Source organism: Eubalaena glacialis, chromosome 7, assembly GCF_028564815.1.
Source record: "Eubalaena glacialis isolate mEubGla1 chromosome 7, mEubGla1.1.hap2.+ XY, whole genome shotgun sequence".
NCBI lineage: Eukaryota > Metazoa > Chordata > Mammalia > Artiodactyla > Balaenidae > Eubalaena > Eubalaena glacialis.
This window is the reverse complement of record NC_083722.1, coordinates 111,752,763-111,996,555: the sequence shown is the minus strand read 5'-3', so window position 1 is coordinate 111,996,555 and position 243,793 is coordinate 111,752,763. Positions and strand designations below refer to the sequence as shown.

At 49.7% G+C, this 243,793-nt stretch overlaps 3 protein-coding genes, 1 long non-coding RNA gene and 1 pseudogene across 10 annotated transcripts; 2 read left to right on the top strand and 3 right to left on the bottom strand.

The window, feature by feature from the left end:
- The first annotated feature begins 6,466 nt into the window (after positions 1-6,466).
- PODXL2 (podocalyxin like 2) lies at positions 6,467-39,623 on the top strand. Of its 2 annotated transcripts, XM_061195626.1 has the most exons (10): positions 6,467-6,602; positions 12,411-12,689; positions 20,174-20,275; positions 20,576-20,701; positions 28,289-29,010; positions 29,652-29,726; positions 35,220-35,376; positions 35,662-35,723; positions 38,422-38,601; positions 39,258-39,623. In XM_061195626.1, exons 1-10 carry the CDS (start codon positions 6,512-6,514, stop codon positions 39,468-39,470), a joined length of 2,007 nt encoding a protein of 668 aa, XP_061051609.1. In that variant the 5' UTR covers positions 6,467-6,511; the 3' UTR covers positions 39,471-39,623. The 2 variants fall into 2 exon arrangements, with proteins under 2 accessions (XP_061051609.1, XP_061051610.1); XM_061195627.1 differs by lacking the exons at positions 20,174-20,275; positions 20,576-20,701.
- On the bottom strand, positions 14,025-14,521 carry LOC133094916 (large ribosomal subunit protein eL29-like; annotated as a pseudogene).
- Positions 39,624-39,755: 132 nt separating the features above from the next.
- On the top strand, positions 39,756-45,365 carry ABTB1 (ankyrin repeat and BTB domain containing 1). Of its 4 annotated transcripts, none has more exons than XM_061197360.1 (12): positions 39,756-39,909; positions 41,024-41,086; positions 41,177-41,232; positions 42,080-42,239; positions 42,382-42,541; positions 42,639-42,684; positions 42,929-43,048; positions 43,143-43,261; positions 43,512-43,607; positions 43,709-43,876; positions 44,611-44,811; positions 44,993-45,365. In XM_061197360.1, exons 1-12 carry the CDS (start codon positions 39,854-39,856, stop codon positions 45,275-45,277), a joined length of 1,530 nt encoding a protein of 509 aa, XP_061053343.1. In that variant the 5' UTR covers positions 39,756-39,853; the 3' UTR covers positions 45,278-45,365. The 4 variants fall into 4 exon arrangements, with proteins under 4 accessions (XP_061053343.1, XP_061053346.1, XP_061053344.1 ...); XM_061197363.1 differs by having other exon boundaries at positions 39,758-39,909; positions 42,095-42,239; positions 44,877-45,167; XM_061197361.1 differs by having other exon boundaries at positions 39,758-39,909; positions 44,877-45,167.
- A 458-nt stretch (positions 45,366-45,823) lies between these two features.
- On the bottom strand, positions 45,824-48,486 carry LOC133095625 (uncharacterized). The gene is made up of 3 exons (XR_009701643.1): positions 48,435-48,486; positions 47,624-47,961; positions 45,824-47,176 (listed from the first exon to the last, which is right to left on the bottom strand). It is a non-coding gene; the product is annotated as an uncharacterized LOC133095625 (long non-coding RNA).
- Positions 48,487-52,499: 4,013 nt separating this feature from the next.
- Positions 52,500-155,277, bottom strand: MGLL (monoglyceride lipase). Of its 3 annotated transcripts, none has more exons than XM_061197358.1 (8): positions 155,197-155,277; positions 153,816-153,960; positions 119,092-119,198; positions 78,365-78,501; positions 76,681-76,791; positions 69,078-69,167; positions 57,322-57,537; positions 52,500-55,217 (listed from the first exon to the last, which is right to left on the bottom strand). In XM_061197358.1, exons 2-8 carry the CDS (start codon positions 153,938-153,940, stop codon positions 55,092-55,094), a joined length of 912 nt encoding a protein of 303 aa, XP_061053341.1. In that variant the 5' UTR covers positions 153,941-153,960; positions 155,197-155,277; the 3' UTR covers positions 52,500-55,091. The 3 variants fall into 3 exon arrangements, with proteins under 3 accessions (XP_061053341.1, XP_061053342.1, XP_061053340.1); XM_061197359.1 differs by lacking the exon at positions 155,197-155,277 and adding an exon at positions 154,431-154,810 and having other exon boundaries at positions 57,322-57,402; XM_061197357.1 differs by lacking the exon at positions 155,197-155,277 and adding an exon at positions 154,431-154,806.
- Positions 155,278-243,793: the final 88,516 nt, after the last annotated feature.

The following is a 243,793-nucleotide window of genomic DNA, read 5'->3' as shown; positions in this document are numbered from 1 at the left end:
TCTATTCAGATTTTTGCCCATTGTTTTTAATTGGGTTGTCTTTTTATTATTGAGTTATGAGTTATTTATGTAGTCTAGACACAAGTCCTTTATCAGATTTAAGATTTCCAAGTATATTTTTTCCCATTCTGTGGGTTGTCTTCACTTCCTTGATGGTGTCCTTTGAAGCACAAATTTTTTTCATTTTTAAAAAAAAGTTAATTAATTAATTAATTTATTTATTTATTTTTGGCTGCATCGGGTCTTTGTTGCTGCGCGTGGGCTTTCTCTGGTTGTGTCCAGCGGGGGCTACTCTTCGTTGTGGTGCACGGACTTCTCATTGCGGTGGCTTCTCTTGTTGTGGAGCATGGGCTCTAGGTGCACAGGCTTCAGTAGTTGTGGCACGTGGGCTTAGTAGTTGTGGCCCATGGGCTCTAGAGCACAGGCTCAGTAGTTGTGGCGCACGGGCTTAGTTGCTCCACGGCATGTGGTATCTTCCCGGACCAGGGCTCGAAGCTGTGTCCCCTGCATTGGCAGGCGGATTCTTAACCACTGCGCCCCCAAGCTCCTATTTATATATCTTTTATGGCTTATGCTTTTGGTATCATTTCAAAAACCGTTGCATAATCCAAGGTCATGAAGATATACCCGTGTATTTTCTTCAAGTAGTTTTATAGTTTTATCTCTTACATTTAAGTCTTTGATCCGTTTGGAGTAAATTTTGTATGTGGTGTGACATAGGGGGTGTAACTTTCTACATGGGGATGTACAGCTGTCCCAGCACCACTTGTTGAAGAGACTATCCTTGCTCCATTGGTTGCCTTGGCAATCATATGACCATAACTGTGAGGACTGATTTCTGAACTCTCAATTTTATTCCAAGGTTATGCTTATCTTTGTGCTGGTGCCAACTTTGTTTCTCTTTCTAAGATTGTTTCAGTTATTCTGGACCCTTTGAATTTACATATGAATTTTGGAATCAGCTTATCAATTTATGCAAAGAAGCCACGAGGGATTTTGATGAGTATTGCATTGAGTCTGTAGATCAACTTGGGGATTACGATTTTAACAATTTCATTTCTTCTGATGCATGAAATGGAATGTCCATCCACTTACACAGGTTTTCTTTAACGTCTTTCAATAGTGTTTGTAGTTTCGTATTTACTTTATTAGATTTATTCCTAAGTTGTAAATGGAATTTTCTTACTCTATTGCAGTTTGTATGTTTCCTATTTCTGCTATAGCAAATTACTATAAATTCAGTGGCTTAAAATAACACAAGTTTATTATCTTACAGTTTTGGAGGTCAGAAGTCTGAAATAGGTCTCACTGAGGTAAAATCAAGGTGTCAGCAGGGTTCTGGGTGAAAATTCCTTTACTTGCCTTTTCCAGCTTCTAGAGGATCCCTGCGTTCCTTGGCCAGAAATTGCATCACTCTGAGCTCGGCTTTTGTTGTCCTGTTTTTCCTTGACTCTGACTCTCCTTCCTCCCTCTTTCCATTGTAAGAACCCTCGTGATTACACTGGGCCCACCTAGATAATCCAGGATCATCTCCCATCCCATATCCTTAACTTAATCACATCTGCAAAGTCCCCTTTTCCACGTGAGGTAATGTATTCACAGGTTCTGGAGATTAGGGACATCTTTGGGGAGCCATGATTCTGCTTACCACACAGTGTATAGAAATACATTTGATTTTCATATATTGATCTTATATCCTGCTACCTTGCTGAGCTCATTTATTAGTTCCAATAGTTTTTTTAGTGGATGAAAACCTAGGATCGTCTATGTACAAGATTATGTCATCTATGAATGAGGGTGGTTTTACTTCTTCCTTTCCACTCTGGATGCCTTTTATTTCATTTTCTTGGCTACTTGTCTGGCTGGAACTTCAGTACAACATGGAATAGAAGTGGCGAGACTTGACAGCCTTGTCTTGTTGCTGGTCTTGGGGGAAAGCTCTGTCTTTCACCATTAAGCGTGATGTTAGCAGTGGGGTAACATGCCCTTTATCAGGTTGAGTAAGAATCCCTTCTATTCCTAGTTTCTAGAGTGTTTTTGTCATGAAAGGGTGTTGAATTGTGTCAAATGCTTTTTTTCCATCTATTGAGATGATCATGTGGGGTTTGGCCTTTATTCTATTGATAGGGTGAATTGGTTTTCAGATGTTAAATTTTAACCTTGCATTCCTGAGATAAATCTCATTGGCCATGGTATAAAACTCTTTTTATATGTTGCTGGATTTGGTTTGCTAGTACTTTGCATTTTTGTATCTATGTTCATAAGAGATATTGGTCTGCGATTTTTTTCCTTGTAACGTCTATGTCTGGTTTTGATATCAGGGTAATACTGGCCTCATAGAATGAGTTTGGAAGTGTTGCCTGCACTTCTAATTTTTGGAAGAGTTTATGAAAAATTGGTATTAATTTTTCTTTTAATGTTTGGTGTTCATTTTTATATGGTCGTATATCTCAATCATTTCCATTATGCCTTTTGTGTTTGGTTAATAAATGACCTATATTACTTCCCAATATTTAAAGCAACTTTTTAAATGATTAGATTTAGTACTTCAGTCTAATGGGTATGATGTATGATGTGAAATATGGATCTAACGTTATATTTTCAGATTAATTGACATAACACTTGAGTAAATATCTATTCTCCACTATGTTGAAAAGCTTCCTCTGTAAAACATTTTCATGTGTACAGCGGTCTGTTTCTGACCTCTCTGTTTCATTTCATTGTTTATGCATCTATTCCAGATTCAATACCACAATATTTTAATTTCTATATGTGTTTTTTTTTTTTTTTTTTTTTTTTATTTATTTTTTGGCTGTGTTGGGTCTTTGTTTCTGTGCGAGGGCTTTCTCTAGTTGTGGCGAGTGGGGGCCACTCTTCATCGCGGTGCGTGAGCTTCTCACTATCGTGGGCTCTCTTGTTGCGGAGCACAAGCTCCAGACGCGCAGGCTCAGTAGTTGTGGCTCATGGGCCTAGTTGCTCCGCGGCACGTGGGATCTTCCCAGACCAGGGCTCGAACCCGTGTCCCCTGCATTAGCAGGCAGATTCTCAACCACTGCGCCACCATGGGAGCCCTCTGTGTTTTGATCAAAATTTCTATTACTCTTGAGTATTTTCTCTTCAAGATGAATTTTTTTTTAATAAATTTATTTGTTTATATTTATATTTGGCTGCGTTGGGTCTTCGTAGCGGTGTGCAGGCTTCTCATTGTGGTGGCTTCTCTTGCTGCAGAGCACGGGCTCTAGGCACGCGGGCTTCAGTAGTTGTGGCATGAGGGCTCAGTAGTTGTGGCGCACGGGCTTAGTTGCCCCACGGCATGTGGGATCTTCCTGGACCAGGGCTCGAACCCACGGCAGGCGGATTCTTAACCACTGCGCCACCAGGGAAGCCCTCAGGGTGAATTTTTAAATCAGCTTGTCAAATTCCACAAAACATTCTACTGGGGGTTTTTGTTGGCATTCCATTGCATTTGTTGATTACTCTGGGGAAGAACTGACATCTTTACAACATTGACTCTTCCCATTCAGGGACAAGATACATTTCCCCCTTTGTTCTGGTGTTATATGAAGCTTTAGCATTTTCTTCATTTAGACTTTATACCTCTGTTTGGTTTATTCTTGGCTTTCAATAGTGGTTGTGAGTGAAATCTTTTTTCCTACTGTATTTTCTAATTGGCTATTGATGATATATTAAAAAGTTATTGATTTCTATATGTTATATCCAGAAATCTTGCTCAAATCTTATTAGTTTTCAATTAGTCTGTCAGTTGATGGTCTTGAATTTTCTAGGTATGCTTGCAAATAATTAGTTTTACCAAATTTTTATCTCATTTTATTCCTCTATCAAGCCTATTGCATTGTCTGTTACAGAATATTCAATATTTGTGGTGGTAATGATAATCCTTTTCTTGTTCCTCACTTAAATGGGAATGCTTCTAATGTTTCTTCACTAAGTATAATGATTGCTGTATGTTTTTAGGAGATACTCTTTATTGAATTAAGGAAGTTTTCCTTCCCTTCTATTTCTTGTTTGCTTCTAAAGTTTTTGTTTGTCCCTTTTATCAGGAGTAGAGGCTGTTTCATTGCATGCCAATGGTGGTGGTGGGGGGGCATCTCCAGAGATTATTTATTTATTTATTTATTGGCCTTGCTGCGAGGCATGTGGGATCTAGTTCCCTGACCAGGGATCGAACCCGTGCCCCGTGCAGTGGAAGTGCGGAGTCCTAACCAATGGAACTCCAGGGAATTCCTTCCTGAGATTTTTAAAAAACTGATCCTCTTAATGCTGAGAAATGAGTGAGTAGCTTTTTCTTTCTTTCTTTTTTTTAATTAGAGTATAGTTGCTTTACAATATCGTGTTAGTTTATACTGTACAGCAAAGTGAATCAGCTATACGTATACATATATCCCCTCTTTTTTGGATTTCCTTCTCATTTAGGTCACCAGAGAGCATTGAGTAGAATTTCCTGTTCTATACAGTAGGTTCTCATTACTTACCTATTTTATACATACTATCAATAGTGTATATATGTCAATTCCAATCTCCCAATTCATCCCACCCCCCCATTCCCACACCCCGCTTTCCCCCTTAGTATCCATATGTTTCTACTCTACATCTGTGTCTCCATTTCTACTTTGTATATAAGATGGTCTATACCAATTTTTTCAGATTCCACATGTATGCGTTAATATACCATATTTGTTTTTCTTTTTCTGACTTACTCCACGCTGTATGATAGTCTCTGTGTCCATCCATGTCTCTACAAATGACCCAATTTCATTTCTTTTTATGGCTGAGTAATATTCCATTGTATATATGTACCACATCATCTTTATCCATTCGTCTGTCGATGGGCATTTAGGTTGCTACCGTGTCCTGGCTATTGTAAATAGTGCTGCAGTGAACATTGGGTTGCATGTGTCTTTTTGAATTATGGTTTTCTCAGGGTATATGCCCAGTAGTGGTATTGCTGGGTCATATGGTAATTCTATTTTTAGTTTTTAAGGAATCTTATGTTCTCCATAGTGGCTGTATCAATGTGCATTCCCAGCAACAAGGCATGAGGGTTCCCTTCTCTCCACACCCTCTCCAGCATTTATTGTTTGTAGATTTTTTGATGATGGCCATTCTGACCCATGTGAGGTGATACCTCATTGTAGTTTTGATTTGCATTTCTCTGATAATTAGTGATGTTGAGCATCTTTTCATGTGTTTGTTGGCCATCTGTATGTCTTCTTTGGAGAAACGTCTGTTTAGGTTAGGGTTCTAACACTCAACCAATCTTGCATCCCTAGGGTAAGCCCCACTTAATCATGACATATTAACATATTTAATACATTGCAGCAATCACCTTGCTCATATTTTTTTGTGAAAGTTGCATCTGTGTTTAGTAAGATTGGCTTAGGGTTTTTTTTCTATTTGTGTTATTCCAACTTCATAAAGTGAATTGGGAAGCTTTCTAACTTTGTTCAGGCGGAGTTTATTTGTTGAAGGTTTGACAGAATGCACTCACTCCAAAGGAGCAATATGTCTTTTTTAAGAGGAGATTTTTAAAATTATCTTTTTATCTTTCCTCATTGTTGGTTGTTTAGCTTTTCTACTGCTTGAATCAGTAATTTGTGTTTTCCTTAAAAGTATCCATTTCAATTAGATTTTAAATTTTGTATTGATAGTGTCAAGTTTTGCTTATTTTAAAATCGTCTTGTTTGTAGTTTTGTTCCCTTTTTCATTCCTAATGGTATTCACTTATGTCCTTTTATGGATGCTAAAGATTTGTGTGCTCTATTCATCTTTCTCAGGCTTTTAGCAGTCAGTTCTACTGGGTTTTTGTTATTTCAGCGATAGAAACTTACTGATTCCTCTGTGTAGGTGTGTGTTAAAGCCTCTTAAGTTGAATACTTAATTCGCTTACTTTTACTGTCTGTCTTCTAATAAATGTGTTTGTGGCTATAAACTCTCCTCTGTGAACTGTTGGCTGCACCCCTCGGATTTTGATACGCAACGTTCTCAATGTCGTTAAATTTATAAACAAAGTAACAAAGTAAATCTTGTGATTTACCCCTCAATCCTAGAGTTATTTAGAAAGGCATGCGTTTCTGGCTGTGGTTAATGAGCCCTGCGTCCACCGGCGCGGCCTAGGGACCAACCGCTCATGGAATTTGAGGACCCGCGCTGCGATGGGGCCCGGGGCGCACAGGTGGGCGACTGCTTCCGCGCCGGGTCCGCGCATAGTCTCGCGAGGGCGGCCTTCAGCGCTGGGGCCACGCCCCTCCTCCACGATCCGGGCGCCAGGTGGACGCGGGCCTCAGAAGCGCGAGGTCTGAGGTGCGAGGCGCGAGGCGCCGGCGTCGCGGCCCCGCCCCCTGCCTCCGCGGCGCTGATTGGCCAGTGGCGGGCGGAGGGGCGGGGCGAGTGACGGCCACGCAGACCAATGGGCGTGTGCACGCCGCCGCCGCCGCCGCCGCCCGCGCGGCCCTGAGGAGCCCAGGCGGCTGCGGAGCGGCGACGCGGCACCATGGGCCGGCTACTGAGGGCCCCGGGGCAGACGCCGCTGCTGTCGCTGCCGCTGCCGCTGCCGCTGATGCTGATGCTGCTGCTGGCCGGAGGTGAGCGGGCGGCGGCGGGCGCGCGCTGGGCAGCTCCGCGCCAACAAAGGGCCGCGCGGTCTCGGCGGGTGGCGGGGCGGGGCGGCCGTCCGCGCTCCGGGCGCTGCCGACGGCGCGGGGCGGGGGCCCGCGGTGCGTGTCCGGGCGACAGAGGGCCGCGGGACCCCGGACTGTGGTGACGGCCGCGGGGGGCGAGCGCGGTGCCGGCACGTGCGCGGAGGTGACGGCAGGTGTGAAGGCGCGGGGGGAGGGGCGCGGGGGGACAGGCCACGGCCACGGAGCGGCGTGTGCGGGGCGGGTCGCACGAGGACGTGGCCTGGCAGCGCGGCAAGCCCTCCGGGGCGGGGGGAGCGTTGGGGGGTGTGCCCGCGCGCATATGTGTGCACGTGTGTGCATGCGCGTACGGGCCCGCCCGCCGGGTGCCTGCATTGGCTCCCGTCCAGCGGACTCGGCCCGCGGCGCTCCCCGCGCAGGCAGCCCGCGGGCTCGTGGTGCACACGTGTGTGTGTGTGTGTGTGTGTGTCCCGGCCCCGGGGGTTGGGGGGGGGTGTCTCTGCTTGATGGTGGCAGCAGAGCAGCCACTGCCCTGGGCCGTGGTGCAAAATCCCGGGGAAGGGCCACTGCCCCTGAGCGCATCCCTGCGCCCAGCTCAGCGAGGGGACGCCTTCTGCACCATCAGTCCAGGATGAGTAAGGACCCAGGTGGTGTGCATGAGAAACGGCATCCGTGTTTGTCTCAGACGCTGCCCCACCTCTGTCTTTGCATACCTTCAGTCCTCTTTGGAAGAAGGTGGGGCTCACCAAATAAGTACCGCTTGTCCACTCTCTCTGTGTGGCAGCCACCCCAGAACTGGCCAGCGAAGTGAGTCAGGACCATGCCCAGCTGTTAAACGGTGCCTCTTCCTGGCTAGCCACGGATCACCGTGGGCAGCTTGGCTCCGTCTACCCCCTCTCCTGCCTCCGCCCCCGGGGCGCGCTCTCCATGTGCCTGTTATCACCCCCGTGCTTGGGTGGCATGTGTCCAGCAGCGTGTCTCTCTTGCACACCATAGTGTGGGCACCCTGCAAGGACACACAAGCAAGTGTGTGTGGTAGGGTGGTGGTGCTGGACCATTTCTGTTGTAGCTGCCACTCTAGGGTGCGGGCCAGGTGACATGCTGCCGGGCAGCTCCCAAATGGGTGTCTGCCAAGGGCTTAGGGATCCCTGGACTTCAGAGCTGCTGATTAGGGGAAGGGTGGGGTGGGCTGATGGTGGAAATCAGAGAAGGGTGTTGGGATCAGGAGCAGATTGCAGGGAAGGTAAAACATGGGGATTATTGAGAGGCCTTGTTTTCCCCACCCCCTTAAGATATAAGCCTGCTTTGTTCGCCTCTTTCTGAGTTCGTTTGGGTCAGATTTTCAGTTCTTTGAGGCTGATCCCCGAATCCTTTTCATGTGCCTTCTTTTTCTCTCCTTTCCACTGGGAGTGATAGAAGTAGCAGAAAATTACAGGTGCTAGAGGGGAAAAAAAAATCACAAGGAGTGTAATTCTGAAAGTTAAAATCAGGTGGGGGTCTCAAGGCAGATTAGTCATTAAATGCGAAAGCAATTACACACAGAATGGTTAGGTCTCAGCTACTGTTTTGGTGGGCCAGCTTGAAAATAAGTAATCTCTCGTAATTACCTAAATAGTTACCCACTGTGAAAGCTTTTGAAAATATCAAGGTCTATATAAAAGAAAAATAATCATCAGAGGGAAAAGTAACTTCAAGAAAATGGAAATGTTTATCGCAGAAAGAATGAAAAACCAGATTCCTCTTTTTCACACACAGCTTTTCAGCACCATTATCAGAACCTCTTTTAATTCCTATCAGACTGTTGGGAAAGATAGACAAGGACGGACTGTGGCAGGTGGAGGAGAGAGGTTGAGAGAATGGGGACCCCGCCTAAGTCATGCAGATGGTCGGGAATAGACCCAGCGAATTCGTCGGACCACAGTGCTCTGCGCAGAGAGCTTCACCAACTGAAAAGTATTTTATCCCCAGAGGCGGGAAATCAACAGGACTGCTGGTCAGACTTCCCCTAAGAGGGCACATGCAGGTTCCTTGCGGTCCGGGCTGGTCTGGTCAGCAGGACCGAGGCCCACATGGCTGCGACTCCTCCTCTACCATCACACCTCGGTTCAGCTCGCAGAGACACCTGTCGGGTTTTGACGAGGCAAAGTGTGTTTGATCCTCCAGCGGTTTTGTGGAGGGTAAACTTCCAAGAATTCTTAAAGTCAGTTGTGCTTTTCTAAAACAGCTGAAGTAATGTCTTTCCCAGTAGGTGGATAAGGAGCTTCTCCTCTTGACCGTCTCAAAGACGGCTGCTCTGGTGCCCTGGGAACCTGTACAGTTTTTGTTATTTAATTATTTCTCATCAATTGAGTTTTTTCTTCCTGGACTGCATGAGTTTTTCCAGATTACTGTCTTGTAGAATTTGGTTCCTCCAACCCTGAGGATACCAAGTCTGAAAGTAGACCTGTTGTATCAGCTGGTATTTTATATAAAACTTGGATTACATTTTCCAAACAGTGGTTATTTCCCCGAGGGCAGAGGCTGTCTTGTGTTCATTTCTGTGTCTCCAGAGAGGGCCTGGCACAGTACGTGGCACAGAATAGGAACTCAGGGGGGACCGCATTCCTCTGAGCAGTGCAAATCTAATGCAGATGTTAGCTCCAGTAAGATACTGCCGCCTACCTGTAACCAAAGTAGATCCTAATTGGCATCATATCTGATTGGCAATATTATATGATTCTAACTTTTAAAAAATTAGAAAATAGCTCTTAACCTGAGTACAGTTGATCGACGAACTATTTCCAAACATAGGGTCTGTGCAGAAATAGAAATAAAAGGGCTTCTTTGTGAAATGTAGGGGGCCACTTTACCAACTTGAGGTCTTTCAGGAGAGGAGCCACCCTATGGTTTGGGTTTCTCGTGGGACCCTGAGCAGAGTGCTGGGAGGAGAGGGTGTCTTCAGTCTTCAGGTCTGGCCTCTTTCCTTGCTCCTTGAATCCTGTGAGGCATCCATGCCATCCTGGGTACTCTCTTCCTTACATATCCTTTGGAAGAAGGGCACATAAAGAGGAGCTTTCTGGTCTTTCTTCACGGAGCGTCCGCAGGACCTTTTTGTGAGGAGAAACCAGCTAATTACAGTGCTTCTGTGGGCTGGTTGTTTGACCTTAGTCTCATGAGGTCTCAGTTATCTCATCTGTAAAAGCAGAGGGTGTTGATTTATTCGCTCTCAAACATGTCTTGAACTCCTGTGACATTTCAGAGACTGTCAAGGCTCCGGCAGGACAAAGGTGAAGCTGACACAGGACGCTCGACTCCGTGCTCACTGCTGAGTGAGGGAGGCTGTAAGGTGGTCTGTTACAGTTCAGTGAGGAAGGTGCTGTGATGTGTCCAGAGGCGATGGTAGTGGTGGGTGCCCAGCTGAGACCCAGGGGGCCGGGGTGGCTGCTCCGAGCTGAGGGTGGAAGCAGGAGTAGGAGTTAGGCGGGTGGGTGCAGGTGACCTTACGCGTCACCAGCTTCTTGTTAAAGGCTGTTTGAGACTCTGATGCCGTCTGTGTTTCTTCCCATTAGTCCTAGTTTTTTCCTTGAAGTCACATAGAATAACTGATCTTTATTATTCACATCAACCTTTTGTTTTAATGCATTTGAAGATATCATTGTCGTTCTTAAACATTCTCTTCGTGGCCGAGAGTGTCCCGGTTCTCTATCCTTCGTGATACTTACGATTGTAGACTGCAGTGTGCTTTTTGCAGTGGAGTTTATACGCTGCATGGAGCTGACCACTGGGTGGCCACTGGGTGGCCTTTGCGGGCTGGAGGAATTCTTGTCTTGCTCTACAGATGAGGAGACCAGGGTGCCGGTGGGGCAGACGTTCTCCTGGAGTCATTCAGCCGGGAAGCCAGGGCACTTTCCTGCGCCACGCGCTCTTGCTGTGTCTGATCTCAAGACCTGTTTAATCCTCTTCAGCACACTTGTTATTTTGTTACGCCCGTTTCCCTGTACCCTGGACTGCTTTCCTTAAGAAATGTTGTATTCGTGGTCCTGTGTTGTCCAGCTGGTGCGTAGCGTACGAAGGCTCCGTCCCCCCCAGACACGTTCTCTGTTTTTGAGTTCTCAGAAACTCATTTCTGAGTCTGAAAAGCCCTTGTCTTCCTTAGCGGCCACTCATTGTGCGGGCACCCGCCAAGCTTAGGGTTTACTACTTCATAAGGTGCTTATAAGGATTAAAATTCAGATAACGCTTACAAAGCATTTAGCATGTGGCACCAATAGTGTTATCGTTTATTTTTATTATTAAACATCACTAAAAATTTCTATGAACTGCTCTTCAGCCACGTCATAGTGCGCTATAGGCGCAGAGTAGGAAATAAGTCCCGAAATTCCCTCTTTCCTGCATCATTGAGTGTTAGTTTTGGAAAAGAAAATTTGGAGGTCATTTCACCCACTTTCCTCATTTTTCGGATGAGGAGACTGAGACCCAACTTTCTGGAAGACTTAACAGCAAGTTAGTGATATTTGTGTAATTAGTAATGATGTTGTGAAACTAGCAAAGAGGACTGTTTCCTGTTCTTAGTGAATGGGAGTGAGAGAGAAGGAAAAAAGATGCCCTTTATTTTATTGTCTTTTGTTTGTTTGTTTTGTAAATTAGGAGAGAGGGGTCCAAGATTCCAAACAGACGTATCATTACCAGCTCTGGATGAGTTTGACCTGTGATCTCACATGGTTTTTTTTGTTTTTTGTTTTAATATTTGTTTATTTGGTTGTGCTGGGTCTTAGTTGAGGCAGGCGGGCTCCTTAGTTGCAGCTCGTAGGCTCCTTAGTTGTGGCTTGAGGACTCCTTAGTTGTGGCTCACCTGCTCCTTAGTTGCAGCACATGGGCTCCTTAGTTGTGGCATACGAACTCTTAGTTGTGGCATGCATGTGGGATCTAGTTCCCTGGCCAGGGATTGAACCCAGGCCCCCTGCTTTGGGAACGCAGAGTCTTAACCACTGCGCCACCAGGAAGTCCCTCACATGGTCTTAAAGACTGTGTGTTGCTGAAACACAGATCACATTCTTAATGCAGTTTTGGAAAATGTTCAGCCTAGGATAGGAGCCTGCGGAACAGTGTGCCCACAAGGTCCAGGGAAGCAGGGCCCCTTCTCCGCTGCCCTGCACCAGCACAGCGTGGTGGAGAGTGGGTACTCGGCAAATGTTTCCTCCCTCTCTCCCGCCCATCTCCCCGTCTCCCCTGCCCATCTCCCCGTCTCCCCTTTGCCCCTGCTACAGGGAAGGAAGGCTAAGCAGTTTGGCCTTTTGGAGATGAGTACAGCATCTCAGAATCCCCTCGCAGCCCCCTGGCGTCAGGAGTGTCCCCGAAGCCCCACCCTCACCCCTGGGCTCTTGGCTGTTGGAGATGGGTCTCAACCCTGTGCCGCTCTTCCTTCTTTTTTTTTTTTTTTAAATAAATAAATTTATTTATTTATTTATTTTTGGCTGTGTTGGGTCTTCGTTTCTGCGCGAGGGCTTTCTCTAGTTGCGGCGAGCGGGGGCCACTCTTCATCGCGGTGCGTGGGCCTCTCACTATAGCGGCCTCTCTTGTTGCGGAGCACAGGCTCCAGACGCGCAGGCTCAGTAGCTGTGGCTCACGAGCCCAGTTGCTCCGCGGCATGCGGGATCTTCCCAGACCAGGGCTCGAACCCGTGTCCCCTGCATTGGCAGGCAGATTCTCAACCACTGCGCCACCAGGGAAGCCCCCGCTCTTCCTTCTTAACCACCGGCTTTCATGTCTGTGCAGGAGCGTCCCTGGTCACGTGTGCAGCCGGGTCCGAGGAGCCTGGCCCGGAGGGCCTCACCTCCACCTCCCTGCTGGACCTCCTGCTGCCCACTGGCCTGGAGCCGCTGGACTCGGAGGAGCCCAGCGAGGCCATGGGACTGGGGGCTGGCCTGGGAGCCCCTGGCTCTGGCTTCGCCAGTGAAGAGAGCGAAGAGTCCCGCATCCTGCAGCCGCCGCAGTACTTCTGGGAAGAGGAGGAGGTGCTGAACGACTCTAGTCTGGACCTGGGACCCACTGCAGGTAGCGCTCTCCCCTAAGATGTGTGCTGCTCACAGCCGCCAAGAGGCCTGGCACAATGCCAAACAGCCCTTTCCTCCGCCAGATCATCTCCTCTCCCTCCCGACCCGCTTTCACCCTCAGCTGTCCACCTGCACCTCAAAGCCAGGTCTCTGGGCTCTGAGGGTCTTACTGACCCAGGAGGCCCTTTTTACTTTTGTAATATTTACTTCTGTGCTCATATAATTCAGTGTAATGCTTATAGGCTGTGAGGTAAAGAATGTTATCCCTGTCTTAAACATGAGAAAACCGAGGCTGAGAGAGGTGAAAGCACACCTGAGGTCATACAGCTGTCGAGATGATCAGTCCTGATTCGAGCGTAGGTCTGTCCAAGGTCTCGGGTTTTGTTTGTGTTTTCCCTCTTCTGTGCTGTATTGTCTCTGTTTAAGGCTCCCGGAGGTCAGCAGATCCCGTGTCCCTCCTTGGGTCTCAGAGCCCCACAAGGCATTCTAGGTGCCCTTCCCTCGGCCCTGCACCAGAGCTGGGGTCTGGCTCACAGAGCAAGCCCGAGGCCTGGAGCCAGCGGCGCACGCAGCTGTGGGCTGATTGCAGGTGCAGCAGAGCGTGCTCGCCGTGCTTCCAGCTACGGCAGCTGTGCGAACGTTCTTGGCCGGCAGGAGCCCGTTTTTAAGCACTGGACTGTCAAACTGTGTGTGCACGTGCATGGGGGTGGGCTGTTCCAGAATTTAGCACTGACTTTCCTTTTTCAAATACATAGTATTTTGGATTTATGTTCTGTAATTACGAAAATAATACATGAAGACTGTAGAAAATATGACAAATACAAAAACAACACAAGGAAGAAAACCCACCCATGACATCACAACTGAAGGATAATTAGTGCTAGTAGTTTGGGGTGCATCCGTCTAGTCTCTCTTATATGCAACTTGGAATCATTTTTTCCACTTAAAATATTTCTTAAATTTATTTTCACATCATTAACTATTCTTTTATAACTTGGTTTTCAATGACTGCATAGTGTTTCTTCATGTGGATCATGACCCTCAGTATGAAACGGTTCCCTGTTATTGAATATTTGGTTTGTTTCCAGTTTTAATGATGCTACAAATATCCCTATGTATTTTTGCACTTTTCTGGTTTTTCCTCAGGATAAATTTCTAGAGTAAAATTGCTAGGTCTAAAGATGTATCAGTGAGCATCCCACCCAGAAACAGAAGACACAATCAAACTAAGGTAATCCAAGGAGGTTGTGGTTTGTTTTTTGATAGATCCTCCTCAGGTTTATTTGTACAAATAGCACAGGAGGACACCAGCCCCGTGCAGACAGCAGCCCACAGGTCACACCAGTCCTTCTGTCCTCACATTGGCAGATAAAGGCCTCCACTCTGTAGCCTTTGTGGGGGCCTGGACACCCTTGGGAGCCGGAGCTGGAGCCGCAGCTGCACCTGCCGCTGCAGCCTTGGCCTGGGACTTCGGCCAGCAGAGCCTGAGACCCTTGGCGACGTGGGCACGAGCATGTTTCCCGAGCTTGGGGTGAGCAGTGTAGGCAAGTTGACTGAGCTTGCGGGCGCGGCCCTTTGGGATCTTGGGCTTGACCTCCTTGGGCTTTACGAGAGCCTTGATGGCCTCAGCAGCGCACTCGTGGCCTTGGCGTTGTTGGCCTGCGTCTTCTTCTGGCCCTTCTTGTTGTGCTTCTTGGCGAAGTGTGTGTTCCTCAGGGACTTAGGGTCCAGCCCCTTAAGAGATTCGTATCGTTGTGATTGGGGTTTCTTGATGCCGTTTCTGCGGCATTTTCGGGACTGGTTGTACGTGGTGTGGTTCTCGGGCTCGGCCATGTGTGCACTGGGACCCGCGGATCCCGAAGCGCCTGGGGCCAGAAGAGACCAAGGAGGTTTATTTATAGACCAGTGGACTTACCAGGGGATGGCAAACCCAGAGGAGTTCAGGGCTGCCAGCAGAGGAGCGCTCAGCGCCCCACACCCAAGGGACAAAGAAAGGGACAGATGACAGGAGCCCGCGAGGACAGAGGGGTGGGGAGCAGTGGTCCTGACACGAGCAGTGAGGCGACGGGGAAGAAAGCGGAAGATAGATGCCCGGCCTCTGGCTCCTCCCGTCTCCTGCCAGGGTCCCCGTTGCTCTCCTTCCCCTGCCTCTGTGGAGCAGTCCGGTCAGGAAGCAGGGATGTGGCCCGGTTCATGTGATTCACGGGGTCGGTCCCCGGGCAGAGGACGGGGTGGAGAAGGGTGGGGAGTGCGCCTGGGAGTGGGGTGTATCTGACACAGAGGATGGGAATCTTTGCACAGGCGCTTGTTCAGTATTTCCCAGGTGACCTCCAGAAAGGTTGCTCCAGTTTGCGTACCCGTCAGAGGGAAATGAATGCCAGATTTTGACCCCTTCCCATCACTGAATTTTGTCACTTGGAGATTTTTGTCAATTTGATAGGCAAAATTATAATAGCCTTTGATTACTAGTAAATTTTAACTGAAGCATGTGTAAGTGAAACCCATACACACTGAATATATTATATTCATTGTGACCATTTATCGTTTATTTTTATTTGAAGCAAGTGCAGTTAAGAGCAAGCTTTGGAGTCGGGCAGATTCCAAAGTTCCAGCACTGCTATTCAATAGCTATGTGATTTTTGGCAGGTAACAACCTAAGACTCATTTTTGTTTTGTAGGAAATAGTATCACAGTGTCGTGAGGTTTAAATGCAATAGTACGTTTAAAGTGCTTAACACATCGTTAAGTACTCTGAAAATATTAGCTATTATTATTACTTTTCCTTTTTTTTCTATTGAGGTCTTTAATTTTTTTATCACTGTACAAATCTTCTTATAAAGAGGATACTAACCTTTTCTTTGACAAAAATAGAAATTTTTTTCCAGTTTAGTAATTACTTTTATTTTTATTATAGTAATATTTGACATACATAAGTGAAGATTTTTATAAGCTTTGACAACCTTTCTTTTGGAATGTTTTTATGTGTTTTTCTTTATGTTTAGAAAAGCCTTTCCCTCCAAAGGAGATAGATGCTCCTTTATTTCTTGTATTCTTTTTCAGCTTAAATTTTACTTGTAACTCTTTCTGCCAACTGTCATCTGTTTGCGCTGTGGTGTAGGGTGATGATCGAGCTCATCTCCCCGTGGAGCAGGCCTATAGCTACAGCAGCGTTCCTGATAAATCTGTCCTCTCCTCGTTGAAAAGAAGTGCACTTTCCCCTCGCGCTAGACAGTGCTGTGTACTGGGGTCTTCCCTTTTGTCCAGACTCTTGGGATTTTAGTGTGAGGGTAGCCGTCGTCGTTCGAGAGCCTCGGTCTGGAGGGAGCAGCTGTGCGCCGCCTGTCCTCGGATCACAGTGGGATGCTCCTGGGCCTGGATGGGCTCCGTTTAGTCTGCCCACTGCCCCACCCCTGTGCGTCCCCCCTTCTTTTTCTCTCACGTCGTTTCTCTTCTCCCAGTGGCTTCTCTGGGGCTCACTGAGTGTGACCAGGTCCTCATGCCAGCTCCATGCGGGTGTGTTTCCTGTGTCTGCTGTTCACGCCTGATGGTTGGGGATGTGCGTGCCCTGGTGAGGGGGGCGGGGAGGGCTCCGTCCTTGCTCCTTTCCTGCTGCTCTGTTTGCCCACCGTCCTGCCCTTTCCTCAGCTCAGTCTTCTCCAACACCCCGAGGAGATGTGTGCAGAAAGGGGGCCAGGGAATAAAGGCCAGACGTCTTAGCGCTGCAGAAAACGCCCTTGACAGTCTGGCCCAGCCTTACCCCCGGCCCCATCTCCTCCCCTCCTGCAACTGCATCGTCTCATTAGCCTGTTGTCCGCCCTGCATGGCAGACGTGGGACTGATGCACAGGGACGCTAAGTGCTTTGCCCAAGGTCACCGCTGGTGCGCGATGGGGCTGCATTGAGAATCAGTGTCTTCTTACTGACAGTGGCTCAGGCCCATCCCCCAAGCCCGCGACGCCCTTATACCCTGTCCCACCTGCTCAGCGTGTTCCTCTCCACCCCGACTGCCTGCTGGGCTGTGTCCTGCTTCAGCACTTATCTGGAGAGATGCGGCCTCTGAGAGGCTCTTCCAGCTCCCCAGGTGACGGGGCCACTGCAGGTGGCTGGGCTGGTGGTGCCCTGGCCCAGGGGCTGAAGTCCAGTCTGTGTACCTCTCACCAGGCCCTGGGCTAGATGGAAGGCACACCTTTTCCTAATTCATCCGCCAGTGGGGACGTCCCTGTGCTGGCGACGGCCCTGAGGTCAGCCTGCTCATTCCTGCCTCCGTCTTCTCACAGCACACGACGCTGTGCTCTGAGGACACGACAGAGGCAAAGTGTTCGGGCTGTGGGGCTGATGTGTACGGGAAGGGACCGTGTGTGCCGCTCCTCCCGCCCTCTGCTCCCAACCCGGGAAGTCAGAGGCTTCTCGCCAGGGGTCTCGGAGGAAGGAGGGCATCACTCGTGGCGTTTGCTGCTCAGGTCGGGGGGACAAAGAGAGAGGCCTGCAAAGGGCCTGCCAGGGTGGGGAGTCTGCCCAGAGTTCAGTGCCAACCTAGCAGGCCCCTGGGGACGGGGGTCGCTCCGTGCAGCAGTGGCTGTGAGGGCTGGGAGCCGTGCTGCAGACGGTCCAGCCTCGGGGCGGGTCCTTTAATAACGAGGACATCCGACCTGGGAATTGAATGCCGAGTTGTGCCAGGCGCCAAGTCAGGTGTTGTAGAGTGTTCTCTCCTTTAATCTTCAGAGAAACAGTTAAGTCTGTATTGTTACTCCCATTGGACCAGTGGACAAACTGAGGCTTATGGAGTTTGGGTAACAGCTCCATGAGCGTAAGAACCAGAATTCAAACCCGAGTTGTCAGACTCCAGAGCCTTGGCTCTTTCTGTTGTGTTGCCTCTCAGCTCAGCAGTTTTACTAGAGACCAGCAGTAACGTCTTAGGTTTTGTGTGGGACTTACCGCCATTTTTTCATAGCGTTTTCTCTTTGCTTAGCTCACCGAACTTCACAGCCGCTCTGTGGGGTCAGCAAGGCAGCAGTTACTGTCTTTGCTTCACACGTGGTGAAACTGAGGCCAAGAAAGCTTGTTAACTTTGCCCAAGGTCACACGGCTTGTGTGCGGCAGAGCTGAGTCTGGGATCAGGGCCTCCCGAGCAGGTCTTGCCCTGAGAGCACATGGGTGGTGTGTGTCAGAGAGGAACCAGTGCCTCTGATTGTCACTGGAGCTCTGTTCTGCGTCTCCTTCTAGTTTGTTGGGCCTGGAAGAACTGGAGCTGGCGCCTTCTCCTCCTGTAGCAGCAATCCTTGGGGGCCCGACGGCAGAGCAGCTGCCTGGCCAGTGATGAGGGCCGTGACCTTGTGTGGGTCCCTTTTCTAATCTTGCCTTCAGTCTCCTCATCTGAAAGTGAGACCGTGGGAGTGATAGATTGAAGTCTTTTCCAGCTTTAAAATATTATGATTCTCTGACATTTCGGGTGGGAAGAGTGGTGTCTACAAAGTAGGGAGAAAAAATGGAACATAAATCACCACTCTGCCAGCTAATCAAGCCAGCCTGAAGCCTGATCAGTTAATTCATGGAAAACTGTTAGTGACTAGGAATAGTTTCCCAGGTTACCTCTCCATCCCAAAACTGTCCTGCTGCCGCCTCACCCCTTTCACTTTCCAGTCTCCTTAGTAACATTCTCTGCATTGCAGCTTTCCTCTTCCTAGTGAGCAAGCTAATTAGTGTTCTACAGGACAAGAGATAACTCTTTGGGGTTGGCACGTTCTAGAAACCCAACTCAAACAGGCCCACAGACCTGTGTGAGAGAGGGGTGTGTATCGGCTTGTAAGGGATCGGTTTCCGGCCCAGGCAGGTGGGGTCCAGGTGTTGAAACGGCGTCAGAAGCTGTCTCAGCCCATCGTGCTTTGCGTCCCCTTGTCGGTTCACTCTTAGGCGGTCGTTCTGTGTGGTAGCTGAGCGAGGCCCTCCATCACTCTGCTGTCATCCTCCTGTCACTTAGCAGCCCCAGCACTTCTGGGGAAGACTCAGGTGGAGGCTCGTTGGTCTGGTCTAATCTGGGTCCTCAAGCCCCCTGAAGCCAGGGGGTACGGCCCCACACTTCGGAACCAAGAAGAGGGGAGGAGGGCCCCCCAGAGGAGAATCAAGGTGCCATTAACAGAAAGGGGGATGAAATGATGCCCTTGAGTAGGGACATTCCTAAGTGCTTATGTTTCCTCAGTCATTGTCACATACAGTTCTTTTTTCCCTCACGGCGACCTGATGCAGCCTTAAAAGCAGCCTGAGTATCACTGTCTCATGGCAGAGGCGACTGGCTTAGGGAGGTTTACGGGTGGTTTGAGGTTGTGCGGGTGATTGGTGGCAGAGTGGCTCTCAGCTCTGAGGTCTCTGCTTCAGGACCCGCTCCTTCTCTGTGTGAGCTCCTCCCTCGCAGCACTTCAGTTACTGTTCGTCTGGAGTGAATTTGTGGAAACCAGATCATCAGAGCAGCTGTCTGCTGGGGTGTGGAAATGGTTTCAGTACAGCGGTCTTGTTGGGTCGTATCTGTTATGCAATGATTTGACCTTCCGGGTCACTGCCCACACTTCAGGCATGTTTCCTGACAGTAGCACTTCACCTGGACACCAAAAAAAGAAAGGAAACGAAAAAAGCCCCATATTTTTGTTTTACGCTAGTAGTAAGTATCATTGTATGAAAATCAGAAACATGCAACAAGTTAAAAAAAAAAAAATTCATAACCCCATCGTCAACCCAGAGTTTGGGAACAGTAACATTTTGGTGTGTCTCTTACTGGACTTTCTACCCATATAGAAAACAGATAAAATATGCCTTTATGAAAAATGGAATTCGAGGGTACCGCTCTTGCGGTTTCACTTACGCACATCTTTCTCAGGCAGCAGACACAGTTCTCCAGCCTCAGCTTTGAGGCCGAATTGGCATCCCAAGTGTGGACGGGCTGCCCCCTGCCATGTGAAAGCAGGATTGTCCCATGAGCTGTGCCCTGACGAGAATCCTTGACACTGAATCGTCATGAGCTTCCTTAATTGTTTCCTTAGAGTGCGTTTCTAGAAGACAAGTGACAGGATCAGGATGTTTGTCTTCACAGCTTTTTTTTTTTTTTTTTTTTTTTTTTTTTTTTAGGTAGAGCCTAGCAACATGTGTTTTTTTACTTTTTTTGGGGGGGGGGTTTGTTTATTTATTTATTTATTTATTTATGGCTGTGTTGGGTCTTCGTTTTTGTGCGAGGGCTTTTTCTAGTTGCGGCGAGCGGGGGCCACTCCTCATCGCGGTGCGCGGTCCTCTCACTATCGCGGCCTCTCTTGTTGCGGAGCACAGGCTCCAGACGCGCAGGCTCAGCAATTGTGGCGCACGGGCCTAGTTGCTCCGCGGCATGTGGGATCTTCCCAGACCAGGGCTCGAACCCGCGTCCCCTGCATTGGCAGGCAGATTCTCAACCCCTGCGCCACCAGGGAAGCCCTTCACAGCTTTTTGTTCATGCTTTCCCCTCCAGACTGTGGCCCGATTTCTGTTCCCATCAGCAGCAGGTGGAGTGCCTGTTCCCGCGCTCACCCGGTACCGAGTATGGTCCTTAAATGCACTCCTATGTTGTCAGGTTGGTAGTCCAAAAGGTTTATCATCTGGTTTAATTTACATTTCTTTGATGACTACTGACGTTGACCATTAAAAAGTCATGTTTAATTTACTGAAAACTTCCCTTGCACCTCTGTTTTATACAAATCTATTGTGAATTTTGTGAATGTTTTTGTAAATATTAACACTCAGTTGAATAACTGGCTTGCGTGTTGCACTCAGGGGACAATTTTCAGTGATTTGACATTAACCTAAAGGGATGTTTAAAGTGATCTTTCAAGGCCAGTGGCCCTGATGCCTGTTTTAATTCCTTGTCTTAAAGGGAGGAATCAGTTCATTACCGTTTCAGCTGAGGCCGAAGGTCACATGAGAGGATGGCCACCCTGGAAGGCAGAAATAACGTCCAGTGCAACCTTGACAAAAAGGGAAAATGACCTACAAAACTGGGGTGAAGTATTAGGAGGAAAAAAATGCGACATGATCTATTTAGGGAACAAAAGCCAGCACTGTAGTGAGATTAAGAGAAAAACAAAAAGGCCTAGACGCAGCTTAAGTGCCGACGCTGGGTGAGTTAAGAGATCTTCCTTTACACTCTGATCTGTTAGCCTCTGGTTAGTCAGTCGTGTTCAGTGTTTAACAGTCCCTTCACCAAACATTTACTGCATGCCTACTCCTTTGATTTCATGACCACCCTTAAAACTGGCGAATCCAGAATTTTCACAAGAGGAGATAAATGACAAGGGGAAGGGTTGAGAATAAGGAATAATTATGGTTATGTAGCCCCAGGAAAAGAAGGCTAAACTGGGGCAACTAAGAGAATATGTAGGGATTTTTCCCCCGAGGAAGATGCTTCCCAGGTTCTCCTCATTTAGCAGATAAAACAGAAATGGGCTTAAGTTGTAGGTGAACCATCCCAGTTGGGTTTAAGGAAATTGGGGAGAAAAAAAGCCAATGACACAGAAATGTCTCCCTAAGGAGGCCAAGACATGTTCTTGAAGAAGATTGCAGCCCATCTTTCTAGACGTTGTCTAAAAATTCCCTTCCGAATAATTTGCCCTTATGTGTACATACATAATATGTATACATATTATGTATACATACATACATAATTCTGCCATTTACAGTCTGTACAATTTTATTTGTGTTGGACTAAAGATAAATAAGAAATTCGCTCTGTTGAGTCACCATTAAAGTAACTTATAGCAATGCCATCATGCCTCGGCCAAGGGCCAAGGCCCGTCAGGGAACCTCCCAGGTCCTTCTGCTGTCAGGACCCTGGACTCCTCGGGGTCCCGCCGCAACTACACCTGAGCACACACCGGTGTGCCTGGCTGTGTGCTGAGCTCTGGGATGCAGAACCTGCAGGTGACTTTCAGGGGAGGAAAGAGTGCCTCTGTGGGCCCAGGGTGGTGCATCCCTTATGTCATTCATTTTAGCCTCACGTTCCAGAGCGGTGGCTGTGCGGAGCCCCCGGGCCGGTCACCCAGAATTCCAGTCCCACTTGCAGAACTCTGAAGCTTGGCCTTGGCTCTTACATGTCACCCAGGCTGGTGACCGAAGCCCAGCTTCAGAGGATCGGGACCAAGGGGGTGATGCCGCTGCATCAGCTGAAGCTAGCTCTGGCGCTGCCTGGCTGACCGGGAACGTGTCTTGAGAGACTGGCTTCGACCACACGAGAACCTGAGGTTGGCAGCTTTACAGCTGCAACAGGTCTGGGCCTCACCACGCAGAGCAAGTGTCGTCCCTTCTCTGAGCTTTGCTCTGCATCTGTGAAAGCAGGGCTGTGGGCCTGCTGATGTCACAGGGCCCCACTCTGGAATGTGCAGGCCTGATGTTCCGAAGCGCTCTGGGGAAGATGTCGTTTCCAGCAAAGCCACTTGGGGGTGCTGCTGCTCCCCGCACTGTGGGCCGGTGTTTCAGGCAGGGGAGCTAATGGGGGCGGGTGCGTTGGACGAGGTCCCAGGTGGGCCTCTGGTATCTCAGGGATAGTGAGGGCACCTGGTTGGCTGAGCCCCGGGCAGCTTGGCCACTCCTTGACCTTCCACCCTTTGAGGCCAAGCTGGAACCTCAGCCTGGGGGACCTGCTCTGTGAGGGACCTTTACTGTCTCTCCATTGCCCCCGCTGTGACCGCCCTCCGGGGCACAGGGACAGGCTTTGATTCGCTTTCAGGCTGTCTCGAACGTGTCTCCTGGGCATCTCTGGCTGCTTACACCTGTGTCCAGATATGTGGTGTGTTTGTCCCTGACAGGCTACTGGGGTTTGTCGAGCCCTACTCTGACACCTGAAGCAGGTGGAAAAGGAGGGCAAAGCCTGGGCTCCTAGCAGGATGGAGCACCACTGTCCGTGTCCACAGGGCTGTCAGTGCACAAGTCTCTGGTCCGGTGTCCAGGATTTGGGGCATCAGGCCATCCTTGATGCTGCTCCTGGAGACGGGAGCGCTGGCAGGGGCCGCCTTGCCTGGGGAGGAGACCCATTCCCTCCCGTCATCCTGCAATTTCTGGTGCATTTTCTCCGTGACCTCCCTCTAGTCCTCCCCTCCTCCCTCCGGTCCCCTCCTCCCCCTCCCTCCGGCCCCCTCCTCCCCCTCCCTCCGGCCCCCTCCTCCCCCCTCCCTCCGGCCCCCTCCTCCCCCTCCCTCCGGTCCTCTCCTCCCTCCTCCCACTAGTCCTCTCCTCCCGCCTCTTCACTCTGCCCATCTCCATCCCTCTCCTTTTCCTCCATTGTCATTTTACTCCTGGTCCCTGCAAGATGCGTGCTGAGGCTTCCTCACTCCTCCAAGGTCGCTAATCTCTGGAATCTTGGTCTTCCTCCCGTGGACACCTGAGTGGGACGAACACTCCCCTTCTTCCCCACTGGGATTGTTCACCTGCCTTGTGGCACCTGTATTCCTTTCTCCTGGAGGTCTGAAACTCTTAGTCCACATAGCCTGCCCTGTCCCCTGCCTTCTCTGTTTTCTGGTGGGTAACTTTGTATTTGCGGAAAACTTACAAGAATAATTCCCATATACCCTTCACTTAGATCCCCCATTGTTAACATTTTGTCACATTTGTTTTGTTATTCTGTGTATGTATATATGGATGTATAGACAAGAGTTTTTCCTAAATCACTTGACAGTAAGTTGCAGGCAAAATTCCCCTTGACCCTTAAGTACTTCAGTGTGTATTTCTTAACAAAGACATTCTCTTACCAAAGCACAGTACAATGATCAAAATCAGGAAATTGACATCGATACAATACTGTTATATAACTACAAACTTTATTCAAACTTTGCCAGTTTTCCCAGCAATGTCCTTAGTAGCAAAAAAAAAAAAAAAAAAGTTACTGTTTCCAGTTCACTGTTAGTCCAGGATCATGTACTGCATTTAGTTCTCATGTGTCTTTTGTCTCTTCTATTCTGGAACACTCCAGTCTGTCTTTCATGATTGTGATGTTTGTTTTTTTAAGGAGACAGGCCAGTTATTTTGTAGAATACTTCTCAATTTTGGTTTGTCTAGTGTTTCCCCATAATTAGATTCAGGTTCTGCATTTTTGGAAGGAATGTCATACATGGTTTTTCTTTCTCAATTCATCAGACCGAGGTTACTCTTGGACAAGGCTCAGTTTCTTTGCTTGTTAGTCTGCATTCACGTTTGGATCCAGTCCCACCGTCCACTCCCCTGGGACCCCCGTTTTCATCCCACCGGGGTCTGTCCCCCAGCCGCCCCTGTGTCACCTCCTGTCATACTTCCGTAGTCTGTGCCCCCGGTGGGCCTCCCATTAGTTCTCATTTCTGGTGTAGGAGGCATTTCCCATATTCAGATCATATGCAGGCTTGTCAATAGACGATTGGTCGTTTCCTGCCTGGCCCTCTTTCCTGGATCCTGGCTTACCACTCAGGTGTTCACTGTGCTCCTCGTTTGTGGAGCACGCTTCCAGAGTGCTGCTGTTTCCTCTTATGATTTAACAATAGGAACATTCCTTTAATGTTGGTAGTGGAGGAGGAGGAGGTGGAGGAAGAGCTCAAATTAACGGGGTGTTTGTACTGTTGGCGGTGCCCAGGTTCATCTCACTGAATCCAGACCACAGCCCTGTGTGCTGCGTACTCTTCGTTTTTTACAGGTAAGGAAGAGGAGGCACATGGACGTTAGGTTCCGTGTCCAAGGCCATACAGTTCATAAGCAGTGAAACTGAAATCACACAGTAAAAGGGAAAGGAATAATTTTGGATGCTGAGAGGTGGTTAAAAAAAAAAGTAGAAAAAGAAAATTCTGCTGATTCCAAGCACCAGTGAGCATCAGTTAGTGATTTGTCCAGTCACCAGAGACGAGAGGCTGGAAAAGGGTGGAGGCTTGCTGGGAGATGTCAATTTGGGAGACTTTAGTGTTGAGGCAATAGATAAAGTCTTCAGAAACAGTGAACTCACTGAGAAAGAAGTGCAGAAATTGTGAGTCCAGGGCGGATGGTTTGGAAGTGGTCACATTTAGAGAGAGGGGAGAAGAGCTGACACAGATTGTAAAGGAGACTCTGCATCGTGACTGGAGGCCCTGTTCTCTCCCTGTGGGGCACCCTGGGTGTGGGAGGTAGAAGGTGGGAGACGGGCTCAGCGAGCAGGCCTTGCTCTCCTGTCCACTCTGCCAGGCTCTGTGTTAGGTGCTGGGGACACAGGTGAAGAAGATCCCCCTGCTTGTCCAGAGGAGCTTGTAACCTAGTGAGTCCTATTTTATTCTGTTTAGGACAGTAGACGAGTGGTTGCTTTCAATGTTATTTGTATAAGACACATTTGTCAAAAGTGTCTCCAAAGCTTAGAATATCCATGCTAGAAAGAACCTTAGAAATCCTAGGCATGGGCATCCTCATTTGTCTCAGGAAAAACTGAAGCCCAGGGTAGCTGAGGAATTTGCCGTTGCTCAGACAAGCAAGGTGGTGGCAAGCCTTCTGGCTCCCAGATCATGTCACCAACAGCATGACCACTGTGACCCCTGTGTTTGGCATGTGTCAGCATCAGGGTGAGTAGAGGGGTTGTCTGGTCAGCTTGCCCCTTGGGGACTGTCCCACCCCAGTGAGACTCTGTGGGTCAGTGCCTCGCCATTCTGCCACGGTCCAGGCTCTCTCTGAGCTGCTGGCTATTTCCAGTGCTTCTTGAGGGTTTCCAGTGCCCTTTGCCTCTGGATTTCACTGTGTCTGTTAATGGAATGGCTCTTCCCACAGTGCTCACTTCCTCCCGTTAGCCAGCTGCCTCTGCCCCAGGGCCAGCTCTTGCATCCATTCCTCTCTCGTGACTTCCACTATTGTCACTCCATTTATCTCTCCTGATCCACTGTGACAAGCCCCTAACTCTTCTCTGCTCTCTTCCATCCCCTCCTTCATCTAATTCTTGTGCATTGCTGTCAGATTAATCCTCTAAGAATGAAATTGCACGATTGTAAGGGCTTTTTATATGTTTTATTGCCCAAACACCCATCTGACATTCTGTTACGTAGATTCCCGCCAGGTGGTCAGCCAGCCCATTTCAGTCATGTTTTTATTTTGCATTTCAATTTTAAACAGGTCTGTTATAAAGTTCTTATTACTTCTATTGAAGTAAAACATTTTTGTTCTTCTTGTTTTATGGTATAATTGTCTCTTGAATCTCTGAAGATGTTAATGATCAGTTCTTCAAAGTGCTTCTTTTTTGACAAGATTAGCCCTTCTCTCAGAGGCCGGTTGCTTTGCTTTCTCGCCCTCATGCTTTTTCCTGAGCCTGGCTTTCCTCAAATGTCTTGTGAATCTTGACTGTTCTTCCATGTTTGTACAGGTGGTACTAGATTGCTCAGTTTTAGGGGCTGTCATGGGTTTCCTCAGCAGTTCTGTGGTCACTGTCCCACCAGCAGGCCTCACCCCAACTGCTCTGTGTGGGGAACAGGTCAGCTTCCCTACAGAGTGTGTGCAGGGGTGGAGGAGGGGAAGATCTTAAATTACTAAGTCTCTGCTGCCCTGAAGAGTATAATTAACAAAAGTGGGGTGGTGGACTGTTTTAATTATTCATTTAAATGTTATAGTGGGAGTTCAGTGATCATTCAGCTTCTAAAAATCATACTTTTTCTTATGAAAAGTAATAATTCTTAGAGCCCTCTGGATCCTTGTTCTAATTTGAACAATTGCTCTCTAGGCCTGCTTCCCAGCCTCTGTCCTGAGATTGATTTTCATGACATTTCTCTTATATTTCTTGATTTCCCATGTCTTTTTGGATTTCTTGGAGAACTTCCTTAATTCATTCTCTCAGAATCTGTGGATAAGAAAACCTTTAAGTCCTTACATACATGACAGTGTCTTTATTTTGTAATCACATTTGAATGATAGTTTAGTTGGGTATAAAACTCCAAGTTCAAAATAAGCTTCCCTCAGAATTTTGAACACATTTTTCCCTCCTGCAATCTAGTGTTATTAATTAGAAGCTTGATGATGATTTGATAATCTGTTTCTTGTTCCTTTATAGGTAGCCCTCTGAGAGTTGGACTGTCGTAGGAATGAGGCTAGGTGTGAGTCTTTTATGATTCACCTTGTTTATTACCTTTCCAACATGACGATACATGTTGTGAGGCCTGGGAACTTTGTTTGGCTATTATTCTCTCCATTTTATTTCTATCTTTTTGAAAATCATATTAACTAGTTGCTAGACTTTGTACATTGATCACCTATATCTTTTAGCTTTTCTTTCCTTTTGCTTTTGTTCTGATGACTTTTCCTTGATTTTTCTTCTAGCTGTTCTATCGAATTTTCACATTTAAACAATTGAGTTTCAGTTTCCAAGAAGTTTTGTTTTTTAAAGATTACTTGATTTTCTTATTAGCCTGCTCTTATTTTAGGGATGCAATATTTTTAGGTCTTTCTGAGGATACTCGTTAGAATTTTTAAAATTATCTTGTGTTCCCTGAGTTTTCTGTTCTGTGTCCTTGCTAACCCCACAGTAGTTCTCTCTCCTTAATTCTGATGGAAAGAGAGTCCCCCTCCTCCACTGCTGACTTTTCCTGTGTTTATTTTGGCTGAGGGGTTATCTGATCTTATGATCTCATCTGCTTTCCATGTTCCCAGAAATTTATCTAAATTTTTTAGACTTTCATTTTGACAGTGAAAAAAAAAATTCTGTCATTTGACAGAAATTTGGGAGGAGGAGAATGAGCAGCTCAGTCACCACCCTAGACCTTTCCCAGCCCTCTCAGTTCTACGCAGTATTTCAGAACTGTCTTTGATATTTATTATTTTGAAACAAAATGGCAGCCAATAACAGTTGCTACCTAGATATAGATTCTGATATTTGAATGAATTTCCAACAAAACTGGTCTGTGCTTTTCACGTGTCATTGTCCTGACGGGGCCTGGGGTGCGCTGAGAAGCCAGATGTCCTGGTCTCCAGGAGGCCTCCGTATTCTACTTCAGAGTGTCGTTCCAGGGATGGCAGGGAGAGGAACCTCCCCTTCCACCCGCCGGCAGTGGCCCCGTGAGTGCTGGAAGGCTCCAGACGCTGGGTGGGCTCAGCCAGTGCCCCTCTCTGCTCTCCCAGCATCTTCCATTTCCCAGTCGGGACCTGATTTACAGAATAAGAGCACTGGCTAGGGACAGTGGTGGTCATCTGTGATCAGAGGGCTCTCAGACCTCATTGGGGGGTTTCACCTGGAAGACCCCCACCCCAGCCCATTAGAAAAGGGGTGGAGGGTCGTGATGGGGTCTCCCAGGGAGAGCCCAGACAAGGCACCTCAGGGACCCTGTGCGCCAGATGTTAGCGGGCCCCTTCCGGGGAGCGTGTAGGCTTCGCACCTTCCCGTGTTCATGGGACTTCAGTGGCAGATTTGTGTCATTTTATTCCCATGAAGGAAGTGAGGACCAGCCTAGTCTTTGTCCCCCCAGTCTGTCCCCACCAATCCAGCCTATTTCCCACTCCTTTCCCACACGATCAACTGTCCAACCTCCCCCCCGTTCCCCTGAGGGTCTCACGGTTCTTTTTATCATCCGTTCAGCACGTACTCAGCAAATCAAGGAATGATGAAGCTCGTGAATGAACTCTCCATCTCTGTCTGTAGATTACAGTTTTCCAGACCTGACTGAGAAGGCTGGTCCCATAGAGGATACTGGCCAGAGTCAAGAGGGGGCGAGCCTCCCGTCTCCCCTGCCCAAGATGAGCCTGGTGGAGCCACCCTGGCATGTGGTCCCCGGAGAGGAGGAAGAGGAGGAGCAGCTGCTGCCTGTGACCAGGTCCCAAGAAGAATCCCAAAGTCAGGTCCACGGCTTTCCTCCCACCGGCAACAGCCAGACCCCAGGGGCCCCCGAACACCGGCACGAAGAGTCTGGGGACCAGGCCTCCTCGGGTGTGGAGGTGGGGAGCAACATGGAGCCGAGCCTTTCCCCGCCCACAGTCACCCCAAGTCCAGTGACCCCGGGGGGTCAGGATGTGGCCGACTGGGGGGCAGGGGGCACGGCGCTGCCAGCCGCAGGGCACGGGCTAGAGTTGGAGGCCCCTCGGGAGCCCAGTGAGGAGGCCACTGCGGGAACAGCTGGCTTTGCCGGCCGGCCGGGGGAGGGACCGTCCCCGGCCTCGTTCCCTCAGACAGAAGCTCCCAGCGGGGCTGAGGCCTCAGACGAAGACCCCACGCACCCTGGAGCCTCAGCCTCTTTCTCACTGGCCCCTGGAGACATGGAGCTGACACCTTCCTCTGCTGCCGTGGGACGAGAAACCCTCAGCCAGCTGCCCCAGGAAGGGCAGACTGCCGACGCTCCGTCTAGAAGACCCTGGGAGTCCACGCAGGTAAGTGAAGGTGCTCGCGGGCTGCCCGGCCATGCCCAGCTCGCGGCATGGGGAGGGCTCTGCCAGGCCCCGGGACAGCGGGTGGATCCCGGGCAGAACTTTGGGGGGCACAGCTCGTGGCCCAGCAGTGGGCGTCCTCTCCACACTGAGGTGCACAGGCTCGGCACCCCCGCCCAGTCGTCATGGGTTCGGGTGCCCTCTGCTCGTCACAGCCGCCGAGGGTGGGTGCTGACAGCGCTCTGGCCAGCCCCACCTCCACGCCCCCCACCACTGTGCAGTTGCCCCTGCTCTCCTCCTCACCCGCCCACCCCGACACCAGAAGGAAAGGAGGGGTCCCAGGTGGTCAGCTGTGCATCTGGCCCACAAGCATGCTACTGTTTGCCCTTCAGAACATTACACATGAGTTTGCCTTCAAAAGCCTCTAGGCCGGCGCCGGCAGCCGGGCCCCTGTGACACGGCTCCCGCCTCCCCTCCCTGCAGACGTCGGGTTTGTGAACCTTGGCCGGGTCCTGGGCATGTCACCTTGCGGAGGCTGTCTGCTCTCACCCAGCTGTGACACCCATGCCTGGCCTCGCCCTCCTAGCTTCTCACAGGGTTCCGTCCACCCTCCCTCCAGATGCCCTTCTTATTTCTTTGCACAGGTGATCTGCAAAGACTGGAGCAACCTAGCCGGAAAGAACTACATCATCCTGACCATGGCGGAGAACGTGGACTGTGTGAGTGCTGGTGGGGCATGCTGGGCCGGGGTGGGTGGCCTGGCCCTTCGGGGGCGGGGGGTGAGCCGGCTCCCACCAGCGTCTGAGAAAAGAGTGCTCTCGGATTTTTAAATCCCCAAGGCTCTTTGTGCTTGCCCCCCTCCGTTTTTGATTCTGTGTGTGATGTCGTCTCTCTCTGAGGATATTGAAATTGTTTTTTAAAGAGTTGTTTTCTCCCTGGGGATGCTTTCCCCATTGGTTAGTTTTGTTCTCAATTTTCCACTTGCGTCCTCTCCTCAGATGTCTGGCGGCGTTTGTTTGGTGCTGTTTAAGGAGGGCCAGCAAAAGCTGGTCGGAAGCTTTGAGCCTGGGGGTGGGCTTCACTGTAGCTTCTCGGGAGGGTGGTCTGGCTGGGCCATTTCATTTGAAAATTTCTAATGTCAGTGTCTTTAGGGCCTTCCTCTTGGGTGATTAGATTCTTGGAAAAAGGAACTTCTGTCCTTCGGGGAGGGTATGGGGCTGATCTCCAGGGCTCTGGGAGCAGCTTGGGAGAGGGCTGTGCTTCTGTGTTAGGACACATGTACCTGATGGGTGAGTTCATTCACCGCACCCATTCACAGTGTGAGCCCCTCCCACAGCTGGGTCTGGTGTCCTCAAGGTCCGAGACCCTCCATTTTACCATCATTGAAGAACAAGCTTCCGGTCTTCTGCAGGAAGAAGGGATGTTTGTCAGCTGTGCGGTGTCAGGGGGAGCTAGGGATCCATTGCTTCTTAAACACCCTCTCAGTGTGGTCCTGTGCTGGTGCTGTTTCCATTCTCTCTCCCAGGGGGAGCCAGTGCTGCTTATCCAGAGCACTTGGCAAGTCGGACGAGAAGTCTGGTTGCTGCGCAGCTCTCCCCGTCTGGCTCAGCATCTGGCTCTCTGGGGCTTGCTGAATTGGGAAACTCTAACTCACCCATCCGCTTCCGGTGATCACGTGCTGTGGCTCTTGTCTCCTCTCCTGTTTTGTTGTGGTTTTGTCTTTGTGGTTTTAGACCTTAAAAAAAAAAAAACCTTCATTCTTGTTTAGTGTGTTTGGGAGAAAAGTTAAAGTACATGCACACGTTTAATCCAAAAGTGACCAATGAGGTGTTCTCTTTTTCCCAGCATCTTTATAAAGTGATAGATTGTAACATCATTGATGTGTTTTAATCCAGGGCAGTTATTAGTCTTACTGATGCTCACTCTGTTAACTGGAAAAAAAGCACAACGTAAGGGCTGTGAGTCGAGTTTATTCAATGTCTGACTGAGGACGGTGGCCTGGGAGACAGCCTCTCGGGTGGACGAACCAGGATACACATGAACTTCGGTGAAGGGGATGCCTGCAGCGGAGACCTCAGGAAAAGGTCTCTGCTGGCCTTGAGGACCAGATGTCTCAGTTAATGATTTGAGCGCTTTTCTCTGTGTGGGACAATGCAGGAATCTGGGGTCAATGCCATTCTTCCTTAGTATACATTTTAACTCTCTGGGGGCCCATATATGCAGACACAGAATGCTTCGTCCTGCATTCCTCTCAGGGTGTAGGTCAGCGACTGCAGTGGCTTAAGACTTGATCCTTGTGGAACTGAGTGGCAGGCAGCCTGCTTTGCCTACAGCCCCATCTTTGGCCAGTGAAAGCCTCAACTCAGAGTTGGCTTCTGAGTCCTTTTGACCAACCTTCAATGTTTGATAGTTTCCCTGCTTTCTGTGCACGAGGATGTTCCAGGCTGTTCTTGAATGTTCCCTTCCCTGGACACGGAATCAACATTCTTCAAGGAGCCCTCATGGCTTTTATGGGGACTTGAGACTCTGTAATTTGGGGTGCACATACTTGAACAATGAAGTCTAAAGTTAATGTCTCTGTTCTCTTCCCAAAGAACACATAGAAGTTAAAATGCTTTCATTCTGCTTTCCCTGTTTTTGTCTGGTTTATTATTCTCATTTAATACTTGACATCCACCTAATTAGTCAATATTATTTTTTATGGTGGATTTTTTAACTGTAAAAAAATCTAACAAAATTTATCATTCTAATCATTTTTAAGTGTACGGTTGTGTTAAGTACATTTACATTATTGTGAAACAGATCTCCAGAACTTTTTCATCTTGCAAAAACTGAAATTCTGTCCCCATTAAACAACTCCATTTCCCCCCTCTCTCAACCACCCTTCTACTTTCTGTCTCTATGAATCTGAGTGCTCTGGGTCCCTCATATTAGTGGGATCACACAGTATTTGTCTTTTTGTGACTGGCTTGTTTCACTGAGCATAATGTCCTCAAGGTTTGTACCAGTTGTAGCAGGTGTCAGAATTTCCTTCCTTTTTAAGGCTGAGTAAATATTCCATTGTGTGGATGGACCGCATTTTGTTCATCCGTTCATTTGTTGATAGACATGTTTTAGCTGTTGTGAATAATCCTGCTATGAACTTGATGTACAAATATCTCTCCCAGACTCTGCTTTCAGTCCTTTTGGTATATATGCAGAAGTGGAATTCCCAGATCGTCTGGTGATTTTATCTGTAATCTTTTGAGGAACTGCCATACTGTTTCCTGCAGCAGCTGCACCATTCTACATTCCCCCCACAGTCACTTGGAGGAGTTGGCGTGTAACCTCAGGGCCTGGACCGTAGCAGGGGCACTGGGGCCCCTGCACTGGGAAAAACAGTGTGACATGCAGGGAGGGTCACCTGCCCAGGAGTCAGCAGGGAAGACAGGTCACACCCTGAGTGTGCTACACTCGAGGGGCGTCCTCATGCCTCACGATGTACAGCCAGAAAAGCGCACGGGTCAGACGCGTGCAGCGCGGCAGGCTGTCACATCAGGACACAAAACACGATCGGCAGCCCCTGAGGCCCCTCTTACTCTCCCTTCCAGACACTGTTTCCTCAAGGGAACCATCTTATTGACTTGTAATGCCATGAGTTAATTTTGCATGCTTTTGAACTTTACATAAGTGGCATCATTGAGTGTGTAATATTCTGTCTGGCTTTTTGTGCTTCAACATCCTGCTTTTGAGATTCACCTGTATCGTTGGGTGTGTTGCCGTGTGTTCACGCTCGTTCTCTTTATCCCTTTGACTGGTGACAGACGTTGGGGAGCTTCAGTTTCAGGTGTTGTGGATCTGCTGCTCTGGAGGTTCTGGGACCTGCGCTTTGGCGGGCGGGCACCCGGGCACATTCTGACGGGTGGCGCCGTGGGCTCAGCGTGTACGCGTACGTTCACCTTCACTGGATACTGTCCAGCGACTTTCCACGGTGACCATGCCAGTGACTCTGCGGCAGCGCCTGGGTGCTCTGGGGCTGCCATGTCTGCCGGCCATCGGTGGTGTTTTTCATTTTAAACCATTTTGCGAGGTATGTGGTGTGGTGGCATCACTTTGTGGTTTTACTTTGCATTTCCCTGATGATTAACAAAGTTGAACAACTTTTCATGTGTGTTTTAGCCTCTTTTTGTCAAGTGCCTCATCAGCTCTTTTGCTCATTTATCAACTGGGTTATCTGACTTTTTATTTATTGATGTCTGTAAATTATTTATATGTTCTGGATATGAAATCTCTGTCTCGTATACATGTTGTAAATGTTTTCTCCTACTCTGTGGGGTGCCTTTTCACCCTCTTAATAGTACTCTCTGACAAATGGAAGTTTTAAATTTTTTTTAATCTTCATCATAAAATACTCCAACTTACCAATTTTTTCATTCATGGTTAGTGGTTTTGGGTCCAATTCAGAAATGTTTGCCTACTCCAAGGCCATGCTTGTTTCTAAAAGCTTTAGATCTGAAATGCATCTGAAATTGACTTTGGTGTATGGTGTGAAGTTTGAGTCCAGGTATGTTTTTTCTTTTCTGCTGAGATATCCAGTTGTCCCAGCACCTATGATTGAATAAGTACTTTCAATCCTCACAGTAAGCCCATGGATTTAGGACCGATGCCCACATTTTCAGATGGGGAAACTGAGGCTCAGAGAGGTACAGTATGTTGCTAAAGGTCACAGAGCTGATAAATGGCAGAACCAAGATTTGAATCCATATTTGATTCCAAAGCCAGGGCTTTTTCCTCAGGCCACTGACGCTCAGTTCCCATCTACAGAATAAATGGTATGAAATACCTAGTCATCAGACCCTCCCAGAACTGACTTTGTGGGTCTAGGGCTTAAGCCAGGCAAACATCTGGACCCCGAAAATGGGGGGTGTGGGCAGGTGGTGGAGCACAGGGCTGCAGCCCACACACACACGGGGAGGCGCCGCCCCAAGGAGGGCTCAGGCACGGCTGCCCCTCCCCTGCACGCGCACACACGGACGGTAGCAGCCATTTCAGGAGCTGGGGCTTCCCGAGCCACTCGCTCGGGCCATCTCCAGGTACCAGCCTTCTCCCAGGTGTGGAACTGAGCAGGCTTCTCTTAGGCTGCTGAGCCTAACTCTCGTGAGAGCCTGCACTGGGCACTTGCCATGGCAACAAGGCACTTCATCACGTTGGTAGCATGACAGCCACGCTCCTTAGCTTGGGCCCCAGCAGAAAGGAGAGCCCCCAAGGCTGGCCTGGAGAGACGCCTGTGTCTCATGGGCAGAGACACCTGGCTCGCGGCCCCGCGGCTGGGAGCATTGGAGGCAGGAGCCCACGTACAGCAGGGAGGGGCTGCTGGGGGCCAGGCGTCGGGGGACCCGGCCAGAGGAGGGCCTCTTCCCAGATGGGCCAGGAAGGGACAGTGACAGGCCGGGAGCCACAGGCAAGGCCTCCTGCCCCGTGCCGAGCTCCTGTTCAGTGCCAGCCTCTCGCTTTTGTTTTTAAGTTGTGTAATTACCTGTGTGCAAGCTGAAGGAAGTCTAAGCAGCACAGGAGTGTCAGATGGGAAAGAAGTCTCCTTTCCCCTTCTCCTGCCATGATGGCCATCTCTGCTAATTCTCCTGGTCACCGCTGCACCCCGCGAGGACGCAGACGTCTTTTTTTTTTTAATCTATTTTATACATATTAGTGTATGTATGTCAACCCCAATCTCCCAGTTCATCACCGCCCCCCCCCCCTTCCCGCCTCGGTGTCCACACATTTGTTCTCTACGGCAGACTCTTTCTTGACTCCCCAGCTTTGAGCCCTATCTCTCCAGTGACAGGCGGAGGGGAGTTTGGGGAGGATGCCTCCCGCCTCTCCTCCCGTTTTGGTGGCCGTATTGACGCGCACTCTCTTGTCCCGCCCGCCCCCCACATACTCGTCCCTCACATGACACGTCTGGACACTCAGGCCCCGCGTGAGTGCAAGAGGCCAAGGCAGGAGGGGGCACCTGGACACCTGCAGGGACCAAGTGGACTCGGGTCTTGCTGTGCCCACTGTCCCCCGAGGCTGGGCTCACAGCCTCCTCCGCGGTCCCCAGAGCTCCCTGAGCAGCCCCTCTGGACCCCGAACGGGGTCTGGCCTTTCCCGGGTCAGAGGGGCCCAGGCCTAGAGGCTGGGGTCGGGGGGCGCCACCCCTCACCGAACGTGGGGCTTTCTCTCTGCCCTCATAGGAGGTGTTCCGGCGGCACCGGGGGCTGCAGCTCCTGGCCCTGGTGGAGGGGGTGCTGCCCCGCCACGGCAGCGGCCGCCACGGGGACTGGCACATCTCCCTGAGCAAGCCCAGCGAGAAGGAGCAGCGCCTGCTGATGGCCTTGGTGGGCGAGCAGGGTGAGCGGGGGCTGCGGGGAAGGCAGGCTGAGCCCTAACTGGACTCCCTGGTCGGGAGGGAGGCGCAGGCCCATGTGCTGTGTGTGGTGGGGGAGGGGCCGTGGGTGTGGCTGCTGGAAGCCACACCCACCACAGGTGGGCCAGCGGGTGGGCGGCAGGTGCGGGTCATGGTCTGCGTGGGCTCCAGGCTGGGGAGTGAGGCTCGGAGGCTCGGACAGGGGGTCCGAGGGTCAGGAGCCCAAGCACCTCTGCGGCCAGGGCTGCGCTGATGGTGCGTTTCCCCAGGGGTGGTGCCCACTCAAGACGTCCTCTCCATGCTGGGCGACATCCGCAGGAGCCTGCTGGAGGTAAGAGCGCAGCCGTGCTCCCTGCACCCCTAAAACTCTGGGGCGGGGCTGCCTTCCCTGAGGCGTGAGGGCCTGCGTGGCGGGGTGCGGCCTGAAGCAGCTCTGGACAGCTCCTGTCTCCGGTCTCCGAGGCCCAGCTCCCGAGGAGCACGGAGCTACCAGCTGCGGTGCGTGCGACATGCAACAGCAGGCGCAGACCCAAGCCATGGAGGGAGGTGGTCAGGAGAGGACGCAGAGGGAGGGGCCCCCTGAGGGGATCTTGGAGGGTAAGCGGAGTTCTCTGGTGGACGGCAGAGAAGCGCCACGTCTGGCCAGGAAATCGTGCAGAAGCCTGGTGGGTGGGGAGGACGTGGCGCAGTTCTGAAAGGCACAAAAGAAAAGTGTCACCAGGCACTCCCCACTGAGAGTCGCGGCGCTGGGCCAGCTCGGGGGCCCCGGGGCGGGGGGGATGGGGGGCGACCCAGGCAGTCCACCGCACACCTGGCCGGCCCCAGGGACCTGGGCTGAGGAGACAGGCTGGCCGACCTCTACTCCAGATCCACCTTCCCCAGAGGAGGAAGTGCAGTTCCTCACCTCCCTTCTTGAGGACAGCCCGAGTCCTCCAGGCCCCGTCCACTCACTGGAATCCAGGGGCCTTATCAGTCCCCTTAGTTCTCGAGAGCCCTGCAGTATTTGTTTGTTTGTTTTTATTTATTTATTTATTTATTTTATTTTTGGCTGCGTTGGGTCATCGTTGCTGTGCATGGGCTTTCTCTAGTTGCGGCGAGCGGGGGTTACTCTCTGTTGCGGTGCGGCAGCTTCTCATTGTCGTGGCTTCTCGTTGCAGAGCACGGGCTCTAGGTGCGTATGCTTCAGTAGTTGTGACACGCGGGCTCAGTAGTTGTCGCTTGCGGGCTCTAGAGTGCAGGCTCAGTAATTGTGGCACACCGGCTTAGTTGCTCCGCGGTATCTTCCCGGACCGGGGCTCGAACCCATGTCCCCTGCATTGGCAGGCGGATTCTTAACCACTGCGCCACCAGGGAAGCCCCTTGGAGTGTTTTTAGTTTGTTTTTTATATATTTATTTATTTGGCTGTGTCGGGTCTTAGTTGCGGCATGAGGGATCTTTAGTTGTGGCATGTGAACTCTTAGTTGTGGCATGTGGGATCTAGTTTCATAACCAGTGATCGAACCCAGGCCCCCTGCGTTGGGAGCATGGAGTCTTAGCCCCTGGACCACCAGGGAAGTCCCTCGAGAGCCCTCCAGTGTTTGTTGACAGAGCTGAGGCACACGTGCCCGTGGGCCCCGCCTCCTTATCTAGTCCACGCCAGGCTGGGGGTGGCCTCCGTGGTGGTTTGCGGCTTTTTGATAAGTGTGCTGAGTGCCAGACTGGGTTCTCTCACTCGGCCCTGAGCACCACCCCGGGGTTGTAAGCAGTAAATAAGGCCCCCTGTTGAGTACCGTAGGTGCCCCATTTAAGACGGGAGCTGAAACCCAGAGCAGGGAGGTGACTTGCCCAAAATGGCACAGCTAGTGCGTGGCCGAGCCAGGCTTTGGACCAGGCCTGAGAGATTCAAGAGCCTGGGCCTTTCACCGTGATGCTGTATCTACACCACCTGGGTAGCCATGGGGGGCCGGTCCAGTTGTGAGATTTGGGGTTCATGAACACCTGGGGGCTGGTGGAGACTTGGGTTTAACCTTTTTTACAGACCCTTCTGCTTCTTCCCTCCCCTGGGTATTCTGGCTTTACCGGACGTTTCATTCAGACTGATTCGGCCGAAAAGCATGTTCGGTCTTTGGACATATATTAGTGGGCAGATTTGGCACGTGCATTGGTGGTGAATCTAGCAGGAAAACTGAGCCTTGATAACTTAAAAAGGGAATAGAGAAAGTACTGGAAATATACAGGTGGTTCACAGGAAGAAGAGCTAATACCTGGCTTTACAAAGGGGGACTCCCAGGTCTCTGCGCCGGAGCCAGTGGACGGCACCCTCACCCTGGCACCTGTCATCTGATGATGGCACCTCGCCTTTCCTGCTTTCCTCCACCCGAGATGCTGATTGTGGAGAGCGTCTGCCTGACCCGGTGGGGACAGAGCAGCCACTTGGCCAGAGAAGGCCGCCCACTCAAGACAACCCGCAGTGTCGGGGGGGTGCTGGGCAGTAAATGACATTGGTGACCACTCCAGTGGGAAGAGGGAGGAAGCTGGGAGACGGGGGGTGGCCGAGGACGTGGACCATCCCCAGCCCCCCGTGCACTCTCTCTGGCCCACAATGGCCGTAATGATACCGGGACACCCCTGCCCCCCAAGGTAGAAGCTGTGTTGCGATTCCTTGCGGTGTGTGGTGGAGAATGTGAGGAGAGAGCATCACAGCTGCTCTTGTCCTCTTTCAAGCTGGTGGGGACAGTGTGGATTGTGACTGCCAGCATGGGGCCAACCTCAGTGGGGGGTTAGGGCCACCACCAGGTGGGTTTAGGGCCCATCGTCGGCTGCAGCAGGGTCAGAGCCACTGCGGGCTTGTGAGGAGTCTGGGGACGGAGGCGCCCTCAGGCAGGTGGGGTGGGGATCGGGCAGGGTCCTCACTGAGCACAGGTCCAGGCCTCTGAGGGAGCTTGTTCCAAGCCTGTTCCCTGTCCCTGAGCTCTGACCCCACGGGCCCTGTGGGGAGCCCTGGCACCCTAGGACCTCGGCTAAGGAACCGGGCCCTTCCCGCCCCCAGATTGGCATCCAGAACTACTCCACCACCAGCAGCTGCCAGGCCCGGGCCAGCCAGGTACGCAGCGACTACGGGACGCTCTTTGTGGTGCTGGTGGTCATCGGTGCCATCTGCGTCGTCATCATCGTGCTCGGCCTGCTCTATAACTGCTGGCAGCGCCGGCTGCCCAAGCTGAAACACGTGGTGAGCGAGCGTGGAGCCCAGTGGGGCAGGGGGCTGGGCCGCGGTGGTGCCGGTGAAGGAAGGGGTGCCCAGCAAGCTCAGGCATCTGAGACTCAGTGTCCTCATCTGCCGGTGGGGTGACTGCGGGTGAGGCACTAGTGCAGGGCCTGGCCCCCAGTTGCCCTCTGCAGGGCGCCAGCCTCGCATTAGGTGCTGGAGGTGCAGGGAGTGGGATGTTTGCTGCACCCGCAGGGCCGCTCCTGGCCGCAGTCCCTGCTGGGGGCGCGGGTGGCCTTGTAGGCCTGGGCTCCTGTGGATGCCTCACCAGACAGGCCCTGGCTTGGGGTCAAGAGGAGGCTCCAGCAGCCTGGCAGCTCCCCGCAAAGGAGGGGCCAGGGCACAAGGCTCCTGTTTCCCATGAGTCCCTTTAGAAGGGGTGGGTGGTGGTGGGAGGGATCAGATGGTGTCAGGGAGGCCACGGGTCTGTTCCGTGCGAAGGGTCAGTAGTCATTTTAAGAAAGGAGCTGAGCTGTGGAACCAGAGCCGAAGGGGCCTGCGTCCATCAGGGTCCGCTGGGGTCCCCTGTGTGCGGTTTCGCCGGCCTGAGGACCGGTGAAGGGATGGTGCGGGGGCGGCGGGGGCCCGGCGTGCTCTCCCAGCGGCCCCTCCCGCCGCAGTCGCACGGCGAGGAGCTGCGCTTCGTGGAGAACGGCTGCCACGACAACCCCACGCTGGACGTGGCCAGCGACAGCCAGTCGGAGATGCAGGAGAAGCAGCCCAGCCTGAACGGCGGCGGCGCCGTCAACGGCCCGGGGGGCTGGAGCGCGCTCATGGGGGGCAAGCGCGACCCCGAGGACTCGGACGTATTCGAGGAGGACACGCACCTGTGAGGGGCTGTGCCCCGCCCGGCCCTCGGCGCGGGGTCCCTGCTTTCCCCCGACTCACGGCGCACCCCGGCCCCGTCCCCGTCCCCACCCGACGCCCCGAGGGGCTGCCCCGGGACCCCATTAAAGCCGCCCGGAGAGCACGCCGGGCCCCGCGCATCCGCCTGCGCGACTGGTTCTTGCGCCTGTGGGCGGAGGGGGGGCAGAACGTGTGTGATAAGCTGGGGCGGGTGGACTAAGAGGAGGGGCGGGGCGGGCGTATCTCGGGTCGGTCCTCCGGACGCCAGGCGCCGCTGCGGAGCGGGCGGGGCGCGGCGCGGCGTGTTTATATCCGGCGGGGCTTCGCCGCTGCCCGGGGTCGCCGGGCCGGGGTCGGGGACGTCCGCGCCATGGATACCTGCGATCTGTTCTCCAGCTGCAGGAAGGGGGACGTGGGCCGAGTGCGGTGAGGAGCCGTGGCCCCGGGAGGGTGTGAGTGGGCCGCCCGCGGAGCGCCTGGCCGGTGTGGGGGTGGGGGTGGGGGACGGGGGCGGCCCGGGCGCCGAAGCAGGACCGCCCCGGTCCAGGCAGCTCTCTGAGCGGGGGCGCGGGGGTCGGGTGCTGGCGTGATTCCGGGGGTCCCGGAGGGGAGGACTGCGACGCGGACGCCCGGAGGAGGCGGAGAGGGGCAGAGAGAAGAGAAGGGCCCGGGGGTCAGACCCTGGGGGCAGGCCTGGGACGCCCCCGACGTGGCTCCTCTTTTGAGCTGCGGACCCCGCGCTGGGAACGCCTGTGGCCTGGAACCAGTCTCTGGTTCTCAGAGATTCGGGAACTCCTAATTGCGGTTGACGCAGCCCGGGTGCTGCAATCGCCGTCTCCGCGGGCCGCACGGGGAGGGAGGGGCTGCTGATGTGGGATATGAGGCACCTGTTTTCCTTCCCCCATCCCTGGTCCCGACCTCCCCTGGCGCCCTCCCCTGGGCCAGTCGGTGATTTCCTGAGCCCCGCAGCTTCCCGGGCTCCTCCCCAGGGTCGGGTGACACCTGGGAGTTAGTTGGTAGCCCCCGAAGTGTGGTGCACTCTGAGATCCAACCTGGGCGTCTTCCCAAAGTGGGTTCCTTCCATCACCATCCTTGGTGGTCTCTCCTCACCCCAGTCTCCTCTGCTGCCTTGTTTCCTGACTTCCGCCTTCTATAATCTGTCCATTTTTCGTTTCCACGCTGCCAGGACGCCTGCAAGTCTCCTGGTGGTCCTTTCCATCTTCAGTCCCCCTGACCTGGGAAGGCCAGCCTGCCACCCCATGCAGCCCGAGGGTTCGGGCAGAGGCAGGGCCCCATCCCCTCCTCCTCCCTCCCTCCCTCCCATATGCCTTCAGCCCAGATGCTCAGCCTCTTCAGCTCTGGGGCCTCTGACGCCCAGGGGCTCCCACATCCACACAGTTTCGTGGTTCTTTTGCCTTAAATGCCTGTCCTGCTCTGGTCTCTGCCCTCACCTGGGGAGGCTTCCCTCCTTCCCCTTCCGCAGGTCTCCTCTCCAGACCCCAAACCCATCCTGACCCAGGCTCTGACCTCCCCTGCCCAGGTACCTGCTGGAACAGCGAGACGTGGAGGTGAATGTGCGGGACAAGTGGGACAGCACCCCCTTGTGAGTGCCGGCGGGGGGGCAGGGGGGTGGGTGGGGCAGGCCGGGCCTGCAGGTCTGACAGCGCCCCTGCCCCGCCCGCCTTCCCCTCAGGTACTACGCCTGCCTTTGTGGACATGAAGAGTTGGTGCTCTACTTGCTAGCCAATGGTGAGCGCGCGGGGCGGGGTGGGGTGGGACGGTGGACGCGGGCTGTGCCCAGGGGCCCTGGCGTCCTCTCTCAGTCCAGCACCCTGGCAGCAAGTGCCCTTAGCTCTGCCCTCAGAGCCGATTCTCCCCTCGGCTCCCCAGCCCCGGGTCAGCATCTCCCTGCGGCTGCCCCTCCTTGTCCCCTACCGTGTGTTGTCCTTACCACAGTGGGCATGCCCCACAGCCAGTGTGACCCGCTCCCCGGCCTGAGTGGCTTCCCCGCTGTGTTTCCCGTGAGCTAGAGAACCTGGCCTGCCCTGAGCTGCTCCGTGACGGGCGCTCCCCCTCCCGCCCCGGCCAAGCCTCTGCCGCCTCCCCGCGCACCCCTCAGGGCCTTTGCCCTTGCTGTGCCTTCTGTTCAGAAGGCCTTTCCCAGGTCTTGGCATAGCTCTCACTCCAGGCCCCTGCACCTTGTCTCTGCCACAGTGACCGTCCACGGCCTCTCCTGTGGCAGCTGCCACCACTGTCACCCTTCGTCTCGCTTAGCTTTTTTTCAGAGCACCTGACGTTATTTGCTAACCTGTGTATGTCTTTCTGCCCCAGGAACCTCAGTTAGTTGAGGACGGGGACCCTTCTGCCTAGGGTGTGTCCCCAGGCCACCAGTGCATAGATTAGGGCCGGCCTCCAAGCCGTCTGTTTTGTGTGGTGTGTGGTGTGTGCCTGGGCCCTGGCGGGGAGGATGCTGGGGCGCGAGCAGGCCCAGGGCGACTCGGGCCCTGTAGGTGGGGGGGGGAGGGGGAGCTGCACCTCTCCCCCAGGCCCCTCCCCAGCTGTGGCGGGCAGCCCCATGGCCCTGCTGATTGGACAGCCCTGCTGTCCCCAGGAGCCCGCTGCGAGGCCAACACCTTCGATGGGGAGCGCTGTCTCTACGGGGCACAGAGTGATGCCATCCGCCGGGCCCTGCGTGACTACAAGCAGGTGACGGCCTCCTACCGGCGGCGGGACTGTTACTGTGGCTTCCTGCTGCGGTGAGACAGCGCGAGGCAGCCCTGCACGGGGTCTGCGGTGGCGTGGCCTGTGTGGGGCTGCGGGCTCTCCCGCTGGACGGGGTGCGGGGCAGTGGGGAGACTTGGGAGGCGGCACTGCGAGCACCCCCTCCACTGCCCCCAGCCTCCTGGAGCAGGGCATCCACAGCGACGTGGTCTTCTTGGTGCACGGCAAGTCCTTCCGGGCACATCGCTGCATCCTGGGTGCTCGCAGCACCTACTTCGCACACATGCTCGACACCAAATGGAAGGGCAAGAGTGTCGTGGTCCTCAGGCACCCTCTGGTGCGTCCCTCCCGGGGACGGGGAGGGCAGAGGGTGAGCAGGGAATTTGTGTGGAGTGGCTGCCTCGATCTTGTCTCCCTGCGGTCTCTGCCTACAGATCAACCCCGTGGCCTTTGGGGCCCTTCTGCAGTACCTGTACACAGGTGAGCCCTGGGTCTGGGTAGGAAGCGGCTGCAGCACACCCAGACGTGGCTTTGGGGCCACTTTTTCTCTCCTGGGGCTCATCCCCTGGGGTGCAGGGTGGTTCCAGCTGCCTCCTGGGCTGGCTTTTCCCACCCACAGAGGAGCCCTTCTCGTCTGTCCCGGGTGCTGTAGAACTCGGGTGGTGGGCGGAGGGATGGCCATGGGGCAGCTGAGGGCCTCCTCAGGCTCTGAGCCTCCCCCCAGCACTGCACCCATACCCAGGCTGCCTGGACGTCGGTGTGGAGCATGTCAGCGACTGTGAGCGTCTGGCCAAGCAGTGCCAGCTGTGGGACCTGCTCGGCGACCTGGAGGCCAAGTGTGAGTGTGCGTGTCCAGGCCTTGGGGCCCGGGGCCCAGGGCCTCAGGCAGCAGCTGTCGGGCCGCCCGGCTCCCTGAAGCTGCGTTCTCCCCTCCACAGTGGCTTCCAAGCCAGGCACGTGTGTGAAGGTGCTGACCATCGAGCCTCCCCAGGCAGACCCCCGGTTGCGGGAGGACCTGGCCCTGCTGGCCGACTGTGCCCTGCCCCCCGAGCTCCGGGTAAGGGCACCCGCCTGGGCTGGGCTTGTGGGTAGGGGGCGTGTCTGGGGATGGGGCTGCGGTTTAAACCTAGAGCCTGTTGCTTCCCTTTTCTGAGCTGGCCTGCTTGCTTTAGTTGTCCTGTATCTAAGTCAACACATGGGGCAGCGGTCGTCCTCCAGGATGAGCTAGAACGGGCTCTTTGCCCGGGCCGGCTGCTCTCCCATCTCCTGCCTGCTCTGATGGCACCTGCTCTCCTGTCCCCCGCTAGGGTGATCTTGGGGAGCTGCCCTTCCCTTGCGACGGCTTCAGCAGCTGTCCTGATGTCTGCTTCCGAGTGGACGGTTACAGCTTCCTCTGTCACAAGGTACTAAGTTTTTTCCCTCCGGACCCCCACCCCTGCCTTAAGCCCTGGACCAGCTCCTCCAGGCACAAGTCTTGGCCCATCCTGAGCCCAGCCTCCCACAGGCCTTCTTCTGTGGCCGCAGTGATTACTTCCGGGCCCTGCTGGATGACCACTTCCGAGAGAACGAGGAGCTGGAGGCCTCAGGCGGCCTCCTGGCCATCACCCTGCACGACATCTCACCCGACATCTTCACCCACGTGCTGTACTACATCTATGGTGACCACACCGAGGTGTGTGCACTGGGCAGGGGTGGGGGGAGGTACACAGGCCCCGTCACCACGGGGCTTAGAGGGAGCGCCCAGGTCTGGACTGGCTCTTCAGAGGCCTGTTCTCTATGAGGCTGGAGTGTGGGTCCTGTTTGAACTTTTCTATCAGGTGGAGGGGCCCTGGTTCCAGGGCAGGAATGAGTGACAAGACTCATGGCATGAGCACCTGGCACTTGGAGACATAGTGTAGCCACCTGGGGTCCCCAAGTTCTCCAGCCAGGGGGTGGGCGGGGACAGTCACCCTGAATTCCTGCCACAGTGGGGAGCCCTGGCCTCGTGCGTTGGGGTCACTGCAGGGCCCTTTGGCTGCCCCGAGGCAGCGGCCCCAGGTGAGGAGGCAGCAGGTGTGCGCTGCCTGCGTGCATGCAGGTCACTGTAGTAATACGGCGACTGAGGGGGAGCGCCCAGGGCAGGGCTAGCACACTTCCTCCCAGACGGGGTCAGGCCGTAGCGTCCCTGTCACAGCTGCTCCCGGAGAAGGGGGTGGCGGCCAAGCAGGTGCCCCCGCCTGGACTGGGTGTTAGTTGCGCCCCGCTTCCCTCGTCCTCTGAGACCGTGCCTGCCACAGCAGGTGGGAAACCTGGGCTCTGGCTGCGGGGCTCAGGGCAGAGCCGGCCTGCAACGTGAGCCCCCGGCTCGGCCTGTGGACCCCATTCTTAAGTCTCGGGTGCCCTCCCTCACCTCCGTTCTCGTTGCAGCTGCCCCCCGAGTTGGCCTATGATGTGCTGCGTGTGGCCGACATGTACCTGTTGCCAGGCCTGAAGCAGCTGTGTGGCCGTGGCCTGGCCCAGCTGCTGGACGAGGACAGCGTGGTGGGCGTGTGGCGCGTGGCCAAGCTGTTTGGCCTGGCGCGCCTGGAGGACCAGTGCACGAAGTACATGGCCAAGGTCCTCGAGAAGGTGAGCGTGGGCCCGGGGCGGCTGGGGGTGGGCGACAGGCGTGCCCTGAGCCGGCCCGTCCACAGCTGGCGGAGCAGGGGGACTTCGTGGAGGCTGTGAGGGAGGAGGCCGCGGCCGTGACAGCCCGGCAGGAGACAGACTCCATCCCGCTGGTGGACGACATCCGCTTCCACGTGGGCAGCACGGTGCAGACGTGCAGCGCCATGGAGCAGGCAGAGCGGCGGCTGCGGGTGCTGGAGGACCTGCTCGTGTCCATCGGCCTGGACTGCTGACGGCTGCACGCGCGGTGGCTTGTGAGCCTGGGGCATCACCGTGCCGGCAGGGGCTCGGCGGGGCTCCCCTCCCCTTCGTGCCTGGGGACCCCGGGGAGGGTCACCTTGGGATGAGGCCTCTCCCGCAGCACAAACCAGCCCCAAGGCCCTGGGGCTGGGCACCACTCAGGGAAACCTGGCGGGCGGTCTCTTAGGGCCTCCCTCCCCCATCCCACCTGCTCCTGGCCCCTCCTCGCATGTTTTCCTGGGCCGAGCGGGGCAATAAAGCTTGAATTCACCGTGGGAGCCTGTGTCCCAGGGACAGGGTTGGGGGAGCTCGGGTCAGGGCCCCGCGTCTGGGGGTCTGAGTAGGCAGCCCCTCTGATGACCAGACTCCCCTTGGGGACAGGGTTCCCCCTTGGTGGCCCTGGGGGTTTCGCGGGGCCAGAGGTGTTTGCCCTCACATGAGCTAAGGCAGGGCTTCTGAGCTCACTTCCTGAGCAGCTGCTGCTCAGCCCGCTGTGGGGCCTCAGCCCAGCCTGCACTTTGGAGAGCGGGGCCCCCGCCAAGCGGACCCGGCCTGGCTCCCTCCACCCGCCTCGGCCACTGGCTGTGGTGCAAATCAGTCCAGGGGGTGCTGAGGATGGAAGCCACTGTTTTTCCCTCAGCTCAGGGCCTGCTTCTAAGTGAACGCTGTTGAATCAAAAAAATTTCCATACATTTTACTGGGAAAAATTATATGCATTCTATTCCATCGCAAGATCCCGACATTTTTCACATTGGGGAAAAAGAGACCAACCGTTAACAGAGTAAGCAAAAACAGAAAAGAAGAACAGCTTGTATATAAAGTGGAGTGTAAGGGTGGAAGAGGCCCTGCCGGCGGGGCAGGGGCCACAGACAGACCGTGCTCTGCTGAGTCCTGGGGGACTGGAGCAAAAGACAACCAGGAATCCTGTTGTGAAATGTCAATATTTGGTTTATCATCGTTAATTTTGATTTAAAAGTAAAGTATTACATTAAAATATTGCTTATTTTGATCAAGATTTTTGGTGCACCCTTAAGTTGTGTGCCCGAGGGGAGTGCCTCACTTGCCTCACCCTAGTCCTGGCCCTTACCCAAAGATATATTTTTTAACCCATCCTATAATAGTCTTCCCACCTGCAAAAAAAAGAAAAAAAAAGAGGCATGCATATGTTCGCTCCTCTACCTGGAAAATTCCTACATAGCTTTCAGTGTCCGCCTCACTGCAGCAGAGGGAGGAGGGGTGAGGGTGCCGTCACAAAGTTAGGAGTGCTCTTGCCAGGGCTAGGGGCAGCCTTAATTCCTGGAGCATTCTGCTAGCATAAAAGTTTCTCACTTTGGTAAAAGTCTGAAGCACAGCCTCAGGCAGGGACTTCTGAAGGAAGGGGCCCTGGAGCCAGGAAGCTGCCCTCAGGCACTGCAGCCCCCCACCCCCCTGCCAGTGGCTTAGTTCTCGGAGTCCCATCAGCACCCTGCACCTGGGTGGTCACCACCTTCACCTGGGAGGCAGCGGGTGTCTTGCACGTGGGCCGGGGACCTGGGCTGGAGCACGTCAGAGCCCCAGTATCCTTATCGGTCTAAATGGGAGCAGCACTGCCAGCCACCAAACCTGGTGTGAGAGTCAGACGGGGTCCTGAGGGGGCCCCAGAGGGGTGAGGCTCAGCCCACTGAACCTCGACGCAAACGAACTTTTTTCCTGGAAGATGCAACACGAGCAATTCCGGGCACACAGTGTAGCCCTTTCTTACCTCTGGAGTCTTGGAGATGGACACTCGTGTTCTCCTGATTCCTCGGCCCTCGAGGTAGTTGTCACCCAGCCTCCACAGTAGCTGCTGGTCGGTCTCCGGGTCCCCCTCCTGCCACCTCGGCCCCAGTTGGGGCCCTGCCTCACCTCCAGCTCACTTTCACCCGCCCTGTTGGCATCTTCCAGGTGGATACTGAGCCCAGGTCTCCCCTCCTGGAAAGCCTGAGGTGCATGCCTGGTTCCTGGGCACAGCCTGCTGTCTCTCTGACCTCTGTGCCCTTCCTCTGCTGTGGGCACCTGGCTCATTTCCCAGCTTCCCTGCATTTAGCCGTGGCCACGCCACCAGGTCCTGGATGTGAGCAGAAACGGCAGATGAGGTCTCTGGTTTTGTCCTTGAAAAGCTCACCCTGCCCCTTTCCTTTCCTCCCTCCCCGTGGGCTGGGATGAGGATGCTGTGGCAGGAGCAGGAGCAGCCACCTTGGTCCATGGGCTGGAAGCCACACACTCAAGACAGGGCAGGGAGTGGGCGAGCAGCGGCTGCTCCCACCCAGCCTCCATCTGGTCATGGCCCTGTCCTCCACCCTAGGCTCCAGACACCCTCCGGCCAGGGCGGTTGGCTCCCCGCTGTGGCTGGTCCCGGCACTGCATCCCCACCGTGGGCTCCCCCCATGCACCGTCCCGGGCACGGTGCTGCTGCTGCAGGAGATCTCCGTCCCTCAGAGTCCCAGTTCTGGGACCAACCTGTGCTCCCTTCCCATCTACCCCGAGCCCCTCGGACGTGCCCCCTCCTGCTCACCTCCTGCTCTCCCCCGCTGGGCTGGCCTGGTGCTCCATCGTCCCTCTTCCTGCCCCACCAAGATGAGGCAAGCTGTGTCACCCCATCCTGGATCTGGGGGCAGCCCCAAGGCCATGGGGCACCTGCCGTGTGATGGCCCTCAGCAGGAGTCTGTGCTCCGTGGGTGCCCCCAGGAGGCAGGAACAGCCCAGAAAGGAGGACACTGCCCACAGTCAACCCCTTGAGGCTCGGGCTGTAGGAGGAGTGCGGGCCTCGGGGAGGGGGCCGTCCTTCAGGTCTGCACGCCACCCAGGGGGCCTCTGCACAGGGGACGGCCAGCTCTGGCCACCCCATGGGACCTATCCCAAAATGATCGAAAATTTCATCAGAAGTCACCTCAGGAGGGCAGCTCACCTCCTCTCACGAGTACACCAACATCACAACCGCCTGCAGAACAACCGTCCATGGAAAAGACCAAACCCTACCAGAAAAGATCTTCTACGGCTAAAGACATAAAGAAGGAACGACGACGAGACAGTATGAGCCCCTTACCCCTAGGTGGGCGACCCACACACTGGAGAATAATGACCCTGCAGAGGTTTCCCCCCGAGGAGTGAGAGCTCTGAGCCCCACGTCGGGCTCCCCAGCCCGGGGGTCCGGCACCGGGAGCCCCCAGAGAATCTGGCTGTGAAGACAGCGGGGCTTGACTGCAGGGGCCTCACAGGACGGGGGGGGAGCAGAGACCCCACTCCTAAAGGGCCGCACAAAACCTCACACGCACCAGGACCCAGGGCAGAAGCAGTAATTTGATGGGAGCCTGGGCCAGACCTACCTGCTGTTCTTGGAGGGTCTCCTGCAGAGGTGGGGGGCGGCTGAGGCTCACCCTGGGGACACAGACGCCGGTGGCAGATACACTGGGGGACATTCGGCCCCGTGAACACAGCAGCTGCTGCTGCTGCTGGGCTGGTATCTTGGCCTGTGAGCGCCAAGACCAAGCACCACCCAGCAGCCTGCAGGCCCAGTGCTGGGAGCCTTGGGCCAAACAGCCCCCTGGGCGGGGACAGAGCCCCACCCGTCAGCTGACAGGCTGCCTTGGGACCTGCTGAGCTCACAGCCACCTGGGACACGGCCCTGCCCACCAGAGGCGAGGCGCAGCTCCACCCACCAGTGGGCAGGCACCGGCCCTGCCCTCCAGGGAGCCTGCTCAGGCCGCTAGACCAGCCTTGCCCAGCAGGGGGCAGACACCAGACCAAGAAAACCACAGCCCTAAAACTGGACGACTATACGTAAAACAATGAAATTACAGTAAGTCCCCTACATACAAACCTTCAAGTTGCGAACGAAACGTGCATTCCATCAATGTCAGGCGTGAGTGACATTGCAGCTCGCCCTCCGTCTCCTATTGCTGACGATCCTTCAGCTCTACCGTCTCCCACCTCCTCTCCCTCCTCCAGTCAGTAACTCTTCTTGCCTGTTCACTTGATGCCAGCCCCTGTGTGCCACCTGTCGTACTGCACTGCTGTACTTTTCAAGGTACTGTAAGATTAAAAATGTTTTCTTTACTTTTTGTGTTTTTTTATGTATTATTTGTGTGAAAAGTATTATAAACCTATTACAGTACAGTACTACATAGCCCACTGTGTTAGTTGGGTACCTAGGCTAACTTTGTTGGACTTACAAACAAACTGGACTTACGAATGCACTCTCAGAACAGAACTCATTCCTATGTAGGGGACTTAACTTTAGAACATCCTCTAACACCATACACAAAAATACACAAAATAAACTCAAAATGGATTACAGACCTAAATGTAAGGCTGGATACTATGAAACTCTTACAGGAAAACACAGGCAGAACACTCTATGACATAAATCGCAGCAAGATCTCTTGCAGTCCACCTCCTAGAGTAATAGAAATAAAAACAAAAGTAAACAAATGGGACCTAAACAAACTTAAAAGCTTTTGCACAGCAAAGGAAACCATAAACAAAATGAAAAGACAACCCACAGAATGTGAGAAAATATTGGCAAACAAAGCGACCGACAAGGGATTAATCTCCAAAATATACCAGATGATGCAGTTCAATATCAAAAAACCAAACAACCCCATCAAAAAATGGGCAAATGATCTAGATAGATATTTCTCCAAAGAAGACATACAGATGGCCAAGAGGCACGTGAAAAGATGCTCAACATCGCTAATTAGAGAAATGCAAATCAGAACTACAATGAGGTATCACTTCACACCCGTCAGAATGGCCATCATCAAAAAGTAGGAACAATAAATGCTGGAGAGGGTGTGGAGAAAAGGGAACCCTCCTACACTGTTGATACAGTCACTATGGAGAACAGTACGGAGGTTCCTTAAAAAACTAAAAATAGAACTACCATATGACCCAGCAATCCCACTCTTGGGCATATATCTGGAGAAAACTGTAATTTGAAAAGATACATGCACCCCAATGTTCACTGCAGCACTGTTTACAATAGCGAGGACATGGAAACAACCTAAATGTCCATCGACAGAGGAATGGATAAAGAAGACGTGGTACATATATGCCATGGAATATTGCTCAGCCATAAAAAAGAAATAATGCCATCTGCAGCAACATGGATGGACCCAGATATTATCATACATAAGTAAATCAGAGAGAGAAAGACAAATACCATATGATATCACTTATGTGTGAAATCTAAAAAAAAAAAAGATACAAATGAACTTATTTACAAAACAGACACACAGACTTAGAAAACAAACTTATGGTTACCAAAGGGGAAACGTGGGGGCAGAGGAGAGATAAATTAAGAGTTTGGGATTAACATATACACACTACTATATATATATAATATATAATCAACAAGGACCTACTGTATAGCACAGGGAACTCTACTCAATATTCTGTAATAACTTATGTGGGAAAAGAATCTGAGAATGTGTATATATGTATATGTATAACTGAATCACTTAGCTGTACACCTGAAACTAACACAACATTATAAATCAACTATACTCCAATATAAAATAAAAATTAAATAAAAAAAAGAAAAGAAAACCACAGTCCTGCAGCTTGTGGACCCAGCACACCCAGAGCAGGCCAGATCTGCCCTGGGACCAGCTGGGCCCCAGCCCTGCCCACTAGCAGGTCACCGCAAGCTTCAGGACACCCTGGACCCCAGACCCAACTGTGTCAGGAACCGGCCCCCCCCAACCAGCCATCCAACACCAGCTCTGGGACCCCTGGGCCCTGCAGCCAGACTCCAGGACCCGGCTCCGCCTGCCAGTAGACCGGCACTAACCCCAGGACCTGGCTTCACCCGCCAGTGGGTAGGCAACATCCCAGGGTCTTCTGGACCCCGACTCTGCCCACCAGTGAGCCAGCACTAGCCTGGGGTCCCCTAGGATTCCACAACCCGCCGCCTCGTGACCAGACCCCGCTAACCAGCAGCCAGCGGCATCCACACAAGGCAAGGCCTGGCAACCAGCCAGGCCAGGGGCCGACCAGGCCCACCCGACGCCCCACGTAGTCAGCCCCCTGCCACAGAAGGGCTCACGCAGCCCTCTTGGGGGCACCCCTAGAGCATGTAGCTTGGGTGACGAGAGGAGAGAGCACCGCTGGGACACACAGGACGTCTCCTAGAGGCCTCCTCTCCAAGGTCGAGAAACTAACTAACAGACATAAAATACAAATAGCAACTCAGACAAACCGAGGAGGCAAAGGAGCATGTTCCAGACGAAGGAAAAGATAAAGCCCAGAAGAAGAACTAAGTGACGTAGAGACGGGCGACCTGCCCAAGGAAGAGTCCAGAGCAGTGATCGTAAGGATGGTCCAAGAACTCGGGAGGAGAATGGTGCCCAGAAAGATTGATTTCAAGCCAGCAACAGCAGAGCATTAAACCCAAGGGGGCCCTTGGAGGTGTGGCCTGGGTGAGGGCACGGGCGCCCACCAAGAAGTGGGCCCTGTGCCTATAACCCCAGTTCCAGGCTCCAGCCTGGCCCAGAGAGAGCCCTGGTCCCCCACCCCCTCCCTGCCTGGACAGATATTTACCAGGGACCCCTGGAAAGCACACAGAGGTCTGACGCGAGGACCCAGCTCCCGCAGCTCAGCTCCGGTGGGACAGGGCTACCGAGGGTCCACAGAACGCGGTCGAGTCAGACGGCAGTGGCTGTGCTGCAGGAGGGGTGGCGGGGGCCAGGGAGTGGGTAGCTCCACACAGGGTGGTGGGAAGGCTCCACAGAGAGGCTGGCGTGTGGCCACGGGCCCAGGGCCTGCAGGCTTGGGAGGGCCGTGGCCGTCTCTGCATGAGATGGGACCACGAGGGTTGGAGTGGGAACGGCCACCGCCTGACTCGTTGAACACCCGCTCTGGCCGCTATGTGGGAAAAGACCAATGGGACACAAGCGGGGAGATGGGGCACCCGGAGGAGGCTGCTGTGGCCACTGGCAGGAGGGGACAGTGACAGCCCTGGGGCCAGTGGGGCCAGAGGGAGATGGTCTGCCTGGACAGACAGGCAGCCGACAGCCTCTGCTTCTGGGTCAGGCGCAGGGGGGACGGGGGGAGGGGTGCAGGCACCCGCCCGAGCTGGGGTCTCCTGCGCTCAGGTGGGCGAGGCAGAGGTGCAGCCACGTGGGGGGAGATCAGAACTTGTTTCTAAATTGTCAGAAGTTATGTGGGACTGTGGAGGAGGGTCAGCCGTGGAGCCCAGAAGTGGGGCGGCCCGGCCCCTGGTGGCGGCGGCGGTGGCCAAGTCTGTACGAGAAAGCTGGCGTGCAGTCCGCTCCGCGTACTGGGGTGTATCGGGGGACCGGCCCAGACCCCCAGTGCAGCCTCGCAAAGGGCCGCTGGTCTCTCCGCAAGGGACGTTGCAGTCAGATCACACAGACAGGCAGACGACACCGTCAGAAAACATGTGGTTTATTAGGGTTAGCTGTGGCAGACGTTGGTCCTTTAATAGTTCTAAACTGATACACGGGTCCCCACTAACAGCTTACGTGTAGGGAGGTGGCTGAGCTGCAGCAATGACAATAAGCAGTAAATTGCTTGGGAAAATCACTGCGATCCTAACAGGCTGATGTCAGCAGTTGGTGAAGGAAAGAGCAGGAGGGTGGGGCCCTGCACGGGGTTTCCAGAGCATCTTTCAGAGCTCTCATCACAAGCCCCAGGGCCCCCAGGAGCCAAGGGGAAGGTGGGGTCACCACCCCCCATCCCGGCAAAGGAACGGGCCCTGGCGGGGTTGGGACCTCCAGTGGCTGCAGGTGGCATCTTTTCCTAGAGATTTTTTCAGGCATGAAACCACTTCGTGTGGCCCAGCACGGCCTCTGAGTTACGAGGCGGCACCGAGTTCACAGGCGTGCTTGGGCCCAGTGTCCCGAGTAATATGTCTGTCCTCCCAGGCGTGGTTTGGATAGGCTGCATGTCCAGGGCCCCTCTGTGACCTCTGTCCTCCTGTCACCTCGAGGCCAGGCCATGTGTGACCTCGCTTCCTTTCCAAACCCAGCTCCCCTGCACCACGGCGATGGCAAGGCGGTGGCGCTCCAGGTATCGGCACGGAGCCGCCAACATGGAGGGTGACCCCAGTTCAAGACTCGCTCGGTGCAGCAAGGACGGGAGGGTGCTCCCCGGGGGCCTCCAGACGCTGCTACCTGCACCCCTGACTCGGCAGGTGGGCGTGCCCTGTGCCCCCTCCCAGATGAGGAAACAGTCCTGGTTTCAAATAACTTCTTTTAAATGTAGGCGATTCTTTAACTAGATCTGTAAAGGTGACTGAATATGCCTCTATAAGAGCTTTCAAATAAATAAATTCATGCATCGAAAGATTACTGGTCAAACCACGTGCCTGGTATTTAATTTGGGATACGGCCTTGCCATGGCATGCTTCTGGGGGGGCGGGGGGCGGGCTGTGACCTGCGGGGTGGGACGGCTGGGTGTCTGGGGTTTGTGGGTGGAGTTTCTGTCGTTCCTTAGCCCGAGAGCAGGAACTTTCTCACGGCTGCCCAGCTGGGCAGGTGAGGCTGACCTCTCTTTGCATTTTCTACGTTTTTCTCCTCCAAAGAGAAGCCAGAGAAATAAGATGTGGCGATGAAGCCACTCTCTGTGGGGACCCAGGCGCCGTTCCCCGGGGATGGGTGCCTGGGTGCCTCTCCCTCCCAAGGGGCAGGGGCAGCAGGACACGCACCAAGGCCCCCGCCAGCTGACCGTCGCTGGGGGTGAGCAGCTCGGGGGCCCTTGGAGGTGGACCCAGAACCAGACCCGGAAGAACTGGGCACACGTGGGGCATCAGCTCCCACTGCTGGAGGAGGAGGAGGAGTGGGGAGCCCTAGCCCCCAGCCTCCGCGTCAGGCAGGGAAGCCTTGGGGTGGCGGGACCGCACCTCCCCCAGCGTTCCACGCCCTGGCGGCTCCATCCCCACCACGGCCACATCTGCAGGTGGGGCCTCAAGACCTGACAGTGAGTCCCATTTCAAAGTCAAAGTACCCCCTGGGTGGGTGGTGACCCCGTTTACCTCTGGCGCAATTGAGGGCCAAGGGGTGGGGGGCCGTGGGTTTGGCACCGAGAAAGGCAGCGGGGCTGCTGTGGCCTCAGGCCTGCAGCCGTAGGCAGGGCCACCGCGTGGGGAGCTTCTCCGGCCACCAGAGGTAGCTGTGCTGCCAGCACCGAGGCTCCCAGGGAGGCTGTGGCCCGGCAGGCGGGAGCTGGGACAGGCCTGTCCCGCACGGGGCTCCTAGGCCCGCCCCCCGGGGCTGTACAGGGGGGTCAGGCACCCATGCCTTCAAGCCCCCTGGTTCCCACCCCCCACCCGGCTCTGCTTCAGAACAGACGCTATACGCACGAGCCATTCCATCTCCAACACAGCCGTCCTCTGAGCCCCAGGTGACACTAGCCAGCGACGAACAGCTGCCCTGACGTGCCCCACGGAGGGCAGGGGGCGAGGGTGCCCCTTCTGGGCCAAGCCCCACCTGCCCCACAGCCCACCCCAGGCTCCCGGCGGACAAGGCGCTAACGCGGGTCACGGGTGGACATGTGCTGAGGAGGTGCAGGCGTGTTCTGGGCCACGGCGGCACAAGCGTCTGCCGGGGAAGTGGATGCCGCCCCCATCCGGCGGCCAGAGGGGGGCCCCAGCTGAGGCGGTGAGGGCGGGGCGCGGGGTGGCGGGAGGGGACCCCTCCAGTTATTGCAGTGGGGGTCCTGGGACCCTGCGGAGCGGGAGAGGCGGGGCAGGGCTCTGCGGCCTAAGGCCTTCCAGCACATTCTCTGGGAAGTGTTATGACCTCCTATTTTTGCATAAAGTGTCCACCACTTAAGGCAGATCCAGTGGCGGACGGCCTGATGTGCGACAAGATTGTCTTTTTTCTTTTTTTTAGTAAATTGTGCTAGGGATTCCTCCAATTTGTGATTTTTGTTTGTTTGTTGGCAAGCCACATCTAAGAAGCCAGCTCCTGCCCTTCCTCTGCCTGCTTCCCCGACTGTGGCCCGACGGCTGGCCAGGGCACTCAGGGCGGGGACCCCGTTCCTGCCGCCGCTGTCCTTTGAGAGACCCACGTGTTTATCTCACGGAAGACGGAGCTGGTCACTTCAGGAAGCTCTTTGTGGAGGACGTGGTAGGCACCTTCGTAAATCTGCAATTAGGAAAGACAGGAAGTCACGGCTACCGCGAGTGACACATGCGGGCAAGGCGGCCGGGCAGCGGATGGAGAGGACTCCCTCTCCACGCACCCACGCCTGGTCAGCAGGTGGTGCTGCAAACAGCTGGAGAGGTCCCAACATGTTCACCAGATCCTTTCTTAAACCACTGCCCCCTCTCCATGCCACTCCCCCTCCAGCCTTGCCCCACCTGCGCCTCCTCTCCTCCCTGTGGGACCCCAGCCTGCCCCAGCGGACCCTCACTCCCACCCGCCCACGGTGGTGGTCCTGGCACCAGCTCCACGGCCCTCACGTCGCTGTGGCCGGGGATCATTTTCACTCTCGTAGGATTTGGCTTCTCAGCATCATTCAAAAGCTGACCAGGGTAACCTTCCAGAAACACCTTCCTCCGTGGTTCCCACAGCTCTCGACCCTCCTGGTCTTCCTCCCGCCTCTCGGTCAAGACTGCAGCACGCCGCCCTCCTGAGCTGCAGGCTGTTGCGGCCGAAGCGGGGTCAGGCCTCTTTCCCCCTCTCCCCAGGAGCCCCGTCCAGGCCCCTGGCTGTAAAAACCACCCGTGTGCTGATGACTCAGAATCTGTATCTCCAGCCAGACCTCCCCTGAACTCTCCATGTGTATAACCACCTGCCTACTTGCCATTTCAGCGATTTCTAACAGCTATCTCCAAGTTGTTTTTTTTTTTAAGCTGTAGTACAAATCATATAACATGAAATTCACCATCGTAACCACTTTCGAGTGTACGGCTCAGTGGCGTTAAGTATCTCTGCACGCGGTGCAATATTCTCACCCTGCACAACTGAACCCTGTCCCCGTTACAGCGCCCTCCTCCGTGCCCTCCGCCCAGCCCCTGGAAACACCACCCTACTGTCTTTCCTTTTTCTTTTTTCCGCTGCGCCAGTCGGCTTGCGAGATCTTAGTTCCCTGGCCAGGGCCCCGGCAGTGAAAGTGCGGAGTCCTAACCATTGGACCGCCAGGGAAGTCCCTCTACTTTCTATTTCTGTGAGCTCTGACTACTTTGCATATGTCATGTGCGTGGAATCACGCACTATTTGGCCTTCTGTGACCGGCTCATTTCGCTGAGCACAGCCTCTTCCAGGCTCATCCGTGTGGCAGCAGGTGTCAGAACTTCCCCCTTTTCAAGGTTGGAGAACACCCCCTTGCCTGGACGGACCACCTCCCCTCAGTGGGCACTGGGGCTGCATCCACCTCTTGGCCGCCGTGAACATGGGGTGGAAATATCTCTTCGAGACCCTGATTTCAATTCTTTTTCTGAATTTCAACTCTCTCTCGGGTGTGCCAACGTGGGACTTGCGGCTGGGACCGTCTCCCGCCGTGATGGGAGCGGGTTTCCTTCCCTTCCTTCCTCCTGCTGTTCGTCCGGGCCTCCCTCTGGCAGGGGTGTTGGGCCAGGGGCTGCCGCTCCTAGACGCGACGGGGGTGCGCTGGACAGTGCGGACACGTGAGAGCCTTTGTAGCACCGCGCAAAGGGGCAAGCGGGCTCGGGGCAGAGAGCTGAGCGCCAGTGCCGGCCCCCACGCAGCAGGTGTGGCACCTGCGGGGAGCAGCCCGCGCTCCCTATAACCTAGCGGGAGGTGGCCCTCGACCGGGGCGTCCACTCGGCCGTGCCCAAGCTGGGGCAGCACTGTCCAGGGACACGTCTGTTTGCGCGTGTGCCCTGGGGAGGCGGCCTGCCCAGCCGACCACGCAGAGCCACCTTCAGGCTCCGCTGCCACTTGGCAGGGACACAGCCAGTGCACCTGCTCTCTCCCCATCCTCCAGCCAGGGGTCTTCCCGGTTCAGCCAGACACTCGGGAACTGCTCCACCCGAAACAGCATTTTCCGTCCTGTTGTGCCTGACACGCCTAACGCTCTCTGAGGAAGACGACCTTTTCTGCCCGGAGGCCAGTTGCGGTTCTTTCCTTGACCGGATGAACGATCAGCTCCCAAGGAATCAACAGACACCCCGTGCTCCTGGGACGTGCCTCCCCGGGGGCCAGGCCAGCCCTAAACCAAGGGTTCGGGCAGGTGCCTAGAGGGACGTCACTCTCCCCGCCGCAGGGACGTGGGGCGGCTGCTCACCTTGAGCGTCTTGTCCTGGCTCTTGGCAGACTCCATGAGCAGGTAGGCGCCCCTGCTGTCACACAGGCGGTCGGCAGAGCCCTGCAGCAGCAGGAAGGGCAAGGTCAGCTTGGGCAGTGCCCGCTCCACCCTCGAGACGGCGTTAAGCAGCTGGATGCCGAAGCACACTTTCAGCCCCGCCCGGCAGATGAGGGGGTCTGTGTTGTAGATGTCCACCTGCGCCAGGAAAGACAGGAGCCCGTCAGTCCCTCGCAGCCCCTCCCACTCGGTTCTGAAGAGCCGACCCCGTCAGCGGGCCCGGGGTGGGGACCCCCGGTCAGCCCGGCCACGCTGCCCCTGCTTCCAGCCTGCTCTGTGGCCCCCCATCCACGCCTGTGCCCTGGGACGGTTTCAGCATCAATCCGTGGGGTTTTTCACGCGAGCAGCGTCACATGTTCGCGTTGATGATCTCACACAGGGAGAGCTCGGAAGCTGTTTTGGTGTCAGTCTGAGTGGATTCTGTTTTCTCTAAGTCTGTCTGTCTGTCCTGACACAGTGTCCCCTGCTTGAAGAGGGTGAGGGGCACCCACGACTGCCGGGTCACAGGGCTGTCTGTGCAGGAATGAGGCCCGGGAAAGGCTTGGGCAGGACACCCCTGCGGGCTTCAGGACGTGGCTCCAGCAGGCTGCCTGCCGGCCTGAGAGGCAGGTCTGCTGTCCCCCTGCGCCTGTGGACACGGCTGCCCCTCTGCCGGACGTGCACAGCGGCCGGGCCCGCCCTCCTCAGCCATCAGCCTGCCGGGACCTCCTCTGACACCGGCCCCGCCTGCGGCTGAGAATCTGACCATGCCCTTTGTGGGGCTACCCGGGCCCCGTCCCTGGCTTCCTGGCTTCACTCCTCTTGCCCCGAGCGGACAGTAAGTGGCCTGCTTGCTGTGAGCTGAGACGGGACACATGCCCACAGAACTCTCTGGACCAGGTCGGTCCATGACGCCTCTTCCCTCAGCTCTCTTTCCAAGAGCTGCGTGGCGTCAGGAGGGGTGAGGGTACAGAGGGTCAGCTGCCCGTGAGGAGGCTTGAGTGTCCACTGTGTCTCCATCTGACTCTCGGGCGGGGGCCGCGTCTCCCCTGTGATGACCCCCCGCAGGGCCTCATCCAGGGTCCCGGATCCACCTGGAGAGGGACAGGCTGTCCCAGGTCCCCCCACCACCCCGATTCTTCCGAAGCAGGCGAGCCAGACCACTTGGGAAAAGCCACACGAGATGAATGAGCGAGCCCCTTCCTGCAGCCGAGACGGCGGGCCTCCCGCGGGGCCGGGCCACCAGTCTGGGGGCCGAGAACACGGGAGCGGCAGGGGCTCCTTCAGGGTCTGCAAGGAGGGCTGCTCGGGAAGAGGCCGCGGGGCCAGAGAGCCCTGGCTGCTGGGTGTCCCTGTGAACGAACGCCCAGGGCCAGGGCCCACGAGGCCACCTCCTTCCTGAGCGGCTTGGCACCTGCCCTGCTGACCGGCCGCAAAGCCCCTCAGGGAGTCGGCTCCGGGTTAACTGCTCTGACGGCCCAGGTGGCTTCCCACTCTTGGTTCTTTTTCCATGTCTGGAGTACGTAGGCGCTGTGTACACAATGGCCCATTCTAGACCTGGGAGGAGCCGCCAGCTGTGTCGGGGAAAGGGCAGGCCCCCGTGCTAGCCACCACCGCACGGGGGCAGAGGGGCTGCCAGGAAGGCAGGACAGGGACCACCTCCTCTCAGGGAAACAGGCTCAGAAGCCCAAACCCTCCCCTAAGGTAACCAGCCCGGCCCAACCCCAGGGCCTTTGCTTTTGAGGGCTTAAGACCTAAATCCACCAAAAGTTCTCCTAGTGGGGGAGGGTCGTGTCCTGTCCCCCAGGCAGGAGACGGACAGCGTTCTCCCTCCCAGCCCAGGCCAGGCCCAGAGCACCGGTCAGCAGCCTGAGCCCATTCAAAACCAAAGACCAAACGGTCGCTGCCCGAAGATCACTTACTGTGGGATTCCATCTCCACAACATTCTTAAAAGGACAAATCGGGGGCTTCCCTGGTGGCGCAGTGGTTAAGAATCCACCTGCCAGTGCAGGGGACACGGGTTCGAGCCCTGGTCCGGGAAGATCCCACATGCCGCAGAGCAACTAAGCCCGTGTGCCACAACTACTGAGCCAGCACTCTAGAGCCCTCGAGCCACAACTACTGAGCCTGTGCGCCACAACTACTGAAGCCCACAAGCCTAGAGCCCGTGCTCCGCAACAAGAGAAGCCACCGCAATGAGAAGCCCACGTACCACAACGAAGAGTAGCCCCCGCTTGCCGCAACTAGAGAAAGCCCGCGCGCAGCAACAAAGACCCAACACAGCCAAAAATAAATAAAATAAATAAATTTATATTTAAAAAAAAAGGACAAATCAGAGAAATGGAGACCAGACTAGTGGTGGTCAGGCTTGACGGCGTGGGGCTACAAGATGGCAACATGGGGTCTTTGTGGGGACAGCCTGACTCACCCCCGAGGGTATCCTGGTCGCCATAACCCTGTGGTTTTGCAAGATGTCAGCTCTGGGGGAAACTGGGCAAGGCACACAGCCCCTCTGAGTTATTTCTCACAATTGTACGTGAATCAGAGGTCTCAAAGCACAAGTTTAGTTAAAAGCACAACAAGGACTCGGTCTCTGGCGATCTCTCTTGCCCCCCTGCCCCCCATTTCTGGAGCACAGCCGCGAACACATCAGCTGGAGGCTGTGGACCCGGGACCAAGCCAGGGCATCTTTGCTCCAAGTGACCAACCTCTGGGGGTGTGTCCACCGGCTGAAACGAGAAGTCTTTTCTCTTGGGAGGAAACCCTGTGAGGAAGACCACCCAGCCCTGACGTTTCCCAGCTGTGTGATATGGGCAAGGCTCTTCTCTCTGGGATGCAGTTTGCTGATCTGTGAAATGGGGGTGACGGTGGTCATGCCCCGGAGGACGCCAGGCGTCTGGATGGATGTGCACCCTGGGGCCCAGGCTAGGTCTGCCCCACAGCGAGGCTAATGCCGTGCGGCTGCCTGACCCCAGCGCGGGGCAGCAAGGTGGGGCGTCAGGCTCCTCAGCCTGGGTTTCCCATCGAGGAAGGGTCCTCTCCCGAGCCCCAGCCTCTTCTGGCACCTTCCCTGTCCGGGGGTCTGAGGGCTCTCGGCAAGGTTGACTCGACAGCTGGGAACAAGCCAACTGGGCTGCCTGCCTTTTGAAAAAGCTTTGCCCCGAAGCACAGGAAGCAACCCACAGTTGGGAGCGTTCTTAAACTTCTGGTTGAGCAAAATCCAGGAATCACCCCCCCCCAGTCAGATCTCTTGACCTCTTTTTTGAAAAGCTGTTCTGGGATGGACTCAAAATTAGATTTTTAATTAGAACAGTATTAGAAATAACTAGCCCTGAGCCCTCACCTCTATGCCAGGTGCCGTGCTGAGTGCTTTACATGTACTTGCTCCTTGAATCTCCGCAGGACCCCTTCACAGGGACTGTCATTATTATCCATTTTACACATGAGGAGACTGAGGCTCAGAGAGGCTGGGTGACTCACCCAACGTCACACAGCAAGTGAGGGACGGAGCCAGGATAAGAACGAGGCAGTCGGGCCCCACCATCAGCATTCCCAACCTCTCACCACGCTGTGCTACATGTTTAGACAGGAGGAAGTCAAGGTGAGTCCTGTGGGTTCAAGCGGCCAGGGGGCGTGGAGTTGCAGGGAACCAGCACGCCTCAGACGAGAAACGGGTACATCCCTGGTGAGGACCGTAGCGTGCTGCCGCCCCTCACGGCCTGCCACGGGGTGGGGGGCTTCTGAGCACAGGCGAGTGCCTTGCCCACGTGATTTCACACTTCCCAGAGAGGCCCAGCCCAGCAGGCCTAACCTCCTGCGTTGCCTCCCAGGCACCTACAGACATGTCTGCAGCCGGTCTTCCTGACCCCCTTCCAGCCCATCCCCTCCCTCTGCCTACGGAGACCTCATCTGCCACCTGCTTCAGGGCCACCTGGGATTCCCATCTCCTTCCTCCACCGTTTCCATCTCTCTTCATCCATCCATCTTCACCCCAGAGAAATCAGACAGCCTTCCCCGGCACACTGGGGAGAGCAGGACAACTCTACCCAAGTATTCTCTGGAGCCAGAAACCTGTGGGAACCCGAAGATGAACTGGCAGGTCTTTGCAGAGACCATGTCTTCGCCCCCGCCTTTGCTTGAACGGCAGGACTGCTGCAGAGGGAGCCGGACAAGAGGAAACCTCTCCTAGGCCTCGCCTCCGGACTTCTTGCTGGAAAGCTCATGCTTTCCCCCCGCCCCCGCCTCTTTGCCCGCTGTTAACAGACCCACGATGTGACCCCGAAGACAGGGCCTGGTCCAAAGCGCGAGTGACACCGTGTCTGTTGGCCTGACGTGCCGCCTGCAGGGTGGGGAGGGGACATAAGGGTCCTGCCTGATTCCACAGAGTCTCTCCAGCACGGCCGACTGAAGCAAGCCCTGTTTACCGAGGCCCAAGTTCCCGCTATGACCCCAACCCGGGGCAGGCGCCCCGCCCTGGGGGACTGAAATCCCTGAGCCAGACCAGAGGAGAGCCACCAGAAATGAGGACCTGCAGTTCCACTTTGGATAGAAAGAGGACTAATCGGGATTAGCCTACATGTATAAACTGCCACTGATCAAGGGCATGTGAATTACCGAACATCTTTTCCCGAGAAGTACTTTTTGCTACTAAGGCTTGAACTCCTGTTCATCCTTGTATCTGCTTTTTGAGCCCGGAGGTGGGCCGGCAGGTCAGGCCCTGGGCAGGTGGGTGCAGGCGGTTTGCACAAACCCACCACAGGGCACTGGAACCAGAAATGATGCAGAGGGTCACCTTGCTTGTGCCTTGGGAGTGGAGGTCCCTGCGGTGTGACCCTGGAACCAGACACAGGTCCTGAGTGGTCACCGAGGGAAGGGAAAAAGCAGACCCACGTTCTGCACCTCATCACACGGGCCACGGCCACCTTTTCACAGGCCAAGGGATTGAATAAATAATAAGAGAAACAAGAAAGAATCACTGGGGTCTTGCAGGACCATGTTCACAACTGCTGGTCACAAAACAGCAAGATTGCGTGGTCTCATGTCTTGGAATCAAAAGTCGGTCACAACTGAGGAAATCAGAACATGGACCAGATGGTGAGAGGTAATGAAAGGAATGATGACAGGGAATTACTGTTACTTTTCCAAAGTGTGATGACAGAATGGGATGTGCGTGGATGTCCTCATTCTGGGTCCTTCCTCTTGGGCAGTACATGCTGAAGTACGACCACAGGGTCTGTAACTTACTTACTTTCAAAAGTTTCAGGGGACTTCCCTGGCGGTCCAGTGGGTAAGACTCCGCACTCCCGATGCAGGGGGCCTGGGTTCGATCCCTGGTCGGGGAACCAGATCCCGCATGCATGCCGCAACTAAGAGTTCACATGCCACAACTAAGAAGCCCGCATGCCGCAACGAAGATCCCTCGTACTGCAACTAAGACCCGGCGAAGCCAAAATCGATAAACAAACAAACAAACATTAAAAAAAATTTCAGCCAAAACAATCTACTTTATGCCATTGGATTTGGCAATAATTTCTTGAATATGACACCAAAAGCATAAGCAACAAAAGAAAAAAATAGATAAACTGGACTACCTTAAAATGAAAACCTTTTGTTCATCAAAGAACACTATCACAGAATGGGAGAAAACATTTACTAACCATATACCTGGATAAGGGGTTATTAATATAAAGAACTCCTACAACTCAACAACAGCAAACCTGATTAAAAAATGGACAAAGTACTTGAATAGACATTTCTCCGAAGAAGATATATCAATACAAATGGCCAATAAAGCATGTGAAAAGATGCTCAGTATCACTAATCATTAGGGAAATGCATATCAAAACAATCTGGCAACCCCTCTTCTAAGTATAAACCCAAAAGAATTGAAAGCAGGGTTTTGAAAAGATACTTGCACACCCATGTTCACGGCAGTGTTATTCACAAGGGCCAAGAAGCGGAAGCAACCCAGTGTCCATTGAGGATGAATGAATTAACAAAACATGGTCTATACAGACCATGGAATATTGTTCAGCCTTAAAAAGGAAGGAAATTCTGACACCTGCTACCACATGGATGAACCCTGAGGACATTATGCTCAGTGACATAAGCTGGTCATGAAAGGACGAACACTGTGAGGTCCCTCAGGAGTCAGATTCACGGGGTGGGGGGTGCCCAGGGGCTGGGGGAGGGGCTGGGGAGCTGGTGTTCAGTGGGGAAGAGTTTCAGTTTGGGAAGATGAGAAAGTTCTGAAGATGACGGTGGTGACGGATGAACAATGTGAATGTATTTAATCCCACTGAGCTGTACACTTAAAACTGGTTAAGATGGCAAATTTTATATTCTGTATATTTTACCACAATAAATCTTAAAATATTTAAAATATATGTCCATATTGATATTTCATATTTAAGCATAGATAAAGAAAGTATGGCAGAGTACTTCCAATTGGTGAATTATGGGGAGGAGTATACGGGTGTATGCTATACTACTATGGCGACTTTTCTGTAGATTTGAAATTTTCCACAATTAAAATTGGAGGGAAAGCTCCAATCTGAATTATGGAAATTAACCTCTCCTCTCCCCGCAGTCCTGGCTTTCATGTCACTTTTATCCCCTTGTCAGGAGCCACGCATCCCCTGGGCAGGTTTGGGGCAGGAGACCCCCGTGGTCAGACCGCACTGTCTGGGGCTCGTATACGGCTTGGCCGGTATCCCAAAAGCCTTGGCAAGTCAGCTGCACCCTATCCGCACGTAAATGGGCCTCCAACCCTCATCTCCCGGCCTGCTGCGAGGTCACCAGTGGTATCTCTGAGACTGTGGTGGGGGAGCCCTGCCCGGCCTGCAGCTGCTTTCTTGCTGGACCCGTGAAGGTGCTTGGGAGAGAGAAGAGCTGGGCTTGCAGGGCAGGGGGTGCCTCATTTAGTCTGGGGCCTGGCTGGCAGCTGGAACTGCCCCTGACAGTCTCTCCACAGAGGCCCTGGTTTTTCTGCTGCCATTACAGCCGCTGACCTCAGGGACCCGCCTCTCTCGAGCTCAGAGCTGTTTCTGCCAGGGTCCCGGTGGAAGGAGGGCTGGGAGCAGGGGTAGATCAACGGACCCCTATGCAGGGCGCCGGCCTGAGCTAGGCCCGCTCACACACTCCCCCGCCGGCCACCCCACACGGAAGCCCACGCCAAGAGATGTTCCCATGGCTCCTTTTTTTTTTTTTTTTTTAAGGCGTTGGTAAATTATCAGCTGCCCGAAATAGACAAGTCTTCTGTGGCGATATGCGCTATGAATGATGGCGAGTCACAGAATAAGATCAGCTAAGCAAGCAGGTTATACTGGAAAGTAATAACGGGCTCTCAGAGGGGCTCCTGGGAGGCTGTGTCCTGGGGGCAGCATGGGAGGCTCAGCCTATCTTTAGCCTTGGTTACGATGAGTCAAACGCCTAGGCATGGCTGAGCTTTCCCAGAGCTGGCAGGAGCTTCCCAGGGCCACGGCAGGTGGCCTCCCAGCCGTGTGGGCAGAAGACACGCAGCCAACAGGGGAACAGTGGCCTGACCCCTGAGGTAGGCACACCGCAAATACTGGTGGGGGGCGGTGGTCTGGAGCGGAACCCACCACAGAAATGAAAGGGAGCAGAGCCGGCCCCTTCTCAGCTCCCTGGGTGCCCGGAACTCACCATATGGCCGGCAGGCATGAATGTAAACCAGCCAGGAGACGCTTGGAGGGCGTCCCAGCACAGTTACAGAGAACAGAGACTTGGTTCTAGAAGACAAACTGCCTCAATATATAAACAGTGGACGTTCCCAGCAGAAGACCTGGACATGGGGCCAGAGGACGGGGCTTGGAAGGGAAGCAGGGCACCTGTTTGTGAGCGGGCGGACGGTCACCGATGGTGCGCAGGGGGCGTCAGGAGCTCCTCAGCACCTCCTCCTCACACCTCCCCCTCGGCGGCCTTGGCCGGAGAACTATTTAGAACATTCAAGGCTTTGCAGAGTGGGAGGGATTCATCACATTCCGAAAACCCGTGGTTGAGGGTGGAATGATTAGTATGTCAGTACAGTACGCCAATGTGCTGACTGGGGACTCTGTGTAGACAAACACAACAAAGGCCGAGCAGCCGCTTGCTTGTTCCCAGGATTTCAGTTCCAGGAGCACTTCAGAACTAAGGCTCGGACATGAGAGACCTAGGCTCAAATCCTTACTTAGTAGCTGTGTGTCCCTGGATAAGTGACTTGCCCTCTCTGGGCCTAAGTTTCCCAAATGCAAATACTGATATTAAGACTGACTTCCCGGAGCCGTGGATGGGGAGACGGAGGGCCGCAGCACGGTGCACCGGGTGGTGTTGAGACAACGCCGGGCATTTCTGCCTTTACTCCTACATGCTGGGAGCCTGTGCATCTGAGGGCTCGCTGTTGTGAAGTGAGGGTGTCATGCTGGCAGTCCTGGCTGCCACATCAAGCCCCAAACAAACGTCCTACTTCCCCAGAGACACAGCCGACTTCCGAATCCTCCCGGGAGCCCGCCAGGCCCCCCGCATCCCAGCCTGCAGCCCCTTCCCCCAGGTCCTACTTCAGTAAGCTTGTGAAGCAAATGGTTCTTTTCTTCCTGAGGCTTTTATAGCTGCAGGGCTCCAGGGGAAATGTCTCAGCTAAAGATGGGCCTTAAGACACCCGGTGTTGGATCTGGGAGGTGCCTTTTCTGAACACATTTTCCCCCTCGGCATTGCTATTTTTAAAGCTCAGCAGAATGTTGAAAGGGCGACTCAGAGAGAAGGCAGGAGAGGGGCTAATGCTCGATGCCGAGGACAGGAAGCTCCCGCTTCCTATTTATTCTACCCGGGGTCCACCCTCAGAGCCTTCCCAGCAGGGAAATTTATTAGTGCTTCTAAAGAGTCACCCCGCTTACCCGGCCTGTCAGAAACCTGACACAGGACGGCGTGCCACCATGGATGGGGGCGATGAGCACACAAGGGGAGCCTGCATGCTGGATATTCACCCAGACTCTTCTGTTTTTCATAAGGCCTTCAATGAAATTTTCCATTAGTTCAAAAAGGAGATAGAAGCTCTGAAATTTGCTGCTTTCAAACAATGAGGGTTTGGAATCATTTCATTATCTTTCTTTCCTTCCTTTTTGCCCGCGTAGTTTCAGGTGGTGAGATAAACAATTCGGATTTGCACCTCGATGTTTCCTCTCAAAGGGAGGTCCCCCCTCCAGCCCACTGCTGTCCTAGCACAGCTGCTGCACAGATCAGTGGTTTTTCTGGAAATTGCACGTTTGAGCCAGAGCCATTATTTGGCTGCGGCGGGTGGAGGAGGCCCTGCCCACACGACTCCCCTTCCTAAGCGATCCTGCACACAGAGCGATGGTCTCCAGCCGTGGGCTGTGTGGACCAGTAATTACAAATCAGGAGAAAGAGCTTCACGCTTGTAAATACTAGCTGGGAGGAGGCATCCGAGCATGGACCTTTGAATCAAAGGCTTCGGATCCCAGCTCTGCCCCTGACTGGCTGTGTAACCTCGGACAAATTATTTAACCTCTGAGCCTCGGTTTCCTCACCTCTGAAATGGGGTTAATGTTGATCTCACTCATGTCATGATTGGCTTCGGTCTTTCTGGGTCCTAACACTGTGCCTTCTCACCACACAGATCTGCCTTTTGGAATGAAAATCTTCTTCCTTTACTCAAATATTCTTGACCCTGGTGGGTCAAATTTGGCCCCAGGATATAGGTTTGGGAGTTACTGCTTTTAAAATTAGATTGGGGACCTCCCCGGCGGTCCAGCGGCTAAGACTCTGCGCTCCCAATGCAGGGGGCACAGGTTCAATCCCTGGTCAGGGAACTAGATCCCGGATGCCGCAACTAAAGATCCTGCATGCTGCAACTAAGACCTGGCACAGCCAAGTAAATAAATATTTTAAAAACTAGATTAAAATTCAAATGGAAGGTGGATGACTGGGCGGACTGGCCCACCTCAGGCTCCCCGCACAGGGCCCACACAAGCCACATTCATAAACAGCTGGCCCTCGGAGGCCTGGGCTTTGACCCCTGATTGTGACTGTCCCTTCCTACGCGTGAGGGATGACTCCCATGTAGCTGCCTGCTCTCTGAGCGGCTCAAAGGGCCAGGAGGCCAAATTGTACAATGAAGCCAGAGTCACTGCTCACGCCCCAAGGAAGCGGGGGAGGCCACTGGGATGCCAGGCGCCCGCTCCACTCTCCAGGGTCCGTAGGCAGCCAGCAACTCCCTGGTTGCAAACTCCTGACACAAGGTGGGAGGCTGAGGCAGGAGAGCAGCACAGTGATGTGCTCAACCCTGAGGACCATCCCTTCCAGGTGCCTAGGGTGCCGCCCGTCCACTGGGTGGTTGCCCCCCAGACGGAGTGGGCTGGGGACCCACTGACCTAAGCTCTGAGGCTAGTCCCATCAGCGGGTGACCCCAGGCATGTGCCTGCACATGGGCGAGCCTCAAGTCTGCTCCCCTGCGATACGGGAGCTGCGCACGGGTGAGCACGTGACACAAGCCTGGCACGGAGCGTAAGGGTCCCGTCACAGGCAGGGGATGAGGTGCTGGCCCTTCACTAAAGGGGAGGGGCTTGGTTCACCGAGCAGCACCTTCACAGACCAACCCCGGTCTCTGCATGGACCTGGCGGCAAGGTGCACCGTCGTTCATGCTGAACCTGGTGTCTGGTCCCAGAGGCGGTGACGGTGACGTCGCACAACCCCCAGCATATCTCCCCCGAGGCCGCCTCACCCTGCTTGCTACGCCTCCTGGGCTGGTTTTGCTTCTACAGAGGGCAGCGAGCTCTGCTTGAGGGCAGTAGCCCACCCCTGGCACAGCGGTGCCTCCTGACCTGCCCTCAGTTTACCCCTTGCCACTCACCTCTACACTGTGGCCGAAGCAAACTCCTGGCTGTTCTGCAAATAGGCTCTTCATGCCGAGATCTTCACCCGTGCTGTTCCCTCTGCCACGAAACCCTTCCTCTGATCCCCCTCCAGCTCCCAACCCAGTGGACACGTGGCCTGGCCTGAATCCATTCTTCCATCCTCGATCCTATCCACCCCGCCCCCCAACAGAACTGCCCTTCTCTGCTCTCAGGCCACGAGGTTGGGTAGGACTGATGCCGCCCGCTTTCCTGGACCAATAACCCAGACTGTCAGCCAATAAGAACCAGCCCTGAGACTTTTGTTGGGAAGAGGTGCTGCCTTTCCACTGCAGTTGCTCATGTAAAGCTGCTGGTGGCCAGCTTTGCCTCCACTTGGGGAAAGTTTGGTTGGGAACGAGGCCAAACCAGGGGATATGAGAGGTGGGGAGAGAGATGGTGAACAAGACTCTGAGCCCCTGGATCCAGCCATGCCTGAAGCCTTTAGTTACACTCACCAATAAATCCCTCTTTTTGCTCAAATCACTTTGAGTTGGGTTTCTGTCACTTACAACCAAAAGAGACCTGGCTGACACACACAGAGTTTCATCTGGTCAGCTCCTCTGCACACATGGGTACAGCTCAGGCAGCACTGCCACCCACTCCTTCCCACCCAATCCTAAAGCCAGACAGCATCTCACACGTCTTCAAGCCCCCGTCACCTCGCACAGAGCCTCGGTTGAATAGTGGTAAACGGCCGAGGCAGAGCTAAAACCTGGATTTCCCCCCCGGGGCTGGTGCCTTCTCACCCCACCAGCCCCAGCTGCCCCAGGTCTTCAGAAAGACTCACCTCTGTCTTATTCCGTGAGAGCGTGCTGCTGTCGATCCGGCCCAGGGACACGTTCGGCAGGACAAGGTTGAGAACTTTCGCGGCAAGGACCTAGGTGGGAGGGAAGTCAGGGTGAGTGCAGTGGGACCCCCACCCAGCTGCCCACGGGGCCAGCTAAGGAAAGGGACACCCAGACTGGACATCAGCCAGGCCTGATCCTGGGCTGGGCACCCAAGGACCCTCCTCTCTCCGACCAGACGGCCTCACTGTCTGGCTCTGGGCCACTGTGGGTGAGCCGGGCGAGGGGAGGCCGCGTGGTGACAGCGCGACGCCACGTCTGTTTTCTGCTGCTCCCGATTCTGTGCAGTTGCTCTCCCTAGATCCCTCCCGGGTCATGAGTTTGCATGACCTGCAGGAGCTCCCAGCTGAGCGCCTGTGCACAAGCAGCTCTCAAAGGCCCTCAGAAAACACGGCAGGGGCAGAAGCACCCTGTCACCCGAGACGAGGTAGGACACGCTCTGGTCGGGAAGCACCTGCCGACTGTCTTGGGGCACAAACAGCCACGGCGCCGAGGGACACACCGACCTGACTGCTGGTCGTGTGGCTCCAGGTGCGTGGACGCAGAGCTGCACAGCACTGAGCCTGTTCCCTTAGCTCCCCCCGGGACCACTGTGCGCAAAGGCAGCGGCACACGGTAGGTGCTTGACGCATGCTCCTTGAACGTGGTCCTGGCTCAGGTCCAGGCCTTCCCACCCCCTCCTGCTGGATCTGGTGTTTACCCAGGAAAAGCGTGAACCTGGATCTCACACGTCTGCCTGCAGAGGGGGGCTGCTCCCGTTTCTGGGCTGTGCAGACACCCGGGGATGAAAGATGCTATTTCCAAAGCGAGCTGAGAAACGCTGAAATTAGAATTGCACGGAAGGTGGCGAGCAGCGAATCCCCGGTCTGCGCGGAGGGCGCGTGTCACAGAGCTGACAGGTGCTGCCTCTTGGCACCCTGCGTCGGGGAGGGCACCCACATCCACTCAGTGACAACCCCTGGGTGTGCTGGGCACAGCCCCAGGTGCCCAGTCTTTTAATCTTGACACAAATGCTGTGAGGTGAGGGTTTACCCTCGTGTAACAGACAAGGACACTGAGGCTCAGTGCCACTGCACACGGCCAGCTGGAAGGGGGCAGAGGCCTGGGGTGCAGCTGCCCTTTCCCTTCCAGCAACAGCGGCCCAAGGGCAACGTTATTAGGGAAAACGACGTGGATCCCAAAGCTTGTAAAACTGATCCTAGACTTTCCGCTGTCCTTGATGCCCTGCCACGGCCTCCTGAAGGACATGGAGTCTCTCAGCTGACTCCACGTGTGAGTGGGAGTCACGGCCTGGGGAGGCCGTGTGTGATGCGACCAGACCCCGCTGCCCACTTTGGCCCGTCTGCCTGCCTCGTCCAGCACGGCCTCCTCAAGGACACGGCTCTTTCTCGGCAAGCAGCTTCCTACCCACTCCCCCATCAGATAGCCGACAGCAGGAAAAGGCCCAGGGACACACCGCCTGGGCACCTGCCCCGCGGCAGGCGTGAAGGCAGAGACTGTACAGGGTCCGCTCCACTGTCCAAGCCGGGCACCGTTTCTGCGTGGACGCGGGCACGCTGCCAGCTGTTCGTGGAGGGTCAGACTCACCTTCACCCTTGCGGTCTCTGCTCCCACCATGGGCACCTCTCAACCCAAACATTCACACCCCGAAGTGCCAAGGCCTCTACCCCCAGGAAGAGACACTGACCGCTCACAGGCTCCACGAGGATCAGGCCAGGCGGGCTGAGGCTCATGCCGTCCTCATTCTAGTTTCCCGGGGTGGGTGTGGGCACGAGGCAGCCAGGGGAGACGCTGCCTCTAGGAGAGGGCCACAGGGAAACCTGCCCTGCCCTCTGTCCCTGAGCAAGCGGTCTTCCCTGCATCACTAACAGGAACTCTGTGCAGCCATGGGAAGCTTCAAGAAGAGCCTCACGGGAAAAAAAGAGGAGGAGCGCCGTTTCTGGACAAGCATTTGCTTTACGAAATGAACAGTGCAAGGGTCTGGTCCCTGGAGGGACCAGATAATGCACAGCAGTTCAGCTGCCCCCCCACCTTCCCGTCCCAGTACAGTCGCCGAGTTCCGGCGGGGACTCTCCTGCTGCAGCTCCGACAGCCTATGGCCCTGAGCCCCGGGTCTCCACAGGAAGACGGCGCTTGGCTTTGAAGTCCTGTTCCCTGCACCCTGCTGGTATACTGGCAGCAGGCGTGGCCCCCATCAGGCCCTGTCCCTTCCTGACGTTCCATGACCCCTGCTTTACATGTGGTCCTCAGACCAGCAGCACCGGCAGCTGCCAGGGCTCAGGCTCTGCATTTTCACGGGACCCCCCGGCATTCGTGTGCGCCCTGAAGGTGGAGGGGCAGGGAGCCTGAGTCAAGAGAAGCACGACCCTGAGAGGTTCTGCCTGACCTGGTCTGAGCGGTGGCCCAGGTGGTGCAGTGTCCCCGACCCCCACAGCGTAGGACCAGGGACACGGACACACCTGACGTGTAAGCCTCCCTTTCAAAGGAGCCACAGTGAGAGATCTTGGCACCACCCTGACCCTCAGCTCTTTTTCTAAACCAGCAGAGTAAATTCTGGCCACATTTCCAACAAGACTCAACTGGGTAGAGACAAACCTTTGATGGCAATAATGTCACAGCTAAAAAAATCAGGTGCTTCTTATAGCCTTTTCCCCACAAAGACCAGAGAAGGAAAAGAGGTGGCACGCGGGGAAGGATGCTTTGAGCAGCTGCTCGAGACGCTCACTTTCCCTGCTGCTCTTTTAGGGTCTGTCTATTTCATTAGCTTTTCCATTAGAAAACTGAGCAGCGCGAGAGGTTGATCAAGGACGACGAGGTTCAGGAGGGTGCTGAGGGCACGTGGTGAGGAAGCAGGGGGGTCGGAGGGAGCCCAGCAGACCCCACGCCCGAAACATCAATTTGTCCAGGTTGCTGCTGCTTCCTGACATCACCTCCCCCAGCGCCATACACCGCGAGAGCCCCGCACCTGTGTCCACGGGAAGACGAGGAGTGAGGGGCAGTGGCTCACCCAAAAAGGAAATGGAATGCAAGATATTACAGATCTTGATGCCATTTTGAGTAAGTGTTCCGAACTTTTCGGACAACCCTGCAGGGGCGTGGAGAGAGCCCCGGATCCAGCTCAGGAGAGGGGCGACCCCTGCCGGGCCCCCTGGAGGAGAGACCCCACCCTCATCGTGACTCCAACAGGCTAAGTCAGGTCTGTGCCACCACAGAGGTCCCAGTGACCCCGACTCAACGGGGCCCCAGGGCACATCGCCTGAGGACAATTTGGGGGCCGAGACCCATGACGACTGACACACAGTCGCTGGACCCCAGCCCTGGAAACGGAAGGTAATGAAGTGGGGGAATCGGTCCTGGAGACTCAGAGCTGGGCAAAGTGGGATTCGAACTCTGATTCTGAATCCCAGAGAAGGTCTACGATCCTCAGTGTCTCCATTTCTAAAATGGAGAAAATGAAACGAAGCTTGAAGGGCTGCTAGGAGGTTGCGTGACACCTAATTCCTCCAGAGCTCGTCCCTAACTGCCCTCTGGTTTCCGGCCCCAAGGAGAAGCTCCACCAACACTCCTTGGTTGACTGAGCAAACGCCGATGTCATTCAGAGTGGGGACCCCAGGAAGGAGGTAACCTGCAGAACCAGGTGACAGCTGGAGCCCCAAACTATCTCAGCTACAAAAGAGGATGACTCTCCCGGAAGTGAGGTCCATCCCCGACAAGCGAGCGAGCGGACGGTCACGTGTCCTTGGCCTGCCCCTGGGTTAACTGCAGCCCCATCACTTTAAGTGCTAGTGACTTGCACAAATGCCTTTATTGATCCAAAAGGTTTTAATGGCTCCCGAAGATCATTTTTAAGCTTCTGCCACTAAAAGACTTGACACGAGGGAAGTAATTACACTCGCTTTTCTACAGCAGCTCAACAGGCTGACCCGCGCACAGGAGGCCAGAAGTGCAGGCCTCCGTGGGCGCAGGAGTGCATGGCCGGGACACAGCCCAGAGTTTCTGGGGTGGGGGAGAGTGTACCTCCCGGCAGACAACAGGAAGCCCGCATGCCTTACAGAGGTAACAACACCCCCGGTGCATCACTGTTGCCAGATTCAGGGGCCAGTTCATGACCTAGCTAAGCCCTGACTCCTGAGTCTAACTTTACCTGAAGTTTGAATGAGTGGCCATTCCCCAGACCCCTTCCGTGTCCCTTCTCCACCCCTCTGCTCCAGGGCCTTCCGGACTCTGGTGACTAAAAGCAGAAGAGTGACATTCAGATGGGAAGTGGGCTAGAGTTGATCCAGGGCAGTTTCGGGGTGAAGGGAGCATCCTGCCACGCCTGCCGTCTGAGCCAGAGCTCACGCTGACCTTGAGCGAGACAATCGGCCTCATTTCCTCGTCTGTAAATGGGAAGCGGTGGCGGGGGGGGGGGGCGGAAATAAGATGGTACGTGTCTGGCATGAGTGCTGGGTACACAGCGGCCACTCAAGCCCCACCTGGCCAGGCGCCCTGGTTGGCGGGCGGGGCGGGGGGGTGGAGAAGCATCTGGAAGCACTGGGGATGGCTCCCGCATCTCGGACCTGACCCCAGGGGACAACCTCCAGGCAACAGGCAGAGAAGGTCATTTAGAGGATTACCCTCTGCGCAGGCTGAGTCCCCGCCCTGACCCCGGGCAGAAATCCAGGGGGATGTCGGGTTCTTCCCCAGAGAAAGGACTGGGTTAACCTGCAGCCCGGGGACAAGGCCTGGCGAGCTCAGGGTGTGACACCTGTTCCCAAGGGTTCCCCTCTGTCCCCAGGGCTGGCTGCAGTGCTGCCTTCCCCAGAGCATGTCCGGGGGCATGAGACAATCCCCATGAAACCTCCCATTAACCACTGAGACTTGTTCTGATGCACAGGGCTTTTGTTTCTCAATTTCTCCTGCTTCCACCACGATCTGAACACAGACAGCATTTGGGGCCAGGAGACTCTGTCCTCCTTGTCTCTTCGCCAGGCTAAATATACCCCAGCTTGTTGAAAATGGAGTAAGAACCAGATGTGCGGGATCTGGGGTGGGGGGGGTGGTCTGGCATTCTCACGTTTGGAGCGGGGAGCTGTCATCTTCCACAAGCCCGTCTGTGCTCCAAGCCTTGGGTATCTCATGCTGCTGGCTATAATGATTTTCAAACTTTCTCCATCAGGAACTGGCTGCCATGACACAAACCTGTGACCTGTCAAGGAGCCTCGCTCTGGGAGAAGAGTCACAGAACAGGACACTGCCCTGTGCTCTGCGCCCTGACAGTGTGACTCCAGCCAGGGAAGGGTCCCCTCCTCCCCCTCAGCCAGGGTGGTCTCCAGGAGGCTGTCTTTGGGGTCTGTAAGAGGGAACCACTGGGAAGACCCAAAGGCCAGTCAGTGGGGCCTCCTCTGACCCAGGCCCATCCCTGCAGGGGGCCTCACCTGACCCAGGCCCATCCCTGCAGGGGGTCTCACCTGATCCAGGCCCATCCCCATAGGGGGCCTCACCTGACCCAGGCCCATCCCTGCAGGGGGCCTCACATGATCCAGGGCCATCACTGCAGGGCGCCTCACCTGATCCAGGGCCATCCCTGCAGGGTGCCTCACCTGATCCAGGGCCATCACTGCAGGGCGCCTCACCTGATCCAGGCCCATCCCTGCAGGGCGCCTCACCTGATCCAGGCCCATCCCCATAGGGGGCCTCACCTGACCCAGGGCCATCCCCCTTGGGCCTCACCTGACCCAAGGCCTGCAGTGAGGCCTTTCCTAGTCCTATGCACCAAGAGGTATCACAAAGGAAAATGACCAAACTAAACCCCACCCACAAAAACAAACAGGCCACCAAAAGAACAAAACAGGAAGCACAGAGAGCGTGTTCCCACATGTGTGAAACACAGGGACCCACTGGGGTGTGCGTACCCGCAGAGATGCACAAACTCTGCTAACTGGCTGCCCGCCTGCAACCGGGAGGAGACTCCACTCATGCCCTTTCCCTCTCTCATTTTGAACCGTACAGACATATTATTACAAGAATGTGTCAATTAAATTTTAAACAAAGATTCTGTGAGACTGCTTCAGAAGGCTGTCAGGCGGGACGTGGAGGGTAAGCCCGTGGTCCGGGGGTGGCAGACGAATCACAGGATGTCAATCAGAACTGCCGAAGCCCGGAGCAGCAACAGATTTCACGGTTCGGAGGATGTGTCCTCTGGTCTGGGGGCAACGGGCAATCTCATTTGTCTTGGTTAATGAGAGGAGACTTGCATCCCCCCGGGGACAGCTGGCTCCTGATTTGACAAGGTGATCTATTAGCGGCAGGCTCGGAAGGTCACGCTGGTGGCCTGGCCCAGAAGTTCCCCCTTTGCCAGTGACTCGGGGGAAAGCTTGTGGGCTCCACTTTGGGGCCCAGCTGCCCTGATCCCCTGGTGCACTTCATCCAAAAATCCCCATGGTCCTGGACTCTTCCCAAAGGGAAAACATCCGCTGCAGGAAACACCCACTTTCTTCTCTGGGGAAACACCCTTGATGGGGAGAGGAGAGGACAGCCCCAGATCCCAACCCACCACCCTGGGGTGTGGACCTGGAGAGTCGCTCGTCCCTTCCAAGCCTCAGTCGTCCTGACCGTAAAACGCAGGCCTCGACCCCTCCCGGGGGTGAGGGTGGGAGCCAAGGGAGATGATTCACGTGTAAGCCCAGCACGTGCCCGGCACTCACTGGGCAGAACAAACCACGAATCAAAGCATGCGGCGTGCCGTGAGGACTCCCTCTTTTTGCGATCCTCGTCTTGCTTACTCTACTCGGACCAGGACCCTTGAATGATCCTGACCCACTGCCTCACTCACCCCTCGTGCTCCTTTGAGAGTCCTGAGAACCGGCTCGGGGGCAGCAGTGTCCCCCAGCGTCCAGGAGAGACTGACCGTTGTTCGGGGAGACTCGGGGCTGGGATTCCCCACCCTCAACGGGTTACCTGTCTCTGAAACCTCAGGTGCATAATGTGTCAACAACCCAGCAGCCCTGCTGAGGCCACGAGTCCCATCTCCTTCCTCAGGGGGAGGAGGCCCAGCTCAATGCGGGAACCACTGGTTGTGCCGCGTGGAACATAACAGCCAGAAAAACAGAATGGAGGATCCGATAGGTCAGAGGTGAAAGTGCTCAGAGATGGAGAGCCACCACAGCCAAGGCGGCCGGCGCTGTCACGTTACTAACTGCCTGCAGCTCCACCGTCCGCATACCGTGGCCGAGGCTGGCCAACGGTCCCCGGAAATGAGCTCCAGCCCAGCACGTGGCTTGTTAACAGAGGCCCCTTCGCTGGATTCCTAACCCGCGTAACCTTTCCTCCTTCTAACGTTCACCAACGAAACATGCACAAGCAGGAAGTCATTTTCCTTTTGTCTTTGGGGAAAAAAGTACCTGACTTGAGAAACTACAGAATTCCAGGGACAACAATGCTTGCTACTTGTCCAAACCTTATCACAATCGTGGGAGAAGCCCTTTCCCCCAGACTCTAGCTGTGAACGGACTCCCCGGGGCCAGGGAAGCTGCAGGCGTCTCACGGAACCGGAAGTTTGTTTACCTTGAAAGTCGTGGCAGACTCGGGATTGGCAAGAACCAGCGGGGAGATCAGAACCATGCCGGAGAAGTGGCCGGGCCTCTCTGCGGCCGTGAGGATAGTGATGGCACCTCCCTGCAATGAGAACAGGCAGCATGTGGGTGTGGGCGTCGCCAGCGTGGGCTCTTAACTGCCCCATCGCGGGTCTCCTGCTGGGCTGCAGTCCCGGCCCAGAGCCCCAAGGACGGTACCTTGGAATAGACACCCTCAAATGTTGGATAAACTGGACCTGCAATTACTTGCTTTCACATGTTTTTTTCTCCGGGTTTTCCAACAGCAAACATTTCAGAGAGATCTAAATAAGGTTCCTGCTTGTGGGCTGCAAGTTAAACAATAACATATTTCTATTTCATTTCAAGCCAAAAGCTGGCAGACCCCCAATTCACCCATTCCGTCAGCCTTAATATGAGATCTGAAAAAAAATCTGATGATAATAAGAGATTGCTATACTTTTTTTTGTTTTCCTGGTTCAGTAAAGGTCCCAGAAATTTAGGTTCCAAGAAAAATAGTGAACGTGGGTGGTGCTCAAGGCATGCGGCCTTGGCTATTTGCTAAAGCTGAAGGTAACCTGAACCAAGGTCTGAAATCACACACGCTTACAAGGGCCAGGCAGGTAACAGACGCGTAGGAACAGAGCCCGACTGTGACCGGGGTGGAGGGGAGTGAAAAGTCACCCAGATTTCAAAATCAAGCAGCTCAAAACATTCTTTGCCAGCCATTGGGGCAGGGGGTCTAGAGGCAGATTTGGCCTGGATGCTGCCAGTTTGAAGAGCCCTGATTTAAAGATTATAGTTGGTTGATTCTTAGGGGGTTTAATGTATATAAAAGGTGAAAGGGGGCTTCCCTGGTGGCGCAGTGGTTAAGAATCCGCCTGCCAATGCAGGGGACACGGGTTTGAGCCCTGGTCCGGGAAGATCCCACATGCCGCAGAACAACTAAGCCTGTGTGCCACAGCTACTGAGCCTGTGCTCTAGAGCCCGCGAGCCACAACTACTGAGCCCGTGTGCCACAACTACTGAAGCCTGTGCACCTAGAGCCCGTGCTCTGCAACAAGAGAAGCCACCACAATGAGAAGCCCACACACCGCAAGAAGAGTAGCCCCCACTCGCCACAACTAGAGAAAGCCCACGTGCAGCAACAAAGACCCAACACAGCCAAAAATAAATAAATAAAATAATAAAAAAAAAAAAAAAAAAAAAAGGTGAAAGGGATTTGGAATGACGTGTAAGGACTTGTTTCCTCTGGAACCCCATCCTAATTCCCATGTGTACTGTGTGACTCTGAAACGGGCAGGATGCACAGGACCTGTGTTTCTCCACAGGCTGACTGAGGCCCTGAGATGCGGCCGTGCAGGGAGAAGTGCCCTTGGGGCCCCACCATGAAGTGGCACCTTCCTGGTGCCTTGGGCCCTGGCAGGAAGGAACGGGCGGAGGTGAGCTTCTCTGGGGCTGCCTCCAAGGTGCTGGCCCTCGTTTCCTGAGCATAAATTGTCTGGGAACTCCCACAGGGGGCCGTGCTGGCCAGGCAGATAGCGATGGGGCCAGAGGCAGGGCGGGCCCCAGCATCCCGGGACCCTCACCCTCCACCCACTGCAGGGCTGGGGCCGGGGCCCGGCTTGACTTAGAGGGCTCTTCCGTGGTCTGCTCACCATGGAGTGGCCCAGGAGGAAGATGGGAAGCCCCGGGTGGTCCTTCTGCACAACGTCCACGTGCTGCAACACGTCCCTGATGAAAACCTGGAAGTCAGACACCACCATCCTCTCCCCCTCGCTCTGCCCGTGGCCGACTGGAAGAGAACGGGAAACAGAACCAGTTACCAGAGGCTGACTCCTGCCAAGCCCAGGGGTCTCCTCACAGAATTACCAGCCACTCTTTAGGGAGGACCCACCAAGCCCTTCCAAGCACTCTTGACCGTGGCAATTCTTCTCCCCGCATTTTACAGGCTAGGAAGTTGAAGCACAGAGAGGTTAAGGAACGTGCCCCAAGATCACACAGCCAGAAGTCATGAGCCAGGATGTGAACATCACAAAGCCTGTCCACGCAGCCAGGATGCCTTCCTTGTGGCCGTATCCCAGGAAAAAAGAAAGGACAGGCACGTGTAGTCTCACTAGGCCTCGTTTCTCACCAAGTGGCCAGAAACAAGACAGATGAGGCTTGGAACTCCTTGGGCTTTCCCAAGTCCTTGACCCTCACAGTTATGTTTCCAAGCGTTAGCTTTTCACCAGGTAAAGTGTTGCATCCTGTCACCTCCCTTTACAGCTCTTGGTGAAGACAGCGCAACAGACATAAGACAGTCAAGTGCGCCTGCCAGAATCTTCTCAGCGAAGCAGCCGTAAAACTAGGTCATGCTCCCTCCCTCCTGGATTGTACTGCCTGTCCCATATCCGTGCTGTTCACTTCCCTGTGTTCTTTCTGAGGGTCCCTCCACGCTCCCCTCTCGGAGGGACGTCAGTCGCCACAGAAACCGCGCAATGTGAGGGTTTGAAAACTGCAAACAAGGAGGAGCTCCCGGAGCACAAGTTAGCACAGCAAGCGGACCTGCCCAGAGCTGCAGGGACCATGCCGCCCGCTTCACGGATGGAGGGGGTGGGGGGTGCTCACAGCGGCTGGAACGGCTGGCCGCCCAGACCTCAAACTCGGAAACCCTCTGTGTGGTCAGACCACGAACTCCTGTTTCCTGCTCTCCGTCCCCCACGAGCGCCCACCACACACAGCCTGGGGCCCCCTTCTGTCACCCTCTCAGCGGCACCCTCAGTCCCCTTAAATTCATTTTTATTTTTTACTGGGGTAAAACATAGCATCTTCACCATCTTTCAGTGCAAGCTCAGCAGTATCGAGCACATTCACACTGCTGCACAACCGTCGCCACCATGCACCCCCAGAACCTTCCCATCGTCCTCAAACTAAAACCTCATGCTCCTGGCGCAGGCTGAACTGCATCCCCCTTCCCCACTCCCTTCACATGCTGAAGTCCTAAACCCCACAGCTCAGAACATGACTGTATTTGGAGACAGGTCTTTAAAGAGGTGATTAAGTTAAAATGAGTTCGCTGGGCTTGCCCCTAACCCAATCTGACTGGTATCCTTGTAAGAAAAGGAGATTAGGACACAGACACACACGGAGGGACGCCCGTCTGCAAGCCCAGGAGAGAGGCCTCAGGAGGAACCAGCCCTGTCGACACCTTCATCTTGGACTTCCGGCCTCCAGAACTTTCAGAAAATAAATTGCTATCATTCACGTCACTCAGTCTGGGGTACTTTGTTATGGCAGCCCAAGCTGACTGATACACCCACTAAACAATACTCCCCTACCCTACCCCCCGTCCTTGGAAGATAGTTCAGTAATGATATGGCCAGAGTATTATGTTTAATACTGCCATTTTAAAAAATAAATAAATTTATTTATTTATTTATTTATTTTTTAATTTTATTTTTGGCCGCGTTGGGTCTTCGTTGCTGCGCACGGGCTTTCTCTAGTTGCGGCGAGCAGGGGCTAGTCTTCATTGTGGTGCACGGGCTTCTCATTGCAGTGGCTTCTCTTGCTGCGGAGCACGGACTCTAGGTGTGTGGGCTTCAGCAGTTGTGGCTCACGGGCTCCAGAGCGCAGCCTCAGTAGTTGTGGCGCATGGGCTTAGCTGCTCCGCGGCATGTGGGATCTTCCTGGACCAGGGCTCAAACCCGTGTCCCCTGCATTGGCAGGCAGATTCTTAACCACTGCACCACCGGCGAAGCCCCAGAGTATTATGTTTAAAGTTTGAATTATTACAAATACGTGATCATTATTTTTTCTGTGTGCTTATGTTACTAACTTGATATACGATTAGATTCATTAGTTTCAAAATAAATTTGTTCACAACTATAGATTTTGCTGTTTTACTTTTCAATTTTATTTTCTTTTGTGAATACGTAAACATTTACCTGGTTCAAAAGTTAGAAAAATAAAAAAAGATTCATCCAGTGACATCTTGCTTCTATTCCTGTCTCCTCTACCTCTCCCCTCTTGTTCCCCATGGCCAATCATTTTAACTATTTACTGTTTTTTCTTTCAAAGCAATTGTTTTTGCAAAAATAAGAAAATTTTCTTTTTTTTTTTTTTTTTACATAGAAGGTAGCATGCTACAGATCCACCCTATTCTACGCCAGTTTTTTTCACTTTTAACGTATTCTGGAGATTACTTCGTTATCACAAACAGGCCAAGAGTTCTTCCTCTGTCTTAGGGCTGTGCAGTGCTCCTCTGTGTGGGCGAAGTACAGCTTACTCTGGCCATCTCTCATCAAAAACCATTTGTTTGACATCCAATCTCTCGTTTATTAAACATCTGACTGTAATGAATCACTGGGAATGTTTTATCCCATCTTTGTGAAGGTGCGCCTTCAGGGTGTATGTCTAGGTGGCAAGGTTGTTTGGTTGAAAGGTGCATGCAGGTGCCATTTCAGTAGAAGTTGCCCACTTCCCATCCACGTGGGTTGTGCTGGGTTGAATCTATCAGCCTCCCAACAAAGCAAGTAGTTCAGTGTTTGGATTCTTGCCCTTAAGACACAGGAGAAAGTATAGGTCGAACATCTCCTCATATTTCAAGAGTCACTTGTATTTCTTTTCTGGTAAACTGAGAATTTCTGTCTTTGCTTGCAGGGTTTTGCATTTCTTGATATTTAAGAGCTCTTTGTATATGAGTTGGTCATTTGTCCTTTGACTTGATGTTGTGTTTAAGCTACAGAAGATTTTTATTTGAAAAACTTATCAGTCTTGGGACTTCCCTTGTGGTGCATTGGTTAAGAATCCGCCTGCCAATACAGGGGACACAGGTTTGATCCCTGGTCCGGGAGGATCCCACATGCTGTGGAACAACTAAGCCCATGCACCACAACTACTGAGCCTGTGCTCTAGAGCCCGTGAGCCACAACTACTGAAGCCTGTGCGCCTAGGGCCCATGCTCTGCAACAAGAGAAGACGCCGCTATGAGAAGCCTGCGCACCACAACGAAGAGTAGCCCCCGCTCGCCGCAACTAGAGAAAGCCCGCACGCAGCAACGAAGACCCAACGCAGCCAAAAATAAATAAAAAATAAACTCATTAAAAAAAAAAAACAGCTTGAGCACTAGTTGCTTTAAAAAAAAACAAACCCTTAAAAAAATTATCAATCTTCTCTTTTTATGGCTTCTGAGTTTTGATTCTTAGTTATAAAGGCCTTCTCTACTCCAGGGCTATAAAGGAACTCAGCATTTTTTCTATGAGTTCTTTTATGGTTTCATTTTTTGTGGGGGAGGATAACATATACATAACATAAAATTTACATTAACCTTTTTTTTTTGGCCACGCCGCACGGCATGTGGGATTCTTAGTTCCCCGACCAGGGATCGAACCCGTGCCCCCTGCAGTGGAAGCGCAGAGTCCTAACCACTGGACCGCCAGGAAGTCCTACATTAACCATTCTCAGGTGCACAGCTCGGTGGCATTAAGTACATTCACACTTTTGTGCAACCATCGCCACCATCATCTCCAGATTTGGTTTCATTTTCTACACGTTAATTTTTGATCCACCTGCAGCTTATCGTGGAACGTGGTGTGAGACAGGACCGCTTTCCTGATGGTTCTTTTCTTCTTAAAATCGAGGTGAAGTTCACGTAACATAACGTTGACTATTGTAAAGTGTACCAATTCGGTGGCATTTTGTATATTCACAATGTTGTTCAACCACCTCTATCAAGTTCCTAAATGGTTCTTAATTGTTCTAGCAGAATTTATGAAGAAGTCCTTCATCACCTCACTGAACTGTGGTGTCCCCCCAATCCCATACGAAGGTTCCCCTTCGACTCGAGTCTGGCCTATCTCTGGACTGCTGCTCGGTTCTGCTGGTCTGCCTGCTCACACGTCAGCCCCCGTGACGAAGGCACTGCAGTGCTACCCGCCCCGGCCGCCCCGCAAGCTCTCCCTTGCCCCTCTCCCCCGTCCCGTGGTTGCCTCTCCCCATGATGCGCACTGCCCGCCCGCCCGCCCGCTCTTCCAGCTCCGGCACGCTCCTTCCAGAGCTGCAGGTCCACCTCGTGAACCCCTGGTCAGAAGAATCCCCTGACAGCTTCCAAAGTGGCTCTGCTCCCGGGTTCCATTCACCTTCTGAATCATTCAGGCTCAAAACAGGCCTGCTGTCTTTGACCTTCATTCTACCCTCTGTCGAGCTGGTCCCCAAACCCTTCCAGATTTCTAGGTCCTCAGCCCCCTGGATCGGCCTGCGCCTTTGCATGCCTACGCCACTTGCAGGGGGTGAGACGCTCATCGCCCTTTACCTGGCGATGGCTCCCCACCCAGCCCCGCTGCCTGCCCTGACCCCCTCTGCACCCCTCTGGAAGCTGCTCTGACCTTGCAGGGGTCAGCGTCTCCGCTGTCTCAGAGCTCGGTCCACGGGTGCTGGCCGTTGTCGGGGCCTCGGGTAAAGGCTCTGACTGGTCCTGCTCCCGCACTAGAAAGCACCATCGGAGCCACACTCACGCCTCCCCGCCCGCTGTCCCTCAAGGCACATCCACGCTTTTCTGCTGTGCCTCTCATACAGCGGCGCCCTGCTGCGGGGCCCTCAGCCCTGCACCAGGCCAGGAGCAAATCCTTTAAGGCCCATCGCCACTCCTAACCCTTCCACGGAGTCAATTCCCTCCACACAGGTGCAAGTTCCCCTTCCCCCACAACCAGGTCTTGTCTCTATCACAGGTGAGCTGACTGGAGCTCCCCCTCCTTCGCTCCTCCAGCACCACTCCTCCCCCATGGACCGAGGGTCCCTAGAGCCCGGCTGACAAGCAGCTCTGATGGGTGGCTGGCGGCCCCCACGGCACTGTGCTGTGGGCGACTGGTGACGTCTGCCACGGACTTGGGGAGGAGGCTGGGCCCGCACGTGTCCCACACCTGCCAGGGCTGACCTCGGGATCAAGGATCCCATTCTGTTCTTCTGCATAATCCTCAGGGCTCCTCGCAATGGCCTGGCAGGGGGTAGGTGCCTGCTATACACCTGTTGAAATGAACTGTAGCCAGTATTTCCATAATGGCCACTCACCAGAGATTCATCTCCATTATCCTGGCCACACTGATTGATACATTTCCTTTCCCGCCACGTATACCGAGCAACAGTTCTGCATTTGCAATTAAAATTCTTTTCCTCATATTTTTTAAAAGAAAGAACCCCGCACCACAGGCCTTAAGCCAGCATATTTTTTGTTTTGTTTGCCCTGGTTCTGCTATGTACTGTGTTTTTTATTTTCTGTATTTTGATGCTTTACCATCTGGTTAAAGCTGTCCGTGGAGGGACTGCTGCTCCCCGGGTGAACTGGCCTGTGAGCTGGCCTTTCACATGCAAACCAACCCGCCCAGAGCCCACATCCCACCTCTCACTTTCTGGGCTACTCTCCTGCTGTCCTTGTCGCCCAGGGCCAGGTACCGGACAACCAGGGCAGCCCCTAAGCCCGCGAGCCCACTGAAATTATTCAAACCAGCCAACCCTCAGCCTGCTCAGCCCACCTCACCATTCCTCCTCGTAGAAAATGCAGTAAAGGCTCCCGTCTACATTCCCCCCACTCCCTCTGCCTCCTGACCGGCCCTGGTGCTTCCCTGAGTGGCCCTGTGTGGGGTGCCCTGCCCCCTTTCTAGGGAATTGTGAATGTAATAAATTCTCCCTCGTGACAGCCATTTCCACGTCTGTGTGTCTCACCACAACTGATTAAAACCAATCCCAAGGACCCTTAAAACACTCTAGCGTCGTATTCCGTGCACAATTAAGTAGTTAATAATTCTTTGTTGAATGATGAAATAATCCCTGTCTCTTTGTCTCATACAAAATATTTCCACCTGAAATAACTTTCCACGGCACAACCGTGTGCTAAAAAGAGATCGTGAGGACGTATCCAGAGAGCTGATGATCCTGCTAAAGCTGGAACAGGAAGAAATGAGCATCTGACTTCCCTTTTCTTAGGAAACCAGTTCTGCTTAGTACTCTTAGAGAAGAAAAATCTGGTGAAACATAGCCTCGAGTAAGGAAAGAGAGACAAAGCATTAAAAAACCAGTAATGACAACACCCGATATTTACGCAGCAGGTTGTAATTTGCACAGCCCTTTTCCCAGGGTTATTTCACTCGATCCTCACAACCCCATGAGTTAGAGATTCTTTCCCCCATTTTCTAGCAGAGAAAAGTGACCCTCGGACAGAATGGATGGAGCTCAGCCTCCCAGTGAGTTACAGGCCGGGCAAGGGCTCAAGCACTGATTTCAGACCCCAAATCTGGTGCTTTTACTGCCACTTCCCTTGCCAACAAGGAGACCAGGGCCTCGCGGCACGGCTGGATCTGACCCAGGAAAGTCTGATTCCAGAGTCCGCCCCCTACACGGTGGTGACGCAACACGCTGCCTCTGCGCTCTTCTATTCTACCCCTACATCTACCTCAAACGTTCTTCCTGTTCTAATCAGAAGAGATGGGCGTGTGTGATTGAAAACACAGGCAGGCGTTCACACCAGGCCCGCAAGTCTAAACGATGAGATGGTTTCCTCTAGACACTGGGGTACCAAGCTCCCAATTTTGCCATTTTCACAGCAAAAGCATCGCCACGCCCTGTCTGGTGAGGGGTCCACAGCAGGGTCCTAACTGCGGACCACACGCTCCCCACTGGGGGGTCTGCACAAACAGAGATTTCTCATTTCTCGCCTCTGCTCCTTTGGAGGCTCCAGGCAGACAGCATTTCCCTGACCCAGGCTCTAGGGACGTGGCTTTGTCTCCCTGGGAAAATCTGACCAGTAGGAGGATGGACTTCCATCCTGCGGGGGCTGGCCCTGCATTCCTGGCCGGCGCACAGGCCAGCACGAAGCAGGAGGGGGGGCTCCTGCAGGACGTGCGGTTCAGGCCAGCGAGACAGACGGTCACTGTGGCACCTCTGACCTCAAGAACCACAGGCCTGGACGGGCAGGAGCCACGTGTGGGAATCACGGCCACACAGACCCAAAGGGAGAATAAAGCCACTTGGACGAGCTCCGGTGTAACGGAGCACTGTGAGGGGCCGGGAGGAGACCTGATTGAGCTCCCGTGTCCAAACTTAAAGGGAGTCACTAGCCCGTATATGTTACACAGAGAGAAACCAGTACAACCACTTTGGAAGCCTATCTGGCATCTCGCAAGGTTGGAATTCCATACTTTACAACCCAGCCATCCCACCCCCAGGCATTCATACACCCAAGAGAAATTCCTGTGCTGGCACCATAGGAGAGGGGGTAACATCGTTCGCTACAGCCTGTTGTCACAGCTGGAGAATGGACACATTGTAGCTAAAGGGATTATTCTACAGTAGTGAAAAAATGAGTAAACGAAAGCTACATGTAGGAACCTTACAAACAAAATACAGAGTGAAAAAAAGAGAGTAAGGTATTCAAATTTAGCCATTTTATAGAAAGCTAAAAAAAACAAAAAACAAGCAAAAGCAAACTATTTTTTAGAGAGCCAAACCTATGTGATAAAAGCAGAGAATAAAAAAGCAAGGGAATGAAACACAAATTTTAAGATGGGAGTTACCACTAGTCACTTGCCTGTCTGTAAAACCAGGAGACATCTCCTCACCTCATCATAAAGCTGCTGGAATAAACGAAGCAGAGCAGCACACCCGGCAGAAAGTGGGTCTTCACCACTCACTCACTTCCATCCACATACTCTTCCCCATCACAGATTCTTCTGCATGTCTAACCTGTATTTCTCCTCTGCATAATCATGGCTTGCTTTCGCCTCGGTTTCCTTCTAACTAAAAATAAATTTAACATCTAACAGAACTTTTCTCCTCAAAACATTAAGGTAGGTCTGTTCAGTCCCCACCAGATGACAGAAGCTCCCATGTGGTGCCTGACAGTTGTTTGGAGCTTCTGTAACCCACAGAAAAACATGAAAACCGGGCAACCCAAGTTTAACCTCTGTTGAAACTGTAACAAATGTTACTTTTAAAAAGCAAAGGAGATCACCCATGGTGAAGTGAACTGCTTTAGAAAGAAGCACAGATCCCTTTCTCCAGGATCGGAGACGTTGTATTGTTAATATTTAGGAAGCAGAACTTTCTGAAAGCCTTGGAGATGCCAGCAACTAAAACCAGCTGAAGTCAGGACCCCAGAGCTTTCAGAAAAGACAGAAGGTGGTCAGCGTTTCTCAACCACAGAGAGTCAATGGAAGTGACCACGGAGCGAGCGGGCAGGAGAAACGGCCCCTTCTGCCCTCGACAAAGGGCCAGCTCTGCACACTGAGGCCCAGGCAGGGCCCGGCAGGGGGCACGCCCTTCCACATCCGGGTACCGAACCAACACCACTGCAAGTTCAAATTCAGCTACGATATTACAAAGGCGAAAAGAGGAGCACTTACTAGCTCCCGGCCCTGTGCCAGCCCCTGGACCCATGGCTCCTCCTGTTTGATGACAACAGCGCAAATCTCGAGGAAGGGTCACCACCCCATTTAAGGACCCGGAGAACCAGGGAAGGACGGGATAGGGAGGACAGAGCTGAGGGTGGAGGTCAGGAGTCAGCTCCACCTCACCTCCTTGTGAGCTCGGGCAGGTGACTTCACCTCGGCCGGCTCAGCCTCCCCGCCTGCACAAAGGGACGCTCGTGCACCCCACTCCACAGGGTGCGTGGGGAGTCAGGGAGAGCGAGGCACGGTGGTCAGCCCTGAGTGCAGCACACAGCAAGCGCTCAATAAACGCTCAACTGCCTTGCTGGTCAGGGTGAGGACGCGGGCGGGGACCCAGAGCAGCCCTGTGTTCTCTGGGCAGTGTTCCCTGCCGTTTTCAACTCCAGGACCCATCAACTACCCCCAGGACATAGTGAAAGCACCCTCGAGCCTCAAAACCGGCGTTAATTATGCGTCAGCATCACTACTGCACATGAGGCTATGAAGTTAGGAGGTGAGGATGAGGTCAGCGTGCTGGTGGTCCCGGGAAGTCTGGACCTTTCCTGTTGATTCCTCAAGCGGACGCAGGAGCAAACATACCCCAGGGCTCTGCTTCTTAAGGAGCCAGTGGGGGTCCCGTGGGATCACCGCGTGGGGTGGAGGCGGGGGGCCTGGAGTCCGGCCTCAGGCATTCTCCACCCTCCGGTGTTGTCAGAGCAACAGACAAGGCAGCAGGAGGCTTTGTGCCAAGGCCATCGGCTGGACCGTGGGCATCCTGCTGGCCCTGACCACCCCCCACCCCGGGCCTGCCCTTGAAGGGGTTAGAGGCGGGCCACCTGGGCGCGAGGCTCGGCTCCCTGCGGAGGGCGGAGCTCGGTCCCGAGGGGAGCAGGCAGGAGGGTGGCGGCGGGGCCCCGGACGAGGGCGCCCGGTCCCCAGAGTCGCGCCATGGGGCAGCGACTCTGGAGGGGCGGCAGCCACAGCCACGTGGGGCAAATTTAAATTCACTAAAGAGCAAACCGTCAAAACGCAGGTCCTCAGCCTCACCAGCCCCATCGTGGAACGCTCCGTTCAGCAGCGTTGAAAACAATTTCTATTGCAGAGGCGCCATGTGGAATGAGGAAAAACACCTGCATCCGTTGGCCTACATTTAAAATATTACTTAAATAATAAAACCCTGCACCCCTCCTCTGATTACAGAAGTAACAGACGTTCAAGGCCGATTTCTGGGGAAAGCCAGGAAAGCGTCGGGCAGCCCGAGTATGGGTCACGGGACGGCTCTGGGATCAGACGTCCTTGGACCTAACCCAGCCCCCGCAGGGTGCAGCCTCCTGCAGGGTTTCAGCTCCTCTGGGCCCGTCTCCTCACCCCCGCTCCTCGGACCGTGGGCAACGTGAACCGAGACCACCTGTGTGAAGTGCACAGGTCAGGGCTGGGCACAAAGTGGATGGCAAATATTAGTTGTGGAAATGAAAAATTAACCAAAAAAAAGCAACAGGGACTTCCCTGGCAGTCCAGTGGCTAAGACTCTGTGCTCCCAATGCAGGGGGTCCGGGTTCGATCCCTGGTCAGGGAACTAGAGCCCACATGCACGCCGCAACTAAGAGCCCGCATGCAGCAACGGAAGACCCCGCACGCCACAGCTAAGACCCGGCGCAGCCAAACAAACAAATAAATAATTTTTTTTTTTTTTTAAAGCAACAAACCAGTCCTGCCCTCGCCAAGCAGAAGTAAACACAACGAAAGTCTGGTCTCGTTTCTGTGGCGGCCAAAGTGAACTGTACCAACTGACCTGGGACACCCTCCAGCACACATCACTGGGAGAAAAAAACCTCAAATTGTGAGGGACGCCTCCATTGTCACCACTTATGTTTTTAACAACCCACAAAACCATACTGTCTGTTCCCTGTCCTGCCTGTGGCCCTGGGTGCTACCTCGGCACGGTCAGGGCCGGCTGGCATGGCCTCCTGGCTCTTCCCAGCCAGCCTGAGTTCTCCCAGACAAGACAAAGCCACCGTGTCCTCTGCCGGGCGAGAGGCTCACGCTGGGGCACCCATGGGCCTCACAGTGAGGCAGAAGGTCCTGGTGGAGGTGGCCAGGAGTGCTTTCCAGCCAGAGCAGCCGGGAGTACAACCGGACTCCTCGTTCAGTCAACACCCTCACCTCCCACCCAGGGGGTACACGTCAGGATGGGGTTGGGGAGGTCATTCCTGCAGTTGACAAGGGTCCTCTGTAGGGGCTGCTGCAGGAAGAAGGTAAAAGCCGACAACTTCAACTGGAACAAACGCTTCCCAATTACCTGTTGGGTGTCCGGTCTTGGCTAGGCTCTGGGGCAGGGGGTTGATTTTCAACTTAACACATAAGACTATAATATTTCCCCCACTTTGACACATAATTTATACTTGTGATTTATACTGACTGCATGATGTCCCATCAGGGGGATAAAAATCAAAACTCACTTTACTTTCAATGGTGGAGCACTGAGGTTGCCAGCAATGTTTGCTATTCTAAATAACACTGAGATGAACATCTTTTCACAGATATTTATAGAACTGTCAGGATAAACTTGCCAAGATGGGATTTCTAGATCAAAAGATATGAATATTTTGGGGAGTCCTCATTTATAGAACCAAAAATGCCTTCCAACTTGAGAATTTCCATTGTCCCCAGCCAAGCACAGAAACTTGAATTTCCTCACATCCTCGTCCACACCGGGAGTTACAGCTCTTTGTTTACTAGAGGAGGTAGCAAACCCACTTTCTTCCCATTACGGTACTTTGCTTCCAGGTAAAAACCCTATGGAAAGCTACTGTTTGGGTCTGAAGAACTTGCAATCAAATGTTTTTCTCTCCTTTTTTAAAGGCAGTTCATTTCTCTACCTGTGGTAGGGAGAGAGCCACAGAACACATATGTGACCCAAACAGTGGTTCATAAGATAACCAGGGCTCTGGGCTGACCCAGCTGGAAGTCCCAACTGCCAGGAGCAACTGTCCCATGCGCAACAGCATTCTATACTGAAGTGTAAGGACACAAGACCAAAGACAAGTTAAAAGTAGAGGAGCTGCATCCTTCAGCTGAAAGGCCACCAAAAATCATGTTCAGTCATCAGCCGACAGAGCCCGCCAATGCTAAAAACGCCCTTGTGAGGCTCCAAGAGCAGAGAGTGTGGGACAAAAGGACACTCGGAGGGCGAAGGGGTCACAGGCGATTTGGTGCAGGCTGGACAGGACCTTCGTGCTGCCTCTCGGGGAATGCCGTGTGATCCGGGAGGTTCTGCCTCTGTCTCTCTCTCTCTTTAAAAAAAACGTGCATATGGCAGAAAGTCCAAGATCACAGCTTGCTGGCCTGGAAAACAGTTTGTTTCTCTCAACAAAAGCCATTTCCTCCTTTTCTGTTTGCTGATGGTCCAGGCTTCCATCATGGACACCTGGACCAACACGCTTTCATCTCCTGAACTCTTGCTGCACGAGCTCCCCTCGATGGGAGGAGAAAGGGGAGTTCTCTGCGGCATCCATGCACAAGCTCGACTGTACGAAGGACACAAAGACAGAAATTAATTTCTCTACTAATTGACAACAGCTTGAAAAAGGTATAAAGATGCCAGAATTCAGCATATGGGCTATGGAAACACATTTCGGCTCAGATATATTTTTTTTTTTGAGCTGTTACAACATGCTTTATAATATAACCAGCTAAAAGGCTGTTAACGGTGCAGCGTTTCAGAAATAATGCATTCTCAGGATTTCATATTTAGAGGGTTTATTTGAAAACATCCTACTCTCCACTGCATAAATAAGAGGAAACAGCATGACAAAAAGTGTCATAACTATGGTTCGTGGTGTCTAGCGAGATGATCTTCCTTTTGTATCAAGCTGCAGGATGACTGGGCAAGGCCGGTTCCCCCGTGGGATCAGCCACCCCTTCCCACACATCACGTTCTTTTCCTGTCTCTTGAGCAGGCGGGGCTCTGGGCGACTCTGGGTGAGCCAGAATTACCCAGAACGGCCAGACCTTTCACCCAGATCTCTCGATGAAAGTTGAATACATACAGAAAGTGCCCGTGGCTTATAAACAGGCAACAGCTGTGGGGCAGGGAGAGGCATTCACAACAGAAACTCCAGGATGTGATGAGATCAAGGAATAGAAGTCTGTGACAAAATAACAGGATGCTCGGCAAATTCCAAATAACGCTGGAGGCAAAGGACAGAACTCCACGAGATCAGCAATCCCAAGAGCTCGAAACTTCAGAAAAAGGTTTAATGTTAAAAAAAATTTCATATATTGTGACCACCTGGAGGGGTGGGATGGAGAGGGTGGGAGGGAGGGAGATGCAAGAGGGAAGAGATATGGGAACATATGTATATGTATAACTGATTCACTTTGTTATAAGGCAGAAACTAACACACCATTGTAAAGCAATTATACTCTAATAAAGATGTTAAAAAAAAAAAATTTCATATAATGTCAAAGGGATGGGCAACAATATGCCCGGATCAGGCAAATGCCCGACCTCACCTGGCTTTTACAGATACTTCCTTTTTAAACTACCTTCTCCGTGTCCTTAAGATCATCTTTATTTTTGTTAGAAAACAGATTGAATAGACCACGTTCTGACTCGCATGTTTTCCTCGACCCTGTAAACCCCTCAAGTGGCAGAGTTTCTGGAAGAAGAAAGAACACAGCTTTGGCACCAGGTGTGGGTTCAAGTCCTGCTGCGTTTTGGCTGTGAGCTTGGGCAACGGCTTCCCTGTTGTGGTCCTGTTTCTCCCATCAGTTAAAACTGCCCTGATTCTAGCCGGCAGGTGCTGGAGGATTAAATGAGAGCGCAGGTGAGAGCAGCCAACGCCAACCAGCAAATGCTGCTCCTCTTCTTCCACGCTTTGCGTTGCGTCCTTGCGGTGGCAACTCCAGGAACGGGAAAGCCTGTCCGGGAACGCTTGAGTCCCAGCACGGGGTCTGCCCCCCTCTACGACGTGGCCCCCACTCAGGCCGAGGAGGCCTGAGCCTCACCCAGAGCAGCCCCCTTGGCTCCTGTCATGGGGACCAGCCGTGGAGCACAGAAGGAGTGGCTGCACAGGGCACCAGCTCCTACGAGACCGGCTGTGAAATCTCCTGCTTTCACCCACCCTGGTAACAAAGTGGCTTTGACTTTTCTGCAGCAAACGCAAAGAACAGAGTTCAAACAGAACAGGAGGGCTTCCCTGGTGGCGCAGTGGTTAAGAATCCGCCTGCCAATGCAGGGGACATGGGTTCAAGCCCTGGTCCGGAAGATCCCACATGCCGCAGAGCAACTGAGCCCGTGCGCCACAACTACTGAGCCTGCACTCTAGAGCCCATGAGCCACAACTACTGAGCCCCCGTGCCTTGACTACTGAAGCCCGTGCGCCTAGAGCCCGTGCTCCACAACGAGAAGCCACCGCAATGAGAAGCCCGCGCACCGCAACGAAGAGTAGCCCCCGCTCGCCGCAACTAGAGAAAGCCCACGCGCAGCAACGAAGACCCAGTGCACCCCAAAATAATAAATAAATAAAACAAATGCATTTATTTAAAAAAAACCAGAACAGGACACTCAGTGGCCAGGAGCCTGGGACAGAGGTGGCCCAGACGGGCACAAATCAGGGGGAATGGAAGAGGGAGAGCGGTGGAGCCAGAAGGTCGGGGAGACAGCCAGGGGGCTCGGGGGGTGGCCAACACGGAGCAGAGTCCAGCTCCAACGGGCAAGTTGTCTTCATTCTCCTTCAGGGAAAAACCAAAACTAAGTACCCACGGCCACTTCCTCCAAGCGTCTGATGTTCCTGTGTGCCCCGAGTCTCTCCAAGCTGCTCACACCCTGTGCAGACGGCGGCCACCCCCTCCCCTCCCTGGTCCAGCCCGGGCAATTTCCCGTCTCACTGGGCTCCCAGGTCCCATTGCCATGTTTCCCCGCCGCTCCCCTCCAGCCCAGGCCTCTCGTGCTGCGTCCCTCACCTGCGCTGGTGGTAGGACCACAGGGTCCTCCGCTGCCTGCCCCGCCCCTCACTCACCTCTCCCGGGGAGCCTGCCTGCCGACTCACTGGTCCACACTCTCCCCGACCCCCATGCTCTGCAGTGCCCGGCCTCCTCTGGCCCAGCACTGCCCGCAAAACCCTCCCGGTCTTCGGGCCCAGCGGGGACGTGCTCCCGCCCCCGCCCTCCTCCCTCCTCATTTTTCCCAGGAAGGGGGTCTGCTAATCTGATGGGCCCTGTTCTAGACCCTGACAGGGACGCCCCTGCGAGCAAGTGGACCACGGGGTGCGAGAAGGTCCTGCCCCTCCTACTCAGTAGAAACGGGGAGCTCCTTGGGCATCTCTCCAGCTCCTGCCCTTCGAAGGCCTGGGGCTCAGAGGAAGGGTCAGTACCAGAGGTCGCCTCCCAGGCCTCTGCCCTCTGCCCTCCCCAGGCACCACGCACATCCGGCCTTGCACATGCTCCGGGGCTCCTTCTGGAACACTCCCCCCCCCACCTCGTGGAGCTCAGCTCTCCTGTCTCATCCTGTCCCCCCCAGGAGACCCCCCGATTTCTCCCTGTCCTCTGGGGCCCCCGGCTCCAGCGTCAGCACACGACAGGGTGACCACGCTCTACCTGGAGAACCGCACCCCCCAGAGACCGTGCTCCTGGGGCAAGGACACCTCACCTCATCCCTGCATCTCCAGGCTCACAGCAGACCCTCAAGGACGCAAGGAGCAACAAGAACCAGAGGCCGCGGGTCACAAACGAGAGGGCCTCCCCAGGTCAACCGACAGGCCCGCGGGCACGGACCGCCGGGTCTCCAGCCCAGCCCAGCCCAGCCCAAGCGAGTGGGACCGTCACAGCTTCCTGGTGAAACTCAGGCCCCTTCTTTCTTTGGGGTTTGCTGTAGACGAAGCCTCCGAGGGACAAGGAGGCCACACAGGTGGTCTGGGACCCTGGGCCAGGAATCGAGTCGGCATCCTGTCCCCAGCCTGCTGGGTGGCCTTGAGCAAGATACTTGCCCTCTTTGGGCCTTGCCTCTCCATCTGTGCAGTTAAGGACACGGCCTCCATATCTGCTACCATCGAGCTTCAAGATGCTGTGCTCCCACTTTCCCATTTCAGAAAAAGCAGAGGGAAGTGCAAAAATGAAGGAGACAGAGAACGCCCCAGACAGCAGGTGGAGGCCGGCCCAGTGACCTGTAAGGGGACATCTGTCCACTCTGGTCTCATTTACACACACACACACACACACGCACGCACACAGCCGAACGAATATACCACAAAATGGGGTACTGTCTCTGGGAAATCAGATTAAGGTTCGTTTTTTTGTCCTTTTTTTTTTTTTTTTTAATATTTCCCAAAATTTCTACAATGAACAGGTATTTTGCCATCAGGGGGAAAAAATTAAGGCTTTTTAATCATTTTTTAAAAAATCACACTTGTACATAAGTACAGAAACATAAAGCCTGAAGATAAAATCAGCCAGCTCTGCAACCAGCCTACAATCATATCTGCTCTCGAGAAGTGACTGTACTTGGAGTTAGCGCATTCAGGTGTGAAAGTGACAGGCCGGGACTCAGCTAGGTGTCATGGGCTTGGAGCCTAGGGAGCTGGGTGGGGGGTAAGGAGGTAACGACAATCAGTCTGAAGGGCCCTTTAATGAGCGATGCTGCGGCTGCTGGCCTGGATCAGCGCCATCAACACAATTCCCTAACCGCCACCGAGACGGAAAAAAGCAACTATCAAAAATAGCTTCAAGAAACACTTTTCATTACATTCTGCCATCCCTGCCTTCTCGGAAACACACCTGTGGGCTCATCGTGGTCCCCTGCTGGGATGGCGGGAACACAGCTGCACCTCCCCCCGCAGCGCCCTCTGCAGTTGGCCCGCAGCTCCTCCCCGCCGGGCCTGACCCCGGCTTGGACTTGCTTTGACCGCACGCAGCGCCGGTGACGTCGGCCAGATATGGGCCCAACCTCCAGAGGTCTCGCAGCTTCCAGAAGCCCTGCTAACCAGTCCGGCACCTCTACAGCCCAGGCCACCGCATGGACTCACAGGACCACAAGCTAGACACATGGCAGGTGGCTTCTCGCAACAACTGTCACACTGTCCTGGGTGAGAAAACCTTGGCACAGTCTGAACCTGCCCTCAGAGAATGCTGTTTTACATGTTGAGGCTCGTTCTCCTGTGATGGGCATCTGGGCCTCCCAGCCGCCCGGGGCCTGGCCAGGCCAAGCACTGTGGCAGGTGAAGAGCCATAAGTAATACCTCAGTCAACAAGCTTTGCATCTGTTGATTTTTAAGCTGTTATTTACTTTAAATGACAAGGCACATGAACACAGCCTCCCATCTGCTAACCCTATCACTTGGGTGTGTGTCTGCTAGACCTTTTTCTACAGTCACACTCACGTCTGTGCCTCCAGATAATTTTGTGTTATGCTCTTTTTTCTTTCCATAAATGGCACTCTATTTTTCTCCTTAACAATATGTCTTAGAGGCCTTTCCATAGCCAAAATTATACCTCTCTCTCCTTCCTTTCAGCAGGCGGGGTCTGAGTGTGCCCTGGTCTGGACTAGCCACCCCTCTGGGTAGGCACGAGGGCTGTTCCCAACTTTTCAACTAGAGCAGGTTTGTGCATACACGCTGGGCCCCTCTGGGGGGCAAGAGGAATGTGGCCTCATTGGTCAAGCAAGCATTTTAAAGAGAAGCAAGCAGTGGGTGGAGACGCCAAAAGCCGCAGACCACTGAACTGACGATTCCTGAAAAGCCAGCGGAGCTTCCCTGGCCCTGTGCTTCTGGTTTCTGTCGCTCCCATCTCTCTCAGGCTCCCTCCCTTTCCTCCCCTCCTGCAGCCTCAAGCCCACATAGCACAGGACTGTCAAACAGAGTTTAATCTTTCCTGCCTTAATCTAAAAAAGCATGTCCGCTGAAGTTGCTATATTTATCCAAGAGAGGAAAAAACTGCCCTCCATTTACTTGCTCTTGTACCTCTGATTGATTTTTCCGAGTCAACAGGCTTGCATTTAAAAAATTTTTTTAAAAAAGACTTTCTACTTTTGCATTGTAAAATAAACATCAGATTCTTACGGGAGAAAGACTAGGAAAGGAATCAGTACGAAAATGGGAGACACCATTCACAGAAGTGCAAAAGGAACCCAAAAAGATTTAAAAAAAGAAAAAAGACAAAAGGAAGAGAAGCAGCAGGACAAACAGTGAAGCAGGGTGGAGCCCCCGCCTGATGGGGGCCACCTGGCCCAGTGAGGGCAGACTCGCTTCCGCACCCTCTCCCTGGTGCTGAAGGACCCGGGAACGCCCTCAGGGGTCAGCCCTGAGCCCACGCACAACGGCCCTGGACCCAAGGTTTTCCAAGCTGGCACGGATCTCTGTTCCATGGATTCTCCGGGCGTGTATGGGTCGGCTGCCGAGCTGGGTGTCTGCAGCTTCACTGAATCAGCATCAGACACTCTTGGGCCTGAGTTTTGGCTCTGCCACTCGGGAGCCCTGTGCAAACACTGTCACCTCTCTCCTCGCTGGAAGTGGTGACAGTAACAAGGGCAGCATGTGGTCCACGGGGAGGAAAGTTCCTTCTGCAAAAAAAAAGGAAGCTCGGAAGCCACGATGACACAGGGCCACATGCTACAGGATGACGAGGACCCTGGTCCTCGGGACATGCAGGTCTCGCCGCCCCCAGCAGGCACCCGGTCCTCGCAGATAGGTCTCCACTTCCACCCCTGCCTCTGGTGTGGTGTGCAGGGTGGGCCAGCCTGGACCAGTCTGAACCAGCTGGTACCGGCCGAGCCCCGTCTTTCCTTGGGTGGCACTCCCGTCACAGCAATGTCACAGCCTCTGGGGCTCTGCCCCGCCGTGCACGTCTCAGCTGGCTTCCTGGTTCTGCAGGCCCTGCCTCCCGCACGCCAGTGTTCTGTTTCGGTCACTTCTGGTTGGTGGCCATTTCAGCGGTGGGGGTGGGGGGGGGGCCTCACTTACCCCCCCTCCCCCGTTTCTCCGAGCTTCCTTCTGCTGGGGCTTCCCTCTGCAAACTCAGCACCGGCCTGCGAGAGCCCCCGTGGCAACCTCCGACCCTGTGACCCGCCAGGCTCACCATCCACGGCCCCACCCAGTTCACACTGAGCTCCTGGGATCCCCTTGAAAGGAGGCGGCGCCCAGACTGAGTGAGAAAATTTCTCCATTTTAGGGAATCAGTCCTGCTGTCACCCTCACGACCATAAAAGGCAAAATAAAGAAGAAACAAAAAATATATATAAAAAGCTCTGTACCAAAATGTTCCAAGATTGCAAGAAATACTTCACTTCTGCTCCAGTTTCCTCGACCATAAGATGAGAATTCTTAAACCTCTTGCTGAGGGAGGGAAGGCTACTGGGAAACCTAGAAATACTGTACATCCAGCCAGGGCCTCCACGTACATCACCTGGACTACTTCTCAAAGCAGCCCTACCAGGCAGGTGCTGCTGCTGACCCCCCATCTGACCCAGGAGGAGGAGACCCGCGGCGCCCGGGTCCACAGCTGGCCAGCTTCCCTCTGGCCACCTTCGTCTGTTAGTCCCAGCAGGTTCACCCTACAGGCGAGGAGGCAGGGTCCTGAGCGGTGCCTGGGAGAGGGAGGCGTGCCCGAATTCCCCAAGGCCTTGTCCCGGGAGGCGGGGAGGCTCGTGCCTGCACCCAGCCTCTCCCTGCAGGGCGCCCAGCTGGGCTCCCCATACCCTCTCCCACTCAGCACCTGAGGAGACCAACCACAACCACGGCGAGGGAGAGGGGAAGGTTGAAAAGAAAGGGGTTTTCTGGGCAGGCATCTTCTGAGATGTATTTTCAAATGTGTGCACTCACGTTCACATATCCTGCACCCTTTAGACAGGAACATCCCCCGATGCTGCTTTCTGTTTCAAAATTTGCCCTGAGCCCAAGGGAGGGGACTGTGTAGGAGGGACGCAACCTCTGACAAGGCATCGGGTGTTTTGTTTTTACGCATGTCTCCCGGCACCCTTAGCCTTTGGGAGGGGCTGGCTACAGGAGGGCCATCAGACCCCGGCCACTCTCCCAGCTGACACAGCCCCATCTGCACGGGGCTGCCCCAACATTGCTCAACCTCAGAAAGAAAAGCAGAAGATAAAGCCTTAATTCAATTTCACTTCTCATGAGCCACCATGACCCGGGAACAGGGGAAAATCCAAGGTTAAAACTGGGTTCACATGAGCTGTGCTCTGGTCTCTGTGACAGGTTTAAATATCTGCGTGCAGCTCCATAAAGTACAGGATGCTGTCCTGCCCCGCCCGCTCTCCCATGTCTCAGCCCCCTCCCCACACACGGCAGTGACACGGAATGTCAGGCATATATCAAAGGACATTCTAACGACAGCTGCAAGAGAAGGCTGCTTCTGAGCGCACGTGGGTGGGAGCATGCAGACGTGAAGCATGGTCAGGAGGGCGGCCACCAGCCGGCGGTGACTCAGCACAACTGGACGCTGGCAGATTTGTGGGACGTGTGTCACTGTTGTTCCAAACCCAGAACGAGGGGCACCCACTGCGGGCCCCAGCAAATGCACTAAGCCTTCTGTGGCCCCAAACCTCTTCCACAGGAGGCAGTCACCCAGCGTCCATCACTGGTACCACCTTCACAATTGTGTCCTGGTCACGCACCAAATGTGTTAACATTTACCCAGTATATTTCTTTACACGGGGACTCATATCTTATACCAACACACTTATCAGACATTTTCTAACACTACTGTTAATGGAGAACCAGAGTCGCTTCCCATAAACAGAGAGTAACTGGCACAGACTGCTATTTGCCTACCCGATATCCGTTCTCTCCCTTCTTCTTAGTAACCTAACCCTGATTTTATTCAGACTGGCAATAAACCCAGCTAGAGCACTCTATCTTCCAGCCTCCCTAGTAATCAGATGTGGCCACATGACTAAGTTCTAGTCATTAAGATATATGAGGAAACTGATGGATGAAACTAGACGGAAGGTAGGCAGCATTTCTAATGTCTGAAATATAAATGTGATGTGATGGGTGGAACTCTGGCTGCCGTTTTGGACCAAGAGGGACACTTGAGGCTGGACGCTCTTCTATCTGGTAGAACAGATAGAAGAAAGCTGGTTTCTTGACAACACAATGGAGCTGTCATCCCAGGGTGTACTAAACGTGTCTTTTGTTATAACATTTTGACATCTGGGGCCCTGGGGAAACCAGGGGGAAGCCCTCCTAGGGCTATCCAATTCCCACAGAATATCAACCTGCCTTCCAGGGTGCCTTTCATATGCAAACTAACCAATCCAGAGCCCACTCACCCCACCCGCTTCTCCTCCATCTGGCTCTCACACTCAGGCCAATATCCTCCTGCCCTAATCACCCCAGGGTCTGTACCAGACAACTAGAGACGGCCCCCACTCCCCAGAGCCCACTGAAATTATTCAAACCAGCCAGTCTCAGCCTGCTCACCCTGCCTCACCCCTCTCCAGGGAAACCACAATAAAGCATCCTGTCCCCAGTTCCCTGCTCCCTCCGCCCCTCCCTGGTCCTTCCCCATGTGGCCCTGCATGGGGGTGGCATCCCCCACTTCTGGGACTGTAACAATTATCTTTTTTTTTTTCTTACAACTATCTTTTCCATGGCAGTTGTCTCCTGTCCCTGATCTGTTGATCTCACCATACCTGAGTAATAATAAAACCTACATCTTAAAACACAGGCCTGGAATATCTCCAGACATCTTTCCAGTTAGAGAGAAACTAACTTTTTCTTGTTTAACCCACTGTTATGATCCATCTTTATTCCAGCAACCAAACTTAATTCCTAACTGATATATATTTATTTTATGATTTCTCTTTTTTTAATATACAGCAGGTTCTTATTAGTTATCCATTTTATACATATTAGTGTATACATGTCAATCCCAATCTCCCAGTTCATCCCACCACCACCACCACCACCACTACCACCCTGCCACTTTCCCCCCTTGGTGTCCATACATTTGTTCTCTACATCTGTGGCTCAACTTCTGCCCTGCAAACCGGTTCATCTGTACCACTTTTCTAGGTTGCACATACATACGTTAATATACCATATTTGTTTTTCTCTTGCTGACTTACTTCACTCTGTATGACAGTCTCTAGATCCATCCACGTCTCTACAAATGACCCAGTTTCATTCCTTTTTATGGCTGAGTAATATTCCATTGTATACAGTACCACATCTTCTTTATCCGTTCATCTGTCAGTGGGCATTTAGGTTGCTTCCGTGACCTGGCTATTGTAAACAGTGCTGCAATGAACATTAGGGGGCATGTGTCTTTTTGAATTATGGTTTTCTCTGGGTATATGCCCAGTAGTGGGATTGCTGGATCATATGGTAATTCTATTTGTAGTTTTTTAAGGAACCTCCATACTGTTCTCCATAGTGGCTGTTATCAGTTTACATTCCCACCAACAAGGCAAGAGGGTTCCCTTTTCTCCACACCCTCTCCAGCATTTGTGGTTTGTAGATTTTCTGATGATGCCCATTCTAACTGATGTGAGGTGATACCTCATTGCAGTTTTGATTTGTATTTCTCTAATAATTAGGGATGTTGAGCAGCTTTTCATGTGCTTCTTGGCCATCTGTATGCCTTCTTGGGACAAATGTCTATTTAGGTCTTCTGCCCATTTTTGGATTGGGTTGCTTGTTTTTTTAATATTGAGCTGCATGAGCTGTTAATATATTTTGGAGATTAATCCTTTGTTGATTTGTTTGCAAATATTTTCTCCCATTCTGAGGGTTGTCTTTTCATCTTGTTTGTAGTTTCCTTTGCTGTGCAAAAGCTTTTAAATTTCATTAGGTCCCACTTGTTTATTTTTGTTTTTATTTCCATTACTCTAGGAGGTGGATCAAAAAAGATCTTGCTGTGATTTATGTCAAAGAGTGTTCTTCCTACGTTTTCCTCTAAGAGTTTTATAGTGTCCAGTCTTACATTTAGGCCTCTAATCCATTTTGAGTTTGTTTTTGTGTATGGTGTTCGGGAGTGTTCTAATTTCATTCTTTTACATGTAGCTGTCCAGTTTTCCCAGCACCACTTATTGAAGAGACTGTCTTTTCTCCATTGTATATCCTTGCCTCCTTTGTCATAGATTAGTGGACCACAGGTGCGTGGGTTTATCTCTGGGCTTTCTATCCTGTTCCATTGATCTATATTTCTGTTTTTGTGCCAGTACCATATTGTCTTGATTACTGTAGCTTTGTAGTATAGTCTGAAGACAAGAAGTCTGATTCTTCCAGCTCCGTTTTTTTCCCTCAAGACTGCTTTGGCTATTCAGGGTCTTTTGTGTCTCCACACAAATTTTAAGATTTTTTTGTTCTAGTTCTGTGAAAAATGCCATTGGTAATTTGATAGGGACTGCACCGATGTGTAGATTGCTTTGGGTAGTATAGTCATTTTCACAATGTTGATTCTTCCAATCCAAGAACATGGTATATCTCTCCATCTGTTGGTATCATCTTTAATTTCTTTCATCAGTGTCTTATAGTTTTCTGCATACAGGTCTTTTGTCTCCCTAGGTAGGTTTATTCCTAGGTATTTTATTCTTTTTGTTGCAACGGTAAATGGGAGTGTTTCCTTAATTTCTCTTTCAGATTTTTCATCATTAGTGTATAGGAACGCAAGAGATTTCTGTGCATTAATTTTGTATCCTGCAACTTTACCAAATTCATTGATTAGCTCTAGTAGTTTTCTGGTGGCATCTTTAGGATTCTCTACGTATAGTATCATGCCATCTGCAAACAGTGACAGTTTTACTTCTTCTTTTCCAATTTGTATTCCTTTTATATCTTTTTCTTCTCTGATTGCCGTGGCTAGGACTTCCAAAACTATGTTGAATAATAGTGGTGAGAGTGGAAATCCTTGTCTTATTCCTGATCTTAGAGGAAATGCTTTCAGTTTTTCACCACTGAGAATGATGTTTGCTGTGGGTTTGTCGTATATGGCCTTTATTATGTTGAGGTAGGTTCCCTCTATGCCCACTTTCTGGAGAGTTTTTATCATAAATGGGTGTTGAATTTTGTCGAAAGCTTTTTCCACATCTATTGAGATGATCATGTGGTTTTTCTCCTTCAATTTGTTAATATGGTGTATCACATTGATTGATTTGCGTATATTGAAGAAGCCTTGCATCCCTGGGATAAATCCCACTTGATCATGGTGAATGATGCTTTTAATGTACTGTTGGATTTTGTTTGCTAGTATTTTGTTGAGGATTTTTGCATCTATATTCATCAGTGATATTGGTCTGTAATTTTCTTTTTTTGTAGTATCTTTGTCTGGTTTTGTTATAAGTGTGATGGTGGCCTTGTAGAATGAGTTTGGGAGTGTTCCTTCCTCTGCAATTTTTTGGAAGAGTTTGAGAAGGATGGGTGTTAGCTCTTCTCTAAATGTTTGATAGAATTCACCTGTGAAGCTATCTGTTCCTGGACTTTTGCTTGTTGGAAGATTTTTAATCACAGTTTCATTACTTGTGATTGGTCTGTTCATATTTTCTATTTCTTCCTGGTTCAGTCTTGGAAGGTTATACCTTTCTAAGAATTTGTCCATTTCTTCCAGGTTGTCCAGTTTATTGGCATAGAGTTGCCTGTAGTAGTCTCTTAGGATCCTTTGTATTTCTGCGGTGTCTGTTGTAACGTCTCCTTTTTCATTTCTAATATTATTGATTTGTGTCCTCTCCCTCTTTTTCTTGATGAGTTTGGCTAATGGTTTATCAATTTTGTTTATCTTCTCAAAGAACCAGATTTTAGTTTTATTGATCTTTGCTATTGTTTTCTTTGTTTCTATTTCATTTATTTCTGCTCTGATCTTTATGATTTCTTTCCTTCTGCTAACTTTGGGTTTTGTTTGTTCTTCTTCCTCTAGTTCCTTTAGGTGTAAGGTTAGATTGTTTATTTGAGATTTTTCTTGTTTCTTGAGGTAGGATTCTATTGCTATAAACTTCCCTCTTAGAACTGCTTTTGCTTCATCCCATAGGCTTTGGATCGTCGTGTTTTTGTTGTCATTTGTCTCTAGGTATTTTGATTTCCTCTTTGATTTCTTCAGTGATCTCTTGGTTATTTTGTAACATATTGCTTAGCCTCCATGTGTTTGTGTTTATGTTTTTTTCCCGTAATTGATTTCTAATCTCAAAGCATTATGGTCAGAAAAGATGCCTGATATGATTTCAATTTTTTTAAATTTACTGAGGCTTGATTTGTGAGCCAAGATGTGATCTATCCTGGAGAATGTTCTGTGTGCACTTGAGAAGAAAGTGTAATCTGCTGTTTTTGGATGGAATGTCCTATAAATATAAATTAAATCTGTCTGCTCTATTGTGTCATTTAAAGCTTGTGTTTCCTTATTAATTTTCTGTTTGGATGATCTGTCCATTGGTGTGAGGTGTTAAAGTCCCCCACTGTTATTGTGTTACTGTCGATTTCCTCTTTTATAGCTGTTAGCAGTTGCCTTAGGTATTGAGGTGCTCCTATGTTGGGTGCATATATATTTATAATTGTTATATCTTCTTCTTGGATTGATCCTTTGATCATTATGTAGTGTCCTTCCTTGTCTCTTGTAACGTTCTTTATTTTAATGTCTATTTTATCTGATATGAGTATTGCTACTCCAGCTTTCTTTTGATTTCCATTTGCATGGACTATCTTTTTCTATCCCCTCACTTTCAGTCTGTATGTGTCCCTAGGTCTGAAGTGGGTCTCTTGTAGACAGCATACATATGGGTCTTGTTTTTGTATCCACTCAGCGATCCTATGTCTTTTGGTTGGAGCACTTAATCCATTCACATTTAAGGTAATTATCGATAGGTATGTTCCTATTACCATTTTTTTAAATTGTTTTGAGTTTGTTTTTGTAGGTCCTTTTCTCCTCTTGTGTTTCCCACTTAGAGAAGTTCCTTTAGCATTTGTTGGAGAGCTGGTTTGGCGATGCTGAATTCTCTTAGCTTTTGCTTGTCTGTAAAGCTTTTGATTTCTCCCTCGAATCTGAATGAGATCCTTGCCAGGTAGAGTAATCTTGGTTGTAGGTTCTTCCCTTTCATCACTTTAAATATGTCATGCCACTCCCTTCTGGCTTGTAGAGTTTCTGCTGAGAAATCAGCTGTTAACCTTATGGGAGTTCCCTTGTATGTTATTTGTCATTCTTCCCTTGCTGCTTTCAATAATCTTTCTTTGTCTTTAATTTTTGCCAATTTGATTACTATGTGTCTCGGCGTGTTTCTCCTTGGGTTTATCCTGTATGGGAATCTCTGCGCTTCCTGGACTTGGGTGGCTATTTCCTTTCCCATGTTAGGGAAGTTTCCGACTATAATCTCTTCAAATATCTTCTCGGGTCCTTTCTCTCTCTCTCTTCTCCTTCTGGGACCCCTATAATGCGAATGTTGTTGTGTTTAATGTTGTCCCAGAGGTCTCTTAGGCTGTCTTCATTTCTTTTCATTCTTTTTTCTTTATTCTGTTCCACAGCAGTGAATTCCACCATTCTGTCTTCCTGGTCACTTATCCGTTCTTCCGCCTCAGTTATCCTGTTACTGATTCCTTCTAGTGTATTTTTGCCTTTTGGGAGGTCTGACGTCTTCTGCCAGCATTCAGTGGGTGTTCTGTAGGAGCAGTTCCACGTGTAGATGTATTTCTACTGTATCTGTGGGAAGGAAGGTGATCTCCGCGTCTTACTCTTCCGCCATCTTGCCCCTACTCCCCTTCTAATGTATTTTTCATTTCAGTTATTGTATTGTTCATCACTGTTTGTTTGTTCTTTAATGCTTCTAGGTCTTTGTTAAACATTTCTTGTATCTTCTCGATCTTTGCCTCCATTCTTTTTCCGAGGTCCTGGATCATCTTCACTATCATTATTCTGAATTCTTTTTCTGGAATGTTGCCTATCTCCACTTCATTTAGTTGTTTTTCTGGTGTTTTATCTTGTTCCCTCATCTGGTACATAGTCCTCTGCCTTTTCATCTTGTCTATCTTTCTGTGAATGTGGTTTTTGTTCCACAGGCTGCAGGATTGTAGTTCTCCTTGCTTCTGCTGTCTGCCCTCTGGTCAATAAATATATATCTTTTAAAATAAGAAGTGATTGCCTACGTACTGTTTAAAATCACCTTGGGCTCCATCCTTGATAACCTGGGCCCAGGTCAACACTGGGATGAGCCTCAGCTCTTTTCTAGGGAAGCCTCCTCCATCTGAGCTCTCTGCCCCAAGGTCACTGTGGGTCCTCACACCAGGTGAGGAATGTATGATGTCCCGACCTTGGGCTTGGCCAGTGGACTATGGGCAGAGGTGATGGTGGGGCCAGTCTGAGCCGAGACTTTAAAAAGCATCACATGGTCCCACCATTCTCTCATGCTTCTGACATCGCCCTGGGAGGAGCAGGATTTGGCTAGACCACTGGCCCAAGGAGGATGAGAGCACCGGACCCGATCTGAGCACAGCCAGGCCCGGCCCAAGTGAGCTGACCTACAGATACACAAGAAAAACAAAGCTATTGTTGTCTCATGCTCATGAGTCTGGGGCATGTAATTTGCTACACAATATTACTGTGGCAATTGCTGACTGATTCATTCAGAAAAGCTGTGATCTACAAGTATTTCTTGATTTCTCTTCTTTTTTTCTGGCTGCACCATGCAGGATCTTCGTTCCCCAACCAGGGATTGAACCCAGGCCCTCGGCAGTGAAAGCGCTGAGTCCTAACCACTGGAACACCAGGGACTTCCCTATTGATGTCTTACTGTTTGTGAGAACCTGTACAAGGCATATCCCAGTGCACAGACACATATACAACATACAGTACATAATACACACATACAACATACAGTACATAATACACACATACAACATACAGTACATAATACACACATACATGTACAATTAGCAACACGGTTCCTGTCCTCAAGGATTCTACGTCTTAGCTCTGGGACCCTCCAACTCCCCAAAACCAGTGAGACAGCTCGAGGCCCAGCCCTGAGTCTGGCAGGAGATGTGTCCCCATTCCCAGATGAATGGATTCCCCCAGAGGAAGAAACTCCTCCCTGAACTCCTAAAAGATAGAGTCCCGGAAGAGCCCTGGGGACACGAAGGAAGCTGCGATGGTGTCGTGAGCTGGGGGACATCTGAAGCAGGCTCAGGGCACCCCAACTCGGCTGCCTTTGGCCAGGTGCATCAGCACCTTGGGATGAAGGCTGCCAGCCTGCGTCTGTGCTGCAGGAAAGGGGTGCGTGTTTGCTCAAGGTCACTGAGCTCCTCCCACACGTGTTGGTGCCGGCGATGCCATCAAGTCTGAAGCACAGCGCATGAGGTCTCTTACTCCCATTTTACAGACGAGGGGTCCAGGGTCCACTGGGCCCTACATGGCCTGCCCTTGTCACCTGTGTCACCTCCCCCTCCGCCCACGGCACCTGCTCTCCTGCCGCCTGGTCTCTGCAGGTGCCCTGTGGCCCGGACACTCACAGCCCCCCTCCCCTCCCTCCCCTCCTCTGGTCTTGGCTCAGCTGTCACCACCTCAGTGAGGCCAGCCTCCTGCTCCACTGCCCACCCCACCCCGTTTCATCTTCCTCTTGACACTGATCTCTAAGTTATACACTCTGAAGTCATTCATTTCCGCTTAGTGTCTGACAAGGGCAGGGACTGCGCCGTCTCCTTCACAGGTGTGAAGCCGGCCTGGCCCTGGCAGGTGATCAGTAAATCACAGAATGAACAAGTGAATGAAGAAATGAACGGATGAAGGAGTGAGGCTCTCGGGTGTGGAGGAAATGGCACGAGTTCTCTGTGCAAACTGACCCACGATCCCGGCCCCGCAGCAGGTTCAACCCACAGCACCTCCTCCCGGGCGCCCCCCGTCCCCGGCACTGGGAGACAAAGCATCCTCTGTGCTCTCAGCAGTTCTGCTGTTGGGAGCATGGAGAGTGGGGACATCACTTACAGTTTTCTTTTCTCGATCACTCTTCAAAAAGGCCTTGAAGTCACACATACTTTATGGGAAAACCAGTCAATTTACCATGACGATGACAAGCTATCGCTAAAGGGGAAACTTGAAAATATGTATAAACACACTAGCTTCAAACTGTGAATGGTGTCCTCGCAGGTGAGGATGGTCTAGGAGGCTCCCAACAGCTACTTCAAATGGTCCCCTATTCTGTGACAGTGGCAGGGGAAACGCACGGGGTCAGGCGGGTCCCGGGAGACCAGCCAACGTCTCAACTGTGTCCCGACCTGTCCCCACACACATGTGAGAGCGTCCCCTCAGTGTCGTGCCCGGCACACAGCGTGTTCAGTAGAGGTCAGCTCACCCCCGTTCTGGGTCTCGAGCTCGAGAGGGACGTCTGTGTCCACCTGCCTCATTTAGAAATCTCATCACAGGCCTGTCCTCACATCTCACGGCAGCTTCTCCCGCTTGGAGAAACTTTAGTTCACAGAAACGGTGCCGTTTTACCGAGATGCTTCAAGCCCGGGAGCCGCATGACCTCAGGGGCTCTTGGTTGGTGGGTCGGTGGACACAAGGAGGGGATGACCTGCTCCAGATCAGCCCAGCCCTCCCCCTGCCCCCCAGGGGCTTTGGACTCTGTCCCTGGGCCTTGAGATGAAGCACCACAGATGATTCCTCTCCTTTTTTGGTAAAAGAGCAAGGTTCCACTGAATAAAGCCTCTAAGCGAGTATTCCGATCCAGTGACATCTGCACAATAGCCGAGGAAAGAAATAATTACTATTATGGTGCCAAAATGATCCGGCCCTTCTCCACGACTCTGGGGAAGACAGCTGGCCCCTGCCAGCCAACTTGGTTTTCTGTGTTGAAGGAAGGAAGCAAGCGTGGCAGGGAGGGCGGTCTCAAACCTCCTAACGAGAGCAGAGCGGAGGGGAGGGGAAGAATCTTGCAGTTACTGCACATGGAGTTTGTGTTGGCTGCAGTGATTTAGGGTCTCTAGGGGAAGCCTCAGGCCCGCCACACAGACGGGGATAATGTGGTTCTCAGAGACTGGGCTGTCCCAGTCACACAGCCAGAAGCACGGGGCCAGGCCCCGAGCTGCGTCCCTCTGGAGCATCACACGAAGCTCGCCCAGGCTGGGCTCACTCTGAAAACGGGGAGCCCCACCCCCCGTGGTGCTCAGAGGATGCAGTCAGTGTGGGAAATGCGGCGACGCCGTCTCTGAGGAACCGGGGGGGGCAGAAGGACTGCGCTTCCACTCCTGGAATCGGCCCAACGCTCTCTGTCCGTTGGCTGAGCTTGGGTGCCACCCATGGGGGTCAGAGCATCTTCGAGCAGAGCCCTGGCGGAGGGCTCGGTGGGGAGCTGGCACTCCTCCCCCGACAGACTGCGCGTCACAAGTTGTTCCTGGAGCTGCTTGGGCACTTCTGTTGGGAGGTGCAGAAACCCCAGGGCCACTTGCCTGGGGACTGCACTCCAAGCCAGGCTGCTCACAGCCATCGCCGGTCGGACAGGGCCTGCGACACCTCACTCCAAAGCAGTTTTCCAAAAGTCAAGGTCTTAGCAAGGCAAAGAGTTTGGGGATTTGAATCCAGCTTTGCTCCCCCCCCCACCTCCCCACATTGGCTGTGTTGCCTTGGGCAAGTTACTCTCCATCTCTGAGCGAGCTTGCTTCCTCCATGGGCACGTTGGCTGTCTCACCACGTTGCTGCAAGGGTTAAATGGGGGGTGATCCATGGAAAAAAATACTAGCACGGAGACGATGGATGTTCCCTAGTGGGAAAGCGTTATTTGATTTTCTTTAAACAGGGCCCATCCTCTAGTCCAAATTCATAAACACACACACACACACACACACACACACACACACACACACACACACGATTCATGAGTCTGAACTTGGGCAAACCCAGAGAAACGATCGTTTTTCGTCAACTGCCTCATAATTCAGCAGGCGTTCACCGAGACGCTGTTACGCAGGAGGCTCCAGGCAGGACCCAGGAAGCCGGGTCACTGAGTCGCTGTCTTGGCACTTACAGCTGGGTGCGTGCTTCTGGCTGACCACGCGGAGAGGGGCCTGCAGTGTGCGGGTCGTCCCCCAGGAGGCGATGACCAGTCTGCCTGCTTTCTGGGGCTCACCAGGCAACCCCCTTCCTCCACACTGCTGTGTTGGGCTGGCTGGCTTGGATCTGGGTGGGCGTGAGATGCTAAGGGACAGGGGTCTCTCCAGGGCTCCTCCAGCTCCAGCAGGCAGGGCCCCTGCTGCCCACCCTCTGCTTCCAGAATCAAGGCAGGAGCCCACGGTCCTCCTGGGGAAGCTGCTACCGTGCAGTGGCCTCGGGCGGAGACTGCACCCCGACTTCACGCTCGGTTCCGAGCATGTTCTGCGCAGGTCCAGCTCACGCCGCAGGTTTCGCTGGTCTCATTTTTGCAGACGCAGAGGCCCAGAGAGGCCCAGCACACAGCTCGTCTAGGGTAGAGCCTGGGTGCAGCCACTCAGGCCACGTCCATCCCAGCATGTCCTGCAAACTCATTTCTCCGGCCTGGCCCCTGGGAGCCCAGCTCTCCGGCTCCGACGCGCCCAGGTTTCACACGCAGAGCTTCCTTCTCGGATGTCCAGGCAGGTGCTGAATACGCGAGGTGCCCCCAGGGTGCTTGTCCATGAGATGCCCCTGGTCTGAGTATCCCGCCGGGGTCCTCGGTGGCCTTTGACTTCTTCCTCTTACCGCTAACGGGACAAAAATCAAGGCACTGAGGGCGCTTCCCAGAGCTGTGAGCAGGAGTTCTGGTTCTGGTCCTGGCCCGCCCGGCTCGTTGCCTCACCTGGGAAATGGAGCGAAGATCCCTCTTGCTACCTTGGAAGCAACGTGTGCAGCGAAATTAAGCAAAGGCTACAAACACCCTCGGGAAAGGAGAAGGCGCAGCTGGGCCTTTGTTATTTGCAGGTGGGTAACAGGCACTTGTGAAGCACCTCGTCTGCCACTTGGGGTCCTTTCCCAGGGTGGGGGGAGGGAACCCGCCGGCTGCTCCCCTTCTCCCAGAGGCCCTGGCCCTTGGCGGCATCTCAGCAGTTATTTTTAGCTCTTGGTGGGCCGGCCAGGCCCAGTCCCATGCTGTTGGGCTCCCACTTCCAAAAGGCTCCAGCTCACAGAACAGAGATGAGGCCCCTCCCCCAGGCAGCCCCCCATGGGGCCGTCAGCGTGGCCTTCCCCAGGGACACATCCCAGTGAAGCCGACCCTGGCCCCACCTGTTCTAAAATTTCTTCCGGTGGCTCCTCTTCCTGGTCCATCTGCAGCCAGAGTTATTTCTAATGTTAATGTACTGAAGGGCAGCGGCAGCTCCCAAGCTGGGAGTGACCAGGAGAAAAAGTCCCAGCTCCAAAGCTGGAGGAGCTAAGAGGCCAACGCGTGGACAGACAGCCGAAAAGGCACCGTGGAGAAGAACCTTCCTCTGCTGGAAGGTGTCGCAGGAGCACTGAGGGGACCCGGGGCAGGGAGACCCGGCGGGAGGGTGGGCAGTGGCAGGCCCGCAGCTGGTGCTGGAGGTGGCCGGGCCGCCGGGTAGACTGCAGCCGCGGGCACACGTTGGTCCAGCGCCCACACAAAGCAGTGCGTTAGGAGGTGGCTGATGCTACCCAGGCCTCCAGAATCCCTTGGCCACGTGGGCAGCACCAAGCTGCTTGACAGTGGTTGTAGCGACCCAGGAGCTGATCCGTTTGAAGCAGCCAAGCGCTGCTCGGCACCCTGGTCCAGGCCATCTGTGAGGCTCTGGCAGCAGCAGGTTCCCTTCCTCCCGAGCGGCTGATGGTCCCCAAGCCCCAGGCTTTGGTCACCCAGCCCGATCATGGCTTCTCTTCTCAACCATCCGCATCCTGGATGGTGCAGGGAACCCGCATGCCCTTCCTACGACGTGACCTGGCCTCTGCCTCTCCGAAGCTTGGGATGCTCACCTTTAATGCAGGAGGACACGCCTCTGACTCATGGTGACTAGCTCGTGACGGGGAAGCCAGCGCCCGCGTCCTGCCCCGGGCCTCTGCACCTCTGCACCTCTGCACCTCTGCCTGGATGGAGTTCCAGCTGTCATTCAAGTCTCAGCTCACCTGGAGCCATTTCTGCAGGGACTGTCCCCGGCCCTGGCTGTCTCGTTCTTCCCTGCTTCCCTTACCCTAGTGACCTGCACTTGGAGGGGGTGGGGCCTGTGTGGGTGCCAGGTGTCCAGTCCCCACACGGGGCCAGGCCCTCTACATGCACTACCTCACTTGGTCCCCTCACTGATCCTATGGGGTAGGTAGAGACTGTGGTCCTTCTCTTGCTGTACCTGAGAAGACTGAGGCTCAGGGAGCTTGGGCAACTTGTCCAGGGTCACAGGGCAAGCAAGTGGTTGAACTGACTTGAACTCAAGTCTCCCAGATAACCAAGGTACATGTTTTGCTCTACTTTCAAATATAACCTACATATATGTTAACATGAGGTCCATCTTCTCTCAGTTCCTGACCTGTGCACAGAGCATCCGTGGTGCTGAGAAGAGCTCCCTTCCCTGGAATTACCCACTTTTCCTTTTTAGCACAGCACCACATGTAGGTAATTCGACTGTTCTCCTCCTCCAACACGCGACACACCTGAACACTCCAGAAGCTGCTTCCTCCAGAGACGGAGAGTGGAGTCTGTTTTCCCCTTACCAGAAAGCCTGAAATATTTCCACCTCGGGGCCAGGTGAGTAGTTCTGAGTGAACAAACACTCCTTTGGAGGAAACTCCTTTAGAAAGGTAACAGGGTGACAAGTTATCAGGCACTTCCTGCCCTGAGATGAGAAAAGACGGCACTGGGCTTCCAGAAGCATCCATGTGGCTCTCAAAGCCCCTCACGCTGAGCCTGGTGTAGGATTCAGACCAAAACCTGCCTCTAACCCTCAAAAGGGCTGCGTGTTTTCGTCACCTGCTTCACGTGTGAATAGATCAGGGCACCTTCCCCAGCAATCACTGTCTAAATGTCTTTATTTTCATTCATTTTTTTTAAGATTTTTTTTTTTTTGATGTGGACCATTTTTAAAGTCTTTATTGAATTTGTTACAATATTGCTTCTATTTTGTTTTGGTATTTTGGCCGTGAGGCACGTGGGATCTTAGCTCCCTGAACAGGGATCGAACCCGCACTCGCGGCACTGGAATGCGAAGTCTTAACCACTGGACCGCCAGGGAAGCCCCCTAAATGTCTTTAAAAATGCAATCAGTAGCGGGTAAAGAACGGACATGATAAAGGCAAGCCCCCAGACGGTGATAAAGAGGGTGCTCGGTGACAGGGACATCCTTCAAGGGGTCCCGTCGAGGGTGACATGGAGTTCGGCTTAAATAAAATGGGGAGTGTGAGCCCCTTGCTTCAGAGAAGATGGGAAGTACGCCCCTAAGTCTGGGGACAATGAGGTCCTCGTCTTGAAGATCGCGTCTGGGGATGAAGAGAGCAGGGGTCTGTGGGTGGCGGAGGGCAGCGCCGATATTTACTGATATTGATACGCGCCCGGCAGCTACCACATCACGTTTCCTCACCAGGTAGATGCTATGACTCAGTCACAGGTGGGGAAACGGAGGCTCGGGGAGGCTTGGTGCCCTGTCCAAGGTCACCGGAGTCGTGTACTCTGAAGCCTCTCCCCATGCTCCCCCTCCAGGGAAGACCCGTCCCCCTTTACCCCAGGGACACTTCCACCAGAGGCCCAGGGTACCTGCCGCCTTCCCTGCCCTGGGAGGCTCTGGAGGTAGGTACCCGGGTCTGTGTCATTTCTGCAGCCCACGCCCAGCACAGACTGCACAAGGGAGGTCCCCGGGCTGTATGTGCTGCAGGAGATGCCCAGTCTGCTGACTGCAGATATTACACTTCCAAGTTTAACGACACTGACGCTGCACTTTTTTTATTTTTTTGGCCGCACCACATGGCATGCAGGATCTTAGTTCCCCGACCAGGCAGTGGAAGCGCGGAGTCCTAACCACTGGACCGCCAGGGAATTCCCGACGCTGCACCTTATCTAAAGTAAATTCGGGCTTCCCTGGTGGCGCAGTGGTTGAGAATCTGCCTGCCAATGCAGGGGACACGGGTTCGAGCCCTGGTCTGGGAAGATCCCACATGCCGCGGAGCGACTAGGCCCGTGAGCCACAACTGCTGAGCCTGCGCGTCTGGAGCCTGTGCTCCGCAACAAGGGAGGCCGCGATAGTGAGAGGCCCGCGCACCGCGATGAAGAGTGGCCCCCGCTCGCCGCAACTAGAGAAAGCCCTCGCACAGAAACGAAGACCCAACACAGCCAAAAATAAATAATAAAATAAAAATAAATAAATTTATAAAGTAAATTCTACCGAAGAAACACCTGTGGTGACCCTGGCCCACTTCTTGGAACCTGCCCAACTGAAGCTGAAAATCTGGGGGTGGGCCCAGCCGTCTGGGTTTCCACCAGCCTTCCTGGGACCCTGCTGCCCCCAGGTGTGAACCCGATCTCTCTCAATCTGTCTCAGCCACAGGTAACTTCACTGTTGTGTTATCATCATCATCATCTTCATTTTATAGATGAGGAAACGGAGGCTCGTGGAGGCTTTTGCTTCACGCAAGAAAGAGGCAAGTGACCAAACAATCCCACGTCAGAGACGGATATCCAAGCTGGCAGGTCTGGGGATGCGTAACGCGCATACAGAAGGGCAAGGAGGAGGGACCACGAAGGCCTGGGAGGGACCCAGAGGCGGCCGGGGCCTGCCTTCTGCGTCGGACGCCTGCACCCACCGCGGGTGGGGCCCCGTGCACTCTCCAGGCATCCATTTCACTCTCATGTTTACTACAGCAAGAAATGTACACAGTTTTCAAACACTGGAAACAGAACATATGAGTGTAACTGACAGCAATTATAGACTAGATCCCGCAAGGGGCCTTGACTCAAAACTCCCTGCGTGGAAAACACACACGTACCTCCTTCTCCCCTTGAATTTCCTAAATACTCTTCTTCTGACTGGGCAGGGCTCCCACCAAAGAGAGTCAGGCTTAACTGCCGCCCACAGACACTCCCCCAGAGCTTCCTCTTCTCACATACAACCCAGCCCCGGCTGAGTTTTTTAAAAAGTTAAAAAATAAATAAGACACATACAAACTGCCTTTAACACTTTCCCTCAAATATTTGCAGATAATTAATTCACTGTTCATCAGTTAGGAATGGTTCTTTTATACTCTGTAAATAAAGAGAGGGCAACTCGGGCCCCACCAGTGTAACTGTGAATGCACCGTGGTGCGGAGTCGGTGAGGCTGCTCACGGGAAGGGCCTGGAGCCGCTGTGCTGGAGACGGAAGGGCTCCCGCCGCCCACGTCCTCCCAACACCCCCGCCCCAGCGGCAGGCGGGACCGGGGGCTGCCCGCCTCTCCGGCCCCTCTCTCCTGCCCTTACCACTGCTCCAAGGGGCTTCCAGTGAGTCACCAGGGACGGCGTGAACGAGAGGCCCGGCTTCCTCGGCGCTGTACTGAGAACAGCACACAAACTCCCACCCCTGGTTCTCCCCCTGCTCAGACCTCCCGGAAGCTCCCCCAACTCCGCCTGCCGCCCCCTCCCTCGCTGGCCCTGCCCTGGATCCCATCTCGCCGGGTGGTCACTCCCTGCTTAGCGTCCTTCCCGAGCGTCCACAGGGTCTCACCACAGAGCCCTGAGCTTCGCAGGCCAGGGGCTGGCTCCCCCTCCGTTCCTGGGACTAGACTCCAGGGTCCAGCTAAACCCTCGGGCCGGGAGTCCCACCTGAACAGGACGTAAGCGTGTGATCCCATGCGTCTGAGTTTTGCCGGTACAGTACGGCCTCCTCTGCCTGGAACGGTGGTTCTCAACCTCAGCTGCTCGTTAGACTCACCTGGGGGATTTCAAAGGTCCTGACACCACGGCCACACCAAAGTTCCGAGAGATCAGAGTCTCTGTGGAGTGAGGGGCCCCAGCATCAGTATTTTTCAAGACCCCCCAGTGTTTCAGGGGCATCCCCGGAGAGGACCACGGCTCTCAGCTATGGGCCCCTCCTCTACACCCCTTCTTCTCCCCTCAAGCTCCTCTACTCAGCCGACAAGACCCAGCACCTCGCCAGCCTGCCAGGCGTTGGGAAGCTGTGTGCCGGTGGGTGGCCGAGCCTGCCTCGAGCACCCGAGCTATAGGCCTCAAGGCTCCCCTGCCCCAGCTCCAGGCGACAGCAGCCCTGCCCCAGCCTTGGCCACCAGACCAAGTCCTGGTCCCTCTGCTGGGTCCTCTCCACCCTGCTGACGCAGATACTTTCATGTGAGTGTTTGCTGATATTCCTAGCGTCTCTGGTCTGATCTATTCCGGGTCATACACTCCTTCATTCATTCAGCAAACGCTGGTGATGCCTCTACTCTCTGCTCAGGCCTGGGCTGCACAGCAAGGAGAAGGCTGTGGGGCTGAGGGAGAAGTGAGCACACGACACCGTAAGTCAGTTTCCGTTGCCTCCACCAAAGGAAGAGTTACCCCTCAGGGTAAAAGCACTAGGACGAAGCTGAGCGCTTCACAGGGGCTGCTTAAGGGGGCTGGGGGGACAGGTCCCTCGCCATCAGGGTGCCAGTGCGTGTGTCCGTGCACTGCTCCTTGCACAGCACCTGACCCGAGGTTAATGCACGACTGGCAACCGTCACCACTACATACTGACAATCCTAATAATAACCTTCACGTCTAAACCTTCTGAAAGCACATAGAAAGGTGACACTGTGAGCTAAACATAGCTCAGAAAATATATACAGCAGAAACGGATGAGAAATGCTCTCTTAAAGAACATGCCTGGAAGCGTGGCTGTCAGAGGAGACGGTGCTTTAGCGTCCATCCTGGGTGCCTTTCTTAGCAACAGGGCCCTGTTTTGTCTGAACCAGCAAACACGCAGCAAACAAGTTAGATCTCCTGCCGCCCTTGCAGCTGGCCTTGGCCGTGTGATGCTGTCCTGGCACCTGCGGTGTAGCTGCAACACGACGGGGAGCTCTGTTCTGCCTCCTGCTGAGCCCGGGAGCTGGAGCTGGTACCCGTGAGCATGAAAGCCATGCGCCGAGAACAGCTGAGCCAAGCTACGGAGGGAGCCTTGGGCGTGGATGGCACGGCGGTGTCCCGAAGCCGCCTTGGGCTTCGCATGTCATGGGAGAAAAATAAACCTTTGTTTGTTAAGCTACCGAGGTCAGGGGTCTGGTGCAGTCAAACAGCCCCCGACTGGTACGTGTGCTCTGGTGGACAAGGAGAGCCTCAGACCCTCACCTCTGAATGGGGTAACGTATTAATTGTTATGAGGGGTTGGAAATAATGCACGAAAAGGGCCTTGGTCAGAGCCTGGCATGCAGATGGCACTCAGTAAAGGGCAGGAATATAATTCTCATTTCTGGCAAAGCCCTGCAGGCCCATGAGGTCGTCCTGGAACATTCTAAGGTCAAACAGAAAACACAGGTAAGCGGGGTGCTAACTGAGCACCTTGCCGTGCACACCAGGCTGCCAGCCACACCACCCAACCCAGAGTCTGCAGGTTTCTTACTGGAGCACAGCTGAGCAAGGAGATTTAACTTAAAATCAAGTTAGCATAGGATTTGTAGAATCCCGTGTTTCTACAAATTGTGTTATAGAAACCAGCCATGAAACCGCCCTTGGTAGGTCTGTTTACTCTGTGAAGCGTTTTCCATCTATCCTTCAGCCGATCTTCACTGCAGCCCCTGCAGCCGGGCAGGGGACCCAAGAACCTGGCACCCCTGCTCCCAGCCTCGGTGTCCCCCGCTGGGGCTGGAGGGGGTCTAGGAGCTGGCAGAGTGAAGGCGAAGAGGCACCACCCTCCCCTGGGCCCCCGTACGCCTTATTTTATTCTATCACTGCCCTGTCTGGCCCATTTGGTAGATGAAACAACTAAGGCTCAGAATGGTTAGGCGTCCGAGGCCGTGTGTCTGCGTCGGGGCCCTTCTGTCATCTGGGGGGCAGGCTTCCCCGGAAGCACAGGAGTGCAGATGACAACCGACAACATGACTGGAAACGGGGAGGTTTAGGCCGGCCTGGCACGGGCGAGGCCCTGGGGCCTTGGGAGGTGTTTTTGCTCTGTGTTTTTAATCCTTGTATCCCTCCAATTGGCCCCATAAATGCCCTGACATTTTCTCCATAGAGGCTTTATTTAAATTTAAAAGCTATGTGGGAAAGAATGAAGCACCTCTCTGTAGGCGTCATGCCGGTGAGAACACCAAGTCATGTGCGGTGTGATAAAGGAGGCTGGGCTGCAGAACCAGCAGGCCCGGGGTCAAGTCCCTCCGGGCCCCCCCGCTCCCCTCCACACCCCTGCGAGAAGCAACCAGGCACAGGGCGTAACCACCAGCGTCTGCTTGCCCAGCCGGCACAAGACCCCACAGAGGCAGCCCAGCACCCGCTTTCTCCCACTAAGGAAGCCACAGCCACACTCATCTCTAGACAACCAAAGTCACACTGGGTTCATTTCTTGAATAAAACACCTCCCACAGGCACTTGCCAGGGAGATTTCCCGTGAGTCATTGGAAGAAACTGATCAATCAAGCAACTTAAAACAGGTGAATACAAGCGACCAGCTTTGAGCTATATTTAGAATGTCACAGAGAGACAGGCCTCAGATTTGGATGTTAATTTGGAAACATCAAAAGGCAGGCTGTTTCTTTTCTCTCTTTACTCTAAAAAAGAAGGCTTTTCAAATTGTTTTTCAAACTTCTACGCCCAGACAACATAAACAAGGCACGACAGTCACTCCCCCCAACAGATTTGGCCAAAGGCAGCTGACAAGAAGGTAGCTGACCTCGAGATTAAAAGCAGGTAACTTAAAATTCCGTCGGAGGTGTTTCGTGTTTGCATAGTACAAACACTCTTTTCTTTCAGAATGCCCCCATGGTGTTCAGCTCATTGCAACAAACGTTAACAGAGACAAACGCGATAGGAAAAAAGTCATTCCTATCATGGGTCTTACGGTGTAGAAGGTGCCAAAGTAAATAATGACAGTCCCACAGTGAAAATCAGGATAATCCTCGAATATTCTCTCTCAAACAGTCTCACAAATATCACTGGGACTGTTTGCAAAGCACTACAGAACATTACGACCATAGTAAGAAAGAATTTAGTCAATATTCTCAGTTATGAGGACCCTTGCACATATCTGGCTGAAAAGGCGCTCTTGGTAGACCAAACTGCAGTTCCTTATATACAAAACGCCCCAGGCAAGCTTTCCCTCCTGTCACAAGGACTCCCAGGCCTGTCACTTCTTCCCTACCCCTCTTTTCACTTAATTATTTCCCTATCAGATAAAACGGAAGCAACGTTTCTGGATCTGGGCCAGGATGATAGATTTCTACATTGAAGCAGTGCAGAAATCACCATGGTCAGTCACAAGGAACTCTTCATTCTTAAGACTGTTAGACAAAGAAAGATCTCGACTGGGAGCCTTCCCAGCCACAGAGAATGTCATCCAAATGATTAAGGAACTACATACTGATTTAGGCAACAAATGCTGCATTCTGATGGTTACTATGGATTTTGTTACTGATGAAGAATCAAAGACCTGGCCCGGGGACATGTGTGTGTGTACATGTGTGCGTGCACCTGTATGTGCTTGCGAACGTGCCCGTGTTCGGGGTTTTCTCATGGCCACACGGCCCTTGAGGCCCTTACTGTTCTCCTGGTCTGAATGCTTCGGAAGCGTCCTGAGGCCGCACTGGGCTGTGTACGGCACTTGCACTGAGAGCATGGCATTGTCTGAAGTCCTGTGGGGGAAACCAAGGCCTGTTCTGTGCAGAGAGCACTTTATAAACGTGAGAGAGGGTGACTTGGCCCGGGGCAAGTTCTTACACAAACACATCCCGACTTCGGGGCTTTTCAGTGGAGGTTTCTCATCAGCCTGCATTCAATCCCAGACTCAACAGAAACTGCTGGTCAGACACATTCTTTGTTGACATAACTGCACATTTTTCACTTACAAACATCCCGTGGAGAACGTCTTTTCCCAGTTTCAGTGCATGAATCAGAAGTGGAAAGCTGAGGAGGAGGGAGGACTGGGAGGGGGCGCCCCGGAGCGGGGGCTCAGCCCCGGGCTACTCACCGTGGTCGTGGGCGAACACCAGCAGCTCCAGCCCCACCAGCATCCGAGCCAGCTCGTCGTAGCGGCCGCAGTGCTCCCCCGCTCCGTGGGACACAAAGACCAGGGCCCTGCAGGGACGAGAGATGGCCGTTAGGAAGGCGCAGGCCACGGAGGCCGTGTCCAGGGCGGGGCAGGGCTCCCGCAACATCAGCCGAGAGTCAAAGACTAAATCACGGGTCTAAGTGAGAGGGCACGCTGTTAAAACATGGGCTTCAAGGTCACCCAGAACGGAGCCGGTTCCTAGAGAACGGTCACCAAAACAGTGTCTCCAGCCAGGGGCTGAGGGAGTCCTGGGAGCTCACTTCTGCAGGTGCTGGCGTACGGGGGGTCCTCCATCGGCCCCACCCAAGGGGCCAGACCTGAGCCAATCAGGGCACCATGGTCGCAGCCGCAGTCACTGGCTCAAGTGGCTCCAGCCAAGCGAATGGGTCCAGGAGGAGCCGACCCTAGAGGACAGGTCAACCCGAGAGAGGAGAGGCACGAAGGGGGAACCCAGTCCTAACGGTGTTGTCTGGGCCTGAATCCAGCTAGACCTGAAGCCAGCACGCTCCCAGCCCTGCTCCCAGCCCTGCTCCTGGCTGTGCTGTGCAGGCACTGGGTTTTCTGTCACTTGTGCCGATAGACAGCTCTTCCCACTGTCGTGCGGATAACTCCATTCCGCACGTGCTTGCCCTCAGCTGCTGGAGTTTGTGCTCCGTGTGCACCTTTTCTTCTCTTCCCCCCTTTGCCCACCTGGCTCCCACCTCCCTCCCTTCCAGGCCCCGCTCAGGGCCCCTCCTCTGAGACAGATTCCACAGCTTCCTCTGGGCTCCAAACCCTCTGTCCAGCAGGGGCCAGGCGGCTTGCTGCCCTCCCCGCTGGCTGTAACCTTCTTGAGGACACACTGACTCTCTCTTGCTGCCTCTTTGTGGCTGGCACAGTTTTGAGCTACAGCTGGCACTCTGCAAATGCGGTTTGAATGAATGAAGGAAGGAAGGAAAGAAGGAATGAAGGAAAAAAAGGCTGTGACGCTTTGAAATAAGCACGGTATCTCGCACCCAAGATCTGTGCAGCGGAGCCTCACGACTGAAGGCAGCGCCTGGCTGGGCGCTCAGTCACCCCCGCCGAAAGCCTTCCACGTGGTGAGCCCACCTGCAGACACAGACAGCAGCCCCCATCACACCGCGCTCACCCCAGAGTCACCCAGCAGTGGAGGGTTACAGGAGGGCACTCAGATTCTTGAATATACAACTGCCCAGACTAGTACTCTTAGCATGAGGCCCAGGGAGGCTAGAGTCCCCTTCAGGCAAGGGGGGAACTGCTGTGAGCCACGCCCATAAAGACAAGGGGGAGGGGGAGGAGAGGGGAGGACAGCAGCTGCCCCTTCACCGAGCATTTACTATGTGTCAGTTCCTCTGCTAAGTCCACATACAGGATTTCTAATCCTCATAATCATCCTACCTTTACCTTCTTTACAGCGGAGAGTGAAAACCAGAGAGGTCACACAGCAAGTGGGTAGAATGTAGATCAGAGCATGTCACCACCCGGCTTCCAGGTCTCCAGTGGGCAACCAGCAGGCTCAGAGTACAAGTCGTCCTGTCCCTTCCTGTGTCACCACTCCTCGATCCCTTCCCGCTCACCGCCCGTCCTCACGAGGGGCTTCAGCAGCACCAGCTCTTCCCACCTCAGGGTCTTTGGCCCCTCTCCCCGGAGCACCTTCCCCCAGATTTCCCATGGCTGCTCCTCGTGCCCGGGACTCATGGAAGACGTCTCCTAGAGTGGCCTCCATCCCTCAGGCCTTTCCGACCTGCACTGGGCCCTCACTACACATCACAGTTTGCCCTTGTTGGCGCTGGGCCCTCACTACACATCACAGTTTGCCCTTGTTTGCACTGGGCCCTCACTGCACATCACAGTTTGCCCTTGTTTGCACTGGGCCCTCACTGCACATCACAGTTTGCCCTTGTTTGCACTGGGCCCTCACTGTGCATCACAGTTTGCCACTGCTTTGCTATTCACTTGCTCACTTGGTTCCTGGCTCTCTCCTCCACTTCAAGGTCAGCTCAAGAGGCCAGAAGCCTTGTCCACCTTGCTGCTGGCAGAATCCCAGAGCTGCCGCAGCCAAGTGGCACTGGCACACATGTGGTGAGCGAACAGACTCCTGTGTTCTCTCTGCGGCTCCCCTCTGCCAGGGTGTGTAGGGGCGGAGAGACCCCGCATTTTATTCTTTGAGCAGCGCACAAAGCACCAGCACTAACCTCAGTTTCCTTTTGCATCTGTCCTCCCTGCCCTTTTCCTAAAATACAACAGACGTTTCACACCCTCTTCATTGCTCCATGGAATGTCCAGCCACCTCTGTTTGATCAGACATCAATTTGGGCAGATTACACCTGCCCACCTGACACTTCTGGGGTCGGCTGATGGGATTTCTCTCAGCTACCCAGAAGCATGGCTGGAACCTCTAAATAGCCATCATCGGCCATCGGCACAAGGGGCTGTGCTCCCAGAAGGGGCAGCTCAAGCACTTTAATATCCTTGGGGAATGTGGCAGCTGCTGGATTAATTCAGCCCACAGTTAACACAGACAGGCAAGCCGGGTCACGTGACAGCCAGCCTCTCCCTGCGGTCAGGACCCACTGGGTGTAGGAGGACTTCAGGGTCTCAATTTGCATCCACAGCAGTGGCACACGGCCATCACTGCCACCGTGTCTGGAACTGTCTGTTAACAGAGCCCACCCTGGACACAACGTGTGGGAGAACGAGTGCTCTTACCGTACAGGAACAACTTCTCCCCCAGCGGTTCTCAACTTGGGCCACAACCTGAAATCACATGGAGAGCTTTCCAAAGTGCCAAGGCTGTGTCCCACCCCCGGAAGCAGCTCTGGTTAACTGGTCTGGGTGGGAGAGTGCCCCAGAGGTTCCGCTGTGTGGCCGAGGCAGAGAAACGCCTCTCACCACGTGCAGCGTGGCCAACGATGCCGCTCAGGCGCCACGTGGGACCCCCAGTGGCGAGAAAGCAGCCCTTCTGGCATGGAGACTCCCAGCCACTTGGGAGCCTCTTATCTCCCGGGGGGGGGACATGCTGGGAAAACCACAGGCTTATCTGGACCGCTGTAGAGGCTTCTGAGGCATGCTGCCGCCACCCCTGTGGAAACCAGCAGACCGACGTGGCCATCCACTGCGGGCAGCAGAGGCCTCTGCCACCCCCCACCCCCCGCACAGATGGGCAGCACCTGCACGCTCGCCTCCCCCAGACCCAGGCCAGGCTTCTCCACAGACACGCCCTCCGGCACTGGCCTCGTTCCGGTCCTGAGCTGCTGCTGCCGTAAGTGGGGTTCTCCGTAGTTCCTGGTTTCAGCTCTCACCTGGACCCCCATTCTGAAACATCAGTCTCCCCTCCTGCTCCCCACACTTCCTTGTTCCCTGGACCTGAGCCTTTATTTTGTAGAATCTGTCTAGCAAAGAGAAGATCCAGTCACATGAGACTTCCTGCTGCGTCAGAGAGAAGCTACTGGCCCCGTGGTCACGCCCTCATCTCCCTTCTCCCCTCGGCCGAGGGCTACCCTTCTTCCTAGCACTCAGATAAGCAGATCGGGGTGCACCGCTAAATGTTTAATAACCGTAGTGAGTGGTCCTCGTTTGTAGCGTTTGCCAGTTTCCATGGTGTAAATGCTCTCAGCACAGCGGAGTTCAAGTTATTAACGTGACACCACTGGACACGGTGCTGGGGAGAGGTGTACACAGTCGACTCCCGAGAGCCAGGCACGTGGGCGCCGGAACGGAACCCCTGCACCAAGCGGGGCCTCTCTGGGGACCCCTCTTTCTGACTGCCGCTTGGGTCTCAGGCCTCTTCTGACCACCTCAGGTGAAGGGCCCCTTCAGCACGCGACGCCGTCTGAATTACTGGCCCACGGGCACGCTTGGCGTGGCCGCCCCGACCCCCGACCGGCACGCACTGCCCAGAACACAGGGCGCATGTATCTCATTTATGACGAAGTTCTCAGCTGGGGGAGGCGCTGGCGCACACAGGAGCTTAGGAAGGGTGTGCTGACAGGCTGCGAGACCCCTGCAGCCTGGATCCCCCTGCCCACCGCGTCCCACAGGCTCAGCCCTCATGCCCAGGGTGTCCCTCTGCTTGGCCCCACCCACCCGTCCGGACCACCCCCCTCCCCCGGGCAGACCTTCCTGCCCCCCCCCCACCCCCAAGGGCTGCTGTAGGTGGAGCCTCGGCTCACTGTCCCATCCTGTGATCTAAACCTGAGGCCGGGCCCCAGCCCCTCCCAGGTCCCCACCTCGTTGCCACGGGAACATCCAGCCATGTCCCGAGCTGCGTGTTTACGCTGTGTCTTTGGGGAAAAGGGAACCCCCACAGCACATTCACCACTGCACGCTGGCCACCACTTGGCATTGCTCCTTTGGGGTTTCACGAGACCCCGTGATTACATTTCAGCTCTGGGAAACATAGCACTGTGGAACCAGCATGCCAAGTAAATAAACACCAGCCTCACTCCAGGCTGTGAACAGGGAGCAACGTCTGAAGCCAGGACAACTTGGTTTGATGCCCGGCATTGCCACGCGTGACCCCGGGCAAGGCCCCTAGCCACTCACAGGATGGCAGCAACGGCAGTCCTTTGACTGAGATCACCCAGAAATACTGACTCAAGGCTTATCACGTGCCAGGCCCCAGGGACACGAGACGGACCAACAGCACTGTCCCTGCCCTCACGCAGCTGACAGTCTAGCGGGAAAGACAGACCCAGCAGAGAACACACGTGTCAGTGTGTTGTGAGACGCACCGTGAACACAGAGGGGGGCGGCAGGGAGCCTGATCTGCCCTGGAGGGAGTGGCTGGGAAGGCAGGTTGAGAAAGAGACAGGCGTGGTGGGAACGAGAGCTGTCCTTTGCAGGGTCCTGCCCACCCCAGGCCCAGAGAGGCCTCCCATCCGGACGCTGCTGCGAAGAGCCAGGGGTTCTGCATGCAGAGGATGGGACCGAGCAGGGCAGTGACCTGATCTGACTTCCTGAAGCCCCCGGGGCTGCTGTGGACAACAGAGCAGGGAGGCAGGGGACGACGTCTGCCGAGGAACCCGCGTGGCCAGGCCCCCAGCAGGTGCCAGGGAAAGCGATCCCCTCCCTCCTTCCTCCCCTCATGTTTGCATCCTCGACAAAGGACGGCAGGAGAACATCAGCGAGGCCATTTGTGCAGACAAGGCAATACCCGCAGCGGCAGGAACGAGGCTCCAGAAGACGCTGGCGAAGATCTTTTTCCTGGAACTTCTTCACCGGATGCAGCCAGTCGGGAGCCAGTCGTTCCCGTTCCGGGAGAGGGCGACTGCCGGGCCGGGCCCCGGGAGCAGATGGCCTGCCTGGCATCCAGCCCTGGGAGGTGGGGCAGCTCCCAATAAAGCACATGCCGCCTTGAGATGAACACACTGCGGAGCTCCTCGGCATTTACAAGCCAGGGCCGGTTTATCTGTGCCCAGGTTTGACAAAGCGGAACTTGCCCTCCATCAAATAACTGATTCTCTTTATTCCTCGGCTTGTTCATTGTTTAAGTGACTGACCTCTCCGGGGCTCAGTTTTCTCAGCTGTAAAAGGGGGACAATCGTAAAACCACTGACCACAGAGGAATCGCAAGGTAAACAAGAAAACAGGTGTGGGATGCTCTGGGTCCTGCCTGGCACTGTCCTCGGTGAGGATGTTTCTCTGACGGCACAGGGGGTCCTACTTGCAGCCTGGAAGCCGGGTTCACGCTGCAGCCCCCGTGAGCTGGCTCCTGCACCTCTGTGGGCCTCGGTTTCTCCACCTGTGAAACGGGGGCACTGGCGCCTCCTCGATGGGGTTGGAGATGAAATGAGAGAATGTATGTGAAAATACGCTGAGGGGCTCCGCAGCCCCTGTCGTGGGCTCTGCCTCACTCACCCGCTGGACAGGGAGCCCATTCATGGATCCACACTGGGCAGAGGCCCCGGAAGAGCGGGCGGGGAACGGGCCAGCCGCCTCACGTGCTTCGAAGACAGAGAGCGGTGCTGGGATGCAAAGAACTCATCCCCACCTGTTTCCTACAGGACTTTGGCCTCGGCTGGGACCTGCCCCCACCTCCGTCTGCACACCGGCAGGGTGGGCACATGGCCGTCGGTAGAACTGAGGGGAGCAACGTCAAACACTTGGCCTGGCCTGGCTGCAGGAGAAGACGTCAGCCCCCTTCCTGCACACCCTTCTCCCAGACATGCCGACTCATCAAAGAAGCACTGACTGTCCAGCTGAAGAGATGTTCCGCTCGTTTCATTAGGGAAAAAATTCAGAAAACCAAGGGTTTCTTGGAGGAGATTTTTGGTCGGAGGGACACAGTAGATGTCTGCACCACCAGGCAGCGGCTCAGGTGGGGTCACCTGACCCAGGAAGTGGCAGCCTTTGTGGGCACCAGCCCCACTGACCCTCATAACGTCCCCCACTGCAGGGGGCGGGAGGGGATCCTCCTGCCTCTTCAGGGGCTGTACTTGCTTATTTCCAAGGCGTCCCACTCAGAAAACTAGATGGTCAGAGAATCATCCACATCCACCACCCTCTTTACTGCCAAATTTTATGACTTAAAAAAATTCTCCTGGGGCTTCCCTGGTGGCGCAGTGGTTAAGAATCCGCCTGCCAATGCAGGGGACACGGGTTCAAGCCCTGGTCTGGGAAGATGTCACATGCCATGGAGCAACTAAGCCCGTGCGCCACAACTACTGAGCCCGCGCTCTAGAACCCACAACCCACAACTACTGAAGCCTGCGCGCTTAGAGCCCACGAGCCACAAATACTGAAGCCCGTGTGCCTAGAGCCCGTGCTCTGCAACAAGAGAAGCCACCCCAATGAGAAACCCGTGCACTGCAGTGAAGAACAGTCCCCGCTCACCACAACTAGAGAAAGCCCGCACGCAGCAATGAAGACCCAATGCGGTCTTAAAGAAAAATAAAAACCCCCAGCGCATGTGTCACCAGGCCTGCGGGTGGGACCGTGAGGCTGGCTTGGACCCCTTCCCCATAACGAGAGCGGGAGCACGCCGGGCTCTGCAGTCCAAAGCCAGCTGCCGGAGGACTTGGTTCCTCCTCCCTGGCAGGGCTCCCACAGCGTGAACAGTGTGCAGCGGGGAGAGAAACAGAACAGAGCCAGTGAAGGGGGTCGAAAACTTCACAGAGGGAACTAGAAACAGACCTGTCGTTTGTAAGACAGATCGATAACGCCTAGCTCCCGGGCCTTGTGAGGAATGACTGAGAGAATTTATGGAAAATAACCCAGCAGGACGCGGGGGGCAGCCAGGCGTGATGTAACAGCCAGTGCTGACAGCTGGTATTTACTTTGGCCAGATACTGGTCTAAGTGTGCTGGGCGCTAGCTCACTCAGGGCTCATAACCCAGAGGTGGGCACTGCTAGATTCCCCATTTTACGGATGAGAAAATTGGGGCCCCGAGAGGCTAAGCAGCTCTCCTGGGGTCACACAGCTGTAGGTTTTGAACCCTGCATGCTGGGCCACTGTGGGACCACATGATAAGGGGAAGACACCACGTGACCATGTCCAGATGTGCAGTCAGGTGGTGTCCCGATGGCCCTCGCCCTGAGCAGTAGTGGGAGACTGCAGACCACCTACGGAAGGTCTGCTCTGAGTCGATAACCCTGAGATAAGCACAGCAGGCCCTTCGTTCCCCCTGACTTACTGGACTTTACGAGTACAAAGCGGGGCTGAAGGCCATGAGTAACCCGTGGTGCTGCCTTCCCAGAGCCTCGAGAGTGGAGGCCTGGCCTGCCCGCCCGCTGCCCGTGTGACTCCTCCTCCCGTGTGGGCCCCCACTCCCCACCCCCCTCCCTCCCGCTCTGATTTGACCCTAGTCCTGCAGGCCGGCCGCTCCTGCCTTCCCTGCTGGAGAGCGTGGCCGGGTCCCCAGAGTGCACATGTAAGGCATGGCCGGCGAGCCCCTGTGAGGCCCTCTTCCACTTCCTTTCGATGACGCACATGCCCCCCACCCAATACCAAGATGCTCCCAGAAACAGAAGACAAGCCGAGCGGAGACCACCGAGCTTCCCCACATCCCTGCATTCTGAGCTGTACCCCTCACCACGAGCTTGCTTCCGGGTCGCCCGAAAGGCCAGATCTAGAGAGCTGAAAGCTCATCCTGCGCACCCACATGCCCTGCAGACAGAGCCGCCCGCCTCCCTTCCCCTCTGGTCTGTGTGCCCTCCTGGTTCAAAGCACCCTGCAGCCTCCAGGGTGACCACTGCCCAGCCGGAGCTCGTGTCCACGCCCTGATTACTCCACACCCTGGCAGTTGGTTATGCTTGTCTCTAGGCTGGACGTGTCTTCTGCATCTCTTAGCTGCCCCAAGACACAGAAGCGGAGAAACTCTTATCTGCTGAGTGAGGTCGAGTCACCCTGCTGAATGAGCTCCCTGCTTACTGCGCCCCCAGGACACCACGTGGCCCACTTAGCCCAGCACTGAACTCCTGAGGCCAGGAGTTTCTTCCTCACTTCCACGGAAATCCTTCGTGCTGCAACTGGCTCCATCTGCCGATGTTCCGTCCTCGTGGGAAGGAGGGGCCAGGGCCCCCGTCCTTTCGAGTGCCTTGTGCCTGGGGCCACTCAGGGGGCCAAGTCCACACATCTCTCTCTATGGAGACCGACAGCTACAGACCTGGCTTTAAGATACTCGTGCTAAATCAATCCATTCACTTTATTTTTATCTCACAGACCAGTAACATTGCAGAAAAACACGGCTGTGGTTCACAAACGTCCTTCTGTAAGACCTGACGGGAAGGCCACAGAGAAAACCTAGAGTCACCAAAAACGGGTGAGCTTTAAAAAACAGCTCTCCCTGAGTTCGGACCCCACCTCCGCTATCTGAGCAAGTCACTCAGGTAGGTACCCGTAGAAAGGGAAAAGCCATCCCTGCCTCACAGAGGTGTAAATGACGATGCCCTCAAGATGCCCGCCCAGCGCGTGGCGCACGGCTTCCTCTCCCTGTCAAGCCCGTGGTGGCACTGCGTGAGCCAGGCCATCTGAGAACACGCCAAGGGTGCTTGCACTTGCAACCACTGCTCCACACGGCCATGTGGCTACCAGGCAGGTCACCTCCTGGTCTTCCAGTCGGGGTATTCTGGGTTTTATACACATAAGCAGGCCCACCTGTGCCCCATATGGACCTAAACCCAACAGGAGGTCACGGCTCGAGTCATTTTGACATGGGAGCAGTGCTGATGACTGTCAGCCCACCCAAGTCTGCAGGACCTCTCCACTCCCCATGGCTGCCAGCCAGACAGAAGTCTTCCCGGCTCCCACCAAAGAAATAAAGCAGCCGAGGGGAAGCAGGCATGCAGCAGGACGACAGCCGCCCGGGACCTTGGCTGGTTCAGCAGCTCTCACTGCAACCCACGCACGTCCACGGAAGAAGGGCCTGGTTTGGCAGATTTGCACAACGGGGTGGTTTCAAAAACCCCACTTAGCCTAAATCCTCATATGCCAAAGTTATTAAAACACTAAAAAAATAGGTAATGTGTGTGTGTACGTTATAACATAAATATAATTTTATTTTAAAAATGATAAGAACGGCATACTTTGAGTGCCTGTGTGCCAGGTGTTGGGCTCTGCACTCTGTATGCACAATCTCATCCCCCAGGCTGGAAAAGCTCTGGATCTCCTGGAGCCTTTTCAGATGTCAGTTTATTCCCTCTTCATAAATGCCCATTCTTATTTTATAGCATGTTTTATAGCCAAGTCTTCCTGGATCCTGTTGGAAGTTACTGGAAAGTTTCTAAATTTCTTGCAGCAAAGCTACCTGATAATACGTTTCCTCGAGTCCTCAGAAGGATGCCCTTCTGTGGAGCTGCAAAGTCTTTTGGATTTCTGGTGATTTTCATCTTTTGCTCATCCTTTTTGAAAAAGGTCAAGATGTGCCCAGTGTCAAGAACTGAGGGGCAATTGTGAGGGTCCTGCCCAAACCTTTTAGTCCAGATGAAGCAAAAGGTGCGGAACTACCCCTAGGGAGCTACCAGGACCCACAGGAGGAGGAGTAATTAATGTTCCTGGTGAATTTATGAAGGGACAAAGGCCACCAAATCTCCACAAGTATAATATGAAAAAACGCACACACCCACACCCATAATTTATGTAAGTTTGAAAAAGGAATATGGGTCATTTTGAAAAATGGAAAAATACAGACAAGCATAAAGAAAAATCAAATCCATCCATAATCCCACCACCCAGTGATACTGTCAGGAACATTATATTTCCTTCCAGGTTCTCCCTCTCCACAGACATTAAATTTTGTTTTTCATTATTTGTAAGTTAATTATAAATTTATAATTACAACCTACAATTGTAATTATGGTTTATAATTGTAATCACACTTATGTTCCATCTTGGACCCTTCTTTTGATTCCTCAACGTCTTTCCATGAAGTTTCCTGCAGGAAGTGCGGCACCACCTACTTCCAGAGCTGCTGTGAGTGAACGGACAGCACACCTGAGAAGGCCCCCAGCACTGCGCCCGCACCTGGGAAGTACCCAGGAAACGGTTAGACAATAAACACCCCTCCTGCATCCAGAGCAGACATCACTAATCAACCACAGCTCCCTGTTCTGCTGAACCCAGGAAGCCTCTCAGCCTTTTCAGCTCCACACTCTGGACTCATACTGTGTTCCTACACTGGGCCCTGGTTTTGAAAAGGCTGGTTCTGAACAGCTTCAATTCCTAATTCCCCCAGGATGATGTCACCACCACCTGGAGCATCAAGGCTCTCGCATTCTGTGGACCTGCAGCTGGTCCTTCTGCATTCAGCGCGGCCTTCACGAACGAGTACCGTGAAACCACTGCACGTGGGTTCCAAAATCGGGGTCTGGCCTCAAATTCTCTCGCTAGGAATCCAGTAGATGGGAGACGTCCCAGCAGCACGACAGTGACGGGGCTGGATTTAGTTTGAGACCAGGGCTCCTTGATTCCTGGGCCATCAAAGGAACACTGTCACACAACCCTCCAGACAGCAACACACGGAAGCCGATGGTGCCCCGGGAGGTGTCACAGGACGCCTGGAGCAGCCACTCTTCCAGCACTGACCCCACTCAGCAAAGGCTTCCCTGTGCAAGGATAGTGAAATCCCAAAGTTGGCCTGCCCTGAAGTCAGTCAACTAGGAAATCACAGGCCACACCAAAGGTGTGTTTCCATACAAATGTGCAAAAGCAAATCCAGCATCAACCAGCTTGAAGCAGAGGGGGATGGACAGTCTGATGCATTTTTAACCCGTAATTTATCACACTGCTAACATCTCTCTTTGGGCACTTATCGCATCCCCCCCGGGCCACCCGGATGCCGGCCTTACCTAGCCCGCTAAGGTGACATCTCACCTATTCTGCAGAGCCCGTGGGCAACTGACAGGTGTGACTGCAGTCAGGGCCAGCAGCGAGCAGCATGCGGTGCCGCCCCGTCACCAGGCACGGGGGGTCCGCACCAGCCTCGCCCCCAGCCCCACCGTCCTCGTCTCTCTGCAGAGGACGTATCCCCAGACTGCTCTCCACTCTGCTTCCAGCACACGCACTCCTGGGTCTCTGCCAGCTTCTCCTGGCTGACTCTCCTCAGCCCTCCGCCCCGTGTGGCTGTCCCCGAGAAGACCTGGGCCTGGCAGAGCAAGGCTGAGGTTCCTCCCCAGCCCACAACCTTAATGTCTGCAGGCAAAGAAAGGTGTCTCCAGGATGCACAAGACTGCCACATCTCCTAAGTGATATGTCTCTTGACCTTTCGAGACTCGATCTAGTCTTGCTCTCTCTGCACACAGCCTTTTTCTGAGCTGGAAGCCCTCTGAAAGCAGAACCCTGGGGCAAAAAGACTGAGACCATCCTTTTATTATAATTGTCTCTAACTCCTTACTTACATACCTACGATTTTATGTATTCTGACTACCACTAATATCCTAAAATATGCCAGCTTAGGAAAACAGTGTACAATTGAAAACAAGACAAAATGGGACTTCCCTGGTGGCACGGTGGTTAAGAATCCACCTGCCAATGCAGGACACGTGGGTTCGAGCCCTGGTCCGGGAAGATCCCACATGCCGCGGACCAACGAAGCCTGTGCACCACAGCTGCTGAGCCTGCGCTCTAGAGCCCACGAGCCACAACTACTGAGTCTGTGTGCCACAACTACTGAAGCCCGCGTGCCTAGAGCCCGTGCTCCGCAACAAGAGAAGCCACCATGAGAAGCCCACGCACAACGGAGAGTAGCCCCTGCTCACTGCAACTAGAGAAAGCCAGTGCGCAGCAACAAAGACCCAATGCAGCCAAAAAATAAATTAAAAATAAATAAATTTATAAAAAGAAAAAAAAAGAACCACGCCCGGCACAAAGCAAGCCGCTCGCTATGTTGATGGATTCCATCAGCTTTGAAGGAAAACTTGCTCATTCCAGCAGAGGGTAGTTTGGGTTCAGGTGGGAAGTTCGATTTAGGTGAAAAGACAGGTGTGGACTCCTCGCCGGCCCCCTGAGCCTCCGGTGCTCGAGGTGCATCCTGGGCGCGCGTCACAGGCAGCCGGCCTCCAGCTCGGCCTCTGCTTTGAGCCCCAGGCCCACCTCTGCGGCCGCGCCGGCCACCCCTGCAGCCTCTGGACATGGAGCCCCGGGCCTGACCCCCCGAGATGGGCCTCACCTCTCACGTGCGCTCTCTCCACCTCTTCTGCTACCACCCCCGGCCCCCGTTCCCCCAGATCGAGGATCACAACAGCCTCCAAAGCCACACCCTGCCCCCAGCCCTCCCACTCCAATCTGTGCCGACACAAACCCCAGCTTTCTGTCGTGCTGACACCTGCACCTTCGCTGGGCCCTCTCCCCTGCCAGGCCCCTGCCCGGGCTCTACACCTCTGCCTGTCCTAAGACGCTCTGCTCCGGGCCCTCCCAGGGTGCTCCGGCCACGGCGGCCTGGGGAGGGCATGGGTGGTCAGGGCGGCCGCAGGGAGCTGAGGCCACGGACGACGCGGCCCAGCCGGGGAGCGGCCAAGAGACACCATGGGCAGAGCAAGCGGGTGGTGGGAGGAGTCGCAGGACCACAGGTAACAAGGCTCAGGACGAGGGCCGGCAGAGTTTCCACGAGGGAAGGGACAGGCAGGGCCACCTCGGACGTCGCCAAACACGCAGGGCAAACCGTCAGGGACCGGGGGCTCCAAAGCAGCCGGAGGGAAGGAAATACGCCTGGGACCGTCCACTTACCCAAAGCCGTACCCTTCATCCCAGCAGACTCTTCCCAGGAGCCCTGTGACATAAGTAGCCAATTTTGCAAATGAGAAAGCTGAGACTCAAAGAGCTGAGGTTACGCACTAGCAATAAGAAGAGTCAGAAGTAGAATCTGGATCCACCTGACTTTGAACCTGTGCTCTGCCCATCCCACCAGGATCCCCGAGGGCCCCAGCTCATGGCTCCAGCCCTCACCAGCATGGACCTACCCACCCCTTTTGGGGGGGGGAGCGAGAAGAGGAAAGAGACTATGCGTGCGGACTGCATTTTGCCAACTGTATGTGACCAGCTACCAGCCTCAAGCCCTCTCTTAGGGCGAGACGGGCAAACAAAGGGGAGTGAAGGACGAGTGAGATCGTGACTCAGCCTCTTTACTCTTCCCTGTTTGGTGGCCGACAGCTCATCTCCCAGCTATGTTACCGGCAGAGACAGTGAACTGGGCTTCTTGGAAGCCCCCAAACCTCTTAATAACTGTTATTAAATGAATAAATGACCACATGCCCGCATGATAATAATGAACAGAGAGCACTTCCCTTGCTTGGCCCGGCATTGACATCCATGAAAGAGGAGAGGTCTCCATGGCAGACGCAGATCCACCGCCTCAAACTCCACTCCCCTCTCCAGAGGAACCAAGTCTGACCTGGACACATGGCTGCCAGACAGAGACCACAGTCCCCACCGTCCTTGCAGCGAGATGTGGCCACACGACCAGCTCACGCCGCAGGATGTGAAGGGAACTGATGAATGCGGCTTCCACAACAGCCACTTGAAGACAATCTGCCCGACGCACACTGGCCTTCTCCTTCCCATGGTCTGGAGCCCAGGCGGCAACGGCCCAGCTGTGGTCACTGGACCACACCCTCGGAGGGTGGGGCAACAAGGCGGGAGGGACTTGTGCCCTGAGCGGCCGTGTGGACCCCTGGACTGGTGATGGAGAGAGACATAGACCTCCATCTTACATGAGCACCACGTTTCTTCTTCACAACTCAGGCTGAACCTTAACAAATGCAGACCCTCGTGTACGAGATCCCTCACACATGCAGGCGCAAGCTGATGTGGGTTCAAACCCAGGCTCTGCTGTTCCCTAACTGCAACGGTGGGCGAGTTGCTGAATTCTCTGCTCCCTCCCCTGTGAAACGAGGATAACACAGGACCGGCAGTGCAGATGACACGGCATACACACCACAAAGCTGGCTACTGTCAGCGTAGTGGAGTGTTCTCCTGCCAACAGCCCCGTCAGTCACCCTGTGCTGGAGGAGGTGGGTTTTATGTGGGTCCCATGTGGTCAGCTACTGTCTTCATGCCCCAATTGATATTACTGTCCTCACATCCATTTTAACGCAAGATCCTAACAAGCACAGTGGTAAGAACTGCAGAGCAAAGTTCCAATGCTGCAAGGCTCCTCCAGCATGTTTCCCAGAGCATCTATTTCCTTAAAAAAAAAATCTATCTATCTATCCATCCATCCATCTATATGCAGATAGACATACACATATTTTTCCCTAGAGAAGACGAAGCCCCATGAAAGGGCCCATCCACCCATACATCCATCTATATGTAGACAGACATAGACATAGACATATTTCTCCCTAGAGAAGACGAAGCCCCATGAAAGGGTCCATCCATCCATCCATCTATCTATATGTAGATAGATATACAGACATAGACATATTTTTCCCTACAGAAGACGAAGCCCCATGAAAGGGTCCATCCATCCAGCCATCTATATGTAGACAGATACAGACATAGACATATTTTTCCCTAGAGAAGACGAAGACCCATGAAAGGGGATGGACGGCTGTGATGACTCCACCTGTAACACCAGGTGGAGGAGCAAGAGGACCACTTGGCACAGTCCGATGGCCGCCTGGCTCTCAGCCCCTCATTTCTTCAGTAACAGAGACCGACTGAGCGCTGGGTTTCTGGACCAGGCTCTGGCTTAGGCTCTGAGGACACATCTGAATTAGATAAAGTCCCTACCCTGGTGGAGCTTCCCGTCCAGGGCCAGAGACAGAATAATCAGCAAATAAACATATGCCAGGTCACATTAAAGCACCATGGAGAAAACAGTCAGGGTTAGGGGGCCAAGGGCCACTGTGCTCCACCCCTCATAGTGCAGAATTGCTTCCTGCAGCACCAGACACTCTAGACACACCAGGTCCAAGACTGCGGTCAGACATTTTCCAAAGAAGATGCATGGATGACCAACAGGCACATGAAAAGATGCTTAACATCACTAGTCATCAGGGAAGTGCAAATCAAAACCACAAGGAGGTACCACCTCACACTGGTCAGAATGGCCACCATTAAAAAGTCTACAAATAACAAATGCTGGAGAGGGTGTGCAGAAAAGGGAACCCTCCTACACTGTTGGTGGGAATGTAGATTGGTGCAACCACTGTGGAAAACAGTATGGAGGTTCCTCAAAAATTAAAAATAAAGCTACCATATGATCCAGCAATTTCACTTGAGAATATATCCAAAGGAAATGAAAACACTATGTCCAAGAAATATCTGCACCCCCATGTTCATAGCAGCATTGTTTACTGTCGCCAAGTTATGGAAACAACCTAAGTGTCCGTCAACAGATGAATGGATACAGATGTGGCATATATTGGGTTGGCCAAAAAGTTCGTTCAGGTTTCGCCGTAAGATGTTATGGAAAAACCCAATTGGACTTCTTGGCCAACCCAATATATACAGTGGAATATAATTCGGCCATAAAAATTGAGGAAATTCTACCATTTGCAACAATATGGATGGACCTTGAGGGCATTATGCTAAGTGAAATAAGTCAGAGAAAGACAAATAGCATGTGCTCTCACTCATACGTGGAACCGAACAACAACAACAACAACAGCAGCAAAATAAAAAACTCTTAGAACAAGAGATCAGATTTGTGGTTACCAAAGATGGGGGTGGGAGGAGGGGGAATTGGAGGAAGGGGGTCAAAAGGTACAAACTTCCAGTTATAAGATAAATAAGTCCTGGGATGTGATGTACAGCATGGTGACCACAGTTACCACTGTGGTACATGGTACAGGAAAGTTGTTAAGAGAGCAGATCCTAAGAGTCCTCATCACGAGGAGGAAAAAAAAAAAACTTGTTTTTTTGCATCTATATGAGATGAGCAATGTTCACCAACCTAATGTGATAATCATTTCTAAGCCCTTTAAGTCAAATCATTATGCTGCGCACCTTAGGCTCATACAGGGCTGTGTGTCAGTCACATCTCAGTAAAACTGGAAAGCAACGGCAGCAACAACAGAAAGAGTCTGGTCGGAGAGGGTGTCACTAACTCAGCTGCCTGCCTTACTGCTGCCAATAAAATGCAGAGACCACCAAATACGGGGCCCTCTGAGGTACCTAGCAGCTGGCAGTTCCAGTGCCCAAAATGCAGTGAGCAAAAGTGGCATCTGGATGCCCCGATGGAGATGACTCAGCCCCTCCCACGTCAGCCCCCCCTCCTATCATCTGCTAAAGGTGCAGCATATACGTCAGTTCCAGTGAAGCCAGGTGGATAATTGCGTTCCATAAACCAAGTTCGAAACTGATATGGAAATTATTATTCCTCCTGCCTCAAAGTAATTTCCTACGCTTTGGGGGATGCAACCTCCAGGAATGATTTATCTTCAATCTCAAAGCAGTTCTGAACTGTAAGGGGCCAAGAGATTAAGACCCTTCATTAACATGTGTGATCTCTTCGGAGGCGTCTTCTGGCAGCCGTGGCCCTGCGGCTCTGAAAAGGTTCTCGTGCCAAAGGGCTCCTCGGGGGCCGCTGTCGAGATCAATATTTGGAACTGGCCTTCTGGGAAATCACTAATGGTCTGTGGAAGGCACATGGCATGACTCTTAGGATGGTCCATTAATGAAGAGCTTCACAGCTGTCCCAAGATTTCAGAAAAGGGAAGCCAAGGGCAGAGGCTGGTGTGACTGACGTGGTTTCTGCGTGAAGGAGCTCTGAGCTCTGTCTTCAAGCCCAGGTCTCCTTCTCCCTGCACAGAAAACGACCTGTGTTCGCTCTCGCTCCCAACAGCGGACCGCCGCCTGCAGGCCACGTGGAGGTGCCCGAGGGGTGCTCTGGCCTCCCACTGCTTCCCTGCCTCCTCCCAGGGGCCAGCCAGATGCACAGCCACGGTGATGCAGGCACCCCATGCCATCTGGGATGCTCCTGCTGCAGTGTCATGTTCCACAGAAAAGAGAGCGGCAGGCTCTCGCGGGGGACTCGTGAACGCGGGTGTGTGCTGTGAACACGCGTGCCCCTGGAGATGCCAGACCACCAGTCTCTGGAAGGGAAGGCGCAAGCCTTGACGTTTCCCAGTCGCTGCAATGCGTCACGGGGGTGGGGGGTGGCACGCCTGTCTTCAGGCTCCCAACCTGTGGGGCCCCCGTGCGGGCAGCGCTCAGGCTGAACCGGGGAGGGCTGGAGGCACAGCACTGAGGAACGGGAACGCGCGCAGGGCGACGCTACTACTGCTTCATCCCCCCCATTCCGCCCTGAGCGCAGGGAGCCCTGGGCGAGGGGCCGGTCTGTCTGGAAGAGATCTCCAACACGACCCGCCTCCGTTTTCAGGACAGAGAGAAGCCACAGGCCCAGGCTGGGGGCAAGCCCGGGGTAGAGCTGGGATTCAGCGCCGGGGTTTTCTTCTGTCCTGTGGTCACCTTCCACTGATGGCATCTGATACTGGTTTTCCACTTCCCGAGTTAGAATAACCCTGCCTCTTAAAATAGCTTGCCAGTGAAAAAGAAAGTTGAGTCAAAGAGAACAATGAGGAAATGATAACTCAGTTCAGACAGCTGCAGCCGCCACAGCGCTGGTGGCCTGTGGCAACGAGGACACGCAAGGCCTTCCTCTGACAGGGAGGGGGTCACCAGGCCCCTCTCTCACCACCGGGCATTTGAAGACTCACCGAGAGCAGAGATGGAGGAGGCTGGAGACAGCAATGACCCGCACAAGAGGTGGACATTTATTAGGCAAACCTTCAAATGGGCCTGGAGGATGAGGAGGCCGAAAGCCCCACTGCCGGTGAGGCGAGCACCAGAGCGAGCCGCGGGCAGCAGAGCGCTGGATGCAGGTGGACACAGAGCCCCGCGCCGCCTCCTCACGGGACAGCAGGTTCACGTCCACACCCAGGTCAAGGCCACCTCAGCTCGAAGCCGCCCCAGCAGAGCCAGGCGATCCCCTCCGCTCACTGGCCACCTGCCCCTCATTTTCTCGCTTGCCTGCCGACTTCTGGCTTCCTGGAGGTGGGCCCTTGGCTCACTCGGCTCAGACCCCGATTCCTGCCACAGGCACCAGGTCTCTGCAGGTGGCTGAATGGTCCTAGCTCCTCTGGCGCCCCATCTGTAGAGCCAAGGGGCTGATAATCTTGATGGTGCTTTCCAGTTTCTCCGAGTCCACGAATGTTGTTAGCAAGGATTGTCCTGGGGTGGTCTGTCGTCCTAGCTTTCCACTCTTCCTTAATTTCTCAATGTCTTATCATGAATATGTTCACAGAAGAAGACAGCAAATTTTATTTACAAAGACAAAATTAAATGACCCAAGATGAGCGAGTTGGGGAGAGACTGTTCCACGAGGGAGAAATGGCCACAGTTGGAGAGGCGCTAGGAGGAGGTGGGCGAGGGTCCTGGGGACCTCCGCCCCCAGAGATGACCCCTATCCCTGCCTGAAGGACGGAGGACAATGTGACCAGCACGGACTGCCCAGAGGAAGGCCCGTGAGCTCTCAAGGAGGAACCTCTCCTCGGACCCAGAGGAGACCCTGAAGACAGGGCAGTTCTATGTGGGCATGGAGGCAACACTTATTCTTAGAGGCTTTGCAAGGAACCGTGTTTGCAAAGATAGCTGCAGTGTGATTTTGGACCTGGATGAAACAGGAAGTAACGGGCAGAGGTACCAGGGATTCTTCAGGCTGAGAAGTGGCTCCCGACCTTCCTATAAGAATGTGCTCGGTCCCATCTTATGTAACATTAATTTTTTTTTTTTTCCTGGAAGGAGAACAGCATGAACTTTCCAAGTCTGCAGATGGCTCCAAGTTCTTCTGGGTGGTGAAATGCCAAACGGATGGCAATAAACAATCGGGAATTTACTGAGAATGCAGGAGAGGTAAGACGAGCACACAGTGATGAATTTAAGGGAAATGGTCACAGTCTTATGGGCACAGAGGTCAGAGCTCTGTTATGACCCTGACGGGCAGCTACAGTCAGGACGGCATAATCAGAGCAGACGGTAGAGTTGGACGCGAATGGAGGTGGATGGACCACGGACCATAGGCTCACACCACGACCTGTCACTTCACCAGGGCCCCTCATCAGAGCCACCGTGCCCTTCCAAGCATCAGTCTCATTTATAAGGTGGGGTTGTCATCCCTACCTTCACCAGCTGCCATGAGCATTATAAACAGCGCCTGTGCACACAGCTGGGTTCTCTGAGCGGCTCCGTAAGCGTCTGACACGGCAGAGCTGGGTGCTGGAGAGAGAACAGTGCCTTTAACGCAAACAGACGAGGGTTCAAATCCTGGCTCTGCATTCATTAGCCCATGGTTCTCTGGGACCAGTTTCCACGTCAATAAAATATCAAGAATGATGCCAACCCGCTGGTGTGTTGTGAGATTCAGGGAGGTGAAGCCAAAGAAGTATCTAGCAAGGTGTCAGACTCAGGTGTGGGCCTTTCTGAAGACTAGTTTCCTTTCCTTTCCAAAGATGATGCAAGGCCTGAAGACATGCATTCAATTTTTGTAGTCAAATTTCTAACCTCTTTTCCATGATTATATTTTTAATATGGTTGAGATCACAGTTTTATACTTAAATTTAGATTTTTTCTCTGTACCATTATATCTTAAATAACTTTGTGTCATTAGTTTTTTTGGTAAACATCGTTAAAAATGTTCGCATAACATTCCTTAACTCATTTCCTTAGGTATTTGCATTTTTTGGTAACAGCTTTAATGAGATATAATTCACAGATCATATAATCTGTTTTAAAGTGTACAACTCAGTGGTTTTTAGTATATTTACAGAGTAGTACAACCATCATCATAATCAGTTTTAGAACATTTTCATCACCCCAAAAAGAAACCTTGTATCTTTAGCTATCACCCCGCAACTTTCCCAACCTCTGCCCCAGCCCCTGGCAACCACTAATCTACTTCCTGTTTCCACAGATTTGCCTATGCTGGACACTTCATGTAAATGGAGTCATATAATATGTCACCTTTTGTGACTGGCTTCTTTCACCTAGCATAATTGTTTCAGGTTCACCAATGTATAAGTATTTCATTCCTTTTTATGCCCAAATAATATTCCATTGTATTGATATGCCACATTTTATTTATCCATGCATCACTTATAGACACTGGATCATTTCCACATTTTTTTTTTTTAAACTTTGGGTTTATTTATTTATTTATTTATGGCTGTGTTGGGTCTTCCTTTCTGTGCGAGGGCTTTCTCTAGTTGCGGCAAGTGGGGGGCCACTCTTCATCACGGTGCGCGGGCCTCTCACCATCGCGGCCTCTCTTGTTGCAGAGCACAGGCTCCAGACGCGCAGGCTCAGTAATTGTGGCTCATGGGCCCAGTCGCTCCGCGGCATGTGGGATCCTCCCAGACCAGGGCTCGAACCCGTGTCCCCTGCATTGGCAGGCAGATTCTCAACCACTGCGCCACCAGGGAAGCCCTCACATTTTGACTATTATCAATAATGCTGCTATGAATATTTGTGTACAACTGTCATCAGGGAAATGCAAATCTATATATATATATATTCTTTTTCAGATTCTTTTCCATTACAGGTTATTACAAACATTATAGTTTCCTGTGATATACAGTAGGTCCTTGTTTATCTATTTTATATATAGTAGTGTGTATCTGTTAAACTCGAATTGTTTTTGCTATATACCTAGGAATGGATTTGCTGGGTCATATGCTAACAGCATTTAACTTTTGGGTAACTGTCAGACTATCTTCCAAAGTGGCTGCAGCATTTTAAATTCCCTCCAGCAGTGCATGAGGGTCCAGATTTCTCCACATTCTCACCAATACTTGTCACTTTCTTTTTTATTACAGCCACCCTGGTGGATGGGAAGTGGTACCTCACTGTGGTTTTCATTTGCATTTCCCTGATGACAGTTGATGCTGAGCATCATTTTATATGCTCATTGGCCATTTGTATATCTTCTTTGGGCACATGTTACTCAGGTCTTTTGCCCATTTTTTTGATTGGGTTGTCTTTCTATCACTGAATTACAAGCATTCTTTTTATATTCTAGATACAATTTCCTTACCACATAGATGATTTACAAGTATTTTCTCCCATTTTGTGAACTGTCTTTTAGTTTTCTTGACAGTTTACTTTGAAGCACAAAAGTTTTTAATTCTGATGAAGTCCAATATATCAGTTTTTTCTTTTGTAACTTGTCCTTTTGGTGTCATATCTAAGAAACCACTGTCAAATCCAAGGTCATGAAGATTTGCTCCTATGTCTTCTTCTAAGAGTTTTACAGTTGTAGCCCTTGCATTTAGGTTTTTGAGTTTATTTTTGTATATGGTGTGAGGAAGAGGTCCAACTTCTTCTTTTGCATGTAGATATCCAAGTGTCCCAGCAACACTTGTTGAAAAGACTATTATTTTCCTATTGAGTTCTTTTGGCATTCTTGTCAAAAATCTATTAATCATAGATATATGGGTTTTCCTGGACTCTCAATTCTTTTCCATCCTTATGCCAATAGCACACTGGTTTGATTATTGTTGTTTTATAGTAAGTTTTGAAATCAGAAAATGTGAGTCCTCCAACTTTGTTCTTCTTCTTCAAGATTGTTTTGGCTTTTCTGGGCCCCTTGAGTTTCCACATGAATTTTAGAAACAGCTGATCAATTTCCAGAAAGAAGCCATCTGGGATTCTCATAGGGATTATATTAAATCTGTAGATCAATTAGGGGAGTATTGCCATGTTAACAATATTAAGGTCTTTCAATCCATGAATATGGAATGTCTTTCCACTCATTTGGATTTTCTTTAACTTCTCTCAGCAACGTTTTGCAGTTTTCAGAGTACAAGTTTTGCATTTCTTTTGTTAAATTTATTTCTAAGCATTTCTATTCTCTCTGATGCTCTTTTAAATGAAATTGTTTTAATTTCATTTTCAGATTGTTCACTGCATGTATATAGAAATACAATCGATTTTTATATATTCATGTTGTATCTACCAATCTTGTTGAATTCATTTATTAGTTCTAATAGTTTTTAGATTTTGGATTCCTTAGGATTTACTACATACAAGATCATGTCATCTGCAAATAGAGATAGTTTTAGTTCTTCCTTTTCAATCTGGATGCCTTTTCTTTCTTTTTCTTGCCTAATTGCCATAACTAGACCCTCAGTACAGTGATGAATAGCAGTGGTAAGATGGACATCCTTGTCTTGTTCCTTATCTTAGGAGAAAAGCATACAGTCATTTATCATTAAGTATGGTATTAGCTTGAGACTTTTGTCATTGTTCTTTATCAGGCTGAGGAAGGTCCCCTCAATTCATAGTCTGTTGGATGTTTTTATCATGAAAGTGTGTTGGATTCTGTCAAACACTTTTTCTGCATATACTGAGATGATCATGTGAGTTTTTTTTATTCTACTAATATAGTGTATTGTAGTAATTGCGTTTCAGATATTAAACCATCCTTGCATTCCAGGGATAAATCTCACTTGGTAATATTGTATAATTCTTTTTTCTGTTGTTGGATTCAGTTTGTTCGTATTTAGCTGAGGATTTCTGCATCAATGTTTTTAAGAAATATTAGCCTGTAGTTTTCTTTTCTTGCATGTCTTTGTTTGCTTTTGGTATCCCGGTAATAATGGCCACTTAGAATGAGTTGGGAAGTGCTTCCTCTTCTCTTTTAAGAAAAATCTGGGGCTTCCCTGGTGGCGCAGTGGTTGAGAATCTGCCTGCCAATGCAGGGGACACGGGTTCGAGCCCTGGTCTGGGAAGATCCCACATGCCGCGGAGCAACTGGGCCCGTGAGCCACAACTACTGAGCCTGCGCGTCTGGAGCCTGTGCTCCGCAACAAGAGAGGCCGCGATAGTGAGAGGCCGCGATAGTGAGAGGCCCGCGCACGGTGATGAAGAGTGGCCCCCGCTCGCCGCAACGGGAGAAAGCCCTCGCACAGAAACGAAGACCCAACACAGCCAAAATAAATAAATAAATAAATAAATAAATATACAAAACAAGAAGCTATCTACAAAAAAAAAAAGAAAAAGAAAAAGAAAAATCTGTGAATAATTAGTATTAATTCTTCTTTACATGTTTAGTAGATTTCAACAGTGAAGCCATCTGGGCCTGGGCTTTTCTTTGTGGGTAGTTTTTTTGCGTATTAATTCGATCTCATTACTTGTTATAAGTCTATTCAGATTTTTTTTATTTCTCCTTAGGTCAGTTTTGCTAGTTTGCATCTTTCTAGAAATGTGTTCACTTTACCTAAGTTACCTAATTTATTGGTGTACAATTGCTCACACTATTCCTTTATAACTTTTTATTTATGAAAGATTGGTACTAATGTTTCCTCTTTCATTTCTGATTCTAGTAATTTGAGTCTTCTCCCTTTTCTTCTTGATCAATCTAGAGATGTCAGTTTTGTTGATCTTGTCAAACAGCCAACTTCTGGATTCGTTTATTTTCTCTATGGTTTTTCTATTCTCTACTTCATTAATTTCTGCTCCCATCTTTATTATTTCCTTCCTTCTGCTTGCTTTAGGTTTAATTTATTGTTCTTTTTCTAGTGTCTTAAGGAGATAGACTGGTCCTATAGCCACCTCTAGCTACAAATAACACTGGGAAATGAGAATGGTTTTAATCAGGTGTAAATATTCCAATCATTAGTCCCCCGCCACCCCAGGGACAAAAATCAGTAAGAAAGAAGGAGGAATGGCTAGAGAGAAGGCAACTACTGGGTCTGCACAGGACTGACAGAGTTTGTCCCTGGTATCTCCCACTCTTGTGTCTGAACCTGCCTCAGGCCAGCTGGCCAGTAGGGTTTGCTGAAACCAGGTGGTCTTAGACACAAGACATCAAGGCAAAGGCAACTTCAGACAGGCTGGGGCATCTACCATGAATCACAGAAGCAAAAATGTGAAAAGTCAGGATCCTCATCCAAGTTCAATCATGGAAGATTTACCCAATTAGAGGAAAGACTCACAGAGGAAAGATCACGTGAAGACACAGCGAGAAGGTGGCCATCTACAAGCCAAAAGAGAGCTCTCACCAGAAACCAACCCAACCAGCACCTGGATCTTGGACCTTCAGCCTTCAGGACTGTGAGAAAAATAAATTTCTGTTGTTTAAGCCACCAGGTCTATGGTATTTTGTTATGGCAGCCCTAGCAGACTAATACAAGGGCCATTCAAATTCAGGCTCCTGTGATTCCAAACTCTTCTTCTGCCATGTACCGTAGACTATAGTTTCCAAAGACTTCCTGTCGTTTTCAGAACATATCTCCATGCCTGTGTGAAAGTGGTTCCTCCAACCACATTCAAGGGCCGGCTTAAAGTCACCTCAACTTTTCCCTGAAACCACCCCCTCCCCCCGAATAAATTGCCCTCACAAGCAAGCTCCCACGGTGCTTGGAACTGTCTCCCTGATAAATGTGGGGAGATGTCTTCAAAGGCAGACAGGGGGCTGTTTCATTTCCATATCTCCAAACCAGAATGAGACACGGCATGCACAGGATGTTCAGAAAGAACTCATGGGATTGGAGGTCTGCAGTCAAGCAGACCCTGGGTCTCCATGTCGCTTTGAGGACCCCCCATCGCTGTCTACCACAGCGCTGAGTTTACATCTGGAGCTCAGTTAACGCCCACTGAATCATCCCCCACATCAAGACGAAGCTAACACCACTCCAGATTCTGGTGTCCACGCTGACTTCTGTGCTAACACGGAAAACACTGTCTGCCGTCCTGCAGTTCCCACTTGTAGGTGTGTCTTCACACACAGACCTTTACTTCAAAGTTAAATTGGCTAAAACCCAGCCACCTAGTATCCCAGGGGATCACCTGTAGGGAATGTTCCCATCCTAGGTGTTACTAACTCGTTCATTCATGCTTCTGGATTTAGGTGCTGCATTTCCTGCACAAACAATTAGCCCCTCTTACCTACACTTGATGGAAATGCTCTGTTCTTTTCCTAGAAAACCATGCCAGAAGGGATTTTTGAGACTCATCTAGCCCAATCATCTTACTCTAAATACGAGAAGTTCATTCATTCATTCAACAAACATGTTTAGATCCCTTAGTTTGTGCCAGGCACGAAACTCTACAAGGGGCACGCACTAAGGAAGCATGAATTCTGCCCTGGAGAGGCTCACAGGTTGTTCTACCACTATGAGATGCAAAACACACCAGAGTTACATAAAATACAAAACCCTCTGGGAACTTGCTGGAAGGTCTAATTGAGGGTACCTTGTCTAGAGTCACTCAGAAGCAGAAATAAAATTTCAACCCTGGTTTCCCAAATCTCAGCACAAAAATCTTTCCCATTGTTGAATGTGATAGATTCAACAATGGCCACAAACTATCCTCCCCTCACCTTGCTCCGTGGATGCGTCCCCACCGCCTCCGGGCTGACTGACTTCGACATTTGCAAACTCGACACAAGCAGAGACTTGGAAAGCATGTCGTTGCTCACGAAACACTGCCACCCTAACGGCCTGGGAAAGGAGGACAGGGGATGTGGGGAAGAACAGCCGTGCTCCCGCGAACAGCCTGCCAGGGCCAGACACTTGAGACCAGCAGCCCCCGCCAGCCGCCAGCCCTGCACAGAGACACATGGAGAGCCCAGCCAAGACTAGCACAAGGACTGCCCAGCTGAGCCCAGCACAGGGCGCCAACCCAGAGAATTCCTGATGCACCGACCACCCTGCCACTGCACACGCGGCAGGTGCCAGGACGGCCCTTGTAGCACAAGCATCTCCACACACCCCGGCCCGCAATCGGGACCGAAGGAGAAACACACAGCAAGGACTGAAGCCACTGAAGATGGGACTCTGAGAAGCGGGTGGGTCTGTCTGCACTGGCCCCCAGCCTCCCTCCCTAAGAGTCATTTGGTCCTCCAGCCAGACAAGAGTGACACCTCAAACACTGTCACAGAGGTCTCATGTGACATTAAAGGAAGTATCTAATTTGCTAACTGTGTTATCTCAAAAAGAATTTCACCACCAACGGCTTCCCTATGACTTTGTAAACTAAGCATCTACAGAAGTTTATCATGGAGTTTGAAATCTCACTGAAATGGAACTGAGTTTTAACTGTTAAGGAAAAAAAAAAGTAAAAACCTGGAGTCTGGGGAAAGCACACAGCCTGCGACATGGGGAGAGAGGTCAAGGTGGAGTTTATAAAGGTTACTGCTTTGCCTCTGGTTCTATGTGACTGATGCCGGCCAGGAGGGTGGAGGGGAGTAAGGAAGGGTGGTGAGTAACAGACAAGCCCACGGTCCCCAGAGCTCACCAGCCAGACGGTGGAGGCAAAGAGGACACACATCTCGTTACCGGATGCCAGGCGCTGACCACCCACTGATGTCTAACCGTATAATCACCTGGGGGAAAGGTGAGAAGACCGACACACTGGTCCAGTGACGGCCCGCACCCCGTCCGTGTGGACTCAGGCTGGTCCTGGGGCCTGGCTCCACGGCCTTCGCCACTCTCCGCTGCCCCATCCGGCTGTGCACATACCGCTACGAGAGTGACTGAACAGGAAGAACAGAGCGGAGCTCCTAAAATGTCTAAAGGCAGCGCTTCCTAAGCGGGGGCCTTTCACCTCTAATCCAGCCGCCGTGGACAGCCGGGGGGAAACTGGCCTGCTTTGACCAGGAGAGCCTGCAGCTTCCTCCCTGCCTTCCAGCTCCTCCTCTCGCCATTCTTTCTCCCACCCTCCCCCACTCCACTCGGGGCCCCTACCTCCTCTGATTCTTCTTCTTTGTTCCCAGAGGCCCCCTGGGCTCCTCCTCCCACCTCTGGGTCTAAGCCCGTCTCCTGCGTCCTCCTGAGGACCGTCTACCCCTGCTCCTCAGCACCCCCTGGGCACCGCACGGGTGCCCACACACTCTTCACCGCTGAAAACAGAACCACCAGAACAGAGGCGTGAGAAATGACTCCTTTGGTGGGGGCAGGGGGCAGGGAGAACGGTGGCAATTAGGACCTCTCTAAGCCGGGCCCCAAGCCAGATATTTGTTTAAACGCTTACTGAGAAGGGCTGATCTGTGCTTTAAACCCACAAGAGGAAGGTGTGGGAGCAGCTTCTGAGAGACGGGGTGGGGCGGAAGAACTCCGGGATTGCCCTATGGCCCCGCCAGCCCCCCGGGACCGTGCTCACCCTCTGAGCCACCTCCCCCGCACATATGAGCTCGCACAGAGTGCTGGGGTCACGGGCCGCCCCGACCTTGACAGTCTGGGGGAGTCTGTGACCCACCGTCCTTTCTGGGAAACGGCATATACTCGCACATCATGATGTCAACAGGTCCGCAGACTCCACCCCCTAAACCCTCCACCAGCCGCGGGAAGCCCCCAGGGAGGACGCATTGCCCAAACCCTCCTTCTGTTCTGCCCCTCCTCTTCCTCCCTCCTCGCCCTTTCCTTCCAGAAGGTTAATGAGAAGAGCTCCTTTGAGCCTTTCTGAGGAAGGTGAGAAGCTTTCCACCCCTGCATACCAGAGAGCCTGCCGAACGCCAGAGCAGAGCCTGATGGCCAGCAAAGTGCGGGAGGGACGCCTGCCGCGAGACGCAATGTGACACAGAGCAAGCTCCTCTGGCGGCCCTCCTCCCTGCACCACCCCCTGGGAGTGGACCAGGCCCTCGATACAGAGAAAACGTCACCCCCGGTCCCACTCGATGGCCACCACTGCCTCCCCCCCACCACCCCAGTGAACAAGTCTTGTGAAGTGAAAGGACCTCCTCCAACAAGAGACTTGGCTGACCCTTAATATGGGACAAGGGTCATCCTGTAATCTCAGCTGCAAAGATTCGCACCACTAAGGACCGTTTCCCCATTGACACAATAACCGATGTTTGGCTGGCACTGGGGGACAAAGTGCGCCTGGGATCAGCATCTCTACCTAAAAGGTGCCAAGAGACAGACAATGGTGAACATGGCTCTCGTTCAGGAAGCAGCTTATTTTGCTATTTTTTTCCTTCAACTCTACTGCAAACAAAGCCAGACTTGTATCTGCAGAACATTCTTATAGCAACTGGAAAAAATTATCCCTTAACGTAGCTGCTGGAAAAATCAACTGCAAGAATAGCAGCGGCCTTTCCTCTCGCCATCAAAAGATCTTTGCTGTTTGAAGAATCTTTAAAAAAAAAAAAAAGCCCAGAAGAGATGCCCTATTTAAAAATAAGGCAGTTTGCTGTGCTGTAAGAAAGGCAGAAGCACCAGGAGGAGGACCAACGGCTCCTCACAAGAGGAAGGAACTTTTGGAAATTCTTAAAATAGGCAAGAGAAATCTGAAGTAGTACTGGAAGGCAGTGATCTGATTAAAAATAATGTCCTTGCTATAAAACACATAGTAAGGTCCATTTTCTCAGTGTCTACGTAGAAATTTCATGAGCCAACACATATAAGTCAAAGGTGGTTTTTGATTCCTCAGCGTGGGGAGAAGATGGAAGACAGGATTCCTTTCCTACCTTCATGCAATCAACCGCTCCCGCATTAGTATTTTACTGGTGATGCTCGCAGTGTGGTTCATTTTGCGGCCCCGATACCTCTCCTCCATTTTTCCTACTGGCTTATCAGGGATGCTCCAGCAAGGTGTCCCACAGCGCCTGGAGCGCCACATGTCCTCACTGTCAGAGAGCAGCCCCGGGTCTTCAGAGCGGAGCAATCTAAAGGTGTTCCCTGCGCGCTGTCACCCAGGGAGACACCTGGGAGCGCCCCCCGCCACCATCACCACCACACACGGTCAGTCCCCTGCAACTTGAGGTGCCACTACCACGCCTGACTCAGCCCCCTTCACCTGCCACCTGGGTGATGGCAAACACCTCCAGCCAGCTGGCTGTCCAAGTCACAAGCCTGACTACACCACTTCCTGGCCTAACACCTTTCCATGGCTTCCCACCCCTTGAGGCTCAAGTTCAAGCCTGCAGCTTGGCCTTCTGGATCCTGGGTGCCTGGCCCCACCCATCCACCTTTCTAGCTTCACTTGGTTCCCTGCCCTGCACGCCCTTCTCACAGGTGCAATACCATTCAAGGGCGCTGGTTGGAAGGGCGAGGAGGAGCTGAAATTCAGCCCACGCTCTGCTCACCAAACCTCCCACCTGTGAGGCCACGTCTACCTGGATGGGCTCCTTTGTCTAACTTGCACCAAGGTGTTGTGTGGCCAGCAGTGGTCCCGTCTCCAGGTACCTGCCCCTTGTATAATAACTATGCCCACCGCTTCCTGAAACACAGCGGCCTTTGCTCCTCTCTCCCCACCCTGGTGCCCAGCTCTGTCTGGGACACGCAGGCTTCAATAAACCAGGGTCTGCTAACCGACTTCTTGGATGGCAGCATTGCTATGGCTAAGCGGGAAGAGTGGATACTCATGGAGCTGAGCCCTCAGGGCCTGCCTTCCTGCAGAGGCTCTGGGGAGCCCAAGAGCTATCCCAGACCCTCACAATCGGGGGAAGGTCCAAGGGGCTGGGCTGGGAGATAGATGCGTGGCGGTCCTCACACCCTTGGAGACCAAGAGAATGGAGTTCAAAGTGGCTACTTTTAGGGACAGTGAAAGAATGTGATTTGCTTGGCCCTGGGGATGTACCAACCAAAGGTAAGTGATTCGGTAACGGCTAGCCACACAGGCGGCAGGAGTTCAGAGGGGGTGGGGTCATGAGGGCTGCAGGGGCCCACAGAGAGGAAGAAACACTCCAAAAAACACAGACCCCGGGGAACGTTGCCCAGGACACTGAACCCACACCGTGAGCAGTGGGGAGAAAGGCACCAAGTAACTGACACACAACCTAATTGGAAAGCCTAAGGCGGAGGAGAGGACGGGCAGACGCCAATCTGATCTAAGGGAACAGAACTTCCAGAGGGCGGGCGGTCGAAATCAAGTCCAACCAGATGATGGAGACTCTGCCTCTCCGTGGTCTGGACCAGGTGGGCCGGGAGGGGCCCAGCTTCTGGAGTCACAGATGCCACACCCAAGTGGTTGGTGGCTGATGGAAGGACATCATGAGGGTGGCAGGAAGGGAGGACGTTCTCTAGCATTTAACTACATCCCAGCTTCAGGGAATGGCTTCTTCTCCAGGTAAATATGCATAGGTGGGAGGAAGTGCCCTAAGACGTCATCGCCCGAAACTCCAGACACAGACTGCGAAGGCCTCGTGGAGAAAGGGAGCAAAGTGACCCAGGAAAGGGTAGGGCACGGGTAGGGGATGTCAGCTGAGCCCCGCTCTGGGGAATGGGAATAAAGAGGGGAGGACGAGTCTTGGCTTGTTGATTCTAGATCCACCGACAACAGCCATGGCTCTGAGAACACAGGGAGGTTCCAGAAACGACGCCACGCCACCCTCCTTAGTCCAGCCCCTGCCATGGGCCCCACTCCCAGCACCTTGTCACCAAGAGGAAAGTCCTGACAACCACACCGGCTGAGAATGCGAGGGGGCAGCTTGGACGGGCGGAGCCGGGGAGGGGAGAGGAGGCGTCCACGGCGACCAGTGGCCACGGGGTCACTGCAGGAAGGCCAACTCTGGAGTGGAGGCAAGAAAAGAGAAGCGGGCAAAGCCACGCAGACTGGAGAAGGGGCTCCGGGGCTCAGGTTGGGAGGTCCCTGCAAAGGTAGGGGCTCTGGAGCGTCCACTGAGGTGTCACCCAGGCATCTGCATCAGGCCATCGGCCCGTGGAGGGACAGTGCTCTTTGAAACGGCCCCCTCGGCACACTGGCTGTTATCACCACAGAAGCCGGAAGGGAGCCTGGTCAGTTCCTCAGCGTCGGGCGGGGGTGGGGTGCTCCCCAGAGACAGCACACTCAGCACGAGGGGAGCCCCTGCTCAAAGGAGCATCTGGGCATTTATTCCACAAGTGTCTATTTCACACCAGCCTTGCGGATAGACAGATGGGCATGACCGGCCCATGCCGGGAACTAACCGCCCAGAAGGTTGCAGCTGTGCGATCACACAATTACAGCGAGCTCTCTAGCCATCCTGGTCCAGCAGAACCAAGGGAGGACTTCTTTGGAGCCAAGTCATCAAACTGAGTATTGTTTCAGGCCCCCACCCTCACCCCGGCCCCCCAACGATGTTGCCCAGTCATTCATCCTGTGGGGCAGGATGGCTAAGTAATATTCAGAAGTTAATTCAAAGTTGCCCTTTAAGTGGACTGAGGGCCCCGTGGTGGACTGAATCCAAAGGTGTGAAATACTATCCAAGGGCACGAGAGACCACAGAGCAACTCAAGCCTCACCTGGGCTAGTCTCCACTACCCTGAAAACACCATCAGTGGAAACTTGCTGAAGAACCAGTATTTTACAATTCCAAAGTACGAGTCTCGATAAGGCAGCCAGCCCCCAGGGCATCAGAAGATTCTGTTTCAGAATGGATCATATTTTAATCTATTTCCCACTTTTAATATATTATGAAGAAACAATTAGTGAGGATTAGTTATTCTATTACTCTTTACCATAAGAAGTGACCTTCACCCTAACAAAAAATATAAGAATTTATCAGGAAGACAATACTTAGACGAAAGTCTGTCTTCCTTAGTAAGAGACTTGGAACCAGAGGAATGTGGACAAAATGCAGTTGGACCAGCTTTAAAAGAGGGAAAATAATGATAACATCTGCCTCACAGGTTGATGTGAAGATAAAAATGGGATCATGTCTAAGAGACTAGTCCAGACTCCAGAACACACGATACTCGATTAATATGAGATAATTCTGCTACACCTTAAGTACGACGTTTGTTGTTACCGTAAATACTACCAGATGAGCACGAATCTGCCTTGGCATTACCAAGCATAGGCTTTAAGCCTCTGGTTCATAATGATTAAAGACTGAGCCTCTGGCCTGCTCTGTTAAAAACAGCATTGAGTTTGGACGCACACGTGGTAACAGCGATCCCAGGAATCGCCTTCCTCTTTCCCAGGGCCCAGTGTGAGGAGGCCAGTATTTGTAGAGACACAATTTGTTTCCATCAGCAGGTTAAGCCAGTTTCCCAGTGTGGCTGATGCCCATGACCCTGTGTCGCTCTGAGCCGCCTGCAGAGCTGGTCTGGGAACCCAGCAAATCCTCCGGGGGCTGAATGTTCTGGCAGGTGTTCTGAACAGGCTCAACTTGTTGACCAGAAATCCAACCCATCCCAGTGCCAACTAACAGAGACAGGCACCGACCCCTCTGTGGGACCCTGTCTGTAAGACAGTGGCTTCTGAGGTCCCAAGGGCCTCTGCGGGAAAGATTTTTTAAAAGGAGCAGAGAAAAGGGACATTTGCTGGTGTTTTCCCCACCGATCAGAGCAGACAAGACTCTGAGCTAACTGGGGGAAAGACCGTGGAGGACACTCCCTGGAGGGGAAAGGCGGAGGCCAGTGGTCCCCTCCCACTCCTAGAGGCAGCAGTGCTGACACAAAGCAGCAGAGCTGACCCAGAGCAGCAAGAGGGCAGGGCTGCCACACTGCTATCTGCCAGAGCATCTGGGCTCAGCTTCTCCAATAGGGACACGCTCCCTCACCAGTCGGCACAGACCTCTGCCCTGAGGCCCCGCTGCGTCCTCACCACTCGGCCTGCCCTGACCCCTCCCCCAGGACGCCAGGATGCGGCATCTGTCACCGCGGGGGCCTCCAGGACTTTCCAACTGGTCAGGGCCGGTGGTGAAATGTTTTAAGGACCCCCTGACAGAGGGAGTTTATTGACCTGCATCATCTCAGGGGGTGGAGGCTGGGCAGGTAGGCGGGCGGCCTCTCTTCCAAAGCCCAGGGCCCAGCTGCCTCAACCATCCACCCCCGTTCTTATTCCCATCAGCATCCACTGCAAGGTAAACACTGACCCCAAGAGACTGTCGGTTTAAACAACTGGGAGTGGCAGTCTGCCATCTCTAACGAGAGCAAAAGCGAGGGAGCACAGAGGTCCCCACGGTGCGACTCGGGGTGGAGACTGTGAAGACCACTCTCAGCCCAAGGAAGGGCAGCCATCGGCCTTCGCCCACCCACTCAGCACCGTCCCACCCCATCTGAGGACCGCAGGGTCTCCCTTCCACCGACCTCGAGCGAGGACAACCTCCCCACTTAACCAGGAAAGCCCCCAAAGTCTGAGACTCAAACATCACAAACTTAGCTCCCAATTCTTTGTCCTTTTTTTGTATATTGATCAAATAATGCACTACATACCACGAAGTTGTTAGAAATTAAACCAAGAGTGTGCACTTGTACTGCCACTTAAGTCAGAATGGAGAATTAATGATAACGCTTGACAACCCCACCTCCCCGTCTGACACACATGCACATACACACACACTCTCTCCTCTAGAGGAAATCTTTAAGAAGGACATGGCCAGACCTGTAGGAACTCTTAACTGCCCATTACAATAGCCGGTTTACATGGCTGCCCTGAAGCTATGATTTTAAACCAGGTCTTTAAAGTCCATATCTCTGCTTTTGTTTTTTAATGTGCAGCTACCTGGATTATACACACCTTGTTGAAAATGTAGGAGGAATTTTGTACCTGTAGTAGGGTTGGGTGATGACTGAAACATAAAGGGAGACATAATCCTATAATCCACACCACACCATACACGTCCCCTAGGAGACAAAAGGCCTGTGAAACAGGTAACGTGTCCATGCAACAGAAAATGTTCACTTGTCACTAGGCCAATTGGTTACCGCAAATAATTTCTTTCCCTGAACAACACAAACAAGCAGGGTTTTCCCTATTTCGTACAAGAGGAGGGAAGCAGGAGACCAGCTGTCTTACTGTGTGCAGTCCCAACGCCTGTTTCTAATAGCAAGACAAATCCTTGATGGAAAATGTACAAAGTAATTGAGCTGGCAAGAGATCAGAAGGAAACACCCAGACCCCTTTCTTTCTGTTACATACGTATGACACCTTCTGAAGCTCATACTCAAACAGGAAAAGAGAACAAAAGTTACTATATATACATTATTTTGATTTTCTTATCTGATTAGGTGGTTTTCTATAATTGTTGGGTTGGATTTTAAAGGAATGCCTGTACAACAGGAAATCAACTCCAGTACAAAAAATAAAGTCATGTGGAATTTTTGAAAACTGCCATACGGTAGAATCCGTATCCTAGTTGTTATAATGAAAATAGAACGCCTGCTTCTTAATTTTAAAAAAAGATGATGTATAAATCTCAGTTCTGTTAGCCCGCTGTACCTGATGTTAAAATGGCACGTGAAGTTGGTCATGGAGAAAGTGGCCGCACAGCAGCTGCACGCAAAGGGGGAGGGGGGCATGAACCCCCCAGGGCACATCCGGGTAGCTCTCGGGGGAGACTTACCTGGGCGTGCCCGAGGGCTTCCAGTACCGGCAGAAGAGGTACTGTCCGTCGGCGTTGACCAGGTGAGGGAGGTCCTGGTACGGAACACTCTGCGGGGTCCGCCTGGGAGAACTTTCCTCCGGCATTCTGAAAGGATCTTCAGGTCCTAGGAAGGAAGAAGGACACATTCCACAGTCAGGGATATGGCAAAACACATAGAGATCAGGAGGGAAACCTTGTTCAGAGTCAGTAACAATTTTTTAAAGCAGGTTAAAAACAAAAAACAAAAAACCTCCACTTCAAAGATTTTTAAAATACATCTATATTTCGTAAGACTGAAAAATCCCATTTGTTCTTAAGAAAAATACTCACTTTATTTTTTAAGTGCCTCATTACAGCTTTTTCCCCCTTCCCATCTGTGTTTATTTTAAATCATTTCAGGAAACTTCATCTTAAAGACTATTTTAGCTGTAATCAAGTGTAAATTATAGTCAGCTCTGTGGGTATAAAGACCCAGCTGCAAAAAACCCATCTATCTTAAAATCCCCAAGGAAGTTTCAAAGGGGCGCGATAATGAGGTGGATGATACTCCGATTAATTCCTCCTGTCTGAAATTCCAAGGATGCCATGACAAACCTGTTTCCATCACGTCCTGGCTTTTGCGGTCCACAACCACACAGCCTTGACAGTCAGAGCCAGGCAAACACGGGCTGTTCCCTCATCTCTGCGGTCACAGGGCGGCCTGCAGGGCGCCCCACGCCCCTGCTTCCCACCTCGCGCCCTGGCTCCCAGATGCCGCCTGGGCTTGAAGGGTGCGGCGCCCTCTCAGCTCTCTGGGGCCGCCCTCCCTCCGCGGGGCGGGCAGCGGGCGCCTGCGAGCCTCCACTACTAGTTCACCATCACTTTTCCTAAACAAACCACTGAGGCGGGGTGAAGGGGGGCCGGGAGCCCGGCGCCCACTGCCCGGGAAGCCAGGGAACCAGCTCCGCGCTCCCAGGCCCCCGCACACGCACACATGCGGGTCCCCGAGGAAAGTCACCCGGGCTCCCGACAAACTTTGTTGCCCTCCCGTCTCCACCAGCGCAGGCAGCACAGCCCCGCGCTGTCTCTGGAGGTGCCGCCAGCTGCTCTGCTCGCGGACGGGCACGGGGACACGGAGTTGACGGGTCCAAGTTGGTTCGGAGCTGCTGCTGGGGAGCGGGGCGCGCGCGCACCGATGCACACACAGACACGCGCGCACTCGTGCACACGCGCGCAGGGGCGCGGGAGCCCACGCCGAGCCCGGACGCGGGGACGCGGGACGCGGGAACGCGGGAACGCGGGAACGCGGGAACGCGGGGACCCGGGGCTGCCCCACCCGGGGACGGCGCGGCAGCCGGGGGCGGGGACGGGAGGCAGTTACCGGGGCCACGAGCGCCGCTGTCGCGTCCCCGAGCGCGGTCCTCGTCTGTGGCGGGCCAGGGCCAGAGAGCTGCGCGCCGCCGGCTCCGAGGAGACAGGGCGCGGCGTCCGCGCCGCCACTTATCCCGGCTCTCGGCGGGGGCGGCCGGAGGGGGTGGGAACGCGAGAGGCGGCGCCGGGCCCACGTGTGCGGCCGGCGGACCCGCCACGCGCTCCTCCCCGCCGGCCGCGCCCCGGGGTGGCCGCCGGGGACTGTCACTCCCCGAACGGAGACGGCTCTCGGGAGCCTCCGCGGCGGGAGGACACGCCACACCCACGCGCGCACACACCACGCGCGCACACCCACCCGCACAGAGACACATGCAGGGACACACATGCACACAGACCTCCCCACAGACACACACACGTGGGCACCACACATACACGCATGCAAACAACACACCGCACGGACACACACTTAATACACAAAGACACATGCGATCCACAGAGACACACAAACCCACATAACACATAAAAAGGAACAGAGAGGCACTCAGACACAGACACCCCATGCAGACAGAGACACACACACATCACACACACACACCACACAGTCAGACACACACACAGAAAGCTGGGGGGTTGGGGGAGGACGTGCACAATCCCCAAGAGGTATAGGGTAGAGGCAGACAAGTGCAGGCCTTGCCCCAGAAACCCTCCCTGGGCGCCTAACATGACCCCTGGGAACAGGGATTTCTGAACAGCGTCCAGTGCAGCTGGCAGTGTAGCTGGGGCACAGGGACAGCACTGGATCAGAGTCTAGACCACCTGGGCTCAGCATTAGCACCTCCAATTTGCCTGTGGGGCTTCGTCTCCTGACCTGCAACCCACGACTGACAATCCCTCTGTCCCTGAGTGACAGGTGCCCCTGCTCACACTGACCTCGGAAGGCCTTCGCGTCCTTCCTTCTTTCACAAACAACTTTACACCACAGCAGTGTTGAAAAGAACCACTGTCCTCCAGAAACTCCCATCTCAGGGTCACATGTCTTGAGCGGGGAGACGCAGGCTGCTTAAGGCCTGTGCTCTAAATTAAGAAATACAACGAGAGAAGCCGCTGAGAAGCCGCTTGGGGGTAAGCGCTGCGGAGAGGGGTGGCTAAGTGACAGGACCCAGGCACGGCCAGTCTGGAGCGGCCGTCTCGGAGCAGACAGCCCGGAGGCGGAGGCTGGCACACTGCGAGCACCTGCGTTAGAATTTATTCAAGGAGTGGCCACTGGGGTCCAATGGACATTGTGGGGACCCAAAGCCCACCAAGTCCCCTGTACGCAGCTGTTTCAGATTTTCCCAGCTCCAGCATCTCATGATTTTGAATACACACTGTGAAAGTTTGGGGGACAGTTTTCAGCAGAACCCCAGTGGAAGTGGTGGTGAAGAGCCTGAAGAGTCTCTCCTAGTTTGGTTACCAACGTAAACAACAGCACGGGGGTTGGTCAGCACCCACACTGGGAGTTAAGAGAGTGGGATTGCGCTGTTCCATATCTGGCTTTTTTTTTTAATTTAACTTTTTATTTTGAGAAAATTGTAGACTCGATTATTCAATTATATAAATGTAGATTCAATTCAGAAATAATACAGAGAGATGCTGTGTACCCTTTAATCCAGAGGTAACATCTTGCAAAACTATATAGGGCCATGTCACAACTGGGATATGGATGTTGACATAACCTTCCAACCCCACAAAGATCCCTCATGTTGCCCTCTTTTAGTCACACCCTCTGCTCTCCCACCCCCACTCTCCCCACACCCCCTGGTAACCACTAAGATGTTCTCCATCTCTAAACTTTTGTAATTTCAAGAAGTTTTATAAACTGAATTGCACAGTGTGTAGCCTTTTAGGATTCGCTTTTTTCTTTCAGCATTTCCAGGTTGTCATGTAGTATCCTATGGTACGGACGTACCACATGGTTTAACAGTTCACCAGGTGAAGGACGTCTGGATTGTTTTCAGTGTCTGGCTACTATGAATAAAACTTCTGTAAACATTCACCTGCAGGTTTTTGCATTTCTCTGGGATAAATGCCCTGGAGTACAATTGCTGGGCCCTATGGAAACTGCATGTTTAGTTTTTTAAGAGACTGCCGAAATGTATTTCCGAGTGGTTGTCCCATTTCATTTTCCCACCAGGAATGTATGAGAGATCCAGTTTCCCATCATCCTTGTCCGCATTTACTGTTGTCACTGTTTCTTTGTTTTTGTTTGGCCATCCTATTAGATATGTAGTGGTATCTCATGGTGATTTTAATTTTCATTTGTCTAATGGCTCATGTTGAGTATTTTTTATGTACTTATTTGCCATCTGTATATCCAATTTACTGGATGCCTCTTCACGGCTTTTGACCATTTTCTAATTGGATTTTTTTTTAGTTTCTATTTGTTTTAGTTTTTGTTTTCACTGTGAGTCCTCAGAGTTCTTTCTATATTTTAGAGATTAATCATTTGTTGGATATGATTTGCAAATATTTTCTCCCATTTGTAGCTTGTCTTTTCATCTTGTTAATGTGGTCTTTTGCAAAGCAAAAGTTTTTAATTTTTATGAGATAACAATTTATCAATTTTTCACCTTATGGAGTTTGCTTTTGGTGTCAAGTCTAAGAACTCTTTACCTAGTACTACATCTGAAGATTTTCTCCTATGTCTTTCTCTTTATATTTTACATTTCAGCCTCTGATCTAGTCTAAGTTAACTGTTATATAAGGTGTGAGACTTAGATCAGTTTTGTTTTTTGTGTTTTTTTAATCTGTTGATGTCCAATTGCTCCAGTTTGCTGAAAAGGCTTCCCCTGTCCCCCACTGAATTGCCCAACTTGTTAGATCTGTTTCTGGATTCTCTATTCTGTTCATTGATCTATGTGTCTATTTCTTCATCAGTACCTCACTGTCTTCATTATTGCAGCAATCTAATAAATCTTAAAATTGGATAAACTGATTGCTCCCACCTTATGCTTATTTTATACATTTTTAGCTATTCTACTTCCTTCACCTTTCAATATAAATTTTAAAATAATCTTGTCTATATCTATAAAAAGTCTTGGTAGGATTTTGATAGGAATTGTGTTAAACATGTACATCAGTTTGCTGATGACACGTTTTTACTATGTTGATTCTTCTTGGTATGTCACTCCATCTATTTAGGTCTTCTTTGAGTTCTCTCAGTGTCGTATAGTTTTTAACATACGTATTTTATACATGTTTTGTCAGATTTACATCTTTCTTTTTTCAAATAATTGTAAATGTCATGTATTTTTAATCTCGGTTTCCATGTATTCACTTCCAGTGCATGGAAAGACAACTGATTTTTGTAGGTTCATCTTGTATCCTCTGACCTTGCTGAACTCACATAGTAGGAGGGTGTTTGTTGTTGTTTGTTTTTGTAGCTTCCTTGGGATTTTCCATATAGACTACCATTATATTTGGAGTGAGTTTCTTGTAGGCAACGTATAGTTGGTTCATTTAAAAAAATTAATTCTGTCAACCTCTGTCTTTTAATTGGTATATTTAGAACATTTACTGTAACGACTGTTAAGTTAGGGCTCAAGTCCACCATTTTATTTGTTTTCTGTTATTTCTCTTTTTCCTTTTTCTGTTTTCTTTTTCTTGCCTTCCTGTGGGTTACTGGAACAGAATCTTTTTATAATTCTATACATTTTTATTTATCTGTACTGTGTTTGAGTGTATTTCTTTGTATAGACTTTTAGTGGTTGCTCTAGTATTGCATATATATATAGCATAGATATATTGCATGTATATTACACATATATACATATATGTACACATATATCATGGTTCACTGATGTCATTTTACCAGTTCTAGTGAACTGTAAAAACCTAACATCTCCTTATGTCCCTTCACTCTCCCCCATTTATACTACATTTGTCAAATATTTCCTCTGTGTACTTTGAGAACCACATCAGACTGTGTTATAATTTTTGCTTTGACCATCAGATATAGCTTAGAAAACTCGAGAGGAAAAGTAAAACCTATTTTATTTCCATGTATTTTTGCTCACCATGTTCTTTTTTCCTTCCTGGTATTCCAAGGATCATTTTATCATTTTCTTTCTGTTTAGAGAACTTACTTCAGCCATATTTTGAGGATAAGTCTGCTGGAAAAAAATTCTCTTTATTTTCCTTCACTTGAGAATGTCTTGATTTCCCCTTCATTCCTGAAGGATATGTTTGCTGGATATAGGATTCTGGTTAATAGTTCTTTTCTTTCAGCACTTGAAACAGGTTTTGCCACTCTCTTCTGGCCTCACGGAATCTGAAGAGATATCCACTGTCATTCAAATTGTTTTTCTCTAACAGGCAACATGTCATTTCTCTCTTGCTGCTTTCAAGATTTTTCTTTGACTTTAGTTATCAGAAGTTTGATGACGATGTGTCTTAGCATGGATTTCTTAGAGTATATACCATCTGAGGTTTGCTCACCTTCTTGGAGTCACAGCTTTATGTCTCTTGCCAAATCTAGGACATTTTCAGCCATTATTTCTTCTGTTCCTTTTTCAGCCCCACCATCTTTTCTCCTCTCTCTTTGGGACTCTGATGATACGAATGTTAGATCTTCCATTATATTCCCATAGGTCCCTGAGGGTCTGCTCACTTTTTTCCAGTCTGTTTCCTCTCTGTCGTCCGGACTGGGTAATTTCTAGTGTCCTATCCTCCAGTTCACTGATTCTTTCCTCTGTCACCTCCATTCTGCCTTTGAACCCATCTCTTGGGCTTTTTATTTCAGGTGGTGCGTGTATGTGCCCATCTGCCAGCCCCTCTGCCATGCCCACCTCCAAAAACTCCAATCCTAAGGTTTCTGGTCTATTTTACTGGGTTGGAACATAAAGGAGGGGGAGTAGGTGTTGATGGTGGGGTGACATGTAATTCTAGACATTTTGAGTTCTCTGGGACATCCGAGGAGGGGCCTGATGGGCAGTAGCAGGTGCAGAATGAGACTCAGACATTTGGAAATAATTGGTAATTGAGGTCATGAGAATGGAGGAACTTGTCCAGGAAATGTGGAGGAGGGGGAGAAGGAGGAGGGGGAGGGGGAGGGGGAGGGGGAGGGGGAGGGAAGGGGGAGGGGGAGGAGAGTTTGCAAAGGTGATGGAGACAGAGGAAGATGATCTGGAGGGTGTGATCTCACAGAATCCAAAGGTACAGCATATGGTAAGAAAAAAGGACCAACAGAGTCTAATACTACTGTCCAGAAGTCAATCAAGAGGACTGAGGTGTGCACAATAGATTTGATGACAAGGAAGTCACATGTGACCTTGGAGAGAATCCAGTTCATGGTTAATCAGGGCAGAAGACAGCCCGAACTGCATTATGAAGTGAGTGGAAAAGGAGTGAGGCAGCGAGTGGAGACAACCGTCTCAGGATATTTTCTGTGAAGAAGGGGCAGAAGAGCACAGTGGTGAAGTCGATGGGTTTGGGGGCCCGACAGCCTGGATGCAGAGCCCAGCTGTGCTGACTTCAGCGACATGATCTCGGGCGGGTGGTTTACCCTCTTCGTGCCTCTACAAAGTGAGAATAATTACGATTACTTTCTAGTTCACAGGGCTGAAGAGAACAGCGCAGGTCAAGTACTTAGCACAGCGCCTGGTACAATAAAACCTCACGATTTCTAAGTTAAGGTAATATATGTGCATGTGTTAAAAATGCCAGCGAGAACCAAAAAGTTATCAGTGAATGGTGAGTCTCCTTCCCACTCCTGTCCCCAGAGGTAACCGCCCTGCAGGTTCTCGAGTGACCTTCCAGACACACTCTGAGGTCTGAGGAGAGTGGGAAATGCCGGAAACATCTATGAGGAGGAAGGGAGGAAGTAAGATGCAAGGGCACCAAATGGGAGTGAGAGTAACTGAATTTCTAGTGGCTCCTTAAAGAGGCAGGACCAACTGCTGGGCGTGGGTGTTGAGGACAGGGCCCGAGAAACTGCTCCTCAGCAGGTGTCGAGGTTTGTTGCATGAACAGCCCCCGTGAAGGGCCACTCAGTCCCCACGCCATCTGCATTTGTGACTGTGCAGCTCTTCCCATGGAGAGACGGAGTCCAGCTCCCCTGCCTTGAATCCGGACTGGCTCCACGACTTGCTCTGGCCAGTAGAATGTGGTGGAAATGATGCTGCGCTCACTCTAAGCCTGTTCCAAGCCACTGCAAGAGGCCTGCCGTGCTTCCTCTCCCTTCCCTCTGCTGTGTCAACCCGCCTGGACAGCGCGATGGAGCCACAGTCAAGGCGCAGGGAGGATGAGAGTGCGGAGAAAACAGAGGCTCCGCAGCTCACAAGCAGCCGGTCCAGAAGCAGCTGTGCCCTGCTCACCTGCAGCTGCCCGCGGCGCCTGAGGCAGCCTGGCCGGGACCAACACCCATCGCCACTGGCTGAGTCCAGCCCGCAGAATCCTAAGCTGAATAGACGGTGGCTGTTTGAAGCCCTAGGTCCTGGGGTGCCTCGTGACACAGCAGGTCCCCCATGACACGTGCCTTCTTCCACACTCAGAGAGTCCTTTCTCCGGCATCACTGCGGGACCTGGGAGGTGGGATTCAACAGTTCCAAGTCTAAACACTTTCTAAAATCACTGAAAATTTGGATGGAGGAAGGAAAAGGGAACACTGTACTGTATACACTATCTACAAAAAAGAATTTACAGATGACAGAACAAACAGGTTAATAGGATGTACCCAAAGCTGTAACTAAAAAGGTCATTAAAAAAATAAAATCCTAGGGTTGCTATGACAGGGTATATTGGTTCTGTTGTTCTGTCGTATTGAAATGTGTTTAAAAATTTCCTAACATCATTTCTGCCTTGGCCCCCTTTATTTTTCCCATGAAGTCTTAAGTTCCTTCTTCATCAATTCTTCCTGCATAGGACACTTGGGGCCACTGGCGGCCATGGCTGAGAAAGGGCTGCTGGGCGCTAGATGCGCGTGGAAGTCCTACGGCGTGTGCGGGTGCAGAAAAACTCCTGCGGTGACTCGGCCTCCACGGACTCTTCCCGAGGACATGGCTGCCAGCGTCACTGAGGGTGCTTACACCAGCAGGGCGGCGTGGCGCTCAAGGCACGTCCCTGCCTTTCCTTGACCACTGAGAGTTGTGCAGGAAAGACAAAACAGTGGCATTTTAATCCTTTTAGTGTGGTTCCCACAGCAGTTACATCCACTGGAGTCAAAACAGGGGGTTAAATTAACAGGGGGAATTTGACAGCTGAGGAAACTGCACTGCCTTTCCTCGGCCACGGCCCACGCGTGGGGAGGCAGAAGCAGCCCCTGAACCCCATCTGTCCGCACCCCATGTCCTTTCCTCTCCTACAGACTGGCATGTGGGCCGAGGTTTCTGGGGAGGATGGATGCAGGTGTTCACAGGCAGGGGTTAAGTGCCACTCAGCTGCATCATGGGAAAATCCCCTTCAGTTCCTGCATCTTTCTGAGGAAAACTCTTCGTTAGGTTTTTACGCATCCGTAAAGGCTCACTCATCTCCCTTTCTGATAAAGGCAACCACGCGTCCCTAGAAGTTAACCACTTGGCTTTGTCTTCATTCATTTATTTGTAGGGTTGCCTTAAATTTATGGCGAGAGTTCATTTTCTATTTAAAGAAACCTTTAAAATAAATGAAGTTTAACACCACTTGATGTAAAGAAAGACAGTGAAGTAAATACAGAGCACGTGGTCCACAGACACAGCGAAGCTACAGTGTCAGTGGTGTGGCCGTAAGTGAGTCGGGGACGCCCAGGGAGGAGCCCTGGGGTGGAGGCGTTCTGCCTCTACCTGCCGACAGCACGTCCTGGTTCAGGCTCCTTCCACGCCAGCCTGAGACCTTGCTGCTGGGCTTCAGCCTCCTGTGGGTCAGAATAACGGTCGGCACAGAGGGTCTCCAAGGTCATTCTCAGAAAGTCATCTGTGGAGGGCTATTTTTGCTATGTATTTAAGCACCAGGGCCAGGCCTACTGGGAAAGGCCATTAAGTCCAATCAAATCCACAAAGATGAAAATGCACGTTCCCACCCACATGCCACCCCCTTTAAATGCATTTGGCAAGCCCAGAACGTCAGCAATTTGTAACCGGGCCCAATCACTGTAATGAGATTTGCACTCAGCGGTAAAGGAGAAATGCTTCCACTGACTAATCTGGTTAATGGAGCAGTTAAAGTTATACACGCTGAAAAATATTCCGTCAGGGTCACTCTAAGTACAAGTAAAACGGACTCCGCTAGCAAGTAACAGTGGCGGGTCACACATATCTATTTTTATTTTAAAAATGTTTTTTCAACTTCTCTTGAAATAGATGCCACTGCCCTAGTGCTGAAGGTCGGCCTCTGAAGGCAAATGAGGTCGTGGTTATGTTCCGGCAGGGAAAGTCCAATGGCGGCTAACTGCAGAAAGTGCTGCACGTGTATGGACATTTCCAGACACTCAAGGCAAGTGTGGGGGGGAGGCATGGTGCACAGCATTTCTAAACAACAGCATATTTTCTGGTCTGTTTTTATTTGGCTGATTTTGGTCAGAGAGGCTTGTTATGGGCATAGACCCTGGGGTCTTAATCAGCTCTTGGACTTTCAGGCTCTGTGCCCTTGAGCAAGTTACGTAGCCTCTCTGTGCCTCAGTGTCCTCATCAGTAAAAGGGATGTGATAATATTATTTGCTTCACAGAATGGCTGTGAAGACTAAATGAACTGACACATTAAAATGCTGAGAACAATGCCGGGCATACAGTAAATGCTTTATGTGTGAGCTATATTATTGTTATTATTATTATTTGTAAAACAGCATCAACTCTCCCCTCCAAATTGCCTTTGTAAATACCACACACCTAAGAACCTGTATCTCAGGAAATCGTGTTACCATATACAATGTTAAATGTACATTTCCCTGTACGTCAAGCAAAACTGGTGAGCTTGAGGAAGGATTTTACAGCTGAAAGCTGTCCTAGACATCATCCATTCTAAAGGCACCATTTTGTAGATGAAACTGAGACCAGAGGGGTGAGGTGACTTGCCCAAGGTTGCACAGCAAGTTGGCGGTCAAGTACATACCAAGGGCCCGGGTCCCTCCTTTTGCATCTTGGGTACAATTTACATCATCTGCTTTCATTCCCAGTGGATTCTTAGTGTTTCAGGTATGAAAAACAATTGGAAACCAGGGATTATGATGCTTGGGGTCCCTCACCCACATGCTGCCACAGGCAGTGTCGGATTTTCCCCCCCTCATTTCCTTCAAATCCACAAGAGGTCTCTGTGGACATCTGTTTTCTCTAATTTGTTTTTTGACCACCAAACAACACTTCCTCTTTTCCAACAACAGCTATATTTCCTTTTAAGGAATTCGCCACCACTGCGTAAATTCTTGGGGCCACTGTCAATCAAAGTGTGCGCACCTCCCTCCAGCCAGGGGTTGGCCCAGAGCCCAAGGAAGGCCACTGGAGGCTCCCTGACCCTTGCACAGAGTGACATAGGATGGAAGGCACACGCAGAGCTCACTCACACCCATGTTTTCTGGGCATGGTAGCTGGGGGGCGGGGGGGAGTTGGTTCCTGCTGCAGGATGCCTGGTGCACGTCGTGGGCCCTGATCTGTGGCTTCCAAGCTTCCAGGCTCTGGTGCATCCTGTGAGTGATCCAACAGGGCTCCAATAAAGGCCCTTTTGGCTTAAGTCAGCCAGATTTGATTTCCGTTGCTTGCAATCAAAGAACTTTTTTTTCCATTCATTTATTTATTTACTTATTTATTTTTGGCTGCATTGGGTCTTTGTTGCTGAGCGCGGGCTTTCTCTAGTTGCGGCGAGCAGGGGCTACTCTTCGTTGCAGTGTGAGGGCTTCTCATTGCGGTGGCTTCTCTTGTTGCGGAGCACGAGCTCTAGGCGCGCGGGCTTCAGTAGTTGTGGCACGCAGGCCCTGCAGTAGAAGCGCAGAGCCCTAACCACTGGACAGCCAGGGAAGTCCCTGGCCCCAGCTTCTAATACCATCACGTTGGGGGAGAGACTGCAACATACAAACTTGGGGGGTGGTGTGGGGGACACAAACATTTAGTCTGTGGCACCAAACAACCTCCAAAACACAGATACAGACATATTCCTAGGATTCCTGTCCCTTAATAAGATTGTCGAATGGCAAATGGAGATAGCCAACTCTGCATTTAGTTGAATTTTATTCACTTATTTTTTGAAGAACTAAAATGCAGATCCTAGGGAAGTCCCTGGCGGTCCAGTGGTTAGGACTCCGTGCTTTCACTGCCGGGGGCGTGGGTTCAATTCCCTGGTCGGGGAACTAAGATCCTCCAAGTTGCGTGGTGCAGCCAATAAAATAAAATAAAATAAAATAAAATGCAGAGCCTAGAAGATTAGCCTCTTCACCTGCAGGAGACTTTGTGGAGACACCGTGCAAATAATCTTGTGTTTCTCCTAAGTCCCCAGGACCTCATCACCCAGGGGATGGAAATTAAGTCATGTATAGGGATGGTAATACCTGATGACACCCATTACTTAGGCTCCGGGTTGATATTTTGTGTCTATAGGCCTATGTAACACTCACCACAACCTTGGAAGGAAGAGCTCTTATCATTAGCCCCATTTTACAGATAAGCAGGCTCAGTAGTTGTGGCGCACGGGCTTAGTTGCTCCGTGGCACGTGGGATCTTCCCGGACCAGGGCTCCAACCCATGTTCCCTGCATTGGCAGGCGGATTCTTAACCACTGCACCACCAGGGAAGTCCCCCATGTAATATTTTTAAATTTTTAGTAAAATTTCTGTTTTACTCATTGTCTATCTGAAATTCATAATGGAACTGTTTTGCATCCTGTATTTTTAATTGCTAAATCTGGCAACCCTAGTCTACCAGGATCCAGTTGTTAACCTCTCAACATCTAAAAGGGCTTGAAGCTTTTAAAACAAAGGGATTCATTAAGAAGAACCAAAAGAGCAGAATGAGTGGCTTAAATTAAGGGACATGAGTACGATTAATTATATTTTCAACCCTGATATGAATGTAGTCGAATCACCAATTTCTCTCCACAAAAGAGCAAGAACTAGAGGTGGCAGAGGGTTTAGTAAATAGTACTGGAAAATAAAGCTGAATTTCTACCTAATACCACACGAATTATAGACCCAAAAGTGAAAGACAGACTTTAAAAGAAAATACCAGAGAATGTCTTTGTTACCCTAGGTGTAGGGAAGGCATCTTAAAGTAAATTTTAAAAATACAAACCATAAGACAAAAAAAAAAAGAATTTGATTACATCAAAATTAAGGACTTCCTTTCGACAGAGGACACCAAGGACAAATAGGGGAAGACAAGGAAAAGGTGGAGATATTTACCAAAGACAAATTAGGGATTAATTTATACAAGGCACTAGGAACTCTTGAAAATCAACAAGAAAAAGTCAACTGACCTAAAAAATAAAGGCATTTCCAATCTACCAAAAAAAAAAAAAGTCAACTGACCTAACAGGGAAAAAGTGGGCAGAGAATATAAACAGGGGATTTACAGAAACAGAACACCAACAAGCTAATAAGTGTATCGAAGAGATGCTCAAAATCATCAGTCATCAGAGAAATGCACAACTAAATAACATCGACACATCACTCTGTACAAGCCTGTGTCAGCCTGGCGACGAGAGAAGGCTGGGCTCAGGAAGGGGCTGCAGGAGAGCTGCACCCGGCTGGTGGGAGTGGACAGCCTCGCACCCCCGGCCGGCACCTCCCAGTCCCGTTCTCACACAGCTCCAGAGGGGGCAGCACAACCCTTTGTGGGCAGCCGTCCACTCCCCCTGAGTGGCCGTTGCTGGGGCAGTGGACCAATCACAGAAGGTCATGTAGAATTCAAAGCGATGGCCAGACACACCCAAAGTAACAGAAGCGCTTGCAGAGCACTTAGTAAACAAAGTGAAAAACAGAAAGAAATCTATAACACACTTCCATCTATATGTACTTAAAAACATAGGCACCCCAAACATATTTTGCAATCATGAGCTATATATTCAGAATAGAAAAGTTGTATTTGCTTGGAAGGAGAATCGGGAGAGGGATGCAGAGATACAGAAAATGATAAATGAGAAAAAAAAATAATAAACAAAGAGCAAACAATAAAATAAGAAGTAAAGAAGAAAGAAGAAAAATGTAAATAAAATGAAAGAAGAAACAACCAAGCGTGGTAAGTAGCATGAAATGAGGGGTATTCTTGGCCCAGCCCTCTACACCTGAAGTTCAAACACAAACATGTAAATAAATAAATAAGCAACCATGGGGGTCTACAGTCACTGTCGTCGTCCCCTTTGGGGCTCACTCCGAGGTACCCACTTCTCCGACCCTCAGGAGCCCTGGCCTCCCGGCTAGTTCTCAGTTCTGCCCAGCCTCTGGGCCTGCTGCCCTTTTCATGCAAACTGTCTCTGCATCTTGCATGTCGACGCCCTGATTCCCACTGCTGAGAGGTGGTTCTTCCCTCCTTCTCCTGGGGAAATGCAATCACTCGCAGCGGGTGAACCCATTACTCGGCCCAGCCCCACTCTCTCTGACTCGTGGATCTGAGCTCCTCACATTCTGGGTCTTAATCAGTGGGTTCTGACCAGAAGAGCAGAGTGCCACCAGAACGCCCCTCCTTTCCTGACATCCTCTGCAACCTCGGACGGGGGAGGGAGTCTCAGCATCTCTACTTGAAAATGTTCCTTAGGTGGCTCTTAGGAACTTCACAGGTTGAAAAATGCTGATTTTTTTAAAAAAACAAAACAAAACTGTAAGACAGGCTCTAAAATTAGCACATAGACAGTTTAATTGTTTAGCCATAGAAGACTTGGTGAGATTGTATCTGTTTTGTTCATGTATTTCTAATTATGAACCAATAATGTGGAATAGAACTAATTTTATTATAACTAGTCTGCAATAAAGCAAATGCACAAAAGATAAAATTAGCACACAGAAATCAACAGCCTTAAATATATATCTCAGAGGATATTAGGAAGATAAAATCCCTTTTATAATAATAACAAAGAAGATAAGATATTTAGGAATAAACTTAATAAGAAATATGCAAAACCTACATTAAACACCTTCGAAAGACATAGAAAATAGATGTGAACGAATGGAAAGACATTCCTTGTTCTTAGACAGAATGGCATCATCATAAAATTAATTTAAGTTTTCCTTAAATTAATTTATGAAGTTTAAACAATCCCAATAAAAATAGCAATAAGCTTCTTCGTGAAGTTAGACAATTGATACGAAAGCTCTTAACCTTAAAAATGCAAGAATCGAATTTAATGCCTGACAGGCAAGAACGCCTGACAGGCAAGAACGCCTGACAGGCAAGAACGCCCGACCGGACGCTGAAGCAAGCTTTTCAGACAGTGTGGTACCAGCACACAAATGACTGAAGGATCCGCGGAAAAGAACAGAAAGTCCAAAAGTAGACCCAGGCACATGTAGGAATTCGGCATTTGATAAAGGTGGCATCTCAAGTCACTGGGGCAAAGAAAGACTTTTTAACAAATAAACTGATTAGTTGTTTGAAAAAAGATAACACAAGATCTGCAGCTCACACCATACATAAGAACAAATTACAAAGCGGTCAGAGATCTAGATGTAAAAAAAGAAACCACCAGAAAGCCAGGGCTCTCATGTCCCTCCTGACTCTCAGATGCTGGGATTTCAACTCTTTGGCAAAGTAACTGAAAAGGCAGAGTGTCCCCGAGGACAAGTATTGGGTTGGCAAAAAAATTCGTTCGGTTTTAAGTAAAAGTAAAAGATTTTTCATTTTCACCAAGAACTGCACTGAACACCGTATTCACTAATCGATGAACTTTTTGGCCGAGCCAATACACTTGTTTCAGTTTTCAGACCACCTGGCTCACCCACTGTGCAGCTGTGATGCACAGGACATTTTATACCCACATTTGTGCAAAGACTGCCAGCTCACAGCAACCACCAGACATTTCCCAGATACCCCTGAACCTGAAGCAGACCACAAGGACCAAGTTCAAAAATGCTGAAAACAACGTGTGGTTCTCTCTCTAAGTTAAAACTCTCCTGAGCTTATTTAGAGATTAACCCAGAACAGTCGGCAGCATCACCGCAGCCCCTACCCGGCGCAGTGGTGAAGGAGCACCGCTGTCAGATCGGGGAGAGGGCAGCCTGGGTCGGAAGGGAGCCACCGGTCAGGCAAAGCTATTACAGGGGTGGTAACATTTAGAGTTTCTTTTTTGGGGTCAAAAGAAGTTGTTTTCACATCGCCAGCAGCCCCACACCTGTTGTAATAGGAACCCAGGTGGGGGAGCGCGTGGCCCAGTAAGATCTTAAATCACTTCCCGAGAGTGACAAGCATGACTTGGCGGCCTCCTGAGGACGGATCAGAACCTGCTCAGCAGAGGAAGTGACAACAGCACCCCGGCCTCCCAACCCCAGAGGCCAGCAAGCAAGCTCAGAGCTTCCGGGGCTGGTGCGGAAGGGCGCTGCAAGGGAAGGGGCTGGCAAAGGGGGAAGACATCTGTAAATACCGAGGGGTCCACAGGGAGAGCGGAAGGGGCTGCAGCAGAAAGTCAGCCTTGCAGGGATGCGCGCTCCAGCCTCAGAGCCACGGATGCACAGCCCGGGGGCGGGCGGGGGCGGGAGCATGGTGGCGGCAGCGGGGAGGCTCTGCCCTTAGGCAGCGCTGCAAACACCAGTGTGTTCAGAGTGCAGGGACTTGAGCTGATCAGCAGCACAGACCAGAGCTGCCTTCCTGTTAAGGGAGAGGAAAACGCCTCCAAACATCTGATCCTAGAGAAAGGCTGAGGCACATTTATAACCCTTTTAAAGCATGATTATGATACGCGCGTAGAATAAATACATTCAACGGGCATGCCAGTGACTTGTGACACCTGCAGGGAGAAAATGACTTTAAGCAGGTGCGTTGGCATGTGACGCCCTCAAACCCCAGACAAGGTGTCCCCATGTCCAATCACAGAGGATTCATGGCAGTTGCTGTACATAGAAACCCTCAGGGAAACCGACAGACAAGACACACACACGGCTGCATTTAAGGGTTAAGGCCTAAAACAGCATCCTTTGACATGGAAGAGCTGGGAGCACCTAGGAAACAGGAGCACGGATTCACATCCTCCAGAAACAAGCTCCTCGCCTGGCCTGCAAGGTTCCACGGGTCCGGCCCTACCCCGACGGCTCTGAGCCCACCCCCCTCCCCGCCATTCTAACCCTTCTGTTGCCCCCTCCACATCCGCCACCTTGAACGCGCCCACTGGTCCTGACTCAGGGCCTTTGCTCCTGTGGGTCCTCCACCCCGGAAGCCCTGTGCTGTCCAACCTTAGCAGGACTGTCCCTCACTCTCTCAGGCTCTGCTCGGGTGTCAGCTCCAGACAGGCCCTCCACCCCCGACCAAGTAGGCCCTGATCCTCTATCGCCCGACCTCCTTCTGTTTCCTTCACAACATCCTCACTATTCTGAGTACTTCATAATAGGTCACGGTACTCAATACTAAAATTACATTATTTACAAATGCATTAATACTTAGTATATCTGTCTTTACTTGTTTACTGTCTAGGACACCACCGTCCAGCATGGTAACCTCTAGCCACACTTGAGGTTCGGCGGGTCTGAACTGAGGAGTGCTACAAGTGTAAAACACACACTGGATTCTGAAGACTTGGCATAAAGAGAGAAGGTAAAGGATCTCCCCAGTAATTTTTATATTGATTACATGTTGAAACAATAAATTTTGGATTAACTCAATATATTGGGTTACCCACAATTTAATACTGAAATCAATTTCATTTACGTCTTTTTACTCTGTCAATGTGCCTACTAGACAAGTTTAACTTCCACATGTGGCTTGCATTTGTGATTTTCGTCCTGTTTCCACCGGACAGCAGTGATCTAGGATGAACATCCTGTGAGAATACGGACTTTGTCTGTCTTGTCCTGGCGTCTAGGAGAGCGCCTGGTGCACAGTTCAGGCTTCAGTCACTTGTTAGCAGGACCCTGTGTTCATTGCATTCTCTTCCTCTGTCCTCACTCTCTCGCAATTCCTTGCCCCCTGACGACATCGTTACATAGGATGCCAACACCCTTCCTTGTGTGCTTAACTAAGCCCCTGTCCTGATTTGCTCCCTTCTTGGTTAGATCTTAAAATGTGTTTGGAAATAACCTTAATTCTTCTCCAAAATAGTTACTGCATTTTGAAGAGTCCATTTTATGGATAAATTAATCTAATCACCCTGAAAGAACAGGTGGAAGAAAGGGAAAGAAAAACAAACAATCTCTCACAGGGAGCCGTGTGGGGTAGCAGCTGAGAGAGCACAGGCCCGGGGGCCAGAAAGGTGCCAGACGCCTGAGCAGGAAAGGAAGGGTCAGCAGTGAGGACAGGAGGGGACAAGCACGGAGAACCAGCCTCTGCGTCCCAGCCCCAGGCAGGCGCACCCCACTCGGAGCAGCTGCTGAGGCAGCAAAGACGTCTACGTGAGGAGAGACGCCACCCACTCAAAGTCATTCTGCAGAATTACTGAGCGCTTCCTATACGCCAGGGCTGGGGACACAGCCAGAATAAAACAGACAAGGTCTCTTACCGGAGCTTATATTCTGTCTGAAGGAGACAGAAAATGAGCACATAAGCACATAAATACATATGTATTCTACATGCTTTGTGACTGCACACTCAGAGAATGGCATCCATGTTCTCAAGTAAATTTTAAACTCCACAGCTTGGTGGATACAGTTGGGCAGTAGAACTGTTTGAGTATAATTTTAGGACTTTTACAAGTTAAGGATATTTAAGATAAATCTCTGCAGAAACAAAACCCAGGCTAGATTTGAGAACACAGAGGCCACTGTGCAAAGGAGCATTCAGTCCCAGCTGAGTGCCACTGATGTGGGACAGCTCCAAGACTTGTCACACACATTGCATGTCGAAACCTAGAAAATGCTAAAATTACATTTCTAGAGAAGAAAAAATCATTTTAATACCAGTATTAGCATCAGTACAAAAGTAGTACAAAACGCACCTGCAGAGTTGCTAGTGCTGCTATGATATTTGGCACAGAATGAAAGAAAAGCAAAACATGACACCCACTGGAATAGAACTCGCTTGCCTGAAAAGCCCTGAACTCTGCAGCGTTCCAGGGCAGGAAAACACTGTGAGCACGCCCCAGCACCTTCTGGAAACTGCTAGCACTGCAGCCCAGACCGCTGGCTCTGAGCTGAAAGGAGCCAGAAACACGGAACAAGGGCACTGATTTAACATTCCGCAGTCACCGCAGCACCGGGCAGGGAGCCCACGTGCAGCGTGGCTCAGCAAAGGAGACCCGGCGAAGCGGAACGCAGGCTTCCGGGCCGTGTGTAGTCAGTCCCTGGCTCATGAACTATGTACTACCACGCTGATGCTCCATGAATTTCTGCAGGAGGGATGGGTGCGCTAGTCACAAGTGGTGTCTTAGTATAAAAGGAAGCACTGAGGAGATTGGTTCAAGATGGCGGAGTAGAAGGACGTGCGCTCAGTCCCTCTTGCGAGAGCACCGGAATCACGACTAACTGCTGAACAATCATCGACAGGAAGACACTGGAACTCACCAAAAAAGATACCCCACATCCAAAGACAAAGGAGAAGCTGCAATGAGACAGTAGGAGGGGCGCAATCACAATAAAATCAAATCCCATAACCGCTGGGTGGGTGACTCACAAACTGGAGAACACTTATACCACAGAAGTCCACCCACTGGAGTGAAGGTTCTGAGCCCCACGTCAGGCTTCCCAACCTGGGGGTCCGGCAATGGGAGGAGGAATTCCCAGAGAATCAGACTTTGAAGGCTAGCGGGATTTGATTGCAGGACTTCGACAGGACTGGGGGAAACAGAGACCCCACTCTTGGAGGGCACACACAAAGTAGTGTGCACATCAGGACCCAGGGGGAAGGAGCAGTGACCTCACAGAAGACTGAACCAGACCTACGTGCTAGTGTTGGAAGGTCTCCTGCAGAGGCGAGGGGTGGCTGAGGCTCACTGCAGGGACAAGGACACTGGCAGCAGACATTCTGGGAAGTACTCCTTGGCGGGAGCCCTCCCAGAGTCCGCCATTAGCCCCACCAAAGGGCCTGCAGGCTCCAGTGCTGGGGAACTGAGCCCCACCCTCCAGCAGACAAGTGGATTAAAGTTTTACTGAGCTCTGCCCACCAGAGCAACACCCAGCTCTACCCACCACCAGTCCCTCCCATCAGGAAGCTTGAACAAGCCTCTTAGATAGCCTCATCCACCAGAGGGCAGACAGCAGAAGCAAGAAGAACTACAATTCTGCAGCCTGTGGAACGAAAACCACATTCACAGAAAGATAGACAAGATGAAAAGGCAGAGGACTATGTACCAGATGAAGGAACAAGATAAAACACCAGAAAAACAATTAAAGGAAGTGGAGATAGGCAACTTTCCAGAAAAAGAATTCAGAATAATGATAGTGAAGATGATCCAAGACCTGAGAAAAAGAATGGAGGCAGAGATCGAGAAGATGCAAGAAATGTTTAACAAAGACCTAGAAGAATTAAAGAACAAACATCTAGAAGAATTAAAGAACAAACAAGCAGAGATGAATAATACAGTAACTGAAATGAAAAATACACTAGAAGGAATCAATAGCAGAATAAATGAGGCAGAAGAATAGATAAGTGACCAGGAAGACAGAATGGTGGAATTCACTGCCAACACAACACAATAAAGAATGAAAAGAAATGAAGACAGCCTAAGAGACCTCTGGGACAACATTAAACACACCAACATTCGCATTATAGGGGTCCCAGAAGGAGAAGAGACAGAGAAAGAACCCAAGAAAATATCTGAAGAGATTATAGTTGAAAACTTCCCTAACATGGGAAAGGAAATAGCCACCTAAGACCAGGAAGTGCAGACAGTCCCAGGCAGGATAAACCCAAGGAGAAACACACCAAGACACACAGTAATCAAACTGACAAAAATTAAACACAAAGAAAAATTATTAAAAGCAACAAGGGGGAAATGACAAATAATATACAAGGGAACAACCATAAGGTTAACAGCTGATTTCTCAGCAGAAACTCTACAAGCCAGAAGGGAGCGGCACGATATATTTCAAGTGATGAAAGGGAAGAACCTACAACCAAGAGTACTCTACCCAGAAAGGATCTCATTCAGATTCGCTGGAGAAATCAAAAGCTTTACAGGGCTTCCCTGGTGGTGAAGTGGTTGAGAATCTGCCTGCCAATGCAGGGGACACGGGTTCGTGCCCTGGTCTGGGAAGATCCCACATGCCGCGGAGCAACTAGGCCCGTGAGCCACAATTGCTGAGCCTGCGCGTCTGGAGCCTGTGCTCCGCAAGAAGAGAGGCTGCGACAGTGAGAGGCCCGCGCACCGCGATGAACAGTGGCCCCCGCTTGCCGCAACTAGAGAAAGCCCTCGCACAGAAACGAAGACACAACACAGCCATAAATAAGTAAATAAATAAATAAATAATTTTTTTTAAAAAAGCTTTACAGACAAGCAAAAGCTAAGTGAATTAAGCACCACCAAACCAGCTCTACAACAACTGCTAAAGGAACCTCTCTAAGTGGGAAACACAAGAGAAGAAAATGGCCTACAAAAACAAACCCAAAACAATTAAGAAAATGGTAACAGGAACATACTTATCAATAATTACCTTAAATGTGAATGGATTAAATGCTCCAACCAAAAGACACAGGCTTGCTGAATGGATACAAAAACAAGACCCATATATACGCTGTCTACAAGACACCAACTTCAGACCTAGAGACACATACAGACTGAAAAGTGAGGGGATGGAAAAAGATACTCCATGCAAATGGAAATCAGAAGAAAGCTGGAGTAGCAATACTCATATCAGATAAAATAGACTTTAAAATAAAGCCTGTTACAAGAGACAAGGAAGGACACTACATAATCATCAAGGGATCAATCCAAGAAGATGTAACAATTATAAATATATATGCACCCAACATAGGAGCACCTCAATACATAAGGCAAATGCTAACAGCTATAGAAGAGGAAATCGACGGACTTCCCTTGTGGCACAGTGGTCAAGAATCCTCCTGCCAATGCAGTGGACACGGGTTCGATCCCTGGTCTGGGAAGATCCCACATGCCGCAGAGCAACTGGGCCTGTGTGGCACAACTACTGACGCTCGCGCACCTAGAGCCTGTGCTCTGCAACAAGAGAAGCCACTGCAATGAGAAGCCTGCGCACCCAAAGGAAAAGCAGCCCCCGTTAGCCGCAACTAGAGAAAGCCTGCACACAGCAACAAAGATCCAAAAAATGCAGCCAAAAATAAATAAAATTTAAAAAAAAAAAAAGGAAATCGACAGTAACACACTAATAGTGGGGCATTTTAACACCTCACTTACACCAATGGACAGATCATCCAGACAGAAAATTTATAAGGAAACACAAGCTTTAAATGACACAATAGACCAGATAGATGTAATTGATATTTATAGGACATTCCATCCAAAAACAGCAGATTACACTTTCTTCTCAAGTGCACATGGAACATTCTCCAGGATAGATCACATCTTGGGCTACAAATCAAGCCTCGGTAAATTTAAGAAAACTGAAATAATATCAAGCATCTTTTCCAACCACAACACTATGAGATTAGAAATAAATTACAGGGAAAGAAACATAAAAAACACAAACACATGGAGGCTAAACAATATGTTACTAAATAACCAACATATCAATGAAGAAATCAAAGTGGGAATCAAAAAATACCTAAAGACAAATGACAACGAAAACACGACAATCCAAAATCTATGGGATGCAGCAAAAGCAGTTCCAAGACAGAAGTTTATAGCAATACAATCCTACATCAAGAAGCAAGAAAAATCTCAAATAAGCAATCTAACTGTATACCTAAAGGAACTAGAGAAAGAAGAACAAACAAAACCAAAGTTAGTAGAAGGAAAGAAATCATAAAGATCAGAGCAGAAATAAATGAAACAGAAACAAAACAATAGCAAAGATCAATAAAACTAAAAGCTGGTTCTTTGAGAAGATAAACATAATTGATAAACCTTTAGCCAGTCTCATCAATAAAAAGAGGGAGAGGACTCAAACCAATAAAATGAGAGGGGTTACCCTGGTGGTGCAGAGGTTAAGGATCCACCTGCCAATGCAGGGGACACAGGTTCCAGCCCTGGTCTGGGAAGATCCCACATGCCATGGAGCAACTAAGTCCATGTACCGCAACTACTGAGCAGGTGCTGTAGAGTCTGCGAGCCACAACTACTGAGCCTGCATGCCACAACAACTGAAGCCTGCGCACCTAGAGTCCGTGCTCCGCAACAAGAGAAGCCACCGTGATGAGAAGCCTGCGCACTGCAACAAAGAGTACCCCCGCTCGCCAAAACTAGAGGAAGCCCGCACACAGCAACAAAGACCCAACGCAGCCAAAGATAAAAATAAAATAAATAAATTTATTTTAAAAATAAATAGACTAAAAAAATATTAGAAATGAAAAAGAAGAAGTTACAACGGACACTGCAGAAACAAAAAGCATCCTAAGAGACTACTACAAGCAACTCTATGCCAATAAAATGGAAAACCTGGAAGAAATGGACAAATTCTTAGGTATAACCTTCCAAGACTGAACCAGGAAGAAATAGAAAATATGAACAGACCAATCACAAGTAATGAAATTAAAACTGTGATTAAAAATCTTCCAACAAACAAAAGTCCAGGACCAGATGGCTTCACAGGTGAATTCTATCAAACATTTAGAGAAGAACTAGCACCCATCCTTCTCAAACTGTTCCAAAAAATTGCAGAGGAAGGAACACTCCCAAACTCATTCTACGAGGCCACCATCACACTTATAACAAAACCAGACAAAGATACTACAAAAAAAGAAAATTACAGGCCAATATCACTGATGAATATAGATGCAAAAATCCTCAACAAAATACTAGCAAACAAAATCCAACAATACATTAAAAGCATCATACACCATGATCAAGTGGGATTTATCCCAGGGATGCAAGGATTCTTCAATATACGCAAATCAATCAATGTGATACACCATATTAACAAATTGAAGAAGAAAAACCACATAATCATCTCAATAGATGCAGAAAAATCTTCTGACAAAATTCGACACCAATTTATGATACAAACTCTTCAGAAAGTGGGCATAGCAGGAACCTACCTCAACCTAATAAAGGCTATATATGACAAACCCACAGCCAACATCATTCTCAATGGTGAAAAACTGAAAGCATTTCCTCTAAGATCAGGAATAAGACAAGGATGTCCACTCTCACCACTATTATTCAACATAGTTTTGGAAGTCCTAGCCACGGCAATCAGAGAAGAAAAAGAAATAAAAGGAATACAAACTGGAAAAGAAGAAGTAAAAAAGTCACTGTTTGCAGATGACATGATGCTATATATAGATAATCCTAAAAATGCCACCAGAAAACTGCTAGAACTAATCAATGAATTTGGTAAAGTCGCAGGATACAAAATTAATGCACAGAAATCTCTTGCATTCCTATACACTAACAATGAAAGATCAGAAAGAGAAATTCAGGAAACAATCCCATTCACCACTGCAACAAAAAGAATAAAATACCTAGGAATAAACCTACCTATGGAGGTAAAAGACCTGTACTCAGAAAACTATAAGACACTGATGAAAAAAATTAAAGATGATACAAACAGATGGAGAGATATACCATGTTCTTGGATTGGAAGAATCAACATTGTGAAAATGACTATACTACCCAAAGCAATCTACAGATTCAATGCAATCCCTATAAAATTACCAATGGCATTTTTTACAGAACTAGAACAAAAAATCTTAAAATATGTATGGAGACACAAAAGACTCCGAATAGCCAAAGCAATCTTGAGGGAAAAAATGGAGCTGGAGGAATCAGACTCCCTGACTTCAGACTATATTACAAAGCTACAGTAATTAAGACAATGTGGTGCTGGCACAAAAACAGACATATAGATCAATGGAACAGGAGAGAAAGCCCAGAGATAAACCCACGCACCTATGGTCAACTAATCTATGACAAAGGAGGCAAGGATATACAATGAAGAAAAGATAGTCTCCTCAATAAGTGGTGCTGGGAAAACTGGACAGCTACATGTAAAAGAATGAAATTAGAACACTCCCTAACACCATACACAAAAATAAACTCAAAATGGATTAAAGACCTAAATGTAAGACAGGACACTATAAAACTCTTAGAGGAAAACGTAGGTTGAACACTCTTTGACATAAATCACAGCAAGATCTTTTTTGACCCACCTCCTAGAGTAATGGAAATGAAAACAAAAATAAACAAATGGGACCTAATGAAACTTCAAAGCTTTTGCACAGCAAAGGAAACCATAAACAAGACGAAAAGACAACCCTTAGAATGGGAGAAAATATTTGCAAACGAATCAATGGACAAAGGATTAATCTCCAAAATATATAAACAGCTCATATAGCTCAATTTTTTTTTTTTTTTTTTTTGGCTGCACTGGGTCTTTGTTTCTGTGCATGGGCTTTCTCTAGTTGTGGCACGCAGGAGCTATTCTTCGTTGCAGTGCACGGGCTTCTCATTGCAGTGGCTTCTCTTGTTGCAGAGCACGGGTTCTAGGTGCGTGGGCTTCAGCAGTTGTGGCACATGGGCTCAGTAGCTGTGGCTTGCGGGCTCTACATCGCAGGCTCAGTAGTTGTGGCACACGGGCTTAGTGGCTCCGCGGCATGTGGGATCTTCCCGGACCAGGGCTCGAACCCGTGGCCCCTGCATTGGCAGGCGGATTCTTAACCACTGTGCCACCAGGGAAGCCCAGCTCAATATTAAAAAAACAAACAACCCAATCAAAAAAAATGGGCAAAAGACCTAAATAGACATCTCACCAAAGAAGATATACAGATGGGCAAGAGGCACATGCAAAGCTGCTCAACATCATTAATTATTAGAGAAATGCAAATCAAAACTACTATGAGGTATCACCTCACACCAGTTAGAATGGGCATCATCAGAAAATCTACAAACAACAAATGCTGGAGAGGGTGTGGAGAAAAGGGAACCCTCTTGCACTGTTGGTGGGAATGTAAATTTATACAGCCACCATGGAGAACCGTATGGAGGTTCCTTAAAAAACTAAAAATAGAATTACCATATGACCCAGCAATCCCACTACTGGGCATATACCCAGAGAAAACCATAACTGAAAAAGACACATGCACCCCAATGTTCATTGCAGCACTATTTACAATAGCCGGGTCATGGAAGCAACCTAAATGCCCATCAACAGATGAATGGATAAAGGAGGTGTGGTACATATATACAATGGAATATTACTCAGCCATAAAAAGGAATGAGACTGGGTCACTTGTAGAGACTTGGATGGACACAGAGACTGTCATACAGAGTGAAGTCAGAAAGAGAAAAACAAATATCGTATATTAATGCATGTATGTGGAACCTAGAAAAATGGTACAGGTGAACCAGTTTGCAGGGCAGAAATAGAGACACAGATGTAGAGAAAAATGTATGGACACCAAGGGGGGAAAGTGGCGGGGAAGGTGGTAGTGGTAGTGGTGGTGGTGGGATGAATTGGGAGATTGGGATTGACATATATACACTAATATGTATAAAATAGATGACTAATAAGAACTTGCTGTATAAAAAAATAAATTAAATTAAATTTTTAAAAAAAGGAAACACTTTTAAGATGAGGATTTATGGGCATACATGTAATTACATCATCTGAGCTCATTCATCCATTCACCAAAGATCTTTAAGTGCCTCTTACAAATTTGTTTTTAGGGATACAAAAAATGAATAAAATATGGTCCCTGATTTCCAGAAAACCGCAGTCTAGTTCTAGAGATCCACATGTGAGAAAATAATTATGGTGCCACGAGGTAAGTATAACAGAGGTTTGGACACTTTACTATGGGCTCAAAGAAGGGATATAATGACTCCTGGCTGTCGAGAGATGGGGGTCCAAGCAGGCTTCTGGAGGAGAGGATGTCTGAGTGGAGTACCGTAGGGTGAGCAGGAGTTTACCAGGCAGATGAGAGCCGAGGAAGACCATGTACAAAACGCATAAGCAGAAGCATGTGTGGGGAAGTTTGCGGGTCCTTAGAGACCTGCAGTGCGAAAGGAGGACGGAAAGTGGGGTGAGATGAAGTTGACGGCGGCCTCGGTGTTAGTTTGGACATGGGTTCAGCCTGTCTTCAAAAATATGTCCCCAGATAAAAATGGCTTTAAAAATAAAAATGTTTTAAAAGAAAGTATGAGAAACTGTCACAGCCACAGGAACCTAAGGAGGCTTGATTGAATGTAATCTGGTGTCGTGGCCGTGGCTCTGGGACAGAAAAAGGACACTGGGGAAACACTAAGACAATCTGAATAAAGTATGCACTTTAGTTAATAGAAGTGTCTCAACATCATTCATTCATCGTAACAAACGTACTATTCTAATGTGAGATATTAGCAAGAGGGCAAACAGGATGCAGAATATATGGGAACTCTTGGAACTATCTTCCCAAATTTCCTGTAAATCTAAAACTTTCTAAAATGAAAAACTGAATAAAATCAATCAAACAAACAAAATTTCTCTCTCATACAACAATATGAGCATGAGAGGTCCAGGGCTGGCAGAAAGTCTTCTCTGTGTCAGAGACCCAGGCTCCTTCCACAGGCCAGACCTGGTCCTCGTCCACATGGTCCAACAAGGCTCAGCCCCTGCACGCTGTAGCCGCCCCCTCCACTCCTGCACTCTATCCTCTCCACAGCTGAGGTGACAGCACACCCTCCGGGCACTCCCTATCCACCCCTACCACTCCGATATTCGCAGCACATCCTAAATTCACCCCTACCACTTTTATAGACTCACATTCTACATTCCGGCTGGAAGGGGGAAGAGGAGGACACACGACTTCCCTCTATGGGAACACCTGGAAACTGCACGTATTGCTCACAGGGAGAACCTAGCTGCGAGGAAGCCTGGGAAATGTAGTTCTTGCTCTGGGCGGCTGTATGGGCAACTGGGGGCCAAGTTAAATGTGGGAGGTCCTGTTTCCAGGAGCAGGAAGGGGAGGATGGAGCCTGCAGGGGCCGTCAGCTGCTTTGCTCACTGTACCAGAGATCTCTGCAATGCTTTGGGGAGAAACTGATGCAACAGCCTTGCATTTTCTGCTTGACTTATTCTGACATGCTGGCTCGACAGTGATTTTTCGATTCCTCAAAACTAGAATTTTCAGGATGTGAGCGGTTATTCAATGCCAGCGAGTAGTGAATGAGTGCTGACCCACTCACGTGCTTTGCAAGCACAAATTCGGACACTGTTTCAAAGGACCCTTTTGAACCTCTGGCATGTATCCATTGCCCAAGTTTATAGTAGCAAGTCATGAGCTCGTGTCCCCAGGCTAAGGAGACAGGAACAGATCTGGGGGAGGGGGGGCGGTGGGCAATGAGGCTGATGTCAGCTTTCACCGTCTTGGGTTGGAATCCCAGTGTATCACTTAGTGTGCTACTTGGGACAAATTACTCACCCTTCTTGGCTTCAACTACATCACCTGTAAAATGGGGATAATAATGACTCTGCTTGGACAAATTAAATGAGGTACTAGAACTGACCCATAGAGGAAGCTCAACAAACATCCGCTTTCCTTCGAACTCAGGACATCGGCTGTCAGTTACTCTGTGCACAGCGCTTGCACAAAAACTACACCCCAAGAAAGGATGTAAAAACCTAGTTTCTTGTAAAGAGACATGGGCATGTTTCTAATGATGCATTAGCCAGGTGATCAATCCTAACAGGTGTAATAAAGGGACAAAGTGACATCACGTCCACCTACTGCATTGCACTGGGGACAGAGAATCATCACCTCTATGAGTTCCTTCCAAAAATGCATGATCTGAATTTAATCATGAAGAAATACAGACAAACTCGGATCAAGGGACATTTTAGAAGACAACTGGCCTGGACTCAAAAATATCAATGCCATGGAACACACACATGCACATGTGCACACAAAGGAGAGGGAACTATTCTTGCTTAAAGGAGGTGAAAAAGTGTAACTAATGAACACAAACATTTGAAATCTTCCATCAGGAAAACCTGTAAAGGACATTGTTGGAACAATTGGGAAAAATTGAATATAAACTATACATTAAATAATAGTGTGTGTCAATGTTAAATTCGATGACTGAGAGAATCTTGTGATGGTTAAGTAGGCTCATGCTGATTTATTTAGAGGTGCAATATCATGATAACTGAAATTTACTTTCAAATGATTTTTTAAATGTAAATGTGTGTATATAAGTATATGTGAAGAAAGAGACTGTAAAATAAAATGTGGCAAAATGTTAACCATCAGTGAGTTGGGACACGGTGTATAATTTTTCACTGTATTATTCTTTTAACTTTGGGGGTGGATTTGAAATTTTTCAAATAAAAGTTGGAGAAGAAAAATAAGATGCTATGAAGGGAAAGAACTTGAGTTATATAAAAGAGGGTTAGGGACTTCCCTGGTGGCACAGTGGTTAAGAATCTGCCTGCCAATGCAGGGGACACGGGTTCGAGCCCTGGTCCGGGAAGACCCCACATGCCGCGGAGCGACTAGGCCCGTGAGCCACAACTACTGAGCCTGTGCTCTAGAGACTGTGAGCCACAACTACTGAGCCTGCGTGCCACAACTACTGAGCCCGCATGCCTAGATCCCGTGCTCTGCAACAAGAGAAGCCACCGCAATGAGAAGCCCGTGCACCACAACAAAGAGTAGCCCCCACTCGACGCAACTAGAGAAAGACTGCACGCAGCAATGAAGACCCAACGCAGCCATAAATAAATAAATTAAATGTATTAAAAAAAATAGGGTTAAACTGGGGCAATGTGTTCAAGAGAAATTCTGATTCCACTGACCTATTGCTTCTACCAGTGACAATGTAAAAAATAATAAAATATTTACGTTTAAAGAAAAAAGGAAAAAAGCATGATGTCTCAGTCCATTCAAGCTACAACAACAAAGCACCACAGGCTGGGTGGTTTAGAAGCCACAGAAATTTACTGCTCACAGGTCTGGAGGCTGGAAGTCTGAGGCCAGGATGCTGCCACGGTCGGGTCCTGGCGAGGGCCCTCTTCTGGGTTGCAGACAGCTGACCTCTTGTGTCCTCACCGGTGGCAAGAGCATGAGCTAGCCCTCTGTGGTCTCTTTTCAAGGCGCTAATCCCAGCCACGGGGCTCCACCCTCATCAGCTCATCACCTCCCAAAGGCCCCACCTCCCAGTACTGTCACACTGAGGGTTAGGATTCAACATATGGCTCTGGGGAGCCACAAACATTCAGTCCCTAACACAGGGGTCCCTGGCTCACAGTGGGCCCAGCACTGTGGGTGCACAGTGGATGAACCTGGATGGACAAGATGGCCGTCAGCTCCACCCCTCCCTCTGGGACCTCATCAGGTTTGCCACTGATAACAACACGTAAGATAACGTCACAAGCTGAGGCAGGAAAGGGGGTGACTGTCTTGTAAAATATATTCACACAAATGTGAATTTCCACACAAGAGATCAAAAAGCATCAAGCAGCCGCTGAAATATTAAGCCTGAGGACAGAGGCTCGTCAGAAGTTGGGAATTCTGGCTGCTGGGGCAATTGGTAGAACCAAGGAATCCAAAGGCCTCTGGGGGGATTTGAAATCCCTCCCTCCATTTTCCTGTGCATGTGTAGAAGTGGTTTATTCTCGTGCAGCTGGATGGTGGAATAACCCGAAACTCAATTTCATTAGAGGAGGACTTTCCATTTCAGTCATTAACTATGGCTCAGGTGACAGGGAATTGCCTGGCTCTGCAGTAGGGAATGTTGCCAAGAAGACACAGAAGAGGACTCAACTAAGAATCAGGAGAACATATGTGAAAGCTCCTAGCAGTTCCTGGAGTGCAGTAGGTAGGTAACAAATTTTACATTAAAAATAATGTAAGGGGGACTTCCCTGGTGGTCCAGTGAGTAAGACTCCATGCTCCCAATGCAGGGGCCCAGATTCGATCCCTGGTCAGGGACCTAGATCCTGCCTGTGTGCCGCACCTAAGAAGCCCACATGCCGCAACTAAGAGTGTGCATGCTGCAACTAGAGTTCGCATGCTGCAACTAAGAGTCTGATGCCACAACTAAGAGTCCGCATGCTGCAGCTAAAAGATCCCACATGCCGCAACTAAGACCCGGTGCAGCCAAAATCATTCATTCATTCATTCATTCATTTAAGAAACTTCCAGAATGTGACATATGTCCTCGGGGCAGTGTGGGGGGAGCAGTTTGCCCAGTGAATTTGGAGAACCCCCGCTCACACAGCTGGCCCCCAACACAGGAGGACCCAGCCGCACACGTTCATTGTATATTTGCAATCATTTTCGCTCTCTTTGGGCCCCTATCTCAAACCTATCAATGGTAATGGACACCACATGTTCCTGCTTTTAAACAGGAGATTCAACATAAAAAATGATAGCACAGTGATTTCACAGAGGAAGAAAGGGAACGTGAGTTACTTCAGTTCTGATATTCTTTTACTGATGACTTGGAGTTTCTATCTCTGGTGAAAATCTAAAACAGTGAAATCGAGTATGAATACAGTATAAATTCCCCTCTTGAAAATTAACGTAATTAAAATTTTAACGTTGCCTCTTCCTTTTTGGACATGTGTGTGCATGTGCGTGTTTGTATGCACTGACATGATTATACGTACAAAGTTCAATAAAAGATGTGCAGCCTGCAGCATTTCTCCTCCAGACAGTCTTCTTCATTATTATTACTTCATGATGATGACTGAAAAGAATTTTGTTGTATGAGAGGAGAGATGTTTAACAAAGTATTCTCTTGCGGGGCGCGCCCGGTGGAGGCAGCAGATTGAGCCCAGGCATCTCTTTTGCTCCAAACTCCCTTTTAGATGAACACAGGGTTGCTTTAAAGCCATCAACTGTGATCAGAGGAGGCAGGAGGGGCGGAGCTCCAGCCAGCTTCGCCCTGCGGAGCCCCGGAGCACCCGGGCTGAGGTGCTAGGCACCTGTGGCAGTCGGGGTGATGAGGAGCAGTCCGCACTCAGGCCCCTCCCCCAGCCTAGCAGAAGACAAGAAATTTATTTGGGGGGATATAAAAGTGAGTCTCTGGACGGGGGGACACGAGGGACAACTGATGTTGTGATACCGAAAAAGCAAAAAGATATGTGTATTTTGGATGGTGACATCCCCAGCCCTCTCCCCGACTCAGTCTCCAGAAATCTTCCCCTTGAGGCAGGAGACTGGAGGACCTTTCTAGATGGAATCTGATGAGTGACACTGAGACATCCCAACTAAACGACCCGGCCGCACCACCCTGCAGCGAAGCTCAAAGTTGTCAGGCCCCACTCATGCCCTCGGTTTCCAGTCGGCATTTAGTGTCCCATTCCCGAATATGAGACCTGCAAAGGTCATCAGACATCAGAGGAAAGGCCCTAACCTGAAACATGGGGGCCAAAATGCAGATGGAGGTGGACCAAGATGGAAAAAAAGAATGGCAATTTGGAGAAAACAGGGATTTTTGCAAGAGAAGAAAGCTTTAAAAAAAAATCATTAATATCCTCAAAAAGATAAAACAAGATATTGCAAACATGAAACAGACAGGATGTAATAAAAATTAACATTCAGAGAACAAAAAAGAATTTTGCTAATTAAAATCATGATTGCCGAAATGGAAAGCTCAGTAGAAGGTTTAGAAGATGAAAGTAAGTTCAGAAAGTAGACAACAAGACCAAAGTTGGAAAATAAAGGAGAAAAGTTGAGAAAATTTAAGGACTGGCCCGCGAGGCTCAGGATTCAAATAATAGGAGTGTCAGAAAAAAGAGAATCAAATAGAGGGTGGGTGGGGACAGATGGGGGAAGGGTCTAAAAACATCCCCAGAAGATGAGTTGCCACGTTGCAAAGACCCACCAACTGCCCAATGAGGCACATGGTCCTGAAACCTCAGGACGCTGGAGACAGAAAAGACACACGAGCTTCCAGCAGAAGACCGAGAAGGAAAGATCAAGAATCAGATAGAGGGCTTCCCTGGTGGCTCAGTGGTTAAGAATCCGCCTGCAATGCAGGGGACACGGGTTCGAGCCCTGGTCCAGGAAGATCCCACATGCCACAGAGCAACTAAGCCCGTGCGCCGCAACTACTGAGCCTGCGCTCTAGAGCCCGCAAGCCACAACTACTGAGCCCGCGTGCCACAACTACTGAAGCCCGCGTGCCTAGAGCCCGTGCTCCGCAACAAGAGAAGCCACCGCAATGAGAAGCGGGTGCACGGCAACAAAGAGTTGCCCCCGCTTGCCGCAACTAGAGAGCCTGTGTGCAGCAACGAAGACCCAACACGGCCAAAAATAAATAAACTAATTAATTTTTTAAAAAATCAGTTGGATAGGGACTTCCCTGGTGGTCCAGTGACTAAGACTCTGCGCTCTCAAAGCCAGGGGCCCCAGGTTCGATCCCTGGTCAGGGAACTAGATCCCACATGCTGCAACTAAGACCCGATGCAGCCAAATAAATAAGTAAACGCTTAAAAAAAACAAAAAGAATCGGTTGGATAAGCTGGCAATGTATTAGTTTCCCATTGCTACTACAAATAATAACCACAAATTTAATAGCTAATAACAACACACATTTAGTATCTGATACTAAATGGAGACCAGAAATCCCACATGGGTCTTACTGGGCTGAAGTCAGGATGTAGGGTCAGCTGTCTCTTTCTGGAGACTCTGAGGGAGAATCTGATTCTCTGCCTTTTCTGGCTTCTAGGGGTCACCTGTGTGCTTTGGCTTGTGGTCCCTCTATCTTCAAAGCCAGCATCATAGCATTTTCAAGCCTCTCTCTCTATCCTCCTTCCCCTTGCCAACCACCCCCAATGCTCCTTCCACTCTCACATCTCCTCCTTTGATTCTGACCCTCCTACCTCCCTCTTATAAGGACCCCTGTGATTCCATCTGACCCACGAGGATAGCTGCCCTAGTTCAACATCCTTCATGTAGTCACACCTACAGAGTCCCTTCTGTCATGTGAAGCACCAGGTTCACAGGCTCCGGGGTTACAGCTGTGTATCTCTGGGTCAGGGGCATTAGTCTGCCCCCCACCCCAGCACTGGACTTCTAAAGAGCAGCCCTGGAACACAGCTGGCCGCTCAGCACCCCTCTCCATTCTGCACGAAATCACTTCCTGCCTGGAAGCTTTCTCTCCTCCGCCAAACTATCAATCAAGTGGGAGGGGAAAATAAAGACATTTTCCGGAGTAAATTCTCAAAACATTTACGTCCCACACATCCTCTCTCGAGAAACTCCTGGAGGATGTTCTCAGACAAATGACTCAACTAAGAAAGAGAAGGCACTGGGGTTACAGGAAAGAGTAGATACAGGGAGGAAGGAAAGGGTATCAGCAAAATGGTACTGAAGACACACTGCAGAAGGACAGCTGTGGGCCGTCCAGACTCCAGAGACACTCCCTTGGGAAGATGAGCTGAGAGGATGTCTGATGCATGTGACCTTACTGTGAGAAAATACAGATAATGGGTAAACAGTCTGGGACAGAATTAACAATAAGTTCATGGAAAACCAAGCATATGAAAAAAAAGACAACTATTTACTCCAAGGAAAACAAAAGTTGTGCAGGAAAAGAAAAGTTAATCATAGATTACCACTTTGGGCAGTTTCATAGCTGCAAATAGTATTTCCATAGCCATGAAAATGTGAATATCGATCATCTGTTTAACCGAAACCAAGGTAAAGCAACCATGGGAGGGTGAGGGTGGCCCAGAGTGGGAAGCAGGGCTGGGAAGCAAGTCTGAGTGGGGATCAGTAGATACGGAGAAGAACTGAAAAAGCCAGAAGGAGCAATATGAGAATGTTATTTAGGGGCCTGCAAGCACAGGCCAAAATAATCGTCCAGAAGAGGTAGAGGCGAAGGGAAATGTGGATGAGAAAGAGAAATGGGACTGTCTAGTAAGGGTCAGCAAACCTTTTCTGCAAAGAGCCAGACAGTAAAATCTACAACGGATTCATTTTCTATGCTGCATCACAAACAGTCACAAATGTGGTGACTCAACACCATCTATTAACCCTCAGCTCTGTAGGTCAGAACATGGCACAGCGTGGTGGATTCTCTGCTCACGGCTCACATGCCCGAAATCAAGGTGCTGGCAGGCTCCTCTTACCTGGAGTCTCTGGGGAAGAAGCTGCCCCAGCTCAGCCGGTGCTGGCAGCTTCCAGGTCCTGGCGCTCGTAGGACCGAGGGCCCCATTCCTGCCACATGGCCCCTCCATCCTCAAGGTCTCGTGCGCTTCCAATCTCTCTAGCTCCCTCTTCTGTTTTTAAGGACCCACCCAGATGATCCAGGAGAACTTCCTTATTTTAAGGTCCACTGATTAGCAACCTTAATCACATCTGCAAAGCCCCTGTGCCAAGCGAAGTAACACAGTCGTGGGTAACACAGTCGTGGGTAACACCAGACAGGGAAGGTCACAGGGCTTTGGGAGTCACACCGCCTCTGTCACCTGGACTCAGCTCTGCCCTGTAGCGCAAGCACACGCATAGGACACCCAGGGAAAGAGCTGGAGGAACACCAAGTCCTAACTGTTATCGCCTCTGGGGAAGGGGCTGAGGCTGGGTATTTTATTCTGCATCCTCACCATCCTCTGATTACTTCACAGTGTTCTGATTAAGCAATAAAAATCTTAAAATTGTATGTGTATATAAATAAACAAACGTTAACACAGGCGCCGAAAAACTCAACCAACGATGGTGACTATAACTGAGGTGACTGTAACTAAGGAGCTTTCTCTCTCCAAATTACACATTCCTGTCACCTCTGATTGTTCTGTTACCATGAGCTATGGCTATGGTGAACAGAAAAATACATATACATTTAATCGTACTGATGTTTATGAAGACTTTAAGTAAAGACCTAGGTAGTAAACAGCTACAACAGTTATCTATAGAAGACAAATACTCGTGTTGCAACTTAAGTTAAAAGTGCAAGATAAAAGAGTGCACCCAGAAAATGAATCCAGCTACATAAATATTCATGGAAAACGACTGGAAGGAAACCCACTAAGATGCTAACAGTGGGTGTTCCAGGCAGTGAAATCACAGATAATTATCTCCTCCTTTCTAGTTTTTTAATACTTCCCAATTTTCTATTATAAGCATGTATCATTTTTATAATTGAAAAACTCAGCACTCTTTTTTAAAAAACTAAATATAAGTGCCAAGTACACTGCAGGATTCATGTCAGTGGGTTGCCAAGTTTTCTTTCCAGCAGAGGAGGCTGCTTGGGAAACAGTAGAACTCAGAGATGTTCTTGGTGAACCTGGGTTCTCAAAGAAAAGGAAACAGGATGCCCAGGTGGGAAGGTGAGATCATGCCATTTTACAATCACAGGTGGGGCAACTCCTGCCCAGACCAGAGCTCCCAGGAATACTGAAAAGGCCCCCCACCCATGGTCCATAGTTGGCATGTGTTGGTGAGCTGCTATTTTCCATACAGACCAGATTTCTGATTCCCATATTCCTAACACCACCTACTCTTTCAACACCCCATGTGTGATATTCTAGCAGGTGGCTTCCTCTGCAGGTTGATGATATGCTTTATCAGTGCATATTCACACAGCTCAGGGGAACACACATGGACTTGAAATGCAGCTCTCACCACCCCTTACTGGACAGGCCCTTCCCCAGACATGCGTATCTGTGACACTTCAGTCCCTGGCCAGCCAGCTTGGAGCCCCTGCTCCCCACCAGGTGCTGTGGGAGATTCGAGGATGCCAGGGTAGGGCACCTGGACTTACAGGAACTCACAACCAATGAGACACAAAACGCATCCAAAAAAGGAGGCACACAGGGAGAATGGTAAGTGCCCTAAAAGGTCAAGTTCAAATGCCTTGTGGGGGGAGATTAATGCAGTTTAACGGAGGGAGTGACAATTGAGCTGTGCCTTAAAGCATGTGGAGGATTTGTTCATGATGAGATGGGAAGAAAAACCAAAAACATTCCAGCCCATTCCCAAAAAGGCAGCAGGAACACAACCAAAATTTTTTATGATTTTCTAGGATCCAAAATATTAAAGTATTACCTAAAAAAGAATGAAACAATGCCATTTGCAGCAACATGGATGGGCCTAGAGATTATCATACTAAGTGAAGTCAGACAGAGAAAGACAAATATCATTCGACATCACTTATATGTGGAATCTTAAAAAAATGATACAAATGAACTTATTTACAAAACGGAAATAGACTCACAGAAAACAAACTTATGGTTACCAAAAAGGGAAGGGTGGGGAGGGATAAATTAGGAGCTTGGAATTAACAGATACACACTACTATATATAAAATAGGTAAACAATAAGGTCCTACTGTATAGCACAGGGAACTATATATATATATGTGACTGAATCACTTTGCTGTATACCTGAAACATTGTAAATCAACTATACTTCAATAACATATAAGATAAAATAGAAATAAATTAATAAAAAATAAAGTATTACTTGCAGACTGGAGGGCAGCAGCCCCACCTGATCCATCGCATTAGGCCAAGATGCACCCCTGAGGGAGCAAATAAAACTTCCTGTCTGGATCCAACGTGCTCTGAAAAGCCACCAATAAAAAGGTTCTGAAACCTCAGCCTGGCTACAGGAAGCTCAAATTCAAACCACACTGGGAACCAATGTCCTCTGCAGGTGAGGCTGTGGGGAGACTGGAATCCTCATGCACTGCAGGTGGGAGTGCAAAATGGTACCACCCCCTGGGGGGAATCTGGTGATACCTAGGAAAACCATCTCTTTTGACCAATGTCACTTCCAGGAGTCTTCAGTGAAGACACATTGCATTCCATGAGGCATATACACAGGGCTGCTCTTCGCAGCTCTATTTGTAACACAAAAGAATGTAAACAAACAAGTGCCCATCAATCGGGACTAGTTGAACAAAGTAAGGCAGATCCACTCAGTGGAGTGCTGTGCACCTATATATAGGAATGAGGAGTACCTGTGTCTTCTGCAATAGCACGATCTCCAGGAGACTATATAAGTGAAAAGAATAAGGGACGGAATGTTATGCGTAGCAGATCGGATACATTTGCCTAAGAAAGGGGGAATATATGTGTGTGCTTATGCTATATATATTTAAAAAAAAAAAAAAAAAAAATGAGGGGGATAACCCAAAAGCTAACAGGTTACCTGTGAAGTAGGGACAGAATGAGTCAGAAGGAACAGGAAAGGAAGTTAGACCTACAGAGGGTTTCCAGATTTGACTTAGAAACAGTGATTTGCACCCCCCCAGTGGGAGGTGCTCTAAGGACCAAAGAAGTGCAAAGAAATCTTAAGAGCATTTTCAATAATCATATATAGTTAATAATAGTACTGGCAGTGTAATTCTGAAACACACACACATAGTAAGTAAGAAGTAGGCAACAAATATCACTAGGAACCAAGCTTTTTGTTGTTGTTGTTAAAAAATATAAAATCTAACAATTTAAGGAAAAACTCTGTAAGTCTTCATTTGAATGAAAAATACCATTATAACCTCAGCACACTCTTAAAAGAATGAAGTATTTCCCAGCAATGTCTAGAAACAATGATGGACCCAGTAATTATGAGCACCCCTAGCACCCAGGCTGTGGCTTCTAAATGCCATTTCCTGCTGGGAGAGTACCAAGGCTCCATGGAAAACAGCTAATTCCAGAAATGGGGCAGGAAATAGAAAAGATAAGCCGGTAACATCTGTCCTTCCTAGGGTCATGTCAAAAGGACTCAGGAGCCAACTTGCAGAGGCTCAAACTAGCCAAAAATGAGGCAATTTGATCATCAGAATAACTGCAATGGACTCGAGCTCAACGCCCACGGGTTCAAAATGAAATTAAAATTAAAAATCTCCTTTGTCATCTTTGCAGGATGGTCGGAAAATAATTATTATTCTGAAAACTGGTAAATATAAAGAAAGAAATCAGACATCTAAGGAACCCTGCCCTAGAATAATCATATAGTCAATGAGAGAAAAATCTTCTTTTGGAAAAAAAATCCAGCAAATAATAAAGAAGGGAGGACAGAGTCAGAACTTTGCCATTTTGCCTCCTTGTCATATGATGGATCTGGGCAAAGATCATCGTTGCTCCTAAACCCAGAAGGCCACCCACTAGTGGTGAACGTGACAGATCAGGCTGACCATCTGAGTCCTCTTGACTGAAACACCTGCTGACCAGACATGAAGGTGATGGAAGAATATGGTGGAGTCACCAAAATACCAGTACATGATGTAGGAAACTCTATGGGACAAGAGATCTCATTTCCTCACTAAATAAACTGCAAGAAAAAGATGAAAAAGGCAGAGGGAGAATCCATAAATTAAGAGATTTAAGAGACCTAATGACCAAATGCAATGTGGGAATCTACGGATCCTGATCCACATAAACCAACTGTGAGAAGCACTTACAAGTCAATGAGGGGAATGTGACCATGGATAGCTGATGATGCTGGTGGATTAAATGACTGATGCTTGAGATGTGCTTTAAAGTAATTACTGCACCACCTCACACCAGTCAGAATGGCCATGATTACAAAGTCTACAAATGACAAATGCTAGAGAGGGTGTTGAGAAAAGGGAACCCTCCTACACTGTTGGTGGGAATGTAAGTTGGTGCAGCCACTATGGAAAACAGTATGGAGGTTCCTCAGAAAACTAAAAATAGAACTACCATATGATCCAGCAATCCCACTCCTGGGCATATACCCAAACGAAACTCTAATACAAAAAGATACATGCACCCCTATGTTCACAGTAGCACTGTTCACAATAGCCAAGACATGGAACCAACCTAAATGTCCATCAACAGATGAATGGTTAAAGAAGATGTGATACATATATACACTGGAATACTACTCAGCCATAAAAAAGAATGAAATGATGCCATGTGCAGCAACATGGATGCAACTAGAGGTTATCATACTAAGTGAAATAAGTCAGAAAGAGAAAGACAAATACCATATTATATCACTTATATGTGGAATCTAAAATATGCCACAAATGAACTTATCTATGAAAGAGAAACAGAATCACGGACATAGAGAACAGACCGGTAGTTGCCAAGGGGGAGGGGGTGGGGAAGGGAAGGACTGGGAGTTTGGGGTTGGTAGATGCAAACTATTACAGTTAGAATGGATAAACAACAAGGTTCTACTGTATAGCACAGGGAACTATATCCAATCTCCTGGGATAAACCATAATGGAAAAGAATATTAAAAAAGAATGTACAGGGGCAGAGTCAAGGTGGCAGTGTGGAAAGACGCTGAGGTAGCATCTCTCCACAACTAGGATGGCTGGTGGCACTGCTGGGGAACCCTGATGCCCAAGGAGATGGGAGGAACCCCCAAGTGAACCAGTAGGACGTGAGGGAACTGAGGGGGAGGAGAAGTGGAAGCCAGACAGGATCGGCGCCCCTGAGGCAGGGGAGATAAGGAGAGGCAGGCGGGAAGAGCTATCTGGGGGCAGTGGGAGAGGAGTGGAGGGTGTTTTCCCCACCACTCGGACCCGGGGAGCCTGCTGAGCTCCCAGGCTGGTTCCCTGTCCTCCAAGGCCCCCTTCCCCCCAGCCACATTGGTCCTGGGGGCATAGGAAGGAGGCCAAGGGGAGAAGAGGAGAGGCAGGCGGGAGGGGCCCTCCAGGACTAGAGGAGCAGGAGAGGAGAGGGCATTTGCCCCGCCCACTCGAGCCCAGAAAGCCTGCTGGGCTCCCAGGTGAGGTTCCCTGCCCTCTGAGACAAGGGGTGGGGGGCATGCCTGAGCCCCTTCTGTTCCTTGAGCCTAAGCCCCACCCCCCACAGCCCCCAGGGCCTTTTCCAGCCCTGTGGGTCCTAAGCATTGGCCCCACCCACCACGCAAACCTTGCCCTTGCTTAGGCCCCGCCTCCACAGCCAAGGCCTTTGCCCCCCCCACCCTTTTTTTCTTTTTTCTTTTCCCTCCTCCTCTTTTTTTACTATTGTGGTACTACTGTACCGTCAGGTAGTTGATTCATCTATATTTTTATTTTTATATTCTAACATCGAATCTGTTAGTTTCCTAGTCTAATTTTATTCTTTACTTTTTTATTGTTCTCTCATTTATTTATTTATTTATTTATTTATTGCCACCCCACGTGGCTTGCAGGATCTTGGTTCATGAGCTGGGGGTCAGGCCAAAGCTCCTGTGGTGGGAGCTCCAAGTCCAAACCACTGGAGTAACCGAAAACCTCAGACCCCAGGGAATATTCATCAGAGTGAGGTCTCACGGAGGTCCTCATCTCTGCACCAAGACCCAGCTGTACCCAACAGCCTACAAACTCCAGTGTTGGAAGCCTCAGACCAAACAACCAGTAAGACAGGAACGCAATCCCACTCATATTAAAAAAAAAAAAAAGAAAGAAATGAGATGGCAAAAAAATATGTCACAGATGAAGGAGCAAGATAAAAACCTACAAGGCCAAATAAATGAAGAGGAAATAGGCAATCTAACTGAAAAAGAATTCAGAGTAATGATCGTAAAGATGATCCAGAATCTTGGAAATAGAATGGAGTCACGGACTGAGAAAATACAATAAATGTTTAACAAAGATCTAGCAGAACTAAAGAACAAACAAACAGCAATGAACAACACAATAACTGAAATGAAAAATACGCTAGAAGAAATCAATAACAGAATAACTGAGGCAGAAGAACGAATGAATAAGTGAGCTGGAAGACAAAACGGTGGAAATAACTGCTAAGGAGCAGAAAAAAGAAAAAAGAATGAAAAGAATTGAAGACAATCTCAGAGACCTCTGGGACAACATTAAACATACCAACATTCGAATTATAGGGGTCCCAGAAGAAGAAGAGAAGAAGAAAGGGTCTGCAAAAATATTTGAAGAGATTATAGTCAAAAACTTCCCTAACATGGGAAAGGAAATAGTCACCCAAGTCCAGGAAGCACAGAGAGTCCCATACAGGATAAACCTTAGGAAAAACACACCAAGACACATATTAATCAAACTAACAAAAATTAAATGCAAAGAAAAAATATTAAAAGGAGCAAGGAAAAAACAAAAAATAACATACAAAGGAATCCCCGTAAGGTTATCAGCTGATTTTTCAGCAGAAACTCTGCAGGCCAGAAGGGAGAGGCACAATATATTTACAGTGATGAAAGGGAAGAACCTACAACCAAGATTACTCTGCTCGGCAAGTATCTCATTCAGATTCGATGGAGAAATCAAAAGCTTTACAGACAAGCAAAAGCTAAGAGAATTCAGCACCACCAAACCAGCTCTACAACAAATGCTAAAGGAACTTCTCTAGGCAGGAAACACAAGAGAAGAAAAAGACCCACAAAAACAAACCCAAAACAAATAAGAAAATGGTCATAGGAACATACATATCAATAATAACCCTGAATGTATATGGATTAAATGCCTCAACCAAAAGATACAGACTGGCTGAATGGATACAAAAACAAGACCCATATATATGCTATCTACAAGAGACCCACTTCAGACCTAGGGACACATACAGACTGAAAGTGAGGGGATGGAAAAAGATAGTCCATGCAAACGGAAATCAAAAGAAAGCTGGAGTAGCAATACTCATATCAGATAAAATAGACTTTAAAATAAAGACTGTTACAAGAGATAAGGAAGCACACTATATAATGATCAAAGGATCAATCCAAGAAGAAGATATAACAGTTATAAATGTATACGCACCCAACATAGGAGCACCTTAATACATAAGGCAAATGCTAAGAACCATGAAAGGAGAAATCGACAGTAACACAATAATAGTAGAGGACTTTAACACCCCACTTACACCAATGGACAGATCATCCAAACAGAAAATAAATAAGGAAACACAAGCTTTAAATGACACAATAGACCAGATAGATTTAATTGATATTTATAGAACATTCCACCCAAAAGTGGCAGAATACACTTTCTTCTCAAGTGCACATGGAACATTCTCCAGGAGAGATCACATCTTGGGTCACAAATCAAGCCTTGGTAAATTTAAGAAAACTGAAATCATATCAAGCATCTTTTCTGACCACAACACTATGAGATCAGAAATAAATTACAGGGAAAAAACTGTGAAAAACACACATACATGAAGGCTAAACAGTGCACTACTAAATAACCAAGAGATCACTGAAGAAATCAAAGAAGAAATAAAAACATACATAGAAACAAACAACAACAAAAACACGATGACCCAAAACCTATGGGATGCAGCAAAAGCAGTTCTAAGAGGGAAGTTTATAGCAATTCAACTCACCTCAAGAAACAAGAAAAATCTCAAATAAACAATCTAACCCTACACTGAAAACAGCTAAAGAACAAAGAATGCGCAGTCAGTAGAAAGAAAGAAATCATAAATCATAAAGATCAGACCAGAAATAAATGAAATAGAAATGAAGAAAAACAATAGCAAAGATCAATAAAACTAAAAGCTAGTTCTTTGAGAAGATAAGCAAAGTTGATAAACCCTTAGCCAGACTCATCAAGAAAAAAAGGGAGAGGACGCAAATCAATAAAATTAGAAATGAAAAAGGAGAAAACACAACTGACACCGCAGAGATACAAAGGATTATAAGAGACTACTACAAACAACTATATGCCAATAAAATGGACAACTACGAAGAAATGGACAAATTCTTGGAAAGGTACAATCTTCCAAGAATGAACCAGGAAGAATTAGAAAATATAAACTGACCTATCACAAGTAATGAAATTGAAACTGTAATTTAAAATCTTCCAACAAACAACAGTCCAGGACCAGATGGCTTCACAGGCAAATTCTATCAAACATTTAGAGAAGAGCTAACACTGATCCTTCTCAAACTGTTCCAAAAAACTGCAGAGGGACAAACACTCCCAAATTCATTCTACAAAGCCACCATCACCCTGATACCAAAACCAGAAAAAGGAATCACAAAAAAAGAAAATTACAGACCAGTATCACTGATGAACATAGATGCAAAAATCCTGAACAAAATACTAGCAAACAGAATCCAACAACACATTAAAAGGATCATACACCATGATCAAGTGGGATTTATCCCAGGGATGCAAGGATTCTTCAATATATGCAAATCAATCAATGTGATACAACACATTAACAAATTAAGGGGAAAAAAACATATGATCATCTCAATAGATGCAGAAAAAGCTTTCGACAAAATTCAACACCCATTTATGATAAAAACTCTCCAGAAAATGGGCATAGAGGGAACCTACCTCAACATAATAAAGGCCATATGTTACAAACCCATAGGCAAGCATCATACTCAATGGTGAAAAACTGAAAGCGTTTCCACTAAGATCAGGAACAAGACAAGGATGTCCATTCTCACCACTATTATTCAACGTAGTTTTGGAAGTCCTAGCCACGGCAATCAGAGAAGAAAAAGAAATAAAAGGAATACAAATTGGAAAAGAAGAAGTAAAATTGTCATTGTTTGCAGATGACATGATACTATACATAGAAAATCCTAAAGATGCCACCAGAAAACTACTAGAACTAATCAATAAACTTGGTAAGGTTGCAGGCTACAAAATTAATGCACAGAAATCTATGGCATTCCTATACACCAACAACGAAAGATCAGAAAGAGAAATTAAGGAAACAATCCCATTTACCATTTCAACAAAAAGAATAAAATACCTAGGAATAAACCTGCCCAAGGAAGCGAAAGACTTGTACTCAGAAAACTATAAAACACTGATGAAAGAAATTTTCATATTTCATTTGTGAAAATGAGTATACTACCCAAAGCAATCTACAGAGTCAATGGAATCCCTATCAAACTACCAATGGCATTCTTCACAGAACTAGCACAAAATATTTTACAGTTCGTATGGAAACACAGAAGACCCTAAATAGCCAAAGCACTCTCGAGAAAGAAAAACAGAGTTGGAGGAATCAGGCTCCCCAACTTCAAACTATACCACAAAGCTACAGTAATCAAGACAGTACTGTACTGGCACAAAAACAGAAATACAGATCAATGGTACAGGATAGAATGCCCAGAGATAAACCCACACACATATGGTCACCTAATTTATGACAAAGGAGGCAAGACCATACAATGGAGAAAAGACAGCCTCTTCAATAAGTGGTGCTGGGGGGCTTCCCTGGTGGCGCAGTGGTTGAGAGTCGGCCTGCCGGTGCAGGGGACACGGGTTTGAGCCCTGGTCTGGGAGGATCCCACATGCTGCGGAGCAACTGGGCCCGTGAGCCACAACTACTGAGCCTGCGCGTCTGGAGCTTGTGCTCCGCAACGAGAGGCCGCGATAGTGAGAGGCCCGCGCACCGTGATGAAGAGTGGCCCCCACTTGCCACAACTAGAGAAAGCCCTCGCAAAAAAAAAAAAAAAAAAAAAAAAAAAAATAAGTGGTGCTGGGAAAACTGGACAGCTACATGTAAAAGAATGAAATTAGAACACTCCCTAACACCATACACAAAAATAAACTCCAAATTGATTAAAGACCTAAATGTAAGACCAGACACTATAAAACTCTTAGAGGAAAACACAGGAAAAACACACTTTGACATACGCCACAGCAAGATCTTTTTTGACCCACCTCCTACAGTAACGGAAATAAAAACAAAAATAAACAAATGGGACCTAATGAAACTTAAAAGCTTTTGCACAGCAAAGGAAACCATAAACAAGACAAAAAGACAACCCTTAGAATGGGAGACAATATTTGCAAATGAAACAACAGAGAAAGGATTAATCTCCAAAATACACAAACAGCTCACTGAGCTCAATATCAAAAAAAACAACAATCCAATTAAAAAGTGGGCGGAAGACCTAAATAGACATTTCACCAAGGAAGACATACAGATGGCCAAGAGGCACATGAAAAGATGCTCAACATCACTAATTATTAGAGAAATGCAAATCAAAACTACAGTGAGGTATCACCTCACACCGGTTAGAATGACCATTATCAAAAAATCTAGAAACAGTAAATGCTGGAAAGGATGTGGTGAAAAGGGAACCCTCCTGCACTGTTGGTGGGAATTTAAATTGATACAACCACTATGGAAAACAGTATGGAGATTCCTTAAAAAACTAAAAATAGATCTACCATATGACCCAGCAATCCCACTACTGGGCATATACCCTGAGAAAACTATAATTCAGAAATATACATGGGACTTCCCTGGTAGCACAGTGGTTAAGTATCTGCCTGCCAATGCAGGGGACACGGGTTTGAGCCCTGGTCCGGGAGGATTCCACATGTCGCGGAGCAACTAAGCCTGTGAACCACAACTACTGAGCCTGCGCTCTAGAGTCCAGGAGCCACAACTACTGAGCCCATGTGCCGCAACTACTGAAGCCCACACGCCTAGAGCCTGTGCTCCACAACAAGAGAAGCCACCACAATGAGAAGTCCGTGCACCGCAACGAAGATTAGCCCCCCACTCGCTGCAACTAGAGAAAGTCTGAGTGCAGCAACGAAGACCCAACACAGCCAAAAATAAATAAATAAATAAATTTATTAAAAAATAAAAAAAGATACATGTACCACAATGTTCATTGCAGCACTGTTTACAATAGCCAGGACATGGAACCAACCTAAATGTTCATCAACAGATGAATGGATAAAGAAGATATGGCACATATATATAATGGAATATTACTCAGCCATAAAAAGAAATGAAACAGTTATTTGTAGTGAGGTGGATGGACCTAGAGTCTGTCATACAGAGTGAAGTAAGTCAGAAAGAGAAAAACAAATACCAATGTTAACGCATATATATGGAATCTAAAAAAAAAAGTGGTACTGATGAACCTAGTTGCAGGGCAGGGATAAAGATGTAGACATAGAGAATGGACTTGAGGACACAGGGTGGAAGGGGGAAGCTGGGGCAAAGTGAGAGTAGCATCGACGTATATACACTACTGAATGTAAAATAGCTAGCGGGAAGCAACAGCACAGCACAGGGAGATCAGCTCGGTGCTTTGCGATGACCTAGAGGGGTGGGATAGGGAGGGTGGGAGGGAGGCGCAAGAGGGAGGGGATATGGGGACATGTGTATGCGTATGGCTGATTCGCTTTGTGTGCAACAGAAACTAACACAGTATTATAAAGCAATTATACTCCAGTAAAGATTAAGAGAAAAGAATGTCTATCTGTGTGTAACTGAGTCACTTTACTGTACAGCAGAGATTGGCCCAGCACTGTAAATCAACTACATTTCGATAAAAATAAAATTAAATTAAAATAATTATTGCAAGATGGGGGAGGTACAGGTAAAACAAATAGGCCATTAATTAATAATTCATGAAGCTAGTAATCATTTATTCTCTTTTCTTTTATATATGTTCAAAAAAAATCCCAAAATAAGTTTCTAAAACATTTGAAGGTTTTCTAGTCACAGCCGTGCGTGGATTCAGGAGGAGCTATTCAAACCACCTACGAAAGGCGGCATGTTTTTGGAAATCTGCTTTGGGTGACTTTATAAGCAACTTTAGAGCAAAGATGCTGAAGTCAATGGTACATGCGAAAAGTTTGAAAAAATTATATTCATAAGATGAGAGAGTAGAAAAATAGAAGCGTTTGAAATTAATATATTGTAAAATATATAATTTTAAATGTGTGTAACTGAAGTAATAATATAATTAGGCCACTGACTATTTAATCTATATCCCTGCCTGAAAGTTTGTATATTCAAATTAGCAAAAATGAAGCTTCCTATTTTTATCCTTTCATTGGGAAAATAGAGGATTGCCTAATATTTAGGTTGTCTTATAGTAAGTCAACTCCATGCTACCTGGTGAGTTTAAGGCAAAAATTTTAAATCAGGTCCTTTCTCCCACGAAGTTCAACAATATACTTGTTAGTCTTTGCTCCTTGCAAAATTTTAGGAGTCCAGGTTTGCGACTTCAATGATATAAGAAATACTGGTACCAAAGATTTACATTCAGTAGTATTAGGCAACATTAGGTCAGAGGAAGACCTGATCCATCCTTGGCGCCCACAAGTGTCTGTGAAGGTTGGGCCAGGCACCTGGGAGTGCACCCTCCCCAGGACTCCCTGCTCAGCAGGAAGTCTGCACCCCAAAACCTCTGACTTCATCTGGTTGTGCTGTATTTGTGAAAGTTAAAAGCAGAGGGCAACCTTGGAAATCATGTATTTCAATCACCTCACATGTCAGAAGAAAGTCTCAAGGTGGCAACCCGGGTCCCTCAACTCCAGACAGAGCTGATCTGTAGCTGGGGCAGACCCACCGGCATGGCTGCCCCGAGGTTGTCAGAAGAGTCCGTCCTTCTGCGTCAGTCAAGAGATAGCTGTTCCCCTGAGCCCTCTGAGGGCCCACTTCCATCCCAGCTGCCCTGTCTCCTCCTCTAGAACCTTCCAGACACTGTCACGGTCCAAAACATACAGGCCTGTCCACCAGAATGGCTGAAATTTAAAAGACTGACAGCACCCAATGCCAGTCAGGGAAGAGGATGACTGGAAGTCTCACACACTGCTGGGCAGAGGGTAAAATGGTACAACTACTTCGGAAAAATATCTGACAGTTTCGGAGAGAACAAAACATACACTTCACCTACGACCTGGAAATCTCATGCCCGAGTCGTTGCTGAAGAGAAATGAAAATGTCCACACAAAGACTTGTGCACGAATGTTCACAGCAGCTCTATTCTTAATCACCCCAAACTGGCAACAAGCCATGTGTCTTTGAACTGGTGACTGGATACACACCTGGGCTACCCCCCCCCCATGCAATGGAATACTGCCCGACAATAACAAGGAACACACTCCTGACACATGCGACAGCGTGGGTGAATCTCACATGCATTATGGTGAGGGAAACAAGCCTGAGACAAAAAAGCGCTGCGATTCCATCTACAAGACGCTCTAAGACAGGCAAAACTAATCTTTGGTGGAGAAATCGGAACAGTGCCTGCCACTGGACGGTGTGGTGGGGGAAGGAATTTCTGGGGTGATGGTATCTTTGTTTCTTTTTTTTACGGAGGTATAATTGACATAAAACATGATATTAGTTTCAGGTGCACAACATAATGATTCGATATTTGTATCTATTGTGAAATGATCATCACAATAAGTCTAGTTACTGTTTGTTATCCTACAGTTACAGAATTTTTTTCCTTGTGGTGAGAACTTTTAAGACCTACCCTCTTAACAACTTTCAAATATACAGCACAGAATTATTAACAATTGTCACCATTCTGTACCTTCCATCCCCAGGACTTATTTATTTTATAACTGAAAGGTTGTTCCCTTTGACCCTCTGGGTGATGGTATTTTGATAAGGATCTGGGTTACATAGGTCTGCATATTTGTCAGAAATGACAAGTCATAAGCTTGAAATTGGGACTTTTCGTTTTAAGTAAATACTACCTCAGGCGTAGAGAACAAACGTATGGATACCAAGGGGGAAGGGGGGGGTGGGATGAACTGGGAGATTGGGATTGACATATATACACACTATGTATAAAATAGATAACTAACGAGAACCTACTGTATAGCACAGGGAACTCTACTCAATGCTCTGTAGTGACCTAAATGGGAAGAAAATCCAAAAAAGAGGGGACATATGTATACGTATAGCTGATTCACTTTGCTGTACAGCAGAAACTATCACATTGTAAAGCAATTATACTCCAATAAAAATTAAGTTTAAAAAATGTTACCTCCAAAGAAAAAAGTGTTTAGGGGTGAAGTACTGATGTCTGTGATCCACTTTGAAAGGCATCCTTATAGGCTGGATTTGTTTAGAGGCATGGATAGATGGACAGACGGGTGAGAAGCAACTATACAGTAAATGTTCCAGAGTCCATGTGATAGGTGTATGGGAGTTGGCTGCAATATTCATCTTTTCTGTAAACATCCTCATAATAAAATGCTGAGGAAAAATCTACAGATAAAACCCACAGAGGTGTGGGCAGGAGTTTCCAGGAACCTGCCCACGTGTCCCTGCTGTCCCAGTTCTTGGCCAGGTGTTAAATACTTGGGCAATCCCACCTGTCCCCAGTCCGACCTGCTTCCCCCCACCCACTGGATCACTCTACCCAGCCTGGAGCATCTCTCCCTGAAGTAATCTTCCAGGTAAAGTTACCTGGCAGCCCTTGGTGATAGCTATAGTCTAGCCAAGCCCTCTATTCTGTGAACGCTCCTCTCTCTGGGAATATCTATTTATCTTTGACTTCAGGTCAAAGCAGAACTGAGACATCTGTTAACAAACATCGTTGAGTGTTTACCAGGTGCTACACAGTGGGGTGCAGAGGACATTAAGAAATGGTCCCTAGAGTTGCCTTAATGGTCAGAATGGGATGTTTTGGAGGTGGGGGAGGGGTGGATGCACAGAGGCCAGATCACAATCTTATCTTTTACAGCTGCTAAGAGGTTTGAATTCTATTCTCAAAGTAGCAGAGCCCTCTAAGCCCTCCTGAAAAGCTGGGTGTAAATCATATCACGTTTCAAACATTTTACCAAAATGCCCAGGAGATTTTGAAATTTAAAAAACTATATGGGAGATCTTTTTGGAGATGAAAAATGATTTTACACTGAAAATCATTCATTTTTACCTTTTTTTTTTTTCCACTTCAAATTTGAAAATATATGCTATACTTTGCCTTCTCAGAGAGAAGCATACTAATTACAAAATCAACTCTGTTCACAGACAATTCCCAGCAGCTAAGGGTCTTAGGTCAGGAGATGATGTGGTCCATATCCCAGGAGACACTAGGGGGTAACATCTGTACCGTCAGTGAGTTTGAGAGTCAAATCAAGACTCCTTACCCTCAAATGGTCTTTATTTCATCAGTGAGCAACTTGATTACACATATGTATGGGGTTGTTAACTCTTAGTTAAATCAATTAGATCTCAATGTATTGATCTAATAGTTTAAAATAGAACCACAACCTAACAGGGCTGGGAGAGGTGTAGGAATCACCTGGCCCAAACCCCCCTCACTTCATAGTGAAAGCCAATAAAACCAGACTATGTTAAGTGACTTGGAGTTACACAGCTAGTAAAAGGCAAGGCTGAGACTCAGATCCAATGTTATTCCAAGTTCAGTGTTCATTCTACACCATACACTCAGCTGTCATAAACCCTTCACCACTTGTCTCTATTTTTTCTTAATCCACAGTATTTTACATTTCTTGAGAGAAAGGTATAAATAAAAATTAATTTTAAAATTTGAAACATTTCTATTATTTTAAAAGTTTTTGTAAGAAAAAAATGTTTGGGGGAAAACAATTACTCAAAATGGCTAAAGCCCAAGGTCTACGGCATGATTCCGTCATATACAGGCATGATTCCGTCATATACGGGCATGATTCTGTCATATACATTCCACATCACGTGACTCTCTGTGCAGAGAGAAGCTCCCTAAGAGTTTATGGAGTCTGAAAACACAACCTATTTCACTAAAGGGTACTGAAATATCCTTCCGTAAAAGCAAGTTCCACCAAATGAGAAAAGAAAGCCTTTAAAATGCATGGCCTCTCTGAATGCCCTGTCGTTGACAAAGCACCGAAGGGGTGGCATCCAGGCTTTGCTCCAAAGGGTGCGCCTGCATTAACTCATGTCCCCTTACAACCACCCCTGGAGGTGCCACTCTTACCGCTGCTCCAGTGGGACCCTCAGGCACAGAAACCCCTGCACTGCCAACAGGCAAAGTCCGAACCCAGCAGTCTGGCTCCCAGGCTATTCGTTGAACCCACAAAGCAATCCACTCAGGGATGTCTTGTTATCAATTCTGCAGGGAACTTAGTTCCTTCAGGGAGTCCGTCCTTCTTGGTCTTTCAACTTTATCCTTTATTCTCCCTTATACTATAGGAGATGGAAGCAGACGTCCCAGACAGCAGGGTTCCAGCTGGGTTTTTCCAGTGGGAGGCGCTCATGGACCCACATACACCCGGACTCCATAGTGACTGCAAGCTGGACTGATGGGGGGACAGCAGCTCCATTCACCCCCTGCTCTCTGGGCACCAAGAGCCCACCCCTTAACACACCTGCAGCCCTTCCTTAGTTGAAAACCAGTTTCCTCCATGCAGTCCCTCTCCTGAAATACACAGGTCAGTTTTGTTCTTGAATGCTGATTGATTCTGACATCTCACTTAAATATATAACATTTCCCTGTCTTCTCAAATGAATTTAATGAACACGTGTATCCTTGACTTGATGAGCAAAGACAGTCATGATGCTATAACAGTGAGGTCCTTGGGACCTGTTTAAAGAGCACATGCACCTGCCACCCCTGCTTCCCAGAATCTCTTTGTAATGATGGGGGAAAAAAATTATTTTTTAATTTATGAGCTGTAAAAGCATTAGAAAACAATATAACAATATAGGGTGCTCCCTGAAGACCAGAAATGTAGAGGAATTCCAGGAAGGGAGAAAGCAGTTGGAGCCGGATGGGTGGAGACATCAGGGCAGAGGTAAAGGCGTTCTTCCCAAGGGAACCCTGGAGAAGCCTTCTGATGGCCTCACCATGGAAGAGACCACGGTGAAGACATGGCATGGAAGCTGCATCCAGAATGGCTGTGAGCCCTGCCTCCTCTGTAAATACAATTCCCGGCAGCAAGAAGCTCCCAGAAAGGGGAGGCCCCAGCTGAGGTCCTTGACTGAGAAGCAGACAGAGCACAGACAGACACAGGGGAAGGACGCAGTTCAGCCCAGGACTGGGATACGCGGGACACAGCCTGCCTGCCGTGGTGCCTATGGGGGAAGGGTGGGGGTCTGCAGCTGGCACACTGATCTGCACCACACAGGGGGCCTCCCCGTTCCCACAGAACCTGCCGATGGGGGATCCGATGCTGGGGGACAGAGGCCACAGCAGAGGAGCCAACACTGACCAGGATCATCCTTCCTTAATAAACATACATGGTACCAGACATTGCAGAGAAAGCACCACCAAGTGTGACAAAGACGGAGAGAAACCTGAAGCGGATAACTGATCCCAAAGGCATCAGAGATGATTCAGGACACTAAAGAAAAACACAGTATACATCTTAAACTTATTTTAATTTCTTAAAATTAAATTAATTTAAAAATTTTAAAGTTTATTTTAATTTTTCATTAATTTTAAATTTTATTTTAATTTTTTATTTAATTAGTTTTAAATTTCTTTTAATTTTTCACTTAAAAAATCTGTACTACACTCGCATAATTCAAAAATCAAAGGAAAATAAAGAGATACTATATTGAGAAGTCTCACTCTCACTTTGCCCCTCAGCCTCATTCCTCCCCACCCCATAGGTAATCATTCATATTAGTTTCTTGTGCAACTGCAAGCAAATATGAAAAAATATACTTATTTTCCTTCCTGGCTTACACAAAACATGGCATAGTACATGTATTAGTTTGCTAGGGCTGCTGTAACAAAGCACTACAAACGGGGCAGCTTAAACAACAGAAATCTATCGTCTCAGTTTCTGGAGGCTAGAAGTCCAAAATCAAGGTATCAGCAGAGTTGGTACCTTCTGAGGCCCAGAGGGAATCTGTTCAGGCCTCTCTCGTTGGCTGGTAGATGGCCATTTTCATGTTCACAGGCCATCCTCCCTGTATGCATGGCTGTGTCCAAATGTTCCCTATTTATTAGGATGCCAGTCATACTGGATTAGGGCCCACCATAAATGACCTCATTTTCTCTTGGCTACCTCTTTAAAGATCCTATCTCCAAATAAGGTCACAATCTGAGGTACTAGGGGTTAGGACTTCAACATGCAAATCTGGGGGGGGACAAAATTCAACCCATAACACTATAATACTGTTCTGCTCTTCTTTCACTTAGTCATATGACCCTGGAGATCTTCACATATCAATAGATAGAGAGTTTTTCATTAGACATCATTTTTCGTAAGCAGCAAATTCCCAAAAAAACATGAGTCGGTTTATGGACTGTATTCGGTTCCAGCAAAATAACTACCTATTTTTCCTTCAGTACTACATTGCTTTAATTTCTCTACTTACAATGTTTTAATATTTGATAGGCCAAGTCACCTCTCTTCACCACTGCCTTTTCTAAGTTGCATTGGCCATTTCTGTATTTCTTTCGAAAAATTATTAGTCTTCATTAAAAACAAAAATTAAATAATTTAAGAAATACAGAAAATATTTTAAAAGAAAGTTAAAAACAAAAACCACTGCCCAAAATCCTACCAAGCAGGAAAGAAAACAGTGTTAAATAGGGGCTGAATATCATTTCAGACATATGTATGTCTAAAGCTAGATACAAATTGAAGGGTTCTGTTGAACATTTGACCTTAACAGAAGAATGAAAACTTGTGTGAAATTCAAAAAATTGCTGAACTTCAGGAAAAAAAAGGGTTTTTTTTTTTTTCATAAGATGTCCCTAAAAGATTTCTCTAAGGTTGTAAAACAATTAGAAAGTTGTATTTACTATATGTTTGTATCTACAGGTCTCAATTTTGGATGAAAACTGTTGATTCCCTGCTATGAAATAGGAGATTTGTATTCTTACACTTCTTTCTCCACTAGCATTTTGTTACTTTTTGTTACACATTTAGTTGAACAAACATTTCTCCAGTTGCTTAGTTTTAGTCTGTGTTTATATGAATTTAACACTTAACACTGACCCTTTCTTTTTTTACCACATAAAACTTTTTATAACATTTTTTAATCTCATCATCGGTTCAATTTATTAAAAAAAAAAATGACAAGAAGTGCCATATGCAATATTTCTTGAATTCTTTCATGTTTGCGTGTGACTTTCTGTTTCCTTTCTTTGGCTGGTGACAATTATCTTGGGTCCCACTTTCTTCCCTCAGAACATTACTAATACTTCACCCCTACCCCCACCCGCAATGTTTACTGGTCATGAATGCTGCTGACCTCCTCCCTGATAAATGACTTGTTTATCCACCTGGATGCCTGAAGAATTATGACTTCGGTCTTAAAGTTCAATAATTTAACAAGGTCTAAGTTACTGATTGTTCTGTATAAATTTCCCCCTAAACACTATGTGCCCCTATGAGCAAAAGATTTAACGGTTTCTCCATTACAGGGTTTACCTTTATTATACTCATGAACATTCTTTCTGTTCAATGTCTTGGGTTCTGTTTTTGAGTTACTCCAGTTATCCTCGTGTTGGTTCATTTTTGTCATTCCTTCAAATCCGTCACCTTAATTGCTTTAGTCTCTTTGTATTTTTCCTCTGAAATGACTGTGTTATCTCAAACCCTTTGTTCTATATTAGGAATCTGATTTCTTACTCCTTCCAAATTATTTATTAAATCTGTAGTAGTGTTGGAATCTCATTTTTCCATATCTCCTTACTTTTCATCTCTTTGTTATTTTATTACCTTAGCAATGAGCTACGTTTTATGGAGTTGATATCCTTTTTTAGTTCTTCCATGTCATGAAACACACCTGGAAGTTTTCTTCTGTTCCTTAGACTATGATTTCCTCCAGACTGCATTCTTTGTTACTTCTACGTAGTATTTTATGCATTTTGGTTGTTATGAATTTTCATAGCTGCATGTCATTTCTTTCATTTTCTTAGGATGGTACCCATCTGCCCAGATCGTCTATGTGCCCCACTATCGTGTGCATAAGTTCTCCCTGATATCCTTCTCAAGAGGTATTTTATATTAAATTTTGTGTGACTTGAGGGCATGTGGTGTGGCCGGGGGCAGTGTTGAGCCAGCTGGAGTTGTCAGAAGCCCTCAACAGGGCGCTGGACGCTGGCTCTCTCTTCGGAGCGTTCATCTGGGGTCTTGTACTGGGACACCCCCCTCACTCCTGCGGGCTTTGAGTGACTTCCCAATGTGGTAAAGACTCTGAGACGATGCCCCTCTGGCCTCCTCTGTAGCCTGGTGGTGATAACGTAAGCTTTCCCACTCTCAGGGTCCCCTCTCCCCTACCTGCAACTCCCTAGTTACTGCTCTGTCCACTTTTCTTCCCACTGGAGGATGTTTGTCAAATTTTCTATATTTCTTTTTGTGGGAGTAGGTGAAGGAGAGGAGATTCAGTACTTTAAAATCCCTCTGGGGGAATTTCAGTAAAACACTTTACTGGACTATTTTACATGTCAAAAGTTGGACCTCAGAGTCTAGCATAGATTGATGAGAAGAAAAACTCCAAAATGAGGAGCTGGGGATGGCAGCAAGCTAAGGAGGGGATGAGAGAACACTAAAAGTGGAAAGGAGAGAGCCCAGTTACATGGCCAGATACTGGATATAAAATGTAAAAAATGACCAATGAAACATCAACGGGGCATATTTATCACTTGATGTGCTGTGTTGTGAGACTGAACTACCCTAAGGCTTCAAAATTTCAGTCAAATAGGCTTGACACACAACCTTGAATCAGTGGTACTTGGAGGAGTGAAAATATTGTGCTGGTTTTATGGAGAGTGTCCAAGAAAAGAAAGAAACAGTGTGAAAAAGCACTTCCTGTGTAAGTCCTTCAGCTTTGCTGAACTTTTTTGAGATTGTTTTGGCTCCTCTATGTTCTTCACACTTCATAAAAGCTTAAGAATTTATTTATCAATTTTTGCCAGTGGTCTTCTGGGCTTTTGATTAGAATCAGATTAAATCTATAGATCAACTGGGGGAGATTTTCCATTTTAGCTAAATCAAGTCTTCCAGTCTATAAGCATGGTATACTTCTCCATTTATTTGGATCTTTAATTTCTCCTAGCAATGTTTTATATACAAATGCATTTTCTATCCATATAAAATGTGAATGACTTATATACAAATAGTCAATGAAACTATGATTATGTAATTTTTTTAAAAATTCTGGAGTTCTAAATGAACTGACAAAAGACAGAGTGGGGAAAGCACACAGTAAATGCTACATGGATAAGGGCCACTGGACACTCAGGATCTTTAAGTACTATAATAATGGTGATTTGATTTTTAAGCACAGTAGTAACTCTTAGTGAAGAAAAATAATATTGGAAACAAGATTTTAGTCTGATTGCCGTTTTGTGTAAAACATCCTGACCAGCCTCATGTCGCATCACTTGTTCCAACGCTCATCACTCAGAGCTCTCTCCTACTTGTCCATGAAAGCGGTCCTCTTGCTTCCAGCTGACCACCACTTCCTGGGGCCAGGTGCTCCTCACCTCCTCCCTGGACCACTGAAATAATGTCCTAACTGGTCTCTGTACCCCCAGCTTCTCAGCTGCCAATTCATCCCATGTGCTGGACTCCAAAGTTACTTTTTAAAACATACACCTGCATGTGTAATATGTATTTGTTATCTCTCGTAAACAAAATGTTTCAGACACATTACTTGTTTTTCTTTAATATGGTAGGGCAAATATATTCTCCATATATCCGTGGTAATTCTGTTAAATTAGAAATAACTAATTTCCCAGTAAATAAAAGAATATGCTTTGAATAATTTGATTAAGATGCCTGAATCATCACTCATTTTTCTTATTTAATTATAAAATTATTAAATGTGAAAACATATGAAATTAAAATACTGCAGTAAAACAGAATACACCTCCTACCTCTGTGAAGAACGTTGACTTCCCACCAAAGCAAACCTCTAGACTGCAAAAGAAGCAAGCAGCAAATTGAGTCAATTAATGATTTGAGCCTTCCTGACTGTGACATAAATCATGATTTAAAATGTGATTAGCGGGACCTCCCTGGCGGCACAGTGGTTAAGAAGCCACTTGCCAATGCAGGGGACACGGGTTCGAGCCCTGGTCAGGGAGGATCCCACATGTCGTAGATCAGCTAAGCCCGTGCACCACAACTACTGAAGCCCACGCACCTGAAGCCCGCGCACCACAACGAAGAGTAGCCCCCACTCGCCGCAACTGGAGAAAGCCCGCGCACAGCAATGAAGACCCAACGCAGCTAAAAATAAAATAAATAAATAAATTTATTTTTTTTTAAATGTGATTAGCAATGATGTAAATAAAATCCATACTACCTGGAAGCCATGCATTCAAATGTATGGATAGTTTGCCATCATGTAAACGACCCTAAGAGAAGACTCTGATGTGATTTTCAAAATATAAATAAGCAAAAGGAAATTTCTACTCAACAGAATTACAGCTTTGTGCCTCAAAGTGGTACATACACTTTACTTTCAATCCATTCTACAAACCTGACATAATTATGCCAAGAAAAAAATACAAAACAGAAGACGTGGTACGCTGCTGCATGTCTGCTTGCCAAATTGGAAGGGAAGAAAGCAAGTCATTATGCTGCTTTGCCGTCCTGCGCATTCCAGCAGTTCCGACGGACGGAACAGCAGAACAGCATCCATCACGCTTTGCATTACAATTTTTCTTTGCCACTTTCTCCCAGCTCATCATAACATAATTACATTCCATTTTTTCTAGCCAGGGGCTCCTATTTTCTCTCATTCAGGACAACAGCTGCAAACCCCAACCTTGATGCCTCCTCAAAATGACAAAATGTGTTTGCTTTTTGTTTCAGTCTTGGCAGTTCCAATTTTCACACTCCTGCTTGACAAATTTTCTTGCTGCCAAAAGATGCATTCAGCCTTGAAACTTTCATAGGGCTGAGCAAAGGAGCTCCCAGGGCACTTAGAACTTGCCTGTACTGTAATTTATCCCCGAGCCAAGTCATTCTGGAAATGTGTCGAGAGGACGTGCTGCTTTCATTCTTTTTATAGCTTCATAATTGCTAAAGGAAGACTGTCTTTGTGTCAAACCCATCTGAACATTTTTATTCTTCCTTCTATTTATGTCTACTCATGTATACGTGCATCAAAGTTTTTGCTGAGAGTTGGGGACATCAGGCCAAAATCTTGTCAATAAAAATCCTATCCTTCACGGCAAAAAATCTAAGATTTTATGTGAATGGTAATACTAGTCAACAGTTTTTCTGAGCATTATTCTGTGACAGACACCATTCTCAGTGCTTTTGGTGAAATGCCTAAGCTAGTTTTCATGCAAGTCATGAGGTGGGTGCCACTAGTATCCTCACTTTTCAGAGGACAAGGAGGCTGAGAGGGGTTTGAGAGAGCTGCTTGGGAGCCCACCGCAAACACGGTGGAGCTGGTGTCAAATTCAGGCTGCTGGAGCCCAGGTCTCTTTGCCTTGCCCACCTGCCTCTCACCGGGGTCATCCCCAGTTCCCAGTACTCAGGAGGCCCAGAGCCCTCCTTCTAGCCCTGCCAGGAGTCCTAGGCTCCTTCCTCAGAAAGTCGACAATGGATATTAGAAACCTGATAGACAATCAGGACTGGTTACATCTTACACACTGAGTGCCTTGTTGAAATTTCTCCTCCTCATTATATAGATTTTAAACTCCTATGGTCTTTATTTATTTATTTATTTATTTAAATAGTGGGACATAGGGTTGGGAAGGCAGGTCACACCTAGATTATAATGATGATGAATCCCAGGTTTTTCTCTGACTCTCTGGAATTTATGGTATGGACGGTGACAATCAGTGAAGGGTTATAAGGCCCAAAAATTGTTTAAATGAGTAATTTGGACATATTGTAGACAGGAGCTCAGTGCCAGGCCACACAGCATATCTACTGCCCAGCTCCACGGGTTGCCTGGCAGTTACACCGCAGTCCATGGCGTGTGCCCTATCTATCTAACGTGACCACCCTAATCAGATACCTGGCGGAAATTTGCAGCTAGTTATAAAGATTGTTTTTCAGTAAAATGCTATGGTCTTGATCACATACTATTTATCTGAGTATTACCTGTTTTCTTTCATCCCCAAGGGATGAAGTTGAGTAGGAAATGCAGAGATTTGCAAGCCACCAGTGGACGGAGGCTCAGCGGCCACATAGGAAGTCTGGCTGCACTGAGACTGCCACACTGAGAGAGACTTGTGGAAAGATGAGAGACAGACAGACAGAGATGCCTGGGGAGCCCCAGCTGTTCAACCGTCCAGGTGCCAGACATGTGACAAGTGAGGCTTCCAGATAACCCAGCCCATCACCAACCACCTATGACCTCACAAGAGACCCCAAGCAAGGACTGCCCAGCTGACCCAGTCAAGCCCCAGACTCACAGGCAAAACAAATGGTGGCTACTTTTTAGACCGCTGCTTTGGGATTGTTTGTCACGCAGCCATGGATAACTGAACACCACGTGAAACAGCATCAGAGAACAGCAAGGATAATATCCTAGTGAGCTCACATCGTCACCAGATGTTTGCAGAAGGACCCACCATTGTGATGAGCTTACAGCATCTTCGGGTGGATGCCGTGGTAGCACATGCATGGGTATCATTACCTGTCGGACTTGCATCCCTTAGACTGGGTCTTATTTGAGGACTGAGATAATTCATGGGTCATTTATTGAAGTTTTACCTGTCACCCGGGGACTGAGAAAAGTCTGTCCCCAAAACAAGAACCAAGTGGAAGGGCCTGGGAGGCAGATACAGGAGGATCACTTTCTTGGCCAGGCAACAGGCAACACAACGTGTATGAGAGGCCAAGTCGTGGGCCATGGGTAGTGCCTTCCGTGGGGACACCGGCCAGGAGCGGGAAACAAGAACCCACGGCAAGAGCCTGTCTAGTTGTACCAGCCCCTGGGGACTCGGGAGGGAAGCACTGAACAGCACAGGGCCCCTGTCCCCATCAAGGTTACCAAACTTAGATCTTGTATGAGCTGAACACTTTTGACGCTTCTCGTAGGTTCATGGTTTTCTCTTTTGTTCCCCTTGATATTTAATAAGGTCTTATTGAAAACTCCATCCTACTTTTGGATATGCTACAAGAAATCATGCATGGTCGCGGCTTTAAAAGGGGAGTACTACGTCTTGAAGAGACAGGTATCTTCCCCCGTGTTCACTGCAGCACTATTCACAACAGCCAAAATGTACGAACAACACAAGTGTGCATCAACAGATGAATGGAAACAAAATGTAGTCTGTGCAGCGAATATGTGTGCATCCAGCCACCCCAGCCTTAAAATGGGACAGAACTCTGACACCTGCGCCAGCACGGATGAACCCCGAGGACACTGTGCTCAGTGAAACGAGCCAGAAGCAAAAGGACAAGCTCTGCACGATTCCACTTACACGGAGTACCCAGAATAGGCAAATTCATAAAGACGGAAATTAGATCAGAGGTTATGAGGGCTGGGGGAGGGGGAGGGGGAGTTAGTGTCTGCTGGGGACAGACATGCAGTTTGGGAAGATGAAACTTTTCTGGAGATAATGGAGGTGATGGTTGCCCAACATCATGAATGTACTTAATGCCACTGAACTGCATACTTAAAAATGCTTAAAAGGGTAAAGTCTATGTTATGTATACTTCCACAATAAAAGCAGAGAGAGAGAGGGGTACACATCCCCACCCAACAAGATGAACTTTATGGGGGACAGAACCAGGGCCACTTGGTCCAGTCACCCCTCTCTACATTTAATTCTGCAGCCACTGCTACAATCAGAGGTCTTGGTTTCATTGACTAAAGAATCCCTTCACTAATTATGATAAAATAATAATAATGACAAAAACAACACACAACATTTCATGAGCACTTACTAATGTCACTCACTGTTCCAAACACATTTATTAACGCATTTAGTCACAACAATAACCTTATGAAGAAGGTTCTAATTTTTAGTTTTGTGTGTGTGTGTACATATATATACACACACAAGAGAAACAAGCAACAGAGAGGTTAAGTAACTTGCCAAGAGTCACAGAGCCGGTAAGGGGTAAGTAACTTAGTACCCAGCAGCTGGCCCTGAGTGGGAGCCACTGTGGCTCAGAGCCCCCCACAAACGAGGGGACAGAGGGGCTGCCCATGCAGGAAGCTGGTGCCCCACAGAAGCAAGGGTCCTGCCGACTCAAGCGCAGGCTCAATATAACGAACAGATTACATGATGTAATGATCAGACTCAACTGGAAATAGGTTCTAAAACCGCCTCAAGTTTTGTTCTTTATTTTTTATTTCTTGTTACAATTCACAAAAAAAGACACACTGTCCAACTACCAAGTGGCTTGAAATAGAAAGCCTCTCTAAGTGCTCCATGCAGGCATCTAACTTCTCCTGGGAGGACACAGTGGGCTCCAAGCACACCCTCCCCCTGCCCCGCCTTGCAGACCTGATCCTCTTTCAGAAGCCTCCCCGCCAGACTCAGCCCGTGTACCGCAGGGGCTGCTGACCCCATGAGGTCCCCAGTCAGGGCCTGGCATTCCCTGCTGCAGCAGTGGGTCAGGAAGGGCCACGTGACTGCTCAGTCTCCTCCCCATACCCCACCCCGCTGGGGTGCAGGGACAGAGCCAGACCCATGGGCACAAGCGGAGATTTGCTGTGGACCTGTGGGAAAGACGTTCCAGAAGAGACGTTCTCTCCTCCTTTGGACGTTGACTGAAACCAACATATGAAACGGGGCAGCTGGGGACCAATAGAGACACGAAGCTGGAGCCTCCGGGTAACCCCGCTCCAGCTCCAGCTCCAACTTACCCCACTCGGCCGTAAACCTGGACTGCCAGTGACTTGAACACTCTTCCACCTCTTTCTTGTTTAAACAAATCCAAATTGGGTTTCTGTTAACTGCAGCCAAGTGTGTTTAACTGATTTATATGTATTATAACTGATACATACACACACACACACACACACAAAGCTTTACGCACGAAATGAAGTTTCTTCTTGGTATGTCACCCTAAGTATACACAAATTCAGGCTTGGTGGTTTTACATATAGCGTGTCAAGTAAATTAACAGAAAGTTAATACAAACACTTGAGACCGGAACTATTTATTAGAGTTGTCACCAAATAAGCTCCAGTTATTATGGTGCTATTACAGACATAGAATATTAATGTAATTCCCCAGGCAGGTGTAGCCAAGCACTTATGTGAAGACCTCGGGCGCGAGGGTGAAATAAACCAGAGTCCCAGCCACACCTCTGCAGTTTTCTCTGGCTGTGTGACCTGAGGTGACTTGCTTAACCTCTCTGAGCCTCAGTTAAATTAGGTTAAATTATCTGCAGAAGGTAATAAAATTATCAAATTGCAAAAACAGGATGAGAACCTATATTGCCTTCTGGCTCCAAGGCCCATGTTCTTTCCACTAACCCACACTTACATTTAAGGGAGTGCCCTACAGAACCGGTAATGAAGTGGACCCGTGTGACAAATCAAGGCTCTGCTAAACAACCTCAGCCACTTGCTGCTTGTGCGCTGATCCCCAGCTTCCTGGTTTTCTCCTCATTCATCCTTAATGAGCATGGAGTTCCTTTAAAACCGATTCCCAGCTCTTTGGGCCAGGATCTCTGAGGAAGGTGCCCTCGGGCACATCCTCCTCCTGCCTTCTTGGTGTCCCCTTATCACCTGTCTGGAACTGCCCTTCTCCTCCTGGAACCCATCAGACTGCTTCTCTTCCTCCTCCAGTGAAGGAGCCCTTTGCACAGATCTTTTGCAATCAGGCCCTATGATCCTGAAATGGAGAGAGAAGGAGAGACCACAGAGGAAAGGTCCTCAGGGATTGCAAGAGCTTTGTTTCCCAACAAGTTGGAACAGAACCATCTACTAGACTGTGTGAGCCTCAGGTCAATGGCTTTAAATCCTGAATTATAAATAAACCAACTACTTTGTGATAAGAGTCCAGACCTCCTGAAGGAGAAACACTTAGCTCAGGATAGAAATTAAACCCAAGAGGAGCCAAAATATCAAGTGAGTCGTTCTGACAACATCTCAGTCCTTGAAAAGGAAAGCTACTGAATCCCTTTCCTAACAAGAGGCCACCTGGACCATTGGAAACTCTGCATTTTAGTAAAATAACTCAGAGACAAGACCCACTGTCTAGTGTGACATATTTATTATGATTTATGATTACACATGAACTCTCTAGCCCATGCCCCAAATAATTCATCTCTTCTAAGAGACATTACTAGTCTTCACTAACAATGAGCTTGTTTGTGGTACCTCTGAGCTGGAATCATGGGGTCCAGCATCCCCTTCATTTTGCAGCAGGGAAACCAAGATACACAAGGGCTGCCCGGTTCATAAGCAAACTCAAAATGAGAAGCCACAGCTCCCAGCCCGGTAAACTGCCCACTGGCCCATGCCATCTAACCTAACGCGTTTCCTCCTTGTATCTTCATATTCCAGAGCTCGCTGCTGGAAGCTACGTGGGCTCAAGATGTCCAAGGTATATTAAATTAAAACGCAAGTGACGGAGTACATGCAGAGCACAAGTCCACTCATATAAATGGTTTGGGGACTGCCACCTTAGCCGGTCCATTCCAAGTGATCTCAGGGCTTCTGCTGGAACTGTGCGACAAAAGAAGTGCTCTCTCTTTCCTACTGGATGCGAATAAAGAGTCACGGGGCCCCAGGAGCAGCCAAAGAAGAGGGGATGAGAACCCGCTTTGGAGCAGGAGGAGGGAGAGAAAGCAGTTATCATGAGAGTCTTGAGCTCCCAGATCAGGCCTCACGCAAAACAAGCCCCACCTCCAGGCTTTCCAACTACCTGAGCCAATGCCCCGCCTTTCTTGTTCAAGGAGGAGCTCACCTGAACTGCCTGCACTGATGCAGCTCACGCAGCAGGGAAGGTTTGGACGGATGCAGAAGAAACTGTTACACGTTCGTTGTTATCCTTCAGGTATGGAAATGGTGGGGACTCAGGGGGCTTTGCTGTCTACTTTTTAGCGTTCTGCACAGTTTGAATTTTTATATTTATAATAATGAGCAAATAAATGTTTCTGAATGATTGGAAAAAATACTTCCGATGAAAATTCTAGCTTGAGTGTCAAGTCCCCTATAATCTCTATGACAACCGTGAGGGCGGATTAGTAGGGAAGGTGGCCTCCTTTCTGATATCAAGTTGGATCTTTCCTGTCCCTTTTTTACGCATTTAAGATGAAATTATATAAAGGTTATTTAAGGAAGATATCTCACACTCATAAATTATAATTTAAAGTCATCGATTACTCATATTTGTGGACAAATTACAGAAACACAGAATAAATGACAATCACTTGAATGATTTAAATCTGGTAGAATTCAGAGAAAGGCTATGGTGGTTAATTCCAAACTACAATTAGGTCCTCAAAGCTCTGGACGTGACTCTCAGTTATGACACTCATAAAAATATCTAATTAGATTAATAAAACATATGGATAAGAAAATTGATAGCATGATAATCAAATGTCCATATGACACTGAACTATGAAAAATAATTTATATTTTACCCAAACACATTCTAAGAAAGACCTCAGGAGGTTGGTAGGCTAGTCAAATAGAAGAAGATAGAATTCAATTGGAATAAAGATAGGGTTCTGAATTTACACAGAAAAAAATGACTGAAAAAAACCATGGGATTGTGGGAGACTTTTCATCACAGCAGCACAAATTTTGTCTTCTCACGAGAATATTAATCACTGTAGAACAAAGCTTCCCCCAAATTAGTACACATGAAATCCAGGGTCAGGGGTGGCTTTTCACATGTGAACTAGAGTTGCCTCCCAGGTCTGGCTCTGAGATTTTGCATGAAACATCCTTCGGAACCTTGGCTATCCTTAGCCACCCCCCACATAGAGAAGAACCAGCCTCACCATTTTCAGTTCCATCACTGTTTTTGCCTCATGTGTTTTGCAACTCCGCCTTTTGGTGTATGCACATTTAGGATTGCTATTTGTTCTTGGTGAATTATGTAATGTCCTTTTCCGCCTCTGGTAATTTTTTGTTGTTGTTGTTCTGAAGTCTGCTTCATCTGATATTAGTATAGCCACTCCTGCTTTCTTTTGATTAATATTTGCATGATATGTTTTTCCATCCTTATACTTTTAACCTACCTACATCTTTATATTTGAAGTGAATTAAGAAATTCTTATACACAGTATACAGTTGGGTAATTTTTATCTACTCTGTCAATCTCTGTCTTTTAATTTGTATATTTAGACCATTTCCATTTGATGTAATTTTGATACGCTATGGATTAACTCTGGAATTTGGGGGAGGGGAATGTTTTCTGTTGGTTTCCTCTCTTTTTCATTTCTGTTTTCTTTTTCCTGACTTACTGATATTTTTCAGAATTCCATTTAAGTCTATCAATACTATTTTAAGTGTATCACTTTATATTGATTTTTTAGCGGTTATATATTATATACATAAGTTATCACAGTCTATGGTGTTGACATTTCACTTGTTCAAGTGAAGTGTAGAAACCTAACCTTACTTATATCCCTCAACTGTCCCCCATTTATGACTGTTTTATATACTTTATATACCCTACATGTTTTGAGAACCACATCAAACATGGTTTTAATTTTTCCTTCAGTCATCAAACATAATTTAGAAAACTAAAAAGAAGAAGGAAAATTTATGGTATTTACCCCTTATTTTTACCCTTACTATGTTTTTTCTTTTTTCCTGATATCCCAAATTTCCTTCTTTTATCATTTCCTTTCTGTTTCAAGAAGTTTCTCTGGTTATTTTTTCAGCTGGCAAACATGTTTTCCTTCATCTGAAAATGTCTTAATTTCCCTAAAAGATGTTTGCTGGATATAGAATTCAGTATTGATAGTTTTTGTTGAACTTCATGGTTTTTTGAGAAATCCACTTGCATTCTAATTGTTTTTCCCACATAGATAAGGTGTCATTTCTCTCTCAATGCTCTCAAGATTTTTAATTTGTCTTTAGTTTTCAGAGTTTTATTTCAGACACACACAAACCAATCTTGGCATGGATTTCTTTGGGTTTGTTCTGATTGGGGTTTCCTCAGCTTCTTGAATCTGTAGGTTTATGTATTTTGCCAAAGTTGGAAAATTTTGAGCCATTATTCTTTGAGTACTTTTTCAGCCCCAACTTCTTTCTCCTCTCCTTCTGGAACTTCAATGACACAACTGTTAGATCTTTTATTACTGTCCTCCAGGTGTCCCAGAGCTCTGTTCATTTTTTTCAGTCCATTCTCTCTGTTTTCCAGATTGAGCAATTTCTATTGTTCTAGCTCCAAGTTCACAGTTTCTTTTCTCTTGTCTTCTCCATTCCTGTTTAGCCCATCCACTGATTTTATTATTATTATTGTATTTTTCAGTTCTAAATTTTTCATTTGGTTCTTTATGCCTTGTATTTTTTGCTGAGACTTTCTATGTTCCCACTTGTTTCAAGCACATTTTCAATTGCTTGTTGAAGCATTTTTTATGATGGCTGACTTAAATCCACTTCAGATGATTCCAACATTTGTGTTATTTTGGTATTGCTGTCTGTTGACTGTCTTTTGTCATTTGAGTTGACATTTCCCTGGTTCTTGGCATGACTCGTGATTTTTTATCGTACCCTGGACATTTTGTGTGTTATGTTATGAGCCTCTGGATCTCATCTAACACTTCTCTTTTAGCAATAAGCCTCCCCTGCTGCCAGTGAGGGAAGGAGGGTGCTGCCTGTCACAGCAAGTGTGCCACTCAGCCTCCAGTGTGGACCTCATTACTGCTGAGCAGGGCTGGGAGTTTAGGCTCTCAACTAGACCTCCATGGATACCTGCCTGGCCGAGGAGAGAGGGACACCTTATTACTGATTCTCAAGTGGCCTCTGTTAATGCTGCAGGGAGAGGGGCTTGTTACCACTGGGTATAAGTCCTGGTTCCCGCTTGGCCTTCTCTGATACCCCCCAGTTGGGAAGGGGGTCATCTCATAACAACTGGGTGAGAGGGAAAGTCCAAGCTCCTCAATTAGCCTTTGCTATGGGGAAGAAGTGGGGCCACAGTTTTCTCTGAGGTGTTTGGCAGGAGTAGAATGATTATTGTCTAAAAGTTTTCTGTCTAGGACTTCCCTGGTGGTGCAGTGGTTAAGAATCCGCCTGCCAATTCAGGGGACCCGGGTTCGAGCCGTGGACCGGGAAGATCCCACATGCTGCAGAGCAACTAAGCCCCGTGCGCCACAACTACTGAGCCTGTGCTCTAGAGCCCGCGAGCCACAACTACTGAGCCTGCAAGCCACAACTACTGAGCCCACGTGCCACAACTACTGAAGCCTGTGTGCCCAGAGCCTGTGCTCCGCGACAAGAGAAGCCCCACCACAACGAGAAGCCCGCGCACTGCATCGAAGAGTAGCCCCCTCTAGCTGCAACTAGAGAAAGCCTGCACACAGCAATGAAGACCCAACGCAGACAAAAATAAATTAATTAATTAATTTTTTTTAAAAAAGTTTTCTGTCTAGCTAAGCTATCCTTTTCTTGGTCCTCTGGCTAAAGAGGATTTTATCAAGATATTTTGGGTCTGTTCTCATTGGTGTTTCCAGGTTGTCATCTTCTGCAGCAACCATTCATTCCAGGGCACATGAGGCAAAAGGAAAACCCAGAGAACTCACTGCTGTGCCATTCCTCAGATCCCAAGATCCCTGATGGTCTGCCTTTTCCTCTCCACCTTTCAGTCTTTTCATCTTCGTTTTATAAATAATGTCCAGGGTTTTTAGCTGTACTTAGCAGGAGGAATAGGGAAAAGTGTAACTATTCCACCTTATCCAGATCCACTATTCATTTCCTTGCTTTTAAAAAAAAATTGTTTTATCATTTATGTATATCTCCCTAAACGGTACATCATCCAATTTTCCTATCTTTGTAAAAGTTATCACACTGTGACTTGTCTTTTCAATTCAATGTTATGATTCTAAGGTACATCCCTGTTGCTGCATTTGGCAATGGTCCCCTAATTTCCACTGCTATGTAATATTCCATCCTGACTAGAACACAATTTACTATGCATTTTCCTGCTGATGGACACTCTTGCTTCTGTTTTTTTGCTATTGTGCACACTGCCACAATATACTTTCTTATACAAGGTTCCCATTGCACAGAGGCAAGAATGTCTCAGGAGTGGAACTGCTGTGAATGTAAAAAATCATTGAATTTCATCAAACTGAAACTAAAATCATTTGTAAAGAAAATATTATCTAAAGCTTTCCTCTGGCCATTAAGTATCAGTTTCTTGGACTTCTTCATCTGCTCTGCAGCTCTTTCCATCTCTCTGCTCTGTCTTCTGTGGTATTAACTGAACCCTAAGGCAGACTCCCTCCACAACCCCAAGGCGACTGCCAAAAGCTCCCAAATGCTAAATGGCCTGGGACTTCCCTAGGGGGTGGGTCCGATCCCTGGTAGGCGAGCTAAGATCCCACATGCCTCGCGGCCAAAAAACCAAAACATAAAAAAAAACAGAAGCGATACTGTAACAAATTCAATAAAGACTTTAAAAATGGTCCACATCAAAAAAACAAACAAACAAAAAAAACAGCTAAATGGCCTTCCTCCTGCTGGTCCAGAAGGAAAAGAGAGAAGTTTTGCTCCAACATTCCCAAGAGAACTGTTGACATCACTAACATTTAACCTTAGTAAGTCACCACATTTGATGGACTGGGGACAAGGATCAGGGAAGAACAAAGCTGCAATAAGAATGTGGGTGGTAGACAGGCACCTGGATCCACTCACCAGTTAGGGGAGTTTCCAGTCTGGCCACATAATCCAAACAATTCAAATTCACCTTCAGTCAAGACTGAAGACACTGTCATGGACTTTTCATCTATTCCACTAGCATTGACTGAGCACCCCCAGCGCACCAGGTAACACCCTGCATGTTGAAAGGGTGAACAGGACACATCAAGGCCCTTGCCTTTTGCCAGAGGCTAAGCAAACAAAGATGAAGACAGTACATTCCTTGGCCTTCAAAGATCTCACAGCCTGGTACAGTCAAATAAGCACACGTCAAAATGGATTAAAGACCTAAGCGTAAGGCCAGACACTATCAAACTCTTAGAGGAAAACATAGGCAGAACACTGTATGACATAAGTCACAGCAAGATCCTTTTTGACCCAGGTCCTAGAGAAATGGAAATAAAAACACAAATAAACAAATGGGACCTAATGAAACTTAAAAGCTTTTGCACAGCAAAGGAAACCATAAACAAGACCAAAAGACAACCCTCAGAATGGGAGAAAATATTTGCAAATGAAGCAACGGACAAAGGATTAATCTCCAAGATTTACAAGCAGCTCATGCAGCTCAATAACAAAAAAACAAACAACCCAATCCAAAAATGGGCAGAAGACCTAAATAGACATTTCTCCAAAGAAGAGATACAGATTGCCAACAGACACATGAAAGAATGCTCAACATCATTAATCATTAGAGAAATGCAAATCAAAACTACAATGAGGTATCATCTCACACCGGTCAGAATGGCCATCATCAAAAAATCTAGAAACAATAAATGCTGGAGAGGGTGTGGAGAAAAGGGAACACTCTTGCACTGTTGGTGGGAATGTAAATTGATACAGCCACTATGGAGAACAGTATGGAGGTTCCTTAAAAAACTAAAAATAGAACTACCATATGACCCAGCAATCCCACTACTGGGCATATACCCACAGCAAACCATAATTCAGAAAGAGTCATGTACCAAAATATTCATTGCAGCTCTGTTTACAATAGCCAGGACATGGAAGCAACCTAGGTGTCCATCATCGGATGAATGGATAAAGAAGATGTGGCACATATATACAATGGAATATTACTCAGCCATAAAAAGAAATGAAATGGAGGTGTTTGTAATGAGGTGGATGGAGTTAGAGTCTGTCATACAGAGTGAAGTAAGTCAGAAAGAGAAAAACAAATACAGTATGCTAACACATATATATGGAATCTAAGGGAAAAAAAAAAAAAAAAGAGGTCATGAAGAACCTAGTGGCAAGATGGGAATAAAGACACAGACCTACTAGAGAATGGACTTGAGGATATGGGGAGGGGGAGGGGTGAGATGTGACAGGGTGAGAGAGTGTCATGGACATATATACACTACCAAATGTAAAATAGATAACTAGTGGGAAGCAGCCGCATAGCACAGGGAGATCAGCTCGGTGCTTTGTGACCACCTAGAGGGGTGGGATAGGGAGGGTGGGAGGGAGGGAGATGCAAGAGGGAAGAGATATGGCAACATATGTATATGTGTAACTGATTCACTTTGTTGTAAAGCAGAAGCTAGCACACCATTGTAAAGCAATTATACTTCAATAAAGATGTTTAAAAAAAAAAAAAAAATAAGCACACGACTGTAATACAGCATGATTAGGCATTGTGATAGCCCATTTTACAGATGAAACAACTAACTCTCAGAGAAGTTGAGTGACTTGCTCAAGGTCACACAGCTAGTTATGGAAGAGCTAGGAGGAGTCACACTCCAACTATGCACTGCGCTGTTACCATAAACAGCACTTAAAGTAAGTTTTCCCTACAATCTGGAAATAAATTTACCCTTTCTGATGGAAACCAGGAGAAATTAGCAGACGATACAAGAGGTCAGCTGCATGTAGAAGTGCCCCTCTTAAGAGGTGTTCTGCAATTTGGAGGAGGCGGGAGAGATGGAGGACCAGGGTGGAGTCACAGCACAGAATGAAGTGGTGGAAGGAACAGAGGCTTATAGCCAGCCAGACCTGATCTCCACCTCAGCTCTGCCACTCTGTGTGAACATCACTGCGTCATTAAACGGCTCTGACACTCGCTTTGCTCACTTGGAAAATGATGATGCTCACAACACTGGCGGGCTGAGGGTTCATCAGGATAACATGGTGACATATCAAAAGCACTTGCCCACATCAGACACTCAAGGAGTGCTAGGCTTTAAACGTGACCAAATGTAAGACAGTGCCATGTAGGGAGTTATAGCACAAGCCAGAGAAAAAAGGAATCCCTCAGAAAGGGAAGTGAGGATGAGACTCTGACAGCATTATTGCTATGAGAGAGGAGCACGGGCAGCACCAGGAAATGAACTCTGCCTTTTCTCAGGATCCACCTGAGCTGCACTTACTGGAATCACCTAGGCTGCTGGTTAAAGATGCAGGTTCCGGAGTGTGGTGACCATGGCTTAGAAAGTGTGTTTATCGATGCTTACATTAAATGGCTCTGATTATTACTTCCACTGCCTCAGTTCAGAACTGACTGACCTAGAGTTGGACACCATAAGGCTTCATTATTGGTGAGTACTTGGCTGTTTTCCGAAGCGCACGGACATGTAACATTCTCCAGGATTAGACCACATGCTGGGCTACAAACCAAACCTTGGTAAATTTAAAAAAACAGAAATCATATCAAGCATCTTTTCTGGCCACAACACTATGAGATTAGAAGTCAACTACCAGAAAAAAAAAAAACCAACTAAAAAACAAAAACACATAGGGGCTACACAATATGCTACTAAACAACCAATGGATCACCAAAGAAATCAAGGATGAAATAAAAAAATACCTAGAGACAAATGAAAACAAAAACACGACGATCCAAAATCTTTGGGACGCAGCTAAAGCAGTTCTAAGAGGGAATTTTATATCAAGACAATCTTACCTCAAGAAACAAGAAAAATCTCAAATAAACACCCTAACCTTACACCTAAAGCAACTAGAGAAAGAAGACCAAACAAAACCCAAAGTTAGTAGAAGGAAAGAAATCATAAAGCTAAGAGCAGAAATAAATGAAATAGAGACAAAGAAAAAAACAGAAAACATCAATGAGACTAAAAGCTGGTTCTTTGAAAAGATAAACATAATTGATAAACCTTTAGCCAGACTCATCAAGGAAAAAAGGGAAAGGGTTCAAATCAATAAAATTAGAAAGGAAAAAGGAGAAGTTACAACTGACACCACAGAATACAAAGGATTGTAAGAGAGTATTCTAAGCAACTTTATGTCAATAAAATGGACAACCTAGAAGAAATGGACAAATTCTTAGAAAGGTACAATCTTCCAAGACTGAACCAGGAAGAAAGAGAAAATATGAACAGGGGACTTCCCTGGTGGCACAGTGGCTAAGAATCCGCCTGCCAATGCAGGGGACATGGGTTCGAGCCCTGGTCCAGGAAGATCCCACATGCTGTGGAGCAACTAAGCCCGTGTGCCACAACTACCGAGCCTGTGCTCTAGAGCCTGTGAGCCACAACTACTGAAGCCTGCACGCCTAGAGCCCGTGCTCCACAACAAGAGAAACCACCACAATGAGAAGCCCGCGCACCACAACAAAGAGTAGCCCCTGCTCGCCACAACCAGAGAAAGCCCGCGTGCAGCAACGAAGACCCAACAGAGCCACAAATAAATAAATAAATTTATTTAAAAAAAGAAAACATGAACAGACCAATCACAGGTACTGAAACTGAAACCGTGATTTAAAAACTTCCAACAAACAAAAGTCCGGACCAGATGGCTTCACAGGCAAATTCTATCAAACACTTAAAGAAGAGTTAACACCTATCCTTCTGAAACTATTCCAAAAAATTGCAGAGGGAGGAACACTCGCAAACTCATTCTACAAGGCCACCATCACCCTGATAACAAAACCAGACAAAGATACTACAAAAAAAGAAAATTACAGGCCAATATCACTGATGAACACAGACGCAAAAATCCTCAACAAAATACTAGCAAACCAAATCCAACAACACATTAAAAGGATCTTCTTATACCATGATCAAGTGGGATTTATCCCAGGGATGCAAGGATCCTTCAACAGACGCAAATCAATCAATGTGATACACCACATTAACAAACTGAAGAATAAAATCCATTTGATCATCTCAATAGATACAGAAAAAGCTTTCAACAAAATTCAACACCCATTTATGACACAAACTCTCCAGAAAGTGGGCATAGAGGGAACCTACCTCAACATAATAAAGGCCATATATGCCAAACCCACAGCTAACATCATACTCAATGGTGAAAAACTGAAAGCATTTTCTCTAAGATCAGGAACAAGACAAGGATGTCCTCTCTCACCACTATTATTCAGCATAGTTGTGGAAGTCCTAGCCATGGCAATCAGAGAAGAAAAGGAAATAAAAGAAATACAAATTGGAAAAGAAGAAGTAAAACTGTCAATGTTTGCAGATGACATGATACTATACATAGAAAATCCTAAAGATGCCAGCAGAAAACTACTAGAGCTCATCAATGAATTCAGTAAGGTTGCAGGATACAAGAGTAATACTCAGAAAACTCTTGCATTTCTATACACCAACAACAAAAGATCAGAAAGAGAAATTAAGGAAACAATCCCATTTACCATCACATCACAAAGAATAAAATACCTAGAAATAAACCTACCTAAGGAGGCAAAAGACCTGTACTCTGAAAACTGTAAGACACTGATGAAAGAAATCAAAGATGACACAAACAGATGGACAGATATACCATGTTCTTGGATTAGAAGAAGCAATATTGTCAAAATGACTATACTACCCAAGGCAATCTACAGATTCAATGCAATCCCTATCAAATTACCAATGTCATTTTTCACAGAACTAGAAGATGAAAAATTTTAATTTGTAGAGAAACACCGAAGACTCTGAATAGCCAAAGCAATCTTGAGAAAGAACAACAGAGCTGGACGAATCAGGCTCCCTGACTTCAAACAATATTACAAAACTATAGTCATCAAAACAGCATGGTACTGGTACAAAAACAGAAATATACATCTATGGAACAGGATAGAAAGCCCAGAAATAAACCCACACACCTATGGTCATTTAATCTATGACAAAGGAAGCAAGAATATACAATGGAAAAAGATAGTCTCTTCAATAAGTGGTGCTGGGAAAACTGGACAGCTACATGTGAAAGAATGAAATTAGGACATTCTCTAATACCACACACAAAAATAAACTCAAAATGGATTAAAGACCTAAATATAAGACTGGATACTGTAAAACTCTTAGAGGAACATAGGCAGAACACTCTTTGACATAAATTGCGGCAATATCTTTTTGGATCCACCTCCTAGAGTAATGAAGATAAAAACAAAAATACACAAATGGGACCTAAGTAAACCTAAAAACACACAGCAAAGGAAACCATAAACAAAACAAAAAGCCAACCCACAGAATGGGAGAAAATATTTGTAAATGAAGTGACCGACAGGAATTAATCTCCAAAATATACAAACAGCTCATGCAGCTCAATATTAAAAAAATAATAATAAACCAATCAAAAACTGGGGAGAAGATCTAAATAGACATTTCTCCACAGAAGACATACGGATGGCCAAAAAGCACATGAAAAGATGCTCAAGATCACTAATTATCAGAGAAATGCAAATCAAAACTATAATGAGGTATCACCTCACACCAGTCAGAATGGCCATCATCAAAAAGTCTACAGACAATAAATGCTGGAGAGGATGTGGAGAAAAGGGATCCCTCTTGCACTGCTGGCGGGAATGTAAATTGGTGCAGCCACTATGAAGAACAGTATGGAGGTTCCTTAAAAAACTAAAAACAGAGTCACCATATCATCCAGCAATCCCACTCCTGGGCATGTGTCTGGAGAAAACCGTAATTCAAAAAGATACATGCACCTGTATGTTCATTGCAACACTATTTACAATAGCCAAGACATGAAAGCAACCTAAATGTCCATCGACAGAGGAATGTATAAAGAAGATGTGGTACATACGTACAATGAAATACTACTCAGCCATAAAAAAGAACGAAATAATGCCATTTGCAGCAACATGGATGGAACTAGAGATTATCATATTAAGTGAAGGCAGACAGAGAAAGTCAAATACCATATGATATCACTCATATGTGGAATCTAAAAAAAAAAATGATGCAATGGAAGCAACCTAAATGCCCATCAACAGATGAATGGATAAAGAAGATGTGGTACGTATATACAATGGAATATTACTCAGCCGTAAAAAGGAACGGAATTGGGTCATTTGCAGAGACGTGGATGGACCTAGAGACTGCCATACAGAGTGAAGTAAGTCAGAAAGAGAAAAACAAATATCGTATATGAACGCATATATGTGGAATCTAGAAAAATGGTACAGATGAACCTGTCTGCAAGGCAGAAATAGAGACACAGACATAGAGAGCAAACATATGGACACCAAGGGGGGAAGGGGCAGGTGGGATGAACTGGGAGATTGGGATTGACATATATAAACCAATATGTATAAAATAGATAACTAATGAGAACCTGCTGTATAGCACAGGGGTTCCTCTACTCAGTGCTCTGTGGTTACCTAAATGGGAAGGAAATCCAAAAAAGAGGAGATATATACACGTATAGCAGATTCACTTCACCGTACAGTAGAAACTAACACAACACTATAAAACAACTATACCCCCAATAAAATAAATAAATAAATAATAAAAAAAATAAATGACACAGGGACTTCCCTGGTGGCACAGTGGTTAAGAACCTGCCTGCCAACACAGGGGACACGGGTTCAATCCCTGCTCCAGGAAGATCCCACATGCCGTGGAACAACTAAGCCCATGTACCACAACTACTGAAGCCTGCGTGCCTAGAGCCCGTGCTCTGCAACAAGAGAAGCCACTGCAATGAGAAGCCCGCGCACCGCAACAAAGAGTAGCCCCCGCTCCCCGCAACTAGAGAAAGCCTGCGCGCAGCAACGAAGACCCAACGCAGCTAAAAATAAAAAAAAATTTTTTTTTAAATGATACAAATGAACTTGTCTACAGAACAGAAACAGACTCACAAACTTAAAGAATGAACTTAAGGTTCGGGGGGGTGGGGAATGGTGGTGGTGGAGGGATAAATTAGGAGGTTGGGATGAACATACACACACGACTATATATAAAACAGATAATCAACAAGGACCTGCTGTACAGCACAGGGAACTCTACTCAATACTCTGTAATAACCTATACGGGAAAAGAATCTGAAAAAGAATGGATACATGTATATGTATAACTGAACCACTTGGCTGTACACCTGAAACTAACACAACATTATAAATCAACTACATCCCAATATAAAATAAAAAATTAAATTAAAAACTAAGACAATTATAAGCAAAAAGTAATAAATAAAAAATAAAATAAAAAACCAAGTGCACGTTAGTGAGGTCCTCTTTTGGGGATTGAGCTACCTGGGATCCAATCATTTGTTTTGTGTTTTTAGATTCCTTTTGGAAGACAGGCTAGGACTCTAGCAACGTGGGTTTTCAGGAGAACTTAGAAAAATGGGATCCCAGTCATCTAAATGCTCTGAGGGCAGCCCCCCTTCAGGGAATCTGGCCAGTTTTATGCTTAAAAACTATGTACTCCCCACAGGCTCATTTTTAACTAAGCAGGCCAAGCAAACTAAAAGTAATCCAGAGTTATAATGGCCATTATGGGGAACTTTTGATCTCCCCAAACCTGTTTTTCTTAAGATTAAATTGGAGGACCATGGCTCAAAAATTAAATAAAATGAATGATGTATTTGTTTTCACTGGTATCTGGAAGCTTCCAACTGTGCCCAAAACTATAAAATTGCCTCTTTGCAAGATCCTGTTTCTAAACTGGCCAGAACAACTAAAGAAAACGAGAAAAGAGTAAAACGGCTTTCGAACCCACGTGCTCCTTGTGTTCCCCTCCCCCAGCTGCTTTGTCTGGGGCACCATCGTGTGTGTCTTCCAGACCCCTCTGTCCCAGACTCCACCAGGCAGCCACCAAACCACCCCTGACACCAACTCCCTCTTCCCCTCTGCTCTGCCCCCTCTTCTGTACCCTCCCCTCCCCAGCTCTAACCCACTCCTCTGAGCCTACCTTTGCTCTCTCTCCCCTTCTGAAGCTATCAGAACCTGCCATTTTAAGGTTAAACCATCTGAAGATCCGAATAAACCTCAGATTTTTTATGTTCCCTACACTAAGACTGCATTGCAAGCCATTGGTTTGTTTTTTCTTTTAAGTTTTTAAGTCACGTTTATTGCAGTAGAATTTACACTCGGTAAAACTCACTAGAAAATTTGACAGATGCAATCACCACCGTAATCAAAGCACAGCACAGTTCTTCAACCCCCCCCCCAAACTCTATGCAGCAAACTCCTCTGTGATCCTTAGGAATCCACTGAACAGTTTTCTGTCAAAGGGGTCAAACTGAATCATCAAAATGATTCATCATAGAAAAAACCGTAAGCACAAAAACCCAAGTTTTTAAAGAAATACTTTGAAACATACAATCTTTAGAATAGTCAAAAGAATGGGATTTAAAAATAACCTTTGTAAATTAAAGCAGCTGACAAAGTTGTCTTAAGATAGCTGTAGAATAGCTAGTCTAGTTACTGTGTCATTCTTCAGGCTGGGGTTGGTTGGTAGAGAAACTATTTTAAATAATGGAACTGGGGGCTTCCCTGGTGGCGCAGTGGTTGAGAATCTGCCTGCCAATGCAGGGGACATGGGTTCAAGCCCTGGTCTGGGAAGATCCCACATGCCGCAGAGCAACTGGGCCCGTGAGCCACAATTACTGAGCCTGCGCATCTGGAGCCTGTGCTCTGCAACGAGAGAGGCCGCGACAGTGAGAGGCCCACGCACCGTGATGAAGAGTGGCCCCCGCTTGCCACAACTAGAGAAAGCCCTCACACAGAAATGAAGACCCAACACAGCCAAAAATAAATAAATGAATGAATGAATGAACTGAATTCTACAGAAATTCTCTAGGGGCAGATATATGTTCTTACAGATAAGTGACACCTTCTCAAAAGACCCCTGCTACCACAGTGCAAGGGGCAAAGCAAGCAAAAACCTCTATTCTCTATGTATCAGGCGTCACATGTTCAAATACGCCTTATCTCCTTGAAAAGCTTCTTTCAAGCACCATGATTCTGTCTTTCAAGCACCAGCCCTGAAGCTTGTCAGCATCTTGAACTGGACCGAGCCGAGTCGTACACGGCGGCCAAAAGCGCAAGCCCCTGTGTTAAGGATTTTCCCAAAGCAGCCGAAGACCCCCATCGATTTGAAAATGAATTTAACATGGTCATTCAGACGTGCTCCCTGGGGTTTTCAGATTTGTATCGGTTGGTGCACATGCCTGTGGGTGAAAGTCAGGCTCAGCGCTGGATAGCGTTGGCTCGGTGGGGGCTCCCCAAAAGGGATTGAGAGAAGCCAGCCTCTATAGTCTTGGGGGGACGCTGGAGACCTTGGCAGAGAGAGCTCCTCCCAGGAGTCACCACAGCCTTTCCTGAGCCTGCTGCCCGGGACAAAACTCAGGCGGGCGTGCAACAGTGCGCTGAATCAGTCCATGGCTACCATAATAGGGTTCAAATCTTTAAAGAAGACTCCAGTCTCCCTACAGAGGCTAAATCCACTCGGGTAGCCTTTAATTCTGTGTTAATGGCTGAACAGGGAGCTTTTCCTCCTGGTGGAAAAAACCAGGATGGAACGGGAGACCATGTCCACCCCAGATCTGTTCAATTTGGCAAATCAGCTCTCTTGCACCTTAGATGATTCAGCAACAACAAAAAGGAGTCATAAAAATCCTCCGTTTTCAACTTCACCAAAACCAACACATTCCTGGTCTCTGCCATTATTGCAAGACGCCGGGACATTGGAGGAAGGACTGTTATAAGCTAAGTGCTCCAGGCACCTTCAGCCCTCTAGCTGATGTGATCTCCAAGGAGCCACAGGGGCTGGTCCCAATCCCTCTCCTTAAACAGCTCGGGGAAGCCCCTCTCCCGGTCAGGAATGAATCTTCACCTGTCCTTGTAGGCACGGGTCCTACACTCTCTGTGACCCGCCCCTCTGCCATTAAACAGCCCCTGCCTCGGAGCTAAATAGTTCAGACAGTGGGGTCTCACCTCAGCAAGTCCCTGCCTCTACACCTGTTCCTTTTTGTTTAGGCTCTTTGAGAGATACATACCCTTTTCTCCTTAGTTCCCCCTGTTCATTTGTTGGGCCGAGATTTCCTGGAAAATCCCAGGCTGATATTTCTTTCTACCCAAAGGAGATGACAATTATTGAGTTTGATAGCAGCAGTGGCGGCAACAAGCAAAACTGTCAACTGGGCAAATTAAGTGACCCTAGAACATGCGGTCTCTGTTCTGTATCTGATGGTGTCCAACGAACTCGAACACCAGCCACTCACCGGTTAGACGGGCTGTCACCCTTCCTGTGGCAAAGGCTGCAGCTGACACTGGCGGAATCAACAGTGCAGCTCCTGTTAAAGCCCAGAGAGACCCTGAAGGCCTCTTCCCCACGTTAATCATATTTAATTATGATTATCCTATAAATAAGCAGCCCTCCCGAGCATGACTCTGATAACAGAGGACTCTAAGGCCCAAGCCTTTACTGTCCCCTGCACTAGTCCCTGTAACACCCCTATGTCACCTGTAAAGAAACCCAATGGCAGAGGCTGGAGATTTGTCCAGAACCTCCGAGCAATAAATAACGCTGTCCTCCCTCGGCACCTGGTTGTTCCTAACCCTCATACTTTACTGGTGCCCATCCCAGCTGGAAGCAAGTTCTTTAGAGTCACTGATTTATGCAGTGCCTTCTTCTGTGCCCCAGTTGAGGAAGCTGGCCTGCTCCCTTTGCTTTCACTTAGGAGGGAAAACAATTCCCCTGGACACTGATGCCTCAGGACTTTACTGAAAGCCCCCCTTACCCTTCCTCAGTCCTGAAGGATGATGTGGAGGACAAAGGTTTCCTAGAGGTTCTATTGATACTTTGTTGCAATACTTAGATATCTTACTTCTTTGTTCCCTCTCCCAGGCCTCCTCACAGGAAGGCAGCATCCATTTACTAAAAGACTTCAGCCCTAAAATAATACTAGGTCACCAAGGAGAAACTTCAGTTTGCCGAAAGCCAGGTTCAGTATTTGGGTCACCTGATAGCAGAACAAGGGCTATACCTAGATCAGAAAGGCTCTGTGGCATGCTGAGCTTACCCAAACTCCAAACTAAATGCCAGTTATGATGTTTTCTTGGGCTGGCTGTTGTTGGAATTGAATTCCGCATTTTTCTCTTTTGGCCAAACCCCTGTGGGGTTTAGTGTTTCACTAAAAAATGACCATCCCAACTCGATTCTATGGGGAGAACAGGATGACATAGCCTTTAAAGCCTTAAAGGAAAGTTTCATGAACTCTTCTGCCCTTGGGCATCCCAATTATCAACTTCCGTTTTCCCTTTTTGTGTACGAGAAAGAATGGAACGCTCTTGGGGTTCTCACTGGAAAGCAAGGGGCTTACCATCAGCCCACAGGGTACTACACCCAACAAGCAGACCCTGTAGCACAGGGGTACCCTCCCTCCCTTAAGGCCATCCCCACCACTGCCCTTTTGGCTAAGGCCACCAAGGAAACAGCTGTAGGATCTCCTGTGACCATTTTCATGCCTCATGCAATGGAAGCCCCTCTAAATTCTCACCACACACATCTGTCTGCTAGCCATCTTACCTCTTATGAAATTCTCTCCTTGTATAACTCACTCTCTCATTTTAATAACCTCAACCCTGCTACTCTTCTGCCCTCTGTTACTGACAAAATCCCCCACAACCGTTTAACACTGACAGACTGCCTCCTGACACCCACCCCCCATGACCTACAAGAAACTCCAGCAGCCAACCTCTGTCCTGGGCCAGAGGAGTGTTTCCCCAAACGAGAGCTTAGAAAAACTAACTAGAGAGGCCCAACGATTTGCCTCAGAAAAACAAGATTAGGAATTCAACAGTCACTGGTTTCTCATATATATATATATATATATATTTATATATATATATATATATATATATTTATATATATATATATATATATATATATATATATATAGGGAGAGAGAGGGAGAGAGAGAGAGAGAGAGAGAGGGAGGGAGGGAGGGAGTTAGTTGTGGTTCGGACCAAATAACAACTCAGTCCTACCAGAGACTTTTAACTCCTATTATTGACCACTGTACATGCCCTGAACCATTGGTCCACCAATTGTATGATAATCTTTATGCATCAATACTGGTGGGGAAATGTCGATAAGGCTGCAAAAAGCACTCTTTCTTGATTATGAATCCATTTTCATCCTTTTTCACATATAAAACTGATTTTTTTTCTTTAACTGAATGCTGGGCATTCTGTGAATCCTAATAGACACTCTGGATTTTGTCATCTTCCTCTATAGGGTGCTGAGTTGTGTTCAGGGAGGCTGTTGGATCACCTCAATTTTGTCGAGGCTTGGTTTCCAGTCAGTTTTCTCTTAGTCACAGGGCACAGCCCTTATTCCTATGGCATGACTCTTACTCGTAATGAGGATATTCAGGATATGTGAGTAGGCTTTCCTGGGTTTTAACTGAATGCCCAGAAGGGAGGTTCACCAAGGTCTCTGGCTTGGTTGGCTGGAATTCTTCAGTGCTGTGTGACCTCTGAAATCTCCGTTCAACTCTCTGTTCCCTGGGAGTTGTTCTCTACTAAGCCCTATGGCATCTTGACCTAAATTTTGCTCAGTTGAGGATTCAGCCAAGCACCTGAAGGGGAACCTTCCACAGCAGGGGTCCCCAACCCCCAGGTCTCGGACTGGTTAGGAACCCAGCCGCACAGCAGGAGGTGAGCGGCGGGCTAGCGAGCGAAGCTTCATCTGCTGCCCCCCATTGCTCGCGTTACCACCTGAACTGTCCCCCCACCCCTCCCCAGTCCGTAGAAAAATTGTCTTCCACAAAACCGGTCCCTGGTGCCAAAAATGATGGGGACCGCTGTTCTACAACACTGAGGGCCTCCTTCTCAGCTGCTCTCTCCCATCTGGTACCAACACACGAATTGCAGCTGTCTTAGCAGCCCCAATCTCTGCTGTTTCCTCTGCCCAGGAAACTGATGCTCTTCCCTGGACTGAATTTTCCTGTACTGTGGTTTGCACATCACCCCCCAGCAAGAAGCCAGGGTAAATATGGAGGTCATCCTGAGTGTTTCCCCTGGCTCAAGGATCATGGCTAAAAACTACATTGCTGCCCACTTCCCTCTGGGCCTACCCTACAGCTGAGTTGGTGCCCTCAGCACAGGTCCCAGCCCCCTCCTCTTTTGATTAAGGCAGTTATAGTCAGTCCCATTCAGGCTGACACTATCCAATGCCCCTACTCCTTTCATTCTGAGCCCCTCCTAAGACACAGGAATTACAACATGGCCATTATTTGGAGGAAGGTGACATTCAACAAAAAGCCTCCAAAATGTCTCAAAATACAAAGATTATATAACAACAACAACAACAGGACAATGGCTTCTAAACATAGGAATGTATTCTATTGAAGGCTTAATTCAACATGAGAAATTAGAAACCCCGGAATAGCTGCTGGCTTGCATTGCATTTTAACAAGGCAGAAAATCCTCTGGACAATATGCCCTAATGGAGGAATGTCAATGACAATTCAAAATTCAAAGCAACTATACAATTCATAACAAACAAACAAAACAAACAAAAAAACCCAGAAGAAGTATATATATTTCAGCCTGAGATTGAGAATGTGTGTGTGTGTGTGTGTGTTTACGTATGTGTGTATAATGTATTCCCAATCTCCAGCTGAAGTTAAAAACACAAGTAAAAAGGTCTGCTCCAGGAAGGCATCGAAAAGTTTCCAGGAATATTCTGGGCACCTGCTGAAGCTGGCAGCAGATTGGGATTGAAGGTTTATCACAGAGAATCTATAAAATGGAAAGCAGGGACTTCCCTGGTGACGCAGTGGTTAAGAATCCGCCTGCCAATGCAGGGGACACGGGTTTGAGCCCTGGTCTGGGAAGATTCCACATGCCATGGAGCAACTAAGCCCATGCACCACAACTACTGAGCCCACGTGCCACAACTACTGAAGCCCACGTGCCTAGAGCCCGTGCTCCTCAACAAGAGAAGTCACTGCAATGAGAAGTCCGCGCACCGCAACGAAGAGTAGCCCCTGCTCTCCGCAACTAGAGAAAAGCCCGCATGCAGCAACGAAGACCCAATGCAGCCAAAAATAAATAAATTTATTTATTTTTAAAAAAGATAGAAAGCAACGAACAGACAATTAACATTAACAATTCATTATATGCAATACTAGGCCCACTATAGGTGCTTTCAAAATATTTTCGAATAAATGTATATAACCCAAATCTTTAAGCATTCATCACAGTAGGCTTCCCTTCAAGCAACACACTTAGATTCTTCTCCGGTTCCCTTTGTTGACCTGAGTTCTTATCCAGCCACTGTGTTTACTGTTTTTGCAAATTTGTTTAACTTGGAAAATGCTGCCACGTCTCTGAGAAGCATTCTATCTTCACATCTGGCTTGGGGACCATCAGCTTACCAAGTCCACTCACGCCTGCCAATGTTTCCACAAGCTTTATTTTAGAAATCTGGTAAACTCTGGCTTTGAAACATGTGTATAGAAGATTTTTAACATAAGAAGCCCTCCATGCATTGTTATCTTAAAATAAATGTATGCAACTGTTACATTTCGTGCTTCTGGGGTTTTGTTTTCCACAGCTGACTGGGCACACTCCCAGTCAGGAAATAAGGTCAGTAAAACAGCTGCAATCATGAAAAAGCGACCAACAGCTGAGAGAACCAAGGAAAAGGACTGCTGCTGTATTAATGTGATGCTGTGGAAGAAGCAACCCACTTAAGGATATAAAATGCTAAGTAAGGTGTGAGATTTCCATACAGTGCTTCTTAAAGGCTCAGAACATTGTAAATATGTTGGCAACACTTCATGGATATATTTATACATATAAAATGTATCACGTGAAATGTAACATTTATCCTAAAGGATGCTTAGTTCCCAGGCTAATGAACACTCAAGTAGTGGAGTGGAAGAAATTTAACATTTTTCTTCCTGGAAACCAGTAACTTTGTTCTCATCTCAACCCTGCTTCTATCTAGTTGTGTGACCCTAAGTAAATCATTGAAACAACCTGAGTTGTCTTAGTTTCTTTGTTTGAAACCAAATGATTCCTCAGAATTCCGTTATTTTATCCACCCCACTCCCAGAAGTCTGTAATTCTCTGGGAAGTTGATGTATTTGTTTCAGATAATTATTGAATACATTCTTTTAGCTGAGTGCTACGGATTGCAATGAAAGAATGGTTGGTAGGAAATATTTATGCTGTGTCAAAGCTAATGTTTAGAGCATAGAGAACAGGCAGCAAATGTCTGACTCAGGATGCTGGTTACACTCTTACTGTCAAACCTAACCTTTTAAATTTTAAGTCGGATGCTCTGAGGTTAGTCATATGATGAATTAATTCATAAATGACTTTCATGCTTGTATGTCCCTACATGGACCCTCACATGGACAAGTATTGCCATAGCTATTCTCTATAATGAACATACAGATTGATGCTAAAGAATTAATTAGCATTTTCTTTAAAATGTTTAAATCATCAAAACAATTCGCTAGCATCTACAGATTCACACTTCTTTTCACTTAACTAATTATACTTCCCTATGGCTCTTCAGATCTTTATGTCCCTCTCAACACCAATTTGCAAGTTATAAGAATCACACAAGTATATGGTCCATTTTCTCTCATATATTGTACACTTTTCCTTTAGAACTATATAATCTTCATTTATAATGGCTAAAAATATTTAATGGAGTTGCTATAACAATTTTTTGTCAACTTTATCTCTCTTAAACTAAAATAAGTGAATTAGGGTCTATTATTAGCATGTTTTTGTCTATTTCTTCTTGTATCTCAATTTATGCCTAATGAAAGATGATATGTGATACATAGATATTTATCACCGCTATATTTTCATGGTGGTTTGTATTCACTAGCATTATAAGGTGCTTTTGTCTTGTTTAGTACTTTTTGGCCTGGATTTTAACTTCTTGTATATTAGGGGCATGACCCCTCTCCACACACACTTTGGGTTTTTGCTGCGGTATCTTTGCCCATGTTTTTATTTTGTTTTTCTCTTTTGCTTTGTGACTCAATCTGAAAATCTTTTTCTTCTAATGGGAAAATTATATTTACATTTATTAGTATGACTTGTTTGATTTTAGTACTATCAGAATTTATATGATGTTTTCTGTTTTTAGATACTGCATTATGACAATTCCTGAAGCACTTTTAAGAAGTGTTAACATCTTTGGAATTGGGATGTCTTAAAATTGATGGTATGTCATGACTTAATTGACAACACTGTTTCCTTATATAATGATGATTAAAATAATGGTGATTTTATAACCAATACAATCTTAAGAGTCAATAAAGTTTAGTATATATTTTAAAATATATTTGATGTATTTTGTTTACTTTTTATTGTTGTTCTATATCTATTAAGGAAGATTTGCATTCTGTTCTAGTGGTTACTTTTATATGTTTATATAAAACCTGTAATCTCCTCTTTTTTTGCTAGTATCCATTGGTTCCTGGAAAAGTGAACAATAGAATTAGCTTTTGTCTCTTCCTCCCTAACCCCTTCCCATCTTCCACAACCCAAAGCTAGTCAATAACACTGTTTCTATTAACGTTTATCTTTTCATTCTTAAATATTCTTAAATGTGGACAACACAACGCGTCAGCATTAAAGACAAGGCAATCCACAAGCTTGTTTTATCTTATTTATACACTGCCAGGGCATATGACATTTATACTATGCATCAGTTTTCTCTGTTTAACAAATCACCTCAAAATGTGGTAGTTTAAAACAATGAACATTCATTATTCGTCACAGCTCAGCAGCTCCTGGGGGCCAGCTTGGCTACATCATCCAGTTACGAGGCTGGCAATGGGGTTGGTCCTGAGAGGCCTCATTCACAGGTCTGGCAGTTAGTTGACTTGATGTCAGCTGAGGCAACAGCCAGACGCCCCTAATCATCCAGCAGGCTAGCCTGGGCTTGTTCAGATGAAGGCAGAGGGGCTTTCAGCAGCAAGAGAGGGCAAGCCCCAACACACAAGCACATGTCAAGTCTCTGCTTGTGTTACATCATTCTTGTTCCGCTGACCAAACAAGTCACATGGCCAAGGCCAGAGTCAGTGCTGGAGAAGGGCCGTTTTGCAGTCTAACCCGTGCCCTATCCCATTAATCTGGTTCCCTTATTTTTGCCTAATGTCTCTTGCCAAATGTATTCGACATTCAATCCTTTTCTGAAGTTCCCTCTGGAGTTCATCCTCCAGTGGTCCCCTGAAGAGGGATTCATGAAGGTGGCTGTAGGGTGGGGGAGGAACCTTCTTCTAACCTGCACGAAGGCACGGTGTATGCCGGCTGCGGCGGTGCTGCCTTGCAGCTGAATCTGAGGAGGAGGAGGATATGGCTACCATACACGGGCTGGGGACGGCCAAACTTCCATCCCTGCACTGCTGTGTTTCATTCAAAGTCAGCTGCCAGGCCCCAGGTCTCACTGGATTAGGACAGAACTTGTTCGCATCCAGGAGCCAGCACTGAGGTCTCTGGGGCGGGGGGCGGAATTTACGTTCCTGAAGGGGAGCCAGCATCACCGACCCACGGTTCCTGGATTCACTTGCTCCCCAGTTAGAGCAGGACACATCCGTGCCCTTTTGTAAGTAACTTCCACCCTCAACGGCAAGGTATTTCCTATCCTTCCACATGCTTGGGCCAATGAGATTTTAGCAGAGGCTTGAAAGTGCCTGCGTGCTTGGACTGCCATCTGTGCCTCTTCCGTTTCCGTGAGGAGAGCATTCCTGGCCAGTCCATTGGTCCAAGGAGGCCGAGAGGTCTGTGAGCAGAGCAGGGGCCCCCAGCCGAGCCAACCACGCCAGCCCAAGCCACCCTGTGATCCTGAGTATTGTCTTAAGCAACTGAGTTGTGAGGTGGTTAGTTACACAGCAGTGTTGTCATCATTGAGAATGTAGTCTGTGAGTGTCGGTGACCCTGGCAAAACCCTCAAGGGCCCCAGTGAAAAGGCGACCTACATTCTGGCTTGGACCACGGCCCTCTCAGGCCCCCGCTGGAGCCTCTCCTCTCACAGCTGACGGCAGGGTTCTGCCCCTAGAGTAGCCAGAGCCCCATAAGGCTCTGGGCTTCCTTTATTCCCCCAGTTCTCTCAGTCCTCACCACTCCCAGACTCTAAAACATCCCAGCTCTTTCCCACTTGGCACAGTGCTGAAGACGCAGGAGTCCCTTAAGACCTATTATTTGAATAAATTAATCAGTGAATGCACTGCAAGGTCATTTTCTGAAAGTGTCACGTGAGTTAAAAGGTCCACATCGTATCTAATGCACTTCAATACATCACTGATATTATGAACAAATAAGCAAAATTATATTTTCAGTGGAATTCGATTTTGATTGCATTTCATTTAAAATCTAGCTCCAGGATTCCAACACTGACACACGTTGTGATGGCTGCTACGACGCTGTGACAAAAGAGAAGGTAAAATTACCCTAAATGTCCTCTAGCTTCTGAAGTTAGTATCAAGAGAAACCCATTTGGCCTAAAAGAAATCTGTCCCTGCACTAGTACACTTGCTTAATCACTCAGCAGAACTAAAGCTGGATTCTTTACTGCCTACTTCTCAGAACTTTTAATATGCTAATACACATTGTAAAGCTCTGAGAGGGGGAATCAGTACACCGCATTTCCTAAGCCAACTTGGCCCTGTAACGCTGAGAACTTCTTGTGCTTAGGGCATTGGTATGATTGATACCAGCCCATGGAACAGTTGGAAAATTTCTGCTCTTTTCCAATGGCCTACAAAGTAATGAATCATTTTGTCAGTTACACAGTTACATTTAAATTCCACCTTCCTGGCCCTAAATTGACCACCCCGGTGGTTGGTACCCTTTTTATGGCTACAGCACACTTGAAGGAAATAAAAGGATCAAGGTGGGGGGGGGAGGGGGGGCTGGGTAGGCAGCCACTAAACAGGTCCGAAATGATTGCAGTGAAAACCCTTCTTCAGCTGCACAAAGTCTCACAGGTCTGTAAACAGTCCATGGTTACCTCGCTATTCACCCTGCGACACTGGGTCTTGGACTAGACTTGTGGCTGGAGCTGCACTAACGAGGAAAGCTTTGAAGCACTCAGGGAACCCTGGGCGTTGGCACCGGCACAGGTTTCAAGACACCCTTTCACTCCTGTTGTGAACAAGCAGCATCCTGCATCTCACAACCTGATCATTGCTGTGGCTGCACACAGACGAACTTGGAGCAAAACAAATTCACACAGGCTCAAGATTTAACAGCACACCTGCCCTCAGAAGTCACAGCATTGCTGCGAGCTCCCCGAAAACCGGAGGGAAACCAAAGAGCCAATCGGGGCAAATTACACAGCCCCCAACTACATAAACATGGCCGATTAAATGATATCCAAATAGGTCAACGATTTTTTCAACTGTACTCTGCTTAATTTAGTTATTGGGACTTCCCTGGTGGCGCAGTGGTTAAGAATCCGCCTGCCAATGCAGGGGACACGGGTTCGAGCCCTGGTCCGGGAAGATCCCACATGCCGCAGAGCAACTAAGCCCGTGTGCCACTACTACCGAGCCTACGCTCTAGAGCCCGCGAGCCACAACTACTGAGCCCACGTGCCTCAACTACTGAGCCCGCATGCCTCAACTACTGAAGCCTGCACGCCTAGAGCCCATGCTCCACAATGAAGAGTAGCCCCTGCTCACCGCAACTAGAGAAAGCCCGTGCACACAGCAACGAAGACCCAAAGCAGCCAAAAAATAAATTAATTAATTAATTTAAAAAATTTTAGAGTTATTTCAAAACAAACACAAATACAAAAGCAAGAATGAAAAAGGCCTCTAGCCCACTTGGTCCTCCAGAGGTCATGGGAATAGCATGCATGACCTTGGACCCACATGGGTTGGTTTCAAAAGTCTGCATGTATGGAAAAATCAGTGACAGACCAAACTGCCCTTAAAAATCTCTTTTCTCCAAGGTGCATGACATGTGGTTTGTGCCCGCAGTACTGCTCCCTCACTGAGAGCCACCGAGGCCGAGAGTTAGAGGCATTTTCCACGGAGAGGAAAGTAACGTTATCAGGGGACACAACAGGTAACTCTGACAAATGGAAAGGCCTGCCTGGGTCTTGGACAGAACACTCAACATTGTAAAATTGCTTAGTTTCCCCAGACTAGCATACTGGGGTTTTTTAGCAATCCTAAATAAAATTACAAAGTGATTTTTCTTGGAAATTTGGCAAATGACTCTAAGATTGAAGTGGAAAAGTAAACATGTAACAGTAGTCAAGAAATACTGAAAAAGAAGAAAAACTTATCCTGAGTTTGAAGCCAAGGAGTCATCAACTAGATTCCTTCAACTGTAACTTGCTTAATAAACAATATCCTGTAACCTGCCTTCACTAATTGTTCTTGCAAATTGCATACCCTCCGAGCTTCAGGTAGCTTAGACAAAGCATCACAAGACTCCCTATAGATAACGCCTCTGACATAGGGTCACTATAGTAACAGTTGCTTCCATTGTTTTTCAGGAACAGGGAGCTAGTCTTCCCCAGTTCAAACAGGTCAAGACCACAGACCATTCAGCTGGGCCTGTGCAAGTGTCTGATGGATGACCTTTTGACGTCAGAGGGCCAAAAACTCCACCCTCAGATCATGCTAATGCTGCCATTTTCTGAACATGCTTCCCATGAAGAGGCATGTTACTCAAATACACGTCCACGGACCACTGATTACCTCACCTTCTTCCTTCCTCTAATCACCTCCCTCTGCACCTCCAACCACCCTATACTCTTCACTCATAAATATCCTGAACCTCTCGCCTTCAGGCAGGAGGATTTGAGACTGGTTCTCCTATCTCCTCACTTGGTTGCCTTGCAAATAAACCCTTTCTCTGCTGCAAACCTCGGCATCTCAGCGTTTGGCTTGCTGCGTGTCGGGCAAACGAACCAGGGTCCATAAAAAGTTAAAGGACATTATAAAGCTGTAAGAATTAAAGTAGAATGTTACTGAGACAGGATAGACAGATCGCCCAGTAGGAAAAAAGAGAGTGTAG

Bases quoted from the DNA above. Each gene is read 5' to 3' on its own strand.
- MGLL (XM_061197357.1), bottom strand. The intron at 78,502-119,091 runs GTGAGTAGCCCG...GTTCTCTTCCAG, and splicing joins GGTGTTCGCCCACGACCACG to TCGGCCACGGGCAGAGCGAG. The intron at 57,538-69,077 runs GTGAGTCTTTCT...TTCCTGGCGCAG, and splicing joins TCTCACGGAATAAGACAGAG to GTGGACATCTACAACACAGA.
- ABTB1 (XM_061197360.1), top strand. From the start codon at position 39,854: ATGGATACCTGCGATCTGTTCTCCAGCTGCAGGAAGGGGGACGTGGGC. The intron at 42,240-42,381 runs GTGAGACAGCGC...CACTGCCCCCAG, and splicing joins TACTGTGGCTTCCTGCTGCG to CCTCCTGGAGCAGGGCATCC. The intron at 44,812-44,992 runs GTGAGCGTGGGC...CCACGTGGGCAG, and splicing joins TGGCCAAGGTCCTCGAGAAG to CACGGTGCAGACGTGCAGCG.
- PODXL2 (XM_061195626.1), top strand. From the start codon at position 6,512: ATGGGCCGGCTACTGAGGGCCCCGGGGCAGACGCCGCTGCTGTCGCTG. The intron at 29,727-35,219 runs GTGAGTGCTGGT...CTGCCCTCATAG, and splicing joins TGGCGGAGAACGTGGACTGT to GAGGTGTTCCGGCGGCACCG. The intron at 38,602-39,257 runs GTGAGCGAGCGT...CTCCCGCCGCAG, and splicing joins TGCCCAAGCTGAAACACGTG to TCGCACGGCGAGGAGCTGCG.